Below are 288,358 nucleotides of genomic sequence, written 5' to 3'. Positions count from 1 at the left end.
TTGTCCAAAAGTCCACACAAATGTGGAAATTAATATATGGATTGAAAACTATGAAAGAAGGGTAGGAAGACCCATTTGAAGGTAGAAATGATGAAGAAGAAGGAGAGAAGAAGAAATATGAGGAAGGAGAAAAAGAAAAAGATGAGAAAGAGGAGAAAGATACAGAAGAGGAGACAATTGAGAAGATACATGGTGAGGAGGCAATAGTAGAAGAGTAGCAAACTAAATAGAGTCTCCAAGACACCCAATTACCACCACCAAGTCCTCCACACACAACACCTATAGAAACAATAATTGTGAAGGATGTTCCTAACACCTTAGGTTAGAACATCAATCCTTTAATTGTAGAGGATCTCAAAAAGATCCTTCACCAATCTACATTGCAAGCACAACTTTGTACAAATCTAGTTTTTGTGAGTGTTGATGAGTTGCAGAAAGCTATAGTAGAGATAACAAGGGAGAAGTAAAGCACATAATAAAAATCTACACAACTTCTCATAGCTATAGTATATCAACCCAAAGAGGAAGAAGAACAAGACAAAATTGCTAAGTTTGATAGTATAGTTACAACAGCAACAACTACCAAGGAGCAAGCAAAGGAACAAATAGGGAAAGATGTTCGTACTACACAAAGTCAAGGTGAACCTCCTCAAATTATCATTATTGATCAAGGTAGTAGAGAAGAGGAGAAAGAAGAAGAGAAAACTCCTAAGGAGCAAGAGGCAATACAAACATTGGTGAACTTGCCTATCTTAGGGACTCCTAATAAGAAGTTGAGCACTGATGTAGTACCATTGCAAATTTTAGAACCAGACTCGAGCTCCACCAAGGTTGCAAGGGTACTTCACTATGGAGACCCTGCACTTGATGAAGAAATAGTCATACCTAGTTATGACTCAAGAACTATGAACCTACAATGGATAAATGAAGTGCAAGAGGTACTAGAGAGGAGGAAGAGACAAGATATACTCAAAAATGAGTTTAGGTAGAACCAAGCATTGGTGGAAATCAAGGACATATTTCTTGATGCATTCAACTTGCAAGTACCTGATGAAACCCAACCCATCATGGAATAATTGTCCAACATTGTGGACCAAGTATATAATGAGGACCTAGAAATTAATGTTAAATTATTAGAATTGTTAGAAGAGAAGTTTTAGATGAAAGCAAATGAGAAAATATCAAGTGAAATAGCACTTTCAAAAGTTGAATTGGTGAAGAAGATTGAAAAAGTGAAAAAAGTACTTGATAATATATTCTCATGGTACACCAAATTGTGTGATTCATCATATTTCACACAGGAAACTAGCCAAAGGATACTTAGCTTGGAACAAAATCTAAAGATTTCTAGCACTCAGCTACCCAAAGATGTAGCTCAGAGTGAGAAGTATTTTGTAGCTACACTTCACACACAAATAGAATTAGCTGTATTGAAAACAAAAGAGGCCAATATTAAGGACAAATTGATGCAAATTCAATCTTCCCTTACCCCACATCTAGAAGTATTCCATAAGGAATAGGCCTATGCAGAAAATGTTCTAAAGAAAGACCATAATCTTTCTACTCTAGAAGGTATTGTAAATTTTGTAGTAGAGACAACCATCCAACACAAGTCATTGGAGATTGCTTTAGATAATTGGGATGCTTCTCTTAAGATGATTATGGAGGTAAATAAAACATTTTTGGCAAAGTATTCAATTCTTCCTTAGGAAAGCTACAACAGATCAACCCAAAGAGCAAGATGAACAAGACAAAATTGCTAAGGTTGATAGTACAGTTATAGTAGCAACAACTGTCGAGGATAAAACAAAGGAACAAATAGGGCAAGATGTGCCTACTACACAAATTTAAGGTGCACCTCCTCAAACTATCATTATTGATCAAGGCAGTAGAGAAGAGGAGAAAGAAAAAGAGAAAACCCTTAAGGAGTAGGAGGCAATGCAAACATTGGTGAACTTGCCTACCTCCAAGACTCCTAATAAGAAGCCAAGCATTGATGTAGTACCATTGTAGATTTCAGCACCAGGCTCAAGCTCCACCAAGGTTGCAAGGATACTTCACTATGGAGACACTACACTTGATGAAGGAATAGTCATACCCAGTTATAACTCAAGAACTATAAACCTACAATAGATAAATGAAGTGCAAGAGGCACTAGAGAGGAGGAAGAGACAAGAAATACTTAGAAATGAGTTTAGCCAAAAGCAAGCACTGGTGGAAATCAAGGACATATTTCTTGATGCATTTAGCTTGCAAGTACTTGATGAAACCTAGCCCATCATGGAGAAATTGTCCAACATTGTGGACCAGGTATAGAATGAGGACCTAGAAACTAATGTTAAATTATTAGAATGGTTAGAAAAGAAGTCTCAAATGAAAGTAAATGAGAACATATCAAGTGAAATAGCACTTTCACAAGGTGAATTGGTGAAGGAGATTTAAAAAGTGAAGAAAGTACTTGATAATGTATTCTCATTGTACACCAAGTTGTGTGATTCATCATATTTCAAGCAAGAAACTAGCCAAAGGATACTAAGCTTGGAACAAAATCTAAAGATTTCTAGCACTTAGCTACCCAAAGATCCAACTCAGAGTGAGAAGTATTTTGTAGCTACTCTTCACACACAAAAAGAATTGGCTATATTGATAGTAGAAGAGGCCAATATTAAGGCCAAATTGATGCAAATTCAATCTTCCCTTACCCCACATCTAGAAGTAATCCATAAGGAATAGGCCTATGTAAAAAATGTTCTAAAGAAAGACCCTAACCTCTCTACTATAGAAGGTCTTGTACATCTTGCAGCAAAGAAAACCATCCAACACAAGTCATTGGAGATTGCTTTAGATAATTGGGATGCTTCTCTCAAGATGATTATGGAGGTAAATAAAACATTTTTGGCAAAGTATTCTATTCATCCTTAGGACCTTTTGACATAAGTTTCAAAAAGGGGGAGAATATATTCATGAGGGAGATAATTCATTATTGCATCTAATAAAGGGGAGATATAATGTTTTGAGGGAGATGTGAATAAGAATAGTTACATAATATATTCTTTGATGGAAGTAATAAAGAATATCCAAATGGGGAGATATTCAAATTCATGTTTTGAGGAAGTAATAAAGCCAAAAGGATGCAAAACTACAAGAAGATGTGATAGGGAATAGATACAAAGTATAGGGAGTAGAAAATAGGGTACAAATAGATACAAAGTGTATACAAGGAAAAAAGTATTAGATTTATTAGCATGAGATACATTCAGTAGAATAATTTTGGTTACAGGAATGGAAATGGCACATTAGTTGAGGGGGAGTTACAAGATTTTGAGGTATACAAAATTTTGAATAAGGTTTTTTGAAGTCTTACACATATGCTGAACAAAATATGTAGTATACTCATAGAGATTAGATTTATAATGTCTAGTCAAGTGTTTTTGCCACTCGTATCAAATGGGGAGATTGTTGGTCTCAGATTGGTTTTGAAAATTGAGTGTCAAGACGCTAAACCAATTCTTCAGTTGATGCCAAGTATAATATAGAAGTTGAGCTACAATGTATGCCAAGCCAAAAAATTCAATAGGTGCCAAGTGAACTTCAAGTGCCAAGCAATCTTTAGGTGCTGAGAAAAGTTCAAGTGCTACGAAAAATATAGATGTTGAGTCACCATAGATGCCAAGTGAAATAGAATTGCTATAGGAGCTGAGTGAGCCAATTTTCCTATATGTGTCGAACATCAGCAACTAGTATGTGTTGAGTAACACAGAATCAACATATGAGTTTGTGCCTTCACAAACTCAGATGTAAACCATTTTTGGAGCCAACATAGGATGAATCTTGAAGGGTCTTGAAGATAAGATCAAATATTTTGCATTACCTATGCAATCAGCATGCAACCAATAAGAAAAATGGAGAAGGCATGCAATCAATAGGAAAATTCCAAGAAATGAGTAGGAAATAAAGATTTAATATTGATTGTAGATTCATACCTAACACTAAGTCTTTGAAATCTTTAAAAGAAGAACAAAGCCCCATTATGAAAGAGAGAGGATATGCAAGAAAGAAGTGTATAGGTGAATTATGGTGAAGTGTAGAAGGGTAAAAAGACTTAGTGAATAACAGAGTAGCATAGCAGAATCAAATTGTTGAAGAACATAGTATCAAAACCTCAAAGAGTGATAGAGTAGAACAAGGATATGGAATCAAAAATTGAAGATTACAAAGCTATCACGTTAAAGAATTTCTAATACTCTCTAGAAATTGTATTAGGTATGGAAATCCTATGGACTTAGGTTGGCCTAGTAGCCATTTGTAAATCCTTTAATAGGGTGGCATTCCAAGTGAATGTACTAAAATCCTTTAACCAAGTCACTTTTAATAGGGTGTGAAGTCTTTAACATGATCACAAGGTAGACCATTGGAAGTGGTCAAACATTGTAACCTTGAATAGTTACACATTGTTGCAGTGATATTTTGTGGGTGTCATTCCCACCCCAATTTTACCTTCTCATTTTGAAGGGTTTCTGGGTTACCAAATCTTGTGTAATCTATTTTCATACATGTCTTTACTTTCATGTTTATTAGATGAATTATATGCATGTAAAAGTTTCAGTTAAAAGGATTTGAAAAGGTTAAAGTTAGTTACTTCTGATTCACCCTCCTCCCCCTCTTAGAAGTAAATCTTCCCACTTGTTAATTCCAACACTGGTATCTTGTTCATCATGCCACTAGGTGTTACCATCCCTAAGTCTTACGAACTACTTTTCCCCTACACTAGCAACATGGCCAAATATGAAGCTTTGGTCTTCGATTTTAAGCTAGCTTTAGAATGGAAACTGACAACAGTAGAGGTTTATGGAGACTCCTAGTTGATCATCAATCAAGTCACTGACACTTATTAGACCAAAGATGAAAAATTATTGCCTTATAATCATATGGTCAATACACTCAAGGCGTGTTTTATTCACATTATTTTTGAGCAAATTCCTAGAGAGAGGAATAGTGCAGTAGATGCTATGGCCACCTTGGCTTCCTTACTCTAGAGCCCTGAGTAGTATGAGTGGTATGAGTTCTTAGTAGAAGAGGTGGTTCAACCCGATTCTCTTATCATTTTCCACTTAGACACTCTTGATTCCCTTTGGTACAACCCCATCATCACTTACCTCCATGATAATACCATTCTATCTAACCTCTCATGTAACCAAAAATGAAATTTCATTCGACAAACCTTAAATACACTATATAGGAAAGGTCTTGATAGTACTTTTTCTAGATGTCCCAAAAAGGATGAGTCTAGAGTCACTCTATAGGAAGTCCATGCAAGGATTTGCGGGACACACTCCAATGGGTTCACACTAGCAAAGAAGATTCTTATGATGGGTTATTTTTGGCCAACCATGGGAAAGGATTCTATTAACTATGTCAAAACCTACAAAAAATGTCAAATCCATGGTAACCTTGTTCATGCACTAGCCCAAGAGCTCAACCCTTTGGCCACACCATGGCCTTTTTATCAGTGGGGCTTTGATTTGATTGGAGCTATCCATCCACCCTCCTTCAGTGGGTATAAATTGATTATTACCACCATTGAATACTTCACCAAGTGGGTCAAAGTGGCACCACTTGCTAACTCTATGGGAAAACAAATCTCTTCTTTCATTTTAAACTATATCATTTGTTGGTTTGGCATACCTCATGCCATTCTCATGGAAAATGCTCTGTACTTTAAAAACCAAATAATTGATGAATTATGTGAAAAGTTTCACATTATATGCCACTCCTCATCAATTTATTACCCTCAAGGCAATGGCCATGAAGAGGCCACCAAGAAAATCATTATCAACATCCTCAAGAGAACCATCAATGATATTGGTAGAGATAGGCACTTACAGTTGAACCCCATCCTCTGAGATTATAGGATGAGTGTCAAGACACCTATAGGTGTGATACCCTTCTCCTTGGTTTATGGCTATGAAGCCATTCTTCCTTTAGAAGTTGAGATCCCATCCTTAAGAGTTAATCTTCAAGATGTCCTATCAGATGAGGATTACAGAGTGGTCCATCTAGAACAACTAGAGTTATTAGAAGAACATTAGCCTACAAAACATGAACACCTCAAAGTGTATCAAAATGGATTATCAAGACATTACGACAAAAAGGTCAAACCCCATGTTTTTTAGATTGGAGACCTAGTGCTCTGTGAAAACCCTAAGAACCAAGTGGCTAGAGAAAAGAAAGGAAAATGGGAGGCCGATTGGATTGGTCCTTACATTATCATAGAGTCGTTTGGGACTAGTACTTATAGACTTTCAAATTGTGATGGCACAGACCTAGCAGAACCCATCAATAGTATTCATCTCAAGAGATTTTATGTTTAGAGCCTTGATAAACACATCAAAAATACCAAAAAAATAAAAAACACTAGAAATTTTTTTTTGGAACAATAGAAGTGAGAGTGCCACCCTTGGATTGAAAAGGGGTGAGAGATAACACCTTTGGACTTCCCTGAACAACACAAGTCCTTCAATGCTGAAAAATAGTCAAAAAAACCCTCCAAAAATTGTCTTTGGACAAATTTTGCTTGTTGGGGCTCATCCAACACAATTAAGTTAATTTTACACATACCCAATTGAGAAACACATGTGGGTCACAATTTTGTAGTTCTTTGACATTGGATATGGTTCACAGTAGCAAAGATAGCCAATATGACAACAACAAAGGTGAGCATAGAAAATTCAACTAAACAAGGAGTCTAATTATGTATTAAGATACCATAGACATGAATTGCAAGAAAATCAATACACATCTTAGCTATCCACCTTGACCAATGATCACCAATGCTTGTTTTAGTCCTCGTCTGACCCATTTGATGTCCTAAACTCTTTTCATTACACCCCCTACATCCCAAACATCGCCATCCACACCCATGTTCCTACCTTTTGGTGCCTTGCACAGTCTTGGTTACCCTTGTATTCCAAAAAATCTCACTCATATCCTCATTCCACTCCCACAAATTCAAAAATTGCCTAAAATTACCAAAAATTCAAAAATTATCTAAAATTAAAAAAAAAATTCAAAAATGATCTAAAATTAACAAAAAAATTTCAAAAATTGCCTAAAATTACAAAAAAAATTTCAAAAATTGTCTAAAATTATCAAAAAAGTTTGTATTTTGTCAAAGGCATTTAAAAGGGGGTCATAATTACTAAACATAGCCATGAATGCTTGAAAAATTAAAAACACCCCAAAATTCTTATCAATTCCTGCCTCACTTTAGCTCACTTAGGCTATACAATAAGACATAAAATATTTGAATTCAACACGCCTTGCTGATATTAAGAAGTTTGCTAGACTTTGAAAAATTTGGCACAATGCGGATAGCACAAGAGGTGACCCCATTTCCTTCCTCTTGTCATGAACAACCATTCCCAATAGATCACTAGTCTTATTTATGTTGGAGTGGCCATGATTAGTCTAGCCCCCTTCAAGAAATATATCAATGCTATCTCAAAAGCCTAGATATCCATCATACTCTTTCATCCTCACTCAACCGGGGGTACAGAATAACTAAGCATAAGCGTGAGAGCTTGGCTCCCCCCCCTAGTGTCATTTTAGGCCCAAGCACCTTTTTTAGGCCTCTCAAGTGCTTTTTTAAAGACTGAAGTGTCCTTTTCGGACCCCTCTAGCCCCTTTTTAGGTCCAAAGCACCTTTTTTAGGCCCTTCAAGTGCCTTTATCAGGCCCCAAAAGCTTTTTTGGGCCCCTCATGCACCTTTTTAGTCCCAAGCACCCTTTTCAAGGCCCAAGTGTCCTTTTTAGACCCCTCCAGCACCTTTTTAGACCCAAAGCACCTTTTTTGTGCCCTTCAAGTGCCTTTTTCAAGGCTCAAGTGTCCTTTTTGAACCCCTTTAGTGCCTTTTTGGGCCCAAACACCTTTTCATAGGCCTTGCAAACCTCTATCTTGACATGTACCTAGAGTAATACCCCAACATTAGCCTTATAATTGTTTATAATGACCATTATATATGCAAAATTATGCCTTACACATCATGGTTCCCCATATATTATGTAAATTTGTATTCCTCATCCATTATGAGTGCACATAGACATTCTTTCCTACCAGTCATGGTTATCCTTACTCTACGGTTCGTATTGTTCCCACTTTCACAGAGATTAAAACCATTTCAATATTTGTCAAAAAAACACAAAAATATTCAAATACCTATAAAAAATCCAAAAACATTTACATATTCCAAAAAATGCAAAAACATCCAAATATATTCTAAAAGTACCAAAAATACACATGACAATGCATTACAATCAACATCTATTGTCCCTTTGATTGTCACAAAAACAAGCACCAACTTTCTATTCTCCTATGACAATAATAGCAACATTACATTCAAAATGGTGTCTAGTGGATCATTTATTCTGGCCTCCCCGGGGGAGGTGGTAGGATAGGGTGTCCAATCAATGGTGTCTCTTTTGGCCTAGCTCTAGAGGATGAAGCCCCTGGTGTCAATCCTCTATGTACCCACATGGCATCCATGGAAATTGGAAACCTTCCACTACATAATTGTGCATTCATCAATTGTGTAAATTCCCTATCTATGAATTGCATCTTTTTTCTATCATCATTTGGGAATGCCTAATAATAATGTCCCATCTAATAAGCGGCTTCCTAGTGTACCTTTGCCATCTGGTGCATTTTCACAAATACATTCTCCACCAACTTGTTTACTCCCAGTGCAGTGATTGCTCATTGGGCCACATCTTGCTCTTTCTACATTTGAGCCATCGCCATTCACCATCGCTCCATGTCTGCTTTTACCTTGCCCAAACACTACTATAATTGCCTCGCCTTCCCCTCACTTAGCACTTACTACTCTTGCAACTTCAACACTAGGGAGTTTTCTTTTGCAATCGCCTCCCTAAATGACTTTGACTACAACTTCTGATGAGGCTTAATATTGTCTCTATTTCATGATAGTTCTTAAACACTTTGTTAATATTCTATTTTATTTTCATCAAGATATTTGTGGACCTATGTTTACTTAAACCAATGATTAACCTATGGGTAGATAGTATGTCATCTTTTGCCAATATCATATACAAGGTGCAGTATTTCATATAATTATAAAAAATGTGTGTTCTTATATTTGAATTTAATTTGAAAATGCTTATTTGCAATTATCTCTATATTATAACTAACCTATTAGTAATGAAGTTAAAAGATGATTGAAAGAATTCAAAGATCAACACCAACAACATTCAAGGAGAAAAGAATGCTAAGGTGTAGCCACAATGGAGGAAGGTTGTAACAGTTCCAAAGGACATGGTAGCAAGTATGGAGGAGCAATCAAGACTTATATTGCATTCTCTACATTTATTCCTATGGTGAGCAGATGTTTAAACTCTATTATTCCTGCCTTAAGTCATTATCTCTTCTTCCTGCCTTGAGTTGTTATTTTCCTTCTTTCTCTCTTGTGGATTTATAGCTAGCTTATTTAATTTTTTGTTATGGGAATAAGTGTCGATCTCCTATATATAGGAATCAGACCAAGTGTGTTAGTTTAGTTAGAAGAAAGAGTTTATGAGAACAAACTATTAAATTTTATAGTGAGTTGTGTTTTTACAGTTTTATGTGCTATGTAATAAATTTTTGAAATGTAATAAAATAGTTTTGGGCTTCTATCTTGTGTTAGTAGTTTGGTTGAAGCCAACCAAGTGGGTCCGCTTGGTCAATGGATTAGATTAGGTTAGTATAGATTTATTTCCAAGCATTCTTAGTAATGTAAGTAGAAGTTGAAAGTTCCTTCCTATAGCATCACACTTCGTGAATGATCCTATAGCATATTTGAGAATAGTTGTAGTGGATGAACCGAGTTGGAATATTTGTTAGCCTTTCATTGTATTTCCAGTATTCATAGAATTAAACGTGTTAGTTTCCTATAGCAATAGTGTAAGTTCTTTTCCTTGCATTTTACTTTCCTGTAGCATAAGCTTAGTGACTCATTAAGAGACCTAGTGCACATACTGTATGAACCATTTCAAGTATACATCCCTAGGTTGACAAGATTAAATGCACCTTATAGTGGGAAAAATAGTCCTTATTTTGAATATGTTATTCCTAAGTATGGCCCAGAGTATGACTATGATACACCTATTGTGAGGTGGACCAACTGCAATAACACCAGTTCATTCTGCATGTTCTCTAACCCCACTTGCACTATCTTCAGTGATTCCTACAATTTATAAGTCTATGACCACTCCACTCACATTCCTACATCACTTTCATCTACTTGTGCATGTTCTATCTACAGTTCCATTTCTAGTGACTACATCCATGCCTGCTTTATGTCCACCACCACTTGTAGCCATCTCTTTTGTTTTTGTGCCCCATCTTCTTGCACCCTCCATCAATCCAAAAATGTGACCTCTTATTCTACATTCTTTGCTTGGGCTCTCTCTATGGCTAATAGTTTTCATAATTCCTCCATGTCCTATGATGATTGACCTCTGCCTCCAACCTCTAGTTGTGGCTCATCCACATTTGTACAGCTCATCTTCCTTTTGTTATGCCTTGTCTTGGTGTCCTTAGATTAATTAACCAACATGTCTTTCTTACTACTTCACCCCCACCACTGCCTCCCACATCCTTTGAAGATTCTCCCATGGAATTTTTCATAGATTTTATCTCCCCCACCTCCTCCACTCCTAAAATACTCTTCATCTCCCCAAGTGGACTATTCTCCACCTACATCATTAGCTCATCGTATAATATCACATACAATGCTTATTGTGTTTTAATCCACGATAACATCATAAAAGATAACAAGGGTGTTTCCTCAGCCCTAATCCCCACCTCTTCAAGTTATGCTAACCCTTGCCCCACCTGACTCACCTCACCTGGCCTCGAAATTAATACTTGGAGTTCAGACTGATCCACCAGCTCCTTGGAGGTTTTTTGAACACACTTTTCTCTTTGCCCTTGCATCATCCACCTTCCATAGCTAGCCTCACCCTCTTGCTATGATTAATTTGGTGAGCCCAACATACTTTCACTTGCATGATTCTTGCAACTTCTTAATATATCCAATAATCACATTCTACTCTTCACCTCACCTTGTTCTATTCCCATGAAAACCACTTACTTATAGCCATAACTCACTCAAGCCTTGTTCTTTTCTCATCTCCCATGTATTTTCTCTCTACATCCCACTGCATTGGTACCTAGTATACTTGACCCTTGGTTCCAACATTCAGCCATCCAAATTCTCACTGACGCATAGACAAAATCTACTAATAAATTACCACAAACACATCCCATGCTTTCTTATCCATCTATTACAATAGTTTCTCCCTCGTAGATCAAACAAATTCAACACTATTACACCCAACTCGAAGTAGACCTGGTCCACAAATAATGGTTTTTTGTGCTATCATGTGCTTTTAGTACCTTGATGATGTGGTTGACTAGAGGTACTAGGATGAAGTCATGATTTTTTTTATTGGTTTTTCACTATTTAGCTCTAGTGATCCTTTGGTTTTACACATTTTTGGTATCCACTTATAAGTGCCTCCTCTCATATGGAACGCCATTTGTACCTTGACCAATTTTGTGTGCTATCTTAGGTGAGGTCTTTTATCTAACATTTGACTATTTTCATGCCTATTTTTATTATTTTGTGGCTATAACATCTATTTCTTAGTGGTTGTCATGTTTTCTTGTACATTTCTTATCTTTGCTGGCACTTCTCAGTGTGACATATTATTGATATCACTATAGTTGAGCTAGTGGTGGTTGTACTTAGTCACTTTTTCACACGCTGTATGATGAAAATTAGTTTGCATCTCTTTAAAAAAGTGATAGTTAGTTGCATTCATCTAGTTTGCATTTTCATCTTGAGTTCCTTGAAAATAAACAATTGGCACATAAATCAAGATGCAATTCCCAAACATTAGTTAAAGACTTCATGATTAGTTATCAAATAACAAACAACAACATCAACATCAACATCTAGATGAGCTTTTCACATTCAACTATCATGGACTTTGTCTCTTCACAACATCCACACCAGCATTACACTTCATGAATTCACCTTTTCATTGCACTCATTGAGTTATGTGGCTTTCAAATCTCAAAAAATCTTAGTCACTATTAGTTGAAAAACATACATGTCCAAATACCCCTATTTGAAGCCATTAAGGATGTTCCAGTTTATGGAAAATCCATTAGAGATGTTTTCCTAAAGAAGCCTGGAAGGAAGAAAAAGGACTGCACCATAGTCCATGTTGTGGCACAATTGGCTAACATCATGTTAGGGAAGTTGATCACACCAAAATATTCAATTCCAAGAAGTCCAGGAGTGAATGTTAGTATAAATGGCCAGTTTGTTAAAAATGCTTTAATATATCTTGGAGCTACTATAAATGTCATGACTAAGGACACTATGAAGAATTTGAAAATAGAAGGACTAAGGGCTACCCCAATAATTTTGTAGCTTGTAGATAGTTCTACTGTCACCCTTGGTGGGATGATAGAAAACATAGTTGTAACCTTAGATTCTCTAGAATATCCTCCAGAATTCATGATTTTATCCCCTAAAGTTAATCTATCCAGTTACCCTGTCATCCTAGGTTGACCATGGTTAGCCACAAATGATGCAAATATAAGTTGTAGATCAAGGAATATGACCATATCAAATGGCCAAGAAACAAAGAAATTTGATCTATATCCTCTAGTACAACAATTACCAAATTTGAGCACATCTATTTGGCTAGATTTAGGGGATGAAGAAGAAGAGTTAAACTCTATAGTATAGCTCATTATGTTGCATAGATAATCTTTTCTAAAACTACAAGAGGAAGATTCAATACTTCAGAGTATCCTTACGAACAGTTGTGTGGTAGAAAAAGATGTATCTAAAAGTTTTGCATTGGAATTAATCACACATGAAGAATGTGATAAAAATTGTACTTTTCTCAAAGAACCTGACATTCTTCATCCACTCTTAGTGTGTGAATTAGAAGAAAGTAAAATCTCTAAAGATGCTATGATAGAGTCCACCACTACTATTGAACTGACTAAAGGTCATAATCTCCATGTTAATCCCAAATTAACACCCACACAGATGGAACAGTTAAAAGAGTTGCTTCAAAGGCATGAAAAGGCCTTTGCATGGGACTATAGTGATATGAAAGGGTTGAGTCCTACACTATGCTTCCATAGGATATACATCAATCAAGGTTTTATACCACTCCATCAACCCCAAAGAAGGATAAATCCAAGCCTTAGAGAGATAGTTAAAACTGAATTGCAAAAATTACTTGAGGCTAGTTTTATTTATCCTAAATCGGATAGTAGATGGGTATCACCCCTGGTCATAATGCCTACAAAGGGAGGAAAATGGAGAATTCATATATTATAGATAATTGAACAAGGTCACAAAAAAGGATCACTTTCCTTTACCATTTATAGACCAAGTTCTAGACACTCTAGCTAGAAAGAAGTATTTTTCTTTTCTAGATGGGTATAGTGGTTATAACCAAATCGGTATTGCTCCTGAAGATCAAGACAAAACCACATTTACATGCCCATGGGGTACTTTTTCATACTCTATTTTACCATTTGGTCTATGTAATGTTGTTGCAACATTCCAACAAGTAGTTATTAGCATCTTTGTTGATATATCACATGATTGTATGGAAAAGGTAATTCAAACATTGCCTATACCTACAAGATCAAAAGATGTAAGATCTTTTCTAGGTCAAGCTGGATATTATAGATGTTTTATAAGAGATTTCAGAAAAATAGCTAGTCCCTTCTATAAGTTACTCACAAAAGAAGTTGAATTTAGTTGGACATCCGAATGTGATGAAGCCTTCCTACAACTTAGGAAACTTCTGACTACAGCCCCAATTTTACAAGGCCATGATTGGAATTTATCTTTTTATATATATAGAAATTCCTTTGATTATTCCATAGGTGAATTCCTAGCACAAAAATCCTAAAATATTGAAAATTCAATCTATTATATTAGTAAAAGTCTTCATGGACCAAAATTAAATACACAATGACAGAAAAAGAATTGCTAGTATTAGTTTATGCCCTCAACAAATTTTGGCATTACATAACTGGTTACTCCATATTTTTTCATACTAATCATGCAACAATTAAATATCTCATGAATAAACCTATTATAACTAGTAGATTAGCATGATGGTTACTATTGTTGCAAGAATTTGATATAACTATTGTTGATAAACTTGGAAAAGCCAATGTTGTAGTTGATTATTTCTCAAGAATCCATCATGATGATACTAACACTACTTTGGTAGATGATGCATTTCTAGATAATAATTTATTTCATATTTCTCTTCAAACTCCATGGTATGTAGACATTGCTAATTACATTGTAGTTTACAAAATACCAGAACATTTTCTTACAAGGAAAAGAAGTTGGTTGTAGAGAAAAGTTTCCATTTCTCCTAGATAGATAATCTCTCGTTTTACACTAGACCTGATCAAGTTATGAGAAGATGTGTAAGAGAGGATGAGACATATGATATTCCACATGTATGTCATAATGAACCATGTAGAGGACACTTTGTAGCAAAAAAAATAGCCTAGAAAATCTTGACAACTGGTTATTATTGGCCTACACTTCATAAAGATGCAAATAATTATACATGGAAGTGTGATAAGTGTCAAAGGATGGGCTGACCAATAAGAATAGATGAAATGCCTCTTAACTCTCAGATGGCATTAATGCCATTTGACAAATGGGGCATGGACTTCATTGGTCCAATTGATCCTCCATCTAATGGGAAATCCTATATTCTTGTGTGCACTGATTACTTGAAAAAATGGGTTGAAGTCAAGGCCATGAGAAATGCTCGTGATGAAAAAGTTGTAGAATTTCTATATGAAGAAATTTTTACCTACTATGGTGTACCCAAAGAGCTAGTCACTAACCAAGGTGTGCAATTTACCTCTAATCTGATCTCAAAGTTAATGAAATAGTATAACATTAAGCACCAAAAATCCAATCCTTATCACCCTCAAGCTAATGGACAAGTAGAGGTCACAAAATGTGAACTAGAGAACATCCTAACAAAAATAATTCATCTACATTGTAGGGATTGGACTAGTAGATTACAAGAAGCTATTTGGGCTTATAGAACAACATGGAAGACTAGTACAAGATTCACACCATTTGAGCTCATGTATGGAAAAATAGCAATGCTCCCCCTTGAATTTGAAAATAAAACTTTGAAAACTGCAATGGAGCTAGAAATCGAACTTCCTATAGCACAAAGAGAATGTCTTCTACACCTAAACTCTTTGGATGAAATGCACAAAGCTACATTGGAATGCACTAAATTTATATAGACATAAAGGAAACAATGGCATGAATCTCATATTATCAGTAAAAAATTTCAAGTTGGTGACTGGGCATTACTATATGATTCCAGATTTAAAAACATGCTAGAGTGACAAGATGGCTAGGTCCATATGAAATTAGTCATGTGTTTGATAATGGAGCTATTCAATTAACTACCATTGATCCAATACCTTTCAAATTATTAGTCAATGGTCATAGAATCAAGTTATATAAATGGCCCCAAACAAAAGAAGACTTCCTATAGCAGTTCTAGTGGCCAAATTCAAATACAACCAAGGTAACTCTTCCTACAGTCAAAGGTGTCAACCTTTTGCCTACCTCTCTTCAGCATTAATTTCTTTGTGCATGCTCATAATAAAGACTTTATGTCCACATAAAGTTCACTTTCTCATTTACTTTTTCATTCTATCTCATCTCTTTACCTTCCACCCATCCACCTCATCTCATTTTTTTATCTTCCATCCACCCACTTTCCATGTCATCAATTTCTCATGTTTTCAATAAGCCTCGAAAGATGCTGACAGATGCTGCCAATGCTGATATTACTCCCACCACCTTTTTGGTATGTGAGATGATCATTTAACATGTATAAAATTTTCAAATTATAATTCATTTATAGTCCGCAGATATCATTAATTATATGTAATACTACATTCTTTATATGATGGCAACGTTATGTCAGTTTTCTATCCTTGTACCAAGTCTGACAAGTGTGGACAGTTGTCCTTATTTCATAGGGGGTAGGGAAGGTTACTAAAACCCAATGACTGCATTTATTCATAAATACTTTTCCAAATCTTCAAATTTCCTTAAGTATACAAGTGGCTAAGTATTGTACCCCTTATTGTTGAATCATTTTATTATTAGGCTATGATGTGACTTGTGTTTAAATTTTAAGTCATCTAAACCCCATTTTTTGATGATTTTCACACACGTCCATGATTTACTCTCATTAAAGCCATATTATTGCTCATAATGAATCATTATGGCATTAATTATCTATTAAATGAAATGTGAAATGGTCTATAAAATAATAATTTAAGCTTGAATTTGTAAGGGCGAAATAGTGAAGTAGTGCAAATAGTGAAGTGTTAAAAAATGGGTGGACAATTGCAAAGGAGAGAACCAGTAGAGCATACCATTTTTCTCTCATATGTAGAAGCTAGGAGGAGGTTTAATGCATGTGGATGGTTAGGTTTATTTTTAATTTTGACTGCATATGATGAAGAAGCAACCACAAAATTCACAAGGACGTTTGATAAAGGGGAAGCTTCTATATGGGGCTTAATAGTGGTTACTACAAAGGAATGTATAGTAGAAGTTATAGGGTTACCAATGATAGGAGAAAATTATCCCAACACTCATGATGATAGGTTGGCCAGAGCTCAATTTGTCATCCCAACCAACCCTCAGATGGACATTACCAAGCAAGGATGTAAGAGAATGTCTCTTCTGACACCATACAATGAACTAGCTATACACATTATCAGGTACCTTACATGCCAAGGTAGATTCTCATATTTACATGCACATCATTTTAAATTGCTGAGTTGTATAATGCATAATATTCTAGTTAATGTTCCCAATTTCTTGTATAATATTTTGTGTATTAGTGTGGAGGAAACTCAAAAAGGAAAAGACAATTTCGTTACCCATCATGCCCTAATTAAGTTACTTATAAAAAGGTCACTTAGGGATGTTTCTCTCCTTTCACAGGTGGAATTTGTCCTAGCCAAAAACTTGTAACCCTAGGTTGTGCTTCATGAACAACCCCTAGAGAGGAAAATGTAGCTCCCACTAATGAATCTATTGAATAGAGCACCCAAGAGGCTGAAATTGGAAATGTATAAAGCAATGTACAAGAAAACATACAATAAAATGTTCAAGAAAATGTGCAAGAGACTATGCCTTTACCTATTCAAGAAACCTAGAAACTACCTCTAGCCAAAGAAAGAGAAAATGAAAAGAAATCTCTATCCCAGTAAAAGAAGAGTTGAGCCCTATAGTAGTGAGGCAAAAGAGAACTAAGAAGGGTTCTACAGTAGTTACTCCTACAGTAGAGACACCAAAAGGAAAAGTTAGGTAGAAATCTATGATATTAGAAGAAACCCCTGTAAGAAGAAGTCCTAGAATAAGAGGACAAATTTCCAAAGAATCCCCCTCATCCAAGCCATCTACTAAAGAATCCTATATATAGATTGTTCCTGACCACTCTCCTCCTCACCCTAAAGTTGAAAATATTCTTTAAAACCTTAATGAGGAATGTAGGGTTGAGGTTAATGAAAATCCAAATGATACCCCAATAGACTAGCTAGGTACTTTGAGCTATAGGGATGAAATAGTTCCTAAGAAAATTGATCCAAACACCACCCTAGTTCCCTATAAATCAAGATGGTTTATTGATGTTGTAGAAAAATTATGGAGGGAATAGAGAAAGAAGAAAAGAAACCATGAGGAAGATAGTGGTTCTCTTACTCTATAGAAACTCCTTTTTCAGTTGTTTGGACAACATATGTTTGCTAAGGCCTTGTGGGAAGAGGAGAGGAAAATAATGAAGAAATATATAGTGTCTTTGAATGTAGAAATTACATATTTAAAGGAGCAGTTGGCAAATCAAAAACAAAGGATGGATCATGCCCTCAAATTGGCTGATCAAGCACTTGCCTGTAGACTGCCACCATGAGTTTATGCTCTCTATTTAAAAGAATAATTTCTTTTGTTCCAACTCATGTTAACCCTTAAAAATATCAATGTAGAGTTTAAATCAACCTAGAAATTTTATGGTTTGTATTAGGGTCTACCATCCTGGCAGTAGAATTTTCTTTGTGAATTATATATGCATAATTTGTTATCCCTTTAGAAACCCAATGGAATCCTTTACTTTATATAGCGGATATACATTTAAGAGCCTTGATGTCCTAGATGTCTAATGAAGAAAACTATGACAGGTAGCTAAATAATTATAGAGATGAGGAAAGGATAGAACCCCTACCATTGAGATCCAAAAGCATCAAACTAGAAGAAGTTCTTCGAGATTGGTTCAGGTTAACTTATGGGGATAAGAACAAGGGAGTAAGGGATAGGATCTTCACTACTAGAGCTAAGGCTTATGCTGATTATGATAATTTTCCCTACTTTGCTTTCCAAAGAGCTATGACTAGTGCTAGAAGTAGATGGGCTAGATTACCTACGTCATTTAAAAAGTTAGAGCCACATAGTCCCATCAACTTGGAAGCTTCCCTTCACTGAGCTCCAAAGTATTTAGAGCTAGGAAAGAAGGCTAGACTTGAATTATGGTACCCACTCACTATGCAACCTCCAATGCTCATGTGGCCTTTATGTGACATTAATGTTGATAGACTTAACAAGCTACAGGAGGAAAATAGAAGGGAGGTTTAGGAAAGAAGATGGGGATTTTATTTCATGTTCAAGGGTAGCAGGAAAGGAAGGGTAGAAGTGGGGAAATTCAGGTCACTAACTAGGAAATTCCATGCTTGAGGACAAGCATCAGTTTACTAGGGGGCAAATGATGAGGCTAAATATTGCCTCTATTTCATGATAGTTCTTTAACACTTTGTTAATACTCTGTTTCATTTTCATCAAGACATTTGTGGACCTATGTTTACCTAAAACAATGATTAATCTATGGGTAGATAATATGTCATATTTTGCCAATATCATATAAATGATGCAATATTTCATATAATTATCAAAATGTGTGTTCTTATATTTGAATTTAATTTGAAAATGCTTATTTGCAATTATCTTTGTATTATAACTAAATTGTAAGCAATGAAACTGAAAGATGATTGGAAGAATTCAAAGATGAGCACCAACAACATTCAAGGAGAAAAGAATTCTAAGGTGTAGCCATGGTGGAAGAAAGTTGTAACAGCTCCAAAGGACATGATAGGAATTATGGAGGAGCTATCAAGACTTATTGCATTCTCTACATTTATTCCTATGGAAAGTGGATGTTTAGACTTTATTATTCCCACCTTAAGTTGTTATCTCTTCTTCCCACCTTGAGTTGTTTTTTTCCTTCTTTCTCTCATGTGGATTTATAGCTAGGTTATTTACTTTTTTGTTATGGGAATAAGTGTCAATCTCCTATATATAGGAATTAGAACAAGTGTGTTAGTTTAGTTAGAAGAAAGATTTTATGAGAACAGACTATTAACTTTTACAGTGAGTTGTGTTTTTATAGTTCTATGTGTTATGTAATGAATTTATGAAATATAATGAAATAGTTTTTGGCTTCTATCTTGTGTTAGTAGTTTAGTTTAAACCAACCAAAGGGGCCCACCTAGTTAGTGGATTAGATTAGGTTAGAATAGATTTATTTCCAAGCATTCTTAGTAATGTAAGTAGAAGTTAAAAGTTCCTTCCTGTAGCATCACACTTCATGAATGTTCCTGCAACATATGTGAGAATAGTTATAGTGGATGAATTGAGTTGGAATATTTGTTAGCCTTTCATTGTATTTCTAGTATTCATAGAATTAAGTGTGTTAGTTTCTTGTAGCAATAGTGTAAGTTTTTTTCCTTGCATTTTACTTTCCTACAACATAAGCTTAGTGACTCATTAAGTGACCTAGTGCACATACTGTGTCGACCATTTCAAGTATACATCCCTGGGTTGACAAGATTAAATGTACCTCATAGTGGGAAAAATAGTCCTTAATTTGAATATAGTATTCATAAGTATGTCCCAGAGCATGACTATGATACACCTATTGTGAGGTAGACCAACTACAATAACACCAGTTCATTCTACATGCTCTCTAACCCCACTTGTAGTATCTTCAGTGATTCCTACAACTTCTATGTCTGTGATCACTCCACTTGCATTCCTACAACACTTCCATCTACTTGTGCATGTTCTATGTGTAGTTCCATTTCTAGTGATTGCATTTGTGCCTACTCTGCCTTCACCACTACTTGCAACCATCTCACCTTTTTTTGTGCCCCATCTTCCTGTGCCCTACATCAATCCCAAAATGTGACCTCCTATATTGCATTCTCTACTTGGAATCTCTCTACAACTAATAGTTTTCATAATTCCTCCATGTCCTATGATGATTGACCTCTACCTCCCACCTCTAGCTATGGCTCATCCACATTTGCACCACTCATCTTCCTTCTTTTGTTCCTTGTCTTGGTGTCTTGAGATTAATTAACCAACGTGTCTTTCATACTACTCCACCCCCACCACTGCCTCCCACATCCTTCAAAGATTCTCCCATGGATTTTTTAGGAGATTTTATCTCCCTTGCCTCCTCCGCTCATGACATACTCTTCATCTCCCTGAGTGGACTATTCTCCACCTGCATCATTGGCTCATCATCTAATATCACCTACAATGCCTATTGTGTTGCAGTCCATGATAACATCATCAAAGCTAACAAGGGTGTTTCCTTAGCCCTAATCCCCACCACTTTAGGTTATGCTAACCCTTACCCTGCCTGACTCACCTCACTCGGCCTTGAAATTTATACTTGGAGTTTAGACTGATCCACCAACTCCTTGGAGGATTTTTTAACATGCTTTTCTCTTTTCCCTTGTCTCATCTACCTTCCCTAGCTAGCCTCACCCTCTTGCTGTGATTGATTTGGTGAGCCCAACATACTTTCACTTGCAGGATTCTTGCAACTTCTTAATATATTCAATAATCACATTCTACTCTTCACCTTACCTTATTCCATTCCCACGACAACCACTTACTTATAGCTTTCACTCACTCAAGCCTTGTTCTTTGCTCATCTTCCATGTATCTAATCTCTATATCCCACCACATTGGTACCTAGTATACTTGACTCTTGGTTCTAACATTCAGCCATCCAAATTCTTTCCGAGGCATAGACAAAACCCACTACTAAATTACCACCAACACATCCCATGCTTTCTTATCCACCTATTGCAATTGTTGCTCCCTGGAAAATCAAACAAACTCAACAGTATTACACCCAATTAGAAGCACACCTGGTCCACAAATAATGGTTTTCTATGCTATCATGTGCTTTTAGTACCTCGATGATGTGCTTGACTAGAGGTACTAGGATGAAGTAATGATATTTTTTTATTGTTTTTTCACTATTTAGCTCCAGTGATCCTTTGGTTTTGCACATTTTTGGTGTCCACTTATAAGTGCCTCCTATCGTATGGAACACCATGTGTACCTTGAGCAATTTTGTGTGCTATCTTAGGTGGGGTCTTTTATCTATCATGTGACTATTTGCATGCCTATTTTTATTATTCTATGGCTATAGCATTTGTTTCTTAGTGGTTGCCATTTTTTCTTGTACGTTGCTCATCTTTGCTGGCACTTCTCAGCATGACATAGTATTCATATCACTATAGTTGAGCTAGTGGTGGTTGTATTTAGTCACTTTTTTCACATGCTCTATGATGACAATTACTTTGCATCTCATTAAAAAAGTGACAATTAGTTGCATTCATCTTTTTTTCATTTTCATCTTGAGTTCCTTGAAAAAAAATGGTTGGCACATAAATTAGGATGCAATTCCCAAACATTAGTCAATGACTTCATGACTAGTTATCAAATAATAGACAACAACATCAACATCAAAATCTAGATGAGCTTTTCATAGTCAACTATCATGGACTTTGTCTCTTCACAATATCCACACCAGCATTAAACTTCATGAATTCACCTTCTCATTGCACTCATTGAGTTATGTGGCTTTCACATCTCAAACAATTCTAGTTACTATCAGATTTCACCACCTCTTCTGCTACCTTGTGTGGCTTTTGACTCTCAACCAATCTTGTTTAACCACATTCCATCTCATCTGATTCATTGCATCATCTTTTGTCACACTCCATCTCCTTTCATTTTAGCATATCATCCATCCATTTTGTGGCTTTTGAATCTCAAAATTTGACACTCCACCTCATAGCCTTCGAATCTCAGAAAATTTTATTTCCTTCCATTTTTCACTTTCATTCATGTTCATTGGTCATAGTACCTTTTATCCCATTGTGCATTTATCATATCATATCATTTCTTCCCATCTTCACATTTTCATTTTTTTCATAATTCTCATTTCATCATGTTTCATTCCATGACACACATTCATTCATTTACATTTTTTATTTCCATATTCATTCTATTTTCATACCATTACATTACATTGCATTACATTGCATTACATTGCATTACATTCACTTTTATTCCATTGCATACAATCCTATTTTATCATATCTCATATCATATTTCCTCTCATTACATAGTATTATTTTCATTTCCTTGCCATTTCATCACATTTCTCATTCACTTACCAAATCCATTTCATTACCCATTTCCTTTCATTTCATTTCATCACATATCATTTCTTGCATTAGACATTTCATTACCCATTTTCTTTCCTTTCATTTCATCACATATCATTTTTTTCATTCCATTTCATTACAGAACCACAACATTCATCCCATGATATTCATTATATTCCATCTTATTGCATTCCATTACCTATCATTTAATTAAATTTGATGTCATTCTACCATATTTCATTTCATATCATTATATTCATATTATCACATCACCTTTTCATTACATCATTATTACCATGTCATTTATTTAAATCATTATCCATTTTTTCATGCTACATTAATCATTCACATATTTATACACATCCGCATCTACTACTACTATATCCATCAAATCATACCATCACATGAGTACATGAGTCCATAACATAACAAGTGCACAAGTCCGAACATCAAAAAGCTCAAATATCTCATATATCAAAAAGATCGAATCATCAACATCAAAAGGTCATCAACATCAAAGGGTCCTCATCATTGATGGCATACATGTTAAATCCATAAAATGAACACATAAGCTCCAAAAATCAACTTGGTGTTGCACCACATACATCATCTATCTGTGTCTAATTTAAAGGTCCTTGCTCACTGGGGACACTCATCCCATCTTGAACAATTGAACATCAAACAATGATATCATTTTTTCATGACAAGTGATCATCCTAGAACAATCAAATCTCAACATCTAGCTATTCAGCTAATGGTTCTATCTTGAACTAGTTTTTTGTCCTACTCTATATCCTAATATGGACATGTTAGTTTTCCCTACTTTGTATCCTAAGGGGGGCACTTTTTCTATCTATCAACATTACCTGATTGATCCTACACATTGCTTTGTGACTACACATTCCCTATCAACTATTCTCATAAAATATTTTCATAAATAAAATTGGAACATCCCTATTTTGCACATCCATTTTTCCAATTTTATTTTTGAGGGGCTACTATACCGGGGCATCAAATCCTTTTGAAATATCAAAAATGTCCTACCACAACCAAATTTTAAACATCAAATCAAACTAGGGCATCAAAATTTTTGAAATATCAAAAATGTTCTACCCCAACCAAAAGTTTCAAATATCTAGACTACCAAAACTAGGGTATCAAAGCAATAACATCGCAACACTAAACACCAAATCACCACTGCAATCAAATCATGAAATCAATGACAATTAAAACATCTAATCATCAATGATCAAACATCAAACCATCAACAGACAGATACCACAACAATGGAAAAATGTCAAAAATATCATCAAACAAGACATCCAATCCAATCATCAGAAGTTGATCTAAAATTAGAAGATTAAAACAATCTTTGAACTAATATGCTTCACATATTAGCTTAAAGAAGGGCATTTGTAGACACCCAAAAATTGGCAAAGACCTAAATCCTGCAATTTCAATCAATTAGTGCAAATTAAAGAGAAAATTAGAAGAAACACAATAGACTTTCAAATAAAAAATCACATCAAATCATTAATCATTTATCAAATCGACAAGACCTAAATTAACATTAAAAGAGGAGAAAAACAATTTAAGTCCATAAAATGAAATTCAAAAAGGTAGGAAGAAAAAGACAAAGTGTTGATGATAAATAAGCCATTTATTAAATCAAAGAAATAATTTATCCTCACAAAATTGAAAATCTCCCTTTTTCATTTAAAAAATATTAGAAATATCCTCAATTATCATCAAAATCAAGTCTGTTGGACTCTTCCTCATAGTCTCTTATGAGATATTTTTAGTTTCACTTTCACCCACCAGTCAAAGGTGAAAATCCTAATTCTTACCCCAACCCCTTCCGAAATCCTATAAATAGGAGGGAAATCCAAGAGCAAAAGGACAAAATTTTTTGGCCTACACTATAGGCACATTTTGATTCATCATTTTAGCATTATCATTTTAGCAAGTTCATAGCATTTTAGTATTGCTTTAATGTTATTTAGCATCATTTATTGCATTTTTAGCTTGTTGCATATCCATTTTAATAACATATAATTTACATTATAGTCATAGATCTTGCATGCATTTTGTAGATTTGCATTTTTAGCATACTGCCATTCTAAAACTATCACTAAGATGCCAATCTGAGAGCTATTTTAGTAGTTGTAGTTAGGCAAATATGAGACATGTAATGTCCTGCCAAGGGATCCAAATTTTTTTACTAAGTTTGCCAAACAATTTTTTTTTTTAAGCATGAAAGATAAAACTATTCATAACATTTGCGGAAGCAATAGCAACAATTCAAATGAAAATAAACATAACATATATACATAACAAGCTACATTCTTTGAAGATCCCTTAACGTTGTATCACATCTAAATTAACTATTCATCTAACATCCCATCCTTATGAAATAAAAATGATACATCCAATGTACTTAAACAATATACAAGTGTCCTTTTGTAATTATATTTGAGTTTAACTCAATCATCCACTGTACATATCACAGGGTATGAAAAGCTTAAAAGAATAAACATCCAAGTAAATAAAGTACATCATCATCCAATATTAATCCATGATTCAATAAAAGTAAATGAAACCACATATCATACATGATACATCATCACAAAAGATATAAACATCCATCACAAAAGATAACCATATATCACAAACATAAATAACTAAGTGTACGGTTCCTCCCAACCGTAAATAGAATCATTAGACTATCATGGATCCTAGCCATCCCTCCGTGCGTAACATTCCAAAGCACCAAAGAGATCATCGGTATTAACATAGTAGGAATGTCACTCCTAAAACATCCTACTAACATGCAAAGTAAAGCATAATAAATCATCAACTAACATATGCAAAGTAAAGAAAATCATCAATATAAGAAACATACTAGTAAATACATCCACCATAAGGTATATTATCTATCATAATGCTCCAAGAACATAATGAAGAATAAATACCAACCAAGGACACTCCAGCCATGGTGTCTCAGACGGATCTCAAATGATAAGAGTGAAAATACACTACCACCCGACAGCGTGGAACCTAAGTGGTCAACTCCCACTGTGCTGAGGAGATAATCTCAAGTCTCAAACAGGATATCAATTCACGAAGCACAAATCTCTATAAGTCCAGAAATCCTAAAAGTATACTACTCAAGGGTTCCATCACACAAAATTGACATCTAATTCTCAGAGGCAAACAATGACATGTAGGAAACCTACTATGCAAGTGGAAAAGTGTCATCGCAATTATCATGTACAAGTTACCCTAGCAATTAGCTAAACTCCACGGGTCCATACTAATCTCATGTGGCCACTAGTATCCTCTCATACTGACGAGGCATACTACAGAATGTAAGGTCACAACCATGCATTCTCACTACTCCCATCCTAGCCTATACAAGCGCTCAAGGCATGGGTGAGAACATCAACAATTATCTTTTTAGGTTCATTTAATCCCCATTTAGTGTGTAAATGTTATCACTTATTAACAAAACTTACAATGAGTTACCCTGGCAGCCACTTAGGGCCCCAGCCCCCATTGCAAGCCACTTCCTGACACTACAAGTAGATTACCTACCCTAAGCTCATGGAATCATAAATCTCAAAATCATAAAAGATAATCCATAATAAAATCATCAAGTATGCATAAAAGTATCAAATATCCATAAGAATCATCAAATCTCTAAGATAAGAATCATCAAATCTTCATGAGCATCTGGAAAAGCATCCATAGAAAATTATGATCATAACTGTTCTCTATTGGCAACTGAAGGCATCATTGATAATCATAAGTATCCATTGGTTCTCAACAAGCAACCAAGAATATTTCAAAATTATATTGATCGAAGACTCCAAAATGGTTGAGTGAAACATGTCACAACATGACATCATCAAAAAATAAATTCACATTTCAGTCCCATCATGGCGACTAAAAAATAATCCAAAGATAACTGATCAATGACTCAAAAATGATTAGCTCAAGTGTCTCATACACATACACCTCAGCTTCACACATGAAGACTGACGAACAAATACAAACATTTCATAGAGCATATGATCACATTACCATAGTTGGGCTTAAAAGATCAAGACCAAATAAGATCAACATACCATCATATCTCATAACCCCCGAGCCTCTGGTAACAACCTAAGACTAGTCAACACTAGTTAACCCAAAACCCAAAACAAGAAGCATATATAATACACGATGCAGACACATGTTTTGGTTTACTAAATTCACATAGTTGAATAATGTGTAGAGGTTTCCAGTTTTCTATTTGCAAGTATACTTCAAGTGTCTAAGTTTTATTATTTGACCTACAAGTCAACCCATTTGTTCCCCGATAGCATTATCCTTCCATTATTAAGAATTACATTCTAAGAATAACATAAGGATAAATATTTACTTATTAAATCATTTTTTTTATTTGCTAAGATCCATAGTACTAATTGGATAACTCTTCCTTAATGTTACTTCTACATTTCAACATAATCAAAGGACCATTATTCATTTATAAAAGAACCAATTATCAATCTTCGAAGAAGAAGAAGATAAATTTATTTATCTCAATCCATTAACATAGGTACACCATCCATGACCTATTACATCTTATTAGTTTTCAATTAGAAACTTAAATAAGTATTACTAAAGTTTGAGTCTTTTAATTTAATCGTCACCATCGTTGACAACCATATAATATCTAAAGTCATAATTCAAGTCATAAGGATAAGACCTATCAACTTGATATCAATATTTCTACAATCTCATTAAAAGAATTATATCAAATATATCTCTATTACATAACTTAATTATTAATTAAATCTAATTAACTCTCATTAATTGATTTAATTAATAATTGCATAACCATAGCAACATTCTAATTAACATCAGTTGACTAATAACTAACTAGAATTCTATAAGTTAAAAGTCAACTATAATTAAATACTCAAATGATCATATTAATAATTCAATAATAATAACTTGTTAATATTTAATGACATGCTATATTGAGAATCTTATTATTAAATTTTTAATGATCACATACATCACTCTGCAATAATGTTCTGATTTATATTTTAATAATAACAAGTTATAATAAATCCTCAATACCAAGTATTATTATCTCAAATAAGTTTTCCTTATGTACGTTGATTCAGTTAACTGATATTCCTCCAAATTATTAACGAATTCAATTTGATTAATATCTTTTACAGTACTTCAACCATTAACTAATCTCCTTTAGAGTAACTCTGTTCGTATTAGTTGATAACTATTTAAACTATTTATACTGTTATTTATTAATAGTTTGTTAGACCCAACAAACATTAATAAATAATAAACTCATCCGAAGCTATTATCACTCGATCTATAGAAACTTCCATAACTATTTTTCAATGTATTTCAATTGATATAAAGTTAACTATCTCTCAATCTCATTACCTAATACCTATTTTAACCTTACATCATATATCACCTAAGATTTTGTCTAAACCAATTATTAATCTATAACTTATTGCTATACTTCAAATATTAACTATTCTCAATTTGAATTTAACTAAATTAATTAATAGTTATACTAACTATACTTATCATTCATTACTAATTGCTAACCTTAACAATTATTAATAAATAATAAACCCATTGATAATTTCAATATTTAATTATAATGATTGATATTCGAACCAATCAATGAATAACAACTAAATCATTAATATCTCATCAAACTATAAATAATCGATCTAGAGAATTCCTCCATAAACTTCATTAGTTAATATTTAACTAACTCTTAACACCATTAAGATATATCAATAATTTATTTAATAATACATAACGTATTATAATAACATAATAACTCAAATCATAGTAATGTTATAATGTAACTATGACCCCTGGTCAATAGATCTTAACCAATATCGTTGAAGTCTCTTAATTAAAATCATCATAATAATCATCATTAAATATCTTTATCATCCCTTAATTATCTAATATATATTAAATACTATTTAATATACATTAAATAATATTAAAAGTCTGCTATATAAACTATATTAATATCTCTTTTCTTTTTATTTTCTCTCATCCATTTACTTAGATTGACTAGTAATTAATTACACTTCTTCTACTATTAATTAATCTTAATTAAATTTGATTTAATTAGATTAGATAATAAACCATATAAAACTAATGCATATTAATAAGATTCTAATAAAGGAAGATTGCAATAATATCTTTAATTCATTCCATGCTTTGATATATTATTTTTATGAAGTTAAAGCATAAAGAACTCTTGGTTATGGAAAATGGAGAAATATCTGTCCTTGAATAAAAAAAGTCTCAGTACAATGGCCATATCTCCCTAATGAACTGTTAGATCGGGTTGAAATTTAAATATGTTGGAGAGGGCCAAGTTGCGCCAATTTTAGCAAGAGCGATCAAATAAATTCAATCCCAATAAAAAGTTATGAATGACTGAGTTCGGGTCTATCCAAGGGGTAGCGACAGGACAATTTGTAATGAATTAAAAATTTCCTCTTAAAATGTAATTGTTCTCTAAATTTACCCATTCATCCATCTAATAGGTTTGTCCATACACATCTGAAAATATAATTTGATAGAAAGATTACATCTAATCATACGAATTTTCAACTTAGAATTTCTATTTTAATTTCAAATCTTGTCTATCTAATTTCATAATCTAAATTCGAACCCAAACCCGATTAAAATCTAATTATTTCTTCTTAATTGGATTTAGGATTTTTCTATTGTGTTCTTCTCATCCAAATAAAATATCTAGATTCTAATTTCAAATACAGAGAGTATTCAGACACATAAAACAAATATGATGAAGACAAGAAGAGAAAGAGTGCAAAGGGAATATGAGAATATCACGAGTGCACCTGGACACTGATGCTAATTTTTCATGCCTTAGAAGTCTATAGAAAATCCCTTCCTTCTCCATCATTCACAATTCTTTCAAGAATCCAAGCTGATCAAATCCTCCAAGTGATTAAAAATGCTAGAAAGAGCATAGAAGCAAGTAGAAAATATATGAGCATATGAATCTTCTCCCATGCATGTAAGCTTTGAAGTTTCTATTTTTTTTTAGCTTGTAGCTTGAGGCTTCCATTAAGCTTGTAGCTTCTATTAAGCTTTTCATTTAAGCTTCTATAAATGCCTGAATATCAAGAGCTCTCAAGAAACTTTTGAATTGCTTTTTGAAACTGCTGAAAGGTGTCACCAACTAAGCATGAGTCTTTTTCAATTCTTTTTGATGAGTCATAGAATTGTAGACACCTTGTGCTTAATTGATGCACTAACCCCTGTGTGGTTGACACATGTTAATTCTCATGCAAGCTTATAACTCCAATTTACTTTACTCTTTCCAATTTAATTATTTATTAAGTCTCATGCACTAATTTTAATATCTCCACTTTTCAATCTTAATATATTTATATTTTAAGCACATGAAATTTAGAATCTTTTATTAATTTAAAATATATTTTTCACTTTTAAATTTTATTTTCCAAAACTTAATTGCTAAAATATGTATTAGCTTTAATAATAATATTATTTAGTCATTTATTTAAAAATGAACTCCAAATATATTATTATTAAAATAAATATTGTCACATTCCAAATTTAAACTTATAACTTTTATCTTCACATTTAATTATCTTATTTAATTAATTTCTCAATTAATTAAATAAAATAAATATTAAAATATCATATTAATTTTCCATTAAATTAAACCATTAATTAAATCTTTTAAGTAGGCTTAATTAATAGAAAATATATCAAAGACTCTCAAGATAAAATATGAAAATACATCATAGCCAAAATATATACAAAACCAGACCAAGGCTAATATCACGAATTATGTTATCTAACGTATTCAGAGGGTACTCAACTCAGATACTTGTCCTAATTTTTTAATTAGGACAAATGGCTTAAAGAATTGAGATTTGGATTTGAGAATTTATCTCTCCTCTCTTATCATTGAGATAATGTGATAGGGTACGCTCATCCTGACAATTCAGGGAAGTCAATACCCGGTACCTGCAACCTGCATAAAAACCATGCATATACAAGCACAATATATACTAACTAAACAGGCAATGGCAGGAAGTGGTGGATCGTGTAAATCCTGACTAGCAGGTAACTACAACTCCTTTCTTTAACCACATTAGACATGCCATACAAAAGCAAACACGCACACCATACACATGCAAGTATAGGGTAAGTATCCATAAGAAAAAACATATGATAATAAATCATCTTACTAATCATCATTAATAATTTAAACCAATGTAATAATCATCATCAATAATTGTGAACACTAAAAATAATCATCATACATACATAAAATGTAGAGTTTAAGTAATCTCATCACACAATAAACTGAATTCATAGCACAATATCTGATAATCTTAAAAGAATGTTACTAACCAACAACATGAAACTAGTTCTAAAAGAGTTTAGCAATGATAAAAAAATGTGAACCAGGGGCATGCACTACATCCACCCCCTTGGGATTAGGCTTACTCCTGAAAGCCTACAGAAATGAAAAACTAAGATACTCACTATGTGGGTCCCATTGAACCCTTTCCCTCTGTAGGGAAACATGTTTCCATTGAGGATATTACAACACCCTTAAAGCAATATGATTTTTGTTTAATGGTAAATCGAAAACTATATCGATCCAACATTCATTATTTTAATAACTACTAAAATAGATCCCTTAATTCATTCTAAACAAGAGCAACTTAATGATTGCAAAGATAAACAGAGGTTTACTACCTTACAACATAGATAAAAGATACATGTTTTATAGCTAGAATGAATTTCAATTTTTAGTTTTTCCTTTGTTTAGATTTTTAGTAAAATTTTTAGTTTTGAAAGCTAAGTGTTGAAATATAAAAAAATATGCAAGCAACAGTTTTAAGTTCTGTTCTAGTTTATCTAGTTTCAAGTTTTCAGTTTGAAAAAGATACACATGATAGTTTTAAGTTTTCATTTTACTCAACTAGTAGCATTCCAATATACCCAGAGCTCCCAATGTTGAAACTCTGGCTCTGATACCAAATGTAATGCCCCGCCAAGGGATCCAAAGAATTTTACTAAGTTTGCAAAACAATTATTTTTTTAAGCATAAAAGATAAAACCATTCATAACATTTGCGGAAGCAATAGCAACAATTCAAATAAAAATAAACATAACATATATACATAATAGGTTACATTCTTTAAAGATCTCTTAACGTTGTATCACATCTAAATTAGCTATTCATCTAACATCCCATCCTTATGAAATAACAATGATATATCCAATGTACTTAAACAATATACAAGTGTCCTTTTGTAATTATATTTTAGTTTAGCTCTATCATCCACTGTACATATCATAGGGTATGAAAAGCTTAAAAGAATAAACATCCAAGTAAATAAAGTACATCATCATCCAATATTAATTCATGATGGAATAAAAGTAAATGAAACCACATATCATACATGATACATCATCATAAAATATATAAACATCCATCACAAAAGATAACCATATATCACAAACATAAATAACTAAGTGCACAGTTTCTTCCAACCGTAAATAGCATCATTAGACCATCGTGGATCCTAGCCATCCCTCCATGCGTAACATTTCAAAGCACCGAAGAGATCATCAATATTAACATAGTAGGAATGTCACTCCTAAAATATCCTACTAACATGCAAAGTAAAGCATAATAAATCATCAACTAACATATGCAAAGTAAAGAAAATCATCAATATAAGAAACATACCAGTAAATACATCCACCATAAGGTATATTATCTATCATAATTCTTCAAGAACATAATGAAGAATAAATACCAATCAAAGATACTCCAGCCACGGTGTCTTGGACGGATCTCAAATAATAAGAGTGAAAATACACTACCACCCGACCGCGTGGAACCTAAGTGGTCCACTCTGACTGTGCTGAAGAGATAATCTCAGGTCTTAAACATGATATCAATTCACGAAGCACAAATCTCTATAAGTTTAGAAATCCTAAAAGTATACTTCTAAAGGGTTCCATCACACAAAATCGCAATCTAATTCCCAGAGGCACACAATGACATGTAGGAAATGTACTATGCAAGTAGGAAAGTGTCATCGCAATTATCACATACAAGTTACCCTGACAGTTAGCTAAACTTCACGGGTCTATACTGATATCATGCGGCCACTAGTATCCTCTCATACTGACGAGGCATACTACGAAATGCAAGGTCGCAACCATGCATTCTCACTACTCCCATCCTAGCCTATACAAGTGCTCAAGGCATGGGCGAGAACATCAACAATTATCTTTTTAGGCTCATTTAATCCCCATTTAGTGTGTAAATATTATCACTTATTAACCAAACTTACAATGAATTACCCTGGTAGCCACTTAGGTCCCCGACCCCCAGCCACTTCCCGACACTACAAGTAGATTACCTACCCTAAGCTCATGAAATCATAAATCTCAAAATCATAAAAGATAATCCATAATAAAATCATTAAATATGCATAAAAGCATCAAATATCCATAAGAATTATCAAATCTCCAAGATAAGAATCATCAAATCTCCATGAGCATCTGAAAAAGCATCCATAGAAAATCATGATCACAACAGTTCTCTATTGGCAACTAAAGGCATCATTGATAATCATAAGTATCCATTGGTTCTCAACAAGAAACCAAGAATATTTCAAAATTATACTGATTGAAGACTCCAGAATGGTTGAGTCAAACATGTCACAACATGACATCATCAAGAAATAAATCCACATTTCAGTCCCATCATGGCGACTAGAAAATAATTCAAGGATAACTGATCAATGAATCAAAAATTATTAGCTCAAGTGTCTCATACTCATACATCTCAGCTTCACACATGAAGACTGACGAACAAATACAAACATTTCATAGAGCATACGATCACATTACCATGGTTGGGCTTAAATGATCGAGACCAAATAAGATCAACATACCATCACATCTCATAACCCCTGAGCCTCTGGTAACAACTTAGAACTGGTCAACACTAGTTAACCCAAACTCCAAAACAAGAAGCATATAGAATACATGATGCAGACACATGTTTTGGTTTACTAAATTCACATAGTTGAATAATGTGTAGGAATTTCCAGTTTCTTGTTTGCAAGTATACTTCAAGTGTCTAAGTTTCATTATTTGACCTACAAGTCAACCCATTTGTTCCCCGATAGCATTATCCTTCCATTATTAAGAATTACATTCTAAGAATAACCTAAGGATAAATATTTACTTATTAAATCATTTGCTTTATTTGCTAAGATCCATAGCACTAATTGGATAACTCTTCCTTAATGTTACTTCTACATTTGAACATAATCAAAGGACCATTATTCATTTATAAAAGAACCAATTATCAATCTTCGAATAAGAAGAAGATAACTTTATTTGTCTCAATCCATTAACATAGGTACACCATCCATGACCTATTACATCTTATTAGTTTTCAATTAGAAACTTAATTAAGTATTACTAAATTTTGAGTCTTTTGATTTAATTGTCACCATCGTTGACAACCATATAATATCTAAAGTCATAATTCAAGTCATAAGAATAAGACCTATCAACTTGATATCAATATTTTTACAATCTGATTAAAAGAATTATATCAAATAAATCTCTATTACATAACTTAATTATTAATTAAATCTAATTAACTCTCATTAATTGATTTAATTACTAATTGCATAACCATAGCAACATTCTAATTAACATCAGTTGACTAATAACTAACTAGAATTCTGTAAGTTAAAAGTCAACTATAATTCAATACTCAAATGATCATATTAATAATTCAATAATAATAACTTGTTAATATTTAATGACATGCTATATTGAGAATCTTATTATTAAATCTTTAATGATCACATACATCACTCTGCAACAATGTTTTCATTTATATTTTAATAATAACAAGTTATAATAAATCCTCAATACCAAGTATTATTATCTCAAATAAGTTTTCCTTATGTACATTGATTCAGTTAACTGATATTCTTCCAAATTATTAACCAATTCAATTTGATTAATATCTTTTACAGTACTTCAACCATTAACTAATCTCCTTTAGAGTAACTTTGTTCGTATTAGTTGATAAATATTTAAACTATTTATACTATTATTTATTAATAGTTTGTTAGACCCAACAAACATTAATAAGTAATAAACTCATCCAAAACTATTATCACTCGATCTATAGAAACTTCCATAACTATTTTTTGATGTATTCCAACTAATATAAAGTTAACTATCTCTTTATAGGCCGAACAAGATAATCTCTTTGCAACCATCTTTTCATATCAATAACTAACAAAATTATAATCTAGAAGTTATCTATACTTTTTACAACCAAATCTTAACTTTTACAAGATAAAAGCTAAAATATAGAATCTTACAATTACAAAAATTAAAATCTAACTTTAATAATCAGATTAATTGATAGGTCACTTTTACAAAGGATAGTTTGTAGACTTGTAATTTTGATGAAGACCAATTACTGACGAGTTTTGTTAAGGTAATTCACCATATTCATGTGCTTATTTGTCACCATGACAACATTGCCTTGTATATGTATTGAGAGATTCATATCTTTTAGTTAAAATATCATCTTCATGTCTTCTGCAAAGGTGAAAATTTGAAGTACTAAAACATGCTTGTTAGGTTGTTGCTTCAATTGTTGAAATAGAACATTTTGTTCCCTCTAGCCATTCAAGTATACCCATAAGTAACATTTTGCTAAGGTTCGAATTATCTTCAAGATGATTAGCATGAACTAATACATCTATAGATATATGACCATATGTTTTGGACATAATACCATAAGGATCACTCATGCTATTCTCTTTGATAGAGAATACAAAGCATATCATGAATATTGAAGTCTCTAAATACCATATTAATTTTTTGGAACATCATTTTTCAAAACATTTTGAGGATTCTCTTGCCAAATCCACTTTGTGATCACTTCGCAATAATTTGATTCTTTAATGTCAATACACCTAGTTGAACAATTCAGCCACACTATCTTTGAATATATATATTTTGCATGCATGTCTACATGGATCATATTGTGATAGGAACTTTCTTGAAATTTTGTAAAGCCTTCCACACCAATCTCTTTCATATTTTCTACAACCATTTTATTTCAATATAAAATCTCTTTTGAGGTCTTATATCATTCATCAAACAACATCATTTTAAGGTTTCACTAAAATATAACTCTGGTGTTTTGAGTATGATTACACATTATGCATGTATGCCTTCGAGACTATGATTTCAATCCAAAGATTATTTTTATGTATATTCTACAATAATCACATCCTCCTTTGGGTGTCCTATGAAGTGATTGAACCAAATTGTTAGCAATTCTATGAGAATTTTGAATTGTGATATTTGATGGTAAAAAATTTCTTTCTATTATGCTTTGATCCTTAAACATCACATACTAAGAGAAAAATTAAGTTTAGAAAAATAAGCCAACTTTAACTATTTAATACTTTTAGCTAAGAATCAAGTCTTAGTGTGTGATATTTAAGTAGTCTTTACTTTGGTAGAGAATTTTAAATCTTTTAAATCATTCATTTTGGCTAGGTAGTTGTAATGATGGAGAGGAGCTTAGAGAGGTGGCTTGGCCATCATATTTCCACAAAGTTTTAAAAGGTTTTTTCAACAAATCCATTTCCTAGATATTTCTTAGTTATTGCAATTTATGAGATATATTTTTGAAACTTCATGAAACTTGTTTATAATTTTACACCACATTTTGACTCAAGAATCTCATGGTAGCATTAGGATTAAAATTTTCACATGTTGGATGCATTTTTATTAGAATTTACAAATTCTTTATGGCAAATAGTAGATAGTTTAAACATCACACACTAAGCTTCATTCCAACACTAAAGTGTTAAATAGTCAAAGTTGATTTATGTTTTTCCTTAATGTGTAATGTTTAGGGGTGGTTGACAAACACTTTATCTATTTTCTATGATGCTTGCATTAATCCAACAATTTTGACATCTCATCTTCTGCTCACACATAAACTTATTTGGTAGTTATATAATAACCGCCTTTTTTCCTTAACTAGTTATAACCTCACTTAATTTTTTTAATTTTTGCACAGTCCCATGATAATGCATTAATGGATTGTTTGGTTGCAAACATAGGAATGGAGAATAGGAATGCATATTGGGAATATGAATGACTATTCCAAAAATAACTATTTTTTTGGAATGGGCATAGGCTCATTTTAGAGGCAAAAAAAGAATATGTATTCCTATTCCCTATTCCAATTGACATTAATGCAGTGAGAGGTAGGAGAATCCATAAAGGAGATGTCCTAGTTCCTAGAAAATACCCACACAATGAAAACACAATGCAAGATACACAATCTGATACCAATTCACAAATCTTTTATTCATAAAACAACTAATTACATGCAATGTGCTAGGCTGTAAGGCCTTCTTGATTATGACCAAATACAAAGAAAGTAATAGTTATGCAAGATCCCTCAAGGTCCAATCCAAATGCTGGCTAGTCCATATCCACACTTTGGTAGAAACCTTTAAGGAAGATCTAAACTTGTGCTTGCAAGCCCACCAAGCAATCTCCTTGTTTCTCAAGCCTCAGCTACTAGCCCTTCTCAATTTTTGCTCCTCTACTTCATCCTCTTCTCCAAGCTGGATGATGAAGACTCCATGTCCCATGAATTGACTTAAGACTCTACAAGACCCCCTGTCAAGTCACAAGTCAACCTAACATGTTAAAAATTAAATAAAACCTTGCATCATATTCAAGCCACAAGTTGGCTCACAATAGAAATTAAATATATATAACCAAATTAAATGCCAAGTGAACTGATCATATATAACTTAGGAAAATCTAAAACCAAGGCATGATCGAGCATCAAAAACCATTACTAAGTATCAACAAAACCATAAGCATTGCCGAACTCCAACAATTGCCAAGTAATTAAACATCTTTATTGATTGAGCCACTCAGGAAATACTACAACCAAGTACAACTAAACCATGTAGTATAAGATGAGCTCCCAATGTACAACAAGTACCTTCCCCAATCGAGTACCACTAGGACATGACTGAGTAATGCTACTCCAACCAAGCACTTGTTGAGAGATTGTTGGAAGCATGAATGTTGATGATATTCCTATGGGGGAGTATTGTAGATATGTTACTATGATGATATGTTACATTCATGACTAAGTTTTTCATTGATGTCAACATAGGAGTTTTCTATGGTATCTTATAGAAGAACAATAGAACGATCAAGTACGTACAGACGACTAGTTGACTATTATCATTATCCAAGGTTATGGGAGATATGTCTAAGTATCTAGTATATGTAGTTAATGTTGGAAGAAGAAATGATAAGTCTGGAAGAAGTTATGCAAGTTTTGATGATTTCTATTCTGAGATAGAGTTTATAGAGGCATGTTCTAGTAAACTTGTTATATCTCTTAGCAAAATTGTTATTCTGAGAATCAAGGTTGAGGATGTATAGAAGATATGTTGGTGATGACATTAATAATTTTTCTCATCATAATATTGTGTGTATAGAAATTTATTCAAGTTGCAAGATGGAAGATTAATGTTATCACTAAATGTAACATGTTCTTAATGTGTTTTTATAATGTTTAATTGAGAATGTCTAACAACTAACTCAGGGAATTTTTTTATGAACTCAATATGAAGGAAGGAAATTTTCCCTTATCATGATATGGATGGATATGGTATTGTATGGAAATGCAAGAAGCAGAGAGAGTAGAATGTGAAGTTGAGTAGAGTAGAGTAGAAGTAAAGGAAACTTCATTGTCAATGTTTTGCTGAGCGATCCGAGGTTTGATATTTTGATCCAAGGTTTGCAAATTGGTTTATGAGGTTTGAAAATGATTGGTTTGGTTTATGGGACAAAGGAAAGAAAAACATAATAGTAAATTGCATGTTTGCGTAGTGGGCTCTTCTTGCATACATTGTACTATAACTCCTAATAGGGTTAGAATCTCGTAATAGGGATTCAAAGTCTCCTAATAGGGACTCTATGTACTCAATGTTATAATAGACTCCTAATAGGGTCCATCCACTAACAAGGAATATTTATATTAGTACATCATCTTGTGGGCATCATTCCCACTAGGGTTTTCCTTTTGATCAAGGGTTTCCCTAGTTAACATATCTGGTGTAATTGTCTATGTGCATCTTATTATGGTTGATGTTTGCTTTGGTTGAATGGTTAAGTTTGTTTAAATAAGATACATGTTTTAATTGTTGGATAACCGATTCACCACCCCCCACCCCCCCCACCACCCCCCCCCCCCCCCCCCCCCCCCCCCTCCCAAAGTTATCTTGGTGGACTATTGTTTCTAACAGCACCTCAGTTAACACTACAACTAGAAATTACTCAGTAATGAATGAGCCACACATCTTCCTTTGATTGAGTCCTTAAACTTCAAGGTCAAAACATACCAACATGCAAGATTTCCAACAAGTCTAGGATGCTCCTGCATTAGACATACCAAACATAAAATAGAAAATGTATTCCTAATTTTTTATTCTTATTCTAGTAACAAAATAGGCCCTAAATGATATATCTAAGAGGTAGCCTGTGGTGCGATTGTCTATGATTCCATATTCTGTGAGCATGTTGGGTTGGAATGCCTTAGCTAAATATCACATGACCATTAAATTATTCTACCCATTTGGATGCTACCAGAGTTTTTTGAATCCATAAATACCCCTTTCATTTGCATGTTTTCAAAGCTTGTTTGAATTTGTTCAAGTTTTGTTGTGTTGAGAGTTGGAACCAAGGTGACTATTTGAGAAGGGAAGTTAAAAAACATGTATTGTCTTTATCATCACTTTAACATTTTTCAAACAACTATCCATAAACATTATATACTAATGAAAAATTAAGCTTGAAAAAATAAAAAGTTAGTAGTATTTAATACTTTAAGTGTAGGAATCAAGACTTAGTGTGTGATGTTTAAGCCTTTGTGTTGTGAACATTCTATTACATTAGATGCCACATTATCCTATGAATGAAATGTGCTAATCATTCATTTTATTATCTATGATGTTTTTAATTGAAAAACTTCAACCTATTAGAAATGTTAATAAATCATGCTCCTTGCCATTCAATGCATTGAATCTTGGACACAAATAAAGATAAATGGGTGGTTATTGCAGTTTCACCAAAATCTATAGTCTGATCACTTAATATTTTCCTTTCTTTTATTATGCAATACTGGGTGAAGTGTCTAACCACTCTTAAACATCATATACCAAGGTAAAAATTAACTTTGGAAAGAGTAGGTCAATTTTGACTATTTTACATTTTAGTCTAGAAATAAAATTTAGTGTGTGACATTTAAGCCATCCCCTCCCTCAACTTGGTGAGAAGTATTGATACCAGAGAATCTCTTTTGACTGCTATTAAATATGCCACCAATTGCATATTACACTTCTCTCAAAGATTTTAAATGATTTTATCCATTCCACATTCTTCAAACCTTGAAGCCAACCATTCTATTGTCATTTAAGGTTGGACTTTTATTTTGAAATATTAAAATCTACTTAAGGTTAGGATTAGGACACAAATCTTGTATGAAGTTAGGATTCGAGAAAAGATCTTGGCCAAAGTTAAGATTCTAAATCTTAATTTATTGAAAGTTAATATTTTGGAATATGTTGAAATGTTGACCAAGTGGAGATATCGACACTTAACTTTCCAAGATTTTTAGCTTTTTCCATTTCACAATTAAAAACCCAACCTATTAACTCTTAACCTTTCCTCAAAATCTAAGGTTTGGGATCAAGTTGGGATTTTGAGAAAAAGAATGGGATGTTGACCGTTAACCCTTAATTTTTCCTCAAAGTTAAGATTTTAATTTGAATTTTAAATTTTAAAGAATTTAAATTTAAAACACCAACTTGAAAAGGGAAAATCTTTTGACTCGTAGCTTCAATTTTAGAAATTTAATTTGTATGATGAAGTTGACATCAAGCCAAAGAGTTTGGAACACCAAAATACAAGGAATTCAATGAAATATTAGTCTTTTTTTAGCTAAAAAATTTGATACATTTTTTTATGACCCCAAAACAATATGATTTTAAAAATTGATAGAAGGATCATTCATGAAATATGTGTAAAATATTAGTGAAACAAAATTTCATTGTCAAATAATCTTCAAAGTTGACTTTGTTTTCCCTACAGATAGTGACAGCTATGCCAAGAGTTGGAGAGATTGCAACTGATCACTATCAACTTGCGATCTTCCTTTGCATTTGAGAGAAAAACTCCTTTGTATGATAGAAGTATTTGGAATTTTTGAGTAATTTTCTCCTAAAAGTACAGAAGGAGAGCAAACAAAACTAAAAGAAGATAGGAATATGAACTCCAATAGCAGATGTATGAATACTAATTGAGATTGATAAAAGACAATTATTTAAAAAGGGTTTTGTGAATCCAAATGTAATGATGATCAAAACAATACAGGAGATCATGATATACGAAGTGATAATTGTATGAGTACATCTAATTTAAGATACCATCGAATGAATGTATTTCTTTGCACCAATTACGTAAACTAGAAAGAATAATTGATTACAACAAGACATAAAAATGTTACCATTGAATTGATATACAAAAACTCAATAATATCTAGTCATAAACACATTTGATACATATGACTCAATACATTCTTCAATCTATTTTTGAAGGTAAACAAATTAAAATTATGCATAACAAAAATCCTAAATTCTCTAAAGAAAATTCTCCATAGCTTTTCTCCTTTGCCAAAAGGTTCTCCTCCCTTTTACATTACAAATTGCCTTGTATTTATAGGTATCCTTTTGTTAGCTAACCATTTTTTGATTAGTAACTAACTTATTTTTGCGCATTTTGAACAAGGTTGCTAACTTATAAAATTTTGCAAATTTTGCAAAATTTTTTTTGACCAAAATGACAAAGGTCACTATAAACAAAAGGAAATCATGAACTCATAACATAAAACCATTATATGGATGCCTCTAAGGTGATGTTCATGTCTTTTATTGATTTTTAAGTTATTTGTAGATCAACAAATTTAACTTTAGGACCATGATTATCAACTTTATTTGCATCTAGTTAAACATCATCTTTTTTAAGGAACATAGCATTCCCTTGAATAATGGAAATGATCCAATGATGATATGACCAATTGTTGTACGATATTGAATGATTTTGTCTATCCTTGAAATTCCATGGCCCATTCTAAAAAAAAAATTGTAATAAAAGTGGATGGCTTAAACATCACACATTAATATTTGATTCCTAAAATAAAAGTGTTAAATAGTCAAAATTGACTTATTTTTCCAAGCTTAATTTCTTCCTTAGTATGTGATGTTTAAAGTAAAGAAAAAAAAAAATCATTGAAAATAGTTTGTAGAACATTACAGAGTACATAAGATGATAATTTTCCCACATACATGTCCTATCATTGAAGAGCCACCTCTTTTAGGGACATTTTGCCAAATTTTCCACATGCAAAATCTTTCTAGGTATTGTGTCAAATAAACAATACCATTCTTCTAAACATGCTTCCACATTTGCATCACATGCCCCCAATCACTTTTCAACCATAAATGATGTCAATCACTATCTGGTATGCTTTGATGGATGTTGATAGGCCGTTTAAATGCTCCCATTCTACACAGGTTGAGATTACAAAAAAAGTGCATTTTTGTTTATGAGATCACATTCTTGAGAAGAATTGGTTGAAGGATGCAATTTCTACACAATTTCAATGAGAAACTTAGTAGAGGTTGTGGCATTTGACTTCAACCCACCAAATACACTTTCTCAAAAAATTTCTTAGTCTCTTTTAATAAAGGACATGACTATCCTCCCTATAAATTGCACCATTGACTAATAAAAATAAATGAAAAAACAATGATTTCTTTTGAAATTTTCAACATTTGATCTTCATGATCTATATATTTTTGATCAAAAACAACAATTTTTGGAAAAAATTCATTATGTTTTTGTGAATCTAAAAAAGAACCATGTTTGACTTTTTTTTTGTTGTCTTCGGTGCATTTTGTCTAGAGATTAGCCACCGTCTTTAATAAATCCCTCATGTGTTTGCTGGTCACATATACTTGAATGTTCTTAAAAGCTTATAATAAATTCATTATATGCAGTCCCAAGTGTTACACCTCATGATAAGAAGTTTGAGAGATATGATAGAATGCATGCTACTATAATGCTTTTATTGGAATAATTTTATTGCCAATGAAGCTCAAAATCATCAAATTTAATGAGGAGACATTGATGAACCTGCATAAGTGCTTCTAAAGATCCACATTCCAAACAATGAGGATCATAGTAATAACTAGGGGAATTGACTTCAAATCTTCCATGTGCATTTGTTTGATCACAATGATGGAAATCAATCATCATTCCAATCAATACATACTACACATTTATGGGAAAATATCAAGTTTTCCCAAAACCTTCACCCCAAATTGTTGCATATCATGAATCATTTTATAAGAATCCTTTGTGTTTTCACCATCTTGGAAATAATTAATAAATATTTCTTGGAATAGAGTTTGATCATAACATTAGAAATGCTCAATTTGAGAGCTTTCAAAATCACACCTAGGTTTACAACTTGAAAAAAATTATGTGTTGACCCTTTTTTTGAGCATTGAGATTATGAGTTTGGCTTTGTCTAGCAACTTAAAGACATGGCTTAATTCTCACTAGTTAAAATCATACACAACATTTCAAATGGTTTTGATTTTGACTCTTTTAAGAATTTAATAAAAATTGATTATCAACACTTACTTTTTGAACATTAAGAACTATCAAGTTATGAGTGCTTCATTTTTTAGCATATGTAGGTTTTGTATGATTGGTTTTTTAGCATCATTAACCAAAATGAGTTACCAATTTGACCTTTTTCGAGCATGGGTTGTTGTTTTGACTATTTCAAACACCTTGAACTCCCTTGGTTGTAAATGCTCCATTTTTTGGGCATTCCTAACTCTTTAGGCTAGAATTTGTAATAATTTGAACATTTTATGCATTTAAAAACCTTTTTAGTTAGGAATTGTGATTTTCAAGCAAGGGGGTATAACTTGGGCAATTTAAGTCCATTTTTGACATGGGTAGGCTCATTTTGAAGATAAGGATGAGGAAAATAATGAAATTATTCCAAAAAATAAGTTACACTTTATTTTTTAATAAAATTTGAGCTACACTAGTTCAATCTAAAACTTGACCCATTATTTTTACAAAAAAATTTGGCTATGCATGGCAATAGACAACACAAATATACATATGTATTGACCCCACAAATAAATTTGGATATTACTAATTTTTTTTTGAAAATTTAGCTATTGAACAATCCATGGAAATAATTGACCCTATTTAGGGACAAGGATTGTAAAGGATGTAGAACAAACCCTAATTTGATAAGAATAATGCTCTATCAATATGACAATAGAGTCATAGAAGGAGGCAATGAAGGAATTGATAGGAGAAATTGGAGACAAGAAAAAACTATCACACACAACAAAAACTTCTAACATAAATATGTACATGGCAGATGGCCTCTACCTTTTATAACTCAAGATTATTTATGCAAACCCATTGTTTGGTTGAGAGAAATATCTAAACTTGTGGGGAAGAGTGATGAATGCATGACCAACAATTGTAAGATTAAAAGTATTACCAAATATTCATATATATTATTAGTAAGATTTTAAACATTGGATTGAACAACCATATCTCATAATAAATTTTCAAACACTTTTTAATCACATTGGTATCATCTTACATATTGTTGGTTAGAACTTTTGAAAACTCTCTATGCATTCCAAAATATTCCATTTGAAGATCCTTCTGATAGTTTAAATTGAAAGACATCAACTGTCATGCCCAAAACTTAGGTAAAAACATACCAACACATAATGTTTTTTGGAACAATATTGAAAGGTTGAACTATACAAATATGTTTATTGAGTTGTCACTACATTTCCCACAATGAACAATGTCCAAGGTTTACATACTAGTAGTTCTAGGTTTTCATTAGAGTTTTTCTAGGTAGAAAATATTCAATGAACATCATAACAAGGGTTTAGGGCCTCATGTAAGAACACTAATATCAGTTTACTAAAAGAGTTCCTAAGTTGAAATCACTTGTAGTATTAGTTCAATTTTAATTCTAACTTACATAGTTAATTTGAATAAGACTTTTAAGTTTGAGATATTCCTAGTTATTTGTTACTATATTAAATAATTTTTTTGATTCTTAAAATATTGAACACCAATTCGTTAATTAACTAATATATGCCAAAATTCCTACAACATAGAAATTGTATTATTAGAAATGCACATTATGACACCTTATATAACATACAACTCTTGAAAATCTCAACTTTAAACATTCTCCTATACATACATACATTAAAACTTCTAATCAATATAATATTCAAACATATTAATAAGGCTAACAATAGGAAAAAACTTACTACTTTATTCATCTATAAAAGACACTATAACTATTGGACATTGGTCTTACAAAATACATACAAAATGTTGTGATATAATATAGTCTATGTTTTTAAGCAAAAAATTATATACAAAATTAAATAGCACACACACATTATATATATTTTATATGATATATATTCCCTAGAATTTTTGGTCTCAAATTCATTTTGACAATTGAGTGTCAACACACTTAACCAATTTTCAAGATGATGCCAAGTATAATACAGATGTTGAGCCATAGTATGTGTTGAGTTAGAAATTCAATAGGTTCTAAGTGAACTTTAGGTGCTGAGCAAGATTTGAATGCCAAGTGATAAGTGATGCTGAGTCACTATAGGTGTTAAGAAAAGTATAGATGTCGAGAAAAGATAGAGTTACTATAGGATCCAAGTGAGATAGAATTCCTATATGTATTGAGCATCAAAAATCAATAAGCACCAAATAAAACATAATCAACATATGATTTTGTACCTTCAAAAACTCAGGTGTAAACTATTTTTGAGCCAACCTAAGCTAAATATCAAAGGATCTAAAAGATAAGATCAAATCTTTTACATTCCCTATATAATTAGCATGCAACCAATAAGAAAAATGGACAAAGCATGTAAACAATAGGAAAAGTGTAAAGATTTGAGTCAAAAAGATGGATGAATATTGATCATAGATTCATACCTAACCCTAAAACTTCAAATCCTTTATAAGGAGGATGAAACCCCATAATTCATGTGTGAGTGTAAGAGAGTGATATGGGAGAATTCTAGTGAAGTTTAGAGGGGTCTAAAGAATTAAAGAAGGAAGAGAAACATTGCAAAATTTAGTTGGTTAGAATAGAGTATCATCAAATCAAGTAGAGACATATTAGATCAGGAAGGATCAGATCAAACTAAGCAGAACAAAGATCTAGAATCAACAATTAAATATTGTAAGTCATCAGGTCAATACATTCTAATACTTTCTACCCATTGTATTAGGAATGAAAATCCTATGATGATAGGTTGATTTAATAGTCATGTTGTAAGCCTTTCAACAAGGTGCTAAATCCTTTAACAAGGTAACATTCCAAGTAAGTGTTTGTAAATCCTTTAACAAGGTCACTTTTAACAGTGTGTAAAGCCTTTAATAGGGCAGGCCTTTCACAGGGCAGAGCATTGGAAGTGGTGAAACTTTGTAACCTTAAATAGTTACATATTTCTACAGTGATAATTTGTGGGTGTCATCCCCACCCCAATTTTACCTTCTCATTTTTGAAGGTTTCTAGGTGAACAAAAATCTTGTGTTATCAATTTTCATGCATGTTTTTAGTTTTATGTTAAATAGATATGGTAGATGCATGTTGATGATCTCAATTAAAAATTTTAGCGGTTAAATACTATTACTTTTGATTCACCCTCCCTCTTAGAATTAAATCTTCCCACTTGTAAATTCCAACAATTGGTATAAGAGCCTAGTTCTCACAAGGAGAAGCTTTATAGCTTGGAGAAAAGATCTGGAAATGGAAGTCTAGAAACTTGGGAAGATCATAAAAAACTAGGTGATTGATGTACAACTCACTCTACATACTTTGGAAGAAGTCAAGGAAGAATTAAGAAAATATTTAAAGAGAAGAGACATTACCATAGCTGAGAATGATACATAGTATGAGGAGATTGATACCTCAAAAGTGTTTACAAATGGAGATTCCAAAGAGTTTGATGCAACACTATCAGATTTGATGGAGAAAGAGCACAAGAAGAAGAGATTATAACTCTCAAGATTAGACAAGAATCTCAAGCCATGATGCTCTCTGAAGTGGCTAAACAGAAGAAAAGAGCCATTGAAGAGAAGGCTATGCTAGAAGAAGACAAGAGAAACCTTGCTAATAGACTAGAAGAAAGGTAAATTGAGCTTACAAGAATTTCCAACATGCAGGTAGACACCCTAAGTTAGATGATGAATTTACATCATGAACTAAATGTTAAGGACATAGAGATCTCAACACTAAGATGCAAAATGAACAACTACAAAATGATCTAAAAAAAGAAGAGGAGATTGTAGAGAGCTTCAAAAAACCCAATGAGGCCATCAAGTACTTTGAATAGCTACTAAAATCACCAAGAGCTAGCAATGATACTTTAGGACTAGTCTACAACAGCACTAAAAAAGGAGAATCATCCAAGACTATAGAAGAAAGAAGTGACAAAGGTAAGAAACCTACTTGTTATTTTTGTGGTAAAAAAGGACATACCTCTAACGTGTGTAGGATCAAGAATTCTCATCAGCATGATAAACTTAAAAACATGGGTCACTGTCACAAGTGCAACAAGCAAGGACATCAAGCACATGATTGCATGACTAGGACTATCAGAACACCAAGATTTGAAGGTCACTACTACAATTGCAAGAAGTATGGACATGGAGCTTTTGAGTCTAGATCAAAGCCTATGTGGACACCTAATCAACCGACAAGGGGAAACAATCATGGACATCACTATAATTGGGACTACAACACTAGGTTTATCTATCACTACTATTAGGAATATGGACACATCCTTGAAAATTGCATAAGAACACATTTTAGTGGAAACTACAATAGATGGCTCAGCCAAACTACATGCTTTAGTTGTTTGAAGACTAGCAATATTAGAATAAATTTCCCAACAAGGTCAAACGCACCCAACTCAAAGTTCAACAAAGGAAAATGAAAGGTAGATGTTGAACACATCAGAGGAGAAATGTATAGGACTTGGAAGAAGAAAGATGGAGGAAACACACCCAATGAAGGGATCATTTCACCCAAAAGGTCAAGTGGTCAAACTTCATCCAAGTAAGTGAAAGAAGGCATTTAGAACTAATATACAAAGCTTTATCATACATCAATTCCAAGACAAACAATTATTGAAAAGGATAGATTAGTATGAACTGAGATGCAAAGTTAAAACATCAAGTTTTCATTAATATTGCCAAGTAAGAAAACTTGCCCTTAGATGCCGAGTAAAATTCTAGTAGATGTCGAGTTGATTACCAAAGTCAGTAGAAGCCAAATTATTAGTTGCAGCCAAGTTGGTAGTGGAAGTCGAGTGAAGAGAAACTCTAGTTGAAGTTGAGTAAGGGAAACTCTAGTGTATGTCAAGTGTTTGAAAGATAATGGAAGCCGAGTAATGCACAACTTCTTAAGAAGCTGAGTGGACAGTTGGAAATACACTAAGCATTAAATGCTACAAAATAAGGGTATATGATCACATTTTTAATGATTTTTCTTCATCGAAAAGAAAGAGAAAAGACAAAGAAGAGTGCAGAATGAATTTAAAGTAGAGAATCTAGCATTTGAGTAGATTTCTACATAGATTCAACATAGTTTCATCGATTCCAAGCTATTTATACTAGTGCCAAGCAAGAAAATCTCAAATTTCTTTTTATTTAAATCCTAGATAGAAGAAATGGCCTCTAGTTCTAGGAAACCTTGAGAGAAAGAGTTGTTGGAGGCTCAATTAGTGTCAAACAAAGTTAAACAACCTAATTTCTAGCCAATTCCAGAAGCTGCATATAGAAATGACCTAGTCAGAGCCCTATCTATTATTCCTCCTAAGGTAGTTATGGTCTAGGATGTTAGGAGGTGTTCTAATTATAAGATTGGTGCTATAGGAGACATGAAGATGAGAGAATATTATGATAGGTTGTGTGAAAAGGAGTTTTGAAGGAAGAGTAACAAATCATTGAGAGGAAGGGTTTGACTCGTGCCCTAGAATTCTCCACTATCTTCAAAACTAAAACTAAATGGATTAGAATAGTGTTGAGTAGAATTCATGATGGAAGTTTATGGTTAGAAGATAACACAATTAAAATATCAAAGAGAATTGTTCATAGGGTAACAGGGTATCCAACGCTAGATCAACCTAAGACTATCAGAAGTGACTCAAAGGAAGAAATGGTGAAGAACATAGGAGCAAAATGGAACAAGAGAGGCATAAACATAGATACTATTTAGGATCCTCCTATTGACTTTTTTATTAGGGTTATTGCACACAAGTTTTATCAATCCAGTAGACTTAATAGTGTTCCATGCATTGCAATAGACATTGGTTAAAAATTAGTTAAGAAAGGTCATACTTATGATCTTGTAGAATTGCAATTGCAACAAATTAATGAGAACTTAGGATCAATAAGGAGAACCAAGGGAGTAGAATGAAAATTTGATGCAATTTTGATTTGTATATTTTTTTATGTATAGAATAAATTTCCATCCTTTGGAAAAGTTAGTTGGAAAATAGACAGGTCCATAGTAGCTCAAGTAAATGAGTATATTGAACAAATGGGAGCTAATTTTGAGACACTTATGACTAGCTATTTTGAGGATTTCAAGAAATCCATGAAACAAAGACTAAGGTTACTTGTTTCACTAGTAGAACAACATGTAAATGATGTATGATTTCTTGTGGATACTAATTATACTGATATAAAAGTAGCCATATGAAGGGTTTGATGGCTAAGACCTATTGGATATGAAATAAACATTGATGAGGCATCTGCAACAATAATAACATTGTTAAAAGAGGAGGTATACAAAAGTACACCACATTTTGATGTGGTTACATCAAATTTAGATATGGAGTTGAAAACTGCCTCCACATTGAAGAAAAGAGATGAATTGGTGAAAAAGTTAAAGGTTATATTTGGAGAAGGGGCAACCAAGGCAAAGGTAGAAGAAGAAGAAGAAGATGATGATGATGATGATGAAAAATGGAAAGAGCCATTAGCATTGACCCAAGGCATGGGTGAGAATGTAGAGGAAGAAGAAGGTGCTGAGTAGGAAGCACCTAAGGTTTAACCCAAGAAGAGAAAGCCACAAAAATAGCACGCAACACAACCAAAAGCCAAGAAGAAAGCAACCAAGCCAAGCTCAGCCAAGACTACCACGAGGGAGAACACAAGGGTTACAAAAAAGGTAGCCAAGGAATAAGAGAAGTAGAAATATACATAAGAAGGAGGACCAGTTGAAAACAAGAGGAGAAAATATGTTGCACCACTAGAGTTAGATGAAGAGAGAACTGAATGTGAAAATGAGCAATTCAGAGTGGTAAGTCAGACAACCAAATCTAATCTTGAAAATGTTTGTGATAACATTAGGTATAATTCAAATTTAATTGGATTAAAGACCATTGATTTGAATAAGTTTTCAAGGGAAGAACAAAACATAGTGGAAGAATCTATCTACACTATGATGACCAAGTTCAAGACTACTCCACTTGAACTCGATAATTCTATGCCTAAGGAGCTAAGTTCAATTGTTGAGAATAAATGGCATTATTTCCTAAATATGGAGAAATAAATAAGAGAGTCAACATTGGCTCATGTAATTATTGACCTAACTAAAGGTCAAATGATCAAGGCTCACAAGAATAATGGGAGAAAATTTGCACCCAAATACAAAGCTTTCAACATTCTACAGAATAAAATTGAGGATGTTGCAAAAAAATCCACTCTCATGTGGAAAGTTATTTATGGTATTTAAATAGTCAAGAAAGGACAAGAATATCTCCTTGAGGGAAGAAATGATGGTGAAGAAGAAGATGAAAATGAAAAGGGGGATGAAGGAGAGAAAGAGAAGGAAGAAGTTACAATGGAGGAGAAGACACAGAAAGGTGATGAAGCAACCATTGAGGAGTAGCAACAAGAACAGAATGTCCAAGACACACAAATTCCACCACCTAGTTCTCCACATACAAAACCTACATCTATAGAAACTATAATTGTAAAGGACATTACTAATACTTCAGGTCAAAACATCAATCCATTAACTATAGAGGATCTCAAAAAGATCCTTCACCAAACAACTTTGCAATCACAGTTGTGTACAAATCCTATTTTGGTGAGTGTAGAAGAGTTACAAAAGGTTGTAGCTAAAATCACAAAGGAAAAGTTGAGAACACAAGAACCACCTTCACAACCTCCTATAGCTACAAGTGATCAACCACAAGAGTAAGAAGAAAAACCCACATTTGCTAAGGTTGACACTATAGTCATAGTAACTACTAAGGAGCAAGCTAAGGAAAAGGTAGGACATAAAGATACCACTAATCCTACAACACAAAGCCAAGGTGCACCTACTCGAATCACTATAATTGATCAAGGCAAAATAGGAGAGGAGAAGACCCCTAAGGAGAGTGAGCAAGAGGAAATACAAAGTCTAGTCAATTTTCCTACCATAGGGACTCCTACTAAGTAGTTGAGCATTGATGCAGTATCACTGAAAATTTCAGCACTAGGCTCAAACTCTAACAAGGTAGGAAGGGTACATTATGGAGACCCTACAATTGATGAAGAGATAGTCATACCAAGTTATGACTACAAAAAAATTAACATAGCATAAATAAATGAAGTGCAAGAGGCACTAGAGAAAAAGAAGAAGCAAGAGATACTTAGAAATGAGTATAGACAAAGGTAAGCATTAATAGAAATCAAATACATCTTCCTTGATGCATTCAGCTTGCTAGTACCTAATGAAACAAAGCCCATTATGGAGAAACTATCCAACATAGTGGACCAGGTACAAAATGAAGACCTTGATACCAATGTCAAATTATTAGAATGGTCTGAGAAGAAATTTCAAATGAAGGTCAAGGAGAAAATATTTAGCAAAATAGCACTATCATAGGTTGAACTGGCTAAAAAAGTTGAGAAAGTGAAAGCAATACTTGAGAAAATATTCTCATTGTACTCCAAACTATGTGACTCTTCATATATCACAAAGGAGATTGGCTAGAGAATATTGAGCTTGGAGAGGAACTTTAAGGTATCAAGCACATAGCTACCAAAGGATCTAGCTCAAAGTGAGAAGCAATTTGCCACAATGCTTCACACCCAAAAGGAGTTAGTTGTAATAATAGATGAAGAGGCTAATATTAAGGCCAAATTGATATAGATATAGTATACAATCGCTCCACACATGGAAGTATTGCATAAAAAGATGGTCTATGTAGAGAATATTTTGAAGAAATATCCAAATCTTTCTACATTAGAAGATCTAGTACTTCTTACAGCATAGACAACCATCTAGCTCAAAGCACTAGAAATAGCATTGGACACTTGGGATACTTCTCTAAAGATAATAATGGAGGTAAGTAAAACATTTTTAGATAAATATTCCATTCATTCTTAGGACCCTTTGACATAAGTGTCAAAAAGGGGGAGAAATACATTTTTGAGATGGAGATAATAAGATGTAATAGATTGGGGAGATAATAAAATGATAGCCAAAGGGGGAGAACAATTTTGAGGAGAGATATGGAAATAAAGACAAAATGATACAAAAATTGCAAGAAAATGTGTGAAATGGGGAGAAAAAACAAATGGGAAGAATAAATAGAGTAGACACAGAGAAGACAAAAACAAAAGAAAAGGAATGATAAGGCAAAAAATGAAAACAACATGAGACAAATCTAACATAGAGAATGTTGGTTATAGAAATGGCACAATAGCTTAGGGGGAGTTACAAGTTTTTGAGGTATATAGTTTTCTACAAAATTATTGAACAAATTTTGAAGTTTTGTACATATGCTGAATAGGATATACATTATACTCATAGAGATCAGATTTATAATGCTTAGTTAAGTGTTTTTGCCACTCATATCAAATGGGGAGATTGTTGGTCTTAGATTGGTTTTGATAATTAAGTGTCAATGATGCCGAGTATAATACAAATGTTGAGTCAAAAATTCAACAAGTGCCTAGTGAACATCAGGTGCCGAGCAAGATTCAAGTGTTGAGTGATATGTGATGCCAAATCACTATAGGTATTGAGAAAAGTATAGATATCAAGCAAGACAGAGTTACTATAGGAGCCGAGTGAGACAAGATTCCTATATGTGTCAAGCATTAGTAATCATTAAGTGCCAAATAACATAGAATCAACATATATACAAGTTTTTGCCTTCAGAAACTCAGATCTAAACTATTTTTTATCCAACTTAAGATGAATCTCAAAGGATCTAAAAGGTAAGATCGAATCTTTTACATTCCCTATGTAATCAAGATGCAACCAATAAGAAAAATGGAGAAAGCATACAACCAATAGGAAAAGTGTAAACATTTGAGTAGGGAAGAAGGATGAATATTGATCGTAGATTCATACCTAACCCTAAGAATTTCAAGCCTTTATAAGGAGGATGAAACCCCATAATTTGTGTGTGAGTGTAAGAGAGTGATATGGGAGAATGCTAGTGAAGTTTAGAGGGGTGTAAAGACTTAGAGAAGGAAGAGAAGCATTGCAGAATTTAGTTGGTTAGAGCAGAGTATCAACATGTTGAGCAAAGACATAACAGATCAAGAAGGATAAGATCAGACTGAGTAGAACAAGGATCTAGAATCAATAATTAAAGATTGTAAGTCATCAGGTCAAGACATTCTAATACTTTCTAGCCATTGTATTAGGAATGAAAATCTCATGATGATAGGTTGGTTTAATAGCCATGTTGTCATCCTTTCAACAAGGTGCTAAATCCTTTAACAGGGTAACATTCCAAGTGAGTGTTTGTAAATCTTTTAACCAGGTCACTATTAACAGGGTGTAAAGCCTTTAATAGGGTAGGCCTTTATAGGGTAGACCATTGGAAGTGGTCAAACTTTGTAACCTTAAACAGTTACATATTGTTGCAGTGATAATTTGTGGGTGCCATCCCCACCCCAGTTTTACCTTCTCATTTTGGAGAGTTTTGGGTGACCAAAATCTTGTGTTATCTATTTTCATGCATGTTTTACTTTTATGTTAAATATACACTAATACATTTGGTACCAAATTGCAATGGTAGTATCGTTGCAATTTTTCTGTCACAACCTTGTCGTCATCATAATTGTAATGGTAGACCATCACAATTGTGATGACAGCAAGGTTGTGATAGAAAAATTGCAACAGCACTGCCATTGCAATTTGGTACCAAATGTATTAGTGATAGATATGGTAGATGCATGTGAATAATCTCAGTTAAAAGTTTTAGAGGTTAAATGTTGTTACTTCTGATTCAACCCCCCTCTTAGAAGTAAATCTTCTCACTTGTAAATTCCAACAATTGGTATCAGAGCATAGTTCTCACAAGGAGAAGATTTACAACTTGGAGAAAAGATCTAGAAATTTAAGTCTACAAACTTGGGAAGATCATAGAAAACTAGGTGATTGATGTACAACTCACTCTACAAACTTTGGAAGAATCTAGGGAAGAATTAAGAAAATCCTCAAAGAGAAGAAGAGACATTTCCATAGCTAAGAATGATACACAATATAAGAAGATTGATACCTCAAAAGTGTTTATGAATGGAGATTCCAAAAAGTTTGATGTAGCAATAGCATATCTGATGGAGAAGAATAGAGCATGAGCAAAAGAGATCAGAACTCTCAAGATTGAACAAGAATCTCAAGCCATGATGCTCTATGAAGTGACTGAATAGAAGAAAAGAGTCATTGAAGATAAGGCTATGCTAGAAGAAGACAAGAGAAACCTTGCTAATAGACTAGAAGAAAAGTCAATTGAGCTTGCAAGAATATCCAACATGCATCTAGACACCCTAAGTCAGATGATGAATGCACATTATGAACTAAATGTTATGGATATAGATATCTCCACATTGAAGATGCAAAATGAGCAACTGCAAAATGACCTAAAAAGAGAGAAGGAGATTGGAGAGAGCTTAAATAAACCCAATGAGGCCATCAAGTACGTCAAAAAGCTACTGAAATCACCAAGATCCAACAATGATACTTCAAGACTAGGTTACACTAGCACTAAGAAAGGAGAGTCATTCAAGACTACAAAAGAAAGAAGTGACAAAGGTAAGAACACTAAACCTACTTGTTATTATTGTGCTTAAAAAAGACATACCTCTAATGTGTGTAGCAACAAGAACACTCATCAGCATGACAAACCTGAAAACATGGGTCACTATCATGAGTATAACAAGAAAGGGCATCAAGCACATGACTGTAAGACTAGGACTATTAGAACACCAAGATTTGAAGGTCACTACTACAATTGCAAGAAGTATGGACATAGAGCTTTTGAATGTAGATCAAAGCCTATGTGGACACCTAATCAACCAACAAGGGGAAACAATCATGGACATCACTATAATTGGGACTACAACACTAGGTATAACTTTCACTACTATTAGGAAGATGGACACATCCTTGAAAGTTGCATAAGAACAAATTTTAGTGAAAACTATAGCAGATGGCTCAACCAAACTACATGCTTCAGTTGTTTGAAGACTAGCCATATTAGTAGAAATTGCCCAACAAGGTCAAATGCACCCAACTCAGAGTTCAACAAAGGATAAGGAAAGGTAGATGTTGAATACATCAAAGGAGAAATGAATAAGACTTGGAAGAAGAAAGATGGAAGCAACACATCCAATGAAGGGATAACTTCAACCAAAAGGTCAAGTGGTCAAACTTCATCCAACTATGTGAAATAAGGTATGTGGGACTAATATACAAAGCTTTATCATATATCAGTTCCAAGACAAGCAAGTATTGAAAAGGATAGATCAACATGAATAAAGATGCAAAGTTAAAACATCAAATTTTCATCAGTATTGCCAAGTAATAAAAGTTTTCCTTAGATTTTGAGTAAAATTCTAGTACATGTTGAGTTGATTGACAAAGTCAATTGGAAAATAGACAAGTCCATAGTAGCTCAAGTAAATGAGTATATTGAACAAATGGGAGCTAATTTTGAGACACTTATGACTAGCTATTTTGAGGATTTCAAGAAATCCCTAAAAAAAAGACTGAGGATACCTATTTCACTAGTAGAACAACATGTAAATGATGTATGGTTTCTTGTGGATATTGATTATACTTATATAGAAGTAGCCATACCAATGGTAGATGGCTAAGACATCTTGGATATCAAATAAACATTGATGAGGCATCTGCAGCAATAAAAACATTGTTATAAGAGGAGGTATAAAAAAGTGCAACACATTTTGGTATTTATGATGTGGTTAGATAAAAGGTAGACATGGAGTTGAAAACTACCTCCACATTGAAGAAAAAGGATAAATTAATGAAAAAGTTAAAGGCTAAATTTAGAGAAGGGATAGTTGACGTCGAGACAGAAGAAGAAGAAGAAGATGATGATGATGATGAACAAGGGCAAGAGCCATTAACATTGACCCAAGGTATGGGTGAGAATGCAGAGGAAGAAGAAGGTGTCGAATAGGAAATACTTAAGGTTGAACCCAAGAAGAGAAAGGCACAAAAATAGCCTGTAGCATAACCAAAATCCAAGAAGAAAGAAACCAAGCCAAGCCCAACCAAGCCTACCACTAGGGAAGACACAAGGGCTACAACAAAGGTAGCCAAGGAACAAGAGAAGTAGAAAGCTACACAACAAGTAGGGATAGTAGAAAAGACGAGGAGAAAATATGTTGCACCCCTAGGGTTAGATAAAAAGAGAACTAAATCTGACAATGAGCAATTCAGAGTGGTAAGTCACACCACCAAATCTAATCTTGAAAATGTTTATGATAACATTAGGGATAATGAAAATTTAATTGGATTAAAGACCATTGATTTTCATAAGCTGTCAAGGGAAGAGAAAAACATAGTGGAAGAATCTATCTACACTATGATGGCCAAGTTCAAGATTACTCCACTTGAACTTGATTTTTCTATGTCTAAGGAGCTAAGTTCAATTGTCGAGAATAAATGGCATTACTGCCTAAATATTGAGAAAGAAATAAGAGATTCAACATTGGATTGTATAATGCCTAACCTAACTAAAGGTCAAATAAGCAAGGCTCGCAAGAATCATGGGAGAAAATTTGCACCCAAATAAAAAGCCTTCAACATTCTACAGAATAAAATTGTGGATGTTGTAAAGAAGTCCACTCTCATGTGGAAAGTTATTTATGGTCTCCAAATAGTCAAGGACAAGAAGATCCCTTTGAGGGAAGAAATGATGGTGATGAAGAAGAGGAAAATGAAAATGAGGAAGAAGGAGGGAAAGAGAAGGAAGAAGTTACAATGGAGGAGAAGATACAAAAAGGTGATGAAGCAACTGTTGAGGAGCAGCAACAAGAATAGAGTGTCAGAGACACACAAATTCCACCACCTAGTTCTCCACATACAACATGTGCATCTGTAGAAACTATAATTGTAAATAATGTTCCTGATACTTCAAGTTAGAACATCAATCCATTAACTACATAGGATCTAAAAAAGATCCTTCACTAAACAACTTTGCAATCATAGTTGTGTACAAATCTTATTTTTGTGAGTGTAGAAGAGTTACAAAAGGTTGTAGCTAAAATCACCAAGGAAAAGGTGAGTACACAAGAACCACCTTCACAACCTCCTATAGCTACAAGTGATCAACCACAAGAGCAACAAGTAAAAGAAACATTTTCTAAGGTTGACACTATAGTCACAGTAACTATCAAGGAGCAAGCTAATGAAAAGATAGGACATAAAGATACCACTACTCCTACAACACAAAGCCAAAGTGCACCTCCTCCAATCACTATAATTGATCAAGGTAGAATAGAAGAAGATAAAGAAGAGGAGAAGACCCCTAAGGAGAGTGAGCAAGAGACAATACAAACTCTAGTAATTTTTCCTACCTTAGGGACTCCTACTAAGCAGCCGAGCACTAATGTAGCACGACTAGAAATTTTAACACCAAGCTTGAGCTCTACCAAGGTAGCAAGGGCACTTCATTATGGAGACCCTACACTTGATGAAGATATAGTCATAGAAAGTTATGACTATAAAAAAATTAACATAGCACTGATAAATGAAGTGTAAGAGGCACTAGAGAGAAAGAAGAAGCAGGAGATACTCAGAAATGAGTATAGACCAAGGAAAGCATTAAACAAAGCCAGAGACATCTTCCTTGATGCATTCAACTTGCCAATACCTAATGAAACAAAGCACATTATGGAGCAACTATCCAACATAGTGGACTAGGTAAAAAATGAAGACCTTGATACCAATGTCAAATTACTAGAATGGTCTAAGAAGAAATTTCAAATGAAGTTCAATGAGAAAATATCTAGTGAAATGGCACTATCATAGGTTCAACTCACTAGGAAATTTGAGAAAGTGAAAGTAGTACTTGGTAACATATTCTCATTGTACTCCACACTATGTGACACTTCATAATTCATAGAAGAGACTAGCCATAGAATATTGAACTTGGAGAGGAACTTTAAGGTATCAAGCACATAGCTACCAAAGGATCTAGCTCAAAGTGAGAAGCATTTTTCCACAAGGCTTCACACCCAAAAGGAGCTAGCTATATTAACAACAAAAGAGGCTAATATTAAGGCCAAATTGATACAGATACAACCTACAATCCCTCCACACATGGAACTATTGCATAAAGAGATGGCCTATGCAAAGAACATTTTGAAGAAAGATCCAAATCTTTCAACATTAGAAGGCATAGTACATCTTGCAATAGAGACAACCATCCAACTCAAAGCACTAGAAACAAAAATGGACAATTGGGATACTTCTTTGAAGATAATAATGGAGGTAAATAAAACATTTTCTACTAAATATTCTATTCATTCTTAGGAACCTTTGATATAAGTGTCAAAAGGGGGGAGATAATACATATGTAGATATGGGGGAGAAATAAATTTTTGAGATGGAGATAATAAGATGTAATAGATTGGGGAGATAATAAAATGATAGCCAAAGGGGGAGATAACACAATTTTGAGGAGAGATAAGGAAATAAAGCCAAAATGATACAAAAATTGCAAGAAAATGTGTGAAATGGGGAGCAGAAACAAATGGAAAGTACAAATAGAGTAGACACAAAGCAGACAAAAACAAAAGCAAAGGAATGATAAGGCAAAAAATGAAAACAACATGAGGCAAATCCAACATAGAGAATGTTGGTTATAGAAATGGCACAATAGCTTCGGGGGAGTTACAAGTTTTTATGGTGTATAGTTTTCTACAAAATTTTGAACAAATTTTGAAGTTTTGTATATATGTCGAATAGGATATACATTATACTCATAGAGATCATATTTATAATACTTAGTTAAGTGTTTTTTCCACTCATGTCAAAAGGGGGAGATTGTTGGTCTCAGATTGGTTTTGACAATTGAGTGTTAACACACTTAACCAATTTCCAGGATGATGCCAACTATAATACAAATGTCAAACCATAGTATGTGCTGAGTCAAAACATTAATAGGTATTGAGTGAACTTCAAGTATCAAGCAAGAAAAATGGAGAAAGCATGCAACCAATAGGAAAAGTGTAAATATTTGAGCAAGAAAGATGGATGAATATTGATCATAGATTCATACCTAACCCTAAGACTTCAAAGCCTTTATAAGGAGGATGAAACTCCATAATTTGTGTGTGAGTGTAAGAGATTGATATGGGAGAATGCTAGTGAAGTTTAGAGGGGTGTAAAGACTTAGAGAACAAAGAGAAACATTGTAGAATTTAGTTGGTTAGAACAGAGTATCAACATGTTGAGCAGAGACATATCAGATCAGGAAGGATTAGGTCAGACTGAGAAGAACAAGGATATGGATTCAGCAATTAAAGATTGTAAGTCATCAGGTCAATACATTCTAATAATTTCTAGCCATTATATTAGGAATGAAAATCCTATGATGATAGGTTGGTTTAACAGCCATGTTGTAAGCCTTTCAACAAGGTGCTAAATCCTTTAATAGGGTAACATTCCAAGTGATTGTTTTTAAATCCTTCAACTAGGTCACTTTTAATAGGGTGTAAAGCCTTTAATAGGGCAGGCCTTTTACAGGGTAGACTATTGGAAGTGTTCAAATTTTGTAAACTTAAATAGGTACATATTGCTGCAGTGATAATTTTTGGGTGTCATCCCCACCCTAGTTTTACCTTCTAATTTTGGAGGGTTTCTGGGTGACCAAAATCTTGTGTTATCTATTTTCATCCATGTCTTTACTTTTATGTTAAATAGATATGGTAGATGCATGTGAATGATCTTAGTTAAAAGTTTTAGAGGTTAAATATTGTTACTTCTGATTCACCCCCCCTCTCAGAAGTAAATCTTCCCACTTGTAAATTCCAACAAGAATATCATATATTATGCAATACATAAATATTACTAATAGAATTAATTAATAAATAATATACTTTAAATATATTATATATTTGTAATTAATCCTTACAAATTAATTAATAAATATTTTATATTTTATATATATATATATATATATATATATATATATATATATATATATATATATATATATATATATATATATATATATAATATAAATATTAATAAATAGGTGTGATGGTAATAGGATGGTGTTAATGTAGGTTTAGGGTTTAGGTCACACAAAAATTTGTCTTACAACAGTAATGGTGACATGTTTTGGCCCTTCAAAAGACATAATCTAAGAGATTTTGGATTGAGGAAAAATGGGTCAAAGGAATTTCAAGGTAATACTCAAAGGTTGTCATGGTTCCAACAAAAATCATAGGACAAAACATCAAATGTACTCAGCTTTGGTCCAAGAGATAGATGGATGTAGGAGAGGAGGAGCTTTGGCAATTTTTGAGTGGACAATGAATTTTCCTTCATGAAAATAGAAAAGAAGTTATGTTGACTGAAGAAGCCTATTTCACTTGATAACAAAGGAGAGCTAGTAAGCAATGATTTGGAGTCTTTTCTAGTAACAAATGTCTCTATTGACAATATTGAGTGAGAGAAGTCAATATTTAAAAATAAAATATCAATCTTTCTATGTGAAATGGATCAGCATTTGGCATAATTTTCACATTGTCAAATCTTGGTTTCATAATGTTAGAGTAAATAATTAATTAATTGTTAATTATTTATTCTATTTACTTAAGCTTACTTAGGTTCATGCATTTATTTAATACTTTGTATTTAATGCATGTTGAGGTTAGTTGTTGACAACACAGGAGTTTGTTCCCTTCTAGCATGTTCCACCTTTTTGTGGATATGTGCTGAGTTGTCATCCTTATCTTCTACCTCCTGCTAGCTTGTTCTACAAGCTTCCATGAGGCCTTTATAAGTGGTCTCTCACTCATTGTAAATTCATTCCATTTTTCACATAGCAATTCTAATTTCCTATTGTGAATCATTCTTGTGTAGTTTTTGCTTCAAGCTCTTTTCTCCCTAGGTTTCTCTTCAGCAAGTTATTTGCACTATAGGTGATCTTGGTGCATTATCAGAGTCAGATTCTCAACTTCTACATGGTATCAGAGCCTCCTTGCTACTTCTTGTTCGAAGGATTTTTGAAGCTGTGATTTGAAGTCACAAGCCCTAGTTTGTTTGTGCAATTTTTCTTCAAATTAGGGGTAGAGCAATTTTTTGGAGCATTTTCAACCCAAATAGACACCGCCATTAGATCCATAAGGCCGTTTATAGTTAGAATTCATATAAAACTTTTTGATTTTGGACATAGGGCATTTTTGGAAATTTTTTGAAGCCTCCAAGTTGCTGTTGTACGAACTGTATGGACAAAAAAGGAAATATTTTTTTTTTAAAAAAGGCGACTGCTGTAGTAGTGCCAAAGTGCCACCCGATGGCCACCCCGTCATCACCGTCCACCCACTCCCAGCCTGTGTATTTAAATCGACTGTTGCTACTATAGCGGAGTCTGCCGATGTCGTCGATAGCTCGCCACCGTAGCAGAGCCTTCCACCGCCGTCGCCAACTACCCACCGTGTAGTGTAGCAGGGCTGTCAAGTTTTCCTCCCAAGTGCCACTGCTGCCAGTGGTTATCGCTACACCACTGCTCTATGACATTTCTGACTTGCTGACATCAACTTTCTTATAGCTGACGTCATTCACAAACAGGTGACGCCATCTTTTTCGACAGGTGTGTTGACATCATTTCACGGCTTTTATTGCATCACTTCTCAATCACTGATGTCATCTTTTTGGTGACCTATTTTTTCTCAATGATGGTCCTGTGACGGGCATACGACCATCAAATTTAAGCCAGTGTCTGTAATTTTCTAGCAAGTGCATTTTTGGAGCATCAGTCAGTTTTTTGGCTATAACTTGAGCATATGGAGGCCTTTTTTCGATCTGAAAGAAATCTTAAAAAATTGACTCAGAGATGGAGACATTGATGCTAGTTTTGTCAGATTTTGAGTTCATTTGAGCTTCCATTTTTAGCATCAAATTAGAGGCTTATGTTTCCTCCTATTCTGCATCAACAAATCTAGGTTCTTTTCCAATTTTTTTCTTTCCTTAGTTTTTTTTGTGGTATTTGGGAGATATTCTTGTACATTTGTGGGGGGGGGGGTGTCTTTCTTTTCTCTAATTTACTTCAGTTAAGACCCTTCTACTTCCATCTTTTTCTTTCTCTCAATGGCGGATCCATCTATATCCCATCTCACACCACACAACTACCACACCTGGAAGGCACAAATGACTAGGCTTCTAATGTCAAGAGGTCTATGGTCTTGTCTAAATGAGAATCAACCTAATCTCACACTCACCCTAATCTTTCTTTTGCAGTTGGCCTAGTCTCTCAGTTTTCTCAGGACCCTCATGAGAGTCATTGGAAAACTGCCAGGCATATTCTGCGCTACATTCAGGGCACCCTTATGTATGGCATTCACTACACTACGGAAACTCCACACATTGTTGGCTACACTAACTCAGATTGGGCTAGTGATGTTGATGATTGAAAGTCTACTTCTGGCTTTGTGTTTTTCCTTTGCTCCGATCCCATCACATGGTCGTGCAAGAAGTAGCATGCTCGAGCACTTTCATCTATAGAGGTTGAGTACAGGGTCACAGTTCTTGCTAGTCAGGAGGCTTTATGGCTTCATCAGTTGATGACTAATTTTGAATTTCCTCTTGATCACCCTACTATTTTGTGGTGTGATAATGAGAGTACCATCCACATTTCTCGCAACTCGGTGGAACATCAGCGTACCAAGCACATTGAGTTGCATATGCATTTCATCCATTAGTTGATCTAGGATGGTGTTATTGCATTGGAGTACATTCCTACTTCCAGTCAAATTACAGACATCTTCACTAAGCCTTTTGCATTGCCACGCTTTCTTCAGCTATGCTCAATGCTTGGGGTTACGAAAGTTGTCCTTGGGGTGATTGGTTGAGGCCTTCCTTCTTTCACTTCATGTTTTTTTTAGCATGTTGTTTTTACCTCTTTTTGGAGGAGGGTTTTTCCCATAGGGTTTTTCCTCTTTCTCCATTTTATAGAGGTTGCATTTAGTTGCATTGTACTTGGGTACCTAAAATGGCCTAGTTTTCGGGACCCATTTTGCATTTTTTCCTTTATTTTGTGAGCTTAAGGCATTCCCTAAGTTGCACTTAAGGGGGGTGTTAGAGTAAATAATTAATTAATTGTTAACTATTTATTCTATTTACTTAAGCTTACTTAGGTTCATGCATTTATTTAATACTTAGTATTTAATTCATGTTGAGGTTAGTTGTTGACAACACAGAAGTTTGTTCCCTTCTAGCATGTTCCACCTTTTTGTGGATATGTGCTGAGTTGTCATCCTTATCTTCTACCTCCTTCCAGCTTGTTCTACAAGCTTCCATGAGGTCTTTCTAAGTGATCTCTCACTCATTGTAAATTCATTCCATTTTTCACATAGAAATTCTAATTTTCTATTGTGAATCATTCTTGTGCGGTTTTTGCTTCAAGCTCTTTGCTCGCTAGGTTTCTCTTCAGCAAGTTATTTGCATTGCAGGTGATCTTGGCACATTATCAGAGTCAGATTCTCAACTCCTACACATAAGACTCTAGGACATGGGTCTCATGTGAAAACAATATACAAGGGTTTCTTCCTAGTTATTGTGGTGACTAGTATTGACAAAAATGGTTCATTGATGTGGCTCCTTTTTAATTAATGGGAAAGGGCTTTTAATGATTGATTGGAGCCCAAACTTTAATCCAAAGACAACTAAATGTGAGAAGGTCTTAGTATGGTTGCAGCTTGCAAATTTTCCCAAAAAATACATCAATGAGTCTTTGATGAAAGTGATAGGAGATACATTAGACTTTTATGTTAAATTTGAGGAATGAGTAGATAGAAAAGAGTTTAAAAACTCAATCAGGATGCTCATTATTTTCCAAGAGGTACAATTGATCCCCAAATTTGTGGAAATCCTTATCAAAGAGGGCTTTGGAGACAAATATTTGTTGTTGATCACAATCCTTGTGATGATTTAGATTCTTAGGATGGCGGTGTGGGTGGCAAAAGGAAAGGGTTAAAATTGAATGCTTTGGAAAACATGGCTATGGAACTCAATTCTTTAATCTCCAAGAGTAAGAAGTTGAAAAATATTTGTGTTACATATTTATAGGATGGAGAAATATATGGGAGGATCAAATTTACATGAGTGGTCTCATAAAAATGACTTTGGATTAAGGTTTTTATTCTTCTAACGAGCCTTCATCACCTAGTCTATATAAAACCCATTTTGAGGCTTCAATCCATCTTAGATAGGGCATGGTTCAGCTATCATCTCCTTCTAATATTTTTTTTGAAAATAGTTGATTTATTGTGTATTTTATTTGATGTTAAATTTTTTTTATATCATTTCCAATCAGTGTATGTTGAGCTCACTCAAGTGATGAAGATATTTTCCTATATCTGTCGAGCATTCCAGAGTTTTCCAAGTTCAGAAGATAGTGTCTACCAAGTTCTCTTGAGTGAAAAAGGAAGTTTCATATAAATTGACTCTTAACTAAGCTCACTCAATTAATAAAGAAAATTTTTGATGGAACTAGTGTTAACTGAGCTCACTTGGTTACTAAAGGAACTTTGTGAATATGCAGTGTTAATCGAGTTCATTCAGGTGACAAAGGAAAGTTTATAGAAATTGAGTGTTAACCAAGCTCATTCAATTAATGAAGGAAATTTTGGATGAAACTAGTGTTAACCAAGATCACTTGGTTACCAAAGAAACTTTGTGAATATGCAGTGTTAACTGAGTTCACTTGGTTAACATAGGAAAATCATTGCTCTGTTAGTATCTATTGAGTAGGGTCAGCTAATGAAGGATTTTCTTGTTTTGGCATATTGAGTTCAATTGAATTATTTATTATTTTTAGCTAACTAAGGAAATGAATATTAATTATTCTAAGTTGTATTCAAGATGACTTGACAATGTGTAAGACAGACGCGCACACACACACACACATATGTATGTATGTATTTATGTATACATACATACATACATACATACATACATATGTATGTATGTATGTATGTATGTATGTATGTATATATGTGTACATACACACACACACACACATAAGGTCAAGTAGAGGATTGAATGAGTAGAACATAATAGAAGATTTGATGATGGCTATAGGAAGCGAATTGGAAGATAAGAAAAATATGCTTTTTGAGCTACAAAGATACATTCGATCAGGATGGATTAAGTATACAAGCCAAAAATAAGATTTTTAATCAGAAATTTAGTTACATTAGAAATCAGGTCATCTCATTATTACTTTCTAATCATTGTAGTAGTGATCTAAATCTCTTAGCCGAGTTGGCTTAACAACTATTTATAAATCCTCTAACAAGGTGGCATTTCTATATGAAGTTTCTAAAGAACTCTAACAAGGCCACTCCTAATAGATGGTGTAGGGGCACATTGAGAAATAGGGCCCTCACCAATATCAATTTTGTTGTGCTATGCTCTAAGAGAGCTTTGTAACTAGAATAAAGGTTTGAGGACCTAGTTGTGTGCTTTGGCAATATTGGTTAGGGATTAGGAATTCATAAGAGTCCTAGGAGGGCCCTTAGAATTAGTAAGGTACTCCTTGTCATGATGTGCTAGGAAAAGTCTCTAGCTTGGGAAATGGTCTCTAGCCTTGGAAAGCTAAGAGTTAGCCAATTTGGCAAGAAAAAGACGTTAAAAGATGTAAACAAAAAGTTGCAAGGTACAAAGTTGCAACTTTTCAAATGTTGTTGAACAAAATTGCACAAAAAATTCCAAACATGGTGGAGAGAAAAAAAAACCCTAGTTGTGATGGGAGAAGAGCTAAGAGGTAGTATATAAGCCTACAAGGCCCTAAAGTTTCTATTGTGTGGGTGTCAGTATATGAACAATATGCTATAGTGTGGATTTTGAATGTAAAAAGAAAAAACAAAGAGCAATGAAAGTTCTTGTTTTCTAAATTAATTATTGTAACATCTTGGTAGTGTAATTTGGTTTTTTTAGAATAGTTTTTTTTCAGCCAAGTAGGTGTGTGTGAGTGTTTCCTTTCAAGTTTGTAAATCTTTTTGTTTTTGTCAGTTCATTGTCCTAAACCAAGCAATTAGCATTAAGGAACATGTAACTCACTATCCTATTGTAGAAAAAATATGAACTCTTGGGGATAGTGAGTGTACTATATGTACTTCTTACTTACAAAAGGAAGGGCCCTAAAAAGATATGGAAGCATTTGTAAGCTCTTACCCTATGCAATCCAATGCATGCTTGGCTAGGGAAGATTAATATAATAGAGCTTATAAACATTAGGGTTGTGAAGAGCATTAGGAAAATGAGTATGGAGTAGGAAGGGGAGTGAGTTAAGACTCCTTGGAAAGAAGAAGACATTGATATAAATCTTTCAAGACACCAAACTAGCCCATACAATAGACAAACCTAGAAAAGGTCAAGAAACCCTTAAAAACCCTCAACTTGTGCAGAGGCAGTTTATAGTCATTTTGAGACTCAAAACCTAGAAAATTTGTGAGTACTAACAAAGTGATTAGAGGTCTTGGAAGAAATTTGTGTTGGTTAGTGGAAGAATTTGAGTAAATCCTTAATTTCTCAGAGCAAAAAAGTTAATTGGGGCTCTTTTCTAGTAGTAGCCCTATTTTGGTGCAAAAGTGTGGAATTAGTAAGAAAGATAAATGCTTTCAGTTGCTTTGGACAATGAAAGAAGTGTGTTGAGAGGTCTTAAATAATCTCCATGACCCTAAAAAATGTGTGTAAATATTAGCCAAGAAATACCTAGATCAATTTAGAAACCTTGAGTGTTCTCCATCTAGCATGAGAATCTAGCAAGTGGCAAGAAGAGGATTTTTGTTCAAGATAGAAAAGCAGGGCTTGGTATTGGGGGATTTCAGCATATGAGGGATCCTATAGATCCATTTGGTGGACTTTTAAGTTATCTTATGTCTTAGTTGAAAACTAGAAGCATGACCTAGTGATTAGTTTACACACACACTCTCTCTCTCTCTCTCTCTCTCTCTCTCTCTCTCTCTCTCTCTCTCTCTCTCTCTCTCTCTCTCTCTCTCTCTCAAAAGAGTAATTAAATACTCCAATAGGTCCACACCTAATAGTGTGTTTTTTAATCTTTAATAGGGTTTTCTCCTAATAGGTCTCACTTTAGAAGAGTGAAAATCAATAACTAGTTGCAATTGGTGGTTTTTCCCAAATTGGGTTTCCACATTAAATCTTGGTGTCAATTGTGTTCATGCTATTTATTTTATGTGTATGCAACTAGGTTAAGTAAGATTAATCATAGATAATATCTTAAATATTTTCATGTTAAGTAGTTACCAAGTTATTTCAGTGTTTACTGAGTTACATCATTTTCTAGTGTAAACTAAGTGCATATGTGTTTGCTAAGTTACAACAGAATACAATTTAATCACAATTTTGATTTGTATTGACATCTAGAGGATTTGGGATTTATTTTAGTGGTAACTAATTGTAACTAATTCAACCCCCCCCCCCCCCCCCCCCCCCCCCCCCTCTTAGTTACTTCTCTTATATTTCCAACAATTTCAATGGAAGAAAACCATGCTTCTGACTCATTGGTCTGAGGAGAAGCTATTGTAGTGATAGATATTGGAAATGGTGAGGGTGAGGAAGAGAGGTTTCAAGAAATGGTTGAGGAGGAGTGTTTGGATTAGGGTGGAGTAGAGGAAGAGAAGTTTTTGGAAATAACTAAGTAGGTGGGTTTATCTTAGGATGGAGTTGATTTTTAATAGGAAATTATTTTTAAGGATATACAAATCTCTTGTACTATGAACCTTAAGGCTATGTTCAAACATATATGAGATAATAATGGTAATGTTGAGTTAGATTCAAAAGATAAACTTGGGGAGGAACATGAAATGGAGGAGGTTGTGAGTTTATCTAAAATCCCTAACATTTTGGGAAAAAAATAATGATTTCTCAAACTGAATTCAACATCTCCAAACCAAAAAAAATGAAACAAATAAGAGGAGACTTAAGTCTTATTAGGATAAAATTTCCCTAGCATGGAGTGTGGATAACCAATCCAAGTTGTTGATATTGGGAAAGGGCTATACCCTTTCCTAAAAGCAATGAGTGTTAGAATATTCAGAATAATTGAGGGAGGGGGGAGGGTGGTGAATCAATTATCCTCAAGTCCATATGTACCAATTCAACTTTTAGAAACTTTAACAAACTTATTCAATCTCATAAAATAACTCGGCCAATATAACAACTTATTAATAACTTAACTTAATCAACTATTAGCATGAATGTTGATGGTATTCTTTTGGGGGAGTATCATAAGAGTTGGAGAGCATGTGGTAGTATTGACATGTTGCATTCATGACTATGTTTTTCATTGATGTCAACATAGCAATAATTCTATAAAGACTGGTAGAGTAGAAGAAAAAGATCATGATCATATAGACATTTTCTTGATGATTAGGTGATGCGAAATTAAAGGCATGTTCAAAATTATGTCATGATGATGAGGTTAAGTGTGCATAACCTAATACAAAGAGATACAAAAATTGTATGTGATTTATGAAGAGAAGTGAAGAAATAGAGTACCTATGAAGTAATTTCTATGATTTTAATTTATCTCTTTACAGAGATATAATCAAGATACACAAAGTTATAAAATGAAAGAGGATAGTTTGATGATGATGTTAGTGAGTACGCAATTCTTTAAGTCACACATGTGAGAAGTTGTGTGGAGTGTGAGCTATGAGTCCTATTGTAATTACAAAATAATTAATTATCTTATTATGGTCCTATCATAATTAATTAGTAAAGCCTCAAGGCCAACTCAAGTAACTTTTTTGAGGACATGATATAAAGGAAAGTATTTTACTTGATTGTAAAAAGTATGGAAGATGTGAAGCATTCAAAGAAGTGAGAAAAAGAGAAGAGTATTTGGTAAATATGAGTAAGTGATCCAAGGGATTATTGGATACAAAGTATGTGATCTTGTATGAAGATCAAAAGGAGCAAAAGTCTAGTTGATAGGATAGAGAAAGAGGAAAGAGAAATATAGTTTAATTCTATTATTCTACTAGGAATAATACATAGATCATTTGGATAGTCAATTCATTGCTCTTGCCCCTAAAACTATTTGGACAATGGGTCTATCAACCTTCTACAACTCCTAACAAGGATTCAAAGTCTCCTATCAATGACTTATATGTACTAAATGTTTTCATAGACTCTTAATATGGTCCATCCTCTAACAAGGAATATTCGTATTAGTACATCATCTTGTGGATACCATCCCCACCAGGGTTTTCCCTATAATCAAGGGCTTCCCTAGTTAACGTACCTAGTGTTATTTTTCATGAGTATCTTCTTGTGGTTTCTAATTATATTGCTCACATGGTTAAGATTTAATAAGATTTATAATTGTGATAATAGTTGGATAACTGATTCACTACTCCTCTTAGTTATATTGGTGGAATGTATATTCGAACAACTGGTATCAAAGCATTAGGTCCTTGAAGAGAAAGCTTCACAACTTTGGGAGATCGTGACGAGTCATTTTAGAAAGGATAGTCATAAGTTTGATGGAGTCAACTATGATAGTTGGAAAGAGAAGATAAAGACTCATCCGCTATGTATGAGTCTAGGATATTGGATTTTGACTAAAGATGGAAAAATGATTTTGGAGGAAGCAAAGCTTGAAGAATGTAGTGAAGATGAAAGAGATCTGTTCATGTGAAATATGAGAGATAGAGAATATCTACTAACAACTCTTCCTAAGAATGAACACAGTTAGGTAAAGTCAATTGAAACATCCCATATAATTTGGAAAGTATTAGAATCTATTTTTGAAGGATATAAGCATACAAAAATGATACAATTGCAAAGTTGGATATGTTTATTTCAAGATGCTAAAATGATGGAAGATGAATATATAAGAAGCTATGTTGGTAGGATATCTAAGATTGTTGTAGGAATCAAGTCATATGGTATAACCAATGAAGAAGATGAGGTTGTGTGGAAGATCTTGAAAATTTTAACACCACCATTCAAGCAAGCAGCACAGATGATTGAACTTTTGATACCTTGTACTGATAAGTTCACTAGGGAAACTTTTCTTGGAAGATTGGAAGCAACAAGAGCTAGTTTGAGATAGTTTGGATATTTGACAAGAGTGGAGAAAACTTTAGTGCCTTAAGTGTTCAACCAAGTCTATCTAGAAGTGCAAGCATCATGGAGATTTTGCTAGGAATAGTAGAACCAAATCTGATGAAGATAAAAATATTGAAGAAGGTATAGCCCTTCTTGCAAGAAGAGAACCAAATGGTAAGAAAATCTTTGAATGTTGGACTTGTAATGAATTTGGTCATTATGCATATAAATGTCCTAAATGAGAGAAAAATTATATGGGAAAGTTTAAGCCTAGAAGACTTAGAAATTGTTTGTATGCTAATGAAGATGAGGATTGTTATGAAAGAGTTCATAGTAAAGATGATGATGAGCTATGATTTGTAGCCATCAAAGAAGATAACCTTGCCACAAAAATTAGAGAGGAGAAAGCTCTAGTTATTCAAGTTGAAAAGAAATATGATAGGATAATAGATATTGCACATTCACATCACATGACTAGTGATATGAACAAGTTTGTTAAATTCAAGAATCATTATGGAGGTATTGTTAGAGTTGGTAATAATGCTGCTTGTCATATTACATGGATAGGATCTATTACTCTTGATGGAAAGACTAACATTGATGATGTTTACTTTGTTGATGGTTTAAAGCACAACTTGTTGAGTTTTGGACAATTAGTAGATAAAGGATATCAGTTGCAATTCATATCAAAGACTTGCATTATCAAAGATAAATATGGTGAGCTGATTAGAATAGGTACATGATCTAGAGGTAATGTATTTAATTTGAATCCCACTAAGATGATATGCTTTTTCGCTATAGTGGATAACAGTTGGTTATGACATAGAATACTTTGTCATATAAACTCTGATAACATTGTGAAGGTTAGTAGCACATTTTCAAATAGAGATTTTTTTAAAGATAGTAAAGCCTACTAATATTGTTTTCAAAGAATGTATCATGGTTAAATAGAAGAAAGTATCATTTCTTTGCAGGAAATTCACTACTACAGAGAAGTTGGAGATTGTTCACACATATTTGAGTGGTCCTACTAGGACAAGAGGATTCTATAGAGAAAGATATTTCATGATTTTTGTTGATGATTTCACCAAAATGATGTGGGTAGTATTTCTTAAAGAGAAATATAAAGCATTTGAGATGTTTAATATATTTAAGAATAGATTTGAGAATGAATCTAGTGTTAAGATCAAATGTTTGAGATCAAATAGAGGAGAAGAATTCACCTCTAGAGAATTTAACATGTTCTGTGAAGAGAATGGAATAAAGAGATAGTTATCTTCACCCAAGACCCCTGAGAAAAAGAGATTGTAGAAAAGAGAAACAAATCAAAATCAAAGGTAACAAGAGCAATGATGTTTGAGAATGATGTATCCAAGACTTTTTGGAGAGTAGTCAATATAGTAGTGTACACCATGAACATAGTATAGATTAGAAAAGGTATGAACAAGACCCCTTATGAATTATAGTTTGGTTATTCAACTTTAGTAAAGTATTTTAGAATCTTTGGAAGCAAGTGTTACATAAATAGAGATGATTGTGTTGGCAGGTTTGATCCAAGAAGTGATGAAGATATATTTCTTGGTTACTCATTGAAAAGAAAAGCTTACATATGTTTTAATCAAAGAACCAAGACAATAGTTGAATATGCAAATGTAAAAGTTGATGAAAATTTTAGAATTAAGGAAAATATAATGGATTACAATTTTGTTGAAGAAGAAGAAAATATTGGAATTGTTAGACACAATGCAGAATTTTTTTTTTGAGACTAACAATGATTTGCAAAATGATATACAAATTTTTGAGAAAAGAGGAGAAAGATCTGAACCAAGAGAAGAAGTAAGGGTTGAGTTAGTAACTCCTACCTCTAATAGGAACATGACAAAGAATCACCCTCCAAAGCAGATAATTAGGAGAAAAAATAGAGTGATGACAAGAAATAAAGTTAATGGGGAATTATTGTTTGATTTCTCAATTGGAACCAAATGGGTATTCAGAAACAAGATAAATGAACAAGGTTAATTTGTTAAAAAAAAGGCTACACTCATATGCAAATGATATTCACAATAAGAAGGAATGAATATGAGCAGACATATGCACCTATAGCTAGAATGGAAGTAGTGAGAATGGTCTTGGCTTATGCAAGAAATAAGAAGTTCAAAGTGTATTAGATGGATGTTAAATTAGCCTTCCTAAATAGGGAACTTGAAGAAGAGGTATATATTGAGTAGCCTAAAGGTTTCCCTCTAATAAAAGAAAAGATATGGTATGAAGATTGAAGAAAGTTCTATATGGTCTAAAGCAAGCACCTAGAACCTAGAATGTAAGGCTAGACAAGTATTTGGAAAAGCTTGGATTTGCTAAAGGTATGAGAGATAGTAAATTATACTTGAAAGACATTGAGAATGGTTTGCTAATAGTAGTAATATTTGTTGATGAAATAATATTTGGAGACAATAATGAAGCAAGTGATAAGTTAGTTGAAGAAATGAAGGATGAGTTTGAAATGAGTATGATATGAGAGATTAAGTTCTTTTAGGTTTGTAGATTGTGCAAAATAGTGATGGAATTTTCATTTTAAAAGTGAAGTATTTGAAGGACTTGTTGACGAGATTTGTCTTGGAAAGTTATAATCCTAGTTATACACCAATGATAACTAGTCACAAGTTAGCTAGCAAAGATGAGACACCTATAGTTGAGAAAAAGAAGTAAAAATCAATGATTGGAGGTTTGCAATATCTAACTCACACCAGACCGGATATATCAAATCTAGTTGGGATTATAGCTAGATATGAAGCTGATCATAAGTAGCATCAATATACAATGGTAAAAAGGATATTCAAATATTTGAAAGGAACGTCTGATTATGGAATATGATACAATACATCATGATGGAGGAGCATCTTGGGGTAGTTGGATATCTTGTATGATTAAGGGATTTTGGTGGAGTTGAGTGGACCTATTTGGGTCTTGAGTAATTAATTTTGATGTATTTAATAAGTATTGTAAGCATTTAAAAGAATTTGGTATTTAATTTCTATTGGAGGCTAACTTGTGGCTCTTCAAGTATTTAATACAAGGGATATTTAATTTGTAGCTTACTGGGCCAACTTGTGGCTTAGTTGGGTATAATTAAGTGGTATTATGAAGTCCTTAGTCATTTTTACTCATCAATATTGGATAAGAGGAGGTGGTAGAGGAGAAAATTTTGACAAGGGCTAGTAGTTGAGGCATGGGAAATAAGGAGATCACTTGGTGGGCTTGCGAGTACTAGTTGGATCTTCCTTGGAGGTTTCTACCATAGTATGGATCTAGATTAGATATGCTTTGGATTGGATCTTGAGGGATCTTGTAGAATTATTACTTTCTTTTTATTTAGTCATAACTGTGAAGGCCTTATAACCTGACACAATGCATAAATATAATTATCTTATGAATAAAGAGTTGTGATTTAATATTAGATCTTGCATTATAATTGTGTTTCTATTGTTTGGTTATTTTCTAGGGGCTACAACATCTCCTTTGGGGATTCTCCTACCTTGCATTGCATCAAGTGGTATTAGAATGAAGGTTGTTCCTGAGTGTGTAGACTGAGCATCAAAGTTGAGTTAGTTTGCACCATGACCTTGGGAGGACATGTAAATGGATCTATGGTTGTGAAGATGGAAGTTTGATCTTTTTTGGGAAGATTGATCTATTGGTGATTTATTGTAGAGTGTTTGTGGAGATCTTGGAAGATGGCTCTGAAAGGATTGGACCCTACGGTGATCATAAATCTACATGATGTGGTGGAGAAGAGGTTTTAAAAGATGTCTACTAGTTTTGAAGCTAGTTTAGTTGATTGATTTAAGGAAGGGATGGTTGAGTTTCATAGAGATTTGTGGAGCTAGAGTCTATCAATCTAGAAGAGAGTTGTTTGGCTAGTTAGAAGACTAGTTGAAGAAAAGATGGTATAGCAAGGTCAAGGTAGATGAGGTTAGTTTTGTTGATTAGTTTGTGGAGTCTAATATAGAATCTATAGAGAAAATGGAGGTTATTATTGAGGATATTCCTAACCTTGTTGATGCTAGGATGGAGATTGGTTTTCATGATCAGTTGGTTGAGTCTAATATGGAGATTGTAGAGAACTCAGTCATGGATAATCCAATTGTCGTTGGTACTAACTTGTATGTTTTAGGATATCTTGTTGTGAGAATTAAGACCAATATTGTTGTGAGTTTGGAATGTGTTGATGGATGAGGGTTTGTAGATGAAGCATTATGTTTAGTTTGTTCTTGAGAGTGAGTATGTAGATTGGATGGTTGAGATTCTGGTGTTTGATAGAGTGATGCATATGTGGATGATTTTCATGTTGATTTTCTTGTCCCTATTGGAGTGGAAGACTTTGGTGAAGATGAAGATTTTTGTGGATTTTTTTATTAGGCATCAAAGTTTGGGACACACTTTTCTTTTCATACCTGGGGAGTTTGATGGAGGAGCATCTTGTGGTAGTTAGATATCCTACATGATTAAGGGATTTTGGTGGAGTTGAGTGGAACTATTTGGATCTTGGGTAATTAATTTTGATGTATTTAATATGTATTGTAAGCCTTTAAAGGTATTTGGTATTTAATTTTTGTTGGAGGCCAACTTGTGGCTCTTCAAGTATTTAATGTAAGGGATATTTAATTTGTAGCTTACCAGGACAACTTGTTGCTTAGTTGGGTATATGTAGGGGGTATTGTGAACTATTTAGTCATTTTTTACACATCCATCTTGGAGAAGAGGAGGTGGTAGAGGAGTAAATTTTGAGAAGGGCTAGTAGTTGAGGCTTAGGAGATAAAGATATTTCTTGGTGGGCTTGCAAATAATAGTTGGATCTTCCTTAGAGGTTTCTACTAGAGTGTAGATATGGACTAGTTAGGGTTTTGATTGGATCTAGAGGGATCTTATAGAACTATTACTTTCTTTGTATTTTTCCATATCTAGAAAGGCCTCACATCCTAACACATTGCATATAAATAGTTATCTTATGAATAAAGGGTTGTGACTTAATATCAGATCTTGCATTTTTATTGTGTTTCCATTGTATGGTTATTTTCTAGGGGCTAGGACATCTCCTTTGGGGATTATCATACCTTACACTACATCAAATCAAGTGTTTTCACTCTATGTGTTTATACTAATGCAGATTGTGCATGTAGTATGGATGATAGAAAAAAAACCAATGGTGGAGCATTCTTTCTTGGAGAAAGATTGGTTTCTTGGGTAAGAAAGAAATAATATTGTATTTCTTAGAGTACATCTGAGGGAGAGTATGTAGCAATAATAAATAACTAAAATTAAGTTATGCGGATGAAGCAGATACTAAAAGATATTGGGATATAATTTTTAGAGCCTCTTATCATATATTGTGATAATATAAGTCCAATAAGTATGTCTAAGAATCCTATATTGAATTCTAAGACTAAGCATATATCTATTAAGTATCATGTTTTGAGAGAGAAGGTAGTAAAGAAAGAGATAAGATTAGATTATGTTAGTACTAAAGATTAGATTGTAGATATATTTACAAAGCCCTTTCCTAAAGATACATTTGAGTACCTAAGAGGTATGCTTGGGGTTATGCCCTTGCCTACTTAAGAGTAGATGATGTAGAAATTGCATTAGTCTAGTGGTACAAAGAACTATTGTTTAACTAGGTTGAATGTGGATGCTTCTTATATGGGGGATTATCTGTGATGTGCAAAGTCATTAAGGATTCATGGAAATTGATGTTGAACAATGTCTTTGGACACTTGAGCTAGTTAAAGACTTCAAGCAGTTGATTGACATAATTAGACATTTTTCATTGATGTTAATGGGAGAGAAATGTACATGAAAATCATCCTTTAGGTGAATGAGGGAGAGAAACATCCTCTAGGGGAATAAGAGAGAGAGACCATTGAATTATTTATTAGGGAGATTTAGAAAGATTTATGTAAGAAGAAGGAATATCTCTATGGGGGAGATATACAACATGGAGAGTTATGATGTATGTGGTAGAAGCTAAGAGCTTTTTTAGTGTGTAGTTTTTATTTCTGTATGTGGTTTATCCTAACAAGTGGTATCAGAGCAAGGTTGTCTTTCAGTTATCCTCTGCAGGAAAGTTTCACGGTTAAGTGGGAGTCTCACAGTTGAGTGGGAGCGATGGCAGATGAGGGTAAGTTGAGGGTTGACAGGTTTAATGGGCAGAACTTCCAGTTATGGAAGATGCAAATGGAAGACTATTTATATCAAAAGGATTTATGGAAGCCGTTGGAAGGAAAAGCCAAGAATCAGGGAACTATGTCAGAGGCTGAATGGGATCTTTTGGACAGAAAGGCACTCGAAAGCATTCGATTATGCTTGGCACCATCAGTGGCATTTAATATTACAAAAGCAAAGACGACAAAAGATTTGATGAAAACCCTAGCGACACTGTATGAAAAGCCCTCCGCTTCAAATAAGGTATTTCTCATGAAGCGTTTATTTAATATGAAAATGGCAGAAGGTGGATCTATTGCAGATCATTTAAATGAGTTTAATACTATTACTAGTCAATTATCTTCTGTGGGTATCAATTTTGATGAAGAAATTAGGGCTCTCTTGATTTTGTGTTCTTTGCTTGAAAGCTGGAATGGCTTGGTAATGGCGGTGAGTAATTCTGTTCCTGGATCTAGTACCCTAAAATATGATGATGTGATCGGTGTTATTTTAAGTGAGGAAACTCGTAGAAAATCCTCAGGTGGATCTACATCAGGAAGTGCTTTAAATGCACAAAGCAGGGGCAAAATGACTGAAAGAGGAAGTAACTCTGGAAATCGTGGGAAATCAAGAGGAAAGTCAAAGGGGAGGAGGTCTCAATCGAGAGGACCAAATGATTGCTGGTACTGTGGGAAACCAGGGCACAAAAAGAAAGATTGTTGGACTCGAAAGAAAAATGAAGGAGATAAATCAGATGGAGACAAAGAGGCAAATGTGCTAAGTAAAAAATCCGAAGAGGATTCTTTGCTTCTGTCTTTAGAGAGTGTTGATGATTCATGGGTTTTAGATTCTGGTGCTTCTTTTCATGCTACACCTCATAGAGGTTATTTCATTGATTATGTCCAAGGGGATTTTGGGCTTGTTTATTTTGGGGATAATGAACCCTATCAGATTGTTGGAAAGGGAAAAATTAAGATTAAGTTGCAGAATGGGAATCATTGGCTACTACATGAGGTAAGACATGTTCCAAAACTAAGTAGAAATTTAATTTCAGCAGGGCAACTCGGTGATGAGGGTTGTGTAGTTACTTTTAATGATAAAAATTGGAAGGTTTCAAAGGGTTCCCTTGTAGTAGAAAAAGGTGTGAAAGTAGGCACCTTATATCTTTGTGCAGGTCATATTGTTCCTTCTACTTTGATTGTTTCAGAGAAAAATGAATATTCAGGAACAATTACTGCAGTTGAGCAGGGAGAACAAATAGCTGCTGTAGATTCTGATACAGTGTTGTGGCACAATAGACTTGGGCACATGAGTGAGAAAGGTATGAAAGTACTTCATTCAAGGAAAGTTTTACCAGGTCTAAAATGTGTGAATATGGATTTCTGTGAAAGTTGTGTGTATGGAAAACAAAAGAGAGAGAGTTTTGTAAAGACAGGGAAGGAAAACAAAAAGGAGAAATTAGAGCTTGTGCATACAGATGTATGGGGACTGGCTCAGGTATCTTCCCTTGGTGGCTCTCATTATTATGTTACATTTATTGATGACACAACTAGAAAAGTATGGGTTTATTTCCTTAGACAGAAATCTGATGTATTTCAAACTTTTAAGAAATGGAAATGCTTGGTTGAAAATGAGACTGGTAAGAAATTAAAATGTCTTAGATCTGATAATGGTGGTGAGTATTGCAGTCATGAATTTGAAGATTATTGCTCCACTAATGGTATTCATAGACAAAAAACTGTTTCAAGGACTCCACAGGAAAATGGAGTGGCTGAACGCATGAACAGGACTATAATGGAGCGCGCAAGGAGCATGAGGTTGCATGCTAGGTTGCCCTTACACATGTGGGCGGAGGCTATCAATACTACAATATATTTTATTAATAGAGGCCCCTCTACTCCTTTGGGCTGTGGTATTCCAGAGGAAGCACGGACTGGTAAGAAGGTGAGTTATTCTTTTCTCAAGACCTTCGGTTGTGAAGCTTTTGCTCATATAGACTCTGAAAATAGAACCAAGCTAGAAGCTAAATCAAAGAAATGTGTCTTTTTTGGATATGGCATTAATGAATTTGGTTATAGGCTTTGGGATTTTGACAATCATAAAATTATAAGAAGTCAGGATGTCATATTCAATGAAAAAGTGTTGTACAAAGATCTGTTGCAGCAACATGAGAAGAAAGAAGATGATTATGTAGTGCTGGATGATATTCCAAAAGCTGATGTTCCAGCCATTCCTCATGATGTGCAACAACCGCAACAAAAAATACCACATACACCAGTGAATGTTAGACGGTCAACAAGGCCAATTAGACCTCCACAAAGGTTTTCTCCCTCTTTGTATTCTATTTTACTTACTGATGCTGGTGAACCTGAAAGTTATGATGAAGCTGTGTAGGTATATACTAAGATTCAGTGGGAGTTTGCAATGAAAGATGAAATGGACTCTTTGCTCAAAAATAAGACATGGGATTTGTGCAAGTTGCCTGCAGGTAAAAAGGCTTTACAGAATAAATGGGTTTACAAGTTGAAAGAAGAGGAAGGAGGTAAGAAAAGATTTAAGGCCAGGTTAGTTGTAAAAGGATTTGCACAGAAAAAGGGAATTGATTTTGATGAAATATTTTCTCCTATTGTTAAAATGACTTCTATTCGTATTGTTTTAAGTCTTGTGGCTACTGAAGATTTGCATTTAGAGCAGATGGATGTTAAAACAACCTTTCTTCATGGTGATTTGGATGAAGAAATATATATGGCTCAGCCATAGGGTTTTGAGGTCAAAGGTAAGGAGAACTTAGTGTGCAAATTGAAGAAAAGTTTATATGGCTTGAAGCAAGCACCTCGGCAATGGTATCTGAAATTTGACAGTTTTATGCATGAGCATGGATATAATAGGTTTCATTCAGATTACTGTGTTTATTTTAAGAGGTTGGATGATGATAGCTACATTATTTTATGTTTATATGTTGATGATATGCTTGTAGCTGGGTCTAACATGGATCATATTAAGGGGCTGAAACGCCAATTAGCACATGCATTTTCTATGAAGGATTTGGGGGCAGCAAAACAAATCCTTGGTATGAAGATTTGCAGAGATAGGAAGAACAAAACATTGACGCTATCTCAAGCTGATTATGTTGAGAAGGTGCTGCAACGTTTCTCTATGGAGAATGCTAAAGCTGTCAGCACACCTTTACCTGGTCATTTGAAATTGACTAAGGAGATGTGTCCCAAGACACAGGAAGAGGAGGATATGATGTCCAAGGTACCCTATGCTTTAGCTATAGGAAGTTTGATGTATGCTATGGTATGCACTAGGCCAGATATTGCACATGCAGTGGGAGTCATTAGCAGGTACATGAGTCATCCAGGTTTTGAGCATTGGAATGCTGTCAAGTGGATTCTCAAATATTTGAGAGGAACATCCAATAAGTGTTTACACTTTGGGGGCTCTACTACTGATTTGCAGGGCTATGTTGACTCAGATTTGGCTGGGGATATTGATACCAGGCAGAGTACTACAGGTTATGTCTTTACTGTTGGTGGGGCAGCCGTGAGCTGGGTTTCTAGGCTACAGAAGATTAATGCTCTCTCCACTACAGAGGCAGAGTATGTTGCTGCTACAGAGGCAGCCAAAGAGATGATATGGCTTCAGTTCTTCTTGGAAGAATTGGGACATCCTCAGAAGGATAATTATTTGTTCACAGATAGTCAGAGTGCCATTCATCTTGCTAAGAATTCAGCTCTGCATTCTAAGACCAAACACATACAGTTGCGGTACCATTTCATTCAGTCAGTTTTGGAGGATGGACAGTTGAAGCTGGAGAAGATACATACCAATGAAAATCTAGCAGATATGTTGACAAAGGTTGTCACAAGGGAGAAGCTGAACTCCTCTTCAACTTCGGTTGGTCTTTTAGATTGAACATGAATACAAGAACAGTAGAGTCCAGGATGGTTTGATCCAGTGGGAGCCCCATGTGGTAGTGGTATTGCTACAGGATCAGTCTCCAAGTGGGAGATTGTTGTTTAGTGTGGAGCCTGATCAGTCCCCAAGTGGGAGATTGTTAGATTGTGGTGACTAATCAGGAAAGTACTGTACATACTTCATAAATAGTGGGGTTCGGGGCATCGCCCCAAAAAAAAATTTTTTTGGAAGTAGCCGATATGGTAGCCGACATATTATCGCCGACATATGGCCGACATGTTATATCCCTAAAGTGGTTTAATACTTGTATAAAAAGGGCTTAGGGTTGGGTATTTTTTATGTGTGGTGATACGAAATTGGTTCTTGCGGCGGTATTGAGCTGTAAGGGATTACGGATTGTAATCAGGTTGTAATCACTGGATTGTAATAAGATCAGACTTGCTGTTTGGTGGACGTAGCCCAGGGATTGGGTGAACCATGTTAAATCTTGGTGCCTTGTGTTCATTTCTGTGTTTTCTATTATTTTCTGTTATTGGTTATATTTGCATGTAGTTTTTATTTCTGTCCGTGGTTTATCCTAACAACAACTAATGACAATCATTAAGAATATGTAGAACAAAGTAACATTCCAGAGGATTTCATATTTGATTGATAGAGAGGATTTGGAAAGATGAGAGAGACAACAACAAAGTACTATTTGGTATTCTTGGAAACTAGATGTTTTTCATCTATGTTGTCATCAATTCCAAATGGGAAAATTTTTAGCATGAATACTGATGGTATTCCTTTGGGGGAGTATCCAAGAATTGGAGAGCACATGGTAGTATTGACATGTTGCATTCATGACTATGTTTGTCATTGATGTCAACATAGTAGTAATTCTTTAAAGACTAGTAGAGTAATTGAAAGAGATCATGATCTTATAGACATCATCTTGATGAACAAGTGACATGAAGTTAAAGGAATGTTTGACATTATGTCCCGATGATGAGGTTAAGTGCACATAACCTAAGATGAAGAGATACATAAGTTGTGTGTGATTTACAAAGAGTAGTATAGAAATAAACTACTTGTAAAGCAATTTATGATGATTATGATTTATATTTTTATAGAGATATAATTAGAATACATGAAGCTATACAATGATAGAGGAAACTTTGATGATGATGTCATCAAGTGCACAAGTCTTGAAGTCACATGTGTGAGAAATTGTGTAGACTATGAATTGACAGTTCTATTGTAATTACAAAATAAATGATTATCTTATTATGGTCCTATTATAATTAATTTGGAAAGATTCAATACTAACTCAAGTAATTTTTTTTGAGGATGTGATATAAAGGCAATTATTTTCCTTGATTGTGAAAGGTATGTAAGATGTGAATCATTCAAGGAAGTGCAAACAACAGTAGAGTATTTTGTAAATGTGAGTAAGAGATCCAAAGGATTATTTGGTGGGGAGTTTGTAATTTGGACTCAAGATTAGAAGGAATAGAAGTCCAATTGATAAGACAGAGAAAGAGGAAGGCGAAATATAGTTCATTTCTATGATTTTTCCATGAATTATATAGATATCATTTGGACAGTGAGATCATTGGTCTTGCCTTTGAGATGTTTGGATAGTGGGTCCATCTGCCTTCTACAAATCCTAATAGGGTTTGAATCTCCTAACAAGGACATATATGTACTAAATGATTTCATAGACTCCTAACAGGGTTGATACTTTAACAAGGAATATTTATATTAGCACATCATCTTGTTGTTACCATCTCTACTAGGGTTTTCCCCCTTTACAAGGGTTTCCCTAGTTAGCATATCTAGTGTTAATGTTCATTAGTATCTTGTCGTGGTTTCTAATTATATTGCTCATATGGTTAAGATTTAATAAGGTTGATAATTATGATAATAATTGGATAACTAATTCACCCCCCCCTTTCAATTAAATTGGTGGACTATATATTCCAACACTAACATGGAAACCCAATTTAATGTGCTCTAGTAGGGAGTACAGTTAACTAAGCCAATAAGTTGAGATTGGGAAAGGGCTATACCCTTTCTTGGAAGAAATGAGGACCCTTTCATGGAACGTGAGGGGATGCAATGCCCTTTACAAAGTGCACTTGAAGAAGAGATGTGTTGATTGAGTGCAAATTGCTTTAGAGTTTTTGTAGGAGAATAAATTAAAAAAGAAAAATTTAGATTTCTTTAAGAGGAGATTCTCTCATTGGAATTGTGAATTCTTAGTTGCCATGGTTGCATCAAGAGGGTTGGGAGTCTTATGGAATCAAGACACATTGTTTTCTTAAATGATGGATAAAGACACATCTTGGATTTTGTTGATAATTTTTTCAAAAAAAACTTTTGGCCTCTATAAATATGATCAATGTTTATGGGTCGATCAGCTCATATTAGAAAAGGGACTTTTGGTGGACTCTATTCCAATTTATTATAGATTGTGAATATGAGCCTATCCTTGCTAGAGGGGACTTCAATGGCATTATTAAGCTAGGTGAGAAAAAGGGTGATAGGGGGTGGTTGAGTCAAGCTCAAGTAGACTTTGCAAATTTTTGCACAAATAATCACCTTGCTAAGGTGGAGCTCCAAAGTTGTGAGTTTACATGGACCAATAGAAGATGTAGTTTCTTTAACATTGTTGAAAAATATTGATTAATTTTTCTACTTTCTGGAGATTGCGCTTTATTGGATTAGATATACTCTACTAATATCCTTCCAATCATAGGGTCTAACCACTATCCTATATGCTTTAGAGTGCATGGAGATTCACCTCTAGAAAGGTCTCTCTTCAAGTTTGATTCCATGTGGTTGTGAAATGAGGGTTTGCATGATATGATTCTTACTTAGTGGTCAAAAACCATAGTAGAGGAGGGGAATAAAGCCTTTATCTTTTTTAAAAGAAAGCTATTATTCATAAAGGAAGAACTCAAAATTTGGAATAGAGAAAACTTTCATAACATTTTTGAAGAGAATTTTCAGCTAGGAAAGCAATTGGAAGAGCTTCATTCTAAAGTCATTTCTTCAAGTATGGGGGAAGATGAATACTAGGAAAAGAAAAATTTCAACATACAACATTCTAAGGTTTTGGATAGAGAAGATATTTTATGGAGATAAAAATCCTAAGACACTTGGCTAGCTATAGGAGATAGAAATACAAAAAAATTGTGAAGTTTCAAATGTCTTACAATAGGATTTTTCCTAATTTTGAGAATGGTTCATTGTTGACTACTGAGGAGGAAATTTGTAAGGCAATAGTAAGTTACTTTTAGATTCTACTGATTTGTCTCAATGTGAGACTTATTTTTTTATAATGTCATTGAGGGTTTAATTCCTAATATTATTTTAGATGAGATCAATGCCAAATTGACAAGTCCTATTTCCTTAAAGGACAATCATTTTTAATATGGGGATTGAGAAATCACTGGCTCAGATGGCTTTCCTACCATTTTAATTCAAAATTTTTGAGATATTTTAGGAAAGAATATTTGGAAAGTGGTAGAGGAGTCTAGGGCAGGCATTTTCATCCATAGAGATTTCAACAATACTTTCATTGCTCTAATTCCTAAGAGAGAAGATAGACTTCCTTTGGATGACTTTAGGACAATTTCTCTATGTAACATCATCTATAAAATTATTGCCAAAGTCATTTCCAATAGGTTGAAACTGATATTGCATTTTATTATATCCAAAGAACAGAGTGGCTTCTCTCCTAATAAGTCAATAAATGAAGGGGTGATTATGAATCATGAAGCTATTCATTTAGTCAAGACTAGTAAGCTCTCCAAAATAATGGCTAAGCTCAACATTAAAAAATTCTATGATGCAGTCAGTTGTGAACTTTAAGTTTGGGTTCTAGGAAAATTTGGTTTTTTCCCAGAGTGGGTAAAATGGATTAAGAGCTGCATCTCCACTCATAGGTTTTCTATTTTGGTAAATGTTAGTCCTTAGGTATTTTTTGAGGCTTAAAGAGGATTGAGACAAGGGGACCGTCTTTCTCATTTCTTGCTTATAATTATGGAAGAATTTCTTGTTAGACTTATTGCAAAGTCCCAAGACAATATCTTTAGAAGGGAATCACAATTGCTGATGGTTTGGAGCCTCTTAATCACCTTCAATTTTATGATGAAACCTATCTCTCTAGTGACTCCTCGGTAAGGGGGGCTAGACTCATGAAGAATATGTTAGATGAATATGGTGCTCTCTCTAGAAATTCTATTAAGTGGCATAAGTCTGATATTTATTTCTTTAATCCTAGAGTGCAATAAGAGATTAGTTAGATTTTGGGCATGAAAATTGGGCAATTACCAAGTAAGTATCTCAAGATTCCTCTATTTGAAGGGGCTTCCAGGGATAATATTTGACAAGGTCTTGTTAATAATTATGTAAAGAAGCAAGAAGGATGAAAAAACAAGTGGCTTACTTTGGTTGGTAGACTACTTCTTTTGAAATATGTGATATCAACTATACCAGTTTTTACCATGAGTTATTTAAAAATTCCCAAAAAGTGCTACACACTATTGTGAGTATAATAAAGAAGTTCTTTTGGAATAAAGATAACAAGGAGAGTAAAAGACCTCTTTTACCTTGGGAACATGCATGTAAACCTAAGATCTCTAGGGGTGCTAGTCTTAGAGATTAGAGCTTGATCAATGAGGCATTAGGAGCTAAGTTAGTCTAGTCTATGTATGCAAACCCAAAGTTGTTATGTTTCAAGACTGTTAGAGCTAGGTATCTTGATTTCTTTTAGGAAAAAAATTCTCATACTAAGAAATCCTCTGAGGGGTTCTTCTATTTGGAATGTTCTCATTTATTGTAGATCATTAATCATAGATCATCTTTCATGAAAAATTGGTAAAGGGGAGTTAGATAACTTTTAGATGGATTCATGGGGGGTTATCATGAACTTAATCTTTAACACTCTTAATGATATTCTAGATACTTTGGAGATGAGGTGGGGCACTAGGGTGGTGTATTATATGGATCAAGTGGATGGCCCTTCGGGTGGGGAATGTAAATGGAAGAGTTTACAGGATATCATAGTGGAGGAGAATGTTAAGGAGAGGTTGAAATGGATCTTGAACTCAAGAGAAGTCTTCATTTCTAGTAAACAGGATGAACTAATATGGTGTGTGACTAAGAGTGGCTCTTATTTGGTGAACATTGGTTACCAGATCCTCACCAATGTAGCCAAGGAGGAAAATTAGCGTATTAATTTTTTTTGGGGTAAGCATTACCTCCCAAAGGTTGGGGACTTTTCTTTGCTTTTCAAAAGAAAGAAAATTATTATAGATGGTAGAAGGAAAAAGTATGGTATTCAAGGGCCTTATTGATACAGTTTATTTAAGGAACAACATGAGGATGTCGATTACTTGGTGTTAAATTATAAGGTTTCCTTAGAAGCTTGGGGCATGGTGCAATAAATTTTTTTTTGACATATCCCTTTACCTATTTCTTTGAAAGACCTATTTTTCTATTGGCCACATAAAGTCCCTAAATCTATATTCTTGGGATTGTGGTAGATTTTCCTATCTTTGGTTGCAAGGGAGCTTTGGAAGGAGCTAAAAAAATGAATTTTAAGGGGTATGGAGGATCATTTGTATAATATTACCTAGAATTGATAATGTAATTGATGAAACCATTAATACCTTTGCACTCTATACTCCATAAAATGTTTGTTTTACAAAATTTGATGGCTTATGATAGAGAATGTGGTCAATCTTAAAGTATAGAATTAGAAAATATAATCCTATAGGGAGGAACAAATTGGATAGAACAAATTTTCAATGGGAGAGGTTGGAGAGGGATGGGTGAAAGTGAATTTTGATGGTGCCTTAGTTAAAGTGAGTGGTAATGTAGGGATGAGTTTTGTGTTTTACGATTTAAATGAAAAATTGTTGGAATATGGTGTTGTTAGGTTGGATAATGCTACAAATAATATGGTAGGAGTGGAAGCCTTAGAAGCTTTAAAGTGTCATAAGATATTGGGGATTACTCACCTTCATTTGGATGGTGAATCTATGCTAATTGTGGAGGAAATTAAGAAAGAAAATATTTGTGCATGGCATTTAAAAACATTGATAGGTGCAATTAAGGAGATTTTGAAACAAGGTATTGTAGGTATTGTAAGGATTTAATGGGAAATAAGGTAGTGGGCGAGTGTGAATGAGGATCTTAAACTTTTACTTGCAAAACAAAATTATTGATTTGATACCTAATTCATCTCATATTTTAGATCTATCACCAAAACTATAATGATGAAATAAAATTAAAAAATTGTATCCATGAAAAGTTTTGACACATTATATAAAAGATTTGGTTACCCATAAACACTTCAATGTTAAAGTAAAACTAGGGTGGGGATGAAACCCATAAATCTTCACTATTGCAACAATAAAGTTAACCTATTAGGGTTACAATGTTGATCATAATTAATGTTCTACCTTATGAAGGGTCTGTTGTGTTAAAATATTTAAAACTATTAGATCTTATCCTATTAAAGGATTTTATAGTTATAATTAAGGACTATGTTAGGAGATTCTAAATATACCTATTAGGATCACTTTGTTAAGAGATTTTCCCTGACTCAATCTATTTTTTTAATTCATTACCTAACCCTTGGTTTGCTCTAAGAGTTGATTTTGGATCTCCATTATTCAATGTATCAATGTGATCTCTTAATCTGATATCTCCATTCTATCCATCACTACTTAGATTTCTCTATCTAATCTCCTTTTAGACTTAATCCTTCTTGCTCTGTTAGGTCCTTGTTTGCTCCTTCACTTACACATTAACTCATTCATTACTTCTCCTATATAAATGATGATAATCCTAGGGTTAGATCCACCATTAAATAGATAATCTTCAAAAGTTTTAGATCATAATAAACAACTTATAATTCATCCCTTTTGTCATTTCCATTTTGATTTTTTGATTGGTTGTAATGCTTTTCTTGGGATCTTTACCTTCTGCAATGACACATAAAGTCCATTTTAACTATCTCTACAATCATTAAATATTATGTAAAAGTTGGTCAAAAATGGTTCATATAGGTTTCAATGCAATTAAAAACTCATATGAAAAAATTGGTTTACTCATCATTTGAATGTTTTGATGCTCAATCATGACTAACATTCATGTAGGCACTCAACTCCTACACACTAGATCTAAGCTGTTCACTTGAAAAAAATGTCTTAAATTTTACTCAGTCTCAATTGTATAAGCTCAACTTATATATGTGCTCGATCTCAACTAGGGTGCTTATTAATCTCTAACTTTCTTGACATGTAATGCAAAATAAACAAGTCCTTATATACTCAACCTTTACTAGATGACTTAGTCACAGTGATGACTGACCAACCTTGCCTAGTAAATGACTAGGTGTTTGAACACTAATAGGAAACTTAGGCATAGATATCAAAAATATTCTCCTTTGACATTAGTAGCAAAATTTTTTTTTCATGAATTACTATTCCATGTAATAATACTCCCCTTGAGACTATAATTTGCATCTGCAATCTAGATTTGTTGATGCTGTACCATCTAATGAAACAATTACATATCTATAGAGTATTTCCCCCTTGTACTCTTACTTCCCCATTATTATTGTATGCTATTCTTTTATCTTCTTTTTCCCCTTGTTTTTACCACTTATGGATTGGGGTTCATTGGGGCTAACTTATACTTATCAAAAAAAAATTTATGACTTGGCAAACTTTCTGAAAAACTTTTATTCCATTGCTCCTTTACCTTCTCCAAAAATTGAAATTGAATTTCAAGCTTGACAACTAGATCAATTAGAATTTAAATATTTAAGAAATGTGTGTCTTTCTTCAACATATTATATACTATAGACACTTACTAATGAGCAATCTCCAAATGTGGTAGCAATATGAATTGAATTATTATCAATTTGTTTCTCATTTCACTATCTCAAGTTGTAAGCCTAGCTATCATCTACTAAAAAAATGTTAACTTATGATATGAGGGTGATCTTGAAGTTGCATTCATGCCCAATGATATAGTTCAAGCTCACATGCCAATGTGTATTAAACCAATAGATCATTGATTCTTCAACATGAAGAACTCAACATCAAAAAGCTTCATATAGAATGAATTAATAGTATTCAAAATCTCTTCTAACTGAGTGATTAAATTAGAAACTTCTATTTGCCTTTTTAAAAGTTCATGAGAGACTTTCTCCAAAAATTTGTGCTCAAATATTCTCCTAGACCATTACAATAAGTTGTCATTTGTCTTAATATCTTTAGATTGAAACTTATCAAATATATGTACTAATTGTATCACCTATTATTTGGTAGTGCAAATTGAATACTAATATATTAAAGCATTCACACAACTAAAAAAGGAAAAAACTTATGATAGGTGTAGAACCAGAATCAGTATGCAAAGAACATTAACAAATAAAGTAAACATTCACAAACCAAAAACTAAATTCACATATATGCTTAGACTAAGAAAGAAAATAAGAAGTGCAAACCTCACGAGAGAAAAAACTCCATGCTTTCTTGATTCTGTAGATGTGTCCTTTTGCTGTGGATGTATGCTCAAGATGCTCAAAAGTTGCTTCAAATGGAAATGGGTAATGGAAAATTGGTAGCTTTGTGAGCTCTCAATTTGGCATTATAAGGGTATGGTTGATGGCTTTGGTTCTCAAAATAGCATGGTAACTTTAGCTCAAAGATTGTTGATGAAATGGCTTGGAATGGGATTCAATTTATAGGCTAAGGGGTAGAGGGATGGAGGGCTTAGATGCAAGGATGGATGAAGGCTTAAGGAGGGCTAAGATGCACTCAAAGGGGAGCACATGGATTGTGCTTGTTTAGCACCAATGGGAAGGTGACACTTGTCACAAGGAGGATGAGTGTGAGAGGGTAGGGTTAAGGGTTGGTTAAGGGCATGATGAGTGGGGTTGAGTATGTAAGAGGGATGTAAGAGGAATGAGTGTGGAAGAGGGAAGAGTGTGGAAGATGGGTGTAAGAGTCATGAGTGGGCTTGTAAGAGTCTTTATGTTTTGTAAGAGCACTCATGACTTAGTGGTTGGGTTTTTTTGAGGGGAGACTTTGGTTTGGATTAGGAAAGTCTTAAACTTGTTTAAGGAATGTGACAACATTAGGGGGTGGATTAGGCTTGGGTTTAGGATTAGATTAGGGATGTTAGAGATGTGCAAGTGGATGGCATTAATGAGGGTGGGTGAGTTAGTGGCTAAGCTTGGTTAGTATGGGTGGATGGGGTGGATTAGGCTAAATGGAGGATTAGAGATAGGTTAGGATTTTTTTGAATTTGAGGATTTCATTTATCAAATAGATTTATTTAATAAATGGGGATTTTTGGAATTAGATAGGAGAAAAGGATTTAATTGATAAATAATAGATTATTTGATTTATCAATTAGGACTATAGATGTTTAATTAAATTAATCAACTAGGGGATGACAAAGGATTAATTAAATAAGAATTTAATTAATGATGCCTTTAGAGATGGCTAAATTAGATTACCAAAGTAGTGTAATCAAATTTAGGTGTCTACATTTTGCCCCTCTTTGACATAGTGTCGAGACAACACTATTTCAAAGAAGTTTGAATGAAGACAACATGAGGAAGATGTTTTAGCAACAATGTTGCCCCAGTCTCGGATAAGAAGAGGAGAGACTAGACTTAGATGATGCCCCCTCAAGAAGGCGGCGGGGAGAGAAATGAGGCTTGACGACTTCTTGAAAAGTACAAGAAATTGAGATGAGCTGAGATGCTGGTTGGCGAAGAGAAGGGGCTGAATTAGCTCAAACTCTCACTACGGGAGAATGATAAAGGGAAATCAGAGGCACAATAGTAAAGCAAGCTTAAGAATTTCCAAGATTGGGGGGGGAGATGGAGGAGTGGAGCGCTATAAAAGGAATCCAATGAAGCTTTTTGAGCGGGGGGATACTTCAAAGAGAAGTACCACCATGTAGTTGAGCACTAGATTTTCTATAGGACTGTTGGTTAATTGCCAAGGTTACCAAGAACATCAAGGCCTTTTCACCAACCGTCCAGAGGACTGACAAACTGACTCAAAACAAACACACAAGGATTGCCCCAGTATCACACATGAATCCTAGAGGAGGCAGCGTGGAAATGACACTAGGTAACCCACAAGCAGAAAAAGAAAACAAGCAAAAGACCTGATCAAGACCTTACGCTCTAATTGCCCCATTCGCAGCATACCATGATATGGAAGATCATGGAAACCTTGAGGAGGGAACAAGGAGATTGCTTGGAAAAGATATTTCAAGACCCAAAAGGGAAGATCCCAAATCAAAAGAAAGTGAAAATCCAAAAGAGAACTATTTGCCAACAAGATGGGTAAGACGAGGTACTAACGGACCAAGATCAGACATGAGGAAAGCTATATCCTACAAAAATCTATCAGAGAGCACCTAAGCTAATGGATCTGGATGAGTGATGTGTCTGGCAAGCTGAACTAAGAAGGATAACACTTTGGTGATAGGAGATCTAGCTAAAGGATGCATTGGAATATCTAACCAAGGTGTGCAATGTGTGCAAGATGTTGACCAAGGATGAACTAACATGAAAGCCGGATAGATACAATGATACTAAGCTAAAGAGGATGTCTAAGCTGATAGACCAAGATATGTTACAAATGTACAAGTTTGTTCATGTTTTGGTTTTTTGTGAGATGGAAATTTTTGTGAAGGATGGGATGTCTATAATAGTTGATAGGTGGATAGGTAGATGGTTTGTGAAAAGCTTAAGGAAAATGGGATTCTGTGTGTGCATGTGATAGGATACGGGCTAGGGTAAGAGATTATTTACAAGCTGGAATATGGTACAAGCTTTGGACAAGATTTGGATATATACAAGGTATGGTACAAGATTTACAAGGTATAATACAAGCTTTGGTACAAGATTTACAAGCTGTACAGGAGGTATTGACAAGCTCCATCAGATTTTGGATATTTGATTGGAACACCAAGGGAACAAGTAGGTGTTTTATGGGATGGTGGGTGGATGGATGAGGGATAGGATAGTGATAGATAATGGATTAGTCCTTAGCACACAAGGCGCCTGAATTACCAGGTTTTTACCAAGGTACCTATCCAAGGCGCTTGAATTGCCAAGTTTTCACCATTGGATGCTTATTTCTCTTTACTATTTTTTTTTTTTTGTATTTTTTCAAAAGCTAGGTATACCAAGGATCTTCAAGCATAGAACTTCTTGAGGTGAATGATGTTAGTGGGATCATTCAAGAGTTCTCCTTCTGGTGTAGATAATTGATAGGCTCCGGAGCCAAAGGAGGCAGTAACCACATAGGGACCAAGCCATGTAGGTTCAAACTTGCCTTTCTTTTCTCGATCTGCTTGGACTTTCATATTTTCTTTGAGGACCATGTCACCTGGCTGAAAGTGTCATGGGAGCACCTTCTTGTTGAAATTCCTTTTGAGACAAGTTTGATAGACTGTGAGATGGTCATAGGCTTGTTGTCTCTTCTTGTCTAAGAGATCTAGCTGGGTGAGTCGAGCTACTCTGTATTCTTCATCTGAGATTTGCCCTCGCAAAGATATGCGTAGTGAGGGAAGTTCAACTTCTATAGGTAATACCGCTTCGGCACCATAGACTAGGGAGTATGGAGTTGTGCCTGTGGATGTACGGAAGGAAGTTCGATAGGCCCATAGAGCCGGATTTATTTGAAGGTGCCAATCACGGCCGGAATCATTGACAACTTTCTTTAGGATTTTGAGGAGGGTTTTATTAGTTGCCTCTGCCTAGCCGTTACCTTGTGGGAAATATGGGCTAGAAAAGCGGTGATGGATGTGGAGGGAAGTGCATAATTCTTCCATGTTGAAATTTTCAAAATTACCTCCATGGTCAGTGAAGATGGTGGATGGGATGCAGAAGCGGCAAACAATGTGGTACAAGATGAACTTGGAGACTTGAACTCCTGTAGCTGAGACTAGGGGGACTGCTTCCACCCACTTAGTGAAATAGTCTGTAGCTGTTATTATCCATTTATGTCCATCAGATGAGAGAGGGGTGATAGTTCCAACTAGATCAAGGCCCCAACAAGCGAAAGGCCAAGGTGGTGCAATAGGCTGTAGATCCTGTGCTGGAGCGTGCACAAGATTTACATGCTGCTGACATGGGAGACACTTTCTGACAAAGTTACAAGAGTCTTCTTCAATGGTAGGCCAATAGTAGCCTACTCTAAGGATTTGTCGTGCTAGGACAATACCACTCGTGTGGGCACTGCAAATTTCGGAATGTACTTCTTTTAATGCCATCGCGGCCTCATTTTCATCTAAACATCGAGAGAGAGTATCGTGATAACCCTGACGATATAGGGTATTCGCTATGATAACATAGCGGGATGATTTTCGGATGAGGTTCTGGCGTTGGGTACGTGTGAGGTGAGGGGATATGATACCATCGTTAAGGTAAGCGTGAATTTCATGGTACCAAGGGGATTGGGGACCAACCAAGATACAAACACGGTTTGAATCCTCATTCGCATAGGCAGGTGTGAGGAGCTGCTCAACTAAAAACTCATACTGTGTAGCTTCTTGGGGAATTTCCAAGAGTGAGCCGATAGTGGCCATGGCATCTGCTGCCTTGTTCTTCATTCGAGGCACTTGTGTAAACTGAAGCTTTGTAAAATGCTGGGTCAGCTGATCAACTAGCTCTTTGTAGGGTAATAGCTTTTCATCTTTGGTTTGATATTCATTTAAGACTTGTTTGATGATGAGTTGGGAATCACCAAAGACTTGTAACTCAGTGATATTCCATTCTGCAGCTATCTTTAATCCTGCTACAAGAGCTTCATATTCTGCTATATTGTTGGTGCTAGGGAATTGTAGCTTGAAGGCTTTTGGAATGTAATCTCCTTGAGGTGTAACTAATAATATTCCTACCCCTAATCCATGAGAGGTGTATGAGCCATCAAAATAAAGCTTCCATGGGGGTTGTTCTTCAATTAGGCAAATATGCTCATCTGGAAATTCTGTGAGAAAAGGATATGCATCTACTAGAGGTGCATCAGCTAGGTGATCTGCTATAGCTTGCCCTTTGATTGCCTTTCTATCCACATATTGGATGTCAAACTCACTTAGTAGCATAACCCATTTGGCCAAATGGCCTGTAAGTGCTGTTCTGGAGAGCATATACTTGAGAGGGTCAATCTTGGAGACTAGTTGGATGGTATGACTTAGCATGTAGTGGTGAAGCTTTTGAGTTGAGAAAACAACTGCCAAACAAGCTTTTTCCATAGGAGTGTAATTGATTTCATAACCAACTAGGGTTCTACTGATATAGTAGATGGCTCTCTCTCTGCTATAATCATCATGTTGTGCTAGAAGTGCCCCTAGAGCAGTAGGTGTTGCTGATATATACAAGATCAAGGGACGACCAGGAACTGGTGGAACCAAGATAGGGGGATTGGTGAGATACTGCTTGAGCTGATCGAAGCTGCGCTGACATAAAAGATCCCACTTGAAGTTCTCATTCTTCTTTAGCAAGTGTGAAAACGGTGTACACTTATCTGCAAGTTGGGAGATGAAGCACCGGACAGATTGAAGTTTTCCTTGAAGAGAGCGAAGCTGTCGCAGTGTCTGGGGAGGAGGCATGTTTAAGATAGCCTTGACCTTTTTGGGGTCGATCTCTATACCTCGTTTAGAAACTATGAAGCCTAGAAGCTTGCCAGATGTGACCCCAAAGACACACTTCTTGGGATTTAGCATGAGATGATATTGGGCCAACCTATCAAAGACTTTCTCCAGGTCAGCAAGATGATCCATGAAGGTGTGAGATTTGACTAGGATATCATCCACATAATCCTCCAAAATGCTATGGATAAGATCATGGAAAATGGCTGTCATAGCTCTTTGATAGGTAGCCCCAGCATTCTTTAGGCCAAAAGGCATCATGGTGTAGCAAAAGGTTCCCCAAGGGGTAGTGAATGCTGTCTTATGCTGGTCCTCTTCTGCAATCTTGATCTGATTATACCCAGAAAATCCATCCATAAGGGATAGGATTTCATGTCCAGCTGTAAGATCTATAATCATATCTATGTTGGGCAAGGGAAAATCATCCTTTGGACAAGCTTTGTTAAGATCTCTAAAATCAGTACAGATTCTGATGTCACCGGAAGGCTTAGTGACAGGGACCATGTTGGAGATCCATTCTGAGTAGTCGATAGGTCGGATAACCTTAGCAGCTAACATTCTTTCTAGTTCAGCTTTGACTAGTAATGCCACCTTGGGGTGCATTTTCCTAAGCTTTTGTCTGACGAGCTTGATCTTTGGATCGACTGCAAGATGATGAACTACAAGCTTTGGATCGAGTCCTGGCATGTCCTGATATGACCATGCAAATCGGCCAATGTTCTCTCGTAAAACCTCAAAGAGGAGGTTAGCTTGGTCTTGTGATAGGGATGCAGCAATGTGAACAATTCTAAGGATCTCTGAAGAACCAATGTTGACTTCTCTAGTATCCTCTATTAGAATAGAAGACACCTCTGGTCGATTATCTTGAGGAGGCAATACTAAATCCTCATGTTCTGCTTGTGGCTCTGGATTTTCTTGGTAAGGGGTTCTCTTCGCTGCCTTAGCTAGTCCCAGATTTACCTTAGTTCCAATTTTGGGTGTATCAAAACTAGGTTGGGGATTTTCTCCAAAATACCCCTTGGGATCTAGCTTGTAGATGTAGGTAGAATCTGGCTTTGTCTTCTTATGAGGAGTTTCAGCTCCCATGAATCTTAGAAGTGCTTCCTCTGATGCGAACTCATCAATATGTATGACACTTGGTTGGTCCCAATCTATGAGTTGTGGATGAGCAAGTGGTAGGTCAATGAGATGGATGGATAGTTCTCGGAGAACAGAGTCTCCTAGGAAGATTTGGTCTGGGATATCGTCGTAGGCTCTCTTTTCAACTTCCTCAGGAATGTCTTCAATTTCAACAAGGTCACGGTGGATGTTCGAAAAAGCGTGACCATTCTCGTTGGTGCCCCCAATTGTGGGTATGCCAAAGCCAAGACCTGACTTTATTTCCCAATCATGTGCTTCAATGGGACATTGCATGCCCCTTTCTTCTGGTCCTAGTCCACCTCCTTAATAGTTCCATTTTTCAGTGATGAGCTTATGTTGTTGGGGATACTTTTGGCTGAAGTGATCAAGGCGTGTTTGATTTCTTGGAGGTGCATCCTTATGTAGCCAATTGTTGATATCTGGAGTGAGCTCCTCATGAAGAGGGGTTTTTGAGGACACAAAGGTGGTTGGGCCAAACTGTTTGTATCGAGGAGGTGGAATCTCCTTAGCTTTGTGATATGTTGGCCATCCATGGGTATGTGGATCAAGTGGGATTTCTACGACAGCAAATGCATCTGATAGACTATATTCTCCACATCCTTTGTTGTTGATCTTTACAGTAGATAGGGTAGAGGCAAGGATGGTTTCTACGTCATTACAAGTGTGGGATGAGCTGGCGATGGCTATGCCGATGTCTATTCCAGGGAAATGGTTTGTATATGAAGCTTCAACTGCATTGCAGTAAGCAAAGGGTTCTGGATCGGCATGGATGGTTACCTCAGTGCCTTGATGCGAAAATTTGATGCACTGATGGTAGGTGGATGGAACGGCCTTCATAGCATGAATCCATGGGCGACCGAGGAGGATGTTAAATGGTAGGTTTAGATCAACAACATGGCAAACTGTCTCTTAAATGACTAGCCCAACCTTGATTGGTAGCAAAATAGTCCCTTCTATGGTCCTTTCCAAGTTGTCATAAGCTTTGATGGTGATAACCTCACTGATCATATCTGCCTCAGTATACCCAGCTTGTTTTATGAATTTTAGGGTGCAAATGTTCAAGGCTGATCCATTATCTATCATTACTCTTTTCACGGAAAAATTGGATACCATGATGGCTATGCGAAGTGGAAGGGTGTGATCTGGCTCAACCGCGGGTATGTCGGTGGGTTTGAAAGATAGGGCACATGAGGATGAAAGGTGTCCAACAAGATTACGAAAATCAGTAGCATTGATATCAGAAGGGACACGGGATTCTATGAGAGCACTGTCAAGGATGTCTTTGTACACAGGACTAGTGCGGAGAAGGTCTAAAATGGATATTTGGGCTGGCATGTTCCCAAGGTGTTCCAAGATATTGTACCGGCTTTTTGATGGAGCTGATGGTGTTGATGAAACTGGTGGGCCTGCGATGTTAAATCGTGCTCTTCGAGTGGTGACCGCACACTCATTGTCTGGTCCTCAGATATTGATAACATTGACTGAAGGCTCTTTCTCAGATATACAACCTATAAGGCTACCATAGTCTATATAGGATGAAGTGTGGTCATTATTCTTCCCATGCTGTTGGTTTGGCTGGCGGTTGTTGGTGTTGTTTTGGATAGGTGCTTTTCCAAGATTTTGGTTGTTGTGTGGAGGAAAAGCATTTTGATAAATTTGTAAGCCTGCATTGGGAGAGTTTTGGGCACCAACAGTGATTTCCTTCTGATCAATGAGGTCTTGCACATAGTCTTTCAGTTTCATGCATCTGAGGGTGGTGTGACCATTTACCCTATGGAACTTGCAATACTCATTGTCCTTGTACCATGCAGCTTTGGATTGGCTTGGATCAATTTGCTGGGTAGGAGGAAATTTGATAAGGTTTTCCTTAGCCAATTTCTCAAAAATAACATCCAATGGCTCACCAAGGGGTGTATAGTTTCTAGGTGCAGGTTGGAATCTGGGCTTTTGCCCGTCAGCTACATTGATTGCATTAGCTTGATTGTTAGACCCTTGAAAGTTGGGTCTTGTATTATGGTTTTGATAGCTTTGGTTATTTCGTTGTTGGTAATTGGTAGCTTGTTGGTTGTTTGTTTGATATGGTGGGTTAGACTGGTTTCGAGAAGGACCAATGATATTCACATGTCTGGTGTCAGTAACCCCATCTGTTGCAACATGCTTGTTTTTGTTCCAATACCTAGACTTGTCATTGGAATGTGATTGATTTTGGTTGGCCTCTTTGTAAATCTTTACCACACCATCTTTGATGAGTCCTTGCTCAAGGATCATTCCTTTCTCTTTGATATCCTTATAGGTCTGCAAATAGTTCATGGTCATGTGGTGAGCCAAGCTGGGATGTGCATTATCAATAAACATTTTCACCACATGGCATTCTGGCAAGGTGCAGGATATGCGGGTGGTAAGGGTTTGCCATCTTTGCAGGTATTCGGCAAGGCTTTCTCCACCTTTTTTCTTGGTGTGGACAAGATCAACTATTGATAGCTCTGTTTCAACAAGATGGGCATATTGGGCTACAAATGCCTCAAATAATTCAGCAAAGTTCTTAATTGTGCCATAGGGGATTCTATAAAACCATTCAAGAGCTGGTCCAGCCAAGCTTTTGGGAAAAAGGTGCAAGAGGAAGACATCATTGTATGTCACGTCCTGGCAATGCATGTAAAATTCTTTGATATGTGTGACAGGGTCTCCTTTTCCTCTGAATTTGTCAAATTTAGGTACCTCAAAGTGTTTGGGAAATGGTGTTGTGGTAATGGCTCTGTCAAATGGGTAAGGACACACATTCTCAAACTTGAATGTCTTTGGATCATTCCCTTCTTGGATGGCTTTCAGGGCTGTCTTCATTTGCTCCCACTCTGAATTGATAGGTGATGGTTGGGGTGCCCCCAATGTAGGAGTGCCTTGAGGTAGGTATGTGCTGGATGGGGCCATTGAATATGGATGGTTATGAGGGATTTTCTGATAGGGATTGTACATTGTTTGGGTAGCTGCATGGTGGATGACAGGTTGTTGAGGGGGAGGTGGTGCATATTGCTGCATGTGCTGCGAGGCTTGCTGTTGATATGGGATTTGAGGTTGGGGTTGAGGAACATAAGTTGGCTGTGGGTTAAATGGATTGCTTTGTGGAGGTAAGGTATAAGATGGTTGTGAGGCTTGGGGAAAGGATCAGAGGGCTTGTGGGGTTTGACCAATATATGTGGGTTGTGCCCCCATTTGGGATGGCATCTACAAATAATTGGTGGTTGGCTGGGGTGGTGGATTACCTCCTAGAAGTGGCATTGAAAAGTAGTTGGTAAGTGGAGGTAATGGATTAGTTGGTGGTGGAGGTGGTGGGAATTGAAAGCTTGGGAATGGAAATGATGGGGTTTGATAGCTTTGTGGCTGGATTTGGAAGCTTGGTAGAGTGGTGGTGGGAGTTAGGGTCACTTGGGAGCTTGGTAGAAGATTGGCAGTAGCTTGTGGGATTTGATAGCTTTGTGGAGTGAAGGTAGTAGCTTGTGGATTTGTGGCTAGTGGTATTGAGCTCCCGAGACCTAATGGAAATGATGGGATTGTGCTTTGGGCTGTGGTGAACAAGCTGGGGGCGATAAAAGGTTGATTACTTGGCCCCATGGGTGGTATCCCTGTTGTATATTGTTGAGGTTGGCCAAAGATGCTAGCACTGATTTGGGAGATGGGTGGATTTGGAAGGCTAGGTGTGGGAGCAGTAGCAATAGTGAAGGGGGTGAACGGTGAGATGTTTTGGGTAAAGGGGGTTTGGAGTGGAGAGGTATGAACCAAGGATGGAGTGGTGGTGGCTGGGTTGGCTTGCGGCATGGAGATTTCAACTTGGGTGGATGATGGTATGTTTGGGTCTGTTAGGTCATATGGATTGGCTGGAGGCTCTTCTTTTGGAATATATTGAGGATAATTTGGATCATAAGAGCCTATGGGTGGTGGTAGCTGCCCAAACAATGGGTGAGATGGATCTGATAATGGAGGGGGTCTTCCAAAGTCAAAGGTTCCTACATTGTCCCTTCAAAAATTAGCCATGATTGTCTCTTTGTTTTTGTCTATAATGGCGTTTACCAATACTGCATTTCCTGGTTGGTTCATGAAAGCTTCAATGTCAGTAGGTGATGGCATAGCTAGCTCTGGACTGAAGGATGGCTGAGTGCTCAAGGGGGGTGAGGCTATTCGATCTAAATGATAGGGCTCCATTGTTTCTTTCTTCTTGGCTAAGCGAGTGACGGGTAGCATGAAAAAATGCTCCTAGGGATGAGATGCAATAATGCTGATGGATGCAAAAGGGGGAAGGCTTTTCTATGCAAATGATTTCCTAGGTTGAGGCAAAGCTATATGACAAAACCTAAGGAGGATTGGGTTGGGGATTCTAACTTCAAAGATATGTTGTCAAAGTACAAAAGGTCTGCTTTCCTATGTGGAAGCTTGGTGGTGATTGTGTCAACTTAAGGATAGACTGATGATCCTTTAGGAAGAACACGAGATTGACCACTTGTGAATCCCAACCTTTAGCTCAAGGTGATGAGGGATAACAAGTGACAAAGCTAGATTACCCTAGACAAAGCTATGTCAAAGGGATAACCTTGGTGAGATTGGTGGATTTGGAAGATTTTAGGAATGGCAAACTTTTAGCAAGGTGACAAAAATTTTGAAAGCTTAGATATGTAGAATTTTGATTACTGGCTAGATGGTATGATTCTAAATGAGATGGATGAGCTAATAATGCTTAAGGGGATAACCTAAGATGGTTGGCTTTTCTACAAAGATGACTCTAGAGTGAAGCTTATCCAAGAAGATGTGGAGAAACAAGGGTGTCTAATCATAGAAATCATGCCTAGTTGGTAAGGCATAAGCAGGATTAACTCCTGGATGTTGGCTAAATTTGATGGTGCGCTCTAACCAGGCCTCTTGAAGTGCTTCGTCGGTAGCTTTGTCCTCTGCTTTGTGGAGTTTGGAAATTCGTGGGCTTGGTGTTATTGCTTTTCTCTTGGCTGAAAGTTCTTGGTATGCTAGAGATGGCTTGAGTTTGACCTTGTGAAACTTCTGTTTGGGTTTGGGTTGTTCTGACATAAATTCCTGAATCTGCTTGGCTTTGGGAAAAATCTCAGTTGTTTTGCTTCAACTTGTTCAACTTCCAAAATAGGCAGTGACTACGCTAAGTGTGCCCTAAGCTAGGATTGACCAAGTTTGGCAAACATTCATTCAACAAGTAAAATAAAAACAAGCAATAGATAGGAACACCCAGATAGAAGTTTGTGGTTCTCAGAATGTGGTACTTGCGCCAAGGAGTGTGTATGTTCTACAAATGTTTTGATCAGTCACTCCAAACACATTAACATCCTAGATGGTTTTCTGCAAGGCAAACAATTGGTTTAGCTAGGGAGTCCTCAATATACGCAAGGTACGTGAGGCCCAAATCCGTAGATGAGACCAAAAGGATGTCACACAGCCGATAGGAGCGGTAACCCACTTCTCCTCTTTCACTTCTCAAGGGTATAAAGTTCCTTGAGGCTTAGCCCGAATGACAAAATCTTGATCCCAAGAGAGGTGTCTTTCGATTCACCTCCCGATTCTTATACTCCGCCGGAACGCTGGAGTTGAGGTCGTCCAAGGGGTGATGAAATCCCCAAGCAGGCCTCCTAAAAAAGAAACAAGGTTTTGGATCCTAATCTTATGCACCCAAGATGGCCTCAAAAGACGACAAGGGGAGAGAAGACTCGGATGACCTTGGGCTAAAAAACACGCTTGTTCTTTTACCAACTGACTCTTATGTGTGCTAATCTAGACTTTGCAAGCACTCATGTTTAAGAGACAATGTTCAATTCCAACTTGAAGTGCCAACAAAAGTAAATCGATTGAAGAATGCACACAATAAGAAGAGTTAGGGTCAACAAAAGCAAACTCGCGCGCCCGGCGGCCCTCCATGTCAAGTATCGATTAATTTTCTTTAAGGCATTCAAGATTGAGTGTGAGTTTGTTTTAAGCCCAAAACAAAAGTGTGTGAGATTCGATTTCAAGCGCACGCCCGGAGGCTCTCCACGTCAGTTGTTGTTCAATTTTAGTGCCCAAACTTGAAGTGTGATCGATTTAATCTAGAGTTTTGACCATTTAAGAATTTTGATAAAGTTAAAGCAAACGTTCAAAGACCAAGTGAGTGAGTTAGATTGTGGAACATTTAACACCTTTTTCAAGTAGACCCATCCCCATAAATGGCGCTGAGATTGCAACCAATGGTTAATATTTGATGGGTGATTAGAAAAGAGGTGAGTCCAAGGAACTACTCAAATTGATTTTTGTAAATTTGTATTTTAACTTAACAAAGTTTCTTAAATGTCCAAAAATCCAACTTTACCTAGATTGCATGTGAAAAAGAGATTTGTAATGGTTAATTGATCCTTGGCATTCAAGATTGGATTTTTTTGTTTTAAGCATGCATTCCAAAGAAAGTTGATTTTAATCCATGACATTCAAAAGTGTGTTTTTGAGCAACATTCATTCAATGAAAAATGTGTTTAACCATTCAAGTTCATTTTTTTTTAGCAACATGCATTCAAAGACAAATGGTTAAACATTCAAGTTCATTTTTTTAGCAACATGAAAACCTGCAAGAAGCATGGTTAGTGGTTCCATATGTGCTCCAACCTGCAATGAGACAAAAAAAGCAATTTAGTTAGTTAGCCAAAATCTTCAAAAATGAGAGCTTAACTATGGGAAAAAAATTTTTAACACAGTCTGCCAAAATACGAAGATGCTGAACTACAGAGGCGCCAAAATATGAAGAGGACAAAATAGATTTGTAGCACAGAACCCAGGTGACAAGCAGAGATGTCAATTTTCGTAGACGCAAATTTTCGCAGACGTCGATTTTCGCAGATGCGGATTTTCGCAGATGTTGATTTGCGCAGACACGGATTTTCGCAGAACTTGATTTTCGCAGACAGAACAGGTTGCAGACGCCAAAACCGCGCCAAAAAAAGCTGAAAAATGTGAATTTTTTTTATTTGTATTTTTAGATGGTATTTCTTCTTCCTAAGTGCGTTCTTTAACCTGCAAAAACAAGCAAAAAACCCTCACAACGCACTCAAACAACAGCAAACATTAGATGGTTAGAAAAATGACATATAGATGAAAATAGATGATTAAATGACCCATAGTGGGGTCCCACCGGGCGTGCCAAAATGTAGAACCAGAATCAGTATGCAAAGAACATTAACAAATAAAGTAAACATTCACAAACCAAAAACTAAATTCACATATATGCTTAGACTAAGAAAGAAAATAAGAAGTGCAAACCTCACGAGAGAAAACACTCCATGCTTTCTTGATTCTGTAGATGTGTCCTTTTGCTGTGGATGTATGCTCAAGATGCTCAAAAGTTGCTTCAAATGGAGATGGGTAATGGCAAATTGGTAGCTTTGTGAGCTCTTAATTTGGCATTATAAGGGTATGGTTGATGGCTTTGGTTCTCAAAATAGCATGGTAACTTTAGCTCAAAGATTGTTGATGAAATGGCTTGGAATGGGATTCAATTTATAGGCTAAGGGGTGGAGGGATGGAGGGCTTAGATGCAAGGATGGATGAAGGCTTAAGGAGGGCTAAGATGCACTCAAAGGGGAGCACATGGATTGTACTTGTTTAGCACCAATGGGAAGGTGACACTTGTCACAAGGAGGATGAGTGTGAGAGGGTAGGGTTAAGGGTTGGTTAAGGGCATGATGAGTGGGGTTGAGTATGTAAGAGGGATGTAAGAGGAATGAGTGTGGAAGAGGGAAGAGTGTGGAAGATGGGTGTAAGAGTCATGAGTGGGCTTGTAAGAGTCTTTATGTTTTGTAAGAGCACTCATGACTTAGTGGTTGGGTTTTTTTGAGGGGAGACTTTGGTTTGGATTAGGAAAGTCTTAAACTTGTTTAAGGAATGTGACAACATTAGGGGGTGGATTAGGCTTGGGTTTAGGATTAGATTAGGGATGTTAGAGATGTGCAAGTGGATGGCATTAATGAGGGTGGGTGAGTTAGTGGCTAAGCTTGGTTAGTATGGGTGGATGGGGTGGATTAGGCTAAATGGAGGATTAGAGATAGGTTAGGGTTTTTTTGAATTTGAGGATTTCATTTATCAAATAGATTTATTTAATAAATGGGGATTTTTGGAATTAGATAGGAGAAAAGGATTTAATTGATAAATAATAGATTATTTGATTTATCAATTAGGACTATAGATGATTAATTAAATTAATCAACTAGGGGATGACAAAGGATTAATTAAATAAGAATTTAATTAATGATGCCTTTAGAGATGGCTAAATTAGATTACCAAAGTAGTGTAATCAAATTTAGGTGTCTACAATAGGATGAATATGGTTATCACCACCAAAGGAAGCAAACCAAGAATGGTAGGCTCCTTATGGAATAACCCATGGTGAATTAGATTTGTCTCTAATAAGTAGATATGTGTGCTCATGATTGTGGTCAAGCTTCAAGTTGATGGATGGTGTGCATAAAAGATGGTTTTAACAATGGATTCATGGAGGTATTTCAGCATTATAATGGTAATTTGGTAGTTTTAAAGCTCTCAAAATAGCATCATAACATTGCATTAAAAAGGCGGATGATATTTGTGAGGGGAGAGGGTTCCATATATAGGCCAAGGGGGACATAGATGGATGATTAGGTTGCAAAGATGGTAAGATGGTGAGGGAAGGTCAAGATGCACTCAAAAGGGAGCACATGGATTGTGCTTGTTTAGCACCAATAGGGAGGTGACACATGTCAGAGGGTGATTGGATGAAGGGAAGAAAAGGTGGATGGTCAACAAAGGAGGCTCAAAAGATAAGTGCTCCATAAATGCTTTGTAAGAGTCATAAAGGGGGATGTAAGAGTAATAAAGGGAGGTGTAAGAGGTGTAAGAGATATTTTGACTTTAGCTTGGGTTAGCAATTCTTAACCATTGCTTAAAGTTGTGCACATGCTTAGGAGGGGGATTAGGATTAGCTTAGAAAGGGGGTTAGGAGGGCAAGTAGCTTAGCTTTGATGGGATGGGTTAGTTAGGTGGCTAAGTGAGGTTAGTATGGATGAATGGGTTGGATTAGGGGTTAGGATAGGGTTTAGTGAGGCTTTTAGGATTTTTGATATTTTGTTAAATGATTTATTTAATAAAATGGGGGTATAGAATTAAATTGAATAGATTTGATGATTTATTCAATTTAATAGAGGAATAGGGATTTAATTAATAAATTGAATTTGGGTGATCATTTGATTTGATCAATTGGACTACAGTTAATTTAATTAATTAATTAACTAGGGGATGACAATTAATTAATTAAATAGTAAATATTCAATCAATAATGTCCTAGGAGATGACTAAATACAATTACCTATTGATGTAATTAGATTTAGGAGTCTACAGTAATTGATCAAAAATTTGATGTTGATTATTCAAGGTAGTTATTCCAAATACATTAAAAAAATGTTTTTAACAATATGTTACACATGTTTCTTGTTATGCTCACTCCTTATCTATTTTTGATTTTCCTTGCAACTCAAAAAAGTTTGAAATTCCTCCATTTTTTCTAATACCAAGTTGTTTATGTCATACATGGGTAAAGTAATTACCTCATCTATACTTATTGACTCATCTACCATCTATTCTAATTGAGTCATAATATGAGATTGTGGGGTTACATCACTAGGTAGTGATATTTGCAATTTTTTACCCTTCTCAATCGATCTAGATATCTACTGTTACTTCTCTTGAATAGGTGTCACATGCTATTTATGTGTTCCAGTCAATATTTTTGATGGTTTTGCACTTGACAACTATATAAGTGACTGTGTAATTTCTTTCTCTTTTGGTTTCTTATCCTCTTCTGCCAACTCTGTGTCCTTGACTTCTTCTATCTTCACCTTAGTATGAGACATAGGCATACAAGTGAATTGTGGAAACACAACTATAGCCTTTCTTAGTTTCTTAGTAATTGTATCCTTAGTAATTGATGTGACCTCAAAATCATCAGTATTTCATCTTTCAACCCTTAAATAGTCTATGACTTTTAACAAAACTAGATTAATGTTGGGTAAAGATGTATCGAGCTCAACATTTTTAAGGTCTTCTTCTATTAACATATTTTGATCATGTGGTGATGAAACAAGAATGTCTTCACTGGTGACAACATCTTGTTGTTCACATCCTTTTACTAGTTGCTTGATTTCCTCACCAAGTTTGGCAACTTCTACTACATCACCTTCTTCTTCTTCTTTGACTTCTTCATCACTCTTCTTCCTCATCTCCTTTATTAGCCAATGGATTGATCAATTCAAATGCTTCCTTCCATATATTTATGCTTTCTTTCTCAACATCATCAACTTTGTTGATCAAATTTTATATTTCCTTTCTTTTGGCACAAATTTCTTCACAAAACATTTTAGGGAGATAGACATATGTGTCTTCCCTAAATCTAACATTCTTTGTGCTAGAGTGCACTCCTTGATCTTTCTTTTAGAAGATATCCCTCACTTCTACATAGCATGGACCTTATTGTACAAATTTTCTACAATGCCTTTTCCTAACTCTATAGGTGTAGTTTTAAATTGTATGATGATTTCTATCAAAGTTTTTTCAAGTTTTTCTTGATCTTCTTTATTTATAGAATCAAATTTGATGTGTTTGAATCCTATCAAGCTTTTTAGTTTAGTAATTTTTTGACATGTACCTTATCTACAATTATAGGAGGTGGTCTCAGCATAATATAAAATTCTCTCAGATCATCAGGCTCAATTTCTTCATCATATTCTTCCTCCTCTATTACAACTAATTTTTTCTTTAGCCTTTAGGAATGATTTGCTGAGGTGAATACACTTGTTTTCTCTTTTCTAGATTTTCTTTTTTTTGAGAATTTGGGGGTGGGCTATCTTTGATCTTGTTATCATTTCTCTTTTAGGATCCTAAGGTGTAGCAACCTTCTACATGCCTTTTTTGAGATCATAGTTTACCTTGTGATCAACAATTATCACTCTCTTTTTCTTGGATGCCTTAGGCTCAAAAATCACTAACTCGTTGTCTTTTCCTTCCTTGGCATTAGCTGAGTGTTTTGATCTTTCTTCTTCTTCACCATCCTTGTCCTTAAGACTTCCCCTTTTTATTTTATTTTTTGTCTTGGGCTCACTTGACTCTACATTCATTTGATCCTTCACTATGTCATACACGCTAAATGGCTCAACATTTACATCAACATCTTTTGACAAAAGTATAGTCATTGCTATTCTGACTTCATCAACATTAACTTGATAAGGTATTGGCCTTAACCATTCTATTCTAGGTATGAGTGCCTATGAATAAAAAAAATTGTGTCTACCATGAAACATATCTCATGAAAATCTTTATCTACAATATATTTGGGAATCCTTATTCAATATCTCATTTTATTTTTGAATTCCTCAAAATAGTTATCTAAAATCGCTTAATTTTTTTCTCCCAACTGACATATTAAGTCATTTATTTGTTCCATAGTTGGGCTATTCCTATCCCACGCTACTGTACTGATTGTAAGAAAATATTTCTATACATACAAAAATATACAAATTAACAAAGATCCAGACTTATATGATGTGCTCTTTTCTTTTCTTATTGCTCCACAATTTTCTGTCAGTTTTTGTAGTTACAACCTGACAATATCATACATGTTTTTGTAGTTACAACTTGAAAATATCATACATATAATCCTTTTTTACAACACTTTAGCCTTGGTATATTGCAACATATGACACACTATTTAGTCTACTAGACTATAATAATTTGCATGCTATCACTCATACTACAAATTCAATCATAGGATCATCAATCCCATAGATTGACATCCCTCGACCATTCTATTTTTCTTTGGTTTATTTCTCAATTTTATTTCATGTTGCACTCCTTATGATCCTCATTCTATCCAAGGCAGGTTATCCAATAACTTGAAATATTATGGTCTTGTTAGTTTTTATTGGTCCTCCATCTAAACATACCTTCATATGATGAACATGACTTAGGAAAATGTTTATCTACTTAGCTTTGAAAACTATTGGAAAACCTTGTAGTGCATCTCCCATTTGACTTATGTAATTCATTTTGATGGATGCAACTTTGTTGATTTTTACTTGATATGGGATCATGATTGTGACCATGAGTGGTCTACATTGTTGAGGTGATTTGATTTATGTTTTTGTATCAGTTGCATTGATTATGCTTTGACTAATTTATGAGATTATGATGTGATTTTTGGTTCACTGAGGTTTTTACTAGTGCTTATGAAGATTGATTTTGTATCATGAGGTTGTTCCATGATTACATTGAGATGTGTGTAGAGATTGCACTATGTACTATTACCATGCTACACTGGACTAGGTTCCTCTAGCAGTGGATAGTCATGTTTATGACTGTGTTTACTGATGTGTTTTAGGTACCTTTTTGTTGTTCTTTAATAAATCATTATTAAATTCTTAAGTAATTAGAAATGGATTGTTCATGTTGGATTATTTGGTTATGTGCTATGGTCATTTACCTTGTTATATTTTGATCTGAGAGATATCTGTTACTTATGTGATGTTTTATATTTGAGAGGACTCGAGGGTCAGATGTTATACTTTGATTTTAGTATCATAGATTTTAGACTACTATGTTTTTTAGTTAATCATATTGCATGATGATGCCATTTTTAGATGACAATGTGTTTTATGATGATATCTAGTTATCTGGTAATTGGACATTCCTCTGATTGTGTTAGGTGATGGATTGCTATGGTTATTTACTTCATTCCTGCATTGTTATGCTTTATGCAAACATGATTTATGTAAATAGATTATTTTATTATAATTAAATAAATGGTTAAATTAGGTAATTTAATGAATTTATTAGTTCGGCTATGTTATTATATGCAATTGCACTTGATCATGTTGTTTAGTGTGCAGGATTTATATCGCTGGTAGTGGCACATGGAGTTAGTGATTCAACTATTCATATTTTACCAATGTCATCTCTGTATGGTTGATGTATCCTTATTTTAAATGTTTAAATTAAACCTTTTGGTAATTATTAAATCCAAACTCATTTGCATTATGTGACTAGACTAGTGAGTGTGTCTGTGCATTTAGAGTTTCACATTGTCGTGAAAGTTGTTAAGACAATTTCTGTGTTTTTGAGTTTTCAAGCTTTTCAAGAATAGTCCATTTTCATTTGGGTCGATTCGAGATTTAACTAGATTGGCTGGTTATTTGCCCTAATCAATTATTCACTTGAAAAGTGAACAAATATCCAAAAAGGAATTTAATTCCTCACTTCTCACTTTTGAATTATAAAGTTTCAGAGTAAAACCCAAAATCCTCTTCATGAGGATTTTTTTTTTCATTGTGGGAGATAGGGGTGTGGGATCATAGCGAGCTTGAGCTCATTGGATCCAGCTTGGGGAAACCTTGGATTGCAGTGATTTTTAGCTACTTCTGCAGGATATTTATTTTATGGTTTAGATTCCCATTTTTCCCTTTTGGCTATGAGGTAGGGCTTTCTTATTTTATTTTTTTTGCTTCTATTTTTGGTATCCATTTGTTTGGAGGCTGATAACTAGTGTTCCCCTCTATTTTTGTATGTTAGTTCTACTTGGTTGGGCTGGTACGAACATTTCCCTATTTTTTGAGATGAGGGTTTGGAGTTTTATGCTGTTATGCTGGCCATTTTTGCATACAGTGTCCAAACTTGTTTTTTTTTGGATTTTTGGGGTTTTGTGCCCAAAGGCCAAATGGGTTTTAATTTTGAAGTTTTCCAAAATTTGGGGTTTTTACCTCATTTTGCATGCTGCCCTATTTTCTCGAGTTTTCTTAGCACAATGTGGGTCATGGACCTGGATGATCCATTTGGATATCAGTCATACCACTATTGCACTTTTTTGTTGCATTAGGATGTGTGTCACATCTATACTCCTGACTTTGAGATCAATTGAGTGATTTTCATACCTGGTGTTATTGTTTCTTTTAGACCTTTTCTTTTATTTCATGAATGCTAGGATCTGTGTAGAATCCATACTCTCGGATTGAGGCCGATTGAGTGAGTTCATGATGTTTGGTCTTGTTACATCATTGGGATTTGTGTACAATCCATACTCTTAGATTGAGGCTGGTAGAGTGATTTCATGATGTATGGTTTTATTGGCTTTGGGATTCGTGTAGAATCCATCCTTTTGAGTTGATTTTAGTTGGGTGTGTTGTTTTGCATTTGTGTTCTCATCTCTCCTTGTGTTTTGATCTTCATGATGGTGGTGCACCACACATGAGTATGTGTGCATACATTTTTTGGGTGACTTGTGAGGCTTGATCTTTCATGGATTATCTAAAAGTTATGATCATTGGGGTTGGGATGGGAGTATGCATCCCCATGGGCACTTGTTGTAGGTTGAGCATGGGTAGGGTAGGGTAGCATATGGAGGGGGCTTCTATCACGTAGCTCAAAAATGATGACACCACGGGTATGGATGAGAGGAGCTTTGATTAAGTGATAACTAAAGAAAATGTGTAAATGGTAATAAAACTTAAGATAATAAAACTTTGTGCGATAGTTCCAAGGGAGTACCTCGAGAGGGAAGTACCTTGTGAGAGTTTCCACATGTGATCCAAGCTTGGGCTTGTAGATGCCAAGAGACTCTCCATGATGTTAACCCCTACTTAGTAGCCTATTGAGTGTCTGACCAGGACCTGTACTCCTTGCATTGTCTTAAGTTCTTGGTTACAACCATCATACTGTCCAGCATGAGTGCTAGGCATGGATGTTGTTTTTTGTGTTTTTGGTTGGATCTTTATCTCTATCAGCATGGTGGGTGTGGACCTACAGGTGCCACATGGTTGGGAGGTGTAGCTACCTTCACCACTGCTAGGGACTGGTGTATAGAGATAGTCTCTTGTCCTAGTGCGACCATTGTTGGATGTTTTCACTTGATGCTTCAGGTTGTGGAGTATGATTTCTTATGATTTATGCTTTCATTGGAATGCTTGGATATAATTTTTAGATGATGTTAGTTTATTTGACGCATTCCCATATTATGATGTTTAGCATATGACTAGATGTTGTGAATTTTTGTATTAGATTATCTATTGCTTATTAGTTTAGCATGTTAGATTTCCTTATTAGGATGTTCAACATGTAATAGGTGATGTTATCTACTTGTAGGATTATCTGATGCTTTACTACTAGCATGTTAGATTTCCTTATGCTTATGTTGGTAGCATGTTTTAGTAGTGACGTCCCTATTACAATAGTACTGATGATTTGGTTAGTGGCTTGGGATGTTACGCACGGGGGATGGCTAGGATCCATGATGGTCTTATGATGCTATTGATGGTTGGGAGGAACCGCATGCTTAGTTTGATTTTTTAGTTATTGCGATGTTATTTCTATACATTGCGATGTTACTTCTATTCACTGTAATGTTGTTTTCAGTATGTTCATTACTACTATGGTTTAGATGGTAGATGTTCCTCTTTCTTGTTGTTTATGCTTTTGAGTGTTCATTCCTTGATTTACATGGATCTAGTACTCCCCAGTGTGGAGGTTTTCATGTTTTTATGCTTTTTGTTTGCATTTTGTTGTCACGCTGATTTTTTTCTCGTGTGGAAATGCATGTCCTCGCGCAAGACTATGCAAGTCCTCATGTGAGAATGCAAGTCCTCACATGAGAATGCAAGTCCTAGTGCAAGAATAGCAAGTCCTCGTGCAAGAATGCAAGTCCTCATGTGGAGCCATGCACTTTCTCATGTGTAGTGTTGCAAGGTCTCATGTGAAACTCGAGACTAGCGTACTTTCTTGCGAGAAACAGGGGCTATCTAGGCTTGTCAGATGAAAGTCTGAAAGTTGGTTTTGGACACCCTTTTGGGTTTTACACCTTCATAGTTCAAAACAAATTTCCTAAGGGGTTTAAAATATATCCCTATACTTCACATATATTTTAAAAAATGCGACGAATCTTTTGAGATAGGTTTCAAACATCTCCATGATAAGATAAAGATTCTAGGAAATTTCAAGGCTTCAGAAATCCAGACTTTGCCAATTTTCAGGGCTTCAGGATTTTAGGCTTAGACAAATTTTAGGATTCTGCATTTTACCCCAACTTGGCATTTTGTTGATGAGTGGCTATTCCTTCGAGCCCTCATCATGTACGTGTTTGTTGTTGGATTTTGTTTGCTTGTGTTAGTTTGGTAGTGGAGTTCAAATATCCATTGGTTGTCAAGATTGTGGTGAAGTCTTCGATTGCGATCTTTGTGATCCCTATATGATGTTGTCATCTGCATTCATACTTGTAAAAAAAAAAAATTCTAGCTTGTATTGAATCCTTGTTCCAAGGATCTCCAGGCAGGGCATTACAAACCTAGGGAATAGGTAAGCCCTTTCCTAGTAGTAATTTTGTATTCATCCCTTAGTACTCCATTGTTGCATAGCTTCTGATAAGGTGCCCCTATTTCAAAATATCATATTTCTCATATTTTGCACAAGTAATAGGATCTCACATCCTAAATAGTCAATTCCCTAGGTGGAATTGATGACAAGGTGCTAATATCATCTTTAGTCTCCTCAAATTCCACATTGTTCTTTAAATTTAATGGTGGGCACTAGTCATTCCTCACAAATTTGAGTGTTTCTCTCTTTCAACATTCCACTTTCTAATTCCATTTCAAACTAGATTTTTCTAAAACAAACTCTACTAAAATAACCTTAGAAAACACTTAACTTGACACTAAAAGTAACACTTACTGAATTTGTCAAAATTTTCAATGCTTCTTTGTGATTTTCTTTTTTTCTCACTTAATTCTCCTTGATCACCTTCGAATCACTTGTGAACCCTAAAATCACTTTGGTGAATAAAAATGAAAGCCCAAATTTGATAAATACCTTTAATTCACCATTGAGATATACAATAAATGGGTTTGTACTTGGTTAGTTTATGACAATTGTCTCAGTCTCCATGCTTACCTACAAAGACTTAGTGTTAAATATATAGATGGAGTAACTAAGAGGGGGGATGAATCAGTTACCGCAAAACCAAATTCATGGATCCTTTAGATGTCTTATAAAATTAGTTATTATTGTCACTCAGTAACCATATAGAAAAATGTTATAACTCAGTGGATGCAGTCTATGTTAACTTTAACAGATTTTAAACATTCATAGTGATTAATATGCAACCATAAAAGAAATAACATGAACACTTGAGACACCAGATTTAATGTGGAAAACCAATATGGGAAAACCCACCAAGTATCTAGCTGCTAATTTTCACTCTTCTAAAGTGAGCCCTATTAGGAGCCAACCCAGTTAAAGGTTACAAAACACACTATTAGGTGTGACCTTGTTAGAGGATTTAATCAACCTACTAGGAGTGGCCTTACAAAAGGACTTTAGAATAATTCAATAGAACTGTCACCTTGTTAGAGGATTCACAAATGGATGTTAAACCAACTCTATTAAGAGATTTAGGAATCACTACTATAATGGTGTGAAAGTAATAATGAGTTGACCTGAATGAGATACAACTAAATTGCTGATACAGATCTATGTTCTACTCTACTTGATCCCTCCTGATCAAAGAAATCTTTGCTGCTCCTCAAGGATATCTTACCATCCTTCAAAGTTCACTCACAATTTCTTCTTTTAATCAACACACTTGCATGCTCCTCATTACACTTTAGAATTCTCAACTTGACCTTTTATTTATACCTTACAAATTGTCAAGTCAGCTCATTTACAACTTACAATTACCAATAATCTTTACCCCAGTTGGCTACAATCATTACTAGAAACAATTAAACTTTATTTTCCAAAACAATGAAATCCTTCATTGGCTATTGTTGCTTGACAAACACTATTACAGAACTGATTTCCATTGTTAACCAACTAAAGCTCAGTTAACATTGTGAACCCTGTAAAATCCTTTGGAGACCAAGTTAACTCGATAAACACTGACTTTTTTTTGTTAACCCTATGAACTCGGTTACTATTGACTTCTGCCACAAAATCCTTCTACACCCAAGTAAGCTCGATAGACACTATTTCCACAAAGTACTTTCCAAGAATGCTTGGTAGATTGTGAAATTTTCTTTACTGACCAACTAAGCTCAATAAGCAATGTCTACCAATTGATATGAAATTTGCGTAACATCAAAGACAACACACAAGTAAAAAATTGTATCCAACAATCTCCCTCTTTGGCATTGATGGCAACACAACATGTCATAGCACAATGAAATTTGAAAACAAGTCTTTTCCTAACAGAGTATTTCTACCTCTTAAATTTTATGCAACAAACTTCTCTTAATGTAGTAATCTCCCTTTGTAAAGGAATTACATAGCTTCTTTTTCAAATAGTAAAATCTCCTAAAAAAATTCAAATTTCAAAAAGATATGATAGTAAACTCTCCCCTCTTTGACAACACATGCCAAAGACAACACAAACCAAATGAGTAACAATGTACCTTAAGTACTAATTCATATGCAATGTTCTCATGACTATGCTACATCAACTAGTAGATCTTCAACTTGGTTCCTATTGATGCATCACTAAAACTTTATTTTAGTGAGATTCAGATAGGGGAATGACCCCTAACTTATCTCTTAGATACAAGAATCCATCATTAGGTAATGGCTTGGTGAATATGTTAGCAATGTTTTCTTTTGTATAGACATATTGCAATCTGATCTCCTTGTCTTGAACCAATTCTTTGACAAAGTGATATTTTATTGCAATGTGCTTTGTTTTGGAATGCATCACTTGATTCTTTGATATGCTAATTGTACTTGTATTATCACAAAATATAACAACTGGTTCTTTGATCTAACCCTTCATGCCTTCCAACAACTATTTAAACCAAAAAATATTAGAACAATTCATTGTTGCCACAACATATTCTGCTTCACTTGTACATTGGGATGCACAAATTTTCTTTTTACTTCTCCAAGACACCAACCTCTTTCCAAGAAAGAATGCTCCACCACTTGTACTCTTTCTATCATCAATGTTCCCTACCCAATCAACATTAGTAATCACTTTCAAATCCAAATTTCTTCCAAATTTGTACCACAATCCATAATCTTCAGTGCCTTTCAAGTATCGCAAGATCCTTTTGATTGCCATCATGTGGGATTCTTTGGGTTTTTTCTGAAAATCTTACAACTATACCAGCTGCAAGAGAAATATTAGGTCTTGTATGAACTACATACTACAATTTTCCAATCACTACAAACAGTAACAACTCCACATCATACCACAAGTAGACGCCATCAGGGGAAAGCAAGCAACATTAAGAGGTATTCAAATTATAAGGAGAGGTAGTCACCAAGCATAAAGGAAGCAAAGAGCAATGGAAGAAGACTTAGATGAAGCCGCAGAGGAGCAAATTGTAGTCAAACAAATGAATTTCATGTCCATATTTGAGGCAGCCGTAGCAGAAGAGCAACTCATGCATGTTTCAAAGGAACAAAGCTCACGTTAGAGTGAGTAGGGGTGTTGACTGGTATGAAATCCATGCCAAGGAATAAAAGCATCCATGGTAGGATTAAGGAAAGAAACAAATAGAGAACCCATGCTTTGATTTGGAGGAGCCCCACATTAACATGATGAAGCCTGCAGTCAGTAGCAAGAAACTCACAGTTAGCATGTAGGGAAAATTTTTAAAGAGAGAGGTAACAAATAGAAATCCACACCCAAGGAGCTCCCAAGCTACTGCAAACATAGAACTTACACCAGTTAGAAAAGGAAGAATGGAAAAATGTTAAAGGAGGCACAATTTTTAAGATGGAGGGTAGCATTAAAATATAAATCCACACATAGGAAGGTAGAGATTCTCACACAGCAAGGAAATTGCATCTTTTTTTTTTTCTAAAAAAGAGCCCTCTATCTATAAAATAAAATTGCTAGCGTAGACAAGAAAACAATTCACACCAATGAAAAGGAGAAGATGCAGACCAAGAAAAGTAGGAAAATTGTGCCATAAAATAAAGATGATGGTGACAATAAAAAGGAGCCATCTAGCAAAATGAAGAAGAGCAACCCATGAGTGTGAAAGAGCAGGGACAATCAAAGCTTAGCACCAAGGGATGAAATACGCAGGAGTTCAAGGGAGAATTTTAAACCCTTTATCCCACATTGCCTATATGGTGGGCATTTTTTCTATTCAAATACTATTCCATACACTATAACTAATGTCTTAAAGAAAGATGCCTTTTGAAATGTTGTTGCATGCATGAGGGTCCCACTATGACATCAGCTAGTAGGTCGCCTAAGTCAAATTTTGAAAGAGAATGCATGCGTGATGACATGGCTCGATGCAAGGAGATGATGACACATGGCCAAAATCTGTGGTTGGCACACACTCGCAATACCAAGTTTCTTGACGGATAAACAATGTAGGCATGTGGGCAACTGACAAGTGGCACCATGGGCCTAGTTGGTGGTGAGGTTGTGCCTAAAGAGTAGTTTCAAATGGATGCATAGGATGCTACCATGTGGCAGATCCAACGAATGACACACACCCACAAAAAGAAGATGCATGCTGGATAAATAATGTGGGTAAGCGAGCTACTGCCACATGGCACCGAGCCTACCTAGTGCTGATGTGGCACTACATTTGAGAGGTTGACCAATCAACAAATGACATGTGGCATTGATCAAACTTTGGATTGACCCTAAAATTGAAGGGGGTTAGGGAAAAAATAAAATGGTTTGAAAATTGTCATTTTTTTAATACTTTTTACAAAAAATGAGTACACGTTTAGGATTTTAAATCTGAGAAGTTTTTATTCTAAAGTCTATACTTTAGAATATTTAAATTTTTTGAAAATATTCAGTATGTAGACTTGAGCTTTGTAACAGGGGAGTCATTTTCAAATCAACTTTATGGAGGTTCCTGAGATGCAAATATAGCAATATTATATCATTAAAATTGGGAGAGAACAAACTTTTTGATTCTGGGGTTGGTTTTTGCACATAACGTCACTAGTTCGAGCTATAGGAGGTTTTCTTCCAGATTCCTATCTTGCAAACGAATTTAGGTAGCAAAGTTCGAAATTGATTTTTGGTAAGGTAATGACTTGAATATAGGTAAAAGACCATGGAAATGTAGTTAAGGTCAAATTTGGTCACCCATATTCAATAAAAACTCAAAATTTCACCAGCATTTACTGAGGAAGATCAAATATTTTGGGTGCATAAAGTTTTTTCATCATTGAGCGGAGATATTTCAGGATCAGTTATAAATAATGATGAAAACAAGAATCAGATAAAAGGGGTAGAAAGATGAAAGAGATTATTGAACTGCAAGAGATTGAATTTCAAGTGGACACGTTTCAGGCATAGAATAGATCTGAGAATTCATCTTTCTTTCCTATATCTTTCTTTCTTTCTTTCATTGTAGTGGTTGGCAGTTTGCTCTGGGTAATACTAGCAAGGTTCTAGTTCTACTGTTGAAACTAGGGGTTGTTGATTGTTTTTCTTCTTGTCTATTGGGCTGTGCTCTAGTAGTGAAGGCCATACACTTGTTTATGTGCAGATTTTCATTTCATGTCATGGATTGTCATTTTGAGATACTGGAAATTGATGCTAGATTATGTGAAGTATCTTTAGTTTCATTTAGTTTTACCAGTTCATGTATTCAGTCTTTCCATGAATGAATATTAAAAAGGATTTACATGAATTATCTGGGTTTCCTTATTCTATCTCCTAATTCTTCATATGTCATTAACTTTGTGATTAAATGGATAAGGTTCATTTGATTTAAGGTAGCTTAGATGAGTTGCATATTAGATCTGTTGTTGCTTCTGACTCAAGGAGTTATGTAAATGCTTCATTGTTTTGATAGGGTTTCTGGGTGTATGAAGGGGATATTGCATAAGAATGGGATTTGGGGATTTCAGTTGATAAACTTGATTGTAATGCAAACAAGTTAGGTCATCCTACTGGTAATGACTCTATGTTTCAATGGGTAAGGCACTAATCACTAAATCAGATGCAAGCTAATATGAATGTCATTTGCACAAAATCTTTTATTCAAATAAATTCAATTTTTCATGTCTTGTAGTGGGCTAAAAGGAATTAACCCTCACTCAGCTTATGAATGTCATAGATTTTCATTTAGCTACTATAGATTTGTGTCATTTCATGAGAAATTAGGAGATATAAGGGGTTTAATCTACAATAAATAGATTCAGGGATATGTTTTGCACTGGTACAATATCAATTGAATTTGAGGTCTACTCTCCTAGGTCTTAAAGAGCCTAAAGTAGAAGAAGGGTCAAGCCTTATAGTTGGCTTGTGTTTGAAGTGATATGTTGAGAATTGGAGTTAGCTGCCCCTAGATATGTCATATTCTCATTGGGATAATTGAAAACCCTCCAACATTTTTAAACACCAACAAAATGGCGACTCTGCTGGGGACTCTATAAAGAAATTCATTGTTAGAATTACGTGAATCTCTAGTATAAATAGCAAGGTCATGAAGTGTTTTCCATTTCTTTGTTGAAGATTCATGTCTCCCAATAAGGTTTTATCCATTTGCAGCAGTATGTTGGGAGAATTGAATGTAAATTGTGTTCTATGACTGTTATAAGTCTATCTTCAATCAGTTCAATCTTTGCAAGTGTTGTTGAGAAAGTTTAGAGTCAAGAATTGATTTATAAAGTGTAAATTGTTTTCAAAATGATAATGATTTGAAAGTTTCTCCTACATTAAAGGTCTGGTTCAGATTTGTCAAGTGACAAATTATGTTTTATTTCTCACATAAGTGAGTGGCGACTCTCAAATCTCTATACTAGTTTGTTCCTAGTTGATTTCATTGCAAAATTTTGAAAGACTTTCAGTTGTATGGGAAGATATAAAGTTTTTGATAGTCTCTTGGAAAGGAATTTTAAATTCTTGATAATTTTTTAAGTGTTTTTTGCAATCTGTTGTTATAAGAAATTGAAGTGTAAAAAGTGAATCACAACAGTGATTATTTTATTCTTCTTGCAAAGAGGTGGCAACTCTACAAAGTTTGATCAGTGGTGTAAAGGATTTTCAGTCTTGCACCTGTGCCAAATTAGTAGATCAAAGTTTAGCATCAACACTTGAAGTATTTTGGTTTTCATGTTTTCTTTTCATGGAAGTCAAACGTTGTTAAAAATGGTTGCCTCTATTTAGTGTTTTCAGCACTAGAAGAAAGAGGTAAGAGTTTTTTAAATGTTTATAAGATGGATTTTGAGTCTAGGTCTGAAAGTGATGTGTCGACTCTTGAAAGTTTTTGTGCAAATATTGCTAGATTGAAAAGAAAGATTCATGATAAGATTGTCTTAATGTTAAGAAGTACAATTGGTGATATTAAAGGTCTTAGTGGATTTCAAATTTATATGAAGTTCAAATAAGTAGTTATGAATCTTGATAAGTTTTTCAGACATGAGGAATGTTCATGGCCAGTGGTACTCTTAGAAATTTTTATGCCATGTTCCATTGAAAGTGATATTGAATATGAAGAATCTCAGTTTTATGAATCAGATGATAGTAATCAGCAAATTGATAATAGGCATAATGTGGATTCATCTTTTTATGATGATGATTGTCAAGAAGAGGAAAAATGTAACAGTAATAATAGTCCTTCTTCTAGTGATGAATGTGAATGTGTTATGATGCCGGTTGTTGAGGTATTGTCTAAAGAAGAAGATGCATGTGATGATCAGAATGTTGATTTTTTTAGAATATATTACTAAAGAGCCTACTATTACAAATGTGCCAAGTTATCCAAATAATGATCACAACCAAGGGGAAGAAACTAGGGATGAAATCTCATTAAGTGTTGATGAGATTTATGATTTGTTGGCTCATGATTTTGAAAGGTATGATAGTCTATCCAAGGATGCTTATGCTTTGCCACATTTTGAATTTCCATATGGTGAAGTCATTTCCCCTCAATTTTATGTTGAAGAAGATATAGTTTTAGAATATGCCCTATCAAGTTTGGGAGGTGTATGTGATAGTAATCTGTATATCAATACACATGATGACTTCTATGTTGAGAATGAAGATAAGGTCTATTGTTGGTTCATGGTTTTCTTGTTTTCATAAGAATGAGATAAATTCAGATAGCTCATGTGATGAGAAAAGAAATACTAATGAAATGGTTTATCCTAGTGAGATATTTGAAGAAAATTTTGATACGGATCAACATATGGTGAACATGCAATTTCATGACAATTCTTATGATTCGGGATCTAAACATTTTTTGGAATGTGAAGAAGATGTAGTGTATGTTCAATCTGATTTGTGAGGTACCAATGTTGCAAATAAGGAGAAATCAGATTCTACATACTCTTCACAACCAGATGCACAAGGTGAGTTACAATTTGACTCATGTAACTTGTTGAATGGAGTAGAGTATCAGAATTTTGTGTTTTTGGTTGAAGGAATCCATGATTCAATCAGTAGTGATCAGTTTCAATTTAATGTCAGTTGTTATGATCATGTTGATTCATTTTTTCATAGTGAGCAAGATGAAGAAAGCATGCCTAATTTTTATATGCACTATGGAAGTAATGATAGTAATTTTGTTTTGCCTAACAAAATGATTGAAAGTGCAGATGTGTTGGGTGAAACAAATGGGAATAAGAATTTTAGTTTACCTCAAGAGAATGGTGATGAAAATTAGGTATTTGACAGAGGTAAAAGTTTGTGAGAAAGTTTAGAGGCCCGGGGCCATCGTTTGTACATAAAAGGGGTAGTTGTTTCTTGCTTTCAATAAAGCTATTTAAGAGAGAAAGTTTTTGAAGTTCAGGCATGTGGTCTGCTTCTCCCAAGGATATGAAATCTTGCCATGCCTGCAAGGGGCATACATCCCTAGATAGAGCCACTGTTGGTGCTCAAAATTGTGTTCCCATTTTGAGCGTCTATTTCAATGTTTGAGTCAAATGAACCCCTATAAATACCCACAAATGTGCATGTACTTGGCTATACTTTTGAGGCCTAAGAGGTGTTTAATGTTTCTAACACCTTCCATTCAGCATGTCCACTTGTTCCATGATGGTAAATTGACATTTCGAGTCATTTGGAGAAGTCTTGTTTTGAGCCAATGTCAAATTTGCATTTTACCCTAAGTGTCAAACCGTGACGGAGGCCTTGTTTGCATTTGAATATCTCGCACTCAAAAATTTTTTGTGATTTTTTGCTTTGGAAATGTTTAGTGTCCATACCCAAGAACCTATGTTTCAGATTTTGAGTCATTTTGAGTCCGTTTGACTAGGTTTTGAATCCCTCAAAGTTGGCAGTTTATTGTTTTCATACTGATGCACATTTCACATATTTCTGGGAAGCCTTGTTTAACGTGTTATAATTTTGGCCCAATTGACCCAAATGTTGAAATTCCTTTTGTGTTGCATTTTAGAGGTCATAGACTTGTCATTTTTCAAGTTTTAGCTCATGACGAATCCATTTGATCAGTTTTCAAATGCGATTCCAAATGCAATTTCTATCCTTTTACTAGTGTTAGCAAGTGCAAATTGTCCAGTAACCCTATTCATGGCATTATAACTCTTAATCCGTGATAGGTGAGGTCAAATGGATTGTACCACTGTGTTGTCCTCTAAAAATACTACAAGTGTGTTAGTTTGCAAGTCTTGATGAATCTGTCTACAACTTTTCTAGGGCCTTTCCATTTGCAAAAAGCTCTATTTTACTAATGATCACTATCCTACAAATCCAAGTAGCCAACTTCAGACCTTCACCAAATGCATCCAGTTATTCATCATGAGCCTAAATTGTAAATTTATACTCCTTGTGATAGTGAACCAAGGTCCCAGTTTTCGTGCCCCCAAGTGTTAGTTTGATCAGTTTTCAAAGCCAAATCCGAATGCAATTTAGTGTTTTTTGACATGTTTATTTGCAAATGATTTTGAGAGTGCAACTCTATTAGTGAATATCTTTTGACTGATAATTTTTCATAAGAAGAGATTTGATAGGGTAAAATTTTGTAGAGCAAAGAATCAGTATGCCAATTTTTAGAGCTCTATCAGGTGTTTGGGTCAATTTTTAAGGCTAGTCAACAGACCTCCTGATGCAAATTTGATAGTTTGCAAAAAGTGATAAAATGAGCTTTAATTATTGGTTTAGTTATCAAACTTGATTCTAATCAGTTCAAGATAATCAATAGGCTAGTTTGAAGGTTCAATTGTTTGGAAATGAATTTTTTTTTAGCTAGACCCACTTTGGGGCCTGACTAATTGCATCAGACTGATTAGATTTGGGAATGGAAGATGTTTTTAAAACATGTAATCATTCTTTCAATGTTGATGTTTTTGTTTGTGAACATAATTGTGAAGATTTTTCAAGCAAGAATCAAAGTCATAGTCTTAATATGCTTGAAATATTTGTCATCACTGTATCCATCAATTAGTTATTTTCCTTTGATTTTTTGAACAAACAAAAATATGGTAAGCGGAACTCTAGGGATGTGAGGGTTCAAAGGAGTTATAAGGATGAAGAGAAATCAAGCATGGTATAAGAGTTCAAAAAGACATGGATTTATTATGGCCTCAATATGTAAAAGATGATCAGAAGGTTGTAGATTTTCCAAATCTTGTGCCATTATTTTCCAAACTACTAGTATCTCATTTGACTCTTGCAATTAAATCACCTATTTTCTTAGCTTCATTTTCTTCTCTGCCCATGCATGTCACAGTCAATCTAAGAGAGGTGTCTTGAATAGGCTATATAAAAGCTTTACAAAAGATAGAGAAATGATTCAGAATAAGAACTTTGAGGCTATATTTACTAGTGAGGAATATAGAGAGTTGTGAAAGGATGTTTCCATAAGTTGTGTGCATGCAAATATAGCTAGCTCAATAGGAAACAAAAATCAAGGGTACAAGCAAGCCAAAAATGCACCAATACAATTGATAGACATAAACCATGAAGAGCCATTTACTCTAAGATACAAGCTTTCCAAAAGTCTAAATAAAAGAAGGAATCCATGCATTGAATAGAGAATAGGGAACACCAAAGGGCAGAGTTATGAAGCAATTGGATATGGAGCAGTAAATTTTTTGCAAGGCTTCTAAGAAGGAGTTTGATGAAGTAGCCACAGAGGAGCTTCATGAGGCCAGAAGACTAAAATCACTCCATGCTAAGCAAGGAGGATATTCAATCCATAAAAGGAAATGATCTTGTGAAGGAGAAGATTTATGTGAACAAAATAGTGGAGGACATTTCTTTTGGCTGACTACAGTATTAGGAAGATGTCCTTCTCCCATGATCATGCCAAGATGAGGGTACTACACTCAAAACAACAACTCCACATCATACCACAAGTAGATGCCATCAAGTGAAAGCAAGCAACACTAAGAGGCAATCAAATTATAAAGAGAGGTAGTCACCAAGCATAAAGGAAGCAAAGAGCAGTGGTAGCAGACTTAGATGAAGCCATAGAGGAGCAAATTCCAGTCAAACAAATAAATTTCACATCCATATTTGAGGCAGCCGTAGTAGAAGAGCAACTCACGAGTGTTTCAAAGGAGCAAAGCTCATGTTAGAGTGAGCAGGCATGTTGACTGGTATGAAAGCCATGCCAAGGAATGAGAGCATCCATGGTAGGATTAAGGAAAAAAACAAATAGAGAATCCATGCTTTGATTTAGAGGAGCCCCACATTAACATGATGAAGCCTGCAGTCAGTAGCAAGAAACTCACAGTTAGCGCCTAGGGAAAATTTTTAAAGAGAGAGGTAACAAATAGAAATCCATGCCCAAGGAGCTCCCAAGCCACTGCAAACATAGAACTCACACCAGTTGAAAAAGGAAGAATGGAAAAATATTAAAGGAGGCACCATTTTTAAGATAAAGAGTGGCATTAAAAGATAAATCCATGCATAGGAAGGTAGAGATGCTCACACAGCAAGGAAACCGCCTCTTATTTTTTTTCTAAAAAAGAAGACTCTATCTGTAAAATAAAATTGCCATTGTAGATAAGCAAACAGTTCACACAATTGAAAAGGAGAAGACGCAGACCAAGAAAAGTAGGAAAATCATGCCATGAAACAAAGATGAAGGCAATAATACAAAGAAGCCATCTAGTAAAATGAAGAAGAGCAACCCATGAGCGTGAAAGAGCAGGGACAATCAAAGCTTAGTGCCAAGGGATAAAATATGCAGGAGTTGAAGGGAACATTTTAAACCCTTTATCCCACATTTCCTATATGGTGGGCATTTTTGCTATTTAAATACTATTCCTTACACTATAACTAATGTCTTAAAGAAATATTCCTTTTGAAAGGCTATTGCATGCGTGGGGGTCCCACTATGACATCAGTTGGTAGGTCACCTAAGTTAAATTTTGGAATAGAATGCATGCGTGATGATATGGCTTAATGCAAGGAGATGATGACACATGGCCAAAATTTGCAGTTGGCACATGCTCAAAATACCAAGTTGCCCAATGGATAAACAATGTGAGCATGCGAGAAACTAACAAGTGGCACCACAGGCCTAGTTGGCAGTGAGGTGGTGCCTAAGGAGTAGTTTCAAATAGATGCATAGGATGCTACCACATGGCAGATCCAACGAATGGCGCATGCCCATAAAAGGAAGATGCACGCTGGATAGATAATGCAGGTAAGTAGACTACTGCCACATGGCACCAGGCTCACCCAATGATGATGTGGCATTGCATTTAAGAGGTCAAGCAATCAAAAAATGACACATGGCACCAATCAAACTTTGGGTTGACCCTAAAATTGAAGGGGGTTAGGGAAAAAATAAAATGGTTTGACAATTGTCATTTTTTTAATAGTTTTTTCAAAAAATGAGTGCACGTTTAGGATTCTAAATCTAAGAATTTTTTATTCTAAAGTCTATACTTTAGAATATTTAAATTTTTTGAAAATATTCAGTATGTAGACTTGAGCTTTGTAATAGGGGAGTCATTTTCAAATCAACTTTATGGAGGTTCTTGAGATGCAAATATAGCAATATTATATATCATCAAAATTGGGAGAGAATGAACTTTCTGATTCTAGGGTTGGTTTTTGCACAGAATGTCATTGGTTCGAGCTAAAAGAGGTTTTCTTCTAGATTCCTATCTTGCAACTGAATTCAGGTATCAAAGTTCAAAACTGATTTCTAGTAAGATAATGACTTGAATATAGGTAAAAGACCATGGAAATGTAGTTAAGGTCGAATTTGGTCACCCATATTCAATAAAAACTTAAAATTTCACCAGCATTTACTGAGACAGATCAAATATTTTGGATGCATAATTTTTTTTCATCATTGAGTAGAGATATTTCAAGATTAGTTATACATAATGATGAAAATAAGAATTAGATAAAAGGGGTAGTATGAAAGAGGTTATTCAACTGCAAGAGATTGAATTTCAAGTGGACACATTTCATGCATAGAATAGATCCAAGAATTCATCTTTCTTTCCTATATCTTTCTTTCTTTCATTCATTGTAGTGGTTGGCAGTTTGCTCTGGGTAATACCAGCAGGGTTCTAGTTCTACTGTTGAAACCAGGGGTTGTTGATGGTTTTGCTTCCTGTCTATTGAGATGAGCTCTAGCAGTGAAGGCCATACACCTATTTATGTGCAAATTTTCATTTAATGTCATGGATTATCATTTTGAGATACTGGAAATTGATGCTAGATTATGTGAAGTATCTTGAGTTTCATTTAGTTTTACCAATTCATGTATTCAGTCTTTCCATGGATGAATATAAAAAATGATTTACACGAATTATATAGGTTTCCTTGTTCTATCTCCTAATTCTTCATATGTCATTAACTTTGTGATTAAATGGATAAGGTTTATTTGATCTAAGGCAGCTTGGATGAGTTGCATATCAAATCTTTTTTTACTTCTGACTGAAGGAGTTAGGTAAATTCTTTAGTGTTCTGATAGGGTTTCTAGGTGTATGAAGGAGATATTGCATGAGAATGGGATTTGGGAATTTTAGTTGATAAACTTGATTGTAATGAAAACAAGTTAGGTCATCCTGTTGGTAATGACTCTATGTTTCAATGGGTAAGGCATTGATCACTAAATCAGATGCAAGATGATATGAATGTCATTTGCACAAAATCTTTTATTCAAATAAATTCAATTTTTCATGTCTTGTAGTGGGCTAAAAGGAATTATACTCACTTAGCTTATGAATGTCATAGATCTACATTTAGCTACTGTAGATTTGTGTCATTTCATGAGTAATTAGGAGATATAAGGGGTTTCATCTACAGTAAATAGATTCAAGAATATGTTTTGCACTGATACGATATCAATTGAATCTAAGGTCTACCCACCTAGGTCTTGTAAAGCCTAAAGTAGAAGAAGGGTCAAGCCTTATAGTTGGCCTAATGTTTGAAGTGATATGTTGAGAATTGGAGTTATCTGCCCCTAGATATTTCATATTCTCATTGGGATAATTGAAAACCCTCTAGCATTTTCAAACACCAATTGCTACAAGAGTCCATGTTTTTTCTTCTCTATTTGTTCTATCTCTTCATTCATAGCCTCAATCCAAATTTTATTTTCCTATGCATCTTTGACATTTCTAGGTTCAAAATAAGCAAGTAAACAAGTTCCTTTTAGCTTACTTCTTGTCATAGTACCTTCAAATTTGTCTCCAATAATTTGATCTAGTGCATGATGCCTCCTAACATACTTTGCCAATACAAGTTTCTTTCCTTTTGAGTGAATTACATTATCATCCTCTTGAACTTCAGCTTCAAGTTTTGGTTGCTCTAACTTGGTAGGCATAGACTTAGTAGCATCTAAATATGACTCAGGTTTCTACAACTCAGTTTGAACTTCTTGCAACTTGGTGACTAAAGACTCGGGAGTAGAAGTCTCCTGATTGACAGATGTATCTAGCACTGTATCAGATTCAATGAAAAAAAATCTTCTATAATCTTCTAGTTCCTTTTTGCTTTCCTCTTTAGTCCTTTCTACAAACTCATCATTTTTCACATGTGCGCTTTCTATGATTTTGTGAGTAGACAAATTCAAACATCTATAAGCCTTACTTTTGCAAGAGTATCACAAAAATATGCCTTCAACACCTTTTACATCAAATTTTCCTTTTCTAGATTCTTTCAAGATATAACATTTACTTCAAAATACTTTTTGGTAGCTTACATTGGGTTTATAGCCATACCATAACTCATAGGGAGTTTTGAATGAGTCCTTTCTCAACTGTACTTAGTTCAAGGAATGAACTACAATGCTGATAGCTTCCTTCTAGTGTTTGATAGCAATGTTTTTTTCAATCATTAGAGTCCTTACACAATCCATGATAGATCTATTCCTCCTTTTAGTTATTCCATTCTACTCGAGAGTTCTATGGGCTGATGCCTATCTTTTGATTCCTCTTTCAATGCAAAAGTTATTGAATTCATGGGAGATGAATTCACCACCTTTGTCTAATCTCAAACATTTTATTCATCCCTATTTCCTTTTCTACTCTGGTCAAATACCATTTAAACTGCTGAAATGCTTCTAACTTCTCTCTCAGATACATAACAGTCATCATTCTAGAGAAGTCATTCACAAAAAGAATGAAGAACTTTTCTCCAGTATAGCTCTCAATTCCAATAGGTCCACACAAATCATTATGCACAATTTCCAAAATTTCTTTAGACTGATATTTTTTACTTTTAAATCTAGTCTTTCCCATCTTACCAATCTGACAATTCTTGTATAGACCAACATCAAGTTTCTTTATACTAGGAATGCCTCTTACTTTCCTGAATTTTCTTATTTTTACCATGTTATCAAAATTCACATGACATAACATTCTGTGCCATAACCAACTTTCATCAACTTGAGCAATAAAACATGAGAATTCACTGAGTTCAAGATAAAACAAGTTACCTTTTTTCTGTATGCTTGATCTAATCAACTTTCCTTTTTCATCCATCAGTCTAACTTTTCTATGTATGAATTCCACACTCAATAGAAAGGTTACAAAACACACTATTAGGTGTGACCTTGTTAGAGGATTTAATCACCTTGCTAGGAGTGACCTTGTAAAAGAACTTTTGAATAATTCAATAGAACTATCACCTTGTTAGAGGATTTACAAATGGTTGTTAAACAAATTCTATTAAGAGATTTAGGAATCACTACTACAATGGTGAGAAAGTAACAATGAGTTGACTTGAATGAGATGCAATAGAATTGCTGATATAGATCTATGTTCTGCTCCACTAGATCCTTCCTAATCAAATAAATCTTTGTTGCTCCTCAAGGATATTTGACCATCATTCAAAGTTCACTCACACTTTCTTTTTTTAATCAATGCACTTGCATGCTCCTCATTACACTTTAGTATTCTCAACTTGACATTTTATTTATACCTTAAAAATTGTCATGTTGGCTCATTTATAACTTACAATTACCAATAATAATTACCCTAGTCGGTTATAATCATTACTTGAAATAATTAAACTTTATTTCCCAAAATTATGAAATCCTTCATTGGTGGACCCTACTCAATAAAGACTATTCTAGAATTGATTTCCAATGTTAACCAACTGAAGCTCGATTACCACTAACTTCTACCACAAAATCCTTTAATGCCCGAGTAAGCTTGGTAGACACTGTTTCCACATAGTACTTTCTAGGAATGCTTGGTAGACTCTGAAATTTGCTTTGCTGACCAACTAAGCTTGGTAAGCAATGTCTACCAATTGATATGAAATTTGTTAATGTCAAAGACAAAACACAATTAAAAAATTGTATCCAACACTCATTTTTCACTATCTTACTTGAATAATACCAATTTTTTTAGTCTACACATAAGTTCTTAGTCTATACTACAATGCTTGGTCAATATAGACTGAATTACTGGTGCTTGGCACTTCATGTTGTAACTAATTCTCTTTCACTTTTATTTTCATAGGTGTGTTCTTAATGCATCTTTTCTTATGTAGATATGAACTTTTAACACATTAAATATTAGGAACTAATGCAAGACATATCATTCAATATACATGATGTAGGGTGCTTCCCTTAATACCATAAACTCATAACAAAGAACAAAGAAACAAGAGAAAATGGGAGAACAAAATATGGACTTCTTATTTGCACCACAAATGTAGAATTATGGAATTCAAAAGTATAATATGCTAACCCACATGGGCACCTTCATTAGAATAATTTGCAAGATAAGCTATGAACTATTAGCTAGAGCTATCCTAGGCAATGTTTAGGCATTTCTTAAATAGGTTGTTTTATGCCACTCAAGAAGATTCTAGATGCTCAAACTTAATACCTATGGTTGATAGACCCTAAAAAAACATATAGAGTTGGCCAAATACATCTTTGACAATTATTTTAAAAAATTTGGTTAGCCCAACTTCAAAAGGCCATAACTCATGAACTATTGCTCCAATTGGCTATTATAAGCACTTTTTAGAAAAGTCAGCTCCTAATCTATAGGCTTGAAACTATGATAGTGCCCTTTGCTAAGTTTTTGCACCTCATCGAAGCACTCTAGGGCCTCCAATAGTGAGCCTCAATATTTTTCTACAAATTTTTCCATCAAAAATTTGCAATAACTTCTCTAATACTTAAGCTAGAGCAATGATATTTTTATGGTAGGCTTATATCTCTAAAATGAACCTTCTTGTAGAAAATAAGAACATTTAGAGCTCATATGAAAAACTTATTAAAAATAGTAGGTTCCCATAAATAGTAACCACCCTATCTACTAGTTCTTATTAAAATAGAAAAGATAGAAAATAAAATATTTTTGGGTGATGCAAGATTTCCCTTACAACTATGATGCTCCTACATCAAACATCTAGGGTGATTTGATAAGTGACCCCATTACATCTCAGGTGTTTAGAGGAAAATGAAGACAATTAACTTTCTTCTTTGCTAGCCATGATGAATCCTCAATTGGCCTCCCTTTCCATTTGACCAAATATTCTTCATAAGTTTTGTTTCTAGTACTTTTGCCAACATGACTGTCTAGTATCTCCTCGATCTCCTTTGTAGTTGAAGTAGCTGCTAGAATGCTCCACTATGCTTCTATAACTTCATCTCCATCACCTCCTTCATAATACTCTATCAAATTTGAAATATTAAATACTAGTGAAATATTCAATTTAGTAGGCAACTCCACTTCGTACACATTTCTAGAATCATACCTTTTCACTATCTTGCATGGTGCAGACTTCTTCATCTTTAGCTTATTAGATATATGCACTAGAAAATACTCCTTTCTCAAATGAACCATGACTTATCTCCAATCTGAAATTCTTTATATCTTCTTTTTAGATCTTCCTTAGCCTTATATTGTGTATTCATCTTTATGATGTGCTTCCTCACCTCCTCATGGATCTTCTTCAAATGTTCAACAAAATCTTCTACTTCAACACTACTCATCTCACCTTTATCCAACTACCTCAGTTCAGAAGCATTTTTGGGACTACTGCCATATATAGGGGCCAAAAAGGGGTGATGGAGGAGGGTTAGTTGGAGGGAGAGGGGATGATGGATGGGCATCCCATTATGTCTCACTATAGTAGACAAACGATATGACTAGCCAGCTACTCTATGACACACAACAGGAGCGAGATCAACTCAGGATAGAGCAAGATCAGCTATGAAAAGAGCAAGATGTGGCACAAGGCTAGGTAGATAGGGTGGGGATTGAGGTGGGGAGGTTGCATATGGAGTTGGAGTAGATGGAGGGGAGGTTGGATGTGGTGAGCCTCGAGAGGCAGGCTACACAAGCGAGGATAGATGCTATATAGTAGGAGCAGGATAGATTGGTGGTGGAGGTGGTGACCCTAAGCACACAAGTTGCAATGGGTGGAGGGATGGATGAGTTGAGGAGACTACAAGACAAGGTGGAGGATTTGAGGGAGGGGGAAAGATTCTATAAGGGTAGGTACCATGTAGAAGCCTTAGAAGATTAGATAGAGCCTTAGAAGATTAGATAGAGCACTATAGATGATCAACATGATCAGGGACAGCTGGGACCCATACAGGTATGCAAGGAGGAAGGGAAAGTGAATAGAGGACTAGGGGTTCTTTGAGGATGGGCAGGTCTTAGTGCACAAGGTATAGCCATAGGACAGGGTGGAGCTAGAGGCGAGACATGGGGGTTAGTGGGAGGAGAGATGAGGCAGAGAGCTCGAGCATAAGAGGGGGATGAATGAGGCTACCACATCCACCACTAGCAGTGTCAGGGGTAGAGAGGGCTACCTATGAGTCTCATGATGAGGAGGTGGCAAAGGAGGAGGATCAATGATATGTAGGTTTTTGATATTTTATGATTTTGATCTATCGGGCAATGGATTTTTTCCGGTGTAGACTTGATGTATTGATATGATTGATTTGTATGATATGGACATTGTATATTTAGACTATGATGGACTGTATTCTTTTATTCTTTCATTGATTCTTTGTGGAGGATATATATATATATATATATATAGAGAGAGAGAGAGAGAGAGAGAGAGAGAGAGCAAATCATTCTTTGGGGTAGAATATGTCTTTATGGACTTATGAGGGCATGAGTATGGGAATGATGTATGTTTAGATGTAGCTGACAGATTGATATGTTTGATATGTAGGATGTAATTTTTGATGATATTGCTGACAATTTGTGATGCAGGATATGATATGTGATGAGAGATATGATTTTATATGATAGTGTAAATATTATGCGATATTTTTATGATGTGATTTGCTATAATAGTGCAGATATGATGTGATGTGATTTTCTCTATGATATTGCAAATGTTATGTGATACATTTTGATGTGATCATTGATGATGTGATTTCCTTTGATATTTCATATGCGATGTGATATGTTTTGATGTGATCCTTGATGATGTGATTTCCTTTTATAATATTTGATATGATATTGTATGATGATGAGAATGTTTATATAGTACTCAAATGAACACAAACTAAAAGATAAGTAACAAATGTAAAATGAATCACCAACTAAAGGATAAACAAGAGATTTATGATATTCAAAATGAACACAATGTAAAGGATAAAAATTAGATTTATGATATGTGAACACAAATTAAAACAAAATGAAAAATGAATTATAATGTTTTGAAATGAATCACAAATGGATGATGAACTAAAAGTCTAAAATGAATCACAAACTAAGGATGAAATACCACACTAACATGAATCACAAACTAATGATGAACTACCACACTAAAATGAATCACAATAAAATGATGAACTATCACACTAAGATGAATCTAATTTTAATGATTAACTATCACACTAAAATGAATCAAAATTTAATGATGAACACAAGAAAACTAAAAAAAAATAGAATGGGAAATTTATGATATGCTAAAATGGACACAAACTAAAAGATACATCTGAGACTTATGATAAGTGTGTGAGGATAACATATGTGAAGTGAAAGATTGAATGGTAGGATATAAGAGAGATCTGAGGTATGACAAAAGGATACAAGCTATGATAATACAACATGCTAGATTCTAGGAGAGATAGGACAAAGTATGATGGTGGAATAGGATAACCAATACTTGAATTAGGATAGTGATCTATGATATAAAAAGTGATTGTAAAAAATAGGAGATACTAACTCTAAGGAGAATGATGTTGGAACATGAGTGACCAAAAAACTCATAGTCAAGAGGATAGTAGAGTTTAGAGCTAGGATAGTGACTTATGATAGGGATCACATCATGATGGTGGTGAAATTGTAGCCTAAGGGATGAGAAGTCATGAGAGTAGGATAATGAAAACAAGCATCAATGTTTGATGATTTGAATCAAAAGATTCTGATAGTGGAAAAAGTTGAAGTTTGAGAGAGATAGGTGATGTAAATGATATCATGGGTTATGATAGGAAATGGAAGGAAAGTAAAAAGAAAATAAATGTGAGGTGCATAGGAAACTTGAGCATGGGGTACTTCATGAGGAAGTACCACTATGAAGTGTGAGCACTTTATTTGATATAGGAATATTAGGGATCTACCAAGGTTACTAAGAAAATCAAGGCCTTTTCCCCAATATTACATAGGACTGACTCAAACAAGCATGCAAGGATTGCCCCAACATCACACATGATTCTTGGAGAGATCAGTGTGGGAACAATGTTGGGTGATCCACAAGAAAATGATATCACCCAAGTGCATCATGTTATTAGAAATGAAAACTTGGTTGAAATATACAAGGGTGATATCTAACTGACTCACAAGTAGAAAAAGATCACAATCAAAACCATGTCTTTAAGTTGCCCCAATAAAAAAACACCAGGATATGAAATGATCATGGAAACCTTGAGGAGGGAACAACTAAAATCACGTGGAAGCGATCAATCAAAATATACCAAACCAAATATGTTCAAGGAAAGAACAAAAGTGCAAAAAAGTAACCTTTTGCTAAAGAGATTAAAACTAATGGGCTACTGACAAGTTGGAAAACAAGGAAGAGATACTTGGAAGGGACTTTAAGACAAGGACATGTAGGATACCAAAAAAATGGGACAATGATGTCTTTCTATAGATGATGGGCTAGGGACACAAGGTGTCACAAAAAGACCTAAATAAGATATACATGTATGACTATACAATGACTAGGAACTCAAGAACATATGATAAAACATGGTAGTAGGTATGTATATGAAAGAGGAAAGCTCAGGATGAGGAGATAGCATTGTTATAATACAAGTATTATTAAAGGAGTGCAATATGTAAAGCATAATTTGTTACAAGGGTTATGATACTACTATATTTACAAGATTATGATACATAGGATACAAGTGTTGGTATAAGGATATGATACACAGAATACTACTCACCGAGTAGGATGCATATGGTAAAGTACAAGGATGAAAACACTTGATAAGACACATGTTGTAGAGTACAATGGTAGGGTACATCTAATATGAGCCATGGGGCATATATGAATTAGAGCTATAATACAGAAGTGAGGTGGATGTTGCAAAGGGTGAAATGCTAGAAGATGATGTTGCAAGGCATTATGGGAGTGCAAATAGTAAAACTATGAGGAACACCTTGGAAAAATGGGGAGATGGGTGATGTGATATGGAGTGGTGATGTCAAAGATGAGAATTAGTGATAGATAATAAAAAGGCTAAGTACACCTGGTGCCTAATTGCTAGGTTTTCACCAAGGACCTATCCAAGGCACTTGAATTGCCAAGTTTTCACCATTGGTCACTTGTTTTTCTTTACCTATTTTTTATTTGAGAATATTTTTTTTAGGTGTAGAATTTCTTAAGGTGAATGATGTTGGTAGTAACATTCAAGACTTTACCTTCAAGTGTAGATAGTTGATAGGCTCCTAAGCCAACAGATGTTGTGACCACATAAGGACCAACCCATGTGGGCTTGAACTTTCCTTTCTTTTCTCGGTTAGTCTAAACCTTCATGTTCTCTTTGAGGACCATGTTACCTTCATGAAAACTAAATGGATGGAATTTCCTATTGAAATTGTGCTTGAGGCAATTCTAGTAGACCATGAGGTGGTTGTAGGCCTGTTGTCTTCTCTCATCAAGTAAATCAAGCAGAGTAAGTTGAGCCACTCTATACTCTTCATCAAATATCTAGACCCATAGAGAAATGTGAAGGGATGAGAGTTCAACCTTAATAGGTAATACTACTTCAGCACCATAGACAAAGGAGTATGGCATTGTGCTAGTGGATGTAAGAAATGAGGTATGGTATGTCCATCGGGTAGGATTTATTTGCAAATGCCAATCATGATTGAAATCATTGATAACTTTATTTAGGATTTTAGGTAGGGTTTTATTAGTTTCCTCCACCTAACCATTACCTTGTGGGAAATATAGGCTAGAAAAGTGGCGATGGATGTAAAGGGAAGTGCACAATTCCTCCATATTTAGATTTTCAAAATTACCTCCATGGTTAGTAAAAATGGTAGCTAGGATGCCAAAGTGACATATGATATGATACAGGATAAAATTGGACACTTGAACTCTCATGGAAATGACAAGGGGAATTGTTTCAACCCATTTAGTGAAATAATCAATGGTGGTGATTATCCACTTGTGTCCTTCTAAAAAAAGTGGTGTGATAAGACCAACAAGATCAAACCCCTAGCAGGAAAAAGGCCATGGTGGCACTATCAATTATAGATCCTGAGCTGGGGATGAGATTAGATTGGCATGTTGTTGACAAGGTAAACATTGTTTCACAAACTCACATGCATCATGCTCTAGAGTAGGCCAATAATACCTAGCCCAAAGGATTTTCTTACCTAGAACGATCCCACTCGTGTGAGTACCACAAAGTCCAGTGTGTACTTCCTTGAGAGCCATTGCATCCTCATTTTAGTCTGGACATTGAGAGAGAGTATCATGATAACCATGATGATATAGGGTCTGGGCGATGATAGTATAATGAGAAGATTTTCAAACAACATTCTGGCATTGGGTTCATGTGAGATGGGGAGATATGATACCATTTAGTAGGTAAGCATGAATTTTGTGGTACCATGGGGATTGGGGACTAACCAAAATGCATACCCATGTTGACTCATCACTCTCATATGTGGGCTTGTGTAACTACTTGACAAAGAATTCATATTGTGTAGCTTTGCACAGTATTTCCAAGAGAGAACCAATAGTAGCCGTGCCATCTTCTGATTTATTTTGTACTCTAGGTATCTGTATCAACTGGAGTTGAGTAAAGTGTTCCTTTAATTGAACAACCAACTCCTCATAAGGTAGTATCTTACTATCATTGGTCTGATATTCATTCAAAGCTTGTTTGATGATAAGATGAGAATCACCATAGACATGTAGCTTTGTGATATTCCATTCAATGGCAATTTTAAGACCTATAACAAGGGCTTCATACTCTGAGATGTTATTGGTACACTAAAATTGTAGTTTGAATGATTTAGGAATGTAATATCCTTGAGGTGTGACCAATAGTATGCCCATACTAGAGCCATGAGATGTGTAGGAGCCATCAAAGTATAGCTTCCAAGATGGTTGTTCTTCTATCAAATAGATGTGTTCATCTAGGAACTCCATAATGAGGGGGTGGTCTACAACTAAGGGTGCATATTCCAAGTGATTTACAATAGCTTGGACTTTGATGACTTTTCTGTCAATATATTGGATGTCAAACTCACTGAGAGACATAACCCATTTTGCTAGGCATCCTATGAGTACTGTGCGAGATAATATATATTTCAATGGATCAATCTTTGAGATTAGCTATATAGTGTGACTCAACATGTAGTGACACAAATTATAGGTGGCAAATACCATAGCTAAAAAAGCCTTTTCCATTAGTGTTTAATTGAGCTCATATCCCACTAAGGTATGATTAATGTAGTAAATAGCCCTTTCCTTTCTTGTATCATCAAGTTGTGCTAGAAGTGCACCTAATACTATGGGAGTAGCTTTGATGTATAAGATCAGTGGATGCCTTACAACTGGAGGAACTAAAATAGGTGGATTAGCCAAGTATTTCTTAATGAGCTCAAAATTTCACTAGCAAGCAAGATCCCATCTGAAGTTCTGATCCTTCTTGAGCAGATGTATAAATGGTTGGCATTTATCAGCGAGATGGGAGATGAATCATTTGACTAATTGAAGTTTTTCCTAAAGAGAATGAAGGTGCTTGAGTGTCTTAGGAGGAGCCATATCCATGATGGCTTTGTCCTTTTTAGGATTGATCTCAATAATTCATTGTGAGATAATAAATCCAAGGAGCTTTCCTGAGGTGATGCTGAAGACACATTTCTTGGGATTGAGCATGAGACGATATTGAGCCAATCGATCAAACACTTCCTCAAGCTGAGATAAGTGATCAAGAGCATTAAGGGACTTGACTAAAATATCATCTACATAATCCTCAAGATTCTTATGGATTAGGTCATGGAAGATGACCATCATGGTATGTTGATATGTTGCCCTAGTGTTCTTTAGCCCAAATGGAATCATGTTATAGTAGAATGTTCCCCAAGGTGTAGTAAATGCCATTTTATGTTGGTCTTCCTCTACTATCTAAATCTAGTTATATCTGAAGAAACCATCCATTAGTGACAAGAGCTCATGACCTATGGTGAGACCAACAATCATATTGATATGTGGTAATGGGAAGTCATCCTTTAGATAAGCTTTTTTGAGATCTTTGAAGTTTGTGTAGATTCTAATATCACCAGAAGGCTTGGTAATAGGTACCATGTTGGAAATCCATTCGGAATAATCTATTGGGCAAATGATTTTTTCCTCCAACAACTTTTCTAACTCTGCCTTAACCAATAAAGTAACTTTGGGGTGCATCTTATGGAGCTTTTGCTTAATAGGTTTGGCCTTTGGATCCATGACCAAATGGTGCACAACTAATCTGGGGTCCAATCCTAGCATGTCTTGATAGGACCATGCAAAGCACCCAACATTTTTGTGAAGGACTTCGATGAGAAGATCTGCCTACTTGGATGGTAGAGATGTTGCAATGTATGCAATGTGTGGTATCTCCATCAAAATGATATTGATTGGTTGAGTTTCTTCTGTCAAGACTGAAGATATGGGTGGCCTATGCTCTTGTGGGGTGAGGATGAAATCTCCATCTTTGGGCACCTCTAAGAGGTTTTCACCATCAGATACATCCTTTATTTTTATTTCATTTTGTGAGTCATCCAATGGCACTCCAGAGGAGTTTTCACCAGAGGATGTTTTGCTTTTTCTTTTTTTCTTTTTTGTTTCTTTTTTCATTTCAATTTTGTGACTGGAGATTTCCTCCTCCCCAAAGTAACCTATTGGATCTAGCTTGCAGACATATGCCAATAGTGGTGGTGGTTGTTTATGTGGTGCTCTTTTCCCCATGAATTTAAGGAGAGCATGCTTGGTAAAGAATTTGTCAACATGAATGACACTTGGTTGGTCCTAATCAATGAGTTCGAGGTGAATGAGGGGTAGGTCTATGAGATTTAAGGATAGTTGGCAAAGCACAAAAGCTCCTAGGATGATTTTTTCAAGGAAAATATCATCGTAGGATTTCTTTTCTTCTTTCTTAGGAATGTCTTCAACCTCAACAAGGTTGTTTTGGATGTTTTTGAAGGCATGACCTTCCTTCGTAGTACCCCTAGTAATAGGGAGTCCATAGCCTATGCCTTTGTTTTAATTTTCTTTGTATGCTTCCATAGGCTACCTAATGCCTAACTCTAGGTGGCCTAGACCACCTCCTTGATAATCCCATTGAGGCAATGAGAGCATGGGTATTTTTGTTTGAAGTGATCAAGAAGTTATTTAATTTTTGGAGGTGGTTCTTTGTATAACCATGTACTAATGTTGGGAGCATTTTCCTCTCCATTGAGGATATTGTTGGTAAGAAATGTAGTAGATCCAAGTTGTTTGATTTGAGGGGTAGCATCTGATCTTGGTATCTGATAGGTTGGGCACCCTCAAGTATGTGGATCAATTGGTAGAGCACCAACAACAAAAGCATCTGTAAGATTGTATTTGCCACAACCTTGGTAGTTGATCTTAACGATGGAAAGAGTGGATGCTAAAATGGTGTCTGGATCATGGTAGGTGCCAGAGGAACTGGCAATGTTGTTGCCAATTTTGATTCTAGGAAAATGGTTGGTGTATGAAGCTTCAACCACATTAAAGTAAGCAAAGGGTTTGAGATCTCCATAGATGGTTACCTCAGTGCCATTATGCAAAAATTTGACACACTGATGATATGTGGATAGAATGGCCTTCATGGCATGAATCCATGGGTGACCGAGGAGGATGTTGTATGGAAGATTAAGATCAAGTACATGACAAAGTGTTTCTTGAGTTGCTGGGCCAACTCTGAGAGGGAGCAAGATGGTTCTATCAGTGGTGCGATCCAAATTTTCATATGCCTTGATGGTGATCAACTCAATAATGATATCTACCTTAGTGTATCCTACCTATTTGATGACTTTTAAAGTACATAGATTCAAAGCTGATCCATTATCTATCATGACCTATTTGACTGCAAAGTCAAAAACCATGACATCTATGCAAAGTGGAAGGATATGATCAAGTTCAACTATTGGGATGTCATTGGATTTGAAGGATAAAGAACATGATGCAAAAAGATGGTTAACCAAGTTGTGAAACTTGGTGGCATTTATTTTAGAGGGGACACGTGACTCATGTAGAGTATTATCGAGGATCTCTCGATAAAGTGGGCTTGCTCATAAGAGATCTATAATGGAAATCTAAGTCAGTGTGTTTCCAAGGTGTTCCAAGATGCTATATTGTGGTCTTAATGAGGATGATCCTAATGGAGATGCTCTAGAAGGAGGTGGTCTTGATGGTGCAGACATAGGTGGGCTAGCTATATTGAGTCAAGTTTGGCGAGTAGTAACTACATATTGGGTATCTGGGCCTTTCATGTTTATATTATTGATAGATAGCTCAACTTGTGATATGCAGTTGATAAGGCTCCCATAGTCTAAATATGTTGAGGTATAGTTTTGAGACTTGTCTTGGTTATCTCCTTGTTTGCCTTGAGTATTGTTTAGTTTGTTGATAGGAGGCTTTGTAGGTACTTTTCCTAGGTTTTTGTTATGAGGAAGGAAAGAATTTTGATACATCATTAATCCTGCATTAGGTGAAGCTTGTGCCCCCACTATGATTTCCTTTTGGTCAATGAGGTCCTACACATAATCCTTGAGTTGCATGCATTTTAAGGGTAGTGTGTCGTTTGACATGATGGAATTTATAGAACTCATTATCCTTGTACCAGGATGCTCTAGATTGATTGGGCTCCAAAGATTGTGTTTGTGGATATTGAACAAGGTTATCCTTGGCTAGTTTGTCAAATATTACATCAAGGGGTTCCCCCAATGGGGTGTCTGTGCATGGTTGTCTCTGAACACAAGGTTTAGCACCTGCTAAAAGTGTGATGGCATTGGTTTGATTATGATGAATAGGTACTTGCTGATTGGTCTACATAGGTGGTTATTGATATATAAGGGGTTGTTGCTAATAAGGTTTTTGTTGAAAAAATGTGGTGGGAATATTGGTTGCTACCCCAATGATATGAACTTGTTTGGTGTTGGTGGCGCCATCTATCACTATATTTTAGTTTTTATTCCAATATTGGGTTTTTCCATTATTAGGACCTCGGTCTCAGGTGTTTTCCTTGTAAAGTCTGATAACACCATCCTTAATTAGGCCTTGTTCAAGTCCCATCCCTGTTTCATTAATGTCTTTGTATGTTTGCAGACAATTTATAACCATGTGATGGGCAAGACCAGGGTGTGCATTATTTATGAACAGTTTGGCAATATGATGCTTGGTGATGGTATAGGAGATCCTACTTGTGAGTATTTTCCAATGCTACAAGTATTTTGAAAGGCTTTCTCCTCCTTTTTGCTTAGTATGAACTAAGTCCATTATGGATAATTTAGTTTCAACAAGATGGGTGTATTGAGCCACAAAGGCTTCAAAAAAATTAGCAAAAGTTTTAATAGTGCCTTAAGGGATACAAAAGAACCATTCTAGGACTATTCCTCCTAAGCTTTTTGGAAAGACTTGCATGAGGAACACATCATTATTGGCCACCTCTTGACAATGCATATAGAATTCCTTAACATGTGTAAATTGGATAACTTTTCCCTCTAAATTTGTCAAACTTGGGGATCTCAAAATATTTAGGAAATGGTGTCATTGTTATGGTTTTGTCAAATGGATATGGGCAGTCATTTTCAAACTTAAAAGTTTTGGATTCTGTCCAATCTTTGAGGGCTTTGAGAGCATTTTTCATCTCTTCTCATTTAGAGTTTACATGTGGGGGAATGGATTCCCCCAATCTAGGAGCCCCCAATGTAGGATACATGACAGGTGTTGAAGATTGATAGGGAAAACCCTGATTTACATATGGCATCTATGGAAAAATAGGTTGCATAGCTGGTAGGATGGATGCTATTGGTTGTTGGAATGTGGTTTGTGCATACTGCTACATCTTTTGAGAATTTTTTTGGTGGGGAGGATAAGTATTAGGTTGTTTCCCTATGAGATAATTTTGTGTGGATACCTAAGCATATTGTTGGCATGAAGACTACAACTGAAAGGGTGGTAATGCTGGTAATGCCTAAGCCATGCTTTGGGAGTATATACCATATCCAATATATGTGGGTTGTGCTCCTTCTTGAGAAAATGACTAATTATGAATAGGTGCAAGGTAATTAATTTTTTGTAGAGCATTCATAATAGGGAATTGTAGTAGTGGGGTGTTTTGGCTATTGCCTAAAGGTGGCATAGAAAAGTAGTTGGTAAGGGGTGGTAGTGAATTGCTGTGTGAAGTGATGGATGAAAGCGCTTGAGGTGCAAACATGGCTAAAATTCTAGGGGGAAGGCTAGTGGTAGGGCCTTGTGTTATAGCAACATTCCAAGGTCCCAAAGGAAATGAGGTTGAAGAGCTTTGGCTATCTACAAATGGGTTGATAGTAATGTTTGGTGGGATGGAAGATGAGGTATTTGACCCTAGTGGCAGCAACTGCATAGTAGATGGACTAGATTTGATGTGAGGTGGAAGCAAAAAGGTAGTGCAAACAGAAGCAAATGGAGGATTTGTTGGAGAAGAAAAATGAGTGGTAGAAATAGATGTAGATGGTACACTTGGGGTTGGTTGGGATGTAGTATGTACTAAGGGTTGAGTGAGAATGGGATGGGTGTTTTGTGGAATGGGAATAGGCACCTATGTTGAGGGTATATTGGGGTTTTCTAGTTCCATTTGAGATGGTTTCCATCCAAACAATGGGTGTGTAGGATCTAATATGTCGATAGGTGGTGGACACCCAAATTCAAAGATACCAACATTATCCCTTAAGAAATTTACCATGATGGTTTCCTTGTTTTGATCTATGATGGCATTTACAATGGTGGCATGACTAGGTTGGTTCATGAAAGCCTCAATATCTATGGAGGAACATGGCTCTTTTGGGATTTTTAGTGGTGGAAACTATAGGATACAACTAATCTTGAGATGTGTTACTACTATGACTAGGATCCATGTCCTTCATTTTTCGTGTATTCCTATCAAAATGTGTGGTGGGTGGTATGAAAGGATGATTTTCCTATGGATGAAAATTTAAAGAGGGATGATACTAGGTATATGTGATACTTTTAGAAGTCTAGATGATATGGTGCTAAGTGAAGGAGGTTGTGTTTCCCTAAAATATGAGTGTGAAAATGTGATGGTTATATGAAATGTGTGGCCCTAACCTTTGGCTCAAGGTGATGTGGGACACAAATTACAACCTATTTCTAGAAAATTTTGAGTTTCAAGTATAACTATGATGGTGGGATAGATGATGCTAAATGCTTCTAAATAAGTGAGGAAATGGTGGAAGGTGCTAAATTTTAATAATGCATGTAGAGGATTCCTTCTTTGAAAACCTAAGATGGGAGGAGGTGATCCTATTTTTAAATGTTTTCATGTGGTAGTGAGGTTTCTAAATGAGAGACTAAACCTATAGGTGCACAAGTGTGTGTGGAAAGAAGGAGGACCTAATCAGAATGAGTAACACTAGAATTGTTTATAAGGCTCTAATTAACACTGTGTCAGAGAGTTAGGTTCTAGATTTTGTAGTCCCACTCTGTTTGTAATGCTACCTTTGCACCATCTTTCTCAATTTGATCTAGTTTTCCAATCCTCAGGTTGGGGGTGTATTTCTTTTGTTCTACTTCTATTTCCTTGTAAATGGGTATTTGTGAAAGTTTATCCTTTTTGAACTTAGTCTTGGGATGCCCTGACATGAGATATTTACAAGGGATTTTGATCAAAAATATGGGGTTTTAGAGGTAGTGACTACACTAAGTATACATTTTGGACCTTGGGTTGGAAACACAAATCAATCAAGAAATAACTAAGGTTTCTACAACAATGGAAAAGTTTGAGTGAACTGGGACAAGCTTGAATTTTTAGGATTTGTTATAGATGAAATTTACTAACAATATTTTAGTTTTAAGGGAAAAATGTGTTATTTGTAGTCAAGTAGGATAGATAACAAGGATATTTTGGAAAGAGAAAATTTTGGATTTGAGCGAAGGATTGTTTGTAACTAAATTTTTTTGGGTATGTTTTGGGTTTCTAGGTAACTAGTATAGGTAAGGAAAAACCAAGATGAAAAGTCATTGTTGCAAATGGACTTTCTAACAAAAATTTTTCATATGGGAAGATGGGGTCTTCCAAAGACAAGATGTAATATTTTTGGTCAAGTAAGATAGATAACAAGGATAGTTTGGAAAGAGAAACTTTTTTTGGATAAATGGTGAAAGGGCTTGTTTTTAATTGAATTTTGTTGGATATTGTGGTTTTTAGATAATAGGTATACTTTGAAATAAGGTAAGGATAATCCAAAGAAATGTTGTTGCAAATGGACCTACTAACAATTGCTTTGTATATGCAAAGATGGGGTTTTTAAAAGGCAATATGTGTTATTTTTGGTCAAGTAGGATGGGTAATAAGGATATTTTGAAGAAGAAAAAAACTTTGGACCAAGGAAAAAGGATTGGTAAGTAGGATTTGTTTTAGTGCTTTTGTTGTTTTTGAAGGAATAAGCATAACTTTTTGGCAAAGAGAAAATTTGGACCAACAAGACAAATAGTTGTTGTGAATGGACTTGTTAATAACTACCTTTTGAGATAACAAAGATGGAATTTCTTTGATATGAGGGTTTTTGTGAACAAACAATTTCTCAAAGGAAAAAACAACTTTGAGAAAGACAAATAGATGATCTCTTTAGCAAAAGGATTTTTATAATAACTACAAAATTGTGTATGTTTTACAAATGTTTTTCACGGGTCTTGAGCACAAATAAGACAGTTCAAACATACACTTTATCCCTAAGGTCAAAATTTTGATTGCAATATGCTATTTCAATGGCCCACAACTTGGTGTCTCCTAATTCTAGTGCAATATGTCTCTCTCATCGAATAGATGAGTTGATACAAGAGTTGATTGACAAATGATACACATCAAAGAATCTTCAAGGCATGGCAAATAGAAGTTACCCTTCTACAAGAACAACAATCCTTGGAGATGAAACCCAAGTGGGCTTATGCCTCTACCAAGGGAGCACAATGGTGAGTAATCTTGAGGAATGTTATTTCCCTTTCATCATGAATAAACATACCATGGGAAAAAGTGAGATACTTTTGGCTAAAAGGGTTGTAAATGGGTGTGTGGTGTCTCACCAAATGGTTGTTACATATGTGACCCACTTAAGAATCTATTTTGTACATGCTGAAATCATGGGAAAGTTTTTCCACCTCAGGCTACCCCTAGAAACACACTGCTTGAACTTAGGTGATAAAGCAAGGAAGTTTACCTTTCCCCTCATTTATATACCGGCTAGACTTTTTACCAATTTAAGCTTCTCACCAAAGGGGAAGTGCTTCCCAGAGGTGGATGAACTCACTAGAAGCACTCCTAGGTTGTTATGGATGGTCTTGCTAACAACTTTCAGTACATGCATCATGTATTTTGAGGTCTTTGCAAGAAAGAGAGAAGTCAAAGATGTGCTAAAAGGAACAATCTTAAGACATGAAAGACATTGGATTCATTTCTATTTGGACACTTTAATGCTCTATTTTATGATTTGAAGACAAACATGATTAACATACAAATTTTTTTTCCAACTTCACAATGTCATCAACAAAAATGAATCGAGTCAACAAAAGGGAAATCAAGAATGAAAGCTTTGAAGAGGAGGCAATAAAAATGTTTTGACTTTAGGGCATTCAAGATTTGATGAAATTTATTTTAAGTACCAAAATTGAAGTTGTTGGTCTAAATTTTCACATGATAAAATTCCTTTGTCTAGGTATAAAAATTCAGATTGGAATCCATTAGTGGTGAATAGGGTTTCTAGCTAAATCTTCCATTTGTTAGCCTTTGAAATTTTTTGTTAAAACCCTATGTCTCATTCCATTAAAAAATTCCTTGGCATGAAAGATTTAAAAAAAGGATAAGTGAATATTCTTTTCCCACTTGTTTTGAGGTCATTTTGAAAGAGCTTTTATCCCACCATTAGATCTTTTTTGAATCTATGGTTGTCACATACATGCTATAGCAAGATGCTCGAATTTTATGCCTAGCGAGTTTGTGACCATTAGATAACTGTGTCTGTGATACTAAAAAATGAAGTTTGGTGCTGAGAATTGTGACATTATGACCATGTGTTATGTCCTAGGCTTGTCACTTTTAAGAAGAAACACACGTGAAAAAACTCGTAAATGGTGTCACTAGAGTCAAAGTTTCTCCAACAACTCGCTAAGTCACTATCAAAAAATTCATGCAAATTGTCGGGGGAAATATAGCAAGTGCCCAAATTTGTCAAAAGGCAGTGTTCTTTTAAAAGGTTGATGTGACCACAAAAATTCCCATGCAGTCTTATAAATGTGCACGACTACCTTCTCTAACACTAGCATTAATCAGTAGGTTTTCAATCAGTGTGTTTTTTGTTCTCCATCACCAAAATTGAGAATTCATCAAAGTTCGTTATATTGCTAGCCAAAATAACACCACTTTTTCAGTAGAGACATAGCGAGGGCCCGGTCATTGCAGAAGACATAGTTCTTTTAAAAAATAAGAAATGATTGTGAGGATCCTGAAGAAAATATTGTGCCATCTTTACTTTTATTTCTGTGCAAGTTGTGTCACTCATAATTTTATTTCTCAATGTCAAAATTGTTGTTTACCAGGAGGTCGCTATATTGCTAGTTGAATAGTTAGTATTTTTTTCGGTAGTGATGTAGCGACTAGTCAAAAAGTGGTGATGTAACAAAAAATCCTCAAAGATGGGCCCCAAACTAGTGACATAATAAAGTTGAGTTTTCTAGATCAAATGACATGGTGGCATCCTATTCAGCATCTATAAGCTGGAAATTTTGATGGTTACCGGGAGGTCATTGTATCACTAGCTGGATAGTTAGTATTTTTTCCGGTAGTGATGTAGCGACCCACCTTAAAGTAACAAACATGGAAAGGCCAAGGGTGTGTGGTGTCATTGGAAATTAAATAACATATATGTGTGCCAGCATGTTGAGCCAGCTCAGCGATAGTAGTACCTAGATCCACTCCCCATGTATAAAACATATAAAGAATTATGATCATCAGATTAAGCATGGATCAATGATACTCATTAACTTGCTATGAAAAGATGTGCAAAGATTATGTCTATTGAGTTAGCGAGCAAGGGACCCACCATTGTTCTCTTAAAATTGGTTTCAAATATTTTCCACAAGATCAAAGCAAGATCAGTGGTTATCGCTAGCTCGCTATAGAAAGGTGCTCAAAAGTTATGTATAGTGAGTTAGCGAGTTGATGGCACATGTCCTTAGTCATCCATGGGCCTAGTTTGAAATGCCAACATTGAAGGAAAGATATAGATGGAGGAAAATTATTGGTTTGACTGCCAATGTGCTAAGAAGAAAGTTGAGTCCGCCTAGTTTTCATTCTTGGATCGTAGGATTTTTCAAGGATCAACGGTGCAAATTTAAAAGGAAATGCGATGCTACTCTATTTTTCTTTTCTATGCAATTATGATGAATGAAAGCTTCATGTGTGAGAGAAATAGAGTATAATACATGAGATTTTCATTAATTCTAGTCCCATGTAAACAAAGATTTCATGTTTTCTGATCACAAGAACCTACTGATCATATTGTGTTAAGCTTGGTAAAGACATGAAGCAATTCCTCATCTGTTCGAAAGCAATTGCAAAAGTTAAAAGAAGAATAAGTCTGGCAAGTCAAGTAAGTACTCATATATAACATCTGTGACATTCCAGTTCCTATTATTATGATCAAGATGCCTCCTAAGAAATTTTTTTCTGGGAAAATTAATTATATGGATAGGAATGTCGATGATGATTTGTTAGAATTACTCCCAGAATCCACTACAAAGCCTACACAAGTTAAAAAGTTATTTTCCTTAAACCCTAGGCTTAAAATTGCTAATGGCTTATATGACAAGGGGAACTAGGTTAGGGATGCAATAACTACTCAAACTAGTCTTCTCTTGTTTAAAAAATGGTTTTCAGAAAGGAAGTTGTCTGCCCTGCATGCTAATATCTAGAATTTTGATTTGGGAAAGGTAGTAGTTCCAAGTATTTTCATGGATTATGATTTTCTTGAAGACATTGCCAAGAATTATGACCAAGCTATTAGGGTTGTGAGAAGAAATGATGGTGTGCCTCTGATCTCAATTAGCCCTAAAGAAATTAGAGAGTTTTTTCACCTAGAACCATTGTCAGATTACCATGTGCCAATCAATTTGCCAAAATTAGAGAATGAATACAAAGAAAAGAAAAATTTAATTAGGGGAGGTGCACTAAGGGCACATATTAGTACAATAGGAACTTTTCCAGTAATTACTACAGGCTCTAGAGAACCTTTTAAGAAGAGTCTTTTCACTTCCTAGGCTGTAGAGGTATACTGGACCCTATGCCATGTTTTTGGTGAAGATGAGTAGGATTTCATGCCCATTGGTCTTATGTATATGATGGTTCAAATTTCTTCTTTCGGTGTTGATGTTATCTTTGATTTTGATTCCTTTTTGGCTGAAGAAATTCACATTAGTTTAGTTGGAATTGCGAAAGGCAAAGTGGAGAAAACTTTTGGCCACTATTCTCTATTAATGCATATGTTTTTGTTCAAGGGGGTGACATATTTTGGTAATGAGGTGGAATTAAATAGAGAGGAAAATTGAGAAATATTGCCAGTCTAGTTGTGGAGCGTAGATATGACCTGGGATGCAAATAATGTTAGTTTTGTTAGATTTGATAGGTATTTTGCTTCTAAATTGAGATGCCTCATATTGAGTGACAATCCTAGAATCCCTAAGGTACTAATGAGTCTCATCAGGCCTATGGATAACCCCCATAATTTGAAAGTTTCACACAATTAGGGAGATAGAATCCCTTACTCTATTTCTACTATTTTCAAAATTTATGGTTTTAAAGGGGGTCCTCATGGCTTTCCTTATCAAGTAGCTTTCAAGGTAGGAATGGCTAAAGTTTTGTGGCAACTCGGAGGAGTAGAAGAAATGTTTCTATTGAAGAGGCAACTAGGGTCAATTTTCCCTACCTACATAGTGGCCCATTAGTTTGTGATTAACAAAGGGGGTTGGCTCTTTTTGCACAAAATTTTGGACTAGTATATGATGGCTATCTCCCATCCCCATTTTTGTGATTTTGAGGGATTTTTCAATTAGACCTTGAGGCATAGAATTACACTAAGATAGGTCAAACATGACTCATATTATCTAGAGGAAATTATAAGGAATGAATTCTCATTGTAGGAACAAGAAACTAAAAAAGAAAAATGGAGAGTTTACTCTCGGGTCCTAGAATTCATTCAATGTTTTGATTAGAAATATAGTCCTTTAGATAATGTCAATACAGAGGCTGATAGAATAAATAAGGTCATGAGTAACTTCTCTGAAATAATGGAAGCTATGAATGAGAAGAACTATTTTTTTATTGATTCTTATCCTAATAAGGCTAGAGAGGTCATGAGGAGGTTGAATTTCACTCTTATTATAGGAGCTAGTCAAATAATTGTACAAAAGAAGCTTGGTTACACTATAATTCAAAATAAAAGGGCTCCTGTAGATAAGGAGAAGCAAATAATGTGATCCACTAGTATAGCCATAGAGGAGAGACTTGATGAGCCCCCAAGAGGCAGAAGGTAATGAAAGAAGAGAGACCTCAAGTTGAGGAATATTCACCTACTCAATCCCCTATGAAGATTGGAGAAGAACAGCTCACAGGTGAGCAAATTGAGCAGATGGGATCACAAGGAGGCATTTTTATTACTCAATCAGAATTGGATGAAGATAACCCTCTAGAACCTCCCCTCCCAAGTCTAGACCTAACAATAGCTAACTATAGAGGCAGGGAATTGGACCCTATGTTAGAATAGACAAGTCATCAATTTTTGGCTGATGATAATTTTGTGAAATCTAGGGCTTTTCAAAAATTTGCATGGAGGACAAACATGAATATTTTTAAGGAAAATTGTAAAAGGTTAAAAATAGAGCATCTAGAAATGGATGAAGCTTCCATCCAAAACTAAACAAAAGAAGAAATGATAAAAGAATTTCAGAATATAAGCCCTGAGGATGGAAGGCAAATGGTGAAGGCATCTAACATTTTATTGTTGCCAAATTGGGATATTGTTGATGCCTTAGTTTTTAGTTCTATTTCAAATAAACTAACTTTGCAAGATCAAAATAAAGGGGATTTCCAAGGCACTGCATTCATTGAAGATCAAGCTAGATTGGTCAGTTGGTCATTGAGAAGAGGATCTAGAGCCCCATCATCACAACTAGATGAGTCTTGATTGATGGGAAGCACAATTGTGAGAAGAGTTGCTGATACCTCACATGTGCAGTTAGCACATTAGAATGTGGATTCTTCAAAGTTTCTTTTGGCCACTGCTAAGAAGGAGGAATAGGCTATGTTTGAGTTACAGAATAAATATGAGGCAGTTGTGGATGCCTACAATAAAGAGGTAAAAAAGAGACTTGAGCTTGAGAACAAGCTATTGGTAAAATCCACTAGGCCTAGAATAACATACCCTCATCCCCCAGTTGAACACTTCAAATCCACCCCCCTCATAAAAATACCAAATACACCCTAAAGGCCACAGTACTACACTGCTGAGGATTTTGAAGAAGAAAAGAGTAAACTATGGGCCTTACATGTAGAGTTGGAGGAAAAATATGAAGATAAATTAAGAAAAGCTCTCACATATTTGGAGGACAAATTTGAATGGCCACTAATCCATGATCAGTTAGCTAGGGTGATCAGTATCTTGGAGGAGTTGAAAGCCAATGATGAGGCTTTAAAGCCTATCATAAATAAATGGGTGAGAAGGGAGAAAGAAATGACATTTTTGTGTTTCTCTATCATAAATAATTCTTATGATCAAATTGAAAAAACATTTGATATTGTTTCTGATCTTGCTGATTTTGACAATAAAATGATTCATTTATAGAAAATAATAGTAGGCTACTTGAAAAAGTACAAGAGCCAAAAATTTAGTTTGTTTCCTTGTGCCCTAGATAAAAGAAATAATTTGAAAAGCAAAGATGAATGAGCGAAGGAACTTGATAATTTTTTTTTTTTAAGGATGAATATAATTGTAAATGAAACAAGGCATGCATGGTGGGCTACCACAATAGAAGAAATGGTGAAGGCCCAAATATTCTTTGATTCTTTAAAACTAGAATTTGTTGCTATTAATAATGAGGCTAAATATCTATTAAAAAGATAGAGAGATATTTTGCAATTCAATTGGCTAGATGACACACTGTTTGACAAGTGGATGGCAAAAATAGCTCCTAGTGAATAGTTTGATGAAGATAAAACTGACAATGATGAGGTGTAGGGTGAGGAGATCCAAATTGTTGACACCATCACTACTCAGGCCCAACTAGAAGAAGAATACAAGAATAATCAGTCACTTTTAGTTGTAGGCTTGGGACCATAGGATGCTAATACAATTGAAGAAGAGAAAAAGGTAGAAGTTACCCCCTGCATACAGGATAAAGATGGAGAAAAACCATAGAACATAGATTACAAAGTTGAAGAGAATGATTCTGATGAACATGATGATGAGGTGGTATATGTTGCAATGAAGGATGAATCTAATGAAGATGATGCAACTGCACTTGTGACTTGTGTGAACAAAAATGATAGATGGATCATTGATAGTGGATGCTCACATCAAATAACTAGAGATGAAATTTAGTTCATTACCCTAAATTGTTATGATGGAAATAGTGTAAGATTTGGTAATGATGCACCATGTTTGATAAAAGAAAAAGGTTCTATCAAACTCAAAAATAATAGTTCATGTGACAATGCTTACTATGTTGAAGGACTAAGCTATAATTTATTGAGTGTGTCACAACTGAACAATCTAGGATGTAAGGTTGAATTTATAAACAAGATTGCTAAGATATATGAGACAAATGGGAAATTAATTAGAAAATGTGATCAAACTAGAAGTAATATATTCTATCTTGATATAGAGGATGCTACTTGTCTTGTTGTAAAATTTGATGACCTATGGCTATGGCACAAGAGGTTATGTCATGTTAACTTTGACAACTTGGTTGGTATCACTAACATAAAAAAAATTAGAGCTTTTCGTAAGTTGAAGAAATCTGATAATGTGATGTGCAAACAATGTCAATTAGCCAAAATGACAAAATCAAGGGAGTAAAACTTATACCACTAAAGGAATACTAGAGATTGTTCATACTAACTTGTGTGGACTAATTGAAGTACAAAGCTACAAGGGAGATAAGTATATAATGCTATTTGTTGATGACTATTCTAGGATGATAACAGTTATGTTCTTGAAATAGAAATTTGATGCTTTTCAAATGTTTAAGTGGTACTTTGCAAGAGTTGAAAAGGAAATAGATAAAAGTCTAAAATTTTTGAGATTTGACAAAGGAGGAGAATTCACATCAAATGAATTTGAGATGTTCTTTAATGATAGAGGAATTGAAAGATAGACATCTACCCCTAGAAACCCTCCACAAAATGGAATAGCTAAAAGAAGGAATAGATCTATAATGGACTATGCTAGAACACTCATGATGGAGAAGAATGTTGCTTTGAAATACTAGAGAGAAGTTGTAAGTACAATTGTCTATACCTTGAACTGCATGCAAATATAGAAAGGTACTCATTCAACACCTTTTGAACTATGGTATGTATACTCACCCAATGTAAAATACTTTAAGGTGTTTGGAAGTAAGTGTTACATTCTTAAAGATTTTAGGAATGGAAATCTTGATGCAAAAAGTGAAGAAGATATATTCTTAGGATACTCTACAAGAAGTAAAGCTTGTAAGCGTTTGAATACTAACACTAACAAAATTTTGGAAAGCACAAATGTGAACTTTGATGAATAAAAAATAGTACCTGAGGCTAAACATATAAAAATGCTAGAAGAATACAAATCATTTGTATATTTTTATGAAGGAATGCCTACTAAAGAAGATGCTTCAAATCAAGTTATAGCGACTTCCAAGTCACACCCTATGAATGTCGAGTTGCATTCAAGAATCGAGTTGCATTCAAATACCGAGTTATAGAATGAAGTAGATGCAAATTTTGATTTTGAGATTAGTACACATGAAAGAGATGTTGAGATACCTGATAGAGATATACATAGTGATTCTGAAGTTGAAAGACAAAATGAAGAAACAAGAGTTGAACCAAGATTGTCTAAGTATGTCAAAAGACATCACCCTACCACTCAAATCATTGGAGATAAAGATGCTAGAACAATGACAAGAAATAGATTGAGAAGTGAAACATGTTTGCTAAGCTTGAAGGAACCCAAAATAGTAAAAGATGCACTAGAAGATGTTGACTAGTACAAAGCCATGAAAGAAGAGATTGAACAAATAGAGAAGAACAAAGAACAAAATATAGAGTCTAGTTCCTAGACCAAAAGACAAAAATGTGATTGGTACCAAGTGGGTATTTAGAAACAAGCTAGATGAAAATGGTGAAGTCATAAGAAACAAAGCAAGATTAGTTTGCAAGGGATATGCACAAGAAGAAGGAATTTATTATGGAGAGATATTTGCCCCTATTGCTAGATTGGAAGGAGTGAGAACTCTACTTGCTTATTCTACATAAAAAGGTTTCAAATTTTATCAAATGGATGTTAAATCTGTATTTTTGAATACCATACTAGAGGAAAAAGTTTTCATAGAATAGCCAAATTTTTTTTTAATGTTAACAATAAGAACATGGTATATAAATTGCATAAAGCTTTATATAGTTTGAAAAAAGCACCAAGAACATGGCATGAGAGACTTCATAATTATCTTGTAATGATTGGATTTAAAAAGACTGATGATAACAAAAATCTATACATAAAGATAGAAAAAGCCAAAGGTATTTTGTTATCTAAAATATTTTTTGATGATATCATATTTGGAGGTCAAGATGCTTTATGTAAGGATTTTGCAAATTAGATGAAGCAACAATTTGAGATGTCTATGTTTGGAGAGATCAAATTTTTGTTGGTTTGTAAGTATATTAGATAAAATATGGTATATACATCACTTAGTTAAAGTATGTCAAGGAAATATTGAAAACTTTTGGATTAGAGGATTTCAAACTCCTGACATGAACCAAATAACGCACAAGTCTATGACTGGAAAATTTCAATATGTAGTACATAGAAGACTTGATATTGCATTATCTATAGGGATAGTTGCAAGATTATTTGCTAATGCCAGGGAGAATCATTTAATGGCTTGAAGAGAATAATGAGATATCTAAAAGGAATGAAAGAGTGATGTTGACTGGGTTGGAAACATTGATGATAGAATGAGCACTAGTAGAGGAGAATTTTTCTTAGGAAAGAGATTAGTTACATGGACTAGTAAGAAGCAAAATTATACTTCACAATCCATTGTTGAAGCTAAATATGTTGTTGTTGCTTTAAATTGCACAAACATTGTATGGATCAAATAGCTATTGAAAGGAATGAAGGAAGAAATCATAGAACTAGTGATACTTTATTGTGATAGTACAAGTTCTATCAATATATCAAAGAATTCAGTGATGTACACAAAGATATAACACATTGCAATCAAGTATCATTACTTGAGAGAGTTAGTTCAAGATAAAGAGGTGAAGATGGAATATGTTAACACAAAGGAGAAAATTGTTGATATCTTCACAAAACCATTACCTAAGGATGCTCATGAGTATCTAAGAGGTAAATTAGGGGTGATACCCTTATCAAAGGCTATCTAAGTAACAAGAGGAGTGCTCTTCATCAAAAAAGTTTATATTCATATGTTACAAATTGATGCAAAGGATCTTTTATTAGGAGCTACCTAAAGTAATCACAAAATTGAAACTTCAAATCAGTCACAAGCAAGGTGAAAGAGGGAGAAACTGAAGAAATTGTAAAAGCCAATATCTACATGTTTAAGATGACAATTTTTTGGCATATGTCTTTGGCATTGTTGTCAAAGCAAGAGATATTCCACTAATCAAAGAGGGAGATAGATCAAGCCAATATCAGTATGACTATTGAGAAAGAGAGAGATATTAGCAATATCAAGAGATTTCTACTCAAAGAGATAGAGAACTGTAGACACCTAAAATTTTCCTAAAACACTATATTAATTAATTTAATATCTCCTTTGACATTATGATTAATTATTAATTAATTAATTGTATTTTTTCATATTCTTCTACTTATTTAATTAATTCTACTTAATTAGATAAGTTCACTTCCCTAATGTATTTTGAATTTAATTCAAATACTCCCGTTTAATGTGTTAAATTCATTTAATAAATAGTGACATCATATATTACCTTTTTAAATAAATTCAATTTATTTAAATCCTCCACATGCTTAAGTTTCTTAAACCTAATTAAGATTAACCTAAATTAATCTTAACTCTAACCTTTCCTCCACCAAGTTTAATAAATGATTTCATAAAATTATTTAATCCATACTTATCCATCCAACCTTTCAAACGAATTTCCAATTCATTTATTCCTCCACTTAAATAAAGTATTTAATATTCTATTTGAGATTTCTTGTCTCTAACCTTGGAATGAATTTGTAATTCATCTTCCACTTCATCCCTCCACTTAATCATTTCTAAAATGATTTGTGGACCTTGACCCCTTTGGAAATGAATTTCTAAATTCATCTTCCACTTTATTCCTCCAATCCATTTATTTCTAAAAGGATTTATTCCCTTTAGTCTCCCACTCCCTCCGTTTTCAATTTTCCCATTATGGCATGTTCCGCATTACCCCTCATTCTTTAATTGAGCCATTATCTCCCTTTCTTTATCATTTTTCTTTCCACCCTTGAATGGCCTATGTGTCTCCTATGTGGATGCTAGATAGGTGCCACCTCATCAAGGTCTCCCTAAAATCTATAAACAGAGCCCTTTTCTCAAGAAAAAAGGATCTCCTCTTTTGTATTGTTATCATGCTAGTTTGCACTTAGAATCTCTCCTTCATTGCATTATTATCATGTTAATTTCATTTAATTTCTAAAGCTCTTAGATATTTTCATTACATTGTTTCTAATCTTTGATAGATGATGTAGATTCATTTGCTTTGCATTTTTTTCATTCATCTAGCATAGGCTCATTCATATTTTCATACTTTCATTATCATTTGGATTCAATTCATTATTTGTGTTTGGGAGAGCACATCCACATCCCACAATCTAGAGCACACCAACAAGGCCTCTTATGGGTGCCCTTGTTGAGTTGCTCCGAGGTTGCATGGGGACTCTTATTTATTGGTTACATTAGTTGTAAAACTCAAGTTAGTTAGTAAGTTTCCTTTGAATTCAATCTTATTTATATGCACATGTATTATGAATGTTTTCTTGTTTATGCGTGCTCCAAATAGAGAAGGATTTTCACATATACAAGAACAATTTAAGAATAAGGGAGAAATCCTAATCTACCTAGTTAGAGGGAAATATCAAGAGATTGGTGCTCAAAGAGATAGAGAACAATTTAAGAAAGAGGGAGAAATTCCAATCTACCTAGTCAAAGAGATAGAGAATAATTTAAGAAAGAGGGAGAAATCCTAATTTAAGAAAGAGGGAATTTTGTAACCTAATTAGAAGATGGAAGTTGTTGATAGAGGGAGAGATATCAATACAAGTTTTCTTTTTGGTGTTTTTAACCTAGTCAGTTTGGTTGATTTGGTTGATTAGTTTGGTTTGCCATCAATGCCAAAGAGAGAGATTGTTGAGATATGATTGAAAAGATCATTGTTGAGAAAGATCATTGAAAAGAAGGAGATTGTTGAAGAAGACTATATGTTTCAATCATTGTTTTCTTACTGATGTCAAAATTTCTATTTGCTAGTAAGATAATTGCTTATAAAATTCAAATACTATCATTTAGTTGATTGATGAAGAGGATTTGATCTATAAGAGGTAACAATAGCACCTAAAGGAAATGTTGAGTTATGATTATGTAATGAAGTACAAGTATTAGTTAAGATAGTGATAACATGATGTATTAATAATCTACTTAAGGTTACAAAGGTTGGTTACACTTAGAAAGTTTAGAAGAACAAGTTACACAAAGTTTGTCTACCAAGCTTGATCAAGTGGATATTAGGTACTGAGGAAAGACAAAGCAAGCTAAGCAAAAAATTAGTTGGAGCCAAGTAAAAGTTAATTTTAGTGTATGTCGAGAAAAATAGTTGATGGCAAGTAAAGAGTAGTTGATGCCGAGCACTAGTAAACTTTAGTAGGTGTCGAGTAATTTCATAGTGGATGTTGAGCAACGTAGTATGTGCCAAGCATCAGAAGGTTGATAATACCAAGCTACTCCATTATTTAAAAGATTAAAGATTCGATGAATCTGAGCTAACAAGTTTTTTTTCTTGGATTTTGTGAACCTATTAGAAGATAAGGTTGATGAGCTAGTGGCATAGAATTTGAGGTAAACCATTTTTAGGAAAATTCAAAGTAGATTCTAGAGAAGTTTCTAGAATAGGTATGAGACATGGGGTAGATACATTGTATCCTTCCTAATCCAACTAAAAAACTTGGATGATGGAAAATGAGAAAGAAAATATCTTAATTTTCTATTTATAGGAATGTTTGTTCATGAAGAAAAGTTGTCATGTGTGAGAACCTAAGGGAGACAAGGAGTCAAGGGTTTTGATTCATCAAGTAACTTAAGAGAAAAGTTTGTAATAGCATGTTAAGCAAGAAGGCTTAAGGAGATTAATGCTTGAAGGGTGAACAAGCTATCAAACCTACAAAGTATTAAGGCCAAGTAGAATTGAGGATTGAACAAAGATCTATAATTCACAAGAGAAGTTGTATGTTGTATCATATCAAAGCACTATTGTTACCCTCTAACAATTGTATCAGTCTAGGGTAAATCCTTTAGATTAAGGTTGATGTAATAGTTATTTATAAATCCTTTAATCAGGTGGCATTCTAATTGAATGGTCTAAAGTTGTCTAATAAGGCTCACTCCTAATAGGGTGATTGGAAACCTTTAATAGGGTCACATTTAACAATGTGTATTGTAACCTTTGACAGGGTTGGCCTTTCATAGGGCATTGCTTTAAAAGAGTGAAAAGAAGTAGCATGTTACTGGTGGTTTTTCCCAAATTGAGTTTCCACATAAATCATTATGTCAAGTGTGTTGATGAATCTGTTATGTTTCATGCTTTACATTTGTGAAAGTTGATTTGATAGTAGCCTACAAGTTTTAGTGATTGCATAATTTGATAGATGCATGCATGAGTATGAATGTTTTATGGGTTAACTAAGTTGTGAAGAGTTTTATTTATACATCTAGACCTTGGATAACTGATTCACACCCCCGCCCCCTGCCCCCCACACTTAGTTACTCTAAAGTATTCCAACATTACCAATGGTTAGTGAAGACTTCAAAGAATTTCCAAGTGGAACCAAACTATTATCATAATTTCTCAACTCAAATGTAGTTAATTGGCCAACTAAACTATCAAGTGTTATATCATTATCATGCATATATCTAACTTCTTGAATTGGGGAAAATTTAATAAGATAGACGAGTAGAAGAGTTTTGAGAACTTCACTTACAATATTTGAATCATGGATAACTCCTCTAGCATCTCTGATTGTGGTTACTAGTTCCTTGATTTGATTCATTGTGCATCATTCTCACCTATTTTAATTTGCATGTTGCCATACTTGCCTCTAAGACTTTCTACTTTAGCTCTTAGCACATTTGGATCTCTACCATATACTAGTTCGAACTTGTTTCAAATTTGTTTAGCATTACCATATTTCTTCACATTATCAAACTTGAGATCATTTAGGGAAGATTCAATCTCAATCATCAAACTATTCTAGTATTTCATTTCATTCATTTGTTTCAAAGTCATAGGAAGGGGAGGGTTGGTGTATTCATTATCTAGCTAGTAAGTAGCATTTTCACCAATTCCATATAGATATAGCCTCATTTTGTTTTCCCATGAGGATAAATTATCCCTATTTAGCTTCAATACCTTTCTCTTATACATCTTCAGATCTTTAGCTCAAGTTCCTTCAAATTTCTTCCTCCAAGCACCATGCTCTAAAACTAATTGTTAGATAACTAAGAGGAAAGTTGAATCAGTTATTTCTAGTTATCCTATAGACCTTTCAAACACTTTAGTAGCAATTTAAAATTCATAATTTTCAATAGAAATAAATTGATGATCTCATTAAACCTCACAATTCAATCTTATAATAAATTTACTGCAAATTGTTATCTCACTATTTCTATTATTATCTAGTGTCATAAATAATACTTAGCTTTTACCTAGCTTTTACTAAGTTGCAATATTAAGTAAAATACCATTAAAATAAACTTGTAACACAAAAAAAATCATAGATTTGACACCATGATTTAATGTTGAAAACCTACAAAGGAAAAACTCACCTAGGACTTGTTGGTGTTTGAAAATGTTGGAGGGTTTTCAATTACCCCAATGAGAATATGACATATCTAGGGGCAACTAACTCCCATTTTCAACATGCCATTTCAGACACCGGGCCAACTATAAGGCTTGACCCTTCTTAACTTCAGGCTCTACAAGACCTAGGCGAGTTAACCTGGAGGTTCTAATAAATGGTACTAGTGCATTTAAAACATAAATATGAACCTAATTACTATAGATGAAAACCCCTTATATCTCCTAATAACTCATGCAATAATAGAGATCTACAGTAGCTAAATGAAAATATATGAATCACATAAGTTGAGTGAGGGTTAATTCTTTTCAGCCTACTACAAGACATGAAAAACTAAATATATTTGATTAAAATGATTTCTACAAACAATCTTCATATTAGCTTGCATCTGATTTAGTGATTAGTGCCTTATCCATTGAAACATAAATTCATTACCAGTCGGATGACCTAACTAGATTGCATTGCAATCAATTTTATCAACTGAAATCACCAAATTCCATTCTTATGCAATATCCCCTTCATACACTTAGAAATCCTATCAAAATGATGAAGCATTTACTTGACTGCTTGAATCAAAAGCAACAACAGATTTGATACACAACTCATCCAAGCTACCTTAAATCAAATGAACATTATCCATTTAATCTCAAAGTTAATAACACATGAAGAATTAAGAGATAGAATAAGGAAACCTAGATAATTTGTGTAAATCTCCTTTTATATTCATCCATGGAAAGACTGAATACATTAGACTGGTAAAACTAAATGAAGCTCAAGATATGTCACATAATCTAGCATCCATTATCATATCTCAAAAACAACACATGAAAATGAAATGCAAATCTGCATAGGGTGGATGTGTGGCCTTTACTACTAGAGCACAGCTCAATAGAAAAGAAGTAAAACCATCTACAATCTTGGTTCCAACATTAAAACACTAGAACCATGCTAGTATTACCCAGAGAAAACTACCAACAACCTTGCAAAAGAGAAGAAGGAAGAAAGATATAGGAAGGAAGCAATTCATGGATTGAATTTTCAATTGACATGTGTCCCTTCAAAATTCCTCCCCAAGAAGATGAAAAAGCCTCTCTCTACCTTCTCTCTATAACTGCATATCAAATCCCATCATTTTTGTTCTACAAGCAAGGAATATCTAAGATATTTGATTCACCATCATAACTGATTTCTAATGTCAAAGTAAATTCACGGTAAAAGTAAAAGTTAGTTGAAAAGTGATTTCAAGAAGCCAATGTAACCTTTTCTAGATTGTTTTTTCCACATTCAAGCTTCAAAAGGTCTTCAAATCTGCCCTCTAACAAACTCTGATGCTCAATGATAAAACTTGCCTATTCTGCTACCAATACCCCAGGAAACACAAATTGACCTATAACACAAACTCGTGAAGACCTATACGCAATCTGACCTCATATTTGGAAATTTCATCTCTTCCTGGTTCTGATGGTATATTGGAGCACCCATTTTGAAAAAAAAATGCTCCAGTTATGGCCCTCTAAAGTTCTAAGTCTTGTTCATGGCTTTGCATTTAAAAATAAAAAATTTTAAAAATTTAAAAAGTTCTATAGTCAAAACTATAGGATATTCACTTTTTAACATTATTTTTTTAAAATCTTGCATGAACACTCAAGTAAAGAGGATATTATTTAATCCTTTGAAAATAAGTCATTTTCCTCTCAACAAATCATATGATGTCACTTGTCACATTCTAATTAGCTCTAGTTTGCACAGTGCCACATGTCACATTGAGATTGGTCAATGACCTCATCCTTTGCTGCCATGTGTCATCTTCCTATTGTGATTCACTATGTCACCATGTTATCTTCCCTGCAACTTTCCTTTGGTGATTTAGCTAATACCCTCAAATCTGCCACGTGGCACAATCTAGCACATTGTGAGATCTACTCACCAAGTCATCCTACCTCAAAATTCATGCCACCTGGAACCTTGTGACTAGTCTAAAAATGCACTTCATCATCTCATCATTGCCTTTGCTTTCTGGTTGTTAGTTTTGACTCCCTGGTTCACTGCTCCATATCCAGGAAAGACCCATGTTGCTTATTTGACCTTGGCCGAATTTCAGAGGTTTTTCGGTGATTCACTATGTTTCCAGCTAGAAACCCTTGGATTTTTTGGCTAGCGAGGTAGTGAGCTGCCATATTTTCTAACTTTTTTGATCTTGGTGATGTCATCAATTTTTACATGCTTATCCATTCAAAATTTTAGCTCTAGTGAGTTGCCAACGGTCAAGCTGAGACTTACACGCATGAGCTTGCCTTCCAAAAGCCACAGTCTTTTAGATAGGTTAGAATATAGGCATTGGAGTATTTAAACTACTAAGTGTTTCCCAACATAGTAAATGTGGGACAAATGTCTGAAACTATTTTTCCCCTGCTTTGCATACAATGGCTTTTCCTATAGCTTTGTGCACTTGCTATGGCGAAATGCAACTAGTTCTTCTTTTCATTACATGGTGAAATGCCCCTTTTGTGATTTCCATGGGTGTGGTGTAGAATTACATTGCTTTGTCTTTTTGGTCACCTAGTTGAGACCCATGAATTATTTTAAAATATGTCAATAAAACCAAATTTATAGTATGGGCATCTTTGTTTATTTGCATGATTAGCCTCCTTATGAACTTGTTTCTTCCCCTTTTAACATGGCTCCATTTGTTATTTACCTGCATGACTACTTCCTTTATGATGTGAGGCTTTTACCTTGTTTTCTACCTCTGTTCACATTGGAACTATGGCTTTTGGTATGGGATTTCCTTTTAAACATGTGTGTTCGTATTTTTTTTGTTAGATGGCTCCTCTAACTCCTTTGGCTGCATTTTCCTCTTCTTATAATATGTGGATAGTGTTTTCTACCAGCCTCTCCTTTTTACACTGCCTTGGCTTGGAGTTACTCAGGCGTGCCTTTGATCTCTCATGCATAGGGCTTTTCTTTTTGCATGCGCATTTTTCTTTGTTCTTTCAAACTCTGCATTCTTTTTGACATCCCCTGCCTTTTCGCTTCATGCAAATACATTTATTGCTATGTGGAGTCTTTTTTTATACACATCTACCTTTTTCTTAAAACTATAGCACCATGTTTTAGCATAGGATCTTCATATTGGCACGCTCTACCCCTACTTTGTTAACATTGCTGATTTCCTTTTAACTTAGCTGCTTCTCCCTTTAACAAAGATCATCATGTTCATTTTCCTTGTCTTCCATCAACACAGTAATATTTTTAGAGCTACCATGCTAAATAGCAAGTCTGCAAAGATAATTAGTAGCTACCATTGCTGCAGGGTCCATTGACTCATTTGTAGGCTTACAAGCTATATTTGTGCTACTAGTAGTATCATACAAATGCACAATGCATTTACAAGAAAAATTGCAAGCTTCCTCATTTGATATTACATCCCACAGTCCATCACTAGCCTGTATTAAGCATTCATCTTCTTTTTCTGATTGAGTGAATGTAATTTTAGGATCTAGAATGATAGATGGCTTCAAATAGCGGTCACCAATGGCCCTTGACATGGAAAGCACCCCTAAAACACGAAACCCATTCCACCATATAACCTTGCCCCTTGTTGCCTCAATCCTTTTAACTGGCTCTTCCTAAAGCTTCATTGTGTGTCAGACTATTTTAAAACATGTCGGCTCCTTGTTTGTTGGCAGCTCTCCCTATATGCTTTGCGTGAGTATCCTTGCTTTGTTGCTTCCTAGGATTTCTCATTATGGTGTATTTTCCTTAGTGCAGGGGCTTTTTCTTTAAACTTGCATGGGCAGTCCTTTATATTGCTTGATTTCACCTTCAACTCTTCATATGTCATTGTTTCATGGTTCCATTTAATTGGAATAGAATGGCGTGATGGTCCCCAATTAATGGGGTCGACATCTAAAGATAATTGTTATATAAACAAAAATGTCTCCTTACTCCTTTGAAAAAAGGTAGTAAATTTTTCTATTGGATTCAACCCCTTGTTTCGCAAATTGCTCCTTATATCGAGAGTCATTTCTTTGATAATCAAAACTACTTGTTGGATTTGCACGTACAGGGATAAATTCTCACACTTTCAAACTATTCCTTGAGCTAGACGCTTTTCCAACATATATTGCCTTTGAGGCCAATTATGAATCGTTCATACTCTCCACTACATTTTTTTGCATTATTTGAACTTTCAAAGTTATCACAACTAAAACCTTTTGAATTTCCATTTTCATCCCTCTTGACAACTACATTCATTTAATGTAATTAGTCGGGCCCAAAAAGTGGGTCTGGCTTCATTTCTAGAGAATTGAACTGCAAAACTGATCCATTAACCATCTGGAACTTATCAGAATCAAGTTTGATCAATGAACCAACAATTAAAGATCACTTTATCACTTAACTACAAACTATCAATTCTATGCCAAGAGGTCTGTTGACTGGTCTTAAAAACTGACCAGACCACCTAATCGAGCCTTGAAAACTAGCACAATGACTCTTTGTACCAAACACTTGTACCATGTCGAATCTCATCTCATGATGAATTTGAGGTCAAAAGATATTGACTTCAAAGTTTACCTCTCAGAACTTCTTGCAAGAAAACACATTAAAAAGCAGTAAATTGGGTTCAGATTTGGCCTTGAAAACTAGTCAAATGAACACTTGGGAAAACAAAAACTGGGGCATTGGTTCTCTATCACGAGGAGAATATGGATCTGTGATTTGGGCTCATGATGAATAATAGGACACAAATGGTGAGCGGTCAAAGTGGGCTACTCAGAATTTTGCAGATTGAAAGCACGGACATAAAACATTTTTTGGGAATAGAAAGGACCTGGAAAAGTGTGCAGACAGATTCGTCAAGACTTGTAAACTGAAACACTTAAACTATTTTTAGAGTACAACATAGTGGTATAATCCATTTGATCTCACCTATCACAAATTTCAAGATATAGTATCCTGAATAGGGGTACCAAACAATCTACAAATGCTGACACCAGTAAAACTTTAGAAATTGCATTTGGAATCGCGTTTGAAAACTGATCAAACAGATTCTTCACAAGTTGAAACTTGAAACATAACAAGTCTTTGACATCTACAATGTAACACAAACAAAAATTCAATATTTTGGTCAATTGGGTCAAAGTTATAACACGTCAAAAAGGACTTCCGATAATTATGTGCAATGTGCATCAGCATGAAAACAATAAACTACCAACTTTGAGGGATTCAAAACCTAGTCAAATGGATTTGAAATGACCCAAAATCTAAAAAATAGGATCTTAGGTATGGACACTAGATACTCTCAAAGAGGAAAGTCATGAAACAATTCTGGGTGTGAGATATTCACTTGCAAACATGGCCTCTTGTCACTGTTTGATACTTCAGTGAAAATGCAAATCTGACAAATGCTCGAAATAAGACTTCATAAAATGGCTCAAAATGTCAATTTAGCTTCATTAAACACATAGACCCATTGAACAAAAGGTTTTAGAAACATTAAACACTTCAGGGGCTCAAAGGTACAACTGGGTACAAAGGCATCAGAAAGCATTTATAAGGCTCAATTTATCAATGGTACTCAAAATTGACCATGCAATTTTTAGTCCCAATAGTGGCTCTATCTGGGGATGCATGTCCCTTGAGGGAATGGCAAGGATTCAGAGCTTTGGTAGAAGTAGATCACTCCCAAAACTTCAAAACTTTCTCTCGAATAGCTTATTGAAAATAGGAAACAACCACTAAGATTATGTACAAACAATGGTGCTGGGCCATCGGACTTTCTCACAACCTTTACCTCTGTCAAAATCCTGATTCTCATTTGAGCATATATGAGGTAAACTAAAATTATCACTCATACTAGTTTCACCAATTAGATACACATCTAGAATTTCACCACTTAGCAAAACTGAATCTACATCCTTACTTCCATAATGCATATAAAAACTTACTTCATTTTCAACCACTTGCTCATTATGAGAATACCAATCAGCATGCTTAAAAATATCAAACTCAAACTGAAACTCTTCTTCATTTAATGAATAGTGCATGCTATCAACTTCAAATATGAAAGCTTCATATTCAACTTGGGGAATAGGATCACACATACCTTGAAATTGTGTATCCTTATGCATAACTAGATAATACTCTGACGAGCAATCAAACTTATACTCACACATGTCATTAATGTCTGAATCTAATCTAGAGTCCTTCAATGATTCTTTACAATCAAAAAATGAACTAGCCGTATTAAAACATTCATCATAAAAATCATTGCAAGGTGCAAGTAGATTTTCAATAACTGTCTCATCAAACACCTTATTATTCATATCATGAGATGCAATCTCATCAATACTTTCACCATCACACTTGGGAGAAGAACGATCTAACCTCTTATAACAATAGGATAAAGTATCATCATTAATCCCATCCTCAATCAAATCTAAAAATTCCATATCTTCTTCGAACAAGGGGTTAATGACTCCATGTAGTGATCCTTGTTGAACATTTTGACAAAACATAAGCTGATCAACATCAAACTCCTCACCATATAAAGCATTAGTGTACACTTTAAAACCATTTCTAACATCACTTTCATGGACACTTTCAGCATGTGAAGAAAAATTAGAATTGCATGAAGACTCATTTTCTTCTCTATTAACGAAGCATATAGAAATTAAATCAATGCTTTTCTCATTGTGTTCATCAAGGTAATTCAAATGTCTCACAAACAAATCGGTATTTATCTTACCAATAGGTGCCGATGCATTAACTTCAGAATCATTAGTAAACTGCTAGTTACTACTACATCTATCTTCAAGATATTTATCTACAGAACCAATCAATCTGTCCTTATAGATAATCTCTTTGTTTTTGGATTGTGTATACAATTCTTCTTCACAACCTTCAACCTTAAGCTGATTTGCATAATTCTGAACTAGAAATTCATTTTTAGAATTAGGAACTTTACTCATACCTTTACTAGCAAGAGAGTACTCACTTCCGTTATTGCTTTCTTCCTCCCAATTTGTATCTAATTCACATGAAGATGAACCTATGCCATCATGATCCTCTTCTTGACTTGAGCAGCCCCTCTCATCATCAACTTCATATGATGCTTCTTTGCAATAGGTCATGTCAGCAACTTCATAATTATCACTTGGCATATTAGTTCTAGCCTCTTCATCCTCATATTGAAATAAATTCTTTTCAACTTCATGATTGGTTATGTTTTCAATACAATGCTGATCATCAATAGAAGAATGAATAACTAAATTTATACCTTGTATATGTAACTGATCAAGTGAAGTGATCTTATCATCTACTGCTATAACATCACAAACACATGCACTATTTTCAACAAGGAAAGAATCTATTCCTTTTTCCAACAAAGAATCTTCAACTACACATGTTTTTAATTCTGAAATTTTAGCAAGATCTTTTACAACAGCAGGGGTACACCTTCTTATAAATCCATACTTGAGATTACATTCAATATCCATTGCAATTTCACAGGCTTGATATAAACTTTTCATTTGTTTATCCCTTAGTAAGAAACCCATCTTCTGGCCCAATGCGCCCAAATAAATAACTAAACAAATTTGATCATGGGGCCTACAATTTTCAAGGATATCCATTAATGTTTCATAAAATCTACTATTAAATCTTGGGATCAATTCATCTTGTTCAATTTGAATTTCCATCAATCAATTCAAAATTAATTTTACATCTACCCATCCATCAAACTATTCAATGAAGGATGAAATTAACTCATCCCATGAAGCAATTAAAGTTGTAGGAAAGCATGTGAACCACTCTCTTTCATCTCCTTTTAGAGTTTGCACAAACAACCACATCCATAGATCTTCATGGCACACATCAAATTCATACATCAAGTCAGAAAAAACTTGGACATGCTTCTTTGCTGATTGGGACTAGTTCCTATCAAACTTTGGCAAGTACCTTCTGATTCCATCAAGGATCTTATTTGGGAAACCAGGTATGCCATCATAACAAAATGGCATATATCCTTTGATATTCACAGATCTATAATTCTTACTAATTGGTTGCATGCTTGATGAAGGGAAATTTAACATTCTTCAAAAATTTGAAACTCATTCACCAATAAATACTTTCATTCACAACTTGTAGTAGATCTAGAAATATCTTCTACCAATTTCAACTTCAAACATATATAAAAAACTTTTACTAAATCTACGTCTCGCAAAGTATGTTGAGATGTATTACACCATTCTCCTATTTAATGCTAAAACCATTTGATGGAGAAACTTTTGTAAGTCTTACTTTCATGTAAATGAAAACACATGAAAGTGGAGAATACCTTTTGATACGAATGTTTGCAACTACCTCAATGCTACACATAACAGCAAATTCAAAGCTTATCTAGATTTAATAACTTGTTCACTGCATCTCATTCAAATCTTTCACCCATTGTCAAGAACTTGAGATGAATACTTCAAATCTGCATTTCAACTGTTGTTTCCATTATAATATGTTCACATTCATGGAGCACTGGTACAAAGATTTGACCTTGAGTCACCGCTCACTTAGTGAGAAAATATTTACCAACTTTGTAAAACAAAACAAGCTGGTCCAAAATTTGCAACTGGTATTTAAAAACTTTATTCAACAACACTTTAGGAATTTCATACTCTTGACAATGTGAAAGAACCTTGACAACAACTTTGAATTCTAACAACAACACATAAAAATGCCAAATGAATTTGATCTTATAATTTCATTCAATTCAATCAAACTTCTACTATCAATGAATAAGGCATAACTAGGGAACATGAAATTTCAGCAAGGAAATAAGAAACACCTCTTGCTATAGATTTTCTATATCTGATCTATTTCATGCCCAAGATTTTGGTTCTTCCTATATGAAACTCCCCAGTAGAGTCACCATTTTTTTGGTGTTTGAAAATGTTGGAGGGTTTTCAATTATTCCAATGAGAATATGACATATCTAGGGGTAGCTAACTCCCATTTTCAACATGCCATTCCAGACACCGGGCCAACTATAAGGCTTGACCCTTCTTCACTTCAGGCTCTGCAAGACCTAGGCGAGTTAACCTTGAGGTTTTGATAAATGGTACTAGTGCATTTAAAACATAAATCTAAACCTAATTACTAAAGATGAAAACCCCTTATATCTCCTAATAACTCATGCAATAACAGAGATCTACAGTAGCTAAATGAAAATCTAGGAATCACATAAGTTGAGTGAGGGTTAATTCTTTTCAGCCCACTACAAGACATGAAAAACTAAATTTATTTGATTAAAATGATTTGTGAAAACAACCTTCATATCAGCTTGTATTTGATTTAGTGATAAGTTCCTTATCCATTGAAACATAGAGTCATTACCAGCAGGATGACCTAACTAGATTGCATTTCAATCAAGTTTATCAATTGAAATCACCTAATCCCATTCTTATGCAATATCCTCTTCATACACTCAAAAATCCTATTAGAATGATTAAGCATTTACTTGACTGCTTGAATAAAAAGAAACAATAGATTTGATACACAACTCATCCAAGCTGCCTTAAATTAAATGAACATTATCCATTTAATCTCAAAGTTAATAACACATGAAGAATTAGGAGACAGAATAAAGAAACCCAAATAATTTGTGTAAATCCCTTTTTATATTCATCCATGGAAAGAATAAATACATTAGATTGGTAAAACTAAATGAAGCTCAAGATATGTCACATAATCTAGCATCCATTATCATATCTCATAAACAACACATGAAAATGAAATGCAAATCTGCACAGGGTGGATGTGTGGCCTTCACTACTAGAGCATAGCTCAATAGATAGGAAGTAAAACCATCTACAATCCTGGTTTCAATAGTAAAACATTGGAACCATGCTGGTATTAGCCAAAGAAAACTGCCAACAACCTTGCGAAAGAGAAGAAGGAAGAAAGATATAGGAAGGAAGCAATTCTGAGATTTTGAAGGTTTTTTGGCGATTCGCTATGTTGCCAACTAGAAACCCTTTGATTTTCTAGCTAGCGAGGTAGAGAGCTCCTGGATTTTTTGACTTTTTTGATCTTGGTGATGTCATCAGTTATTACACGCTTATCTATTCAAAATTTTAGCTTTAGCAACCTACCAACAATCCAGTTGGGACTTACACGCATGAGCTTGCCTTCAAAAAGCCACAACCTTTTAGACAGGTTAGCATACAGATGTTGGAGTATTTAAACTACTAAGTGTATCCCAACACAGTAAATGTGGGACAAATGTCAAAACTATTTTGCCCCTACTTTGTATACAATGGCTTTTCCTACAGCTTCGTGCACTTGCTATGGTGAAATCCAACTGGTTTTTCTTTTCCTTGCATGGTGAAATGCCCCTTTGTGATTTTCATGGGTGTGGTGAAGAACAACATTGCTTGGTCTTGCCAGTCACCTAGTTGAGACCCATGAATTATTTTAAAATATGTTAATAAAACCAAATTTGCACTATGGGCATCTCCATTTATTTGCATGATTTGCCTCCTTTCGAACATGTTTCTTCCCTTTTTAACATGGCTCCACTTGTTCTTAAACTACACGACTCCTTCCTTTATGACGTGAGGCTCTTACCTTGTTTGCTACCTCTGTTCACATTGGAATTGGGCCTTTTGGTATGGGATTTCCTTTTAAACATGTGTGTTCCTATTTTGTTTTTTAGACAGCTCCTCTACCTCCTTTGACTGCATTTTCCTCTTCTTACAATACGTGGATAGTATTTTCTATCAGCCTCTCCTTTTTACACTTCCCTAGATTGGAATTACTCAGTTGTGCCTTTGATCTCTCATGCATAGGGCTTTTCTGTTTGCATGCACATTTTTCTTTGTTCTTTCAAACTCTACATTTAGACGTCCCCTACCTTTTGGCCTCAAGCCAATACCTTTATTGCTGTGTGGAGTCTTCTTTTATACACATCTACCCTTTTCTTAAAACTGTGGCATCATTTTTTAGCGCAAGGTCTTCATATTTGCGTGCTCTACCCCTACTTTGTTAACATTGCCGATTTCCTTTTAACTCAGCCATTTCTCACGTTAACAAAGATCATCATCTTCATTTTCCTTGTCCTCCATCAACACAGTAATATTGTCAGAGCTACCATGTTGAATAGCAAGTCTGCAGAGATAATTAGTAGTTGCCTATGCTGCACAGTCCATTGACTCATTTGTAGGCTTACAAGCTATATTTGCGCTACTATTAGTATTATACCAACATGCAATGCATTTATGAGCAAAATTGCAAGCTTCCTCATTTGATATTACATCTCACAATCCATCACTAGCTAGTATTAGGCATTCATCTTCATGTAATTTCAAGATCTGGAATGATACATGGCTTCAAATAGCGATCACCAATGGCCCTTGACATGGAAAGCACCCCTAAAACACGAAACCCATTCCACCATATAACCTTGCCCCTTGCTGCCTCAATCCTTTTAACTGGCTCTTCCTATAGCTTCATTGTGTGTGCGAATATTTTTAAACATGTCAGCTCCTTGTTTGTTGGTAGCTCTCCCTATATGCTCTGCGTGAGTATCCTTGCTTTGTTGCTGCCTAGGATTGCTCATTATGGTGAATTTTCCTTAGTGCGGGGGATTTTTCTTTAAACTTGCATGGGTAGTCCTTTATATTTCTTGATTTCACCTTCAACTCTTCATATGTCATTATTTCATGGTTCCATTTAACTGGAATGGAATGGTGCCATGGTCCCTACTTAATGGGGTTGACATTTAAAGATCATTGTTATATAAAGAAAAAAATCTCCTTACTCCTTTGAAAAAAGGTAGTAAAGTTTTCTATTGGATTCAACCCCTTGTTTTGCAAATTCCTCCTTATATCGAGTCATTTCTTTGAGAATCAAAACTACTTGTTGGATTCACATGTAGAGGGATAAAATTCTCACACTTTCAAATTGTGCCTTGAGCTAGATGCTTTTCCAACATATATTGCCTTTGAGGCCAATTATGAACCATTCACTCTCCACTGCATTTTTTGCATTATTTGAACTTTCAAAGTTATCAAAACCAAAACCTTTTGAATTTCCACTGTCATCCCTGTTGACAACTACATTAATTTAGTGTAATTAGTTGGACCCAGAAAGTGGGTCTCGCTAAAAAAAATTTCATTTCCAGACAACTGAACTGCAAAACTAATCCATTAACCATCTGGAACTTATCAGAATCAAGTTTGATCAATGAACCATCAATTAAAGATCACTTTATCACTTAACTACAAATTGCCAATTTTGTACGAGGAGGTCCTTTGACTAGCCTTAAAAATTGACTAGAACACCTAATCGAGCCCTAAAAACTAGCACACTAACTCTTTGTACCACTATCATGTCGAATCTTGTCTCATGAAAAATTTGAGGTCAAACGATATTGACTATCAAAGTCAACCTCTCAGAACTGCCTGCAAGAAAACACGTTAAAAAGCAACAAACTAGGTTTGGATTTGGCCTTGAAAATTGGGCAAATGAACACTTTTAAAAACAAAAACTACGATGTTGGTTCTCTATCATGAGGAGAATATGGATCTATGATTTGGGATCATGATGAATAATAGGAAGCAAATGGTGAGTGGTCAAAGTGGGCTACTTAGAATTTTGCAGATTGAAAGCACTGACAGAAAACATTTTTTGTGAATGGAAAGGACATGGAAAAGTGTGCAGACGGATTCGTCAAGACTTAAAAACTAACACACTTAAACTATTTTTAGAGTACAACATAGTGTTACAATCCATTTGATCTCACCTGTCATAGATTTCAAGATATAACATCCCAAACAGGGGTACCAAACAATCTGCAAATGCTGACACCAGTAAAACTTTAGAAATTGCTTTTGGAATCACATTTGAAAACTGATCAAATGGATTCATCATGAGCTAAAACTTGAAACATAACAAGTCTCTGAGATCTACAATGTAATCGAAAAGAAAATTCAACATTTTGGTCAACTGGGTCAAAGTTATAATACGTCAAACAGGGCTTCCCAGAATTATGAGCAATGTGCGTCATCATGAAAACAATAAATTACCAACTTTGAGGGATTGAAAACCTAGTCAAATGGATTCAAAATGCCTCAAAATCTAAAACATAGGCTCTCAGGTATGGACACTAGATGCTCCCAAAGAGGCAAGTCATGAAATAATTCTAGGTGCAAGATATTCACTTGCAAACATGGCCTCTTGTCATTGTTTGATACTTAGGTGTAAATGCAAATCTGACAAATGCGCAAAATAGGACTTCACAAAATGATTCAGAAGGTCAATTTAGCTTCATTAAACACATAGACATACTGAATGAAAGGTGTTAGAAACTTTAAACATCTCATGGGGCTCAACGGTATAGCCAGGTACAAAGGCATCAAAAAGCATTTATAAGGCTCAATTTATCAATGGTACTCAAAACTAACCATGCAATTTTTAGTCCCAACAGGACCAACAATCCAAATAATTTCACTCTTCTGAAGTGAGCTTTGCTAGTAGCCAACCTTGTTAATGGTTACATGCACATTTTTAGTGTGACTTGGGATATAATATGAATATCATATAGACTTTAGCACTTATTGATCCTTTCTAAATATGTTCCTACTCTAAAGGACTTATAAACATCACTAATCGATACATCACCATATAGGATTTCATAGACTTGTTAGCTCCACTTGGTTAAGAGTTTTTCTTGTAAAGAATGTAATAGTCAAATGATCTATTAGGTTTAGCACTACCTTTCTTATTGAGATCTCTATTCAACTATGTCTTCTTCTTTCTTTGATCTCCTTCTAGTTGATTCAATTCTTCACACTTTCACTCTATACTTACTCTTCTTAGTCTTCTCAAATCTTCTCTACTCACTTTACCCTACTTCTTTCCTTCTTAATAATTTCCTTGAATCACCAACTAAATAATAATGATCAACAACCAAAATAATTATTGAGCATCTCCTTAAATAGTAAACTCTATGCTTCCAGATTCTATTTTATCACTTAACCACATCCATAAATCTTTGATTCAATGTATTTAGTTACTTAGAAAATAGAAATTTCATTGACCTTCGTACTCATCCCTATCTTGCTTAAATATTCTTCATTGTATCTTCATCATTTTTCAACTCATAGATCTTGTAGCTGACTTTGAATTTTACCTTTGAACTTCTTGAACATTCTTTATTTTCATCAAAAGTTGACATCAGATCTCATCTTTCTCAACATGTTCTTCTAGCTGATACTCAATAAACATTCCAATTTTTTTGGGCAATATATCATGTGGTTAACATATGAATTACTCAATTAACACTACAATTTAACTTCTATTTTCTAGATGCTTGATGACAACTATAGTCACTCAGTGAACATTGTATTCTTTCTTTCACCTTGTTACCTAGTGTAGCTTGTATAGTTATGTGAATACATAGACTTTAACATTACATTATAGAATTACATGATTGTAGAATAGTCAAACTAGAACTATATTACCATGGTCCAACTCGTTCAATTTCTCATTGAATACCATACTTATTACTTTCCCCAAATCCTCTTCATCAATAAAATAATATGGTACTCTACTAAATTAACTTAATGTCTATCCAACTAAGACTTTGGTACCAATGACAACATAAAAAATGATATGACTCTTTTGCATACCTTAAAAAATTATCAGTTAGGTCTAACATATTTATCATACATTTTTAAAATAATCCAATTATACATGATCTTTGAGAGAAGAGATAATACAAAGAATCATTTCTTTTCTCATGACTTACCAAAAAGAATTTATACATGCAAAGAAAAATAATATTTTTGTTCAATAATGAATAATGATAGAAAGGCCTCTCCTCCACCTATTTCTCAATAAAATCATATTTTATGTGATTTTGAATAAGTCAACTCCTCAGAAAGTTTCTATAGTGGCTTGAACCATTCCCTAGAAAAGATTCATCCTTCATTACTCCAATATTTTATATTAGCACTGAAGAAAGAGATGGAGGAAAGTACCAATTATTTCTATATAATCCTTCATTTCAATTGGTGATGGATCACAACAATGATGCACCCTCCCTTGTAATGCCTAGTCAAGGAAATTAAGAGCTTTGTGACCCTAAAAAACTTGAATTCTTAAAAAGTGTCTATTGAGAAAGACTTCTTGACCCTTCCAAAGTACATCTTGCATTGCTTAAAAATATATGAGATATTGACAAAAAAGATGATAAAAATAATTATTTTCTAAATGATGAGCATATCCTTCATAAGGATTCTTCCAATCCAATATTTGAAAATAATATAGCACTATTTTCAATTGTAATGATAAATGAAGAAATTGCTTTTCATAAAGACACATGTGAAGAAAAAGGTTAAAAATATGTGAAGAAGATTGAGAAATAAGATCATGTGAAGGCATGTTATGGATGGGGTAAGTTTTTCATTACCAAATAAAAAATCTTCCATCAACTTGAAGATACAAGTTTGAAGAAGCAACATAATCTTCTTTCCAAAATTGTAAGCAATTGCAACTTAAAAGTACTAAAAAAGAAAGAATTATAGGAGATGAGTCTCATGAGGTTTTATTCTAACATGGTGTTTGGAGGCTTCAAATTATGACTTCTTATGTGGAGAATCTCTTCCTATTCATCCTTCACTAATCCTTGAAGATAATTCTATCAATGAAGCCAATGATCTAGAATTTACCACACAATCTTGTATGCTTAACCCTTATCATTGATGAAGTGGCAACCTCAAGTAAAATGTTTCAGATATCATCCTTACCTTCAAAATTTTAGTTCTTTATTATATTCAATGACATTGAGTAATTTTCAACAAGTGATATGATTGGCATGGGAATAGAAGATCATCTCCAAGAGAAAGAAGGTGAGTTATCAAGTAATCTCTTTTCAAGATTATATGTAAGTAAATATGAATCCTTTCAATTTTTTGAACCTGATACCATGAACACAAACTAATGACCCAAAAAAATGCAAATACTAGTGAATATTTGATGATTAGTTCAATTTCCATGAATGTTATATATCAACTTCAAACAAAAAAAGGTGAACCATCAAGTTCACACTTTTTGTTGTAAATGCAAGCCAACTAAGAAGCCTTTGAATTTATTGATTTATATTATAATAAAGAAGAAATAAGTAAGGAGAAAATTCATTTTCTATATATTGTAAAAAATTCATTTTCTAGACATATTTTTGAAGGCTCATAGAGGTTGACTTCATTTTTTGATGCTTTATCATCTTTGTTAATCATATGAGACACATTACAATACAAAGGAAAATAATGAGAGTAGAAATTTTATATAGGATCTATATGAAGTGTACCCTCATGATATAGATGAGCATATTTTTATAGGTAGTTTCATAGAAGGTGGAATAGAAAAAAAAAAATTCATATTTATATGGACACAAGTTTCTATAGGCCACTAAGTGTATAATGATTTTTTAATGCATGGGTTGAAGGGAGGTCCCACCCCTACCCATCATAGCACTAGTGATACATTCATATTTTGATTCTTTATGATTCAATATTTTGGATATGCTCTAAACTAATTTTATAGTGACTCATATTATTGATGTTATGTGATGATTTAAATTATGATTATTTTACTTGTGATGTCTTTAGGAACTAGATTACTCAAGGCTCACTCTTTCATCTTCCTAGGGTTCTCATTAGATCCTACTCAAGGAGATGTTTCTAACATAACACTCCTTCCAAAGGTTCCCACTATCAATCTACTTACCACTAAAAATTCCACTTTTCAAAAGTGGCAAAAATGGAGAATGCCACATGCACTTAACTTGTATCACACTCCTAGTTAAACTCTCCCTAATGAGAGGGTCCAAGAAAGAAGGAAAAGACCTAGAATTCAACTCACATTTATTTCTAGTAGGTGTGTGGAAATTTGGAGGCCCTTTTAGTGGGTATTGTGAGACTTGGTGGGTGCTCACCACTCTTTAGTTTTGAGATACGTAGATTTTTGAAAGATTGGAGAGGCTAAGGAAAATGGGTTCTTCTCAAATTTTATTTCCATTTTTCATAGGATAAAGGTTGTTGTTTCTTGCCATCAAGGATAGTCTTTCATTTTTTTGCTTAATTTTTGATGTTGTGAATATGAATATGTAGTAATTTAATTGCATTCATGTATGTAGATTATAGTATATGTTTTTTTGTGATGGGTGTGAGAGATTTCTCGCATTGTGTTTCTTTTGTGTGTGGTTTTTTGGATTGAATGTTATTTATTGGTGTAAGGACTATTATTGAAGTAATTGGTAAAATACTTGCATGTTATTAACAGAGACCAGGTGGTCAATTTATACAAAAGAATGAGATGATTTTTCCTTAGGAAATGATCATAAAGAATAGAAACATTCTATTCTAGAGAAAGCAAAAAATGAAAGAAAACTTAAAACTAATTAGATATTTACAATAGATAACTATTTAACTAATAATAGACAACTTATCTATTATTTTAATTTCCTCCCTTAATGGCTAATCTATATAGAACACCAAGCTATCCTCTAAATTTGAAAAACTTATCAGGACCAAGACGCTTGGTGAGAATGTTTGCAGTTTGATCTATGGTAGGAACATACTACAAATCTATAGTCCCATTTCCAACTAGATATATTATGTAATGATAGTAAAAATCCATGTGCTTGGTTTGTTCATGGAAGACTAGATTTCATGCTAACTTGATAATGTCTTCATTATCAACAAATAGAGTACCTAGTCCTACTAGTGACATCTGCATATCCCCAAGCATCTGACAAAGCCAAACAACTTCACATCCTACCTTAATAGTCCCTTTGTATTCAAACTGTATAGAAGAGAGAGAAACTACCTACTACTTCTTACTAGTCCATGTGACTACAACAATTCCTAAACTAAACACATATCCAAATGTTGACTTTTTATCATCAATAGAACCTACCCAATTTGAATCTATGAACCCACTGAGTTTAGGATTAGAACTTTAAGAGTACAAAAGTCCATAATCTAAACTACCCTTCACATAATGAAGCACACACTTTTTTGTCATCCAATGATCATCCTTAAGAGCTATCATAAAGTGTGAAATATATCTAAATGTGAAGCTAATAACAAGCCTAGTAGCAAAGAGGTAGATGAGGTTGCCTACTAGTTACCTTTATGTAGTATCATCAATGGGAGGAGAATCAAAGTTTTTTGATAACTTGAGACCTTTCTCCATAGGTGTAGATGTAGGTTTGCAATCCTACATATAGAATTTATCTAATAGGGCCCTAACATATTTGGACTAAAAGATGAATATACCAAAAGACTATTGCCAAAATTCAACACCTAGGCAATAATGCATGAGCCCAAGGTCAGTCATATCAAAAGACTAGCATAAATTCTATTTGATTCCTTGAATCAAAGATGTCAAACTACCAGTGATGATCAAATCATCCACATAAATAACTAGAAGGATGATGTCACTGTTAGTGGTCTTGATGTATAGATTTGAGTTTGAAGAACTTCTCTTAAAGCCTTGATCATTGAGGTACTTATCAATTTTTATGTACCATGCTCGAGGGGCCTACTTCAAGCTAGAAAGAGCTTTTTCCAATCTCAGAACTTGATGGTCTTTACAAGCAACCTTGAAACCAGGAGGCTACATCATATAGACCATTTCATAGAGATCACCATTTAGGAAAGCACTCTTTACATCCATCTGATGGACCTTCTAACCAAATTATGTTGCCATGGCTACGACTAATCACATGGTGCTCATTTTTGTAGTAGGAGAAAAGGTCTCCTCATAATCAATGCCCTGATGCTAAGAAAAGACCTTCAACACTAAACAAGCTTTGTACTTATTCAAAGTACCATCTAATTTTTATTTGATTTTGTAGACCCATTTGTAGCCAATGGGTTTCTTCCCTTGTGGAAGATTAGAAAGGATCCAAGTTTTGTTCTTCAACAGGCTCTAGTGTTTAGATATCATGGCCTATTCCCACTCTAGAATTCCTTTAGCCTCAGAATATGTTTGAGGTTCAAACACACTGTGAAGGTTGGCCATGAGAGAAAAGTTAATAGAATCTATAGTTTTTCTCTTTTTCCAAGTAGTTATCCCATCAATGAGCTCATCATCACAAAGATTAACAAGTCTTAGCCCACCACTTAGGCTGGATAAGAGAATGATAAAAATTAGTATCAAGAGATGCTTGATCAGTAGGATCCTCATCAAAATAATTTGGATCAAACTTAAATGAAGAATCTATAAAGCAAGGTGATCCTAGAGGAGAAGCTAGAGGTGTCTATACAAGTATAACTACAATAACTAGAGTTGTAGGAGCTACTGGAGGCCCTCCCATCAGGTGGACCTAATGGAAGCTGAACTCCCAAATACAGGCTGGTCTACTAGATTAGGAATAGGAGAAAAAGTCATGAATGGTCCTCAATACTCACCAAAGACTACATCTCAACTATAGATGAGATGAGAGGTCTCAACATCAATCAAGCAGTAGGCTTTGTGAAGACTACTATATCTAGCAAGCATCAATTTCTGACTCTTGGTATCCAACTTGGTGCATGAAGCATCAAGGATCCAAATAATAACAAGGGAGTAAAAAACCTTTAGGTGACTAATTTTGGGCTCGCAACCTGACTAAGCCTCTTCTAGAGTTTCACCTTTGAATACCACTCTGGGTGATTAGTTCAATAGATAAACTACAGTGTTAACTAATTTTGCCCAAAACTACTTTAGAACATGTCTGTGTTTGAGCATGGAATAAGCCATCTCAGTAATTTTCCTATGTCAAAATTCAACTATACTATTCTATTGTGGCATTTGGGGTGTGGTTAACTGGTGTTTGATGCCATGTGCATCAAAGAAGTTGGACCCATGAATAGAAGGAGTGACCATAGGGCCATAGATATCAACATATACAAGCTAAAGTACTTGAGAAGCTCAACATGAGTCACCACTAGTAAAAGGTGTGTGATGTTAATTCCTAGCCTAACATGCATCAAAAACTCCAAGCTATTGAGTTTGAATCTCTAGCAATCCAAGAACAAGCTCATCCTAAGCAAGCTATAAGAGATAATGCACATTTGAGTGCCTATATCACTAATGCCAATGTGTGCTAATAGAAGATTGCTAAGTATCCATAGCTAAGTCCATAGAATCACCAGAATTAGTAAGTCTAAAAAGACCATGATCCTCAGGACCCACTACAATAGTAAACTTGGTCGCTCAATTAGTTATGGTACACCAATGTGAACTAAAGATGACTACCAAGTGTGGAGAATATCACAACAACTGACTGACTAAGAGTAGATTTAGTTCCATCCCTAGAACATAGTACACATCAAAATGTTGCCTTTACCAACAACCAGGTAATCTTCTTCAGTACCAAAAATAACAGAGTCTGAATAAGGTTGATAGCTAGTAAACTAGTCTCTATAATGAGTGGAATGATGATAGGCACCTAAATCAATGTACTAGGTAGACAACTTCACATGATCTATAGGTCTTTTAGCCATGAAGGTGTAAAAGGAAGATTCTACTTTCTCAGTGTGCTCTACACTATTCACTTTAGGTTGCAAACCTGATTGCTTAGACTATGTACCTAAGTGTTTCTAATATTCAACCTTCATGTGTCCAAACTTTTAGTAGTAGTTTCATTGAATGTTATTCTTTCTAGAACCATTTGATGCTAGAGTAGAAGACTTCTATTGAGATGGGTACTAAAACTTTCCTTTATCCTTCTAAAAGGATTTCGTAAGAAAGGCTTGCTCTGTGGAGGTGGAACTAGAGCTGTTACGAAACTGTTGTTTCCATTGATCTTGCTGAAGTAGTACGGTGCATAGATCAATGAACTTTAAATCAACACTAGAGGATGTGATGTTGAGAGTCTCAATAAAATGCTCATAGGATTTTGGTAAATTCCAAAGAGTGATAATCATAATATCCTCTTCCTCCATCTTATGACTGATGGCAAGTAACTGATCAAAAATTTCTTAAATCCAATTTAGGTGTGCCTAGTGCAAGGTGCGCTCATCCATGAAAGTAGAAAAAAAATTATTTTTTAGAAAGAAGGATCTACTTTTGTCAAAATTTTCATGAAGACCTTTGAGATGTGTCTAGATCTTGGTAGCTATCTTGCCTAGATGGAATTTGAGAAAGCTAATAATCAGCCATGGATAATTTGAGAAGGTTACTACCTTTCGATTATTCAGATCTCATGTATCTTGATCAAGACTAGGAGAAGTTGAATGCTTTGTAATGCCTAGAATCCAATATTAAAAAATGGCCATGATCTACTACTTCTAGGTGCCATAATTTTAACTATTGAATTTGGAGTTATGCTCAAGAAAAATGTTTGTCAGAGATTGTATGGCATGTTTTTTAATGAAAAATTGTGAAAATCTATGAAGGTAAATTCTTCAAGGTAAAAATATGGAAGCCCCAAAAGAATCATAGAATGACCCAGATGAGAGCTCAAAAAACCCAAAAGGAATATGATGTCAGTTTCTAGATCTGTTGGCTAAAAATGAGGCACTCAAAAAAATGGATGAGAACCCAGTTGAACTCTCGAAAAACCCACCAAGAATTTGTAAAAATAATAATTTCTAAGCTTAAAATATAGGGTTTCATGTAAAACCCTACCTGGTGGCTTAGAAGTCAGATTTCTAGAAAGAATGGTAGTTTTCTTGGAAAATAATGGTTGATCTATTTCCTAGAGCATGACTACAGGCTGAGATAGCACTAAAAAATGGATTTGGAAAACACATGGTTTTAAATCACAGAGCTGTCTATAAAAAATGTTAGAAAAAAATGATCTCTGAACTAAGGATCTTACCATGAGCTGAGAAGCATGGGGTATGAAAAAACTATAGTGATTTTTTCCTCCAATCACAAGTTTTTTTTTTAGGGTTTTAGATGCAGTTTGCAACTTGCATTTTGTAGATTTGCTAAAGACAAGACAACCCACATAGTATGTTGAAGATGTGATTTGCAATTGATTTTTAGAGAACATGTGATTTCCACGAAGGGTTCAAACCCTAGCTTGAGTATCAGTTTGATTCAAATTTCTCTAGGCAAAAAAACCTAGGCAGGTTTTTGAGAAATTGACTGAAATTTTTTTTTGAAAAAATTTAAACAAATAATTTCAAGAAAAAATTATAATTTTTTTCAAAAAAAATTTAAGCATTTTTTTTGATACCATATTATGAAAGTAATTGGTAAAATACTTGTTTTTTATTAACAAAGACCAAACAGTCAATTTATACAAAAGAATGAGATGATGTTTCCTTAGGAAATGATTGTAAAGAATAGAAACATTCTATTCTAGAGAAAGAAAAAAATGAAAGAAAACTTAAAGCTAATTAGATATTTACAATAGATAACCATTAACTAATAATAGACAACTTATCTATTCTTGTAATAAAGGCATCACTTGCCCTTGGGAGGGAAGTAGTATCTTTGGGTAAAGGGGTTAGTTGGGCTTGACAATGTAGTTGAGAGTCTCTTCTCCTAAAGAAGAGAGGAAATCCATGGAGTATGGGTTGCATGTAAGCATACTAGTTATTATTATGGTTTTGGGTTGATAAGGAGAATATTTTATGATGGAAGAATGTATTCTTGAAGCCTTGTGAAGGAATTGAAGTTTTATGTTTATGTATTGGTAATAGTATGGAAATCTCCTCTTTAAAAGGCATGTCTTCACTGTCTTCTATGGGTTTATAGGTGACCCATTTGTGAAGCCAAGTTTGAGGAAGTTCAATGTTGTAAATGTTATGTTTTGATTTGTGTTTTGTAATGGTTGTATTCTATTTAGCCTTGGTTCTCAAAGCTCAGGGGTGGTCTCATAAATACCTAGGTTGGGAGGTGAGCACTACATGGTTATGCTCTATTTTGTTGCAAGTTTTGGTGACCAAAATCATGTTGGTAAAGATTTGGAAAAGTATTCATGTTGGTGTCATTGTGGGAGAAAATAGATGGTGTTGTTTTTTTGTCACATTGAAAAGGAGAAACCTCCATTTTTGTTGTTGTATTGTTGTAATCTTGATGCATATTGAGTCATGGAAAGAAAGGATTTTAATTTATTGTGGAATGGTAATATTGTTGTGAGGAAATGTATAATCACTCAAAGAAAAGTATATTGAATTCATGTTGAAAACATTGTGAAATAATATCTTTATTTCTTGTTATACTTCCATTGTATTGATTTTCAAAGAAATGGAAAAGTGGATTATTTGATGTTAAAGGAAGTTTGATTTAAAACCATGTGTAAATGTATCTTTTGCTTGTTTTTAGTATTATTGAAATGAAAGAATAAATTGATCTTGCATTTTGTTTCATTGGTATAATGAATATTAGAACATAATAAAATGACTCTTATTATGTTGAAGACCATGTTAATATGCTTCATTCAAGCTAAATGTATTTCATTGCAATAGGGTAATTAGATTTAGTTATTAGCTTCAATGGTTCCTTTGAATGATTTGATAAAGTAAGTACAATGTTAACATGTTTATTTCATTAATGGTCAATAGAATAAATGGATCAATAATTAAATTAGTTGGTCAATTGGAAAGATTCATAAAAGAAATAATAACCAAATAAAACTCTAATTCTAAATCCAAAAGTTTGATAAAAGAAATGAAGATAGAAAAATAAGAGGAAAAAAAACCATGTTGAAAAGAAAAAATTCCCAAAAGAAAGAGCTATAGGTCTCTAGAAAATGTATGGGAGAAAAATCAATTTGATGTAGGAGCATCCTAGGCATAAGAGCAATCTTGCATCACCCAAAAATATTTTTATTTTTAGTCTTTTCTATTTTAATAAGGACTAGTAGATAGGGGGGTTACTATTTCTAGGAGCTTGCTATTTTTAGTAAGTTTGTCATACGAGCTCATAATGTTCTTATTTTCTACATGAAGGTTCATTTTAGAATTATAAGCCTACCATAAAAATCTAATTGCTCCAACTTAAGTATTAAAGAAGTTACTATGGATTTTTGGTGGAAAATTTTGAAGAAAAATCTTTGAACTCAATTTTGAAGGCCTTAGAGGCCCTAAATAAGGTCTGAAAACTTAATAGAAGGGTACTTGAGTTGTTTCAAGGTTGTAGATCAGGAGCTAGTGTTTTCCAGAAGTGGTTATAATAGCCAAATGGAGTAACAGTTCGAGAGTTATGGCTTTCCAAAGTTGGGATACTTGAAATTCCTAAAATAAAAGTCAAAGATGAATTTGGCCAACTCTACATGTATTGTTAGGGTTTTTCAGCCATAGATATTTAGTTTGAATGTCTAGAACCTTCCCAGGCAGCATAAAATTGCCTATTTAAGAAAGGCACGAACATTGTCTAGAACAACTTTGGGTGGTAGTTTGCAGCTTAGTCTTGCAGATTATTGTAATGAAGGCACCCATGTTGGCTAGCATATTGTACTTGTGAATTCTGTAATTTTGCATTTGCAGCGATAATAAGAAGTCCACATTTTGTTCTTGCCTTTTTCTTTGTTTCTATTATGGGTTTATGGTATTAAGGGGAGCACACTTCATCACAATTTCTCCTATACCCCAAAAATATAGAGAGAATAAAATAATAATATCTCCTTTCTCATTTGCAAAACAATAGATTAATTAATAAATAATAGGGGTTCCTTGAAAACCTCATCTTGCTTGTAAATTATAAACGAAAAATAATAATAATAAATGTTAGCTCTGTGGCCCCATAAGTAGGCATGGCCTACCTTTTAGAAGGCTACCCACCCTCCCTCTCATTAATCAAAGTGGTGGGGTGGGAAAAAGGTAAGATTTAGTTTTTTTTAAATTATTTTTTTACAATTTTTTAATTTAGTTTTTATAAATAAATAAAAATATTATATAATATTATATATTAATTAATTTATTATTATTATTTTTTAATCAGTAATAATAATATATTTTATTAAATATAAAAAGGAAATTACATAAGAGAAACCAACATAAAACTTTATAATCACCATACCCTCTACATCTATAAACCCTACCCATTCACCTACTACAAAAGCTATACTAATTACATTGCATGTTTACAACAAATTCAGCCCAGAAAACCCTTCATGGTAGTATAAACATAGAATAAACCTATTACAACTTCCAAGCCACTAAATCAGTTCTTCCCTTCTTCCTCCAATGCCTTCATATTCTAGTTCAAAGGCCTACCAATGTCGTGCAAAATTCACCCACACTGGATAAATTTAAAAATTCCCTTTAATTTGATCACACAAGCACTTCAACCTTACACCCTTTGAATGTAGATTTCATCCATCTCCAACTGCAATGCATATAGCAAGAGAAGCCAAACAAATCATAGATGCACAAAACCTTATCATGTGCATCACAATAACAAGCTCAAAAAGGATGTAGCATTATCAAAAATTAGCCTAGAACTATCCAAATGTAGTTCTTCAATGATGATTGTGCATCACCATCATCACTTGACCCCTATGACTCACTGACCAAATTTATAAAGGGACTTGAGTAGGAAATTTTGGAGCTATTCCTTCCTCCCAATTCTATAGCCCCATTTTGAGCACCAACCAAGGATTCCAACACTCCTGCAAATAAGTATCCACATAGTTATTTCTCCCACCAAAGCACAAAGGACATGTAGCCATACTCCTTTTCATATTCCTTAGAAGAAAACATTCAAAAATATTAGTTAGCCTATCGAAGATAGCCTACTCTAAGATACACTCCATTTCCAAGAACATTCCTTTATTAAAAAAATTAGACATCACCTACCTCACAATTTCCTCCTCTTATTCAAATTGTAAACTCCACACCAAACCATAGAAATAATATCTAGATTATTTTCTACTTCCAATGCTCTTGAAATTTACTCCTCAGAAAATCCAACATTGCATTTACCATTTTCCTTGTGCAAATTTTGATAAGACCCCTGAGACTATGTTTTACAAATAGGCCATGACAATGCCTTTCTTGGAGCTTAGTGGGAACTATGAAATTAGCTTTCATGGTTTCAACTAATAAATAATTTTGTTTCCTATAAAAAAACTAAAGGAAAACACACATATAAATAAATCTTTTCTCCATGTCTTATAATGATGACATGACATCATGTCATCCTTTACTCCACACAAAAGCATAACACCAACTATTATTACATGTCTATTTTTAGTTGGCTCTGTCATCGAAACTCATCAACCTTCCCTCTTGCAAAATCTCATCTTGTGATGTGACACCCTTATATGACATCAAATTTGACTTAGTCATGTAATTGCATAGAAATCTATGTAAACCTTTTTTTACCAACTTCTATACAATATGTAATGATTGTAGAGATAGTTAAGATGGAGCTTACATGTCATTACAAAAGGTAATGATCCTGCGAAAAGAAAAACAACCAATCAAAAAATTAGATGGGAAATACCAAAAGGGATGAATTATAAACTATTGATTATGATCCAAATTTATTGGAAATTATCTATTTAATGAGGGCTCTAACCCTAGGATTATCATAACGTATGGAGGAGAAGTTATGAATGGGTAATGTGCAAGTGAAGGAGTGAACAAGGGCATAATAAAGTAATGAAGGGTGATCCCCTTAATACCATAAACCATAACAAAAAATAAAGAAACAACACCAAATTTGAGAATAAAATATGGAATTATTCTTTGTGTCACAAATGTGGAATTACAAAATTTGCAAGTACAATATTCTAACCCACATGGGAACTTTCATTATAATAATCTACAAGACAAGCTGTGAAACTATCACCATAGTTGTTCTAGACAATGTTTGAGCTTTTCTTAAATAGGTAATTTTATGCCACTTGAGAAGGTTCTAGATGCTAAAAAATAATACCTATGCCTAACAAACCCTAACAATAAATATAGAGTTAGCCAAATACATTTTTGACATTAATTTTAGGAATTTAAGGTAGCCCAACTTTGAAAGGCTATAACTCTCAAACTATTGCTCTGATTGGCTATTATAACCACTTTTTGGAAACGCTAGCTCCTGATCTATAGGCTCCAAGTGTTGAGAGTGCCATTTTGTCGAGTTTTTGGACCTCATCTAGGCACTATAAGGCCTCCAATGATGAGCCTGAAGACTTTTCTACAAATTTTTTCACCAAAAATCTGAAATAGCTTCTCTGATACTTAAGCTCATATAAAAAACTTACTTAAAATAGCAAGTTCCCATAAATAGTAACCACCCTTTCTACTAGTCCTTATTAGAATAGAAAATATTGAAATGAAAATATTTTTGGGTGATGCAAGATTGCTCTTACACCCAGGATGCTCCTACATTAGACACCCAAGGTAATTTGAGAAGTGACCTAGTCACATCTTAGTTTATCAAAGGAAAACCAAAATGATTAACCTCCTTCCTTACTAGCCATGATGAATCCTCTACTAGCTTTCCATTTGATTTAACCAATTATTCCTCATAATTTTTGTTCCTTGTACTTTTTCCAACACGACTATCTAGTATCTCCTCAATCTCCTTTGTAGCTAAACTAGCTGCTAGAATACTCCACTAAGCTTTTGCAGCTTCATCTCCATCACCTCCTTCATAATACTCTATCAAATTTGAAATATTAAATACTTGTGAAATATTCAATTTAGTAGGAAACTCCACTTTATAGGCATTTTCAGAATTATACATTTTCACTATCTTGTATGGTACAAACTTCTTCATCTTCAACTTATTATATGTACCTACTGGGAAATGCTCCTTTCTCAAATTAACCATGACTTCATCTCTAACCTGAAATTCCTTATACCTCCTTTTCACATCTTCCTTATCCTTGTACTATGTAGTCATCTTTATGATGTGTTTCCTCACCTCCTCATGGATATTCTTCAAAAGTTCAACAAATTCTTCTGCTTCAGCACTACATATCTCTCCTTTATCCAACTATTGTAATTCAGAAGCATTTCTGGGACTACTCCCATATACAATCTGAAATGGTGATTTACTAGTACTCTTATTGATAGAATTATTATATACAAATTTTTCCTGTGATAAAATTATATCCCATCCTTTTGGCTTTTCTCCAACCAAACATCTCAGCAAATTTCCCAAACTATGATTCATAACTTTTGTCTATCCATCAATCTGTGGATGATGTCATGAACTAAGCTTCAAATTTGTCTTCAAATTCTTCCACAATGTACTCCAAAAATGCCCAACAAATTTGATATCTCAATCTGAAACTATACTCTTGGGTAGACCATGTAGTCTCACCACTTCCTTGAGAAAAAATTCTTCCACATGAAAAGTGTCATTAGTCTTCTTACAAGGAATAAAATGTGGCATCTTTGAAAACTTGTGAACCACCACAAAATTAGAATCATTCCCTTGTTATGTCCTCAGTAATCCAAGAACAAAATCCATGCTAACATCCTTCCACAGTTTCTATGGTACAGGTAATGGCCAATACAACAATGTATTCTACTTCACTCCTTTCATCATCTAACATACTCTACAACTCTATACAAAATTCTTCACATCTTGCTACAATTGTGGCCAGTAATAAATTTCAACAACCAAAGCTATGATTTTATCTTTGCTATAATGTCTAGCCAATCCTCCACTATGCTTATCCTTGATGAGATTCTCTATCATTGAAATTATGGGAATGCACAACTATCTTTCTTTAAACAACATACTATGCTCGATCATGAAATTCAAACACTTTGACTTGTTAAGTGTAACAGGTTCTATACAAGCCTTTTATAATTCACCAAAATTAGGATCATCTAGATACAAAGTACTAAGTTCTTTGAACCCAAACACCTCTATCTATATTTCTATCAGAAAAATTTGTCTTCTACTAAGAGCATCTACAACTTTGTTAGACTTCCCACTCTTGTGTTCCAAAACAAATTTATAACTCTATAAAAACTCAACCCACTCCAAATGCCTTTGGTTCAATTTTCTTTGACTATTCAAATATTACAAAGCTTGATGATCAATATAGAAAAAAAAATCCTTAGGAAGAAGATAGTATCTCTAGTTCTTCAATGTTTTAAATATAGCATAAAATTCATGATCATAAACAAAATATTTTCTATTTCCATCATTCAACTTCTCACTATAATAATCAATAGGTCTACCTTCTTGCCTCATAATAGCTCCCATTGCAGTACCACTAGCATCACAAGCTACTTGAAACATCTTGTTAAAATTATGAAGTGCTAAAATAGGTTGCTTAGTAACTTTCTATTTCAATAAATTAAAACTCTTATCTGCTCCTACAAGCCACTTGAATTCTTTCCTATTGCCTCTCATTGTTTCAGTCAAGGGTCCACAAATACTGCTAAAACATCTAATGAACTTTCTATAAAAATTAGCCAATCCATGAAAAGATCTTACCTCTATCACAGTCCTCCAAGTAGGCCATTCAAGAATAGCCTTCACTTTTTTTGGGTCTATTTTTAGACCTTTTGTTGAGACCACAAATCTTAGGTACACCAACTCCTTCTTTACAAAACTACATTTCTTTAAGTTTATCAGCAACTTTTCTTCCCTCAACTTATCAAACACCTTGTGAATATGGATCAAATTCTCCTCCAATGTCTTACTAAAGATAAAAATATCATCTAGGTAAACAATGACAAACTTACCCACTCCATCAGTACCACATTCATGAGCCTCTTGAAAGTGCTTGGTGCATTGGTTAGCATGAAAGGCATGATTAACCACTTGTATAGTCCTTCTTTTGTCTTGAAAGTAATCTTTCACTCATCACCTTCTCTAATATGTATGTGATGGTACCGATTCTTTAGATATCTCTTATTGAAATACTCAGCTCCACTAAAATAGTCCATAACATCATCCATCCTTGGCAATGGAAATTTGCACTTGATTGTGATCTTGTTCATAGCACAAGACTTTTTGCACTATAAGGAAACTCAAGTGTGAAAACAAATTCCTACACTAATCTCTTAAGGAAAGTATAGTGAAAATTCTATTTAAATCCTTACAATTTTAGATTTGATATTATGTAAAAAACAACATTGTAGTCAACCATGAATACAAAAATAGATAGAGAAAGAAAATACATAAAGACAAAGATATGTTGGTGGGGAAAAACCTTTTGGTAAAACAATCCCACCCCTCCAAAACTTGAACAATATATTATCTTAAACTCAAAGGTTACAACACACTTGTAGTGCAAGCTCTTTTAGGACACAAAAGACTTATCCAGTAGCTCCCAAGAATACTCTAGTCACACTTTTTTATCTATGCCCTAAAAATGTTTATATAATGTGCTTTCCATTTTTAGGGCAACTTCCAAAAATAGCTTTTACGTGTCATAGGAATCCATCATAATCATTTCAATCATGATTTCCTTACACATAATTAAATCATTCAAAGATAGCTCTTAGACATCATAGGAATCCATCATAACCATTTCAATTATAATTTCCTTACACACAACTAAATCTTCCAAAGATAGCTCTTACATGTCATAGGAATCTGTTGTAACTATTTCAGTCATGATTTCCTTAGACACAATTCAAGATATCGATGCATGCAAGTAGAGTGACACATCAACATGCCAACTAGACATGTACACTCACACTTAATTAATTATTTGAAAAAAAAAATATTTACAAAACAAATAATAAGAATAGGAACTATCCAAGGTTGAGACACCTTATTCCTAACATTCTCCCTCTTGTTAAACACCTTGTAAGAGCAACAAGAACTAACCACTATAGGCTGAAAGGCCCATTGACTCTGAACACCATCTGAACTTCTTTATACCCACTAGTTTTTTCAATGCATCTACAATATTCTTTATGGTATATACCTTCTTCAAATTTACCTTTTCATCTTCCAACATATCTCTCACAAAGTGAAATTGCACATCAATGTGCTTCGTTCTGACATGGAAAGTTGGATTCTTTGCAAGAAAAAGAGCATTCTGACTATTGCAAAAAATAGTAATCTATCTTGCATCAACACCAATATTAGAACACAATTTCTTAAGCCAAATGGCTTCCTTACAAGCATGAGTGGCAACCATATACTCAACTTCTGTAGTGGACAAAGCAATTTTAGGAATAACATGTCTCAACCTTGGATAATCCCTATTCTTATTATTTCTTTTGTGAATGTATTTTTTTGCAAATAATGTAATTAAGTGTAAGTGTACATGTCTAGTTGGCATGTTGATGTGTCACTCCACTTACATGTGTCAGCATCTTGAATTGTGTGTAAGGAAATCATGACTAAAATGGTTATGATGGATTCCTCTGACACATAAGAGCTATCTTTGGAAGATTTAATTGTGTGTAAAGAGATCATGAGTAAAATGGTTATGATGGATTTCTATGACACATAGGAGCTATTTTTGGAAGTTTCCCTAAAAAATGGAAAGCACATTATATAAGAACTTTTAGGGCTATAGATAAAAAAGTGTGAATAGTGTATTCTTGGTAGCTACTTGATAAGTCTTATGTGTCTTGAAAGAGCTTGCACTGCAAGAGTGTTGTAACGTTTGAGTTGAAGATAATACATTGTGTAGGTTTTGGAGGGGTGGGGTCATTTTACCGAAAGGTTTTTCCCCACCCGCATATGTTTGTGTTTATCTATTATTATTTCTCAATCTATTTTTTGTATTTATGGTTAATTTCAATATTATTGTTTATAATACTGATTCTCAAATTGTAAGGATTTAAAAAAAATTTACATAATACTTTCCTTAAGGGATTAGTGTAGGAAGCTATTTCCACACTTGAGTTTCCTTACAAGTGGTATAAGAGCTTGATCAACTTTTGATCCTAGTAGTTGGGTAGGGTTTTTGAGCTAATCTCAAGTTTGAGTGGGAGTTTTGTGTAGATCATTCTGAATCTTATTTGTAGATTGAGATGGCTAGTTCATCATACAAAAAAATGGAGGTGGAGAAATTTAATGGTAGTTTGAGTTGTGGAAGCTCAAGATGGAAGACTTTCTTGAAGATCATGATCTATAGGAGGTGACTTCAATTGATGTGAGACCCACAATAATATCTCAAGTAGATTGAGATCTCAAGGATTAGAAAGCTAAGGGTCTCATAAGACTCTATCTAGCTGATTCAGTTCTCTTGAATGTTCTTGATGAGAAGACTACAAACATTTTGTGGACATGGCTTGGGTCTATGTATTAGGTCAAATCTTTGGTGAACAATTTTTTCTTGAGGAAGAATTTTTATTCTCTAAGAATGTAGGAAGGAGGATCTATTATAGAACATCTAAATTCTTTTTATTTGTTTATTGCATAACCGACATCATCTGGTATCAAGATAGAGGAAGAGGATCAATGTATGGCCCTATCATGTTCCTTGTCAGATTCATGGGACCATCTTGTGATGGCTCTTGGAAGCAATTTTGTCACACTCAGAATGAATGATATGGTGTCTTCATTGTCATTTGATGAGATGAGGAGAAATTCATCAGATTTGGCTAGGGAAGCTCTTGTTGTTTGCAATAGATCCAATGATAGAGGGAAGTAAAATGACAAGAAGTATAGAAAGGGTAGATCAAATCTCATGGAAAATTTGTTGGTGTTTTGAAACATTATAGGTTTCAAATTACCTTGATGAGAATATGGAACATTTAGGAGTAGCTAACTCCCATTTTCAATATATCATTTTAGACACCGAGCCAACTATAAGGCTAGACCCTTCTTCTACTTCAGGCTCTACAAAACCTAGGTGGGTGAACCTCAGATCCAATTAATATGGTACCAGTGAAAAACATATCCCTGAATCTAACAATGCAAATAAAAACCTTTATATCTCATAATACTTCTACAATAACATAGATCTACAATAGCTAAATGCAAATCTATGAAATTCACAAGTTGAGTGAGGGTTAAAATTTTTAGCTCTTCAACATGAAAGGGGGGAAAGAATTTGATTAATAATGTTGAATTCAACAAAAACCCTATATGTAGCAATAAGAACTAACTTGATCCTATAACTGATCAGTGCCTTTTCCATTGGGCAATTCTATGAATCAAATACATACATATGGATACCTAAGACATATTTGTATCTTTAGATATTTGATCTATCCATTCACCTTGTAAATAGACATCTATGTTGAATCTAAATCTCATTCTTACCTGATATCCTCATCAATAAACTTGCAACCTTGTTGATTTCCCTGAAGCATTTACATAAGTCCTTGAATTATAAGTAATAATGAAACAACATACAGCCTTAAGGGACTGCAACTATGACCTAGGCTCTTTGTTCAAAGATAATAAAAAATTATAGCTTACTAAGAAAGGAGACAAGATGTTAGATGAAACTCAACACCTTTTGTCTTTGTATTGATTTCCTTGAAATAATACATTCATATGCCTAAAATTAAAACATACAAACACCTAAAAGATTAGAACTATCTATGTTCTCTTCATTACTACCGTTCGTACAAGAGAAATTGCTAAAGGAATGGTGTCTTAGTAATGAGTCAATTTTCTTCTCAAAAATGGAACCAATGGCCTCACAATGAAAAGTTGGAACCCTTACAATGAGAAAGAAAGAGAATAATATAGGAGGAAGGAATTCCTAGATCTATTGTGAAGATGGCATATATCCATTTGAAAAACCTCTCCAAGCAATGAAAAGACTCTCTCTAATCTCTCTCTGCAACAGGTGAATCAAAATTGTTTTTTCCAAATTTAGGCTTCAACAAGCCTTTACATCTACCCTCTAACCAATTTAGATGCTCCATGATGAAATCTGCTCATTTTTCTAAGAATGCCTCGAAAATCAAAAATCTACTTATAGCTCGAACTAGTGAATACCTATGAAAAAACTAACTCCATATTCATAAAATTTAGATAGTCCCAATTCTAATAGTATATTGAACTGTATATTTTGATGAAAAAATGCCTTTGTTATGCCCCTCTAAAGTTCAAGCTCTCAATCATGGCTTTCACATTAAAAAGAATGAATTTTAAAATTTTAAAATATTCCATAGTTTAAACTATAGAAATTTATTATTTTGAAACCAAATCTTTCAACATACAAATAGGGGATATTATTTTAAAATTAGAACTCCTTTATATCCCCTTAACCTCTTTGATGGTGCCACATGTCACCATGTTACTAGTCCTATTCTGCACAACAACACCACATGCCACACTCATATTGGCTCTTATCTCAGGAGGGCCCCATATTTTCTCATCATCTATCACGAGATTTTTGAATTTTCTAGCAAGTTGCCATGTCACTTGCCAAAAAATCTCTCATTTTCTAGTGGCAACATGGCAACCATTGAATTCTAGAAAAAAATTTCTAGTGACTTCATCTGTGACTGCCACATCATTGCCACCTCTACACTTGCTCATTATCACATCACTGCACCACCTAGGAAGTCACTATGTCACTATAGTTATCGTGTGAGCAACTCTACTTGGTGACATAGTGATAGCCACAGGATCATCCACATGTCGCAATCTGATCACTAGTTGTTCACACTTGCCATGTCAACATCTTTGACTCGTGGATTTGTCTAAAATTTACTTAGGCTCATAATTTGAGGTCCTCTAGCTAGCTAACCAATAGCCCCACCAAGTGCTTGTTCATTCCAAAACCACATGTCTTAAAGATAATATAACATATACCAAAAGAGTACTTAAACAAATTAAAAGACACCCATTGCATGGATGTGGGACAAAGCTATCAAACCTCATCTCTATTGTTTTTTCCTTCATCTCAAATAGTAGGCATCTTCCTCCTTCCTCAAGCCATGGTGGACTTCTCTTTTCAAATGTTGGTGTTCAAGATACCCATGCATATTGCATCATTTTGGCTATTGATATTTGGATGCTACACTTTTGTAATGAATCACATTTTGGGAAAATCAAATGGATAGCCATCTGACAAATGAATGTCAATCTAGTAGGATCCCCTTTTGTATGGGCTATCTATGGGATAGAATCTTATCAAGCATAATTCTCTTAGTATTATCAAGAAAACCCAAATTTACTCCCCATAAATCTTATAGTGTGGAGCTCCTCAGCCACATTTCCTTATCTATTTTTGGGTTGCTACCCTTCAGTGGTGGCTTCTTCCTTTGAATGCACTAGTTTTATTTGTCTTTAGGAAGTACCTCATCCTAAAATTTGGTTTTCTCATTTTTTCTTCAAATCAGCCATGGCCTCTCTCCAACATACGTCCCTTACCTCTGTGCTGATTCTCATGAGTGTTCTCCCTATTTGCATTGGGGCTCTATTCTTTTCATTTGCAACCCCTTTTTTAGTATCTGGCACTTGCTTGCATCTTCCAAACCTTCCATGAGCTCCCATGTTTTAATAATTTCCAGCTTGTTCTCCTTAAATTTGTATTCTTCTTATTCTCCCTCAGTGAGTTTACATTCCTCTAATCCTTCCTCCTAGGGTTGGTGTTTTTCTAATTCTTCCTTTCTTAGGAATCCCCCTAATTGCAAGTTCGACATTATGAATTCAAGGTTTTCTTTTAAAGTTCCTTTACCTTCATTATCCTTGCTAATGAGAGAGGGAAAAGTCTCTTGTGTTGTTACAATAGAAACTTGTGTAGCCAAATGGTTGTTTTTGCAGATCAGAGCCACAAACTACTCATGGTTGTTTGCAAAGAGGACATCTTCTATTATAGATATTGCTGCAACTTGAGGAAATGGTTAGTGCAAATTCTATTGGAAGCTTCTTGTGCCTTAGAAACATGTTCTTCAAACTCATGCAGGTTCTCCTACTGATGTGGACTACTGCTTGGGCGTCCTTTTCTTATGTGGATTGTTCCTTAATGTAACTCCCATTTGCTAATGGATAGAATCATTAGTTTCTATGGTTGTAAGCCTGGGAAATTTCAAGGTATGTTCATCATTTTTAAATGAAGTCAATGATGAATAGATGTATTTTTTGGCATTACCAAGGTTGGAGAATCGACAATATATGAATAGGAGGAAGGCGTTTGGGAGTGATAATGCTTTTTCAATGGAAAATACGTTGAATGAGCAATGGTGCCAGTAAAAGAATGTGGAGGGATAGAAAAGTTACTAGAGTTGTCTATGAGAACGGATAATGATTTGCATGAAATTAGTACATTATCTTTTTTGAGCTGAGAATAGAGGATTGGATATCCAAGCTTTATCAGAAATAGTTTGTTGTTTAGAAGAATATCCATGAACATAGTTTGGCAAGAAATTTCTTTCTACCAGTTTGGGAACATAATTATCCAATATTCTATCTTGATGGCATAAAATACATTCCATAGGACCATTATTTTGTGCTACTTTGAAGTTATGCTAAATACTTTTTGATTTATTTGCTTCAACTTTACAATGTGGGAATTTTCACCTCCAATTGTGAAACTTTGCCCCATTAATCTCATGACTAGTTGGCTAGTTGATTATTTCCACTTTGAGATATCTACCTGAAGATAAAAATTCTCCAATAGTGAATCTTTCTCATTCTAATCTCCCAAGTATTCAAACTACACATTTGATTGCATGAGCCTTCATAATAATACCCATTTGGATATATTTTCTTCCCTAATTCATTTTTGACATTCAAACTCCAATTGTGAAAACTATAATAGGTACATTATGTAAAAAGTCACACTCCAAATTTGAATTATTTAGAGTTACCTCATACACAATATCCATATATTGAAAGTTTATAACAATCAGAATCATTATGATCACTACTCTTAAAACATCTAGAATCCTTAATAGCTGTGATAACTCTGATGAATTTAGCTAGGCCCCAAAGTCAGTCCGGCTAAAACAAAAATTATTTTCAAACATCTGATCATTTAAATTGATCCATTCATCATATAATATTTATCAAAATCAAATTTGATCATTGAATTGTCATTTACAAGTCATTTCATCACTCTCTTGCAACTTGTTGACTTTGTGCTAGGAGGGTCCTTTGACTGGCTTTAAAAACTAACTTAAACAATTGACCAGGCTCTGAGATCAAACATATTGATTCTCTATTCCACACAATTTTACCCTTTTGAATCTCATCTCATGAAGAGATCAAGGTCAAAAGATATTGAGCTCCAAAGTTTCTTACTTAAAATCACCTGCAAGAAAACATGTCAAAAAACCATAAATCACGATCAAATTTGGCTTTGAAAACTAGGTAAAATGATACTTGGGAGAATGAAAATTGGAGTGTTGGTTCACTGTCACAAGGAGAGTATAAATTTATGACTTGGGCTGATGAAAAATAACTAGGCATAAATGACAAGCAGTCAAAGTGGGCTACTCAAATTTCCAGACTAGAAATAATGGCAAAAAAGTAGTTTTTACAAATGGAATGGACCTGGGAAAGTGTGGAGACAAATTCATGAAGATTTGAAAATTATCACACTTAAAGTATTTTTGGAGTACAACTTAGTGGTACAATACATTTGATCTCATCTATCACAAATTTTGATATATCACATCATGAACAGGGGTACCAATCAATCTACTTCTTTTGATACCAGTAAAAAGTTAGAAATTACATTTGGAATTGCATTTGAAAACTAACCAAACAGATTTTTCAAAAGCTCAAAATTGAAACATAGTAAGTCTCTAACCTCTAAAATGTAATGCAAAAGGAAATTCATCATTTTAGTCAACTGGGTCAAAGTTATGGCAAGTAAAATAGGGTGTCCCAAAATTTAGAACAATTCACATCAGCATGACAACAACAAATGACCAACTTTGAAGGATTCAAAACCTAGAAAAATGGACTCAAATGACTCAAAATCTAAAACATAGGGTCTTGGGTATGGACACTAAATAATCTCAAAGCAATGAGTCATGAAACATTACTGGGTATGAGATATTCACTTGCAAACATGACCTCCTGTCACTATTTGACACTTGTGTGAAAATGCATAATTAACAATTGCTCAAAGCAAGACTTCACAAAATGACTTGAAATGATAATTTATCACCATGGAACACATAAACACATTGAATGAAAGGTTTTAGAAGCATTAAAAACCTCGTATGGATCAAATAGATAGGCAGGTACATATGCATTTAAAAGCATTTAAAGGGCTTGATTTCTCAATGGTACTCAAAATCGGGGCTACAATTTTGAGCTCCAACAAAATCAAAGACTCCTAGAAAGTCCAATTAAAAATGTTAGAACTATGATAAGATTTGGAACTTCTATAAAGACTATAAAGAGCCAAAGAAGAAGAAGAAGGCCTCAGATTTACATTTAGAAAAATCTCAAGAAGATGGTGATGCTTTCATTGCAGCCTTGGTAGTGCATGCATCTAATGATGTGTGGTTGATAGAATTAGGTGCTTCCTTCCACATGACCTCTCATCAAAGTAGGTTCTCAAAGTATGAAGTTTTTGATGGTGGAAAGGTTTACTTGGGTGATGATTCTTACCTAAAGATAGTTGGACAAGGATGGGTCACTATCAGATTCCCTGATGGAGAAGTAAATGGGACCAATGGGGTAATGCACATCCTTAGTTTGGTATGAAACTTATTATCTATAAATATTTTGAATGATGTAGGTGTCCAATTTTTTTCTAAAAATGGATGTAAGATGATGAGAGGAGCTATGGTGCTTGCTAAGGGTATTAGGAGAGGTACTATGTTTCAGCTTGATGCATGCATTTCTCAGTGCAATAGTTCTTCTATTTCAAAGAAGAGAGTAGCTATCACTTCATCCCCACCATCTGAATGAGAAGTAAAGAAGACTATGGTTATTGGTTCCAATGGTAGTGTACCATGTGTACTTAAGGATGTAAACACATTGGAAGGCAAGCTTCTTGTAGAAAAGACAATGTTGTGGCATATGAGATTTTCCCACATTGGTGAGAATGGTCTTAGAACCCTGAAAAATAAGAATGTCATGGACGGGTTAAATGATTTCAATCTTGAGTTCAACTCCTATGAACATTGTGTCCATGATAAACAAAATTGTGTTCAATTTTACTCTAGTTCTCACAAATCTTTTGATGTTTTGGATCTTATTCATTCATATGTATTTGGTCCTATAAAAGTTCCTTCAATCTCCAAGCCTATATTTTTTGTATCTTTCATAGATGATTATAATAGAAGGACATGGATTTATTTTTTAAAAGTAAGACACAAGTCTTTAGTCAGTTCAAGGAATTTAAAGCCCTTGTAGAGAATCAAACTAGTAAAAAGATTAAGTGTGTGAGAACTAACAATGGTGGTGAGCTTTTCTCAATAGAGTTCAAATAGTTCTATGAATAACGAGGTATTGAGAAGCATAAGAAAAATCCTTATACCCCATAGAAAAATAGAGTGTCATAAAGAATGAATAGGACACCGATCAAGAAGGCTAGGAGTACACTTAGTGGAGTTGGTATTGAACAAAAAATTTTGGTTGAAGTTGTGGCCACTGCTTGCTATCTGGTTAACAAATCTCCTACATCAACTCATGTTGGAAAGACACCCATGGAGGTGTGGTATGGTAAGAAGCCTTCAATTAGAAATCTTCATGTTTTTGGTTGTGAAGCTTATGCACATGTTCCAAAGGAGAAAAGATCTAAGTTGGAAAACAAAGCTATCAAATGTATTTTCATTAGATATGGTGTTGGTATGAAAGGATACAAGCTTTGGGACCCTATGGCTAGTAAGATGTTGTATAGTAGAAATGTTATTTTTAGAGAGCTAACATCTTCTCCTATTGTGCTACAACTAGATGAAAAAGAAAAGAAGGAAGATATTTTTCAGTTGCCTCCTACATCTAAGAAGCTTGAATAGAAAGAGCATGTTGGGTTTAATGATGAGGAGAGCTCTAGTAGCTCTAATAGTTCAGAAGTAGAGGAAGAACAACCTTAGTCCATGAGGAGATCCAAAAGAGTAAGAAATCAGTTAGAAAGGTTTGATTATTCTATGTTAGATTCTAGATGTGCTTTTGCTTTGATTACTAACACTGATGAGCCTAGATTTGTGAAAGAGGCTTTGGATATGGAAGATGTAAGTTCCTAGATTGAGGCCATGGATGATGAGATGGCTTCATTGGATAAGAAAAAAAACTTGGGACCTTCTACCTTTTCCTAAAGGACAAAAACCTATTGGTAGTAAATGGGTGTTCAAGAAGAAATTCGGTGTAGATGGTAGTTCTGAAAGGTACAAAGTTAGATTGGTTGGAAAGGGGTATTTATAGGTAGAAGGAATAGATTATGGTGAAATATTCTCTCCTATGGAAAAGTTGACATCCATTAGATTTTTGTTATCTCTTGTTGCATCATATTATTTAGAGATAGAATAGATGGATGTCAAGAAAACTTTCCTTCATGGTGATTTGGAGGAAGAGATTTATATGTCATAGCCTAAGCACTACATTGTTAAAGGTAAAGAATCTTTGGTTTGCAAATTAAAGAAGTCTCTATATGGATTGAAAAAATCTCCTAGGATGTGGTACATTAAGTTTGATGCCTTTGTGTTGTTAATTGGATTTGTAAGATCGAAATTAGATCATTGTGTTTACTTTAGAGTTGAAAATGATTGCCTTCTTATTATTGCATTATATGTTGATGATATGTTTTTTGTTTGGGAAGGGTAAGGGTATGCTTTCTAACTTTAAATCTTAGTTGTTAGCATAGTTTGGGATGAAAGATCTTGGGGCAGAAAGGTACATCTTGGGTATGGAAATTAGTAGAGATAAGTATAACAAAAAACTTTGGTTAGTTAGAGTAAGTATGTGAAGTCTATGTTGGAAAGGTTCAGCATGGCAGAGTGTAGACTATTGTGTGTTCCTATTTCTATGGGAACAAAGTCATCTATAGATGATTGTCCAAAATATCCTTGTGAGGTAGAGGACATGAGTAGAGTACCTTATGCTAGTGCATTTGGAAATCTTATGTATGCTATGGTCTTTACTAGACCAAAAATTTCCCAAGTAGTGGGAGTTCTAATTTAGTTTATGCCTAATCTTGGATAGGTACATTGGGATGTAGTTAAGTGAGTATTCAAATATTTGAGAGGTACATTAGATTACTCCATTTGTTATCATGGTAACTATTTTGGATCTTTGCATTTAGTTTGTATTTGTGGGTTTTTGGATTTAGATTGAGTAGGTGATATTGATAGCAAGAGATCCACCAATGGTTATGTGTTCACTATATTTGGTGGTGTCATCAATTGGATGAGTAAGAAATAACCTATGGTTGCTTTGTCCACTATAGAAGCTGAGTACATGGCTACTACTCATGCTTTTAAGGAAGCCATTTGTCTTAGGAGATTATGTTCTAATATTGTGTTGATGTAGGATAGATAACTATTTGTTGTGACAGTCAGAGTACTATTTTCCTTGCAAAGAATCCAACTTTCCATGCCAAAATGAATCACATTGATGTGCAGCTTCACTTTGTGAGAGATATGGTGGAAGATGGAAAGGTAAATTTGGAGAAGGTAGATACTATAAAGAATGATGTAGATGCATTGAGGAAACTAGTAGGTATAGAGAAGTTATGATGGTGTTTGAAGTCTATGGGTCTTTTGGCCTATAGCAGTTAATTCCTATTATGTTCCTGTTGCCCTTACAAGGTGTTCGACAAATGGGAGAATGTTAGGAATAATGTGTCTCAACCTTGGATAATTCCTATTCTTATTATTTGTTTTTTAAATGTATTTTTTTGCAAATAATGTAATCAAGTGTGAGTGTAAATCTCTAGTTGGTGTGTTGATGTGTCACTCCACTTGCATGTGTTAGCATCCTAAATTGTGTGTAACAAAATCATGACTAAACTAGTTATGATGGATTCTTATGATGCGTAAGAGCTATCTTTAGAAGATTTATTTTTGTGTAGGGAAATCATGACTAAAATGGTTATGATGGATTTCTATGATGCATAAGAGCTATTTTTGGAAGTTGCCCTAAAAAATGGAAAGCACATTATATAAGCACTTTTGGGTCTATAGATAAAAAAGTGTCAATAGTTTATTCTTGGTGGCTACTGGATAAGTCTTTTGTGTCCTAAAAGAGCTTACACTACAAGTGTGTTGTAACCTTTGAGTCATTGTACAAGTTTTGGAGGGGTGGGGTTGTTTTACCAAAAGGTTTTTCCCCATTGGCATAGCTTTGTTTTTATGTGTTATTATTTCTCTATCTTTTTCTTGTAGTCATGGTTGACTTCAATATTATTATTTTCATAATATTGAATCTAAAATTGTAAGGATTTGAAAGAATTTGAAAAATACTTTCCTTAAGGGATTCATGTAGGAAGTTGTTTCCACACCTAAGTTTCATTACAAAATGTTAGGAATAAGGTGTCTCAACCTTGGATGATTCCTATTCTTATTATTTGCTTTGTAAATGTATTTTTTGCAAATAATGTAATTAAGTGTGAGTGTACATGTCTAGTTGGCATGTTAATGTGTCATTCCACTTGCACGTGTTGACATCTTGAATTATGTGTAAGGAAATCATGACTGAAATGGTTATGATGGATTCCTATGACACGTAAGAGCTATCTTTGGAAGATTTAATTGTGTGTAAGGAAATCATGACTAAAATGGTTGTGATGGATTCCTATAATGCATAAGATCTATCTTTGGAAGATTTAATTGAGTGTAAGTAAATCATGACTGAAATAGTTATGAAGGATCCCTATGACATGTAAGAGCTATTTTTGGAAGTTTCCCAAAAATGGAAAGCACATTATATAAGCACTTTTAGAGTTGTAGATAAAAAAGTGCGAATAGTGTATTCTTGGGAGCTACTTGATAGGTCATTTGTGTCTTGAAAGATCTTGCACGACAAGTGCATTGCAACCTTTGAGTTGAAGATAATACATTGTGCAGGTTTTGGAGGGGTTGGGTTGTTTTACTGAAAGGTTTTTCCCCACCAACATATCCTTGTGTTTATATGTTATTATTTCTCAATCTATTTTTTGTATTCATGGTTGACTGCAATATTATTATTTACATAATATCAAATCTAAAATTGTAAGGATTTGAAAAAAAATGCACAATACTTTCCTTAAGGGATTAGTGTAGGAAGTTGTTTCTACACCTTCAAGTTTCCTTACAAGTGGTATCAAAGCTTGATCAATTTTTGATCCTAGTTATTGGGTAGGGTTTTTTGGGCTAATCTCAAGTTTGAGTGGGAGTATTATGTAGAACATTCTGAATCTTATTTGCAAATAAGATGGCTAGTTCATCATATAAAAAAATGAAGGTGGAGAAATTTAATGGCAATAATTTTGAGTTGTGGAAACTCAAGATGGAAAACTTGCTTGAAGATTTTGATCTATGGGAGGCGACTTCACTTGATGTGAGACCTGCAACAATATCTCAAGTACATTGGAATCTCAAGGATCAAAAAGCTAAGGGTCTCATTAAACTCTATCTAACTGATTCAGTTCTCCTAAATGTTCTTGATTAGAAGATCACAAACAGTTTGTGGACATAGCTTGGGTCTATGTATCAGGCCAAATATTTGGTGAACAAGTTGTTCCTAAGGAAGAAGTTGTTTTCACTAAGAATGGAGGAAGGAGGATCTATTGTATATCATTTGAATGTTTTTATATCATCATCTGGTGTCAAGATAGAGGAAGAGGATCAATGTATGATCTTGTTATGTGTGAGTGCACATGTCTAGTTGGCATGTTGATGTGTCACTCCACTTACATGTGTTGACATATTGAATTATGTGTAAGGAAATCGTGACTAAAATGGTTATGATGAATTCCTATGACTGTAAGAGCTATCTTTGGAAGATTTAATTGTGTGTAAGGGAATCATGACTAAAATGGTTATGATGAATTCCTATGACATGTAAGAGCTATTTTTAGAAGTTGACCTAAAAATGGAAAGTACATTATATAAGCACTTTTAGGGTTATAGATAAAAGAGCATGAATAGTGTATTCTTGGAAGCTACTAGATAAGTCTTCTATGTCCTAAAAGAGCTTGCATTGCAAGTGTGTTGTAACCTTTGAGTTGAAGATAATACATTGTGAGGGTTTTTGAGGGGTGGGGTTATTTTACTAAGAGGTTTCTCCCCACCAGCATATCCTTGTGTTTATATGTTATTATTTCTCTATTTGTTTTATGTATTCATGGTTAACTACAATATTATTGTTTACATAATATCGAATCTAAAATTGTAAGGATTTGAAAGAATTTGCACAATACTTTCCTTAAGAGATTAGTGCATGAAGTTGTTTCTATCTGAGTGGTAAGAATGAACCTGATCAAAGAAGGAGCTTGTTTTGTACAAGGTGTAGATGTGAAGATAAGTGTTGTGATGTGATCATTTATGGTGGAATTACTAACAGTCTAGAATCAGAAATGATGGTCACAAAGTTGAAGTTGAAGAGATAGAAACACCTACATCCATACCATACTACTTGAGTGCAAGATGACCACAAGGTCATGGTCACTAGGTAGTGCTTAGTGGAGTTCAAGATAGGAAGCTACCAAGAAGAGGTACTATGTGATACCTATGGACATATGCCATATGTTTTTGGGTATGCCATGGAAGTTTGCCAAGCATGCTATACATGTTGGGAGAGAAAATACCTATACTCTGACCAAGGATGAAGTGAAAAATAAGTTGAATCCATTGAAGGATAAAGAAGAAAAGATATGTAGCATTACAAAATATGTTTTTTTGATGGGAAAGAGTTTCTAGAAGGTATGAAGCATGACCATATGTGTTTCTCTATAATTCCAAAGGATAGTAAAGAAGAAGTAGAGAAGGTGTTTGCAAAATTTGTAGATATGTTAGGACAATTTTTTGAGATTGTATCAGATAATGTACCTGATGGATTGCCCCCAGTGAGGAAGATTAGTCACTAGATGGATTTGGTTCTAGGAGCTAGTTTGCTAAACAAGGTAGCACATAGAAAGACAACATTATAAAGTGAAGAGTTGAATAGGCAAGTTCATGAGTTATTATAGAAGGGGTTGATTTGAGAGAGTTGGAGTCCATGTGTTGTACCAATAGTAATAGCACTAAAGAAGAATGGAGAATGGAGGATGTGCATAGATTCTCATGCTATAAACAAGATCACAATAAAATATAGATTTTTATTGCCAAGGATGGATGATATTATGGACTATTTGAGTAGAGCTGAGTATTTCACAAAGATAGATCTAAAGAGTTAGTACCATTAGATGCACATTAGAGAGGGTAGTGAGTGGAAGAATACTATCAAGACAAGGGAAGGACTATATGAGTGGTTAGTCATGCCTTTTAGGCCAACCAATGTGTTGAGCACTTTCATGAGACTCGTGAATGAGGTACTAAAGGAGTTTCTAGGAAAGCTTGTCATTATTTACCTAAATGATATATTGATCTTTAATAAGACATTGGAGGAGAATTTGATTAATATTCTCAAGGTATTTTATAAGTTGAGGGAAGAAAATGTTGGAATTCTTTAGAATAAATGAGAAGGTGGGGTGAATCACTTATTCAAGGTCTAGATATCCAAATAAAACTTTTACAATTCAGTGAACCCATAAAACTTTCTTAACCATGCATGCATTCATTGTGTAAACCAAAACTGATATGTTACTAAAACATTAACATGCAGAAATGTAAAGCATAAAACACAACACATCCATCAATACACTTGACACAATGATTTAACATGGAAACCCAATTTGGAAAAAATCACCATTAAGATGCTACTCATTTCTCACTCTTTTGAAGTGATGCCTTGTTAAAATCCAACCTTGTTAAAGGTTACAACACACACTGTTAAATGTGACCCAATTAAGAGATTTCAATCACCCTATTAAAAGTGAGCCTTGTTAGAGGACTTTAGGTCATTCAATTGGAATGTCACCCTTTTAAAAGATTTTCCAATGACTATGAAGTCAACCTTTCTCCAAAGGATTTACCCTAAACTAATACAATTGTTAGAGGGTAACAATAGAGCTTTGATATGATACAACTTATAGCCTTACTTACAAATTATAGATCACTATTCAATCCTCAACTCTACTTGGCTTCCAATCTTTATAGTTTTGATAGCTTGTTCACCCTTCAAGAATTCATCTTCAGTAAGCCTTCTTGCTTAGCTTGCCATTACAGACTTCTCCTCTTGGGTCACTTGATGAAACAAACCCTTCTTCCTTCACCTTGTTAGTTTTTCACATCCAAAAACTCTTTGACCTCTTACCAACCTTGCTTCATGACTAGGTATCCCTACATATAGGGAATTAGAACTTCTTTTTCCCACTCATTATCCATCTAAAAAATTAGGATTTTCAATGGATTAGGTAGGATACAATGTATCTACCCCATATCTTGTCTTCTCTAGGAACTTCTCTTAGAATCCATTTGAATTCACCTCCAAAATGGTTTACATAAGATTCTATGCCTCCAACTCATCAATATTATCTTCCTCCTAATTCACAACTTCAAAGAAAACAAACTTGTCAGCTTTTATTTGGTGAATCTTTGATCTTATTCATAATGTAGTAGCTTGACATTATCAATTTATTTATGCTCAACACATACTGTGTTACTTGGCATCTATTGTAAAATCACTCAGTATCAACTAGATTTTACTAGTGCTCAAAACATACTAAAAATCACTCAACATCTACTAACTTGCTTGGTACCTACCAGAAATTGCTTTCACTCAGCTCCAACTAACTTTTTGGTCAACTTGCACTAACTTTACTCGAAACCTTCTACCAACTTGGTCAAGCTTAGCAAATAAACTTTGTTCAACCTTTTTTCATTTGAACTTTCTAAGTGTAGACAAACATTTTGCAACCCCAAGTAGATCATCAATACATTATGTTATCACTTTCTTAATTGATTCTTACACTTCAATACATGATCATAACTCAACCTTTCCTCTAGGTACTTTTGTTACATCTTGTTGATCAAATCCTCCTCATCAATCAACTAAGTAATAGTGCTTGAAATATATAAGCAATGATCTTACCAACATATAGTAGGTTTGACATCAATGAAAAAATAATGATTGAAAACACTTCTTACAACAATATTCTAACTCAAATGATCTTTTCAATCATATATCAACAATCTCCCTCTTTGGCATTGATGGAAAACCAAACTAGTCAACCAGTCAATCAAATGATAACCTAGCTAGGTTAAAATAGTAAGGCAATACCAAAAAGAAAGCTTGTCAATAGAACTTCTCCCTCTATCAAAAACTCCTTCTTAGGTTACAAAATCTTAGTAATCTGATTCTCCTTTGTCATGGATTAGTAGAATATGAAAATATCTCCCTCTTTTTTTTTCCTATTTTCTCCCTTTTTCTTGCTTCTAGTTTTTTGATCTTCTTGAAACATATATGCACTTGATCAGTTTACTAGATATTCTCCCTCTTTGACAAAAATACCAAAGACATTTACTCAACACTTGGCATCTTTATATATGTAGATATAAGCTTTTGCAGGCTTTTCAATTTCCTCCCTCTGTCACCTTGCTTGTGACTATTTTGAAATTCCATCTTTGTAATTACTTTAGACAACTTTCTAAAGTAAGATCCACTGCATCAATTTATATGAAATAAATGCCATTTTTTTTTAATGTAGGATACTTCCTCTATCTTCTACATAGCCTTTGATAGGGGTATCACCCGTAGTTTACCTCTCAGATACTCATAAGAATCCTTAGGTAATGCTTTGGTGAAGATATCAACAATTTTCTCCTTTGTGTTGATGTATTCCATCTTCACCTCTTTGTCTTGAACCAACTCCCTTACATAATGATACTTTACTGCAATGTGCTTTGTCTTTGTATACATAATTGGATTCTTTGATATATTTATAACACTTGTGTTATCACAATCAAGTGTCATTGGTTCAATGATCTCTTCCTTCATTCCCTTTAGCAATTATTTGATCCATACAATGTTTGTGCAATTAATAGCAGTAGCAACATACTCTGCTTCAGTAGTAGATTATGAAGTACAACTCTACTTCTTTCTTATCTATGTAACAAGTTTTCTACCTAAGAAGAATGCTCCTCCACTAGTGCTCTTTTTCTCATCAATATTTCCATCCCAATCAACATTAGTGTAGGCTTTTAGTTCAAACTTTTCATTCTTCTTATAGTATAAACCATACTCTTCTATTCCTTTTAGGTATCTGATTATCCTTTTCACTGCGATCAAGTGATTCTCTCTAGGATTAGCATAGAATCTAGCAACTATCCCCATAGCTAATGCAATATCAGGTCTACTATGTACTACATATTACAATTTTTCAATCATGGATCTATACAATGTGTGATTGACCTTAGCTAATTCATCATTCTTTGATAGTTTGAGTGTTGTTACCATAGGTGTACTTACTAGTTTTGAGTCCTCAAGTCCAAAAGTCTTCAATATCTCCTTAATATATTTTGACTAAGTGATATATACATGATACTTCATTTGATATACTTATAATCCCACAAAGAATTTAATCTCACCAAATATTGACATTTCAAACTCTTGCTTCATCTGATTTGCAAAATATTTACACAAAGCATCTTGTCTTCCAAATATTATGTCATCAACAAATATCTCAGATAAAAATATACCTTTTCCTTTATATGTCTTCATGTACAAATTGTTATTATCTTCTATCCTTTCAAATCCAATCTTAATAAGATAAGTGTGAAGTCTCTCATACCATGATCTTGGTGATTGTTTCAATCCATATAGAGCTTTGTGCAATTTGCATACCATGTTTTTATTTATTTTTGTCCACAAATCCTTCTAGATATTCTATGTAGACCTCTTCTTCTAATATTCCATTCAAAAATGTGGACTTGACATCCATCTGGTAAACTTTGAAACCTTTGTAAGCAGCATAAGCAAGCAAAATTCTTACTCCTTCCATTCTTGCAACAAGGGAAAATGTTTCACCATTGTCAATTCCTTCTTCTTGAGCATACCCTTAGAAAACTAGTCTTGCTTTGTTTTTTGTTACTTCACCATTCTCATCTAGCTTGTTCTTGAAAACCTATTTTGTGCCAATCACATTCTTGTCTTCTAGTCTAGGAACTACACTTCAAGTCTTATTCTTTTCTATCTATTGAATTTCTTCTTCCATAGCCTTGTACCAATCATTATCTTCCAATGCATCTCTCATTTTCTTAGGTTCCTTTATGCTTAGCAAGAAAGTTTCACTTCTCAACCTATTTCTTGTCATTGGCCTTGAATCTTTGTCTCCAATCATTTGATCTATAGGATGGTGTCTTTTGACATATTTGGATAGTCTAGGCTTAGTTCTTGTGGCTAAATTAGGTCTTTCAACTTTAGTATAACTATGTGCATCTCTTTCATGTATGCTAATCTTAGAGTTAGATTGTGCATTTTCTTCATTTTGCAACTTAGTGTCTATATGTAGCTCAACATTCATTGGATGTGACTTGGTAGTTTTTGAAACTTGCTATTGATTTTTTGCATGATTTGTGACATCTTCTTTAGTAGGCATTCCTTCATAGTAGTATGCAAATGCCTTGTAATCTACAAAGTTCTTTTGTAGGTTTAACTTCATGTGCTTCTATAAACTCATCAAAATTCACATTTACACTTTCCACAATTTTGTTAGTTTTAGTAATAAAACACTTGTAAGCTTTACTTCTTATGGAGTAACTAAGGAATATACCTTCTTTGCTCTTTGCATCAAGCTTTCCACTTCTAACATCTTTGAGAATGTAGCATTTGCTTCCAAATACCTTAAAATATTTCACAATAGGTGGATGACAATACCATAGTTCAAAAGGTGTTGAGTGAGTACCTTTCTTTACATGCACATGGATCAAAGTGTATACTACAGACTTATCGCTTTTCTCCAATATTTTAGGGCAATATTTTTCTCTATCGTTAGTGTTCTAGCACAGTCCATTATAGATCTATTTCTTCTTTTATAAATTCCACTTTGTAAGGGAGTCCTTGGTGTTGATGTTTGTCTCTTGATTCCTTTTTCATTGTAGAACACCTCAAATTCATGTGAAGTGAATTCACCTCCTCTGGCTGATCTCAAGCATTTCAAGTTTTTTCCTATTTCTTTCTCAACTCTTGCCAATTACCATTTAAACATTTGAAAAGCATATGATTTTTGTTTTAAAAACATGATAGTCATTATTCTACAATAATCATCAACAAGCAACATAATATACATGTCTCCTTTGTAGCTTTTCACTTCAATAGGTCCACACAAATTAGTATAAACAATTTCAAGTATTTCCTTAGAGTTATAAGCTTTACTTTTAAAGCTTGACTTTGTCATCTTGCCTAGCTGACATTGTTTGCACATTATGTTTTCTAGTTTCTTCAACTTAGAAAAACCTCTAACTCTTTTTATGTTACTTACAGTAATTAGATTATCAAAGTTAACATGACATAATCTCTTGTGCCAAAGCCATACATTATCAAATTTTGCAATAAGACAAGTAGCATCTTCTATATCCAAATAGAATAGATTACTCATAGTTTGATCACATTTTCCAATCAAGTTTCCATTTGTATCATATATCTTGGCTGACTTATTTTTAAACTCAACTTTGCACCCCAAATTTTTCAATTGTGACACACTCAACAAGTTATAATTCAATCCTTCAACATAATAAGCATTGTCACATGAGATCTTTTTTGTAATCTTAATAGAACCTTTTCCTTTTATAGAACATGGTGCATCATTACCAAATCTTATACTATTTCTATCATAACAAGTTAAGGTAATGAACTTAATTTTGTCTCCAGTCATGTGATGTGTGCATCTACTGTCAATGATCCATTTTTCATTCTTGTTCACACAAGTCATAAGTGTAGTATCCTCATCCTCATTTGATTCATCCTTCATTGTAGCATATACCACTTCTTCATGATTTTCATTAGAGTTGTTTTCATTAGCAATGCAGCATGACTTCTTGTCTTTATCTCTGTTGTCTCTTCCAACATCTTCTCTTCTATTTTTGTACTCATTCCCTTCTCTAAAGTTCTTCTTCTACGTACACCTTTCTACAATATGACCAACTTCATTGCAATTAAAATAAATGATAGGTAGCTTACCTTTGAATTTACCTTTTCCTTTGTAGAATCTTTTGGCCAGCAATGCTTCTAATCGTTTAATGTCATCCTCATCTGTACTACTATCACTAGATGCATACTTTATCTTTCTTTTCTTCTTCTTTTGCTTTACCTCCTCAGAATCCTTTAGTAACAATTTGGCTTTGAAAGCTGATTCAATACTCTCTAGTTTGCAGTTGTCAAAATTAGATAACTCAAATCTAGTGAGTCTACCCACTATACCTTCAAGGGTTAAATCATTTCCTAGTATGCAACTTAACTCTTAAATTGTAGATACTCTAATGGAATACATGGGCAATAATATTCTCAAGAATTTACTTATCACAACTTCATCATCTATTTTACCAGTTGCACCTTTTATAGCACTAACAAACTCTTTTATTCTAGCAACATATTGAGCAATGTTTTCATGTTCTTCCATCCTCATGGAATCAAACTTACCTCTGAGGCTCTCTGACTTGGCTCTTTTTAAAAAAATTTCTCCTCCATAGATGGTTTTTAGGGAATCCAACATCTTCTTTGCACTTTTAAGGTCTTTGATATCATCAAATTTAGCATAGCTTAGGGCAGAGGCAATCTCCAACATTGCCTAATTGTGCTCTTTCTTTTTCTTCAAATCTTTAGCAGTTAGGGCTCCTACTAGATCAACATGTTCTATTGTAATGCAAGTTTCTGCATAATCTCCAAGTCCTTCTAGGTGTAGCTTCATGAAACTTTTCCATGCATAAAATTTATCTTTGATCAGCTTGGGTACCTCTCTTTTTGACATCTTGATATTTATGCTTTTAGTACCTTAAAACTAATCCTATTAAGAAACTACGCTCTGATACCAATTGTTGTAATTCTTTAGAATAGTTGAGAGGAGGGGTGAATGAGTTATTCAAGGTCCAAATGTCCAAATAAAACTTTTACAATTTAGTGAACCCATAAAACTTTCTTAACCATGCATGCATTCATTGTGTGTAAACCAAAACTAATATGTTACTGAAACATTAACATGCAAAGATGTAAAGCATAAAATACAACACATCCATCAGCACACTTGACACAATGATTTAGTGTGGAAACTCAATTTGGGAAAAACCACCAGTAACATACTACTCCTTTCTCACTCTTCTAAAGTAATGCTCTATTAAAGGCCAACCTTGTTAAAGGTTACAACACACACTGTTAAATGTGACCTGGTTAAGGGATTTATATCACCCTATTAAAAGTGACCCTTGTTAGAGGGCTTTAGGTCATTCACTTGGAATGCTACCCTATTAAAGGATTTTCCAATGATAGTTAAGTCAACCTTTCTCCAAAGGATTTATCCTAAAATAATACAATTGTTAGAGAGTAACAATAGAGCTTTGATTTGATACAACTTATAACCTTACTTGCAGATTACAAATCAATATTTAGTCCTCAACTCTACTTCACTTTCAATCTTTGTAGTTCTAACAGCTTGTTCACCCTTTAAGCATTCATCTTCAGTAAACCTTCTTTCTTAACTCACCATTGCAGACTTCTCCTCTTGGGTCACTTGATGAAGCAAACCCTTCTTCCTTCACGTTGTCAGTTTTTTGCATCCAAAAACTCTTTGACCTCTTACTAACCTTGCTTCTTGGCTAGGCATCCCTACATATAGGGAATTAGAACTTCTTTTTCCTACCCATTATCCATCTCAAAAATTAGGGTTTTTAATGGATTAGGTAGGATACAATGTATCTACCCCATATCTTTTCTTCTCTAAAAAATTCTCCTAGAATCCATTTGAATTCACCTCCAAAATCATTTACATAAGATTCTATGCCTCCAGCTCATCAATCTTATCTTCCTCCTAATTCACAAGTTCAAAGAAAAAAAACTTGTCAATTTTATTTGGTGAATCTTTGATCTTATTCATAATGCAACAGCTTGGCATTATTAATTTACTGATGCTCGACACATACTATAATACTGGACATCTACTAACTTGTTTGACACCTACTAGAAATTGTTTTCACTCGGCTCCAACTAAATTTTTGCTCAGCTTGCACTAACTTTACTTGGCACTTTCTATCAACTTGGTCAAGCTTAGCAAATGAACTTTTTTCAACCTTTTTCATTTGAACATTCTAAGTGTAGCCAAACATTTCGTAACCCCAAGTAGATCATCAATACATTATGTTATCACTATCTTAATTGATTCTTGCACTTCAATACATAATCATAACTCAACCTTTCCTCTAGGTACTTTTGTTACATCTTGTTGATCAAATCCTCCTCATCAATCAAGTAACTAATAGTGCTTGAAACATATAACCAATTGTCTTACCAACATATAGCAAGTTTGACATTAGTGATGAAACAATGATTGAAAACACTTCTTACAACAATGTTCTAACTCAAATGATCTTTTCAATCATATATCAACAAAAAAGTTGTTGATAAACCTAAAGAAGTGTATCTTATAAAGAAGGAGTTGGTGTACCTATGATTTGTAGTCTCAGTAGAAGGTATGAAAATAGACCTAGAGAAAGTGAAGGCTATCCTTGAATGGCCTACTCCAAGGAGTGCAATAGAGGTAAGATCTTTTCATGGACTGGCTACATTTTACAAAAAGTTCATAAGAGGTTTAGTAGTATTTGTGGACCCTTGACTAAAATAATGAGAGGAGATAGGAAAGAGTTTAAGTGGTATGTAGGAGTAGATAAGAGTTTTAATTTGTTGAAATAAAAAGTTACTAAGTAGCCTATTTTAACACTTCCTAATTTTAACAAGGTTTTTCAAGTAGACTATGATGCTAGTGGTACTACAATAGGAGCTATTTTAAGCCAAGAAGGTAGACCTATTGCTTATTTTAGTGAGAAGTTGAATGATGGAAAAAGAAAATGATCTATTTTATGATTAGGAATTTTATGTTATAGTTCAAGCAATGAAGAAGTGGAGACACTATCTTCTTCCTAAGGAGTTTGTTTTGTATACTAATCATCAAGCTTTGCAATATTTGAATAGTCAAGGAAAATTGAACCAAAGGGATTTAAAGGTGGTTGAGTTTTTGTAGAGTTATACATTTTTTGAAACACATGAGTGGGAAGTCTAACAAAGTTGTAGATGCTCTTAGTAGAAGATAACTTTTTTTGATAGAAATGTAGATAGAGGTGGTTAGGTTCAAGGAACTCAGTACTTTGTATCTAGATGATTCTGATTTTGGTGAAGTGTGGAAGGCTTGTATAGAACTTGTTACACCTTATAGGACAAAGTGGTTTGATTTTATGATCCAAGATAGTATGTTGTTAAAAAGGAGCCAGTTGTGCATTCTCAAAAGTTCGATGAGAGATAACCTCATCAAGGAGAAGCACAGTGGAGGATTGTTTGGACATTTTGGTAGAGATAAAACCATAACTTTGGTTGCTAAAAAATATTACTAATCATAGTTACAACAAGATGTGACAAAGTTTATACAAAGTTGCAGAGTGCGTTAGATGGCAAAAGGAGTGAAGTAGAATATAGGGTTGTATCAGCCATTATCTATACCAGAGAAGTCATGGGAGGATCTCATCATGGATTTTGTTCTTGGATTATTGAGGATACAACATAAGAATCATTCTCTTTTTGTGGTTATTGATAGATTTTTAAAAGATGGCACATTTTATTCCTTGCAAGAAGACTAATGATATTGTTCATGTAGCAGAGTTTTTTTTCAAAGAAGTGGTGAGATTACATGGTCCACCAAAGAGTATAGCTTTAGATAGAGATACCAAATTTTTTGGGTATTTCTAGCATACATTATGGAAGAAGTTGAAGAAAAATTTGAAGTTTAGTTCATCACATAATCCATAGACTAATGGATAGATAGAAGTTGTGAATTGCAATTTGGGAAACTTGATGAGATGCTTGGTTGGAGATAAACCAAAAGGATGGGATATGATTTTACCATAGGTAGAATTTTCATATAATAATTTTGTCAATAGGAGTATTAGTAAATCACTATTCTAGATTGTATATGGGAGTAGTCCTAGAAATGCTTCTAAACTGAGGTAGTTGGATAAAGGTGAGATACGTAGTGTTGAAGTAGAAGATTTTGTTGAACATTTGAAGAACATCCATTTAGAGCTGGAGGAACCACATCATAAAGATGAATACATCATATAAGGCTAAGGAAGATCTAAAAAGAAGATATAAATAATTTTAGATTGGAGATGAAGTCATGGTTCATTTGAGAAAGGAGTTTTTTCCAGTGGCTATATATAATAAGCTAAAGATGAAGAAGTTTTCACCATGCAAGATAGTGAAAAGGTATGATTTTGGAAATGTGTATGAAGTTGAGTTTCCTACTGAATTGAATATTTCACCAGTATTTAATATTTCAAATTTGATAGAGTATTATGAAGGAGGTGATGGAGATGAATTTGCAAAAGCACAGTGGAGCATTCTAGCAACTAGTCCAACTATAAAGGAGATCAAGAAGATACTAGATAGTCATGTTGGAAAAAGTACTAGCAACAAAACTTATGAGGAATATTTGGTCAAATGGAAAGGGAGGCCAATTGAGGATTCATCATGGCTAGCAAAAAAGGAAGTTAATTTTCTTGGTTCTCCTCTAAACACCTGAGATGTAATGGGGTCACTTCTCAAATCACCCTAGATGTTTGATGTAGGACCATCCTGGTTGTAAGGGCAATCTTGCATCACCCAAAAATATTTTATTTTCCATATTTTCTATTTTAATAAGGACTAGTAGATAGGATGGTTACTATTTATGTGAACCTACTATTTTTAGTAAGTTTTTCATATGAGCTCTGAATGTTCTTATTTTCTACAAGAAGGTTCATTTTAGAGATATAATCCTACGATAAAAATATTATTGCTCCAACTTAAGTATCAGAGAATTTATTACAGATTTTTTATCAAAAAATTTGTAGAAAAATCTTTAGGCTCACTATTGGAGGCCTTAGAGTTCTTGGATGAGGTCCAAAAACTTAAAGGAAGGGCACTATCATATTTTCAAGCCTATAGATTAGGAGCTAGCTTTTTTGAAAAGTGGTTATAATAGCCAATTGGAGCAACAATTCATGAGTTATGGCCTTTCAAAGTTGGGCTACCCAAAATTTCTAAAATATGTATTTGGCCAACTCTATATGCTTTGTTAGGGTCTATTGACCCTAGGTATTAAGTTTGAGCATCTAAAACCTTCTTGAGTGGTAGAAAACTGCCTATTTAACAAAGGCCTAAACATTGCCCATGATAGCTCTCGGTGATAGTTCATAGCTTATCTTGAAAATTATTCTAATGAAGGCACCCATGTGGGTTAGAATATTATACTATTGAATTCTATAATTCTTCATTTGTGGTGAAAATAAGAAGTCCAAATTTTGTTCTGACATTTTCTCTTGTTTCTTTGTTCTTTGTTATGAGTTTATTGTATAAAGGGAAGCACCCTGCATCATGTATATTGAATGATATATCTTGCATTAGTTCCTAACATTTAATGTGTTAAAAATTCATATTTGCATAAGAAAATATGCATTAAGAAGATACATATGGAAAGAAAAGTGAAAGAGAATCAGTTACAACATGAAGTGCCAAGCACTAGTAATACAGTCTATATTGACCAAGCATTGCAGTATAGACTAAGAACTTATGTGTAGACTGAATGAATTGGTATTATTCAAGTAAGATAGTGAGAACTAAGTGTTGGATACAATTGTTTAATTGTGTGTTGTCTTTGATGTTACACAAATGTCATCTCAATTGGCAGATAGTGCTTACTAAGCTCAGTTGGTCAGCAAAGAAAATTTTAGAGTCTACCGAGCATTCTTGGAAAGTACTTTGTGGAAATAGTGTCTACCGAGCTTACTTGAGCGTCAAAGGATTTTTTTGTAGAAGTCAGTGGTAGCCGAGTTCACAAGGTTAACAAAGGAAAGTTAGTGTTTACCAAGTTAACTTGGTCTCCAAAGAATTTTGCAAGGTTCACTATGTTAACCAAGCTTTAGTTGGTTAACGCTGGATATCAGTTCTCGAACAATGTTTAACGAGCAGGGTCGACCAATGAAGGAGTTCATTATTTTGGGAAATAAAGTTTAATTATTTCAAGTAATGATTATATCCAATTAGAGTAATGATTATCTATAATTTTAAGTTGTAAATGAGCTAAATTGACAATTTGTAAAGTATAAATAAAAGGTCAAATTGAGAATTCTAAAGTGTAATGAGGAGCATGCAAGTGTGTTGATTAAAAGAAGAAAGTGTGAGTGAACATTGAAGGATGGTCATATTTTCTTGAGGAGAAGCAAAGATTTATTTGATTAGGAAGGATCTAGTGGAGTAGAATAGATATCTATATTAGCAATTCAGTTGCATCTCATTCAAATCAACTCATTGTTACTTTCTCACCATTGTAGCAATGATTCTTAAACTTCTTAATAGATTTGGTTTAACGGCTATTTGTAAATCCTCTAACAAGGTGACATTTCTATTGAATTATTCTAAATTCCTTTTGCAAGGCCACTCCTACTAGGGTGATTAAATCCTCTAACAAGGTCACACCTAATAGTGTGTTTTGTAACCTTTAAATGGGTTGGCTCCTAATAGGGCTCACTTCAAAAGAGTGAAAATTAGTAGCTAGTTACTTGGTGGTTTTTCCCATATTGGGTTTCCATGTTAAATCTGGTGTCTCAAGTATTCATGTTATTTCTTTTATGGTTTCATATTAATCATTGTGAATGTTTAAGATCTGTTAAAGTTAACATACACTACATCCACTGAGTTAGAGCATTTTTCTATATGGTTACTGAGTGACAATAGTAACTAGTTTTATAAGATATCTAAAGGATCTGTGGATTTGTTTTTGTGGTAACTGATTCACTCCCCCCCCCCCCCTGGTTAATCCATCTATATTTCCAACAATTGGTATCAGAGCTCTTGTTGCTTGTAGGAAGGATTTCAAGGATCTAGGCTAAAGATCAGGATGTCTTACAAGAGGGAAATTCCAAGGCTTAATAGGGATAACTTTTCAGCATGGCAAGGTCTCATGAGACTCCATCTAGCTTCCATTGGAGATACAAGATTGAAATATCTTGATAAATAATATACAACTCCTATTGGTAAATTATTTGTCAATGACATTGCTGAGAAGAAAACTCATAACACCATGATGATAGACATTGCATCTACTCTAAGCTATGAATAATTTGATGATATTAAGGACTGCAAAATTGCCTTTTCTATGTGAAACAAGCTGAAGGATATCTATGGAGGTGATGACAATGTGAGGAGAGACAACGTAGAAAGTCTAAGAGGACAATTTGATCAGATGAGGATGAGAGAGGATGAAAGAATTGTCAAATATGTTGAAAGAGTCAAAGCAAGTATTAGTCCAATCAAGGCTTCTAGAGGAGATATCAAGGAGGAAATAGTTGTTAGTAAAGTTCTTAGAACTCTTCTTCCCATTTATGCAATTAGAGTATCTACAACTCAGGAAAGAAGATGTGAAGCAAATCATAAGATAAATTTGGAGGGCATAGTAAGAAGATTGACTACATTTGAGCTAGATAACTATGACAATTATGTTCTAGCTTTCAAGAACATTGAATCAACATTTGAAATGAAGCTTTCACTCAAAGAAAAGGGCAAAAAAATAAAGGATAGTCTGTTAGAAAGTGAAGAAGAATTAGAAAAAAAAATTGACAGTGATCTTGAAGTAGTTGAAGCTCTACTTAGAAGGAAATATTCTAGAGGCAAAGGAAAATACCAAGGTAAGGTTCCTCTAATATGTTTTTCATGTGAGGAAATTGGTCATATTGCTTCTAGGTGTCCAAAAAAGAAAAACAAGGATGAGAAGAAAGGTCACAAGTGAAATGGCAAGAAAGACTTCAAATCATTCAAGGACAAAGGTAAGAAAACATGTTTCATGGCTAAAAATTCTAAGGATTCTAATAATAGTGAAGATGAAATTTTTTACATTGAAATGAAAGATGAATCTAATAATGATGAGGAAGATGAGATGGTACTTATCTCTCATGTGAGAAAAATTGATACATGGATCATAGACAGTGGTTGTTCTCATCATATGACTGGTGACAAAACTAAGTTTGAACATTTTGAAGACTATGATGGTGGCAGTGTAAGGTTTGGAAATAATGAACCTTGTTGCATAAAAGGAAGAGGCTGAATTTTATTAACCAAAGAGCTTGTATGTGATAATGCCTATTGGGTTGAAGGACTAAAACATAATCTATTGAGTGTGGCATAGCTAATCAGTATTGCATTCAAAGTGTAATTCATGCATGGAAAAGATAGACTGATCGATGACAAAGGGAAGTTGATTAGATAAGGCATATAGACAAAAGGTAACTTATTTTTATCTTGAACTTGGTGAATGTTCATATTTAATTACTCAAGTTGAGAAAAGTTGTTAATGGAATAGAAGGTTATGTCATGTGAATTTTGATAACATGGTAAAAATAAGCAAATTCAAGAAAGTAAGAGACATTCCTAGTATAAAGAAACCTAATCTTGGTGTATGTAAGAATTGTCATATTGGTAAGATGGGAAAGACTAGATTTAAAAGTAAAAACTATTAGTTTGAAGAAATTTTGTAAATTGTGCCTAAAGATTTGTGTGGACCTATTGGAATTGAGAGCTATATTGGAGAAAAGTTATTCATTCTTTTTGTTGATGACTACTCTAGAATGATGACTGTTATGTATCTGAGAGACAAGTTAGAAGCATTTGAGAAGTTCAAATGGTATTTGGCCATAGTAGAAAATGAAACAAGGAAAATACTGAAATTTTTGAGATTAGACAAAGTTGGTGAATTCATCTCCCATGAATTCAATAACTTTTGCATTGAAAGAGGAATCAAAAGACAAGTATCAACCCTTGGAACTCTTAAGTAGAATGGAATAGTTGAAAGGGGGAATAGATCTATCATGGATTGTGAAAGGACTCTAATGATTGAAAAGAACATTGCTATCAAATACTAAAAGGAATCTAGCACTGTAGTTCATACCTTGAACTAAGTATAGTTGGAAAAGGACTCATATAAACCTAATGTAAGTTACCTAAAAGTATTTAGAAGTAAATGTTATATCTTGAAAGAATCTAGAAAAAGAAAATTTGATGTGAAAGGTGATGAAGACATATTTTTGAGATATTCTTGCAAAAGTAAGGCATATAGACATTTGAATTTGTCTACTCACAAAATCATAGAAAGCGCACATGTGAAAGTTGATGAGTTTGTAGAAAGGACTAAAGAAGAAAGTAGAAAGGAACCAAAAGATTACAGGAGATTTGTTTTCATTGAACCTGATATAGTGCTAGATACGTCTATCAATCAAGAGACTTCTACTCCCGAGTCTTCAGTCACCAAGTTGCAAGAAGTTTAAATTGAGTTGCAGAAACCCAAGTCACATTCAGATGCTACCGAGCCTATGCCTACTAAGTCAGAGCAGCCATATCCTAAAGTTTAAGTTCAAGAGGATGATAATGCAATTCACTCAAAAGGAAAGGAACTTGACCAGATCATATTATTGGAGACAAATCTGAAGGTACTATGACAAGAAGTAACCTAAAAGCTACTTGTTTACTTGTTGATTTTGAACTTAGAAATGTCAAAGATGCATTGGAAAATGAAAGTTAGATTGAGGCTATGAATGAAGAGATAGAACAAATAGAGAAGAATAAAACATGGACACTTGTACCTAGGCTTAAAGATAAAAATGTGATTGGAACTAAATGGGTATTCAGGAATAAGTTAAATGAAGATGGTAAGGTATGAAGGAACAAAGCTAGAATGGTGTGTAAAGGATATTATCAAGAAGAAGGAATTGACTATGGAGATACTTTTTCTCCTATTGCAAGATTGGAAGGTGTTGGGACCCTACTTGCATATTCTATGCACAAAGGACTTAAGGAATATCAAATGGACGTCAAAACTATATTTCTCAATGATATCCTAGATGAAGAAGTTTACATTGAGAAACTTGAAGGTTTTTTTGATCTAGACAAGAAGGAAATGGTCTACAAATTACACAAAGCTTTGTATGGTCTAAAATAAGCCCCTAGAGCATGGTATGAGAGATTGCATAATTATTTTATTTAGATTGGTTTTTAGAGAACTAATGATAATAGTAGCTTGTATATCAAGGAAGGACCAGGTAACAAGATTGTTTATGTAGAAATATTTGTGGATGATACTTTGTTTATAGGGAATGATGATCTATGCAAAGAATTTTTAGAGAAAATGGACAAGAAATTTGAAATGTCTATGTTTGGTGAGATTAAATTCTTTGTCGATCTTTAGATTTAGCAGAGCAAGAATGGTATCTACATCATTCAGTCTAAATACATCAAGGAGATACTCAAGAAGTTTGGTATGGAAGATTTAAAACTAGTTGGAGCTCCCATGTGTACTGGACTAAAGCTTACCAAAGATGATGATTCAAAAGAGGTAGATCAAGCCTTATATATATCAATGATTGAAAAATTGTAGTATGTAGCTCATACAAGACTTGATATTGCTCTTGTAGTTGGTATAGTGGCAAGATTTTCAGCAAAACCCAAAGAAAACTACATGATGGCAATCAAAAGGATCTTGAGATACTTGAAAGGCACTGAAGATTATGGATTGTGGTACAAATTTGGAGGAAATTTGGACTTGAAAGTGTTTACTAGTGCTAATTAGGTAGGGAGCATTGATGACAAAAAGAGTACAAGTGGTGGAGCATTCTTTCTTGGAAAGGGGTTGGTGTCTTGGACAAGTGAAAATCAAAATTGCACATCCTAATCTATAGCTGAAGCATAATATGTTGTAGTAGTGAATTGTTCTAATATTGTTTGGTTTACATAGTTGTTGGAAGGCATGAAGGTTGTTATAAAAGAACCAATTGTTATTTTTTTTTATAATATAAGTTCAACTAACATATCAAAGCATCCAGTGATGCATTCCAAAACCAAGCACATTGCAATAAAATATCACTTTGTCAGAGAGTTAGTGCAGGACAAGGAGATCAGATTGGAATATGTCCATAGAAAAGAATAAAATGCTGACATATTCACCAAGCCATTACCTAAGGATGCATTCTTCTATCTAAGAGGTAAGCTAGTGTTCATTCCCCTATCTAAAGCTCACTAAAATAAAGTTTTAGTGATGCATCAACAAGAACCAAGTTGAAGATCTATTAGTTGATGCAGCATAGCCATGAGAACATTTCATATGAATTGGTACTTAAGGTACATTGTTACTCATTTGGTTTGTGTTGTCTTTGGCATGTGTTGTCAAAGAGGGGGAGTTTACTATCATATCTTTCTAAAATTTGAATTTGTTTTAGGACAGTTTACTATTTGAAAAAGAAGCTATGTAGTTCCTTCAAAGAGGGAGATTAATGCATTAAGAGAAGTTTGTGGCATAAAACCTAAGAGGCAGAAATGTTCTATCAAGAAAGACTTGTTTTAAAATTTCATTGTGCTATGACATGTTGTGTTTCCATCAATGCAAAAGATGGAGATTGTTGGATAGAATTTTTTAGATGTGTGTTGTCTTTGATGTTACACAAATGTCATATCAATTGATAGATAGTGCTTACCAAGCTCAGTTGGTTAGCAAAGTAGATTTCAAAATCTATAGAGCATTCCTAGAAAGTACTCTATGGAAACAATGTCTACTGAGCTTACTTGGGCATCGAAGGATTTTGTGGCAGAAGTTAGTGGTAATCGAGTTCACAAGGTTAACAAAGGAAAGTCGGTGTTTACCAAGTTAACTCAGTCTCCAAAGGATTTTGTAGGGTTTGAAGTGTTAACTGAGCTTTAGTTGGTTAACACTAGAAATTAGTTCTGGAATAGTGTTTACTAAACAAGGTCGGCCAATGAAGGATTTCATTATTTTGGGAAATAAAGTTTAATTATTTCAAGTAATGATTGTAGCCGACTGGGTAATTATTATTGGTAATTGTAAGTTGTAAATGAGCCAACTTGGCAATTTGTAAGGTATAAATAAAAGGTCAAGTTGAGAATTCTAAAGTATAATGAGGAGCACCAAAGTGTGTTGATTAAAAGAAGAAAGTGTGAGAAAAATTTGAATGATGCTCAGATATCCTTGAGGAGTAGCAAAGATTTATTTGACCAAGAAGGATCTAGAGGAGTAGGACAAAGATCTCTATCAACAATTCACTTGCATCTCATTTAGGTCAACTCATTATTACTTTCTCACCATTGTAGTAGTGATTCCTAAATATTTTAATAGAGTTGGTTTAACAACCATTTGTAAATCCTCTAACAAGGTGATATTTCTATTGAATTTTTCTAAAGTCCTTTTGCAAGGCCACTCCTAGTAGGGTTATTAAATCTTCTAACAAGGTCACACCTAATAGTGTGTTTTGTAACCTTTAGCTGGGTTGGTTCCAAATAGGGCTCACTTCAGAAGAATGAAAATTAGTAGCTAGTTACTTGGTGGTTTTTCCCATATAGGGTTTCCATGTTAAATTTGGTGTCTCATGTGTTCATATTATTTATTTTATGATTGCATATTAATCACTATGAATGTTTAAGATCTGTTAAAGTTAACATACATTGCATCCCCCGAGTTATAGCATTTTTCTATATGGTTACCAAGTGACAATAGTAACTAGTTTTATAGGACATCTAAATGATTAGTGGATTTGTTTTTATGGTAACTGCTTCACCCCCCCCCCTCAGTTGCTCCATCTATATTTCAAACATAGAGTGTTTATCGGTAAGCATGGAGACTGAGACAATTTTCATAAACTTACCAAGTAAAAACACATTTATTCTAGACATCAATGGGAATTGAAGCTATTTATCAAATTTGGGCTTTCATTTTTATTCACGAAAGTGATTTCAAAGTTCACAAGTGATTTGAATGTGATCAAGGAGAATTAAGTGACAAAATAAGAAAATCACAAAGAAAATTTGAAAATTTTGACAAATTTAGCAAGTGTTACTTTTAGTGTTCAGTTAAGTGTTTTCTAAGGTTATTTTAGAAGAGTTTGTTTTAGAAAAATCTAGTTTGAAATGGAATTAATAAGTGAAATGTTGAAAGAGAAAAACACTAAGATTGTGAGGAATGACCAGTATCCACCATTGAAATTAAAGAAAAATGTGAATTTTGAGGGGACTAAAGATGATGTTAGCACCCTGTACTCAATTCCACCTAGGGAATTGACTATTCAGGATGTGAGATCCTATTACTTGTACAAAATATGAGAAATCAAAGATTTAAAAATAGGGTCACCTTATCAGAAGCTATGTAACAATGGAGTACTAAGGGATGAATACAAAATTCTTGCTGGGAAAGGGCTTACCTATGCCCTAGGTTTTCCAAAAGTTTTCAAAGCTAAGTGGATAAATATTTGCCTAAGTCATGTTCATGATATGAAGGTATGGTTAGAAGGAGAATGAATAAAAAGTACCAAGGCCATAATATTTCAAGTTGCTGGATACCCTACCATGGACAAAATGAAGATCATAAGGAGTGCAACATGAAATAAAATTGAGAAATCAACCAAAGAAAAATAGAATGGTCAAGGGATGTCAATTTATGGGATTGATGATCCTATGATTGAATTTGCAGTATGAGTGATAACATGAAAATTCTTCTAGTCTAGTAGACTAAAAAGTGTGTCATATGTTGCAATATACCAAGGCTACAAAATTTTCAAAAAGGATTACACATATGATATTGTCAAGTTGTAACTACAAAAACTGATAGAGAATTTTGGAGCAATAAGAAAAGAAAAGAACACATCATATAAGTCTAGATATTTGTTAATTTGTTTATTTTTCTATGTACAGAAATATTTTCCTACAATCACCATAGTAGCATGGGATAAGAATAGCCCAGCTATGGAACAAATAAATGACTTGATAAGTCAATTGGGAGAAACTTTTAAAGTAATTTAGATAACTATTTTGAGGAATGCAAAAATAAAATGACATATCGAATAAGGATTCACAAGTTTATTGTAGATAAAGATTTTAATGAGATATGTTTCATGGTAGACACAATTTCTTTTATTCATAGGCACTCATACCTAGAATATAATGGTTAAGGCCAATACCTTATGAAGTTAATGACGAAGTTAGAATAGAAATGACTACACTTTTGTCAAAATATGTTGATGTAAATGTTGTGCCATTTAGAAGGTATTACAAAGTGAAGGATCAAATGAATGTAGAGTCAAGTAAGCCCAAGATAGAAAATAAAATAAAAAAGGGAAATCTTGATGACAAGGATGGTGAAGAAAAAGAAGGATTAAAACAATCAACTAATGCTAGGGAAGGAAAAGGCAAAGAGTTAGTGATTGCCAAGCCTAAGGCATCCAAGCAAAAGAAAGTGATAATTGTTGATCACAAGGTAAAATATGATCTCAAGAAAGGTATGCAAAAGGTTGCTACACCTTAGGATCCTAAAAGAGAAATGATAACAAGATCAAAGATAGCCCATTCCCCAATTGTCAAAACAAAAGAAAATCTAGAAAAGAGAAAACAAGTCTATTCACCTTAGTAAATCATTCCTAAGAGGCTAAAGAGAAAATTAGTTGTAATAGAGGAGGAAGAAGATGATGAAGAAATTGAGCCTGATGATCTGAGAAAATTTTAGATTATGCCGAGACCACCTCCTATAATTGTAGATAAGGTACATGTTAAGAAATTACTGAACTAACAAGCTTGATAGGATTCAAACACATCAAATTTGACTTTGTAAATAAAGAAGATCAAGAAAAACTTGAAAAAACTCTGATAGAAATCATTATACAATTTAAAACTACACCTATAGAGTTAGCTAAAGGCATTCTAGAAAATTTGTACAATAACATCCATGCTAAGTAGAAGTGGGTGATAGCTACTAAAAGAAACATCAAGAAGGACACTCTAGCACAAAGAATGTTAGATTTAGGGAAGATACATATGTCTATCTCCCTAAAAGATTTTGTAAAGAAATTTGTGCCAAAAGAAAGGGAATACAAAATTTGATGAAGAAAGTTGATGATGTTGAGAAAGAAAGCATAAATATATGGAAGGTAGCATTTGAATTGATCAATCCATTAGCTAGTAAAGGAGATGAGGAAGAAGAGTGAGGGAGAGGTCAAAGAAGAAGAAGAAGATGATATAGTAGAAGTTGTCAAACTTGGTGAGGAAATTAGGCAACTAGTAAAAGGATGTGAACAACAAGATGTTGTCACCAGTGAAGACATTCTTGTTTCAACACCACATGATCAGAATGTGTTAATAGAAGAAGACCTAAAAAATGTTGAGCCTGATACATCTTTAACCAACATTTATCTAGTTTTGTTAAAGGTCATAGATTATTTAAGGGATGAAAGATCAAATACTAATGATTTTGAGGTCACATCAGTTACTAAGGATACAAGTACTAAGAAACTAAGAAAGGCTATAGTTGTGTTTCCACAATTCACTTGGATGCATATGTGTCATACTAAGGTGAAGATAGAAGAAGTCAAGGACACAAAGTTGATAGAAGAGGATAAGAAACCAAAAGAGAAAGAAATTACATGGTCACTTATATAGTTGTCGAGTGCAAAGTCATTAGAATCATTGACTGGAACATGTAAATAGCATGTGACACCTATTCAAGAGAAGTAGCAGCATATATCTAGATTGATTGAGAAGGATAAGCAAGTGCAAATATCACTACCTAGTGATGTAACCCCAAAATCTCATATTATGACTCAATTAGAAGAGATGGTGGATGAGTAAATAAGTATAGATGAGGTAATTAATTTAGCCATGTATGACATAAACAACTTGGTATTAGAAAAAATGTAGGAATTTCAAACTTTTTTGAGTTGAAAGGAAAAGAAAGAATAGCTAAGGAGAGAGCATAATAAGAAACATGTGTAACATACTATTAAAGACATTTTTTTATGCATTTGGTATAACCACCTTGAATAATCAACATCAAATTTTTGATCATTTAGTGTAGACACCTAAATTTGATTACATTAATAGGTAATCATATTTAATCATTTCCCAGGACATTATTGATTGAATATTTACTATTTAATTAATTAATTGTCATCCCCTAGTTAATTAATTAAATTAATTAACTATAGTCCAATTGATAAAACCAGATGATCACCCAAAATCAATTTATCAATTAAATCACTATTCCTCTATTAAATTGAATAAATCCTCAAATCTATTCAATTTAATTCTATAACCCCCATTTTATTAAATAAATCATTTAATAAAATATCTTAAATTTTAAAAGCCTCCCTAAACCATATCCTAACCCCTAATTCAACCCATTCACCCATACTAACCTCACTCAGCCACCTAACTAACCCATCCCATCAAAGCTAAGCTACTTTCCCTCCTAACCCCCTTTCTAAGCTAATCCTAATCCCCCTCCTAAGCATGTGCACAACTTTAAGCAAGGGTTAAGAATTGCTAACCCAAGCTAAAGTCAAAATATCTCTTACACCTCTTACACCTCCCTTTATTAATCTTACATCCCCCTATATTACTCTTACAAAGCATTTATGGATCCCTTATCTCTTAAGCCTCCTTTTTTGACCATCCACCTTGCCTTCCCTTCATCAAATCATCCTCTAACATGTGTCACCTCCCTATTGGTGCTAAACAAGAACAATCCATGTGCTCCCTTTTGAGTGCATCTTGACCTTCCCTTACCATCTTACCATCTTTGCATCCTAACCATCCATCTCTCTCTCCCTTGGCCTATATAGGGAACCCTCTCCCCTCAAATATATCATCCACCTTTCATGCAATGTTATAATGCTATTTTGAGAGCTTGAAAAATACTAAAATACCATTATAATACTAAAATACCTCCATGATTCCATTGTTGAAACCATCCTTTATGCACACCATCCATCCACTTGAAGCTTAAGCACAATCATGAGCACACATATCTACTAATCAGGGACAAATCTAATTCACCATGGGTTATGCCACAAGGAGCCTACCATTCTTGGTTTACTTCCTTTGGTGGTGATAACTATATTCCTCCTATCATATGTGTTTTCCTTTTTTAGTTTGTGTGAATGGTTTAATAGATTAGTATTCAATTTGCACTACTAAATAATAGGTGATACATTTTGGCACGCTTGGTGGGACCCTGCATTTGGGTCAATCTTATCATGTTCTATGGTTTTTTGTGATAAACTAACCAAAATAATCTTTTATACTTGTGGGTTTTTGCAGGTGGTTTACTAATAGTGTTGCACATACACAAGTCAATCTTTGGGAAACACACTTCCAACCATCTAAACATTTTTAAATTTTTAACACTTAAAAACCCATTTTGTTCATGATCCTACAATCCTAGGAATGTGATCCCATGACTGCAAGATTGCAGCCATACACCAATGGGAATGCAAACCCACGACTGCGAGTTTGCAACTTATCACCATCCATCCTTTTACATGTGTCCCAAACTAGCTCTGCATCACCACCATGATTCTTCTCATAGGAATGTCAAACTTTTCCTGTGCGATTATTGTCCATTACCTTTGGCAATGCACCCTCCAGTTAGTCAAACCTTTGACACTAACTTTAACGGTTGACCAGTCAAACCTACTGAAAAAATTGTCCATAGGAACGTTGATAAAACCTCCTGCAAGATTGCTTGCTCATGGAAATGCTCTATATTTTCCAGCCCACAGCCTATTATTTTCCTTTTTTTCACTAGTCCCTGTACCTCAATCCCATGATCTTTAGCCTCATTCCTGGGACCATAGGATTGTAGCCTAAACCCACACGTTTGCAAATTTTACTATTTTGTAGAAAAAACTAACATTTTTTGTTGTAGCTATTCTTGGGAGTAGAACACTAACTATTTTATTGTAGGTTTTTACCACCATAACTATCTTTTAAGGCTTAAAATCGAACAAATCCCTTATTTTCCTGGAACAAATGATTAAATCTTTTAGGGTGTCTTGCTTCAATTGCAATATTTGAAATAGCTTAAGTAAAAAACTCACTCTTGAATGACAAAGGCTTAAAATTAATCAATGTGATGAATATTTCATTTTAAATTTTAAAGAACATTATGTGCAAACACTTTTGTTGGTGTTTTATAACTACTAAGCAAAAAAATGCTCAATACCAAAATGATATCACTCACACAATCTAAGGATTAGCCAATTCCTATTAACAATTATGTGTGCAAACCATTTGGACCCAACTTCAACAAAACCAAAGATGGTTTTCTACTCTTTAGGCTCTACAAAACTAGGGTGAGTATACCCAGGGATGATTCAAGACTAGGAAACACTATATGAGAATTATTTAAGTTTCATCCTAATTCTCATCTCAAATCCTCAAATACATGCATAATTCTTGAGAATTTCATAGACACATCCCATATAACAGATCTGGCCAAGATTCTTCTATAGATATGCATGTGTTCTCAGCAATAGTGGCTAACTGAAGCTAAAACATTCCATGCAAACAAGTACTAGCCAACTTTGAAGATCTACAAGAAATAAAAGTAAAATTGATTATAATTCTACATTTGAAAACTATTTATGAAATATTTCTCTTCCAATTGAATCAATTTGACCAGTGCCTAATCCATTAGGGTTCAGAGTCTACTACAAATTCTTAGATCTAATTTGTTTCCTTACAACAAATATTATCAGCAATTCTTATTAGAATTCATCATTCAAAAATCCTTCTTACTACTATAGCAACCTTATCAAATTCATCAAAGCTTTTATTTAATCCATTGAACTAATAGCGGTGATGAATAGACATACAGCCTAACTGGATTGCATTCAATTGCACAAGCCTTTACCCATACAACATCAAGATAACCAAGTAATCAAAAGGAGACAAAATTCAGAAATAATTGATATGGGGACAGCTCATAATTTGTATTCATTTTCTTTGAAAATTGTATACATTTATAGTAAACTCAGAATGACCTTAGGAAGAAACATAGAGATCATTCTATATTCATATATTCTCAGGAACTAATAGAGAAAATACTTCATAAACTTGCTCCAAATATTTGGACTGAAAAACTAGCTAAGTACATCACCTAGAAACAATAGAAATTGAACCTTTTCTCTAGCCCTGAAATCTCACTTATATAGTGTGAGATGCAACAAGCTTAAGGCTAAGAGAAAATGACAAGTTTCCTTTACAATAAATATTTACATACACCTATTAGAGGATGAAAAAAATGTGGGTCACAAAAGATGTCCAAATCAAAAAATTCCTTTTGGTGGGTTTGCTTCTATCACATCCTCTATTATTGCTGATTTGGCTACTATTCTAATCTCTCTTTATAGGCAATTGCCAAGCTAGCCAATGATGAAGATTGTACATTAATCTGACTTCATCTCTTCCATTCTTGTATTTTTCACCACCTCTGTGGTTCTTCTTCTTTGGACATCTAGCAACAATATGACCCACCTCATTACAATTGAAACAAATGATGGGTAACTTACCTTTGAAATTTCCTTTACCTTTATGGAATCTTCTTCCCAATAGTACTTCAATTTGTTCAACATCGTCCTCATCTATATCACTGCCATTGGACACATACTTCTTTTCTTCTTCTTCTTCTTCTCATTAGGTTTCTTTAATGACACCTTAGCTTTGAAAGTAGATTCAATATTTTTAGGTTTGTAATTATGAAAGTTAGATAGTTCAAAAGTAGTGAGTCTACCTACTAGACCTTCAAGTGATAGCTTATTCCCTAGAATACATCTTAGTTCTTAAATTGCAAAAAATCTAATAGCATATATAGGTACCAGTGTTCTCAAACCCTTGCTTAAAATATTTTTTTCATCCACTTTACCATTTGCTCCCTTTATTGCATTAACCACTTCTTTTATCCTCTAAACATATTAAGAAATATTCTTAGCTTCTTCCATTCTCATTTAATCAAACTTACCTTTGAGGCTTTCAAATTTGGCTCTAATAACATTAATGTCTCCTCTATAGATAGTAGCTAGGGCATCCCACATTTTCTTTGCACTGTCAAGACCTTTGATACCATGAAATTCAGCATAGCTTAGGGTAGAGGAAATCTCCAACATTGCTTGGTTGTGTTCTTTTTTCTTCCTCATATCTTCAGTAGTTGGGGCACCAGTAGGATCAACATGTTCCATGGAAATGGTAGATTGTGTATGATCTCCAAGTCCTCCAAGGTGTAGCTTCATCAACCTTTTTCACGTAGAAAAGTTGTCTCTATTGAGCTTGGGTACTTCTCTTTTAGACATCTCAATCTTTATGCTTCTAGTAATTTGAAACTAGTTCTCTTAAGTAGATGGCTCTGATACCACTTGTTGGAATAATTTAGAATAACTTTTGGGGTGGGGGTGAATTAGTTATCCAAGGTCCACATGTATAAATAAAACTTTTCACAGCTTAGTGAACTAATAAAATATTCATACTCATGCATGCATCTATCAGATTATGCAATCACTAAAACTTGTAGGTTACTGTCAAATCAATTTGCAAAAATGTAAAGCATGAAACATAAAAAAATTCATCAACACACTTGACACAATGATTTATATGGAAACTTAATTTGGGAAAAACCACCAGTAGCATCCTACTCCTTTTCACACTTTTGAAGTGATACCCTATGAAAGGCTAGCCCTATTAAAGGTTACACTACACACTATTAAATGAGATCTTGTTAAAAGATTTCAATCACCCTATTAGGAGTGAGCCTTGTTAGAGAACTTTAGGCCATTCACTTAGAATGCCACCTTGTTAAAGGATTTTAAAATGACTGTTAGTTCAACCTTAATCCAAAGGATTTACCATAGACTAATACAATTATTAGAGAGTAAAAATAGAGCTTCGATCTAAGACAACTTCTGTTGCAAATTACAATTCTCTATCCAGTCCTCAATTCTGCTTGGCCTTAATACTTTTTAGCTCTGATAGCTTGTTCACCCTTCAAGCATTCATATCCTTTAGCCTTCTTTCTTAACATGTCATTGTAGACTCTTCTCTTAGGTCATTTTATGAAGAAAAACCCTTGACTCCTTGTCTCCATTAGGTTCTTGCACATAACAACTTTGCTTCATGACCAAACATTCTTATAAATAGGAAATTAAGATATTTTTTTGCACATTTTCCATCATCCAATTTTAGGGTTTAGATGGATTAGGTAGGATACAATGTATCTAACCAATATCTCATATCTCTTCTAGAAACTTCTCCTAGAATCCACTTTGAATTTTCTTTAAAAAGGTTTACCTCAAATTTTGTACCGCCAACTCATCAACCTTATCTTCCACCTAGTTCACAAAATTAAAGAAAATAGACTTGTTAGCTTAGACTCATTGAATTTTTGATCTTTTAAATAATTCAGCAACTCAACATTGTGAACCTTATGATGCTTGACATATATTTTATTGCTTGGCATCCATTGTGAAATAACTTGACACCTACTAAAGTTTACTAGTGCATAGCATCAACTAAAATTTACTCATCATCAACTATTTTTCTTAGCATACACTAGAATGAACTTTTACTCAGCTCCAACTAATTTTCCTCTTAGCTTGCTCTATCTTTTCTTAACACCTACTATCTACTTGATCAAGCTTGGCAGATGAACATTGTGTAACTTTTTCTTCTAAACATTCTAAGTGTAACTAGTCTTTATAACCTTAAGTAGATTATTGATACATCATGTCATCACTATCTTAACTGATCCTTATACTTCATTACATAATCATAACTCAACCTTTCCTCTAGGATCAAATCCTCTCCATCAATCAACTAAGTGATAGTACTTGAATCTTATAAGCAATTGTCTTACCAACAAATAGCAAGTTTGACATTAGTCACAAAATAATGATTGAAACATATAGTCTTCTTCAACAATCTCCTTCTTTTTAGTCAGATCTAAAAAAGTAGCTCAAAGAAAGAGAAGAGGAGTAAAGATAAAAGTGAATGTGAATCTAAAGATGATATGGGTGATATTGAAGCATTGCTTGCAAAGAGATTATTAAGAGGAAAGGATAGATTCAAAGGTAAGCTACCCTTGATCTATTTTAAGTGCAATGAGGTTGGTCATTTTTTAGGTAAGTTTCCTAATATAAGTAAGAATGACAAAAATAATGATGCAGGAGCATCCAGAGGTATAAGGGCAATCCTGTGTCACCCAAAAAATGTACTTAGACTTAGTTTCTATTTGATGTGTTTTCATTTTTTGATACCCATTTGGGTCAAATAAAGGTTCCAACCCTCACAGTTCCACTATCAATGTGTTAGAAAATCCTAAAAAAATAGGAGCATGTAATTGGGCCATCATTTTGGTAAACTAGAAGGTGTGAATTGGCTAGATGAATGTAATTGTGATTTAGAGCATTCCAAAAAAAGAATCAGGTCAAAAGGCCCCACGGTTTGAAAGTTATTGCAGTTTTTTAGGTTTTGGAGACCTCCTAAGAATGCTTCAAAGTCAGGTTAGGGGCATTAAATGACCTCAAAAAGGGCTGAAAATGGAGAATGAGTGAAGCTTTTGCATAGGGCTATAGAGCACTTTGAGAGCTTTTTGAAAATGTAAACGGTTCGTCAATCGGAGCTATGGATCAAAAGTTACACCTCCTGGAAGTTTGGTTACCATTTTTGGATTCTTCTAGATTTGTGCCGACTTCTACCGCAACTTTCAGAACCTTCCATTTGGTCGGTGGATGTCTACTAGCACTTTCTAGAATGTACTCCTAGTCCTTAGCCCTCTGGGGTCTATTTAAGGATATTTATAGCATTGTAAAAGGGAGTTCGGAGTGGAGTTTGAGAGGAGGTACTGAAAGGAGAAATTAACTCTAGATTTATGCTATTGTAAGTCCTTAGGGCATGTTTTGAAGTTTATTTTCTTGTACTATTTGTATTAGCTTATTTTCTTAGTTGATATAATTTTTCCTCTCTGTTGTGTCCATTTTGTTTTTGGGTTGTGTCCCCATCAAGTGGTATCAGAGCTAGTTTTCTTGAGTGTGTAGACAAAGCACCGACTATGAGGCAGTTTGCACCAAGACTGTGTGGTTGTGGGTTAGAGTTAGGAGATGCCTCCATAAAGAGAGCATGGCGGAAGGGCTAGAGCTATTAATCTTGAGGAGGTTAGAGCCCTCCAAAGGCAAGTACAAGCATTGCAAGAGGAGCTCCGTAGAGGAGCAAATGTTGCCGTTGGTGACGACAGTGAGGATGACAATGAAGAAGAAGTTATGGGACCAAAAGGGGAATTTGATAGGGAAGTTCTGAATCATGTAGAGGAAAGTCTTTTTAGGACCATTACTAAGTTTTGGAAAAGACCCACAATTGAAGTGGGTGTATTTTCAAGAAATCTGAAACCTGATGAGTTGATCGATTAGATCAATGAACTGGAAGAATACTTTGAGTATGAGGATATTAGGGACCCAGATAGGGTTAAGTTTGCAAAGGCCAAACTGAAAGGCCATGCAAAAATCTGGTGTCAAGAGGTTCAATTGGAAAGAAATAGAAGAGGAAAGGAGAAGATCACAAGATGAGATCGCATGGTGGATAAATTGAAGAAGTAGTTCATTCCTGTGGACTACGAGCTTGATTTTTTTAAAAAGATGCATGGGTTAAAGCAAGTAGGAAGATCAATCCAAGAATATACAGAGGAGTTTTGCCGACTCTTGATTAGAGCGGGGCATGAAAAAGAAAATAAGGAGAAGGTTACTTGTTATATCAGTGGGTTGCGACCTAGCATCCAGGAGGAATTAAGTTTGGTAAGAATGACCATAATTGAAGAGGCATACCAGTTTTCCCTACGAGTTGAAGAGAAGTTGAATAAAAGGTTTGAAGGAAGACAAAGAGGGCATGGTCAAGGAGGAAGGGGAAGTGGTAGATCATCTGAAGGCCGCAATGAAACCCAAAAGAAAAATGAAGATGTGGGTACTAGCAGGAACCAAAGGAATGAGGGTTTCAACCGCTCCCATGATCAAGACTTTGGAAATCAAAGAGGAAGAGGTAGAGGATGTGGACAAGGAAGAGGAGGCTTCCATGGTACCTGTTTCCATTGCAATGAAGAAGGTCATCGTGCCTTTGAATGCCCTCAATGACAAGGAAGGACAGATAGGAGAGCTGAGGGCCAAGCTAGGGTTGCTCATGTGGATGAGGATGCACAATCATCACATTCAGAGGATGCAGAAAGAGGAGAGACCTTGGTAAATAAAAGAGTCCTACTAAGTGGTGAGATTGAACTAGGACAACAGAGGAGTTTGTTCCATACCAGATGCAAGTGTGAGGATAAATGTTTTGATGTGATCATTGATGGTGGTAGCACTGATAACTTGGTATCAGAAGAGATGGTCTCTAAGCTGAAGCTCAAGAGGGACAAACATCCCCAGCCCTATCGGATTGCTTGGGTAAAAGATGATCATAAGGTCTTGGTAAGTGAACAATGTTTAGTGAAATTCAAAATTGGGAGTTACCATGATGAAGTTCTCTATGATGTTATTTCAATGGATGTTTGCCGTTTATTATTGGGTAGACCATGGTAGTTTGATAGACATGCAATACATGATGGACATGCAAACACATACTCTCTGACAAAGGATGGAGTTTGCCACAAATTGAAGCTCATGAAAAAGGAAGGTGAAAAGGTATGTAGCAGTGCTAGGATTTGTCTTGTTGATGAAAGGAAATTTTTAGATGGCATGAAACATCACCATATGTGCTATGCTTTGATTCCTAGGAAAGATAAAGAAAGTACTAGTGAAATACCACTTGAAGTTTTAGATTTACTAGGGGAGTTTGGAGATATTATCTCTAATAATGTTTCAGATGGATTGCCACCAGTAAGGCAAATTAGTCATTAGATAGATCTAATTCCAGGAGCTAGTTTGCCTAATAAGGCTGCTCACAGGATGACTCCTACTGAAACAGAGGAGCTAAATAGATAGGTTCAGGAGCTATTGAGGAAGGGCTTGATTCGAGAGAGCCTAAGTCCATGTGTAGTACCTATAGTACTCGCACCAAAGAAGGATGGAGAGTGGAGGATGTGTACAGAGTCTTGAGCTATAAATAGGATAACCATCAAGTACCAATTTCCTTTGCCAAGGATGGATGATCTTATGGACTACTTGAGTGGAGCTCAGTACTTCACAAAGATAGATCTCAAGAGTGGCTATCATTAGATACAGATTTGAGAAGGAGATGAGCGGAAAATAGCCTTCAAGACCAAGGAGGGTCTTTATGAGTGGTTAGTCATGCCCTTTGGATTGACGAATGCCCCAAGCACCTTCATGCGGCTCATGAATGAGGTACTTAAGAAGTTCTTGGGAAAATTTGTTATTGTTTATTTGGATGATATTTTAATTTTCAGCAAGACTTTGGAAGAACATTTATTGCATATTCGTAGTGTCCTTGAAAGGCTAAGGGAAGAGAAATTGTTAATTAATCTGAAGAAGTGTATCTTTGCAAAAAGGGAGTTAGTCTATTTGGGGTTTGTTATATCACTCGAAGGTCTCAAAATGGATCCAGAGAAGGTAGAAGCCATCTTGGAATGGCCTACTCCAAGGTCTTCTACTGAGGTAAGATCATTTCATGGTCTAGTTAGTTACTATAGGAAGTTTATTAAGAATTTCAGTGGCATATGTGCACCCGTAACTGATATAATAAGAGGGGATAGAAAAGAGTTCAAATGGACTATAGTAGCTGCGAGAAGTTTTGAATTGCTGAAGAAGAAGGTGACAGAACAGCCTGTTTTGGCACTTCCAAATTTTAGAAAGGTTTTCTAGGTGGATTGTGATGCTAGTGGCAGTGCTATTGGGGCGGTATTAAGCCAAGAACGTAAGCCTATTGCATATTTTAGTGAAAAATTAAATGATGCAAAGAAGAAGTATTCTGTTTATGATCAAGAGTTATATGCAATAGTTCAAGCCTTAAAGAAATGGAGGCATTATTTATTGCCAAAGGAATTTGTTTTGTATACTGATCATCAGGCATTATAGTACCTAAATAGCCAAGGTAAATTGAATCAAAGGCATATGAAGTGGGTAGAGTTGTTGCAGAGTTATACATTTGTGTTGAAGCATAGAAGTGGAAAATCTAACAGGGTTGCAGATGCACTAAGTAGGAGATAGTTGTTGGTTACAATAATGTAGGTTGAAGTAGTTTGGTTTGACGAACTCAAGAATTTGTACCCCGAGGATCCTAATTTTGCTGAAGCATGGAAAGCTTGTAAAGAACATATTACTGTAGATAGAACCAAGTGGTTAGACTATTTGATTCAAGATGGCATGTTGTTCAAGGGTAGTCAATTGTGCATTCCAAGGAGTTCCATGAGGGAAAATCTAATTAAGGAGAAACACGGTGGAGGGATGGCAGGACATTTTGGTCGAGATAAGACCATTGCCATTCTTAGAGAACATTATTTTTGGCCTCAAATTAAACAAGATGTGAAGAATTTTGTACAGAGGTGCCAGGTTTGTCAAGTTGCTAAGGGATTTATCCACAATACTGGACTATATCAGCCATTGCCTATTTCATCAAAGCCATGGGAGGACATAAGTATGGATTTTGTTCTTGGATTGCCGAGGACACAAAGAGGTAATGACTCAGTATTTGTGGTGGTTGATAGGTTCTCCAAAATGGCACATTTCATTCCATGCCACAAAACTCATGATGTTGTCCATATTGTAGACTTGTTCTTCAGAGAGGTGGTAAGACTACATGGTCTTCCAAGGAGTATAGTTTCTGACAGAGATACTAAATTTGTGGGGTATTTCTGGAGGACATTGTGGAAAAAGTTGAGAACAGACTTGAAATTTAGTTCCACGCATCACCCACAAACTGATGACCAAACAGAAGTGGTAAACAGGTGTCTGGGCAATTTGCTGAGATGTTTAGTTAGGGATAAGCCCAAGGGATGGGACTTGATTCTACCACAAATAGAGTTTTCTTTAAATAACTCTATAAATAGGAGTACTAGAAAATCACCATTCCAAGTTGTATATGGGAATAGGCCAAGGACTGCACCAAAATTAAGGAAGATAGAGCAAGGGGAGAGGACAAGTGCTGAAGTGGAAGAATTTTCTAAACATATCAAGTGTCTACATGAGGAGGTTCAAGCACACATTACCAAGATGAATCAAGAGTATAAAGCTAGGGCTGATCAAAGGAGAAGACATAAGGAATTCCAAGTAGGAGATTTAGTCATGGTGCACTTACGAAAAGAAAGATTTCCAGTCGGTACTTACAACAAGCTGAAAATGAAGAAATTTGGCCCCTGCAAAATTCTAAAGAAACATGACTCAGGAAATGCATATGAGGTGGAGCTGCCAGATGGTATTCACATTTCTCCCATTTTCAACATTGCAAATTTAATAGAGTATCATGATGATGGTGCAGATGAGGAGCTGGTGTTAGAGCCATGTCCAATTCCTGCTTCTAAGAAGGAGGAGATAGAAGAAATTCTAGATCATCATGTGGGTAGGAGTACGAGAAACAGGCAGTATGAAGAGTATTTGGTCAAATGGAAAGGATGACTAATCAAGGACTCAACTTTGATTTCAGTAGCTGAGGTTTCCCATTTGGGATTTCCTCTACCATTCACAAAGTGACAGGGTGACTTTTCAATCTACCCTGGGTGTCTGATGCAGGAGCATCCAGAGGTATAAGGGCAATCCTGTGTCACCCAAAAAATGCACTTAGACTTAGTTTCTGTTTGATGTGTTTTCATTTTTGGATACCCATTTGGGTCAAATAAAGGTTCCAACTCTCACAGTTCCACTATCAGTGTGTTAGAAAATCCCAAAAAAATAGGAGCATGTAATTAGGCCATCATTTTGGTAAACTAGAAGGTGTGAATTGGCCATATGAATGTAATTGTGATTTAGAGCATTCCAGAAAAAGAATTAGGTCAAAAGGCCCCACGGTTTGAAAGTTATTGTAGTTTTTCAAGTTTTGGAGACCTCCTAAGAATGCTTCAAAGTTAGGTTAGGGGCATTAAATGACCTCAAAAAGGGCCAAAAAATGGGGGACAAGCTATGCTTGTCCATAAGGCTATAGAGTGCTTCGAGAGCTTTTCAAAAATGTAAATGGTTCATCAATCGAAGCTACGGATCAAAATTTATGCCTCCCGAAAGTTTGATTACCGTTTCTGGATTCTTCTAGATTTGCGCCGACTTCTACCGCAGCTTCTGGAACCTTCCATTTGGTCGGTGGATGTCTACTAGCACTTTCTAGAATGTACTCCTAGTCCTTAACCCTCTAGGGTCTATTTAAGGAGATTTCTGGCATTGTAAAAGGCAGTTCAGAGTGGAGTTTGATAGGAGGTACTGAAAGGAGAAATTAACTCCAGATTTATGCTATTGTAAGCCCATAGGGCATGTTTCAAAGTTTATTTTCCTATACTATTTGTATTAGCTTATTTTCTCAGTTGATATAATTTTCCCTTTCTGTTGTGTCCATTTTTTTTTTGGGTCGTGTCCCCATCAAATAAAAAGAAAGATCATAAGTGTAGGAAGAACAAGGACTACAAAGATAAAGGAAATAAATCATGTTACATGTTGAATAAGAGCATACCAAGTCCAATATTAATGATGATAAAGAAGTAGTTGAGATGGTGTATTCTATAGTTAAGGAAGATCCTATTGAAAAAAGGTATGAGAATAAAAAATCTCTTGTTTCACATGTTAGCAAGAATGATACATAGATCATTGAAGGTGGATGCTCACCTCATATGACTAGTGACATAAGTAAGTTTGACAAACTTGAAGAAATTGATGATTGTAGAACTATTTGTTAGAATGTTTAGAATAATTGAGAGGGGAGTAGGGTGAAATAATTATCCAAATGTACTAATTGAATAAAAAACACTTAAACAACTCTAGATCTTAACATTGATTAGTTTGGCCTCTATAGTAAACTTTCAACATCATAAACCAGCAATCTACTATCCTAACTATAACAGACTTATAGAATGTAAACATTAGAAGTAAATCATCACAAATAACATCCACACAAGTTTGACACTAGGATTTAACATGGAAACCCAATTTGGAAAAAACCACTAGTAACATGCCACCAATGTTTTCACTCTTTTGAAGTGAGCTCTATTAGGAGCCAACCCTATTAAAGATTAAAAATCATATTATTAAATGTGACCTTGTTAAAGGGTTTAATCATCCTTTTAGGAGTGACCATGTTATAGGACTTTAGGAAATTTCATTAAATTGCCACCTTGATTAAAGTATTTACATATGATTGTTAGTACAACCTTGATTAAATGATTTCAAACTAATGCAATGGTTTAAAAGTAATAGTAGGTTTTGATATGATAAATACAACTTAATTTGCAAATACAAATCCTAGTTTGGCTCAAATACTAATCCACTAACTAGCCTTCATCGTCATCTCAGTCTTTGATTCACATGGAAACACTTCAAGCAATCACACTTCACCTTTTATCAACTCTTCTTAGCCTTCTGCTTAAGTTTGCTAATCAATAGCATCAATACTAACCCAAACTTACTAAGTTAGCCATTGCACCTCCTTAAATAGGAATTTATGATTTTTTCCCACTTAAAAATCATTTTAGATCTTAGGGTGAGGTTAGATTCATCAAATCCTTCCAACATTTTGTCTCTTCCTTTTTGTTCTAGAACATTATACAAGCTTGTCCTTGAATCCTTGCATAGAAATGCACAAACATGGTTTCCTTTGATTTAAATATTCTAGGTCATCCATCCTTATCTTCAACTTGCTTTACTTTTTCCAATAAATCAACTCTGTCGTCTAGAAATCATAATTTCTCATAATCTATCAAAATGTTGTCCCTCAGCCAACACTGTGTTCTAACACTCAGTCATCACTAGAATACTTGGTAGCTACTAACCTTCTTTTTGGCACATATACTATCACTCTCTCAATAATGATACCTATTCAACACTATTTCTACTCAATACATACCATGGCTTAGTCGAGACTAGTATCACTCGACATGTATTGCAAGTTCTTTAATCTTGTGCTCTATTGCTTAGTTAAGCCTATATATTTAGTAAACCTTTGATAACTTCTTCAAGGCTTCAAAACAACTATCTTCTTCACTTTTAGCATGACTAAACAATCACTTTATCTTGTCAAAGTCTAACTAATCATGTGTCCATTGTAGTTTCTTCTTATAACTTAGCCTTACCTCTAGGTGCTTTTGTTATGACTAACTTCTCAAATCATATAGAAAACTATCTCACCAATAAGGTTTAACATTAATAACAACATTTTAAAAATTATTCAAATTTTAGTTTCCAACAATATCCCTCTTTAGCATTGATGACATGATGCAAGAGCATCCTGGGTGTAAGAGAAATCTTGCATAACCCAAAAATATATATTTTTCAATCTTTTCTATTTTAATAAGGACTAGTAGATAGGGTGGTTACTATTTATAGGAGCTTTCTAATTTTAGTAAGTTTTTCATATAAGCTCAAAATGTTCTCATTTTCTAAAGAAGGTTCATTTTAGCCTTATAAGCTTACCATAAAAATCCCATTTCTCAAGCTTACATATCAAAGAAGTTATTGCAGATTTTTGGTGCAAAAAATTGTAGAAAATTCTTTAGGCTCACCATTGGAGGCCTTAGAGTGCTTGGATAAGGTCCAAAAACTCAATAGAAGGGAACTTGTATGGTTTTGAACCTATATATTAGGAGCCAATGTTACTAAAAAGTGATTATAATAGCTAATTGAAGCAACAGTTCAAGAGTTATGGCCTTCCAAAGTTGGGCTACCTAAAATATCTAAAATAAATGTCAAAAATATATTTGGCCAACTCTATATGTATTGTTAGGGTCTATCGGCCCTATGTATTAAGTTTCAGCATCTAGAACCTTCCTGGGTGGCATAAAATTACCTATTTAAGAAAAGCTTGAACATTGTCTAGGACAACTCTCAGTGATAGTTCACAACTTGTCTTGTAGATTACTTTAATGAAGGTGCCCATGTGGGTTAGCATATTGTACTTATGAATTTTATAATTTTGTATTTGCAATGCAAATAAGAAGTACATATTTTTTTCTCGCATTTGATATTATTTCTTTGTTTCTATTATGAGTTTATGGTGCTAAGGGGAGCACCCTTCATCAAGTGGTATCATATCTAGAGCTCTTGAGTGTTTGGATAGATTGCCAATTGTGAGGCAGTGCACACTAGGATCATGGTTTGGGCTGAGTGTGTAGACAAATTACTGATTGTGAGGAAGTTTTCACTAGGGTTTTAAAGGAAGCATAGAGGAATGAATCTTCTTGTAAGATATGAAAGTGAGGATGAGGACAAAGTAGAAGAAAATTCCAAAGTAGAGTGAGTATAAAGATATTGAGGATCCTAATAGGGTCAAGTTTGTGAAGGAAAAACTAAAGGGACATGCAAAGATTTGGTGGCAGGAGATTCAGTTGGAGAAAAATAGAAAGGAAAAGGAAAAAATCACTAGATGGAATTAGATGATAGCTAAACTAAAATGACAATTCATTCCCATGGATTATGAGCTTGATCTATTGAAGAAGATGCAAGGGTTTAAGAAAGTAGAAAATAATGCTTAAGAGTATATCGAAGAGTTCTACCAAGTTCTCATTAGAATTGACCATGCAAAAGCTGATAAGGAGAAATTTTCTCATTATATTAATGGGTTAAGGCCAAGAATTCAAGAAGAGATGAGTCTAGTTTAAATGAACAATATTAAGGAGGCATACTAGTTTTTCTTAAAAGTTGAGGAGAAATTGAGCAATAAGTTGGACAACAAGAGTAGTGAAAGAGGTCACAGTGAAAGATTTGGTAGATGATCTTATGGAGGTCATAATGATGATCAAAAGAATAAGGATGAGGATGGAAGTAGGATTCAGAACCAAAGGGGAAACAATTCCAATCATTTCCATGATTAGAACAATAGAGATCGGAGAGGAAAAAGTAGAGGAAAGGATCTAGAAGAGGAGGCTTCCATGGAAAAAAATTTCATTGCAAAGAAGAAAGGCATAGAGCATTTGAATGTACCCAGTGCCAAGGAAGGATAGGTCAAAGAATAGAATGCCAAGAAAAAGTTGCATATTTTGATGAAGATGCTAGATCATCACATTCTAAAGATGTTGAAAGAGGAGAAGTCCTAGTTAATAGAAGATTCCTATTGAGTGGTGAGAATAAACCTAGTGTTAGAAACAATGGTCACCAAGTTAAAGCTAAAGAGATAGAAACCCCCACATTCATACCATATTGCTTGGGTGCAAGATGACCACAAGGTCATGATTAATGAGCAGTTTTCAACGAAGTTCAAGATTGGAAGCTACCGGGATGAGGTACTTTGTGATATCATACCTATGGACATATGTCATATGTTTTTGGGTAGGCCATGGCCGTTTGATAGACATGTTGTACATGATGGGTGAGCAAATACCTACACTCTAACCAAGGATGGAGTGAAAAATAAGTTAAAGCCATTGAACGATGAAGAAGAAAAGGTATGTAGTATTGCTACAATACGTTTTGTTGATGGAAAAGAGTTTCTCAAAGGTATGAAGTGTGAGCATATGTGTTTTGCTATAATTCCTAAAGATAGTAAAGAAGAAGTATAAGAAGTACCTAATGAAGTTGTAGACATGTTGGGAGAGTTTTATGATATTTTGTTAGATAATGTACCTGATGGATTCCCCCCAATGAGGAAGATTAGTCACTAGATGGATTTGGTTCCAAGAACCAGTTTTCCAAAAAAGGTAGCACACAAAATGACACCAGAAAAAAGTGAAGAGTTAAATAGGAAAGTTTATGAGTTGTTGTAGAATGGGTTGAATTGAGAGAACTTGAGTCCATGTGTTGTACTAGTAGTATTAGCACCAAATAAGAATGAAGAATGGAGGATGTGCATAGATTCTCATGCTATCAACAAGATCATGATCAAGTATAGATTTCCATTGCCAAGAATGGATGATATTATGAACTTTTTGAGTAGATCTAAGTATTTCACAAAGATAGATCTGAAGAGTGGGTACCATCAAATTCATACTAGAGAAGGTGATGAATGGAATATTACTTTCAATACCAAAGAAGGATTGTATGAGTGGTTAGTCATGCCTTTTTGGATAACCAATGCACCAAGCACTTTCATGAGGCTCATGAATGAGGTATTGAAGGAGGTTCTAGGTAAGTTTGCCATTATTTACCTAGAGTATATTTTGATCTTTAGTAAGGCATTGTAGGAGCACTTGATCTATATTTTCTAGGTGTTTGATAAGTTGAGGGAAGAAAGTTGTTGATAAACCTGAAGAAGTGTAGTTTTGTAAAGAAGGAGTTGGCGTATCTAGGATTTGTAATCTTGACAAAAGGTCTAAAATGGACCCAGAGAAAATGAAGGCTATCCTTGAATGGCCTACTCCAATGAGTACAATATAGGTAAGATGTTTTCATGGACAAGCTAGTTTTTACAGAAAGTTCATAAGAGGTTTTTCCAGTATTTGTGGACCCTTGACTAAAACAATGAGAGGAGATAGGAAAGAATTTAAGTGGACTATAGGAGAAAATAAGAGTTTTAATATGTTGAAATAAAAGTTTACTAAGAAACCTATTTTAGCATTTCCTAAATTTAACAAGGTGTTTTAAGTAGGTTGTGATGCTAGTGGTACTACAATAGGAGCTATTTTGAGCCAAGGAGGTAGACCTGTTACTTATCTTAGTGAGAAATTGAATGATGCAAAAAGAAAATATTATGTTTATGATCAAGAAGTTTATGCTATAGTTCAAGAATTGAAGAAGTGGAGACACTATCTTCTTCTTAAGGAGTTTGTTTTGTACTCCTTGTCAAGCTTTGCAATATTTGAATAGTCAAAAAAAATTAAACCAAAGGCATTTGAAGTGGGTTGAGTTTTTGTAGAGTTATACATTTGTTTTAAAAAATAGGAATGAGAAATCTAATAGAGTTGCAGATGCTCTTAGTAGAAGACAAATTTTGCTAATAGAAATGTAGATAGAGGTGGTTGGGTTCAAGGAACTCAATACTTTGTATCCAAATGATCCCGATTTTAGTGAAGTGTGGAAGGCTTGTATAGAACCTATTACACTTGATAGGAAAAACTTGTTGGATTTCATGATCTAGGAGAATATGTAGTTTAAAGGAAGCTAGTTGTGAATTCTTGGTAGTTTAATGAGGGAGAATCTCATCAAGGAGAAGCATAGTGGAGGATTGGCTAGATATTTTGGTAGAGAAAAGACCATTGCTTTGGTTACTAAGAATTATTACTTGTAACAGTTGCAACAAGATGTGAAAAAGTTTGTACAGAGTTATAGAGTATGTTAGATGGCGAAAGGAGTGAAGCATAATATAGGGTTGTATCAACCATTACTTGTACTAGAGAAGCCATGGGAGGATGTTAGCATGGATTTCGTTCTTGTATTACTGAGGATGCGGTGTGGGAATGATTCTATTTTTGTAGTGGTTGATAGGTTTTCAAAGATGACACATTTTATTCCTTGTAAAAAGACTAGTAATGTTGTTCATGTGGCAGAGTTGTTTTTCAGAGAAGTGGTGAGACTACATGGTCTTACAAAGAGTATAGTTTTAGATCAAGATACCAAATCTGTTGGGTATTTTTGGTGTACATTATGGAAGAAGTTGAAGATAGATTTGAAGTTTAGTTTATCACATCATCCATAGATTGATGGATAGACAAAAGCTATGAGTCATTGTTTAGGAAACTTGCTGAGATGTTTGGTTGGTGACAAGCCAAAAGGATGGGATATGATTTTACGATAGGAAAAATTTGCATATAGTAATTCTATCAATAGGAGTACTGGTAAATCACCATTCTAGATTATATATGGGATTAGTCCTAGAAATGTTTTTGAATTGAGACAGTTAGATAAAGGAGAGATAAGTAGTGCTAACATAGAAAATTTTGCTGAACATTTGAAGAACATCCATGTGGAGGTGAGGAAACAGATCATAAAGATGAATACATAGTATAAGGCTAAGGCATATGTGAAAAAGAGGTATAAGAAATTATAGATTTGAGATGAAGTCAAGGTTCATTTGAGAAAGGAGCATTTTGAAGTGGGTACATATAGTAAGTTGAAGATGAAGAAGTTTGGACCATGCAAGATAGTGAAAAGGCATGATTCTAGATATGCCTATAAAGTGAAGTTGCCTACTGAATTGAATATTTCACTAGCATTTAACATTTTAGATTTCACAAAATATTATGAAAGATGTGATGGAGATGAAGTCCCAGAAGCATAGTGGAGTATTCTAGTAGTTGGTTCAGCTACAAAGGAGATTGAGGAGATATTGGATAGTCATGTTGGCAAAAGAACAAGGAATAGAACTTATGAGGAATACCTAGTCAAATGGAAAGGGAGGCTAATAGAGGATTCATCATGGATAGCAAGGGAGGAAATTAACTATCTTGGTTTTCCTCTAAGTACTTGAGACATGACAGAGGCACTTCTCAAATTACTTGAGGTGTATAATGCAAGAGCATCGTCGGTGTAAGAGAAATCTTGCATCACCCAAAAATAATTTCTTTTTAGTCTTTTTCTATTTTAATAAGGACTATTAGGCAGGGTGGTTACTATTTATGAGAGCTTACTATTTTTAGTAATTTTTTCATACGAGCTTAGAATGTTCTCATTTTTTATAGGAAGGTTCATTTTAGAGTTATAAGCTTATCATAAAAATCTTATTACACTGGCTTGAGTATCAAAGAAGTTATTGCAGATTTTCAGCGGAAAACTTTGTAGAAAAATCTTCAAGTTCACCATTGGAGGGCTTAGAGTGCCCAAATGAGGCCCAAAAGCTCGATGGAAGGGCACTTGCATGGTTCTGAGCCTATAAATTAGGAGCTAAAATTTACAAAAGGTGGTTATAATAGCCAATTAGAGCAATGGTTCAAGAGTTATGGCCTTCCAAAGTTGGGCTGCCCAAAATATCTAAAATAAATGTCAAAAATGCATTTGGCTGACTCTATATGTATTATTAGGGTCTGTTGGCCCTTGGTATTAAGTTTGAGTATTTAGAACCTTCCCTAGTGGCATAAAATTGTCCTATTTAAGAAAAGCTTGAACATTGTCTAGGACAATTTTGGGTGATGGTTCATAGCTTGTCTTGTAGATTACTATAATGAAGGTGCCCATGTGGGTTAGCATATTGTACCTATGAATTATATTATTCTATATTTGTGGTGCAAATAAGAATTCCATATATTGTTCTTGCATTTTCTAGTGTTTCTTTGTTTTTGTTATGAGTTTATGGTAATAAGTGGAGCAACCCTAATCATGACAACACCTCTAGTTACCATGCAATGCAAAACATATATTTATTCAAGAAATTCCCTTTCTATATAGTATTAGATCTTTATTAATATCCTTAGTTTCATTCTAATTCTAATCTCCTTGTCTAACAATCTCTTTCATTTAGTTTCATTCTAAATCTCATCCATGCAGCTCTGATATGCAAGACATAAGCTCCCTCTATAATATAAGATGATGAAATCAATTAGATTATTTTGTATTGTTGGAAACACCTTTAGTTATATGAACTCATTTCTTATTCAATATCTCCCTCTTACCAAATACTACATGAGAAAATTAATTAATGATTCCCCTTATATCTTATATCTCCCTCTTTATGGTAACTTCATCACAATATCTTCCTTTTTGACAAAAATACCAAAGACACTTTGTCTATCTCATGCATATTTTCCATGTAGATATTTTCATGTTAGTATTGAATTCATCCTTTATCATATATGTATGATTGATACATCATTCTATTCTTCTTTCTCTACTACTACTTTAGGAAACTCCTAAAGTAGGGCTATTTGCATCAACTTGTAAAATATTCTAATCAATCCATGTAATGTAGAGCACCATCTCAGCTTAAGTAGCCTTTTCTAAAGGAATCAACCCTAATTTACTTCTTATATATTCATGAGAATCGTTAGGTAATTATTTAGTGAATAGTTTAGCTATTTTCTTCTTAGTGTTTACATACTCCAATCTCACTTCTTTGTCTTGAACTAGCTCTCTCAAGTAATGATACTTAATAGAAAAAGGCCTAGTCTTTGTATGCATTACATGATTCTTGTATATGTTAATAGAACTAGTGTTATCACAATAGATAAAAACTATATTAGTAATCTCTTCCCTCATATCTTTCAACAATTTCTTGATCCATATGATATTTGAACAATTTACTAATGCTACCACATATTCAGCTTCAATTGTCGATTGAGAAATGTAGTTATGCTTCTTGCTTGTCCAAGAAACTAGTCTCTTTCCTAGAAAGAATGTTCCTCCACTTGTTCTTGTTTTTTTATCAACATTTCCTTTCTAGTTTGAGTTAGTGAACACCTTTAGTTCAAACTTATTATTCTTCTTTTAATATGATCCATAGTCTTTTGTTCCTTTTAGATATCTCAATATCCTTTTCATTGTCATCATGTAATTCTCCTTAGGGCTTGTTGAAAATCTTACAACTATGCCAACTACTAATGCAATATTAGGCATGTCGTGAACAACATATTATTATTTCCCAATCATTAATATATATAATGTATGGTTCACATTAGCAAAATCATCATTCTTAGACAACTTATGTCTAGTGGCCATTACTTTACTAACTAGTCTTGAATATTCCATCCCAAATGTTCTCAATAAATCCTTGATGTATTTGGATTGTGTAATAAAGACACCTTTCTTCATTTTATATACTTATAAACCAAAAAATAATTTAATCTCACCAAACATAGACATTTCAAATTCCTTCTTCATCTCATTAACAAATGATTTTCACAATGCTTCCTTTCCTCCAAATATGATATCATCAACAAATATTTTAGATAAAAATACCTTATTATTCTTAATAGTCTTCAAATATATATTGTTTCTATCATTAATTATAGCAACACCAATCTTCACCAAATAATTGTGTAGTCTTTCATACCATGCTCTAGGAGCTTGTTTCAAATCATTTAGTCCCTTGTGCAACCTACAAACCATATTCGTCTTATTGGGATCTACAAATCCTTTTGGCCACTCTATGTAAACTTATTTTTCAAGTATTCCATTTAGAAATAAAAATTTACATCCATTTGGTATACCTTAAATCCTTTATAAGTAGAATATGCAAGTAGTGTTCAAACTCCTAGTCTTGCATTAGGGGAAAATGTTTCCCCATAGTCAATTCCTTCTTCTTGTGCATATCCATTGCACATAGATTTTTTCCTTCTCTCTTCTTCTACATGTTCATCTTGAAAAATGATTTCTAACTCATTTTTTCTTTTTGGTTTAGGTTCTAGTTCATGTTCTTCTTGCTCAACAATATCTTCCTAATGTTTGACTCCTTCTATTTGTGACTTGACATGATTTTGGTGTTGCTCAACATCCACATTTTTTTACTCGACAACTTGTTGTTTCAACATGGCATTCCTATTTTGTTGTTAATTTGAAACTTTTTTCTCTTGTTCATGTGGGGTTTTGGGAGCACCTTCATTCACATATATGAATGTGTTGTAGTCTTTAGGTTATGTCTTGCATTCAAGTTCTTTTTTTTTTGCATATTCATTAACTTTCACATTTGCACTTTCCACAAATTTTTTTGTGTTAGAGTTCAAACAATTATAAATTTTTCTATTTCTATTTTTCATAAGTATATAGCAATTTCTTCAAAAAAATTAAAATAAATTATATTAGGTGTATATCCATACCACAATTCAAAAGGTGTAACATTTTTACCTTTCTTAACTTGCACTTTGTTCAAAGTATAAACTAGTGTACTTACAACTTCTCTCTAATATTTCTATGACACATTCTTCTCCATCATCAGTGTCCTAGAAAAGTTCATGATTGATATATTTCTTCTTTTAGTTATTCCATTTTGAGGAGGGGTCCTAGGTGTTGATATTCGCCTTTAGATTCCTCTATCATTGTAGAATATATTAAATTTATCGGAAATGAAATCTCCACCTCTATCAAATCTTAATAATTTTAGACTCTTTCTTGTCTCCTTTTCAGCTCTAGTGAAATACCACTTAAACAATATAAATACATTATATTTTTCTATAAGAAACATCATAGTCATCATTTTAGAGTTGTCATCAACAAATAGAATGAAATATTTTATTTGCATAATAATTTTAAACACCAATAAGTCCACATAGGTTAGTATGAACCAAGTCCAAAACATAACTAGATTAACATGTCTCTCTCTTGAAACTATACTTTTTCATTTTCCCCAATTGACATTGTTTACACATAGCATTATCATGTTTTTCAATTTTGGCAAGCCTCTTAATCTCTTCATCTTACTAATGCTAACCAACTTGTCAAAATTTACAGGACATAACCTCTTGTTCCATAACCATATACCCTTATATTGTGCAAACAAACATGTCTCATTAGATAAATTTGGATAGAATAAGTTACCTCTTTTTTTATCACTACTTCTAATTAGTTCACCATTAGCATTAAATATCTTGGCCTTTCTACTATAGAATTTAACTCTATAACCTGATTTGTTCAACTATGAAACACTCAACAAGTTATAGTTGAGTCTCTCAAACCAATAAACATTATCACACTTGATCTTATGAATCATTTGTACTGATCCTTTACCTTTCACAAGACATGGTACATCATTACCAAACTTAATACAACTACCCTTGTATGGTCTAATGCTCTCAAATTTACTTTATCACCACTCATGTGATTTGAACAACCACTATCAATTATCTACATATCACTTTTATTCACATAAGAGATTAATGTAGTTTTCTCATCTTCATCAAGATCTTTTTTCATAGAAACATAGACAATTTCTTCATCATTACTTTTAGATTTATTATCATTTTTTTCTTCAATAATGTAATAAGATTTCTTAGTTTTTTCTTTGTATTCCTTGTTTTTTTTTTGTCTTGGTCATCTCTTCTTCCTTTGTAATTTATTTCCCTCTTCTCATCCTTGTCTTCTCTATTAGGACATCTTGCAACAATATGAACAACTTTGTTACATGAACAACTGATTATAGAAAGTTTAGCTTTGTATTAGTCTTTGCATCTTGGAAGTCTTCTAGCCATTAATGCTTCAAGCTCATCAAGTTCTTTATCAAAATTATCATTGTTACTTTTCACATATTTTTCTTTTCCTTTCTTTCTAAGAACCAAATGTGAATTAAAAGTAGATTCAACAATGGTACGACTAAAATTATCAAAATTTGACAGCTCAAAAGCAGGAAGCCTACTAATCACACCTTCTAGAGTTAGGTCATTACCTAAATTACATCTTAGTTCTTGTATTGTATAAACCCTAATATCATAAATAGGAAATAGAGTTCTCAATACCTTATTGATCACAATTTCATCATCAATATTTCCATTGATTCCTCTTATAGAATTTGCAACCTCTTTGATTCTTCCATAATATTGGACTATATTCTCACCTTCTACCATTCTCATTTCATCAAACTTACCTCTCAAGCTCTCTATTTTTTCTCTTTAGACATTCTTGTCTCCTCCATAAATTTTCTTCAATGTATCCCACATTTTTTAGTAGCCTTGCATTCTTTTATTTCATCAAACTCGACATAGCATAGGGCTAATGCAATCTCCAACATACCTTAGTTGTGTTATTGTTTTTTTTATTTGTTGAGCTATTAGAGGAACTATTTTTCTCTCCACATATGCATTTTCCAGAAAATGTATTACACCATTACCATATCCTACTAAATGTAGCCTCATCAAGCTTTTCTATGCATGGAAGTTTTCTTTTTTTAACCTTGGCACCTTCTTTTTGTACATCATAATATTTGGCTTAAGTATCTTCAAGCTTTCCTTTTGCAAGCACCAATGGTTGGGGGGGGGGAGTGGGGTGGGGGGGTGAATTGATCCAAGGTTCAGATGTACCAATTAAACAAACAAATACTTAAACAACTTTAGATCTTAACATTTATTAGCTTGACTATATAGTAAATTTTGAGCAACATAAACTAGTCATCTACTGTCCTAAATATAAAAGACTTGTGGAATGTAAACATTAGAAGTAAATCATCACAAATAACATCCATGTAATTTTGAAACTAGTATTTAATGTGGACACCCAATGTTGGAAAAACCACCATTAACATGTCACCAATATTTGCACTCTTTTGAAGTGAGCTCTGTTAAGAACCAACATTTTTAAAGGTTACAAAACACACTACTAAATGTGACCTTGTTGAAGGATTTAATCACCCTATTAGGAGTGGCCTTGTTAGAGGACTTTAGAACATTCCATTAGAATGTCACCTTCATTAGAAGATTTATATATGATTGTTAGGTCAACCTTGATTAAAGGATTTTAAACTAATTCAATAGTTAGAAAGTAAGAAAGTGTTTTGATTTGGAAAATACAACTCACTTTGCAAATACATATTTTAGTTAGGCTCAAATGTTGATCCACTAACTAGGATTCATTGTCATCTCTAGTCTTTGATTTTCTTGGCAATCATTCAAGCAATCACACTTAACCTCTTCTCAACTCATCTCAACCTTCTACTTAAGTTCACTAATTAATAATCTCCAACCTTACTAGGTTATCCCTTGAAACTCCTTAAAAGGGAATTTATGATCTTTTTCTACTTAATCACCACTATAGATCTTAGGGTTATGTCAAATTTATTGAAACCTTCCAACATTTCATCTCATCCTTTCTTTTTTAGAAACTTCTGAAAACTTATCCTTGGACCTTGTATAGAAATGCACAAACATAGTTTCTATTGATTTAAATCTTCTAGGTCATCCATTATGATCTGTAAAATGCTTTACTTTTTCTAAGAAATCAAATTTATCTACTGGAGATCACAATTTTTCATAAATTGTCAAAATATTGTCCCTTAGCTAATACTATGTTTTGATACTTGGTCATCATTGGGTTACTTAGTCACCACTAACCTTCTCATTTGATATAGGTACTACCACTTAGTCAATAGTGATACTTGGTCAAAACTATTTCTTCTCAACACATATGTGGCTTAGTCGACACTAGCATCACTTGACATGTATTGCAATTTCCTTAATATTTTTCTTTCCTACATATTTGGTCAATATTTGATCACTTCTTCAAGACTTCAACACATCTATCTACTTCACTTGTAGCATGATTAAACAATCACTTTATCTTATCACAATCTAACTAATCAAGTGTCCATTGTAGTTTCTTCTCATGACTCAACCTTTCCTCTAGGTGCTTTTGTGATGACCAACTTCTCAAATCCTCTTCATCAATCTAGATATGACACTCAAATCAAATAAAAAATTGTATCACCAATAAGGTTTGACATCAATGATAGCATACCAATTATTCTAATTGTAGTTTCCAACACTACTAAGAAAGGTTATGATGTTCCATGTCAAGTGAAAGGTAAAGTATCACCAATGTTGAATGATAATTTTAGATGTGATGATTAATACTAGGTACAAAGACTAAAGTATAATCTTTTGAGTTTTTTTCATTTGAATAATATAGGTCACAAGTTAGAGTTTTAGAATAGAAAAGTCAAGATCTACAATGACGAAGAAAATCTTATTGGAACTAGAGTGCAAATAAAAGGTAATATATTTTATCTTGATCTTGATATTAGCACATGTTTATTTTTGATGCAAGGAGGGATGATTAGCGAGGTTAAAAGGTACACCTAGCTATTTGTGTACACAACAAAAGAAAACACATAGAGACAAACACCAAGGAGAGAGAGAACAAAGCACTTTTATTGATTCATCAAATTAGTAGGATACATGCCCAACTATAAGACTTTCTGGGTATGACCTGATACAAAATACAACTTCAATATCTACAATTCAAGTTTAAATTCATAATCCTAGAAACATATACTCTAAATTCTCTATGTTCTTACACTAATCTAAATAAAATACCCCAACATATACTTGCAAAATGGATTATAAAAGATCCTAGATCATTACATAATAGAAAGGCTAACCTTAAAATGGTCTGTACTCATCCAAAGAAAATATCCTATCATTAAATTCATGATCCAAATTAAATATGTAAGTTGGATCCAATAAGAACTAATCACAAACAAATTTGGTCAAAGAAGGAACCAAGCATTAAAAAAAAAGGTTCACTCGACACATGAACAAACACTTGGTCAACACTAGAAAACTCGATTAATACTGGAACTTAGTTAATACTAGAACTCAGTTAACATTAGAAGTCACTTACCACTACTAGTTAATACTAACTTGATTAACACTACTAGTTAACACTAACTTGATTAACACTACTGGTTAACACTAATTCAGTTGACACTGTTAGAAATTAGTTAGAACTACTTGAATGAACAAGTAAGTAGGATAAAAAGGAAACCTAGGATGCTTCTACATCAAAAAACTAGGGTTGAAAGAAATGGTTCTCCTAAATCATGAATGTGTCATAATCTGAGTTGAATCCAACTCAAATTGAGAAATTCATGTAGCATCTTCAACCGGTCTTTTCTTCTAGTTCACCAAATAATTATAGTAATATTTTCCTCTTGTTCTTTTGCCAACTCTTTGATGCAATACATATTCAACCTCTTCAATCTACTTCTTAGGATAATCATCTAATACAATTTCATAATCTAACTCATGATACTTATGAAAATTACCAACATTGAATATTGTAGATATATCCATGTTATAGGTAGCTAAACTTGATAAACATTACCACTATCAAACTTCCTTAATAGTCTAAAAAGTTGAAACTTCTTCATCTTTAGCTTATAATGTGTTCCAATAAGAAATCTTCCTTTCTTTAAATGAACCATCACTTCATCACCAACTTCAAAAACATAATGTATCCTATACTTATTAGCATTCTCCTAATACTTCTAATTACTTTATCCGAATTTCAACTTCACTTCCTCATACAAAGACTTCATAAAACCAAAAAATTCTTCCTCTTCAACACTTCTCTTCTCTTCACTAGAAACATTCCTCAAATCTAATATACCTCTAGGTTGCATTCTATCTGTACTCCTAATAATAGAATTATTATATGAAAACTCAGCTTGTGCCAATACCATATCCCAATTTCTCGACTTATCTCCAACTAAAAATATAAACAAATTATCCAAGCTTCTATTTACAACCTCTATCCATCCATCTATTTCTGGATGGAATGTAGAACTAAATCACAACTTAGTACCCATCTTTGTCCAAAAATTCCTCCAAAAGTAATCAATGAGCTTATTGTCTCTATTAGAAATAATAATTCTTGGTAATCCATGCAATGTAACAATCTCTTTAAAGAAAAACTCAAAAACATGCACAACATCTGATGTTTTCTTACATGGTATGAAATGTACCATTTTATAAAATCTATGCACATCAACAAATATGGAATCATACCCTCTTTCTGTCCTAGGTAATCGAAGAAAAAAATCCATACTAATGTCACTCTAAGGTTTCTTAAGAACATAAATAGGTATGTACAAACTAGTATTCTAATTTACTCCTTTTGAAACTTGACAAATTCTACAACTCCTTACAAAATTTTGAATATCCTTATACATCTATGGCCTATTAGAAATAGATAATACTAATCGAGGGAGGGAGGGGGGGGGGGGGGGGGGGGGTGAATCAGTATTCTTCAAAATTTTTCCCACAATTGAATATTGTTACTTACTTTATAACTTGTATATGAAATTAAACCAACAATGTTGAATAGTAAATATAACCATGCACATAGATAGCTCATAACACCATTATTTTTTAACTAGGGAAACCTTGGCCAAGCGAAAACCATAGTGGGGATGATAACCATATGATGATTCAATAAATAATTTGATCATGTTAAGGATATTGACCCTGTTAGGAGTCTATTAAGTAGATATTGTTGACATATCAGTCAAGTTTTTTATTAGTGACACACACTTATTTTGATTGTGTATAGCTACTAAGATTATTGAATAGTTTATAGTGTATTCCATGTAATTCAGTTGCTATAGAGTCCTTTGGACAAATCCTAGTGGTTACCAAGCAGATTCAGTCAATGTGAAGTCTAGCAATTTAGACCATACATCTCAGTATATGCCAAGCTTATCAGTGGTTATTGAGAATTGTAATGTCTACCAAGTTTGTAGTCATGTGATCCAAAGCTAGTGTTAACCGAGCTACTCTATGTGAACCAAGTGATTTAGTGTTTTTCAAGTTGCACAATATCTACTGAGTCACTAGTGTAGATTGAGTTCAAGACTACTTGAAAGTGATCAGTATGGACTAAGCTTCTATGTCTACTGAGTGCATGATGATGCTAAGCACTAATAGTGGATGCTGAGTATTAGAACCTCACTAAGTCATTATTCAGAACCTGAGTGCCTTCATGTGGGATGACTTTGTAATATTTGTGTTAACTTGTATCATGGTTGACTTTGTAATTATAAAATTTGGATTGGTATATATATGCAATATACTGTACCATATCAATGCATGATTGTAATGTGAATGTAAATGCAAAAGTTCAAGTACACAAAAAGGTGATTAGTACACAAAGGAATCTCTTTCAAAAAACCTAGTTGCAAATCATAGATATACTACTACTTCATCCTAATAGGTGAACCAATCAAAATACTTTAACAAGGTAGACCTAATATTCTTTTCATAAATCTCTTTACCGAGTGCATACTTCATAGTATGTTTGTAAATCCTCTCACAAGGTGGACCTAGTAGTCCTAATTGCTCCTTATAGGGTAGATCATCAAAAGTGATGAATGTAAGCTTTAATAGGCCAACTTTATGCTGCAATACTAAAGTTTGTGGGTATCATCCCCAACCCAGTTTCACTTTCTATTTGGAAGGTTTCTGGGTCACCAAATCTTTGTGCCAAAGTGTTATGAATATTTTCATATTTTCAAATTTGCATGCATGCAATTAGATCAGATGTGATGAATTAAGTGCTACTTGAATTATTGGATTAAGAATTGAAATTGTTAAAGTTTTAGAAGTTACTGATTCACCCCTCCCCTCTTAGTAATTTAGCATAGTCTTGAATATTTCCAATAATTGATATCAATGCTTTGTGTTTCTCTAAAGAAAGTTAAAAAGCTTGAGCAAAGATCAAGGATATGGAGATATTCAAACATGATAAAGCTATTGAAAATGAAAATTTGGATCTAAAAATGGTCATTGCCAACTCAAGAAAGCTAAGGTGCAACTTTCCCAATCCCTGAAAAGAAGAAAGAAAATTGCAAATCAAATGAATGGTCATCTCAAAATTGAAGAAAGAATTGAAGACTTTCACCCTTTAAGAAGCTCAAATGAAGTAAATGATGCAATCAAAGAAACCCTAGAAAAGAATGGTTCTCTATAAGAAGAAGTGAGGAAATTAAGAAGAGAACAAGAGATTCAGTCAATAAGGTTATGTGAAGTCTTGGAATAGAGAAACAAGATAAAAGAAGAGATGGATGGAAGGAACAATGCAATCTAGAACCAATCTATTTAGCAAGAAGACTTTATTGATCAGCTCTCAAATGCAGATGATGAAATCATGAGTCTAATATTTGAAAATGAAAGAATGAGGAATGATCTAAATTCTCAAATGCAAATAAATGAATGAATAAAAGGTGATCTAAAATCTGAAAGACAAATCAATGAAAGATTGAGGAATGATTTAAACTCTAAGAAGCACATCAAAGAGAGAATTATGAAATCTCAAGCAAACATGAATCAACTAAATGAGCAAAACCTCTATAGAAAAAAGGAAAAGAAAGAATTGGATACAAAGAAGAAGGTGAATCCTTGAAACAAGGTGCTCAAAAGAATCAAAGACCTACTTGCAATCACTATGGTAAGATAGGTCATAATCAAACAAATGTTGGAGCAATAGAAAAGAAAAATTCAATGGAAAATACTACAATTGCAATCACCATGGTCATAGGGCTAATAAATGCAAGGAGAAACCTAGATTTGAAGGCAATTATCATAAATGTAAGAAACATGGACACAATGTATCAAAATGCAAAACAAATATATTGAATCCTATAGAGTAAATTATGAAAGAAATATTTGGTTGGGACTACAATACTTGTTGTAGATGTCATTACTAAGGAGAATTTGGAAACATAGGTATGAATTGTGGTAAACATCATATGAGAAAAAGAGATACGACCAAAAGATGTTTCATTTGTACAAATCTTGGTCATCTTGCCAAAAATTGTATGAATATTGGTAGAATTGAAGATGAAAATAAGGCAAAAGCTAATAACATCCAAAAATAGATGAGACAACAATAGATTCCTAAGTCTACCAAGGATACTAGTCTGAGCAATGGTGGTCAAGTCACTCAAGAATTGGGTGACTCTACCACTTCCAATTAAGTTCTCAAGGAAGAACTAGAACCAAGCTATCAAAGAAGACATCCAAATCAATTTTAGTTGAAAGGTGACAAAGATCCAAATCTGTATACAAGATACAAAGGGATTAATAAGAAATATTGATATCAATTATTATTAAGTTACCTTCTTTAATGAGTAAGGTTGGGTCATAGACTCTACCAATCAAGGTCAGGAGTAACTAACACACCTATGGTTACCAAGTTGTAAAGATGTCACCGAGTATTCAATGCTATATAGTGGATAATAGTTTGTCAACATATATACTTTTGTACCAAGCATTAATAGTGAAATTTTATCAAAAGGAATGGAATTGAATTCATTTATTACCATGAATTTTCAAGTGCTATTGCAAAGAGTGATTTTCAGTGCGACCAAACTAATTTGAGTGAGTTTATAGCAATTTTTTTTGAAGTTCTCTCAATATACTAAGCAAAAATGGCATCTAGAAGTAGCAAGGTCAAGTGAGGATCTGACATGTTGGTTCAAGGAGTTGAATGGGAAGTGTCAAATTTCAAAATCACTCTTGTGATTGTTGAAACCCTAGATCCAAGTAGAGCTCAATCCCAAATCCCTCCTAAGGTAATTCTTGTTAATGAAATTTGTACTCATTTCAAATGTTCTATTCAAGAAATTGGTACTCTAGAAATGGATGATGCCCTAGGTTAGCTATGTATAAATGGAGCTCTAAAACTCAAGCATCAAAATATAGAAGCCAAAGGGTAGACACATATCCCTCATATGCCCTAAGAATTTCAAATCAAATGGATTAGGTTTATCCTTAACCAGGTGCATAATAGGTAGCTATGGTTATAACAACTAATTCTGATAACAAAGAATATGATTCATAAAATCATTGGCCTCCCTATGCTAGCCAAAGCAAAAATGACAAAAACCCTAGGTTGGGTAGAGTTGGAGAAGAAAACCCTAGCTGAATGGGATGGTAGAGGTATGAAGATCAGTAGTGTTGCTAAGGTAGAATTGAAATTTGCAATTCATGTTATTGAACACAAGATATACAATTCAAGATGACTAAATAGTGTGTCATGTGAAGTTGTGGATTTGGCATTCAAAGTGGTTAAAAATAGCTTGTCATTTGACCTTATTGACCTATTGTTGAGACAATTCAATAAAAATATCAAAAGTATAAGAAAATCAAAGAACAACCCATGTAAGTTTGGTTCATTTTTAACCTACCTATTCTATTATGTATAGAAGTTATTCCCTTCTAAAGGCATTGTAGTCTAAAGAAAAGATGTGTTTGTACTCTACCAAATAAAAGAGTATATTGAAAAAATGGGTGAAAACTACAGCAACATCATGGAAAACTACTTTGATGTATTCAAGGAGAAAATAAACAATAGATTTAGGATTTTGAAGAATTTAGTTGAAGATTATAAGTATGATGTATACTTCATGGTAGATAGTGACAAGGTGTATATCCAGGAAGTTAAGCCTAGATTTGTGTGGGTAAAACCTCTTGGCTATCAGGTAAATATTGATGAGATAAAGGATATCATTGAAGCCCTTGTTAATGAACTAGTTGATCCCAAGGCCCCTTACTTTGGAACATATGATGAAGCTAAGGCAAGAATTGAACTAGAAATAAAAATCCCATATGCAGTCAACAAAGGAAAGAGAAGAATAGCAAAGTTGAAACCAAGTGAACCTTTCTTGTTAATTGAGGGAAAAGGAGAGGATGTGGAGAAAGTAGAGGATGAGGAGGAATCTAAGAAAGGAGAAGAACCTTTGAAGGAAAAGGGAAAAGTGATCATCACCAAGCCTACAAATTCATCCACTGCAATCTTCACAAGGAGGTCATGGAAGAAAGATGACAAGGAAGGAGGTGACATTATATTGAACATACCTCCACTTGTTGGAATATTCAAATATGGAAAGAGTACTTATGAGAGGGGGGGGGGGGGGGGGGGGGTGAATCATAAGTATCACACTTTAGCCAATAAAATTTTTAACTGAAAGTAAATTGCATGCATGTAAATACATCAAATAAACATGTAACTAAACACATGCATCAATAACTCATAACACTGGAGTTTGGTAACCTAGAAACCCTCTAGGAATAAGAAGGTAAAATTGGGGTGGGGATGATACCCACAAAAATTACTGTAGCAATATTGTTCAACCACTTCTGATGGTCTACCCTATTAAAGGCTTTACACTGTGTCAATAGTGACCTGGTTAGAGGATTTACAAACACTTAACATGAAGTGGCACCCTATTAAAGGATTTAATCACCTAATTAAGGATTTAAAAAATAGTTTTTAAGCTAACCTATCACCATAGGATTTTCATTCTAATACAATTGCTAGAAATTATTAGGTACAATGAACCTGATTGATTACAATCCTTGATTGTTGAATGCAGGCACCTATTCTGCTTTCTCTGATCTTGATCCTTTGTGATCTGATAACCCTCACTTCTGAAAATAGATTTCCCTGTACGCCCTTGTATATCCACTTATACTTTTACAAATGAAATTTCATCTTCCTTATAAAGAAATTTGAGGATTTAGGCTTAGGTATGGATCTACGATCCATATTCAATCTCTATTTTTTGCTCATTATTTGCATTTATTCTATTCGTTGCATGCCTTCATCATTTTTCTTATTGGCTGCATGTGGATTGCATAGGAAAATTAAAATATTTGATCTCATCATTAAATCCTTCGAGATTTACCTTATGTCACCTATAAAAACTGTTTGCATCATAGTTTGTGCAATTACAAACTCTTCTGCTAATCTACTTTGTTACTCAGCTCCTGAAGTATTGCTAATACTCAGCACATGCTATTTCTTGGATAGCTCAGAACCTTAACAAAATTGTATCACTTGGCACCTTATATTTCTTAGCACTTGTTAACACTCGACACCTTATGTTACTCAGCACCTTATGTTGCTCGGCACTTATACTTCATTTAGTATCTCGGTATCTGATCTTCACTCGGTATCTGAAAACTACTCGGCATATGAAGATCACTCGGCTCCAATGTGGAATATGATTAAGTGTGTTGGCACTCAAGTGTCAAAAACCATTATGAGGTTAACAATCTCCCCCTTTGACATGAGTGACAAAAACACTTAAGTAACCTTATTTGTACATTTACTAATTTGATTGGTATATACAGAGTTTAAAGAAAACTTGATCAAAATTTGTAACTTACAATATATATCTCAAAATTTTATAACTCCCCCTGAGTTGATTGTGCCTTATCTATATATCAAGATCCTCCTTTATATCTTTTCTACTTTTATAACTTCCCCATTAATTTTTCTCATAATATCTGTATCTCCCCCTATTATGTCTATTTTCTCCCCCTTTTTGACACTTATGTTAAAGAATGTTTAAGGGTTAAGACCATATTTAGCCAAAAATGTGTTGTTTACCTCCATAATCATCCTGAGACCTACATCCCAATTGTTCAAAACAATTTCCAGTGACTTATGTTAGATGGCAGTCTCGATAGCAAGATGAATAAGTCCATCTGATGTAGAAAGATTTGGGTGTTTCTTGAGAATAGTTTCAGCATATACCTGCTCTTTATGGAGTATCTCTAAATGTGGGGTAATGGAGGACTGGAGCTATATTAATTTGGCCTTGATATTAGCCTCATCTACTATTAGTACAACTATTTCTTTGTGAGTGTGAAGCGATTGAGAAAAATGCTTCTCACTTTGAGCTGGATCATTTGGTAATTGCATGCTTGAAATGTTTAAATTTCTTTCCAAGCTCAATATCTTTTGGCTTGTTTCTTGTGTGAAGTATGAAAAATTACACAACTTTTTTTACAATGAGAATATATTCTCAAGTACCTTTTTCACTTTGTCAATAAGCTTAGCCAATTCAACTTGTGAAAGTGCAATTTGACTTGATATTTTCTCATTCACTTTCCCTTGAAATTTTCTTTCTGACCATTCCATAAGTTTTACATTTGTTTCTAGGTCTTCATTTGTCACCTGGTCAACAATGTCTGTTAATTGCTCCATGATATGCTTTGACTCATTTGGTGATTGCAAACTAAAGGTGTCCATAAAGATGTCCTTAATCTCATATAATGTTTTCTTATGTTTATACTCCTTCCTGAGTATCTCCTATCTTTTCCTTCTATTCAGTGCTTCCTACACCTCATTGATTTGATCAATGGTTATTGATTTTGAGTCATAGCTCGGTATGACTATTTCCTCATCTAATTTAGGGTCTCCATCATGAAGTACCCTTGCAATTCTGGTAGTACTAGATGATGGTACAGATATTTGCAATGGTTAGTGTGAAGGAGTTCCCGAGGTAGGAAAATTTATTAATGTTTGTATTGCCTCCTATTCTTTAGGGCTTTTCACTGTTTCCTCCTCCTTCTGTCTACCATGATCAATTATTGTAATTTGTGGAAGTGCACCTTGTGTTTGTGCTATAGGATCAGATGTAATAGTTTGTCCTATTTGTTCTATTCCTTTTTCTACAGCTGAACTTGGCTTCTGTCTTGCAGCATCAATTATGCTTGTTGGTATTTGGAATTGACTACTAGTAGTTGTAATAGAAGGTGGTTCTTGTGGATTCACCTTATCTTTTACTGTATTTTCTACTAGTTTTTGCAATTCATCTATGCTGACCAATACTGGATCCATACACAATATTGCTTGTTGTGTTGATTGGTCAAGAATTCTTTTTAGATCTTCTGCAGTTAATGGATTGATATTCTAACCAGAAGTATCAGGAACATCAGTAATAGTTATAGTTTCTGAAGGTGAGATGGATGCTTGAGGAGGGCTAGGGGGTGGCAATAATGTGTCTTGCACACTCTGATCTGGTTGCTGCTCTTGCTCAACTGTTGCCATTACATCCTATTTTTGTGTCTCTTCCTCCTCTCCATCTTTCTTTTCTTCTTCTCTTTTCTTTTGTTTTTCTTCTTTCCTCTCTTCTTCTCTTTTCTTTTGTTCTTCTTCTTTTCTTTCTTCTTCTCTTCTCTTTTCTTCTTCTTCTTTCCCTTTTCTCCTCTCCTCTATTGGTACAATAGCTTCTTCCTTCTATTCTTCCTCAAGAAAATCTTCAATCTTTTTGTACAAGTTCTTCCATGATTTCATTGTTCTTTGAACAATCTCTTCCATCCTATTTTGGATTATGAAGAATGCCCTGTATTTAGGTGTAAACCTGTTATTATTCCTTTTGACTACATTCCTTACTTGTCCCCTAGTCAAATCCGGCAATACACTTGCTAGGGTTGATTCTCTCATCTCCTTCTCCATTTTCAAACAAAAATGCCATCTGTCTTCTACAATTTTTGACAGTTCTTTTGGCAATTGTCCATCTAGTTCAAGTGGAGTGTACTTGAACTGTGCCATCATTCCATAAATTATTTCTTCTATTCTATTCTGTTCTTCTTTATTAAATTTACTAAAATCAACTTTATTTAAATTACTTAAGTCACCACTTGCAATCTTTTTACATAAGGTATCAACTGATGAATTGCTTACCTTTTTAGTTTGATCTTCTTCATTAGTATCAGGTTGAGCCACATACCTTCTTCTTTTCCTTGGCTCTTCCTATGTTTCCTTGACTTGCTTCTTCTTGGTAACTTCCTCTTTGGCCTTTTGAGTGGAGGCCCTTGTTGATGCTCGTGTCGTTGGCTTTTGAGGTGATGGCGTGGCAGCTTTCTTTGATCTGGGCTTGGTTGAAGGCTATTTTGTTGCCTTTCTCTTCTTTGGCTCAGCTTCAATTGGTTCTTCCTTGGCTTCTTCTTCCTCTTCACCTTCCTCCTTGTCTTCTCCAAGACCTTGAGTTAGTTCCATTGGCCCTTGTTCTTGCTCATCTTCATCATCACTATCATCTTCTTCTTCTTCTACTTTAGCCTCAATTTCTTTACCAAACTTCTTCTTAATCTTCTTTATTAATTTGTCTTTCTTCTTCAATGTGGAGGTATTTTTTAATTCCATGTTAATCTTTGATCTTACCACATCATAAGTGCCAAAATGTGGAGCACTTTTATCTATTTCTTTTGTCAATAATGCAGTTATTGCTGCAGATGCCTCATCAATATTAATTTCATATCCAAATGGCCTTAGCCATCTTACCCTTGGTATTACTGCTTGAATATAGGTAAAATCAATGTCAACTAAGAAACATATATCATTAGTATGTTTTTTCACTAAGGAAGCTAGTATCCTTGATCTTTGCTCCATGGATTTCTTGAAATCCTCAAAATAGCTTGTCATCAAGGTATCAATATTTTCTCCCATTTGTTCTATATATTCATTAATTTGGGCAATGATGGTTCTGTAATTCCTCCATGCTACTTTTCCAAAAGAAGGAAACTCATTATGAACATAAAAGAATATGCAAACTAGGATTGCTCCAAATTTGCATTGAGTGCCCTTTGTTCTTCTTATGGCAGTTAGGTTTTCATTGATTTGTTGCAGTTGCAATTTTGCAAGATCATAAGTATGATCCTTTTTCACCAATTTGTAGCCTACATCTACTATAATGCATGGTACACTATTGAGTCTATTAGATTGATAGAATTTATGGGCGATGACTCTAACAACAAACTCAACTAGAGGATCCTGTATGGTATGAATTGTCATTCCTCTTTTGTTCAATTGTGCACCAGTATTCTTTTCAATGACCTCCTTTGATTCACTTCTCAAGGTTTTGTACCGATCTAGGGTTGGGTACCCTGTTACTCTATGTATGATTTCTTTAGTCAATTTGATGGGAATATCTTCTAACCACAAATTTCCACCATGAATTTTGCTCAGTACAAGTCTAACCCATTCTGTTTTGAATACAGTGGGAAAAATTAGAACTCGGGTCAAACCCTTTCTTTCAATGATTTTGAATTCTTCTTTCAAGACTCCACCTACACATAGTTTATCATATGCTTGTCTAATTTCCATGTCTCCTAGAGCTCCTATCTTATAGTTGTAACATTTCCTTACGTCTTGAACCATTACAAATTTTGGGGGAATATGGGAGAGAGCTTCAGCTGGATCATTTTTGTAGGCAACTTCGGGAATAGGATGGAAATCAGGTTGCTTGACCTCATTTGAAACTAACTACACTTCAAAAGACTCTTTTTCCTCAATTTTCCTTGAACTTGACGCCATTTATGCAAACTAGGGTTTTCACAATAAAAGGATATGAAACTACATAGCTTGGCACAAATGAAAATACCTTAAGATCGATGAAAAACATGTTGAATGAGGTTGCAATCTACTTGAAACATTGGATTCTTTCTATGAAATCGCTCAGCTCTCTTTCTTCTCCTTTGCTTCTTAATCGAGATGAGAAAAATTGATTGAAATCGCAATAATATACCCTAATTTCATCGCATTAAATGCTCAACTGCCAACTCGACTTCTGAATAAATTTTAACCTAACTCGACTTCCACTATATTGCCTCTTTACTCAGCTTCCATTGGAGTTATCCAACTTGGCATCAGTTATTAGCTCGATCATTGTTGGGAGCTTGGCATCTATTAGAGTTTAACTCAGTATCCAAAGTCAGCTCGGCAACAACATTTAGTTTTGGTCTTGACATCTTGTTTCATGTAGATTTATACTTTTCTTAGCTTCTTTGTCTTGGGCCTGATGTGTGATATAGCTTTGTATATCACTCCTGTGTACTTCTCATGCTTAGTTTGATGAAGTGTGATCACTTGACCATTTGGGTGAAGTGATCCCTCCACTTGATGTGTTGCACTCATCTTTCTTTTTCCAAGTCTTATTCATTTGCCCCCTTATCTTTTCGACATCAATCTTTTGTTTTCCTCTGTTATCTTCAGTCTTGGGTGCCTTTGATCTTGTAGGACAATTTCTACTGATATGACCAATTTTCAAACAACTGAAACATATAGTTTGATTCAACCATCTTTTGTAGTTCCCTTTGAAATGTGTTCTTATGTAGTTCTGTGGTATATATCCATATTCTTGGCAATAGTGACAACTGTTCCCTTCTATTTTTGCTAGTTGATTTGATGTCCACATAGGTTTTGATCTACATTCAAATGCCCTATGTCCATACTTTTTGCAATTATAACAATGTCCATCAAATCTCTAAGTCCTTGTGACATTAGATCTACAATTTTGTGTCATATGTCCTTGCATGTTGCACTTGTGACAGAAACTTTTGGGTATGTTTGATTGATTGAATCTTCTACTCTTGCACACACTAGTTGTATGTCCCTTCTTATTACAGTAATGAAAAGTGGATTTTGAATTCTTACCTTTGTCACTTGTTTGTTCAGCATTCTTTGATGATTCCCCAACATCAATGCTATTGTATCCTAGTCCTAATGTATCATGGGCAGATTTTGGGGATTTCAACAACTGTTCAAAATACTTGATGGCTTCACTTGATTTATTGAGATTCTCTTCTACCTCTTTTTCTCTATTCAATTCATTCTACATTTGTTCATTCTACATCTTCAAAGTAGAGATCTCAATATCTTTTACATTGAGTTCATGATGAAGGTTCATCATTTGGGCAAGTGTATCCATCTACATGTTTGAGATCCTTGTCAATTCAGTACATTTTTCTTCAAGTCTGTTTGCAAGATTTCTTTTGTCATTTTCCAACATCACTTTATCTTCAACTACTCTTTTCTTGTGTTCAGTAATTTCACATATCATTATGGCCTATGATTCATGTTCCATCTTGAGAGATCTTATCTCATCTGCTTGAACTTTGTTTTTCTCCATTAATTCTTCTATTGCTGCATCAAACGTGTTTGTATCTCCATTGAAAAATATGTTGGTGGTATCAATCTCCTTGTAGTGTATATCATTTTCAGCTATGGCTAGATCCTTCCTTTTTTCTAATGAGTTTCTCAACTTGTTTCTAAATTCCTCCAAGCTATGCAGAGCAAGTTGCACATCTATCACCTAATTTTCAATGATCTTTCCAAGTTTGAAAGCTTCCATCTTTAGATCTTTTCCTCCAAGCTATTAGGCTTTTCCTTATGAGAACCTGCTTTTGCTCTAATACCAATTGTTGGAATATTCAAATATAGAAAGAATACTTATGGGGGGGGGGGGGGGGGGGGGGTGAATAATAAGTATCACACTTTAGCCAATAAAACTTTTAACTAAAAGTAAATTGCATGCATGTAAATACATCAAATAAACATGTAACTAAACACATGCATCAATAACTCATAACACTGGAATTTGGTAGCCTAGAAACCCTCCATGAATAAGAAGGTAAAACTGGGGTGGGGATGATACCCAAAAAAATTATTGCAGCAATATTGTTCAACCACTTCTGATGGTCTGCCCTATTAAAGGCTTTACACTGTGTCAATAGTGACCTAGTTAGAGGATTTACAAACACTTAACATGAAGTGTCACCCTATTAAAGGATTTAATGACCTAATTAAGGATTTAAAAAATAGCTGTTAAGCTAACCTATCACCATAGGATTTTCATTCTAATACAATTGCTAGAAAGTATTAGGTACAATGAACCTGTTTGATTACAATCCTTGATTGCTGAATGCAGGCACCTGTTCTACTTTCTCTGATCTTGATCCTTTGTGATCTGATAACCCTCACTTCTAAAAATAGATTTCCCTGTACACCCTTGTATATCCACTCATACTTTTACAAATGAAATTTTTTCTTCCTTATAAAGACATTTGAAGATTTAGGGTTAGGTATGGATCTACGATCCATATTCAATCTCCATTTTTTGCTCATTATTTGCATTTATTCTATTGGTTGCATGCCTTCATCATTTTTCTTATTAGTTGCATGTGGATTGCATAGGAAAATTAAAAGATTCGATCTCATCATTAAATCCTTTGAGATTTACCTTATGTCAGCTGTAAAAATTGTTTGCATCATAGTTTGTACAATTACAAATTCTTCTACTGATCTACTGACTTACTTGGCTCCTGAAGTATTGTTGATACTTGGCACATGTTGTTTCCTAGATAGCTCAGCACCTTAACAAAACTTTATCACTCGGCACCTTATATTACTCAGCACTTGTTAACACTCGACACCTTATGTTACTTGGCACCTTATGTTACTCGGCACCTTATGTTGCTTGGCACTTATACTTCACTTGGTATCTTGGTATCTGATCTTCACTCGGTATTTGATCTTCACTTGGTATCTGAAAACTACTCGACATATGAAGATCACTCAGCTCCAATGTGGAATATGATTAAGTGTGTTGGCACTCAAGTGTCAAAAACCATTATGAGGTTAACACCACCCACCTTCTAGGATAGGTTAAAGAAATTGGAAGAAGGAGCAAGGATAACAAATTTTAAATCATTGAAAAATGAGATTATGACTGTGGCTAAGTAGAAAAAAGTTGAAGACCTGGTGCTGAATAAAATGGGTAAGTGGAAATACTCACTAGATTAGCTCACTTCTCAAGTCCCTAATGAATTATTATACAAGATAAAGCCAAGATGGGAATTTTTTGTGAAAATAGTCAAATATATATGCACAAACCCTAATGCATTTATTACCAAGCATATCAGATACTAAGGTGAAAGATTAATTGAAGAAAAATGAAGAAAATTTGACTCTAAAGTTTAATACTTGTTTGGTTTTGATCAAAGACATTGAGCATGTTGTTAGGAATGCTACAAACACTTGGAAAAATATCTATCATCTTCACAAACTAAGTAAATTTCTAGTTGAAGTAAAGGATGATGATGAAGAAGAAGAAGATAAGGAGAAATATGAGGAAGAAAATGTTGAATAAGTGACTCAATTTTGATAGTGAAGAAGATGAAGAGTAGCAAGGACTAGAGGCTGCTAAGGAAGAAAAGCAAGCTAATAAGGAGACTAGCCCAGTCAAGATAGTTGTAGCAATCATTGCCTCACTTCCTCACTCCCCAAAAAAATCATTGACTACATCAAGTATGGAGATAGCTTTAGCAAGTTTGATTATGACTACTAGTGATACATCAAATGTCTAATCACTCTTTGCCCCAGCTCAACTCAGCATTTCACTAATAGAAGTAACTTCCACTTCATCCACTAAGTTGCAAACTCCTTCTTTATCTACCAAGTTGAGTGCTTTAGTTTTGACTTGTCTAATTCTAACTTGTTTAGTTTTGAGTACATCAGTGGTAAGCACACCAATTTTGACTTCATCAATTTTGGATTCTTCAATTATTTCTATAAGTATTTCATTAGTTAGTACAATATAAATTTTTATAGCAAGTCCAACTATGTCTACTATTGTTATCATTCTGAATAAAAAATCAACAAGTGCAAGGATAGTTGAGCCTAAAGTTCAACTGAGCACAAATTTTTTTGGAAAAGGAAAGGAGATAGAGGAAGACATAGATTTAGATGAGGAAATAGTAATCCCCAATTGGGATATTTACAAGCTTACTCCAAACTAAATGTAGACATTTGGTGAACTCCTCTAGAAAAAGGCTAAACAACAAAGACTAAGAGAGGAGAGAGATAAAGAATATAAGATAATTGAAGATGCCAAGAACATTTTCATAGAGGCAATAGGAATTGAGATTGATTCTTCTCAACCTATTTTGTATCAACTAGTAGAAGTAGTCCAAAAATTCTATTAGGACACTGATGGACAAGATAAGCTAGTGGAAAAGGCTAAAAACAAATTTAACAACAAAGTGTTGGAGCACATTGTTCAACAAATAGCCATTTACCAAGTAGAGCTTTCTACAATTTTGGTCAATCTTGAAGCATCATGTTCAACTGTGTCATCACTTTTGGGGAAACTATGTGATGTCTCTAAGTATACAAAGGTAATAAAGAAAAAAATTTTCCAAAATAGATATAGATCTAAACACTAGTGCTTAGCAGCTACAACTTGACCCTAGCTTAAGCTCTAAATATTTTAAGAAAATTAGATTTTTGTCAGACATGGAAGCTGAATTGCTAAGAGAAGAAGCAAGGATAAGATCATCATTGATTGACATACAAAATATGATCCTTCCAATTATGGATCCAATGTAGAAACATATTGTATATTATAGGGAGAAACATATTATGGATGCAATGTAGAAACATTGTATATTACATATTTCTCCACATGTACATAGAGAGACACATAGTATGGGGAGAAATATGCTATGGTGGAGAACTTGTATTAGTAAGACATGTTGTATATAAAAAAATATGTCTAGTATATTGTATATACCTTACAAAGATCAATTTTGAAAAATATCAAAAAAATATAGTATAATCTACCGAGCTAGTATCACGTGGTGATAAATACAAGGTATTTAGCTTTGGCTAATAAGTGTTTTTCTCACTAATGCCAAAGGGGGAGATTGTTGACATATCAGTCAAGTTTTTTATTAGTGACACACACTTATTCTGATTGTGTATATCTACCAAGCTTATTGAACAATTTATAGTGTTTGCCATGTAATTCAGTTGCTACCAAGCCCTTTGAACAAATCCTAGTGCTTACCAAGCAGATTCAATTAGTGTGAAGTCTAGCAGTTTAAATTGTGTATCTCAGTATATGCTAAGTTTATCAGTGTTTATCGAGCATTGAAATATCTACTGAGTTCACAGTTCATGTGATACAAATCTAGTGTTAACTGAGCTACTCTATGCTAACCAAGTGATTTAGTGTTTGCTGAGTTGTACAATATCTACTGAGTCACCAGTGTAGATTAAGTTCAAGACTATTTGAAAGTGATCCGATATGGACCAAGCTCCTACATCTAATGAGTGCATGATGATGATAAGCATTGATAGTGGATGCCAAGTATCAGAACCTCACCAAGTTAGTCTTCAAAATTTGAGTGTCTTCATGTGGGTCAACTTTGTAATATTTGTGTTAACTTGTATCATGACCAACTTTGTAATTATGAAATTTGGATTGGTAGATATATGTAATATATTGTACCATATCAATGCATGATTGTAATGTGAATGTGAATGTGGAAAGTTCAAGTTATGAATGCAGAAAAAAAAGAGCAAATTGTAAATGCCATAATAGCATAAGGAGCAATAGAGACATATCTATCACAAAAAGGTGATCAATACACAAAGGAATCTCTTTCAGAAAACCCAATTGAAAATCAGAGATTTGCCACTACTTCATCCTAATAGGTGAACCAGTCAAAATCCCTTAACAAGGTAGACTTAATAGTCTTTTCATAAATCTCTTTACCAAGTGCATACTTCATTGTATGTTTATAAATCCTCTCACAAGGTACACCTACCAGTCCTAATTGCTCTTAATAGGGTAGATCATCAAAAGTGATCAATGTAAGATTTAACAGGCCAACTTTATGTTATAGTACTAAAGTTTGTGGGTATCATCCCCAACCTAGTTTTAATTTTTATTTGGAAAGTTTTTGGGTCACCAAATCTTTGTACCAAAGTGTTATGAATATTTTCATGTTTTCAATTTCTCATGCATGCAATTAGATCAAATGTGATGAATTAAGTGCTAATTGAATTATTCAATTAAGAATTAAAATTGTTAAAGTTATAGAAGTTATTGATTTACCCCTTCCCTCTTAGTAACTTAGCATAGTCTTGAATATTTCCAATAGATATAGTGTTTAAAGACCCTACTAGGAGACTAGGCCTTGTTAGAAGTGTCAATCCTTTTAGGAGTTAGTAGAACAAATACAATGTATGCAAGAAGCACCCACTGACCTAACATACAATTATACAAATCAGTTCTTCACAATATAGGTATACATATAATACTTTCTTTTACTGCTATAACTTCCACTGACACTAATCAAACATTAGATCTCATATCAGATAAGGATTTCATAATAATCCACATCACAAATACAACATCTCACAACTTCTCTTTCTAATTTCATAATATAAGATTTTTATTTATACCTTGCACTTTCATAATACTTTACTTAGTCAACCTTCATGTGTTCACATGTTTGGAATAATATAAAATAATGTCCATAAAATTTTCTCATTATAACTTAGTAATTATTTTGTAACCAAATTTTTTTTTAAGGCTGTATAACTCTAATTACTAAAATGCTCTATTCTACTCTATTAAACACCTACATTGGTATTTTAATCATAACTTGTGTTGTACTAACCATACACATCTTCATACTTAACCACATCATCATGGTAGTGTCATGAAGCCTCTCTTAATTATGCATAAGCTAACTCTTAATGAGTCACCCATACTCTTAAGCTCTATTCTTTGTATTGCTACTTGAATTTTCTAACACTTAGACAATTTTCTATCTCTAAATGCATAAATGAAATGTTGAATACATGTTGTCATAAATTACAACCATCAAAAAATATCTTCGACCATATTGCCAATGTGGTCAATAATACATATCCTTCAATGAACTCAATGTCTTATGAATTCCAAAATGCCCATCCAAACCACCATAATGCTATTCCTTAATCAAATTAACTCTCATAGAACTTCTTGGTATACATAACTGAATTCTTTTGAACAACATACCTTCTTGAATGAAATACTCATCATAATTACTCATGAGATTTGATAGATTTGGTTGTCTCTACTCTCTCCATACCTCATAAAAATTAGGGTCAGTATCATACAACTCCTTCATTTCATCAAAACCAAGAACTTAAATCTTCATCTCGGTCAACAAAGCATGTATTATGCTCAATGCATCAATAAATCAATTAGTAACTCCACTTTTATGGTTGATAAAAAATGTGAAATTTTGCAAGTACTTAACCCACTTTATATGTCTCTAATTCAATTTATGTTGACCTGAAAAATACTATAAATATTTATGATCAATATACAACACAAAATCCTTAGGAATTAAATAATGTCCCCACTTCTTCAAGGCTTGAACAATAGCATAAAACTTTTGATTACAAAATACTTCCTTTTAGCATCATTCAACTTTTCACTAAAGAAAACAATATGTTTACCTTCTTTACTCAATACAACTCCTATTGCACTACCACTTGCATCATTTTTATTAGTGTAAAAAATTATTATTTACACTTTACTTAAGTTTACTTAGGATAAATGCATTATTTTATTATTTCTTAGATTAGATACCCAGGATGTTGCATACTCATATGAGTTGTCATGTTGACAACATAGTTGTTCACACTCTTAGTTAAGTACATGGTGTCTACAATATAATTTTACATGACATGCCTTTTTAGGCTTATCCTCTCATCATCACACTAACTCCTATGCTTAATGGAGAATAACCCATTCTTGTTGGACATGTGCTTAGTTGTGAGCTTATCATATTGATAACTCCTAGACATTCTAGATGCATCTTAGAGGCCTTTATATATAGGAACCTCTAGTGTACTTGTACATATATCAATTACAATAAATTGAATATAATATTATTATTTTGAACATACTCTATTGGTCTATTTGTGTTAATTATTGTGCTTCTTGGTCTTGGGTGAATTTTGTCCTAAGGAAAATTCTTACATGGTATTAAAGCCATAGAGGCATCATTTCATAGCCATTGGAGATCATTGTTTCTTCACCTCTCTAAACACACTCATCTTAGACTGGAGAATCTACAACTATTGGGAGTATCTAGAGCCAAAGTGGACCTCACCATTGCATCCAAAGCATCAATTCGGTGAAATTTGACTACAAATTCACCTATATTAGGCCATTGTCAAATTTGAGGCAATTTTTTTTGCAAACTGACACCCAAAGGCCCAATTTGTGAAATTGGTATGATCATTTTAGATCTTTGAATTTAATTTTCAGATTTGCATATTTTATTATTTCAATCTCTACAATTTTTGTGCATTATTTTCCAGATCTGCATTTTTTTCCAAAAAAAAATTGGCCATTAGGCTAGTAGGAGAGATTTTTTGTAGGACAAGATTGGTACTTGCTAGTCAAAAAATGATTTTGGCATCATATTTAGAAGGTCAAATAACTCCCAAATCAAATTTTGTTTGACCAACATCAGACATCTAAGGTGAAATCTAGAGTCATATGATATTTGGAGTCATGCCAGTGGCAATTCAAGAAAAAAATATATATAGAGACTGTTTGAGATCTTTGTTATTGAATTTTTCTGCAAATTGCAAATCCTAATTTTTGCAACCTCAAAGGCTTAGTACAAGATTATTTTGACACATTTAGAGGTTCTATTTCTTTGAAAGTGAATAATTTTTTATCTACTTTCTAGATCTACAATTAGATTATAGGCTTGTGTGGACATAAATACCACTTTCAGAAATAGGTTCTTTCTTTGCATTGTATTGCTTCAAAATCGTTGTATTTTTGAGCTACATTCTAAAGCTCTAGATTTGAACTCTAAAAGGAGGCTATAAACAACAAAAATTAGAAGTCCACTCTTGTCCAAAATTGGCAAGTCACCCATTGTAAATGCACTGCCTATAAAGTGCCAAATCATACATTGGAGGGGTTCATTGATTGATCTCATAGAGTCTTGTCACATATGCTAGTCTAGTATAAAACCAAAGTTGACACAGAGGAACTATCATAAATGGAGTGCCTTAATCATTAATCATCTAAGAAGAGAACATATGGAAGTGTTTTCTTATCCATATTTGAAGATATTGCCACCTAATCCTATTTTTAGAAATCTTTCTTATCTTCTTTGATTTATGTATAAGAGTATGACTAGGGAATTTTTTGCTTCTCTTAGTATGGAAAGTTTTCCTTGTGATGTTTAGATGGCTCTTTAGGAATCATATGGAGATCCAGGAGTCCCTCCATTTCCATAGGATATTCATTCTTTAGTCACACCAATTATGATACCTCCAACTCTAGATGAGATCTCACCTCTTGATACTTTTGTTGATTCTACTAATCCTGTTCTAGTGACATATGCTTCCAATTTAGTGTAGTAGTAATTACCATGTCTTCCTAGTTTAGCTTCATGGGATGACTTCCTTCCAGACATTGTAGGGCTATTCATGGAGTCTCACATTAAAGATATTAGACACATCATTGATGACATCAATCTTCTCTTTTCTGAGGAGACTTCTTCACTTGTTGCAAAGGAATACTCTAACCCTCAACCACTTGATTATTTTGACATGATTGTGGCTTATTTATAGTAGTTGGAGGAGGACTCCTTCACTTATGAGGAGTCATATTAGTCTACGAAGATTGAATTCTATTTTCCTCAGATATCCAATTTCTTGAGGATTCTTCCTACCTATTGGGGAACATTCTCTACTACACCTACGGTACCATTTCTTCCTATAAGGAGGACCATCATTCAGCTTTCATGGTGTAGCTTCTTCAGTCATCAAGAAGATTCTATCATGGGTGTACATATATCATTAAGAGGAGGTGATATTGCTTCTCTTTCTCCATCTTCCTATCAAGATGTTTCATCATCTTTGGAGGTTGTATTAGCTTCATGCATGGACATGTTACCTTGCTTGCCACCATATTTTGGGCATCCACCAAATTGGTTCATGGCATCTTCATTCATCAAGGACTTGTCAATATTTAAGCATACTTCAGAGGTAGTATCCATTGCATACTAAATTTGGGTCCGTCTTCCATCTTCCTATCCATAGTGGGAAGCATATATGCACCTATACTTGGTGTATCTTCTTCTTAAAGAGAGAAATGTTGTTTGTAGGCATTGGATTTTCTTCTATCTTTAGACACTTATCATCACAAGATCCTTCACTAGGGGGGCATTTCATTGAGGGATTATCTATTGTATATGCATGATGTATGTCATAATATGTGGGGGGGGACTTGATTACTCCATTTATACATGCATCTTCCTTTATTGTACTTATCTCTCTTTTTGGGGGAGGGTTTTAACAATGAGGTTTTCCCTTTTTCTCCATTTGTAGAGAGATTTCATTATATTTTTACTTGGGTACCTAACATGGCCTAGTAGCTGGGACCCATTATGCATTTCATCATAGCTTTTGTGAGCTTAAGTGAATTCCCCTAAGTTACACTTAAGGGGTTTTTTGGTGTAAGTAATCATTATTTACACTTTACTTAGGATAAATGCATTATTTTATTATTTCTTAGGTTAGACACCTAGGATTTTGTGTACTCATATGAGTTTTCATGTTAACAACACAGGAGTAAGAAACTCTAATTTAGCACATGGTGTCTACAACACTGGAGTTTGCATAATCAACTAAGTCATCATGTTGACAACACAATTTTTTACACTCTTAATTAAGCACATGGTGTCTACAACATAATTTTACATGACACATGTTTGTAGCCTTATCCTCTCATCATCACACTAACTTCTGTGCTTAATGGAGGATAACTCATTCTTGGTGGACATGTGCAAAGTTATGAGGCTTATCATATTTCTAAATCTTAGAAATTTTAAATTCATCTTAGAGGCTTTTATATACAAGAACCTTTAGTGTACTTGTACATCTATCAATTACAATAAACTGGATATCATATTGTTATTCTGATCATTCTCTATTGGTCTATTTGTGCTAGTTATTGTGCTCTTGGTCTTGGGTGAATTTTTCCCTAAGGAAAATTCTTACAATTTTCAACTTGAAATACCTTATTGAAATCAAGAAAAGCCAATATAAGTAATTCAACATCCTTTTGTTTAAAAGTCTCAAAAGTCTTATTAGTTCCATGTGTCCACTAAAAATTATTTTTATCTCCTCTCATTGTCCTAGTCATAGCATTACAAATAGAATTTAAATTATTTATAAACATTATATAGAAACTAACAAAACCATGTAATGATCTTACCTCACCCACATTCTCAGGTGTAGGCCATTCCAAAATTTCTTTAACCTTCAGAATTCATTCTCAAACCATCAACTAAAGTTACAAATCCCAAATACAGAATCTCATCTTGCATAAAAGAACACTTTTTCAAGTTAATCATCAACCTCTCCTCTTTCAATCTTTATAATACTTGTCTAACATGCTCAATATGTTCTTATTTATTCATACTAAATATTAGAATATCATCTAAATAAACAATCACAAATTTACCCAAGAATATCTTGAGAGCTTCATTCATCAACCTCATGAAAGTACTAGGTGCATTATTCAACTCAAAAGGGATTACTAACAATTCATACACACCATCTTTTGTCTTGAAAGAAATCGTCTGTTCATCACCATTTGTGATTCTGATCTAATGATAACTACTCTTCAAATCAATCTTGGTAAAATACTTATCTCCCTTCAAACAATGCATTAACCTATATTTCACTGTGATCTTGTTAATATCTCTAGAATTAGTACACATTATCCATTCTCCATTCTTTTTAGGTACTAATAAAGTAGGTACAACACATGGGCTCAAACTTTCTCTAATCAAACCTTTTAGAAACAACTCATGCACTTGTTGATTAAGTTCTTCATTCTTTGTAGGTGTCAATCCATATGGTGCTTTATTTGGGAAACTAGTTGGTATAGAATCACCAACTCTACCTTAGAAAAACACCATAAGGATTTCAAACTAAGGTACTTGTGGCCTCTAGTCATGCTTACAAATAATAGATTTAATATTGGATCTCATTGTAAGGCCACAGTTACAAGATTGGCATTTTATAAGCCCCTATCTAACTATTGGTCATTAATGATCCTAGGCATAGGTTTTTGCATATATTTCATGTTTTTAATTTTTAGATCCATTAGGGATCATAAAAATAAGTTTAGGATGAATTTTGGTCACTAGATATGCAAAAATTGCCCTAAAAGTTGTCAAAACAACTTTAAGAAACTTCTTAAAAAGTTGTTAAAACTTGTGAAATACTCTCCCAAAGGGATAGTTGGTTCAAAACACTCATGTAACCAATGGGATCATCCTATACAATCCCTTATAGGAAGTTGAAAGGACAGAATTATAATTTTGGCATTGAAAGCAATAAAATTAGCATTTTTCATTGCATAAACACATGTTGTAGACCATTCTATGAAACTGTATAGATGATTAGAGATGTCTCAATGAATCTAAAAGCTATGTAATTTTTTCTATTTCATTTTACAACAAGTCTCATGTTCTAACTCTTCATAGTTTGAAAATTATTCAATTTTTCTTGCCTGCTACCTAGAAATCAACCTAGAAATCAGCAACTTGCTAGGGCTGGGTTATTTTGGCATATTCCACCATGGAAAATTAATTTCCTTTGGTGGAATACTAGGTGTATCAATGTACTTTTATATTCTTGAATTGGTTTTCTAGATGATGCAAGGAGATGGATTTGCCACCATACCCTAGGTGTGCTTCATGAAAAGTACACCAATTAGCATTTACAACATACCCTTCTAGAATGAGTTCTTGGATTCACTAGAGGCTAAGACCTTGGAATTTTGTTTCTTTTACATGCCCCCACATATCCTAATAGTTGTATTGTGTTTCCCCTTTGTAGAAAGTATACCTATAGTGCAAATGGAGCATGAAACTCATCTCCATGCTTGGAAACTTTGGCATATTTCATAAGATCTAGAAGGGTATCCAAATCACTGGTCAAGTCACCATCTCCTTTGGAAGAATCCAAATCTATACCTTTTTCTCATTCTAGGAGGGCTACAAGCCAATTTAGTGGTTTTTCAAAGTAACTTCATGCTATAAGTTGTCTTTGATTAAATGAATCATGGATTAATGCTTGTTAGGACCTAAATAGGCCATATCAATGATTGTAGGCCACCCCTAGTCTTTATATTCAGTTTTTGTGGGTTTGATCCCTCTTTTAGCTAAGGAAATCCAATAGTGCATATTGAGTTTTTGGTGTTTAAAACTTGGGCAGACCTACTGATTAGGGTTCCTTGTCTTGTGATTTTGTGATAACCTTCCATTTAGCCCATTTCCATACTTGTGATAGCTATTTGGCACTAGGACCCTTCACCTTGGGTATTGAGGGAATTTGTGAGTTTCCACCATTCCTTGTTATTTGAAGACTTTTGCTACCTATTGCTACATCACCAGCTCTAGGAAAAAGGTTCAAACAATTATTTATACTTCTTACTCGTGGTAAACCATTAGATATATTGTTTTGAAAAATTTCTTTATACTCATTCAATAATCTTTCAACTTCTACTAGCACTCAAGCAATACTACTATCTTCTACTTACACTCAGTTACTACTAACCTGTATCACCCAGTTATTACTATTTTCTATCACTTGATTATGCTTAAAGCAATTGTTCAATTTTATGTTGTATGTTGTATTTGATGTTATACATATATACATAAAAACCTAACCTATTAGGAGCATGCATAAACAAGAAAATATTAGTAGCATGTGCATCTATCAAGATTTAAATCAAATAAAGAACTACTAACTATCCTTGCATTTTTCTACACTAAATGCAATTGAAAGACAAGACTCCCCACACAACCTTAGAGCAGCTCAACAAGGACACCCATGTAAAGCTTGTTGGTATGCTCTAGTTGGAGGGATGTGGATGTGCTCTCCTTAAATACAACTATGGAATCCCATGATTTGATAAATGATATGCAATGATAAATGTGCAACTAAACTCAATGATGAAGAATGCTTTAAGAGATGGCTATGGAAGAAACCATTCTTGAGAGCACTCAATGGATCATCGAAGTGGATGTAAGAAGAAAAAATAAGAGTGAAATACTATTATGAATATGTAAAAAAATGCAAGAAGTAAACAACTACCAAAAGGTTAGTACTAAAATCTCTAAAATAACTAGAAAACTCTAAGGACAAACTAGCATGGTAATAATGCAATGGATGAGATGAGAAATGCTTGAGACAAGGGCTCTATTTATAGGCTTAAGAGAGGCCTTCAGGAGGTAGAATCTATGTGGCATCCACATAGGGGCCACAAGGGAGCCACATGGGTTAAGGAGACAATCCATGCAAGGGTCAACATAAGCCTTTTTGGTGAAAGGGATGGCTCAAGATTTTCTCACACATGTGTGAGAAACCTTGGAAAAAGGAAAGGGGGACAAGTGTGTAAGAGTTGTAAGAGGTTTTGAATAAAATAATGAAATTGAAGCTTTCTTGGATCTTGAGTTTCTCACATGTGTGAGAAAATACTTATAGACTATGATGTGTTTAGAAAGGTGTTTAGGATTGATTAAGTGGGATTAGTTATTGGGTAGGCTTAGAAGGATGACAATGATGGGTGTAGACTAGGTTTTAGGATGGGATTGGATTAAATTAAATAGGATATAACCTAATTAGAGGATTAAAGAATTTAATAAAGTGGAGGGAATTAAGTAAATTAAATTTTATTTAAAGTGGATTTTATTGAGCACTATGCATTAAATAAATTTATTACATTAGAGGGGATGCATTTAAATTTAATTTAAATATTTTAGGGAAATCAACCTATTTCATTAAATAAATTTAATTAAATAAGTAGAAGAATATGAAAAATATAATTAATTATAATGTCAAAGGAAATATTAAGTAAATTAATATAGTGTTTGGGACAATTTTAAGTATCTACATTTTACCCCTCTTTGATGTGATGTTGGGATGACATTATATCAAAGAAAAGAAAATATAGGTTTCCCTAAAGAGGATAGGAGTCATAGGAGTTGTGTCTTAGTGATGTAAGGGGAGGAGGGTGACCCCTCAAGGAAATGGGGGGATACAAGAAATTATTTTTCCCCATTTTCTCAAAAATAGACATAGGAAGGAAAAGGGAAGGAAAAAGGCTTTAAAGAAAGCCTTGCATAACTTTTTGGTAAGACCAAAATGAAGCAGGGTGAAGTGGATAATGATTTAACTATATAGTGAATCTAAATGCATCATAACTACATGAACTCATGGGATTCAGTTGTGTTCATATGGAAGAGCACACCCTAGTTTGATATTGCAAAAGGAGTTATGTACCAAATGCTAGAGTAGCATAGATTACTAGATTACTTTGCATGGACTAGACTCAAACAAAATAGAAACTTTAGGAACATAGGTGTAGGTTTCATAGTCATAAGGGAACAAATGACATATAAGCACTAGAGAGGTCTAGTCACACCTAAATTATTTTTAGGGATCTTGGTGGAATTTGTGCTAACTCATTGCCCCCACTAAGCAATGCATAACCATAACTCAAAAAATGACAGTGATCACTAAAGAATCATGAAAAAAGATCAGATTACAAAATGACATGTGTAATCAGGTTAAGCCATTTGAATGATACCAAGATATTGAAGATTGAAGCACACTTGGGGAAGCTATGACTAACAGACAAAGATAAAATCAAAAAAAGACATTACAACCAAGTAGTCATTCAATCCATAGTTCTTGCCATGAACTTTATTCTAATGGTGAATTTGTTAAGCTTGTGTAGGAAGGATGCATCCTGTAAGGAAAAAAAATATTTTTTGATTGAATTGTATTGAAATATTTGTTATTGTCTCTTGGAAATTATGTGAAAGGAATAGGTCCTCAAATAATTTAGTCTTGGTGTGAATTTGTGTAAGTTTTTTTGCAATCACCATTTTGATAAGCTCAGTTTGATGGGTTGAAGCTCAACATTATGAGATTAGATGATGAATAGAAGAAGTTGGACAAGATGGTGGATGGACTTGATTGAATGAGATGAATGATTTGTGATAATATTGAGTTAGAAGAAAAATTTATTTCTATGAAATGATTGGAAGAAGGTAATTAATTAGATTAGAGGATAACAGATTTAATTGAATAAATGAAAAGGACTAGATTGGGACCATTGACAAGGGAGATCCAAGGAATGGTAAATGGATGAGAAGGGTGGGGAAGAATATGGAGGACCAAAGGATATATCAGATAATGGGGAGCCAAGGACCATATTTCAAAGAATTTTAAATGCCCCATACCCATGATATGAAAATAGAAGGAAATATGGTGGGAAATGATGTATGAACATGGAATGATGGTGTCAAGCCTATTGTATGAAGGAAAGGAAGGAATGTGTATTTCCAAAATATGTATGAATATTTTGTTATCATGCCTCTAGTATTGATCATGAACATAGACATGAAAGTGGAAGGAGTATGGGATATGGGAGGGAGGGTATGAAAGTGAAAGAGATATGAATAAATGACATGAAAAGGGAGGGTATAAATATGCTAGGGATAATGATATGAAGTAAATGGATGAAATGTGGAACATGAAATGTGGGAAAGGATTGGGATAATCAAGACCAAAGAACATATGAAAGAAAGATGGAATTAAGGTAGAAATATGGATGGAGGATAGAGGAAAGGAAAATGTCAAAAGTTATGGGATGAAAGATATGGATATGATTTCAAGATCAAATATGTGAAGGGGTGGTGGGAGTATGTAGTATAATGTGTGGATAATGAGAAAGGGATATGACAAGTGCATATGGATGGATGAAAGGAAAATGATAGTCAAGATCAAAGATGGAAAATGATGACGGGGGTTAGATGGAAATATGGAAGATATGTAAGGAAATATAGTATGGATGGAAATTGCCCCTAGTATAGAGTGCAAGTGGAAGATGAAAAGTGAATGGATGAATATGTGGAAGTGGAAGACATTGGATTCATGATAAGGAAAAGAATAGAGGACTCAAGCATCTAGTTACATGGATGGTATCCCTTGATATTTATTTCTCTTTATTTTGTTATTTTCAAGGACTTTTTACTATTTTCTCATAGATCTTGGTAGGATGGTGAAAATAAGGATGAAATGGGTTGGTAAATGGAGGTCAAGGACTTGTGAAATTTTTTAGATTAAGGGGGTGGAGTGGTTGGGAGGAAGACATGGTTGATGGAGGGTAGGTTGGAAGACTTGTGAATTAGTGAATGAAGGAGGTGGAAAGATCATCATTGACACACACCTTGAAGGGTAATGGAAAAGAGGAAATTTTGGAGGATATGTAGGAGAAAGTTTTAATTTTGGGATATAGGGACCTGAAATAGATGAAGGACATAATGTATTTAGGATAGTGGATTTGGATACATGAGGACCCAAAATGGATTTGGAAAATGGAAGCTATGAGGATTTATGGATGAAGGAAGCCTTTGAATGATCAAGATTGGATGTTATTTTGAAGTTTACATTGAGAATAATTGCTTCACTAAGTAGCTCTGCAATCCACATAATTTTTGCATTTTTTTATTTTGAGCCTTTATGGCCTTCTAATTTCTTCTTTCTTTTATATCACATTTTTCTTTTCTTGAACATGTCTTTTAGAGGGGACATGTTGATCCTTGGATTTTCACAATTTTTTGGCTTTAGTTAGTTTATCTTTGGCATCCAATTTGCTTCCCTTGGCCATGGTATGGGTGTATGAGGATAAATGGTACAAAGAACTTCTGGATGAAATTATGGAGGGTGAACAGTGGAAGGAATTCAAGGATGTGTACCTTTGTTGATCTTTATTAGGAGCATGAGGGGATTAAGTGGAAAACATGGATATAGTGAATGGGTCCATGAATGGACCAAAAATGGATGGAATTAATAAAGGTTTTGGCTTTGGAACATAAGGATCCAAAATGGATCGAAATGAGGAAGGAATGAGAATATGTATATAAGGGCCCAAAATGGACTTGGAATATGGATCATGGGAATATTTAAGTTTTGAAGGAGAAATTTTGGATTTGGAAGGATTCGAAGGCATACCAAAATCTTGAGACATTATTTCTTCAATGGGATACTTATCATTTTCAATATAAGATTTGAGTCCATTTGTAGGGGGTTCATGAGTGGACTGGATAGTTGTGGAAAGGTCTTGTGGAGTATTAGGATTAGGAGGGGGGTTATGAAGAATAATATGATCTTGAGATGTATTGGGATCATGAAATGCAAATGAAGGGAACTTTGATCTTGACTTAAAAGAGGATCATGTGGTGGGATGGAAAGAATTATAGGATCATCTAGTGGGATAGGATCATATAATGGATTTGATGGAATGAAATTATGAGATGAAACATTTTGATCTTGATAGGGGGGAGAGCTAGTGGATTCTATAGAAGGAAGATCTTCATGAGGTGGAGGACTATCGATGCTAACTCATGAGATGAAATGGAATTAGTAATGTGCATGGTGCATGGAATGTCTTGATCTTGATTAGGAAGGGGATCATGAGATGGACTAAGAGGGACAAATGGATCTTGAGGGCTAAGGAAATAATGGAATGGAGAAATGCTTGGATCTAGAGGACAAAATGAATCCATAATGGCATGCTTTGGAAGAAGGTCTTGAGATGGAATTGGGTGTATGACTTTGGGTGATTGGATCAATTTATTTTTATTTCAGTACTTAGACAAGCTTTTACCAATGATTGTGGGACAAAGAAATACTTATTACAAGGTGGGGATAATGTTGATTGTGGAAAATTAGGATTGTGTAATGATTGGGCATTAGGTGGGTATTGTTATGATGTTTTTGGAAACTAAGCTTAAAGTATGGGGAATGACATGGAGGATTTAGTTTGTATGGAACATGGGGATTATTGGTTTGGAAGCAAGGGGGAAGAGTACATATGTCTTTCAAGGTAGATTTTGACTTTTGATTCACTAGGCTCAAGATAGAAATCTTGAGTTCTTCAATTTCTTTAGTAATGACATTTTTGTTTGAGGAATTATGTGTGATACTACTAGAATTATATGTGGTTGAAGGATAATGAGATAGATTTCCCTTATCAAAGGTAGAAGAATAATGAATATGAGATGGATTAGAATTAGATATGAAGTTTTTAGGATTGATTTGATATGGGGTTTGTGCTAGAGATGTGACTCCATATTTCCTTTGAAGACCTTCAACCATTTGGTCAAGCAAATTTTTATCCATGAACTTAGATGAGGAGTGATGAAACATTTGATGATGTATGAAATATGACCTTAGGACTAGGAGCAATTTTGAACTTGTTTTAATTTTATTTGGATTAAATTTGATTTGATTCAATATTTAATGAAGGTTTGAGATAACCGTGATGTAGATAAAGATGTTATGATATTGCAAACAATTGGATGTTGGATTTGGATGATGATATATTTTTCCACTTTAAGATGGAAAAATAATACCAAGTTGTAATAGGATACAAGATAGATGACTCAATACTCAGTGATGGACAAATGATCCCAAGTGAGAGAGTGTAACTATGACAGTGTTTGAAGGATAAAGGTCTAATATCACACTTTGGAAAGATCTTTTTACCTAAAGATTTTATTCAATCTTTATGAATGAGAAAGATGATTGATGATATTTTTTTGAGTCAATCAAGATAGCTAGGGATAAAGTCCATGCTTTATGATCATGCTCCTATGTCCAAAGTGGAAGATTTTAATGAAAATTAAATTAGAAGAATATTTGAATAGATGAAGAAAGATCAATTGATTTTGGATTGACGATGTAAATGGATTGACTTAGGAATTGATTAGAAAAGAATAAATTTTATAAGGGATTGGATTAGAATGATTATGATTTGAAAGATTGGATTAAAGATGAATTATGAGATTGGATAAGGAAATTGGGTCTTGATGTGGATTATGAACCATGACTAGGATGAAGATTAGGGATTTGATTAAATGATTAAGAAAATGAGGTAATGATTAGGATGATTGAGATTTTGAAGAGTGTGATGAAATGAATGAATAAAAGAAGTGATATGGAAAATAAGAGCTTTTTTTATCATTTTTGTTTTTTGAAATGTTTTTGGATTTTTCTAAAACATAACATGCAAAGTATACAATAAAATATATATAGAAGAAAATATTAGATGGTGTGTCCACTTCAAATGGGGAGGTTTTTTAACACTTAGCATGTCAAACACACTAACAATCCTATAACATTTTGACTAGGATATACAAGCTTAGCTAGGGGTGTCATCAATATACACAAGGTATGTGAGGTCCAAATTTGTAGATGAAAGAAAATAACACCACACAACTAGGAGAAGATGGTAACCCAAACCTCCACCTTCACTTCCCAAAGGTATAAATTTCTTTGGGGCTTAGCCAACAGTGATAAGATTTTACTTCCAAGAGAGGTGTCTTTTGATTCAGCTCCTAATATTTATACTTTTCCAGAACACTAGAGTTGGGTCATCCCAAGGGGTGATGAAATCCCCAAGCACGCTTCCTAAAAATAAATGTAAAATAAGGCCACTTATTTGTAGTGCACTCAAGATCACCTAAAGGTGTGAAAATAGTGAATACATAAGTGGTCTTGGGTTTAAAAGACACTTATTCTTTCCCAATGGAGCTTTAGGTTTTGCAATCTATTTTTGTAGACACTCATGTTTATATCATACAATGTTCTTTCCAACTTGACAACATTGTCAATAAATTTATTTTTTGAGAGTTTTTCAACATAAGAAAATTGAATGTTGTTAAAATAAGAAATTCAATAAGGAAAGATTTATTTCCTTTATGCATTCAATATTGAGTGAGTTTTTATTTTAAGCACCAAATCCAAATGTTCATTGTAATGTTCTTTGAACATTAAGCATTCAAGATTTGATGAGATTCATTTTAAACCCAAATTGAAATATGTATCATAGCACTGTTCTTTGACCTTTACACGTTCAAGAATATGTTTGAATTGTAAGAATTCATTCCAAAAAAAAATTGTGAATTTCCTTAAGGAATCTAAGATTGTTTTGTAACAAAATTCATCCAAATAAAAGGCTTTGTTCAATTGGTTATGCATTCAAGATTGAATTTTCTTGTATTAAGTTTAGTTATTCAAGATTGTGTTTGATTTATCCAATTAATTGAAACACAAGACAAGTGTTTAAGTATTCAAATTTAGTTCCCAAGAGTAAAAAAACTATAAGGAAAACCTACAAGAAACATGGTTAGTTATTTCTACAATTCTCCAATTTGCAAATGCTGCAATAAATGACTTGATTAGCCTCACAAAAAAAAAAAAACTCCAAAATGAAGGTTCTACTATGGAAAAATTTATTTTAACTTTATTTGTAATTCTTAATATATGTAAATCAACTTAGAATTGGCCATATCCTATGGAACCACTAATTTTTTTTTTTTTTAAATGCAGATGACAAAATGCAGGTGCAGATGACAAAACTTTAGAGATGACTTACGAAGAAAATTATACTTGATACTTACTCTTGAAAATTACAAATAGAGTAGAGACACCAAACCATGCAGGCGATAGAACTTACATAGCTACCAAAAAAATTGTAGATGACAAAACTAGAAGTCATCAACAAATCATAGATGCCAAAATAGTGGGTGACCAAGAAATTTCTGATGATAGTCTACATGAAAAGACACCATTTCAAAGGCGAAGACAACAATGAAGTGAAATTGTTAATTTTTAGCCACCCACAACATATATGATAAAATATTAAACTACAAAGATGATATTTAAGTATGCAGAGATGTTCAAACATCGAAGATGAAAGAATAAAAAAATAAAATTTTGTTTTGCAATTTTAAGTGGGTTATTTAGCCTATTGCTAGTGAAGATGCCAAAATGTAGAGGCAAAATTTTATAGAGATGATGAATACATCCTAATGAAGATGATAGTGTATGGTTTTTAGTAAAAGTGTTGAGTTTTTTTATTGAATTTGATAATGAAAAAGGGACATGGGTCCCATTAGCCATGTCAAAATGTATACATGAAAATCTAACCTATCAAGAGCATGCATAAATAAGAAAACATTAGTAGCATGTGCATATATCAAGATTTAAATCAAACAAAGAACTACAAACTATCCTTGAATTTTGCTACACTAAATATAATTGAAATACAAGACTCCTCAAGTAACCTTGGAACAACTCAACAAGGACACTTGAGTGAACTTGCTGGTGTGCTTTAGTTGGAGGGATGTGGATGTTCTCTCCTCAAACTCAACTATGGAATCCCATGATTTGATAAGTGATATGCAATTATAAATGCGCAACTAAACTGAATGATGAAGAATGCTTCAAGAGATGGCTATGGAAGCAACCATTCTTGAGAGCACTCAATGTATGATGGAAGTAGATGTAAGAAGCAAATATAAGACTGTAATACTATCATGAATATTCAAAACAATGCAAGAAGTAAAAAACTACCAAAGGGTTAGTACTAAAATCTCTAAAATAACAGCATGATAACAATACAATGGAGGAGATGAGAAATAATTGAGACAATGGCTCTATTTATAGGCTTGAAAGAGGCCTTGGAGAGGTGGCATCTATGTGGCATCCACATAGGTGCCACAAGGGAGATACATAGGCTAAGGAGACAAGCCATGAAAGGGACGGCTCAAGGTTTGCTCTCATTTGGAGAAAGGAAAGGGGGACAAGTGTGTAAGAGTTGCAAGAGGTTTCGAATAAAATAATAAAATAGAAGTTTCTTGTATCTTGAGTTGCTCACACATGTGTGAGAAAATACTTAGGGACTAAGATGTGTCATATGTGTTCATGTTATTTGTTTTCTATTTCTACAATTAAGTTAATTGTGGTTAATAACACTAAACATCTCAAGAATGAAATATTTTAGTAATTGTCGAGTAACATAGATCCTTAGTGTTTTCCAAGAGATTTAGTGCTAATCAAGTTACAATAGTATTTTTAGTTTCAATAGAGTTTGGTTTTGATTTGTGTTGATACTAAGGGATTTGGGATTTATTTTTGTGGTAGTTGATTCACCCCTCCCCTCTTAATTACTCCTCTTTTATTTCTAATAGGTTACTACTGACACAACTCAGTCTTCTAAGAAGTATGGAAAAATAGATTTAGTTCTTCTTTACTTCCTTGTCAAATTGCTTCCCATTAACCACACAAACTCATACAATAGTACAATTAAACTCATCTAGAATTTCAATCAAAGGCAACAATACTTGATTTCTTCCATTCACCCAAAGAGTATATTGGTTTAATCTTCCATCATGCATAACATATCTATCATATTTCCAAGGTCTACCCAACAAAATATAACAACAATCCATAGGCATAAAATTACTTAAAAATTCATCAATATAATTTCCAATCTTGAAATTTACAACACATTGTTCACTTACCAATATCTTATTCTTATACTTGATCCATGAAACATGATAAGGTTTAGGATGCTTCAACCTTTGCAACTACAACTTTGTAACCAACTCTTCTATCATTAAATTTGTTGAACATCCACTACTAATGACCACTTTGCAGCATTTTCCAACAATCTTACATCTAGTCTTGAAAAGAATTCTTCTTAGGATAGGTTCCTCATCAATTCCCTTATTACTCAAAGTTCCTCTCACTTTCATATTTTCTCCAACCTTAGGTCCACTTGGTGAACCCTCAAGGTCTCCTTGAATCATAGCATTTTTGTTACCTTGTTCATTCTCACTAGAGGATGGTAAGACCCCTTCCCTAGGACCCTATGATAAATCTTAATAACATGAATATGATTAGATCTAGGAAGAGTAGAAAGATGTAATGTCATGGTTCTGACTCTTTTGTATAGGATTTTAATTGTATATGGTTATCATACACCTTATGACATAATGATGGCAAGAAGGTTCTAGGATTTAAGTATGCCATGATTGGCATTTTCCATATCAATGATGAACTTGAGATCTTATCAAGACTGATGTATATTTTAGTTTTTGTTGTGCTAGGTATCCTATTTGGAATTACTTTTTTTGATAAGCTAAAACCCTATGGAATAAAGGCTTGAGGCATCATAATTTAGGAATTTTGTCAATGGATTCATGATATTCTATGATCTACAAGGGTAATTGATTTAGGTGGTTATTATGTAAATATGAATCAACACCCACCCTTGTGAATACTACTAATAGTTATAAATAAAAAATTGTTATCAAAATTTGAAAGGGTCTACAAGGTAGAACTTGATATGATGTAATGTAATACATTAATTATTGTGGGAGTAGCATTAGGTGGATATGATGATATTCATGGGGATAGATTTTGTGACCCAATAAAATCTAAGGGATTTATTCTATGATTGATTTTGAAAACTATGTGACTATGCAAACCCCCTAATTACTTGACATAATTGATACACCTTATTATGTGTTCTATCTCATAATGATAATGGAATACTGTTATTAATCAAGCTATATTGACTCAAAGGATACTAGTT

This window comes from Cupressus sempervirens, chromosome 11 (assembly GCF_028749045.1).
Source record: "Cupressus sempervirens isolate cs-2001-9-10 chromosome 11, ASM2874904v1, whole genome shotgun sequence".
Lineage (NCBI taxonomy): Eukaryota > Viridiplantae > Streptophyta > Pinopsida > Cupressales > Cupressaceae > Cupressus > Cupressus sempervirens.
This window is presented reverse-complemented; position numbering follows the sequence as displayed.